The sequence below is a fragment of the Dendrobates tinctorius genome, unplaced genomic scaffold (assembly GCF_039654945.1).
Source record: "Dendrobates tinctorius isolate UK_male_01 unplaced genomic scaffold, ASM3965494v1 ptg000022l, whole genome shotgun sequence".
NCBI lineage: Eukaryota > Metazoa > Chordata > Amphibia > Anura > Dendrobatidae > Dendrobates > Dendrobates tinctorius.
The window spans coordinates 44,146,290-44,434,647 of record NW_027361690.1 but is presented as its reverse complement, the minus strand read 5'-3'; the positions used below and the strand labels follow the sequence as shown (position 1 = coordinate 44,434,647).

Here is a 288,358-nt window from a genome sequence, read left to right as displayed (position 1 = left end):
TTGGTGCATTAAAAAAAATCAGATGCCATACAAAGCCACAGTATAGTGTTCGATTTTTACAGATACATTGAAATTCTGTAACATGGGAATCTGTAAATGGTCCTGTAAATTAACCTTTTACATATACAGAGTGGGCCATTTATATGAATACACCTAAATAAAATGGGAATGGTTGGTGATATCAACTTCCTGTTTGTGGCACATTAGTATATGGGAGGGAGAAAACTTTTCAAGATAGGTGGTGATCATGGTGGCCATTTTGGATCCAACTTTATTTTTTCCAAAGGGAAGAGGGTCATGTAACACATCAAACTTATTGAGAATTTCACAAGAAAAACAATGGTGTGCTTGATTTTAACATAACTTTATTCTTTCATGAATTATTTACAAGTTTTTGACCACTTATAAAATGTGTTCAAAGTACTGCCCATTGTGTTTGATTGTCAATGTAACCCTATTCTCCCACTCTTGCACACTTGAGCACTGCTATGTATAGCACAAGCAATCAGACAATTACAGCTTCAAGTCCCCTAAGGGTACTATTAAATACAGTAAAAAGTGAAAAAAAAGTTTTTTAAAAATATGAAAAAAAATCACAAAAGTTCAAATCAAGCTCCTCTTCCCATTAAAAATCAAACAATTAAAAATATATAAAATTACACATATTTGGTAAAAGTCCTATCAAAATGTAAAATAAATTAATCTGATCGGTGAATGGCTTAATAAGAAAAAAAATTGAAAGGCCAGAAAGATATTATATATATATATATATATATATATATATATATACTGTATATGCCGAAACATTCCAATAAAACGCAGTTAGAGGCAAGTGAAAACATCGTATCAACTCCAAAATGGTATCAACAAAAATGTCAGCTTAGGGTGAAAACAATAAGCCCTCGCCCAGCCCCGTATCCTGAAACATGGCAGTGTTACGGGTTTAAGAAAATGAAGACACAAGAAGTTTTTCTTCCTCACGAGCTTCCACATTTTTTTTTTCAACACTTAAATTAGAAAAACCATACATGTTTGGTATCTGTATACTCATACTGACCTGGAGAATCATATTGCCAAGTGATTTTTACCGCACAGTGAGCATGGTAAAAAAAAAAAAAAAAACAGTTGTGAATTTGCAGTTTTCTGCAATTTCAAAATACTTGGAATTTTTTTCCCGCTTTCCAGTACATGATAAATGAATTGTGTCAATCAAACGTACAACCTTTATATTGATGGAGAAGTTATGCCTCTTGGAAGAAGCTGAGGAAAAAAAACAGATGTCACATGGATGACAATTGAGAAAAAATATCATCCCACCTTTTTGGATAAAACTGAGACCGATTTGTTTTTTTTTTATATACACGTGTGAACATACTCTTAGACAGGTGCTATTGATCATCAATGTTATTCACGTCAACTGCCGGTGGTTTCATTGATGCGGCTGAGCGGTGTACACCTTTGTTGTGTCTCAGTAATATTAATATTATTACGTACTTTGATAAGATAAGGAGAATAGCTGTAATCTGGATTGCACAATCAGTTATATCTGAAAAGGAAATATTAGGTCTGAGTTAATATAATTCATTTTCTTCCTGCAGGAGCCGTTATCACTACATGCCTTTATTGTTTCATGGAATTTATAAATCATCAGAAAGTGAGGAGATCGTGGAATAAGGATTATGTGTCTGTTCTAAGAAAATCCTTCTATGTTAATGAGGGTACAGTGTTATATCATAGATTTTATAAAACCTGGTGGAATAAAGTTCAATACATAACGTACCTTTATTGTTTTATTTTCTGTTTGGATAATAATGAGAATTTATGATTATAATGATCTGTGTCCTGTGAGAAACCCAACGCATTCACGTGCCCTAAAGTTCCCTGAGTTTGTAAAAGCACCTCATGTGGCCTTTTGGATGCCAAATGATGTAAATCAACAACTGAACCAGTCTGTGAGTAACTTCCCTAATCGTGCGTTAGAAGTCAGAGTTCTAGAAGTTGCATTGCTTTATTAAACGGTTAATTCCCAAAATAGAAAGTTTTACTCTATCAATAGGATATGGAATAAGTTATTGAATGTTGGGGGTCTAACTGCTAATTCAGAAATCGGCTATTTCCATCAGTCCAATAGACAATGAATAGAGCGGGGGTCGATCATGTGCACATCCTATACATGCACGAAAGGGCTATGCAGAGCCCAAGTTCTGACTTCTAGAGCGCCATTTTCAGAATTGATGGAAGGACCAGGGGTCAGACTTTAAAGGGAATCTGTCACCTCATTGTCGCGCTGTATGTAAATTAGTTGGGTCCGGTCCGATGGGCGGTGTTTTTGCTTCTTCCCTCCACCCCTCCTTGACCACTGTACGCAATATTTCAGGAAATTTCCGTAGTACTCGTCTATATTTTGCGCGTGCGCATTGCAATCTCCTCTCGCGCGTGCGCAGTATGCTTTGCCCAACTGCAGGCAAAGCCAGAAAAAAGTAGTTTGCACGCGCCGGAAGTACTTTGTTCCGGAAGTATTTCGCTGCCATTTCTGTGTTCCGGGACATAGTTCACCAGCGCATGCGCACTAATGCTTTTCGGCTTTGCCCGCAGTTGGGCAAAGCATACTGCACACGCGCGAGTGGAGAGTGCAATGCGCACGCGCAAAATATGGACGAGCACTACGGTAATTACCTGAAATATTCCGTACAGCGGCCAAGGAGGAGTGGAGGGAAGAAACAAAAACAACGCCCATCGGACCGGACCCAACTAATTTACATACAGAGTGAAAATGAGGTGACAGATTCCCTTGAAGTGATCAGTAAGTTGTCCCCAAGGTATTTCCTCACTTTTTTCCATGAACTTCTCACTGTTTAATTGCATAATAATCTTTATTTTTATGTAGCGCTAACATATTCCACAGCGCTTTACAGTTTGCACACATTATCATCACTGTCCCCGATGGGCCTCACAATCTAAATTCCCTATCAGTATAACAGATTTGTATTACACTTAGGCAATTTGATGAGGAACTTACCAACTTTGCCAAATTTTCCCAAAACGTTTGACTCACGATGCATAAATTTGTGCAAATCAAAATACTGCAAAGACTCTAACTGCTGGAAAACACAAGTATAACACTCTGAGGTCTCATAGGACTGTACTGAACCCCTCTCGAGCTCTATAATGTAAACACAGCTATAGGCCTCATTTAAATGTCCATGTTGTATGTACATGTTTTATCCATTTTCTCATGGACAGAACATATACCCCTTATAATCTATGGTGCTATTCACATATCCTTGTATGTTACAGACCGTGTTTCTGTGTAAAACTCACAGAGACATGGCCATTTTTCTCTGGTATTAAAAAAAAGTTCCAAAACAAGTCTATGGGTCCATAGAAAACATATGTAGCACACGAATGACATCTATGTGCCATCCATGTGCTTTCCGCTTTTAACATTGCAAAGGATGTGAGAAGTTTTGTAATTTATTTATCAATTTATGAAAAACACTATTGGTAAACTGATAGTGAAAACAGTCATATGGACCAGACATTGATCCAAAACACTGATGACACGGGAACCATTTTTCACTTACCTGTTTAAACATGGACGTCTGATTGAGACCTTATTAATGTCCAAATAACCTTAATATATCTGGCTATAGAAAAACATTGTAACTGGTGGCATCCAACAGCCTATTTAACAACACACTGCAGTATCAGACTTTTTAGGCTACTTAATTTGTACAGTCTAAAAATTATCCATTTTTGGGGATTGGAAGCCTACCTTGCTGGTGTTTATACACAGGACATTAAAACAGAAAAACATATGGCTTTCTCACATGGGGTGGTACCAAAATTATCCTTGCTTGGGGAGCATCAAAAGCTTTTTCTTTTGTTAAATGAAGAATCCTGTCTTCATTATAATAATATCCCTATAGCAGGATCGACAGAAATTAACAATGTCCCGGTGACACCCAGGATAGTAGAACCTCTGAAAGACCCGCTCTTTAGTTTTGTCTACTCGCAGATGCCCACCTAAGACATGAGAATGGGCCAGATGCAATTATTATTATTATTATTATGCATTTATATAGCGCCATTTATTCCATGGCGCTTTACATGTGAAAGGGGAAATATAGACAAGTATAATAAACATGTGTAAGACAAGGGACACACAAGTACATAAGGAGAGGGGACCTGCCCGCGAGGGCTCACAGTCTACAGGGATGGGTGAGGATACAGTAGGAAAGAGGGTAGAGCAGGTCTTGCTGTGGTTCAGTAGACCGAGGATCATAATAACCTATGCTTATAGGGACCCAGCACCAACAACTGCTCTATCACTTCCCCTCTTGGTTTAGTGACCTGATAAAGCAGGGGGGACATTTCCCAGGTAGAAGAAAGAATAGATTCAATGAAATTTCAACAAATTCTTGATGCAAATATAACACCACACCATCTGTAAAAAAGCTGAAGTTGAAAAGAGGATGGCTTATACAAATGGATAATGATCCTAAATACACGTCAAAATACACAGTAGACTACCTTAAAACACGCAAGATAAAGGTTCTACAATGGCCCTCACAATCCCCTGATCTGAATACCATTGAAAATCTGTGGCTAGACCTCAAAATGGCAGTGCATGTAAGACGACCCAGGAATCTCACAGAACTGGAAGAATTTTCCAAGGAAGAAGGGATGAAAATCCCTCAAACAAGAAGTGAAACTCTTCTCTGGCTACAAAAAGCATTTATAAGCTGTGATACTTTCAAATGGAGGTGCTACTAGGTACTAACCATAAAGAATGCCCAAGCTTTGTATTGTCCCATTTTCCTTTTTTTAATTTTTAAAGTAGAAAAGATGAAAATATATATATATATATACTGTATATATATTTTGCCTAACATACAAAGGAAATATGTAATCTTTAACATTTTAGAGATCATTTTAGCTTCAACTTGCTTAACTGTTCACAGTAACAGTAATTTTGATCAGGGGTGCCCAAATTTTTACGGGCCACTGTATATATAATCATGCAATATTGGTCTTCTTACCATGTAACAGCAGCTAGTAAATTTGTCATCGTAGAAGTATCAGGATCCAAATTAGTAACTTTTTTATTTACCAAAACTTGTTTCCCTATGGATAAGTATGGATATTTTTGGTTACTCGGTTGTTTCACACTATGTTGTGTAGACCCAGGGATTACTAGGGTCTATAAGGGCAAGCAGAAGCTCTATACTCATTCATAGGGTGTAAAACTCTAGCTAAGGATGACTACTAGACAGTTAAGGATAACTAGACTCATAGGTAGGTGCGGTCTGTGACTGAAATTAAGCACAAAGACCTATGCAGCCCCTCAGACCCACTTCCTCAGATAGTGGTCTCTATTAGAAATATGACCCTGCCTGACGTTGGACGCAATAAAGATTTACTGCAAAACCAATAGTATCAGTAATTCAGCTATGTTAGTTTTAATAATGCCTCCTGCCTGAGGAGGTTGTGAAGCAGGGAACCAATCGCAATTTGCTCCTTTACAGTTTTTAACAGAATCGGCATCCTGAGGCTATTAATATTGGTGAAACTGTTTCAGAGCTATGCAGCCCAATGCCAGACTGGCCCATTTGGCATTTGCCGGAATTGCCAGATGGCCAGTCCGATGCTGCCTATGGAGAATGTTAGATTAGATTAGTCTTTTATTATGACAATTGGGCCTTTATTGCATCCAAATCATATCTGTCTACATATATTTTTTCCTTGACCATATTCATATTTATCGCCTATTCAAAGGATCAGATTAACCCTGTCTTCAATCTTAAGGTATATTTATGTGTATTTCTAACATTTTGCCATTAAATTTTTTTTAAATAGGGGAACACATTTTGATAATAAAGCCTAGATTATACCAAGCAGCGCAAAGTGGAGTAATCTTAACATATCATCGTGTTCTACAACAATAGCCATTCTCCTGTTTTGATTTATGCATGAACTCCTTTTAGCCTAAGGTACGGAGAATACAGCTAGTAACCATAAGTCATAATGATAAGGTGGTTATAGCACAGTCCACAAGAAATATGACCCTCGCTGTGGAAGAATAAACTATTCTAAATTTTCTCCCCTGGAGATTTATTTTAAAAAGCATTCGCTTATGCATCATTGGGCTAAAGGCACATCTACAAGGAAAACTATGCTGTTTGGGCAGAACGTATAGGTAATTATGTGAATCAAGTGTGCAAAAATAAAAAAAAAATTGTTTCCAATAGTATGAGTTTACTAGCCCGCAGTGCTTCTTTTGTGCCGGTACGTGACGGTACGGCGTACCGGAAATCTGAAGGTGCTTCAGCGGGGGAGGGTGAGCGGCGGCAGGAGCTGGTGGCTGGGAAGTCATACTCACCCCTCCCGTGCCTCCCTGAACGTCCCCTGCATCCTCCTTGTCCCAGCGCTGACAGCTTCTTCCTGCCTTCAGCGGTCACATGGTACCGCTCATTAAGCTCATGAATATGGGCGCCCATGGGCGGGGAAGCATATTCATGAGCTTAATGAGAGGTACCATGTGACCGCTGAAGGCAGGAAGAAACTGTCAGCGCTGGACAACGGAGGATTCAGGGACGTTCAGCGACGGCACAGCAGGGTGAGTATGAAGGAGGAGGACGGGGGCTGCACAGAGGTGGATGGGGGCTGCACAGAGGAGGATGGGGGCTGCACAGAGGAGGACGGAGGCTGCACAGAGTAGGACGGGGGCTGCACAGAGGAGGTTGGGGGCTGCACAGAGGAGGAAGGGGGCTGCACAGAGGAGGACGGGGGCTGCACAGAGGAGGTCGGAGGCTGCACAAAGGAGGTCGGGGCTGCACAGAGGAGGTCAGGGGCTGCACAGAGGAGGACAGGGGCTGCACAGAGGAGGGTGGGGGCAAATATTGCGTACCGACAAATTTTTTTTTACAAAAAAAGCCCTGCTAGCCCATATTAACTCTTTTAACCAGTAACATTAGGTAATTAAACCTTATACGTAAGTATTTGTCAGACGTTAAGCTTTGCTATAATTTACATGGAATATTTTATGTAGCTTTTGGGGTTAAAGTAGATACATAAAGAAGTTAGAAGTATCAGTCCTTACTTTATTTCAATAAATATAAATTGTTTAGCTTTTCAATACACTCATACCATACATGAAACAATATTTATACCCCTATAAATTGCAGATTAAAGCCCCATATCGCACTGCAAGCATTGAAATATCTCAAATTTACTTTATTTCCTATTTAACAAGGAATAAAGAGAAAATAAGAGAAAGGCAGCAATGAAAGCTGTCTGTGCCAAAAAACAATTATAAGATAACTCTTGATCAAAATCACTCTGGGAAACAATGTCAAACAATGGCCAGTATTTCACCACAGTCAATGCACTTGGACAAGTTGTCCATCAGGATATGGGTAAGTTTTCTCATTGGAGATTTCATCATCAGTCATGTGTCAATTGGTCTGACTTATTTAAGGAAACAGATTGGAAATAAATATGCATCACTAATAATTAATTGAAACTATATGATTCTGAAGGAATAATGAAATTAGGAAGTGGCAGCGATTAGTCAATGCACAATGGAACAACATTGTGACCAAAAAGTATTGAATTTGTTAAGCGCATTGCTGCAGAACATTAAATAACATTAATTAATTGGACACAATGCTGTTAAATGCAAAGGAAGAGGGACAGAGATTTGATAGAGGGTCCTTTCTTACCTCCATATGTCATGATAGGTATGGTTTAATTATTAATTAAAAGCTATGTTCTTTAAGACCGTTAGGCACTTATTAGGGAGTAGGAAAAATCTCATGCCTGCATAAGTAAATATATTTGCAAAAAGTGAAGCTGACCATTTTTGAAAATGAAGTCCAATTTTTTATTCCCCGAAAGTAATTATGATACACATGCAGATATCCTATGTTCAATGCTTTTATATTGAGATTGCCATAACCTAAAGTATTTAGTATGTGGCAAAAATGACTCTATAAAGTCCAATAGCTCTAGACAAATAGCAATATCATTGAAAATACACAGACAATTACAACAGGAACACTTGTTTTTTTCTGCCTTTTTCACAAAACAATGGGAGAAATGAAAAATAATAAAAAAACCACATAATTATAACATATACAATTTATGTTTATAGCCATCAAGAGATTGTTGATATTGTTCAACAATTTTGGTTCTTAAGTCCTCAGACCGTTCTCTTCTCTTCATTCTGTTCTCCATGCTTAGTGTTGCACACACAGATACACAATGCAAAGATTCAGTCAACTGCTTTTTATTTGGTTTAAGGTGTGATTTTCATATTGCCCACACCTGTTACTTGCCACAGGTGAGTTTGAAGAGCATCACATGCTTAAAACAAAGTAATTTATCCTAAATTTAAGAAAGGTGCCAACAATTTTGTCTTGCCCATTTTGGGGGTTTTGTGTGAAATTGTGTTCAATTTGCCTTTTTTTCTATGTTGTTTTAGTACTGTTCCAATACACACAAAGGAAATAAACATGTGTAACAAAACATTTGTTACTGCAATAATTTTCTGGGAGAAATGGTTCATTTCCTGGAACAATTTCAAGGGTGCCAACACTTTCTGCCATGACAGTACATGTTTTGGCATGACCAAATAAATAAATGGAAATGTTTCAGCCGCCTTTTCATTAACATCTGCAGAATCAATCTAGAGTGTTAGGTTACGTTCCCATGATGAGGTTTTGGTGAGATTTTGACCCTGCTTATTTTAGCTGAGTAAAAAACGTTCTGAGTAAAAGTATCAGTTCTAGCAAAGTGGATGGGATTTATAGAACTCTCCTGCCCACTATGCTTTGTTTTACACTGTATAAAGTGACTTGCGTTGCTTTTTTAACCCCTTCACCCCCAAGGGTGGTTTGCACGTTCATGACCGGGCCAATTTTTACAATTTTGACCTCTGTCCCTTTATGAGGTCATAACTCTGGAACGCTTCTATGGATCCCGGTGATTCTGACATTGTTTTCTCGTGACATATTGTACTTCATGATAGTGGTAAAATTTCATTCAAATAACTTGCGCTTATTTGTGAAAAAAATATTTGGCGAAAATTTTGAAAATTTCGCAATTTTCCAACTTTGAATTTTTATGCCCTTAAATCACAGAGATACGGCACACAAAAAACTTGATAAGTAACATTTCCCACATGTTTACTTTACATCACCACAATTTTGGAACCAAAATTGTTTTTGTTAGGAAGTTATAAGGGTTAAAAATTGACCAGCGATTTCTCATTTTTGCAACACCATTTTATTTTTACGGACCACATCACATTTGAAGCCACTTTGAGGGGTCTATATGATAGAAAATACCCAAAAGTGACACCATTCTAAAAACTGCACCCCTTAAGGTGCTCAAAACCACATTCAAGAAGTTTATTAACCCTTTAGGTGCGTCACAGGAATTTTTTGAATATTTAAAAAAAAAATGAATATCTAACTTTTTTTCACAAAAAAAATACTTCAGGTTCAATTTTTTTTATTTTACCAAGGGTAACAGGACAAATTGGACAGCAAAAGTTATTGTGCAATTTGTCCTGAGTACGCTGATACCTGATATGTTGGGGGGAACCACTGTTTCGGTGCATGGCAGAGCTCAGTAGGGAAGGAGCGCCGTTTGACTTTTTCAATGCAAAATTGGCTGGAATTCAGATCGGACGCCATGTCACATTTGGAGAGCCCCTGATGTACCTAAACAGTGGAAACCCCCCACAAGTGACCCCATTTTGGAAACTAGACCCCCCAAGGAACTTATCTAGATATGTGGTGAGAACTTGGAACCCACAAGGGCTTCACAGAAGTTTATAACGTACAGCGGTACAATTAAAAAATCATATTTTTTCCACAAAAATGATCTTTTTACCCCCAATTTTTATTTTCCCAAGGGTAACAGGACCCTAAAAGTTATTGTGCAATTTGTCCTGAGTACGCTGATACCCCACATGTGGGGGTAAACCACTATTTGGGCGCATGGCAGAGCTCGGAAGGGAAGCAGCGCCATTTGACGTTTTTGGCTGGAATTGAGATCGGACACCATGTCGCGATTGGAAAACCCCTGATGTACCAAAACAGTGGAAACCCCCCACAAATGACACCATTTTGGAAACTAGACCCCCCCAAGGAACTTATCTAGATGTGTGGTGAGAACTTTGAACCCCCAAGGGCTTCATAGAAGTTTATAACATACAGCCGTACAATTAAAAAATCATGTTTTTTCCAAAAAATGATCTTTTCACCCTCAATTCTTACTTTTCCAAGGGTAACAGGGCCCTAAAAGGTATTGTGCAATTTGTCCTGAGTACGCTGATACCCCACATGTGGGGGTAAACCACTATTTGGGCGCATGGCAGAGCTCGGAAGGGAAGCAGCGCCATTTGACGTTTTTGGCTGGAAGTGAGATCTGACACCATGTCGCGTTTGGAAAGCCCCTGATGTACCAAAACAGTGGAAACCCCCCACAAATGACACCATTTTGGAAACTAGACCCCCAAGGAACTTATCTAGATGTGTGGTGAGCACTTTGACCCCTCCAGTGCTTCACAGAAGTTTATAACGCCCAGGCTTGAAAATAAAAAATTCGTATTTTTTCCACAAACATGATCTTTTAGTCACCAATTTTTTTATTTTCCCAAGGGTACCAGGAGAAATTGGACCCCAAAAGTTGTTGTCCAATTTGTCCTGAGTACGCTGACACCCTATTTGTGGGAGAAAACTACTGTATGGGCACACGCCGGGGCTCGGAAGGGAAGTAGTGACGTTTTGGAATGCAGACTTTGATGGAATGGTCTGCGGGTGTCATGTGCGTTTGGAGAGCCCCTAATCTACCTAAACTATTGAAACTCTCCACAAGTGACCCAATTTTGGACACTAGACCCCCCACGAAACTTATCTAGATGTGTGGTGAGCACTTTGAACCCCCAAGTGCTTCACAGAAGTTTATAACGCCCGGGCGTGAAAATAAGAAAAATCATTTTTTTCCACAAAAATGATATTTTTGCCCCCAATTTTTTATTTTCCTAACGGTAACAGGAGAAATTGGACCCCAAAAGTTTTTTGCAATTTGTCCTGAGTAGGCTGATACCCTACATGTGGGGGTAAAACACTGTTTGGGCGCATGGCAGAGCTTGGAAGGGAAGGAGCACCATTTGACTTTTTCAACTCAGAATTGGCTGGAATTGAGATCAGACACCATGTTGCATTTGGAGAGCACCTAATGTGCCCAAACAGAGGAAACCCCCAATTCTAACTCCCTAACCCTAATCTCAGCCCTAACCCTAGCCCTAACCCTAGCCCTAACCCTGGCCCTAACCCTTGCCCTAGCCCTAACCCTAATGGGAAAATGGAAATAAATACATTTTCTTTTAATTTTATTATTTTTCCCTTACTAAGGGGGTGATAAAGGGGGGTTTGATTTACTATTTATGGCGGTATTTATTTTTGGCGGCTGTCGCACGCTAAAAGACGCTTTTTATTGTAAAAATAGTATTGCATCACCACATATTGAGAGCTATAATTTTTCTGTATTTTGACTCACTGAGTCATATGAGGTCTTATTTTTTGCGGGACGAGTTGACGTTTTTATTGGTACCATTTTCGGGCTCGTGACATTTTTTGATCGCTTTTTATTCCGATTTTTGGGATGCAGAATGAACAAAAACCAGCGTTTCATGAATATCTTTTGGGGGGGTGCGTTTACACCGTTCCGCGTGCGGTAAAATTGATAAAGCGGTTTTATTCTTCGGGTCAGTACGGTTACAGCGATACCTCATTTATGTCTTTTTTTATGTTTTGTCGGTTTTATGCAATGAAAACTATTTTATATAAAAAATAATTATTTTTGTATCGCTTTATTCTGCAAGCTATAACTTTTTTATTTTTTCACTGACGATGCTGTATGGTGGCTCGTTTTTTGCGGGACAAGATGACGTTTTCAGCGGTACCATGGCTATTTATATGCGTCTTTTTGATCGCGCGTTATTGCACTTTTTGCTGGGCGGTATGATAATAAATCATTATTTTTTGCTTCGTTTTTTATTTTTTAAGGGGTTTGCTAAAGGGGTTAACTAATGGGATAGTTTTATAGGGCAGGTCGTTACGGACGCGGTGATACCTAATATGTGTACTTTTATTGTTTTTTTTTATTTAAAAAAAATGGATTTATTGGGGGAATATTTTTTTTTTTTCTAATTTATTTGGCGATTTTTTAAAAATTATTTTAACACTTTTTTTTTTTTAACTTTATTACATAGTCCCAGGTAGGACATCACTGTCCTGTGACAGATCGCTGATCTATCACATCACAGATCACTGTGACAGATCAGCAATCTGTCACAGGCAGTTCTGCAGACTTCCTCATGCCTGCACTTTGCAGGCACTGAGGAAGTCAGCTCCCTACAGGCCCCCGTCGCCATCTTGGATTCGGGGGCCTGTAGGGAAAGAGACCCCCGCAGCAGCGCTGCACATTGCGCTGCCGTGGGGGACTCAGGGAAGCACGGAGGGAGCCCCCTCCCTGCCGATGCTTCCCTTTAACCCCCGGTACACCGCGATCATGTTTGATCGCGGTGAGCAAGGGGTTAACGTGTCGTGACCGCCCCTGACACATAGTGCCGGGTGTCAGCTGTGATAATCAGCTGACACCCGGCCGCGATCAGCGGCACTCACCACGTGGGCGCCGCTGATCGCGGTAGACGTACTATCCCGTCCATAGGCATAGGAGCCCGGGTCCCATGGACGGGATAGTACGTTTGATGTCAGGTAGGGGTTAAATCAACATCTCAGTTTCTCTCTCATATGCAGATTCTCCACATTGAATTGCAAAAGATCCGGAAAATCCGCAGACAAATAACACATATACAGTAATTCGTACATGACGGTTAGCAGGGGCCGATCTAGGGGGAAGGGGTAAGCAGGGCATTTGCACTGGGTAAACCAATAATACTCATCGAAGAAAAACAACTTAAAGGAAACCTGTCATCAGTTTTGGCCGATATAAGTTATGGCCATCACCTTTCAGGGCTGATATATAGGTGCTTCTCACAAAATTAGAATATCATCAAAAAGTTAATTTATTTTTGTTCTTGAATAGAAAAAATGAAACTCATATTATATAGAGTCATTACAAACAGAGTGATCTATTTAAAGTGTTTATTTCTGTTAATGTTGATGATTATGGCTTTACAGCCAATGAAAACCCAAAAGTCATTATCTCAGTAAATTAGAATACTTTATAACACAGCTTCACATAATGATTTTAAAATCCAAAATATTGGCCTACTGAAATGTATGTTCAGTAAATGCACTCAATATTTGTTCAGAGCTTACTGCATCAATGCAGTGTAGCATGGATGTCATCAGCCTGTGGCACTGCTGAGGTGTTATGGAAGCCCAGGTTGCTTTGATAGCAGCCTTCAGCTCATCTGCATTGTTGGGTCTGGTGTCTCTCATCTTCCTCTTGACAATATCCCATAGATTCTATATGGGGTTAAGGTCAGGTGAGTTTGCTGGCCAATCAAGCACAGTGATACTGTTGTTTTTAAACCAGGCATTGGTACTTTTGGCAGTGTGGACAGGTGCCAAGTCCTGCTGGAGAATGAAATTTCCATCTCCGAAAAACTTGTTGGCAGAGGGTAGCATGAAGTGCTCTAAAATTTCCTGGTAGACGGCTGCACTGACTTTGGTCTTGATAAAACACAGTGGACCTACACCAGCAGATGACATGGCTGCCCAAACTATCACTGATAGTGGATACTTCAGACTAGACCTCATGCAGCTTGGATTGTCTGCCTCTCCACTCTTCCTCCAGACTCTGGGACCTTGATTTCCAAATTAAATGCAAAATTTACTTTCATCTGAAAACAACACCCTGGAACACTGTGCAACAGTCCAGTTCTTTTTCTCCTTGGCCCAGGTAAGACGCTTCTGGCGTTGTCTAATGGCCATGAGTAGCTTGACATAAGGAATGCGACCCTTGTAGCCCATGTCCTGGATACATCTGTGTGGCGGATCTTGAAGCAATGTCTCCAGCAGCAGTCGACTCGTTGTAAATCTCTCCCAAATTTTTAAACAGCCTTTTCTTAACAATCCTTTCAAGGCTGCAGTTATCTGGTTGCTTGCGCAGATTTTCTACCACAATTTTTCCTTCCACTCAACTTTCCATTAATATGCTTGGATACAGGACTCTGTGAGCAGCCAGCTTCTTTAGCAATGACCTTTTGTGGCTTACCCTCCTTGTGGAGTGTGTCAATGACTGCCTTCTGGACATCTGTCAAGTAAGAAGTCTTCCCCATGATTTTGGGAGTCAACTGAAACAGACTAAGGGACCTTTTTAAACTCTTAGGAAGCCTTGGTAGGTGTTTTTGTTAATTATTCTAGTTTACTGAGATAATGACTTTTGGGTTTTCATTGGCTGTAAGTCATAATCATCAACATTAACAGAAATAAACACTTGAAATATATCACTCTGTTTGTAATGACTATTTAATATATGAGCTTCACTTTTTGCACTGAAGAACTGAAATAAATTAACTTTTTGATGATATTCTTATTTTGTGAGAAGCACCTGTACAGCATTCTATAATGCTGTATATCTGCCCCCAACTTGACCTGTAATAGAAGAAAATAACTGTCCAGTCCAAAGAGTGTCGCTCTTCTTGGTCTGGTGCCTGCCATCTTCATGCGATGCCATCCTCCTTCTCAGTCTCCTTGGCAAGTCACATCAGCTCTTTGTTCACAGATGCAAAAATGAAGCATACAAAGAAAAGACCATTGTACATACAGTGAAACATGGAGATTTGGTTATGTTTTGGAGTTGCTTTGCTGCATCTGGCACAGGATGTCTTGAATCTATTCCATCCTCCTCCTTGCTTCGTGTGGATGACACATCCCTGCATCATCCACACAGTCTCCTTGGCAAGTCACATCAGCTCTTTATTCACAAATGTAAAAATGAAGCATACAAAGAAAAGAACATTGTATCTACTGTGAAACATGGAGGAGATTTGGTTATGTTTTGGAGTTGCTTTGCTGCATCTGGCACAGGATGTCTTGAATCTATTCAGGGTACAATTAAATATGAAGATTATCAAGGCATTCTGGAGCCCAGTATCAGAAAGCTTCATCTGAGTTGCAGGTCAACTCAGGATAATGACCAAAATCACACAGCTAAAAGCATCAGAACATCACTGGAATATTCTGAGGTGACATTCTATGAGAGCTAATCTAAAGATTAAAGGGAAGTCTCGGCATCGCGCTCCTGCGCAGAAGTACTTCTCTGCCATGTTGAGGGTAGAGCAAAGTACTGCAGTGCGCAAGCGCTGGGTCTCTCTGACCTTTCCCGACACCTGCGCACTGTATGCTTCATTTTTGCATCTGTGAACAAAGCGCTGATGTGATTTACCATAAAGCTCTAGTTTTGTCTCATCTGTCCAAAGGACATTCTCCTAGAAGATTTGTGGCTTGTCAATATGCATGTTGGCAAATTCCAGCCTTGCTTTTTTGTAATTTGCTTTCAGTGGTTTACACCTTGATCATATTCTATGAAGTCCACTTTTGACAGTGATGGATGGTGCATCTGAGACTAATATACCTTGCTCTTGGAGTTCACCTCTTTCGAAATTGTTCTGTTCTCTTTGGTTACCATTTGTATTACCTGTCTCTTCAATTTGTCATCACTTTTCCTCTTGTGGCCACATCCAGGGAGGTTGGCTACAGTCACATAGACCATAAACTTCTGAATAATAAGTGCAACTGTACTAACAGGAAGCTGTTTAGAGGTGATCTTATAGCCTTACATTTAACATCTCTATATATAAAAATCAATGTGTGTGTTGTGTGGATGTGTGTATCACCAACCAATCACGAAGCATCTTTCATTTCACCAAAACTGTTCAAAAGAAGCTAAGCTGTGATTGGTTGCTATGACCAACAGTTTTCCTTGCAACCAATCACTAAGCATCTCTCATTTCACCAGAACTGGTTAAAAGTAGCTGAGCTGTGATTGGTTGCTATGCGCAAGTTTTCCCACTTGACAACACCTCAGCAGACACTGACATGGTGGGAGAAATCTAGCATCCCCAGGAACATAAGCTCCAGCCATCGTCTGTCCCCCAGAAAGGAGCAGTGAGTACATGACAGAAATGAATCCCCCCGTGACACATATGAATGTAGGAAAGTGCACATATTAAAGGTCATGTGGATTTAATATTTTCTCAGACACTTTTATGCATTATTGATGTGTTACTGTGCTCTGATGCTGTGAGTATTTTTAAAGTGCTACTTTCCCCATAATTCACCTGAATATACCCATATAACACATAATGCTTTTCCCATAACAACCCATTAAATATGATACTATACTGCATACAGATGCTGTACATCCATGAGCAACTCAGCCGGACAAATTACAAGTTGACACATGAAAATGTGTGTGAAGGTTTCTCTACTGTACTAATGTATAAGGTTTGTGCCTGTCCATTGGTGAAAAGCATGACTGTGATATTTATGGTGGCAGATAAGTGAGAATATCAGCCTGATCAGTAGAAAACCTGGGATCTTAGTGAACCATGTATCTGTGCAATTTCACTATTCTACTTTTACTGGCTCTGACGGTATGATGTGGGATATTAGGGGTAGTAGTCCGGTGGCTCTGGCTGATGGGATGATGTGGGATATTAGGGGTAGTAGTCCGGTGGCTCTGGCTGACGGGATGATGTGGGATATTAGGGGTAGTAGTCCGGTCGCTCTGGCTGATGAGATGATGTGGTTCTGACCCATACCTATGTATACATGTAGACCCATGTATTGCTGGTGAATATTGCATTTAGAAAATACTTAGGCGTCGTATGCAGTACCAGCTCATTGGGCAAAAGTCTGGCAAACCAGTATGTCACTGTGTTTTGATTTGTGTGGCAATGTGCAATTAATTATTATGGTGTTACTGTAATACTTGATTATATACTATTTAGTTTGCAGTACCGGGACCTATAGGCCTGTGTGGATAGTTGCAATAAAATCCAATTATTTTTTTTGTGGGCATTCTGCAATATACAGTCTAGCACCATTAAGTAGTGAATCTGGTAGGCATCTTTCTGTTGCAGCAATAATAAATTTGGCTGCCAAGATGCAATAATTGGTGTTGGGGTGTTAATAGTATTGTGCCAACCAATCAATAAATGTCTATAGAGAAGCAGAGAGTTCATTGATAGAAACTTTTATCAAACGGATATCTCGGTTGCTTAGGAGTGCACTATAGCACACCAGCTTCATTTGTGCGTTGTTTGTTTTGAGCACCTTGCACTTTGTTTTGAGATTTTTATGTTGAGAAATAAAAGTTATATTTTAATCGTTATCCAGTCGCTACTACACATTTATATAGGGGTGGATTTACTAGTGCTGTATTTTATATATATAATCATTATAATCTGTCATAACTAACCGTAGTTAGTTACTATGCCCGGGCAGCGCTGAGCTCGTCAGCTAGTGTTTATATATACTTTTCTTTCTAATCATCTGAGACAACGCTCTTTACTTTCTATGCCACAGCGCAATTACTACTTTTCACTCTTTAAATATGCAGACTGACTTATTACAAGTTTATAGACACCTGTGATCCTTATTACTGGGCACGCCTTAGGCTACTTTCACACATCCGGTGTGTGGGGTCCGGTGGCGTGCGGCGAAAAGCCGGGCCGCCGGATCCGGCCTGCAGCCGTGACACCGGATGTGTGTGCGGCGAGACGATACGGCTCGGACATTATTAAAGGAGCCGCAGGACGAGGTGGACAGAGGCAGCCAATGAGACAGCTGCTGAAAGGGAGGTGAGGGGAGGAGAGGGGAGGGGAGGGGAGGGGAGGGGGGTGGAGAGAGAGAGACATGGGGGGTTAACACTTAGTGTCCAGGCAAGAGAATATCTCTCTCTTGCCGGGCACTTGTGGGGTTAACCCCACAGAGAGATCTCTCTCTCTCACCCAGACACTGTGAGTGTTAACCCCACAAGTGCCCGGCGAGAGAGATCTCTCACAAGTGTCCGGGTGACAGAGAGAGATCTCTCTCTCTCGCCGGGCACTTGTGGGGTTAACATTCACAAAGTCCGGGCATGCGCTGTGGCATGTTACATGGAACGTTTTTTCCAGACGCCGGACAGGCTGTTTTTGCCGGATCAGGCAAAAACCGGATACGCCGCATAGGTATCCGGCGCGATGCGGCAATAATGAAACTGAATGGGGGAAAAACCGGATCCGGTGGCAACCGGCGCCGGATCCGGTTTTTACACTTTTCGCCGCATCGCGCCTGATGCTGAAAACCGGATGTGTGAAAGAGGCCTTAGAATAACCTGACACTATGGTCAAATTATTTTCAGTCATTTCTAGGGGTATCATCATTTCTTTCCACGCCATTTTCATTGTTTTCTTTTTTTTTGTTTGATTCTCATTAGTTGATATTCAGTAAATTTAAATTGAAAATTACTTTTGTCACTTTTAAGTTATTCAAGTGACCTTTGTGGGTTTTTCCTACTGTATTAGAAGGGTAGCAACAGTTTTGTTCATATGTGATAACTCCAGAAATTCTCCATCAAAAACTCCCCAAAAGTTTTAATGTGGCCTAATACTTGCTGTTACTAAGAATTTTGAAACGTTTGCGCCCAACATCACTTGTATTGTTTGTTTTAAAAAAACAAACATATAATGCCCCATTGAAAAGGATGGATTATCTTGATGGATATGTTAATGTTTACGTTATTACAGAGGGTCTTTGTGTTATGTTATAATGGGTGGTCTGAATTAATTAAAATGATTTTCAAGCTATGCTCTGTCCTTCTTCAATGCCCTCCAAATATGAGAAGAATCCTCCCACATAACATGAGACTAATATTACACAATGTGCTGCATTTTGCCAGTCATTCAGATCACACAGCAAATATGTGCTCAAAACCAATGTCCTCATACAGAAAATGTAATTAACGCCTCAATATATCCTAAAATTTCTACATATCAGTAGCATAGCCCCGCCCTCTGAGGGGCTCACCCGGCGTTATGCTACTGTAACTGTATCGGCGTGCACAGCTTGCCCCTACAGTTACACTCTGCAGCAGAGCAGGGAAACGTGATCTTCCTGCACTGCCACCTGGCCACTATGGGAAGGGCAATGAGCCGAGGGTGTGAGCCGATGAAGGGCCATCACGACGGGAGGTTCCTTTGTCGCCCATCGTTGCAAGATCAACTGTATTGGCTGGATGCCGATATAGTTGAATGCAATGATTAGATGCAGAGTGACACCCTCCCTCTCCCATCATTACCCTTCAGTGTCTGACGTTAATGATGGAGACACTGACAGCTTACGCAATGACATCAAGGCATGCCACTCACTGTGCTGAGATGAGTGGGCACTTGGAGAAGCGGGGAAATGAGGAGAAGTATTGTATTTATTTTTTATGAGTGCACTTTACTGTATGGAGGCCTATGGGGAGCGTCTCTCTCAGCAGCTACACACACGCCCGGACACAGGAGCACCGCTATTCCCTTGCACTTATTGTGCCTTTCTTACCAGCGCATCCTCTCCTCCTGAGGCATACTTACCTGGACAGGACTTAACTCTTCAGCATAAAAGTACTATTTCCTCACTGGGGACTCAGGCTTGCCATTCACAACTTGTGGCATATCTCCTAAATAAATCTCAGCTCCATTTGTGGACATATATACTAATTTACCAGGATACCAGGTTAGCATCCTCAATAATCAGAACCTCCCACTCTCGTCTTCAAGACTATACACGTGCTGCGCCAATTCTTGGGAATGCACTTCCCAGGTCAATACGATTAGTCCCCAATCCCCACAATTTTAAGCGTGCCCTGAAAACGCATTTATTCAGACTGGCCTATCGCCTCAACACATTAACCTAATCTTTCCCTGTGTGGCACAGCCAAAAGTTTTTTTACCATAACCAGGTTCCCCGCATCATGTTCCCACATGCTTTATGCATCCATTAGCCCTCTGTGTCTGTACTGATACACACTTAACATTATGGCTTGTCCATACAATCAGGGCAACTGTTACCACCCACCTTTCGTGTCTCCCCTTTTTTCCTCATAGACTGTAAGCTTGCGAGCAGGGCCCTCATTCCTCTTGGTATCTGTTATGATCTATGTGATTATTGTTATGCTGTAATGTCTATTGTCTGTACAAGTCCCCTCTGAAATGTAAAGTGCTGCGGAATATGTCAGCGCTATAGAAATAAAATTTATTATTATTATTATTACCTTGTGGTCCTAATCCTGCAATCCAGTGTCTCTCCACTTCATAAGGTCCTCATCCCCTTCAACTGCTGCTTATCAGATGCCGTTTACCCACTTTTGTATACCAATACACTCAGTTAAACCAACTGTGAAATTCCTTTTCTGTTGAAGGTCTATTGTATGATCGAAAACGTTCAAGTGTGTTGAACTGGATGCTTTGTACAATAAGGGAACTGTCAAATCTATTTTTCCTTTTGAGTGCCAAATTTTTACTATAATCTATAGTGGGCTGGATACCCTACTTGTGCACCTCCCTCTTATTCATCGAGTACCGTGTTTTTTCCAATTTGTCTATAGTAGTGCATGGCTGAGCGGCCATGTGAACCTTTTATAGCTGTGTCCTTCCAGGACCTTCCAGGTGGTCCAATCCGAACTGGAGAAGGACCTGCACATGTGACCTCAGATCTCCAATGAGAGATCATCCCACGGGCATGCTCAGTAGACCAAAAGGAGGACTTAGTCCCTGGAGTAGCTCACTGCTGACCAGCATGCATTGCTGTAGCTGGACCAGAGGTGGCGGCAGCAGCAACCAAACCCACAGTGCTAGTCTGAGCAGAGCGCCGGGATCAACAAGTCTGCTGAGCAGCCTCTGCGGCCGGAGAGGAATGGGAGACCGCCGAAGGCAAGGCTCAAGATTCCTACTGTGCAGCGACAGGAACCCAACGCCTAACAGAGACCTTTTGGGAGTACATTATACTGTACAGAGGTCTATGGGAAGTGCATTATGCTATACAGAGGTCTTTGGGGAGTGCATTTTACTAAATAGAGGCCTATGGGGAGTGCATTATACTATATGGAGGACTATGGGGAGTGCATTATACTATATGGAAGATTATGGGATGTATTATACTATATGGAGCCCTATGGGGGGTGCATTATACTATATAGAGGCCTGTGAGAAATGCAGTATACTATATGGAGAACTATGGAGTGCATTATACTATATGGAGGCTATTTGGGGGGGTCATCATACAGTGTGGGGGTTACAGTGAGGGAGCTCATGTGGGGTCTTCATTCACTATACACTATGGGGGCCATCATACAGTGTTGGAGCCATCAATCAGTTTGGGTGCTACCAAGGAATCAGTATACTGTGTGGAGACATTATACTGTGTATAGGGGAGCTGTACAGGGGGGAGACTCAGAACATTATTAAATGCTAAGGGAGCACTTATTGTTATAGGGGCAATCTGGTTATTATTACTGTCAAAGGGTACACAGAGGGCATTACATTCTAGGGGCAAAATGTGGGCACTGTTTTCTAGGGCACTTGCACAGGCCATTAATATATTCTAGAGGTTTGTTTTACCATCTAGAGGACACACAGTACCACACAGTAGGTGCACTAATAGGGACACATACAGCAGCAGCGGCTCATCATTGGGGTATCAGTAGGAAAAGGAGTTTGTGCAGGTTGGGGATAGATGAGGAGGGTGCCTGAAATGTGAAAAGTCAGATGTATCTTTGTTGTACTCTCTCTAGCTGAGTCCTGGCTGGAGAAGTTGTCGTGTTGCTCTGGGCCAGATAAAAAAGATGGGAAAGTGAATGACTCCATGAGAAAGAACGTCATTTGTTAGTCACTATCTGTAACTGTGCTGTAATCTGCAGGACTGGTATCTACTGCTATATGGTCACTATATGTTGGTATTATCAGTGTTGGTCTTTGAATAGAGATATTTATTAATAACAGGCCGGCACAGTGGCTCAGTGATTAGCACTGCAGCCTTTCAGCATTGGGGTCCTGGGTTCAAATCCCACAAAGGACAACGTCTGCAATCTATGTTTGCGTTGGTTTCCTCTGAGTACTCCGGTTAACTCCCACATTCCAAAGACATACTAATAGGGAATCTAGATTGTGAGTGAGCCCCGTTGGAGACAGTGCCAATAATGTCTGGAAAGCGCTGTGGAATTAATAGCCTTATATAAATGAGTAAAATAAAATAAAAATAAATAACAGACTGGTCATCTGCGGAGGTTCTCCTACATCCACTATAAGGATGCGCCACCATAGTTTTAATCAGGGTTACCTGGTTAGGAGCCCACTCAGAAGTTTGCCCCCACCCTTCAAACAAAACCTTAGCTATGCCTCTGCTACATATACATTACTCAGCTAATGAGTCCACGTTGTCTTCCTCAGCTTCCTATTTGCTGACTTCAAGTATAGCTTTTTATTGGCTTTCACATATCATTAGGAATTTCAGTGACTCAGGTTTTCAACATATCTCTCATTTTTTTCAACCAAAGCTTCATAAAAAGCATTCTTCACCCAACTAGAGCACCCAATTGCTGATATTCCTCTGCTATTTAATCTATTCACTCTGAGTTAAAGGCTTATTTCCCCCCCAAAAATCAAGAAATCTATCCATCCTCCGGGCATCGCAATAAGATGGTTGTTTGTCAGAAGACTGGTTTGCCAGACATTCAAAGAGCAAGAATATGTAAATTGGCTCCAGTTCATCATTGTTCCTTCTCCAGTTTTCTGAAGTGATTTGCTCTTTTTTAGTTTTCTTAGTAGATACACCTTATGTTTAACTTTTGTTCCACTTTTAAAGTTATCTTTCTATTTTAATTATTTTTCAATTTGTAATTGGCCATGTTGCTTATCCACATGTTTAGGGCAAATTTATGAAAGGTGACTTATTGAAAAGTTCCATTTCTTGTGTATCTCACTCTAGTTCCTGTTTGAAGTAAGGTTTCAGGCTCAGCTAATATGTGGTAAAAAACAGTTAAAGGCAAAAAAAAAAGGGCCAGATTCATCATTTGCCTTTTCTTAAAGGGAACCTGGTAGCAGTATTTTATAAGTAAAGTACAGACAGGGCCAAATTAGCGCTGTCAAACTAATTAAAATGATACCTCAGGTGAAGAAATACATTTTGTAGATTTTCTAAATTCATATCTTCGTGCATTAGGGTTGGACTGTTGGTAAGGTCTTCAGCTTTTTTCTGTCTCCTCCGCTGTGTCTGGGTGTCTCCTTCCTTTAGAATTTCGCGCCAGTGCCACCCAACTTGTGGGCGGAGCTTGCGCAGATTGAGCTCTTGGAAGTCTTCAGGAAAATGGTGTCAGTGGCTGCACATGCGTAGATTACTCAGTACCATCAGCGCCATTTTACTGAAGCCCACCATTAAGTCATTCTGTTGTGAGTTCATTTTCCCCTTCATTACTGAGGCCCGAGGAACTCCCTCTTCTGGTAAAGAAAGGTAGTGAGCCTGATTATCAAACACCTGAGGCTGATGATGATGACTGGCTGAGTGGAGTTACTGACTGGATATAAGACTGCCGACGCCCTTCTCCCCTGCGGGTGATTTCTCTGTGGGATCCTTGGAGACCAGTCTGAATTCCTGCTCCTCTAAAGCTAAGTTTGGTGCTCGGCCTTTTGCATTGTTGCTTTGACTTTGTTTTGCTTTGTTTTTCTGGATTTCTGCCATTCCCTGCTGGGGTGTGCTGAATTCTTTTAGCTCTGTCTTCTGAAAATACCTGAGTGCTGATTTAGTTTATGAAGCCTAGCTGCTTCAGGGTCTTTTTCATATCAGCTTGTTGGCTTATGTCTTTGATAGGGTTTTGGCAGATTGCAGACAGCAGCCTTCCTGTCCTTTCCTATCTAGGTAGTTTTGGGCCCCGTCTTTGCTCAGTCTATCTTTCTGTCTGTGTTAGTGTTTTCATCTTGCTTCACCGTCATTATATGTTGGGGGCTGCCTATTGCTTTGGGGTCTGCTCTTGGGCAGTTTAGATTTCCCCTTTCTTTCTTTAGGCCTATTTAATTCTCCGGCTGTGATCGAGGGGTCTAGGGCATCGTAGGAACCCCCCACGGCTACTGCTAGTTGTGTTGATAGGTTCAGGGGTCTGCAATCTGATAGTTGCCAACTTCTCTGGTTTTCTGGACTTAGCTTGTATTTCTGTTTTTGCCTCCTACGGTGACTCATTCATAACAGAATCACCCGCCATACCGCAGAACATAGGGTACTCAATAGCAGGAAAGAATTGTAAAAAAAAAAAGAAAAAAAAAAGTGTGTATATTTTTTCCTCTATATCTCTGAAGGCCGTAGGGGGAATTTTTTTTCTCTCTCAATGGAGATAAAGCAATTGTCTGATCGTGTGGAGCAGCTCGCTGCGGAAGTGCGGGGAATTTCCGCCTACCTTGCTCATTCACATGCTGCTGAACCAAAGATTCCTACACCTGACGTATTTTTTGGGGATCGGTCTAAATTTTTGAATTTCAGAAATAATTGTAAATTATTTTTTGCCTTGAAGCCTAACTCGTCAGGGAGCTCCACGCAGCAGGTTAAAATTGTCATCTCTTTGCTGCATGGCGATCCCCAGGATTGGGCGTTTTCTTTGAAACCAGATGATCCTATTCTGACTAATGTGAACGCATTTTTTCAGGCCTTGGGGTTGTTGTATGACGAACCTAATGCCATAGATCAGGCTGAAAAGACCCTGCTGGCATTGAACCAGGGTCGTGATTCTGCAGAATTGTACTGTCAAAAATTCAGAAAGTGGGCAGTACTTACTACCTGGAATGATAATGCCTTGGCTGCTCTCTTTCGGAAGGGGTTGTCAGAAGCCGTAAAAGATACTATGGTGGGATTTCCTGTTCCCTCTGGTCTTGACGATTCTATGTCATTAGCCATTCAGGTTGATCGGCGTTTGCGCGAACGCAAAGCTGTACGAGAGGTGTTGCCACCTGTTGAACAAATGTCTGAACCTATGCAATGTGATAGAGTTTTTCCCAGAGAGCAGCGTCAGGAGTTCAGAAGGCGTAATAAGTTGTGTTTTTTCTGTGGAGATGCCTCGCATATTATTTCTGTCTGTCCTAAACGAAACGCTTTGCACACACATTTTCTGTTGGGGGCGTATAATCTTATTCGCATTAAGCATGGGGATGAATGGAAGACGGCGTTTAATACTCTGGAGGGACATTTTGAGTACCTGGTGATGCCTTTTGGGCTCACTAATGCCCCTTCTGTCTTCCAGTGCTTTATGAACGATATTTTCCGAGATTTTGTCGATAAATTTTTGATTATCTATCTGGATGATATTTTGATCTTCTCCAAGGATTGGGATTCTCATGTGGAACATATTCGGACTGTGTTCCGGATCTTGAGGGAGAATTCCCTGTATGTCAAAGGATCTAAATGCCTTTTTGGAGTACAGAGGATTTCTTTTTTGGGATTTATTTTGTCCCCGTCAACTATTGAAATGGACCCGGCCAAGGTACAGGCCATTTATGATTGGGTTCAGCCCACTTCTTTGAAGGCCCTCCAGAAGTTTTTGGGTTTTGCTAATTTTTATCAGAAATTTATAGCAAAATTTTCTAGTATTGCCAAGCCATTGACTGATTTGACTAAGAAGGGTGCTGATGTGTTAAATTGGTCTCCGGAGGCTGTTTCTTCCTTTCAGGAGCTGAAGCGAAGATTCACCTCCACCCCGGTTTTGCGGCAATCTGATGTCTCACTTCCATTCCAGGTAGAGGTGGATGCTTCTGAGATTGGTGCAGGAGCTGTTTTGTCCCAAAAGGACCCTGTAACATCTAAAATGAATCCCTGTGCTTTCTTTTCCTGAAAGTTCTCTCCATCTGAACGTAACTATGATGTGGGGAATAGGGAACTGTTGGCCATGAAATGGGCATTTGAGGAGTGGAGACATTGGTTGAAGGGAGCTAAGCATCAAGTCATGGTCCTCACTGACCACAAGAATTTGATTTACCTAGAGTCGGCTAAGCGCTTGAACCCTAGACAGGCTAGGTGGGCCTTGTTTTTTACACGTTTTGATTTTGTGGTTTCTTTTCTTCCTGGAACGAAGAATGTCAAGGCAGACGCCCTCTCTAGGAGCTTCTTTGCTGATTCTCCTGTGGTGACCAAGCCTGCTACCATCTTAGGCGAAGGGGTAGTTCTTTCTGCCATCTCGCCCGATTTGAGACGTCCTCTGGAAGAGTTCCAGGAGGATAAACCTGAGCGTTGTCCCAGTGGAAAGTTGTATGTTCCTGACCAGTGGAAGAAGAGAGTGATGTCTGAAGTTCATTGCTCTGCTTTGGCTGGTCATCCAGGTATTTTTGGTACTAGAGATCTGGTGAGTCAGTTTTTTTGGTGGCCCTCCTTGTCTCGTGATGTCAGGAATTTTGTGCAGTCCTGTGGGACGTGCTCCCGGTCTAAATCGTGTTCTCGCTCTAGTGGGTTGTTGATGCCTTTGCCTGTCCCCAAGAGGCCATGGACCCATATTTCAATGGATTTCATCTCTGATATGCCTGTCTCTCAAAGGATGACTGTTATTTGGGTGAGTTGTGATAGGTTCTCTAAGATGGTTCATCTTGTACCACTCCCTAAGTTGCCGTCTTCCTCTGAGTTGGTGCCCCTGTTTTTACAACAGGTGGTTCGTTTGCACGGGATTCCTGAGAACATTGTATCTGACGGAGGAGTCCAGTTTGTGTCTAGATTTTGGAGAACTTTCTGTTCCAGGCTGGGAATTCAGTTGTCCTTCTCCTCTGGTTTTCACCCTCAGACCAATGGGCAGACAGAGAGAACAAACCAGACCTTGGAGTCATATTTGAGATGTTTTATTTCTGCTGATCAGGATGATTGGGTTTCATTTTTGCCCTTGGCCGAATTTGCTTTAAATAATAGAGCTAGTTCTGCCACTTTGATGTCACCTTTTTTTTGTAACTTTGGGTTTCATCCTCGATTTTCTTCAGGGCAGGTGGAGCCCTCTGCCTGCCCAGGTGTTGACACTGTGGTGGAGAGAATGCACCAGATCTGGGACCAAGTGGTGGATAAGTTATCTCTCTCCCAGGAAAAGGCCCAGCGGTTTTCCAACCGACATAGGACCATTGGTCCCCAGTTTAAGATTGGTGATATGGTGTGGTTATCATCAAAAAATATTGCTATGAAGGTGGCTTCTCCTAAGTTTAAGCCTAGATTTATTGGACCTTACAAGATTGTGGAGATTATTAATCCGGTCTCTTTTCGTTTGGCTCTTCCTGTCACATTTAAAATCCATAATGTGTTCCATAAATCTTTGTTGAAGAGGTTTGTTGAACCTGTTGTTCCGGGGGTGGCACCTCCAGACCCTGTATTGGTTGAAGGTAACATGGAATATGAGGTAGAGAAAGTACTGGATTCCCGTCTGGCTAGACGGAGACTCCAGTATTTGGTTAAGTGGAAGGGTTATGGTCAGGAGGATAATTCCTGGGTCTATGCCTCTGATATTCATGCCAAAAGATTGGTGCGTGCCTTTCATCGGGCTCACCCTGATCGCCCTGGTGGCGTAGTTGAGGGTTCGGTGACCCCTCCTCAAGGGGGAGGTACTGTTGTGAGTTCATTTTCCCCTTCATTACTGAGGCCCGAGGAACTCCCTCTTCTGGTAAAGAAAGGTAGTGAGCCTGATTATCAAACACCTGAGGCTGATGATGATGACTGGCTGAGTGGAGTTACTGACTGGATATAAGGCTGCCGACGCCCTTCTGCCCTGCGGGTGATTTCTCTGTGGGATCCTTGGAGACCAGTCTGAATTCCTGCTCCTCTAAAGCTAAGTTTGCTGCTCGGCCTTTTGCCTTGTTGCTTTGACTTTGTTTTGCTTTGTTTTTCTGGATTTCTGCCATTCCCTGATGGGGTGTGCTGAATTCCTTTAGCTCTGTCTTCTGAAAATACCTGAGTGCTGATTTAGTTTTTGAAGCCTAGCTGCTTCAGGGCCTTTTTCATATCAGCTTGTTGGCTTATGTCTTTGATAGGGTTTTGGCAGATTGCAGACAGCAGCCTTCCTGTCCTTTCCTATCTAGGTAGTTTTGGGCCCCGTCTTTGCTCAGTCTATCTTTCTGTCTGTGTTAGTGTTTTCATCTTGCTTCACCGTCATTATATGTTGGGGGCTGCCTATTGCTTTGGGGTCTGCTCTGGGGCAGTTTAGATTTCCCCTTTCTTTCTTTAGGCCTATTTATTTCTCCGGCTGTGATCGAGGGGTCTAGGGCATCGTAGGAACCCCCGACGGCTACTGCTAGTTGTGTTGATAGGTTCAGGGGTCTGCAATCTGATAGTTGACAACTTCTCTGGTTTTCTGGACTTAGCTTGTATTTCTGTTTTTGCCTCCTACGGTGACTCATTCATAACATCATTCTGCGCAAGCGCTGCCCGCGGCTAGGTCTAATTGTGGGCTAAAGTAAAATAGCGCACTGAGCATTTTACACAAACCCAGGCCCTGGCGTCATTTTGCTGAAGACTTCCAAGTGAGCAAATTTTAACAAGGTCTTATAATTAAGTGGGAGATGGCAAAGGATGATATCAGGTACTTTACAAAATTTGGACCTGGGCCCCTCACCTGCATGTTGGTCAGATGTATGGGCCCTTGTAGCATTCTAGATCCCGTAAAGACATGTGTTCTCCCCTCATATAATGATGTCCTCCTCCTGTAAAAATATCCTCCATTCTGGCCCCCCTCCCTGGTATAATATCCCCCATCCTGCTCCCCTTCATGGTAATTAATGTCTCCCATCCTGACCCTCTTCCTGGTATATTGATCCCCATCCAGGGCTACTTCCAGTAATTTTGTCTTCTATTCTGGGCTCCTTCTTGGTATTGTCCCTCATCCTGCCCTTTCCAGTAATAATGTCCCCTATCCTGAGCCCCTTCCTGGTATCATGTCCCATATCTTGGGCCACTTACCAGGTATAATGTCCCCCATCCTGGAGCTTTTCCAATAATAAATGTCCCCCATCCTGGTATAATGGTCCCCCATCCTAGTCCCTTTTTCGGATAATGTCCCTCACAACCTGGGCTCCTTCCTGGTATACTGTTCAATGTTCTGTTATTCTCCAACACATTACAAAAATATATTCTACTTCCCTTCATCTGGTCCCACGCTGCACGACGTGCTCTTCTATAGCTGGTGCAGGAGCCGGAAGCTGGCTTTGACTTGCCTGCCCTCGAGCATGGTGTCATTGCCATGCGCTGCCCGTCAAGGCACGCCGACGTCAGCTTCTGATTGGCCGGCGGTGTGTATTGCAGCACAAGGAGCCAGTGGGTCCCTGCATGGCATTACATTTCACTTGAATGTGCATCCTCAGATGTACATGCAGCTGAAATAGTCATTAGTCACTGGGACCAAGTGCAGCTTCATCGCCATTATGACCGCTCTTGGTGCCAGGTGTAGGCCCCCAATCCATCTTATATTGGTGACCTATCCAATTGACAACATTAAAGGGGCTATCCCATGAACAAACAATCATTTTAATCAATAAATCTTGAAATAATAATAATAAATTCCACAATTGGATGTGGTTTAAATAAAATGTTCCTGTGCTGAGATAATCTTTTAAATGTGCCCCTGCTGTGTACTGTGTAATGGCTGTGTCTGACCGTATAGGAACATGGTCCAATTATACCACACTTCCTGGGCAGGGGAGGACGCAAAAGAGTATACAGATAGGACAGCAAGGGATCACAGCTGATTCTTTCTTTGAAGTAACAAATAAGGGAAATGTTTTGCCTCACACAAAAAAAAAATCAGCTGTGATCCCCTGCTGTAATGTCTGTATATAATTTTTCTTCGTCCCCTGCCCAGGAGATGTGGTATGATCCGACCATGTTCCTGTACTGTCAGACACAGCCATTACACAGTACACAGCAGGGACACATTTATAAGATTATCTCAGCACAGGAACATTTTATTTAAACACATCCAATTGTGGAAGTTATTATTCAAAAATCTATTGATTGAAATCAACATTTGTTCATGGGAAAACCCCTTTAAGGACAGAAATTACCAGGAAGGATGGGAAAACCCCATTAATGATCAGATACACATATACGTGTTTAGCAATGAAATGCTTCGTCCATTTCATTGCAAATCGCGCGTCGGGTGTGGTGGGTCCCCAGTCGCATTCTTAAAGGTACAGTACCTCCTGCTATGTACTCTTCTATTATTTGATATGGTTTGTTTTTTGCATGTCACCCTCTCTTTCTTTGTATGCCTGACAGCTTTATAGTTCATTAACAGTATCCCTTTTTTTTACATGGCAGCTTTGCATCTTCCACATTGGACTAGATATGGAGCTGCCAGCTTTGTATGAATATACTGTACTAGATTATGGCCTGATGCTATCGCATCGGGAGGATGCGATAGCATCACACCTCTTGCCATGTTCACCCTCAACACACACACTCCTCTCACCTTTCACCATCTCCACTCACTCTTTCACTCCACACACGACCCCTTCTCTCACTCCGTCTCTCATACTCACGCCGTCATCGCCGCTGCTCCACGATCCCCGACATCTTCTTCCGCCGGCGCCATCCTGGATCCAGACGTTGTCCACGCCGGCGACATGTTCTTGCGGCGACGCCATCTTGAGTATCGTGAAATCCCGCGATACTCAAGATGGCGTCGCCGGAAGAACATGTCGCCGGCGTGGATGACGTCTGGATCCAAAATGGCGTCGGCGAAATCTCGCGAGTTTTCGCCGACGCCATTTTGAATCCAGACGTCGTCCTCGCCGGCGACATGTTCTTGCGGCGACGCCATCTTGAGTATCGCGGGATTTCGCCGATCCAAAATGGCGTCGCCGCAAGAACATGTCGCCGGCGTGGAGGACGTCCGGATCCAGGATGGCGCCGGCGTAAGATGTCGGGGATCGTGGATGAGCGGCGATGGCGGCGTGAGTATGAGAGACGGAGTGAGAGAAAGGGTCTATGTGGAGTGAAAGAGTGAGTGGACGTGAGTGGAGATGGTGAAAGGTGAGAGGAGTGTGTGTGTTGATGAGGAGTGGTGTGTTGAGGGTTAACATGGTAAGAGGTGTGCGGTGACGTCACCGGTTACAACTGGACGGAAGTTGTTACAACCGGAAGCTGCTTAGGGCATTTATTATTATAGAAGATAATTGCTGCCATTTACCCTTTCATATTATGCGTGTCTGACATTTGTCAAACAGCAGCAATTATTGTGTTCCTGTCTACTTACATTACATACACGGTGGTTATATGTGTATATTATATTTTTTGACTATTCCTTGAGTACGTATCGATATTTACATGTTATCTGGGTGTACCCACCTTTCTCTTGTATACCTGCTGTGCGCTCATTTTGTCTTTTCTATTTTTTATACACTGTTTTTAATGTATTGAATAAACTTGATATTTTGTAACTTTTTATACCCGGGCCTTTTGGTAAAGTTTTTTCTGGGTGTTCTTATGTTCCCTGCTTTACGGCCACTATATAGGATAATAATTTAGTGTATATGTCCATGGATTGTGCAAGAAGGTAAGCTAACCTAACCTCAAGGAAATGACTAAGAAATGTATCTTTTATACACAAGGAACTATTTTTCATGCTTAGTCAAATGTATTATCTATTACAAGATTTAAAAATGAAGGGCATCAGCAGTTTCGGGTCTTAAACATGTGCAGTGTCATTCAAGGTTAAGTTTTGCAACCAGAGAAGTATTGCCATTTATGGCATAACCCACGGATTTTCATATTATATAGACTTTACAGCACCTGGAATTTTAACCCCATCTTGCACAGCACATTTCCGGCTCTGGTGGGTGGTAGATCAAACAAAGTGGAGTAAAAGTAAGAAGTCAGATCATCAGCAGTGGGTGTAAGTTGTAAAACATAGCTGAGACAGTGCTGCAATTTCCAGGCTCACAGCTAACTTTTGCTTCCAAACTTTTATTTTTTTACCCCATAAATGCAGATATCACCGCAGCATCAAAGTGATCTTACAACGGGAGGGGGATCCCTTTGTAATTCTTTTGCTGTTGGTGGGTTGCCACGGTAGCCAAGGACCTACAAAAGCCCCAAGGTCTGTTATGGACTTAAAGTCTTCAAACAATAACTTGTTGAAGTCCCAAGTTCCATAGCTAGACTAAAATACAATTGTAAAAAAAAAGATAAGGTTTAGAAACAAAAAAAAATAAACTAAACATTCTTTATTATGGCAAAATTATGACCATAGTCATAATTACCCAAATTATAAAGAAATTTTGAATTATTTACCCTGCAATATCAACACTTAAAAAATTACATAAAACCACTGTCAGAATATCCAAAAAAATAACAGTGACAAAAAAGCCATACAGTGGGGAAAATAAGTATTGTATACACTGCCGATTTTGCATGTTTTCTCACCTACAAAGAATGGAGAGGTCAGTAATATTTATCGTAGGTACACTTCAACTGTGAGAGACAGAATCTAAAAATTAAATCCACAAAATCACATTTTATGAATTTAAAATAATTAACCCCTATACCCCTCCAAGGGTGGTTTGCATGTTAATGACAGGGCCAATTTTTACAATTCTGACCACTGTCCCTTTATGAGGTAACAACTCTGGAATGTTTCCATGGATCCTGGTGATTCTGGAACGTTTTCTCGTGACATATTGTATTTCATAACAGTGGTAAAATTTCTTTGATATGACTTGCGTTTATTTGTGAAAAAAATGGAAATTTGGCGAAAATGTTGAACATTTTGCAATTTTCCTAATTTGAATTTTCATGCCCTTAAATCATAGAGATATGTCACACAAAATACTTACTAAATAACATTTCCCACATGTCTACTTTACATCAGCACAATTTTGGAACCAAAATTTTTTTTCTGTTAGGAAGTTATAAGGGATAAAACTTGACCAGCGATTTCTTGTTTTTACAACACCATTTTTTTTTATGGACCACATCACATTTGAAGTCACTTTGAGGGGTCTATATGATAGAAAATACCCAAAAGTGACACCATTCTAAAAACTGCACCTCTCAAGGTGTTCAAAACCACATTCAAGAAGTTTATTAACCCTTCAGATGCTTCACAGGAATTTTTGGAATGTTTAAAAAATGAACATTTAATTTTTTTCCCAAAAAATTTAATTCAGATCTTACTTGTTTTATTTTACCAAGGGTAACGGGAGACATTGGACCCAAAAAGTTGTACAATTTGTCCCGAGTACGCTGATACCCCATATATGCAGGTAAACCACAGTTTGGGCACATGGCAGAGCTCGGAAGGGAAGGAGAGGCGTTTGACTTTTCAATGTGAAATTGGCTGGAATTGAGATCAGACGCCATGTCGCATTTGAAGAGCCCTTGATGTGCCTAAACAATGGAAACCCCCAACAAGTGACACCATTTTGGAAAGTAGATCCCCTAAGGAACTTATCTAGATGTGTGGTGAGCACTGTGAAACCCCAAGTGCTTCACATATGTTTATAATGTAGAGCCGTAAAAATAAATAGTCAAATGATCTTTTCGCCCCCAATTTTTTATTTTCCCAAGGGTAACAGGAGAAAGTTGACCCCAAAAGTTGTTGTGCAATTTGTCCTGGGTATGCGGATACCCCACATGTGGAAGTAAATCATTGTTTGCGCGCATGGCAGAGCTCGGAAGGGAAGGAGCACCGTTTGACTTTTTCAAACGCAGAATTGGCTGGAATTGAGATCAGATTCCATGTCGCATTTGGAGAGCCCTTGATTTGCCTAAACAGTGGAAAACCCCCCAATTCTAACTCCAACCCTTATCCCAACACACCCCTAACCCCAACACACCCCTAATCCCAACCCTAACCACAAACCTAACCCTAACACACCCTTAACCCTAATCCCAACCCAACTCTAATTCCAACCCTAACCCTAATCCCAACCATAACCGTAATCCAAACCCAAACCCTAACTTTAGCCCCAATTCTAACCCTAACTTTAGCCCTAACCCTAATAGGAAAATGGAAATAAATACATTGTTTTTATTTTATTATTTTTCCCTAACAAAGGGGGTGATAAAGGGGGGTTTGATTTACTATTTATGGCGGGTTTTTATGTTTGGCAGCTGTCATATGCTAAAAGACGCTTTTTATTGCAAATAATAGTTTTTGCATCACCACACATTGAGAGCTATAATTTTTCCATATTTTGGCCCACAGAGTCAAGTGAGGTCTTGTTTTTTTGCGGGACAAGTTGCAGTTTCTATTGGTGCCTTTCTTGGGCACATGACATTTTTTGATCACTTTTTATTCTGATTTTTGGGACGCAGAATGAACAAAAAACAGCAATTCCTGAACTTCTTTTGGGAGGGGGGAGGTGTTAATACCGTTCCACGTGTGGTAAAATTGATAAAGCAGTTTTATTATTGGGGTCAGTATGATGACAGCGACACTATCTCTTTTTAATGTTTTGGCGCTTTTATACAATAAAAACTATTCTATATAAAAAAATATTTTTGCATCGCTTTTATTGAGAGCCATAACTTTTTTACTTTTTACTGATGACGCTATATGGGGGGCTTGTTTTTTTGCGGGACAAGATGACGTTTTCAGCGGTACCATGTTTATTTATATCTGTCTTTTCATTGCGTGCTATTACACTTTTTGTTTGGCAGTATGATGATAAAGCATTGTTTTTTTTGCCTTTTTTATGGTGTTCACTAAGGGGATTAACTAATGGGACAGTTTTATAGGTTGAGTCGTTACGGACGCAGCGATACAAAATACTGTACAGTGCATTGCGAAAGTATTCGGCCCCCTGGAACTTTTCAACCTTTTCCCACGTATCATGCTTCAAACATAAAGATACCAAATGAAAATTTTGGTGAAGAATGAACAACAAGTGGGACACAATTGTGAAGTAGGACGAAATTTATTGGTTATTTTAAAATTTTTGTGGAAATTCAGAAACTGAAAAGTGGGGCGTGCAATATTATTCGGCCCTATTAACTTAATACTTTGTTGCGCAACCTTTTGCTGTGATTACAGCTGCAAGTCGCTTGGGGTATGTCTCCATCAGTTTTGTACATCAAAAGACTGAAATTCTTGCCCGTTCTTCCTTGGCAAACAGCTCGAGCTCAGTAACGTTTGATGGAAATAGTTTGTGAACAGCAGATTTCAGCTCTTTCCAAAGATTCTCGTTTGGATTCAGGTTTGGACTTTGACTTGGCCATTCTAACACAGGATACGTTTATTTGTGAACAATTCCATTGTAGATTTTGCTTTATGTTTGGGATCATTGTCTTGTTGGAAGACAAATCTCCGTCCCAGGCTCAGGTCTTTTGCAGACTCCAACAGGTTTTCTTCAAGAATGGTCCTGTATTTGGCTCCATCCATGATCCCATCAATTTTAACCATCTTCCCTGTCCCTGCTGAAGGAAAGCAGGCCCAAACCATGATGCTGCCACCACCATATTTGACAGTGGGGATGGTGTGTTCAGGGTGATGAGCTGTGTTGCCTTTACGCCAAACATATCGTTTGGCATTGTTGCCAAAAAGTTTGATTTTGGTTTCATCTGACCAGAGAACCTTCGTTCACATGTTTGGTGTGTCTCACAGGTGGCTTGTTGTAAACTTTAAACAACACTTTATATGGCTATCTTTGAGAAATGGCTTTCTTCTTGCCAGTCTTCCATAAAGGCCAGATTTGTGCAGTGTACAACTGATTGTTGTCCTATGGACAGACTGTCCCACCTCAGCTGTAGATCTCTGCAGTTTATCCTGAGTGATCATGGGACTCTTGGCTGCACCTCTTATCAGTGTTCTTCTTGTTTGATATGAAAGTTTAGAGAGATGGCCGGGTATTGGTAGATTTGCAGTGGTATGATACTCCATTTCAATATGATCACTTGCACAGTGCTCATTGGGATGTTTAAAGTTTTGGAAATCATTTTGTATCCAAATCTGGCTTTAAACTTCTCCACAACAGTATCATGGACCTGCCTGTTGTGTTTCTTGGTCTTCATGATGCTGTCTGTGCTTCACACAGAACCCTGAGACTATCACAGAGCAGGTGCATTTTTACGGAGACTTGATTACACACAGGTGGATTATATTTACCATCATTAGTCATTTAGGACAACATTGGATCATTCAGAGATCCACAATGCACTTCTGGAGTGAGTTTGCTGCACTGAAAATAAAAGAGGCCGAATAATATTGCACGCTCCACTTTTCAGTTTTTGCATTTCCACAAAAATTTAAAATAACCAATAAATTTCATTCAACTTCACAAATATGTCCCACTTGTTGTTAATTCTTCAACAAAAATTTACATTTGTTATCTTTATGTTTGAAGCATGATATGTGGGAAAATGTTGAAAAGTTGCAGGGGGCCGAATTCTTTCGCAAGGCACTGTATGTGTACTTTTATTGTTTAGATTTTTTATTTATTTACTGATGGAATAAATATTGATTTTTTTATTAATATTTTTAAAAATATTTTTACATTTTAATTTTTTTTAATTTAATTCTATCTTTTACACTTTGTCCCACAATGGGACACTCATTTTGTGCAGGCTAATCGCTTCTATAGCATGCAGACCTGCATGCTATAGAAGCTGTCAGCTCTGCAGTTTCTATAACACTAACCTGAGAGACTTCCTGGCATGCACTGCGCATGACAGGAAGTCTCTCAGCTCTGGAGACCCGATGTCGAGACAGAGGGGCTGTCAGAGCTGACAACTCCTCTGCCTGCTCCTGGAATGCTGCAATCGTATTCTATCGCAGTATTTCGGGGGTTAAAGTGCCAGGAGCGGTTTGTGACCACTCCTGGCACTTAGTGCTGGGTGTCAGCTGTGAGAATCAGCTGGCACCCGGCCGCACACCCTCCGTGTGCACGGCCGATCACTAATGACGTACTATTCCGTCCATGGGAATTAAGTCCCAGGTCACAAGGATGGAATAGTACGTCTGAGGTCAGAACTCTTTACCTGTATAAAAGACACCTGTTTACACACTCAATCACACTCCAACCTCTCCACATGGCCAAGACCAAAGATCTGTCTAAGGGGACCAAGGACAAAATTGTAGACCTGCACAAGGGTGGGAGGGGCTACAGGACAATAGTTTGCAAGGCCGAAAAAAGACATTTGTCCATCCAGTTCAGCCTATATTCCATCAGATTAAATCCCTAGATCTACGCCTTTCTAAAGAACCTAACTACTCTAAGATACAATATTGTAACGCTCCAGGAAGACATCCAGGCCTCTCTTGAATCCCTCGACTGAGTTCGCCATCACCACCTCCTCAGGCAACTAATTCCAGATAATCACTGCCGTAATAGTAAGGAATCCTCTTCTATGTTGGTGGAAAAACCTTCTCTCCTACAGACGCAGAGAATGCCCACTTGTGACCGTCACCTTCCTTGGCATAAACAGATCCTTGGAGAGATATTTGTATTGTCCCCTTATATTGTTATACATGGTTATTAGATCGCCCCGCTGTCCTCTTTTTTCTAGACTAAATAATCCTAATTTTGCCAATCTCTCTGGGTATTCTAGTTCCCCCATACTCTTTATTAATTTTGTTGCCCTCCTTTGTACTTGCTCTAGTTCCATTATATCCTTCCTGAGCACCGATGCCCAAAACTGTACACAGTACTCCATGTGCAGGCTAACCAGGGATTTGTACAGAGGCAGTATAATGCTCTCATCATGTGTATCCAGACCTCTTAATACACCCCATGATCCTGTTTGCCTTGGCAGCTGCTGCCTGGCACTGGCTGCGCCAGGTAAGTTTATCATTAACTAAAAAGCCCAAGTCCTTCTCCATGTCAGAATTACCCAGTGGGAATTCAGTGTATAATGGAGATATTGATTCCTTTTTCCCATCTGTATAACCTTAAGTGTCTCCCTGCAGCGCAAGTATCACTGCAGCAAAAGTATCTTGAAGATGCAGTTATTACAACAGCAGTTAGTCACGCCAGGAGTCAGGACCCCACACTATACACCTGTCTCTTTTGGGTATGTCTGCTGAGTAAGCACTTCTTATTACTTGGATCTAGCTTTTTTATTAACCCTCATACTTCTTCACCATGTTTACATATGCCCTCACAGTGTTTTCTCCTTTAATCCTCACTCTCCTTCACTATCCACCAAACCACAGCACCTTCTAACCAAATAATCATCTCCCCTTCCCTCCCCACCTGACCTCCTCTGCTGAACTGCTCCTCAACCCCAAATCTGCCCGAATGAAACATAAAACAAGCTGCCCACTCTCCTCCTCCCATCTGCTCTCCCTTTCTCTGCTTCTCCTCACTGCTGGCGACATTTCTCCCAATTCTGGACCCCCACAGCTCATACCCCCATTACTACCCCTCCCTACAGCTCCCTATCTAATAAAAACTACCGCAATCTTCCCAAACTTAAAACCTGTGCCATTGACACCCAACCCCCTGTTCCCTCTCTCTGGAGCACTTTGGTATGCCCGCTCCATCTGCAATAAGTTTCATGCGATTCACAACCTCTTTCTCTCTCGCAATCTTGCCTTCCTCGGCCTCACAGAAACATGGCTGACACCCTCTGACACTGCCTCCCCTGCTGCGCTGTGTTACGGCGGCCTCCACTTCACCCACACTCCTCGCCCTGGCAATAGACATGGTGGAGGAATGGGTCTTCTCCTTTCCTCTAACTGCACCTTTAACCCAATCCCACCTCTTCCCTTCCTAATCCTCACCCCCTTTGAAGTCCACTCTGTCCGCATCTACTCTCTCGCCATCCTCCAAGAGGCCGTCATATACCGACCTCCAGGCCCGACCTCTGCCACCAATTCTCTACCTGGCTTCTTTATTTTCTTTCAACTGATATCCCCACTATCATCATGGGTGACTTCAACATCCCCATTGATACCCTTCAGTCAGCAGCCTCCAAACTCCTGTCCCTTACTTCATCCTTTGGACTTACTCAGTGGTCCTCCTCAGCCACCCACACAGATGGACATACATTAGACCTGGTCTTCACCCACCTCTGCTCTCTTTCTAACTTCACCACCTCCCCTCTCCCTCTATCCGACCACCATCTACTTACTTTCTCATCCCTGTCCTCCTCTCCTGGCAACCATGTCCAGCAACATGTGCATCCCCGCAGAAACCTCGCACACCTAGACACCCACACGCTCTCTGACTGTATTCTACCACTGGCATCCATATCCTCACTCCACAACAGTGCCACTGCTTTCTACAATGTCACTCTCGCATCAGCTATTGACACAGTCGACCCTCTCGTTCATGGCAGAATGTGACGTATCAACAGACAACCCTGGCACAATAACACCACTAAAAAGCTCCGGCAAGTGTCCAAGATTGCAGAGCAGCGTTGAAAGAAAACAAATTTGCAAGGCGACTTCACCGCATTCAAACAGGCAACACTCGCTTTCAAATCTGCCCTCACCTCTGGTAAACAGGCCTACTTCACAACCCTTGTATCTTCACTATCTTACAACCTCAAACAGTTATTCGAAACTTTTAACTCCCTCCTCCGCCCACCACTGCCCCCTCCAACCTCCCTCATCTCTGCCGAGGACATTGCCACACACGTCAAAAATAAGATTGACCAAACAAGGCAAGTCTTCATCATTCAACCACCACAACGCCTTTGTATACCAGACAAGTGCCCAAACCCCATAAACTCCATCTCCAACATCACTGAAGGGAAGCTTAATTGTCTCTTCTCCAAATCGCACCTCACAACCTGTGCACTCGACCCCATCCCATCCCACCTCCTCCCCAACCTCACCACCACACTTATCCCATCCCTAACCCACCTCTTCAACCTATCACTAACGTCCGGTACCTTCCCTTCTGCTTTCAAACATGCCACAATCACGCCTATCCTTAAAAAGCCAACCCTCGACCCAACCGCTATGCCCAGCTATCGCCCAATATCATTGCTCCCATTCGCTTCCAAACTCCTGGAACAGCATGTCCATGCTGAACTTTCCTCCCACCTATCATCTAACTTGCTCTTTGACAATCTACAATCTGGTTTCCGCCCCCATCACTCCACGGAGACAGCCCTGCCCAAAATTACTAACGACTTACTTACAGCCAAGTCAAACGGACAATACTCTATACTCCTGCTTCTAGACCTGTCCTCTGCATTCGACACAGTTGACCACTGCCTTCTACTACAGATCCTCTCCTCCTTTGGCATCAAAGACCTCGCCCTATCCTGGATCTCCTCATACCTTTCCAACCGCACATTCAGCGTCTCCCACTCCTACACTACCTCCTCATCCCACCCTCTCTCTGTTGGAGTCCCCCAAGGCTTTGTTTTAGGACTCCTATTCTTCTCAATCTATATGCTTGGTCTGGGGCAACTCATAAAGTCCAACGGATTCCAGTACCACCTTTATGCTGAAGAATACTCAGATCTACCTCTCTGGCCCAGACGTCACCTCTCTGCTGTCCAGACTCCCAGAGTGTCTATCAGCCATATCCTTCTTCTCCTCTCGCTTCCTCTAGCTGAATGTGGAGAAAGAGAATTGGAGGGATCCAATGGCTGGATATCCTTAAAGACAAAAATGTCCAGGAAGGATGGGAAATCTTGAAAAATGAAATTCTCAAAGCACAATTGTTAACAATTCCAAAAAGAGGGAAGAATAGGAAGCATTTAAGGAAGCCAGGATGGATGAACACAGAGCTTAAGCACATGCTAAAAAGGAAGAAAAAAATGTTTATAAAATGGAAATAGGGAGGCATATCTAAAGAAGAATATAATGCTGTCTGCAGAACCTGCAGGGCACAAATCAGATTACTAAAGCTGACAATGAATTGAGGCTTGCAAGAGATGTCAAAAGCAATAATAAAGGATTTTGGGGATATGTTAAAAGTAAAAGAAAAGTCAAAGATGCTATAGGATTTTTACAGGATGAAAATGATAAAATGGTAAGACAGGATGTTGAGAAGGCCGAACTTTTAAATTCCTATTTTGCATCTGTTTTCTCTCAGAAAGGAAATGTAACATCAACTGTTCTTCACTGTCCTATTAAGGGAATTGAAGAATCCAGGATATCTATAAACAGAAAGATAGTGAGGAAACACTTAGCTAACCTAAATGAATTCAAGTCTCCAGGTCCAGATGAATTACACCCCAGAGTACTGAAGGAGATAGCAGAAGAAATTTTTGAACCGCTCTCCATAGTCTTTGAAAATTCTTGGAGAACAGGAGAAGTCCCAGAAGACTGGAGAAGAGCAAATGTTGTTCCTATCTTCAAAAAGGGGAAGAAGGTGGACCCAGGCAACTATAGGCCGGTGAGTCTGACTTCTATACCAGGAAAGATCTTTGAACAAATTATTAAACAACATGTATGTCAGTACCTGGATAAGAATGAAGTGATTAAACAGAGTCAGCATGGGTTTGTAACTAATATGTCATGTCAGACTAACTTAATTTCCTTCTATGATGGAATCACTGATTGGATGGATCAAGGAAATTCTGTAGATATAGTATATATTGACTTCAGCAAAGCATTTGACAAAGTATCTCATGCAATCCTTATTGAAAAAATGACTAAGTATGGAATGGACAAGGCAACTGTTAGGTGGATTCATAACTGGCTTAGTGATCGGACCCAAAGAGTGGTCGTAAATGGCTGCACATCCAGTTGGAAGAATGTCTCAAGTGGGGTACCACAGGGCTCTGTCCTAGGCCCTGTATTGTTCAACATCTTTATCAACGATTTAGATGAAGGAATTGAGGGTAAACTGATTAAATTTGCTGATGACACAAAGCTAGGAGGGACAGCTAATACTAGAGAAGAGAGAGGATTCAAAAAGATATAAATAAACTGGAGAAGTGGGCAGCAACTAACAGAATGGTTTTTAACAGGGAAAAATGCAAAGTACTACATCTGGGCAATAAAAATGAAAAAAGCATATACAGAATGGGAGGAATAGGGCTAAGCAACAGCACATGTGAAAAAGACTTGGGTATACTAATAGATCACAGACTGAATATGAGTCAACAGTGTGATGCAGCAGCAAAAAAGGCAAATGCAATTCTAGGATGTATTAACAGAAGCATACAGTCTAGATCACGTGAAGTCATCATTTCCCTCTACTCCTCTTTGGTCAGACCTCATCTGGAATATTGTGTCCAGTTTTGGGCACCACATTTTAAAAAAGACATCAACAAACTGGAGCAAGTTCAGAAAAGAGCAACCAGAATGGTGACTGGTCTGCAAACCCTGTCTTATGAGGAAAGGTTGCAGGATTTGGGATTGTTTAGTTTGCAAAAGAGAAGACTGAGAGGAGACTTAATAGCTGTCTACAAATATCTAAAGGGCCGTCACATTGTAGAAGGATCAAATTTATTCTCATTTGCACAAGGAAAGACTAGAAGCAATGGGATGAAACTGAATAGGAGGAGACAGATTAGATATTAGAAAAAACTTTTTGACAGTTAGAGTGATCAATGAATGGAACAAGCTGCCACGAGAAGTGGTGAGTTCTCCTTCAATGGAAGTCTTCAAACAGAGGCTGGACAGACATCTGACTGGGATGATTTAGCGAATCCTGCTTTGAGCAGGGGGTTGGACCAGATGGCCCAGCAGGTCCCTTCCAACTCTACGATTCTATGATTCTATGAAATCTGAACTCATCATCTTTCCTTCATCTCACAGATCTTCCTTACCCGACTTAGCTATAACAATTAATGAAATCACGCTTTCCTCAGTACCAGAAGTCCGCTGCCTCAGAGTAGCCTTTGACTCTGCCCTGTCCTTCTAACCGCACATCCAAGCTCTTTCTACCTCCTGTCGCCTCCAGCTCAAAAATATTTCCAGAATCCGTCCTTTCCTCAACCCTCAATCTACTAAAATGCTTGTGCATGCCCTCATCATCTCCCGCCCCGACTACTGCAACATCCTTTTCTGTGGTCTCCCTGCTAACACTCTCGCACCTCTCCAGTCCATCCTTAACTCTGCTGCCCGACTAATTCATCTTTCTCCTCGCTACTCCTCTGCTTCTCCCCTCTGCAAATCTCTTCATTGGCTTCCATTCCCTCAGTGTATCCAGTTCAAATTACTAATACTGACCTACAAGGTCATCTATAACCTGTCTCCTCCATATGTCTCTGAACTAATCTCCCGATACCCTCCCTCACGTAATCTCCGGTCCTCCCAAGACCTCCTTCTCTCCTCCACACTTATTCGCTCCTCACCCAATCGCCTCCAAGACTTCTCCCGAATTGCCCCTATCCTCTGGAATTCTTTGCCCCAACATGTCCGACTATCAGCCACATTTGGATCCTTCAGACGGAACCTGAAAATCCACCTCTTCAAGAAAGCCTACAGCCTGCAATGACCTTCTTCTCTCTCACCTCTACCGGAGATATCACCTTAACCAACACCGGAACTGCTGCAACCCACCAACCTACTGTCTCTTTCCCCACCATCCTGTAGCATGTAAGCCCGAAAGGGCAGGGTCCACTCCCCTCTGTATCAGTCTGTCATTGTTAGTTTGTTTAAAGTAAGTGATATCTGTAATTTGTATGTAACCCCTTCTCATGTACAGCACCATGGAATCAATGGTGCTATATAAATAAATAATAATAATTGTTAGGCTATGTGCACACGCTGCGGATTCTGCTGCGTTTCCGCAGTGTTTTTGCCGCTGCGGAAACGCAGCAGTTCCGCTGACCAAGTACAGTACAATGAAACCCTATGGGGTTTCAAAAACGCTGTGCTGACGGTGCGTTTTTTTCAGCGCGGTTTTGCTGCGGTTTTTTTTCCGCAGCATGTCAATTGTTTCTGCGGATTCCGCTGCGGTTTCATACCTCCACCATAGTAGAGGTGTGAAACCGCAGGGCAAAACCGCAGACCAAACCGCAGGAAAACCGCAGGTCACTTTACCTGCGGTTTTACCTGCGTTTCCGCGCGGAAAAAACCGCAGCGGAATCCGCAACGTGTGCACATAGCCTTAAACCGCATCTGCCACCTTTCGGCCCAAGTTCCCAACTTATTCAGATCCATGGGAGAAGGTCATGTGGTCAGATGAGACCAAAATAGAACTATTTGGTATCAACTCCACTAGCCATGTTTGGAGGAAGAAGGATGATGATTGCAACCCCAAAAACCCAGTCCCAACCGTGAAGCATGGTTGGGGAAACATCATACTTTGGGGGGGGGGTGCTTTTCTGCAAAGGAGACAGGACGACTGCACCGTATTGAAGGGAGGATGGATGGGGTCATGTTTCATGAGATTTCGATCAAAAATCTTCCCTCAGTAAGAGCATTGAAGATAAGTCGTGGTTGGGTCTGGCATGACAATGATCCGAAACACACAGCCAGGGCAACTAAGCAGTGGCTCCATAAGAAGCATTTGAGGGTCCTGGAGTGCCGTAGCCAGTCTCCAAACCTGAACCCAATAGAAAATCTTTGGAGGGAGCTGAAACTCAGTGTTGCCCAGCAGCAACCCCAAAACCTGAAAGATCTGGAGATGATCTGTATGGAGGAGTGGGACAAAATCCCTGCAAACTTGGTTAAGAACTACAGGAAACATCTGACCTCTGTAATTGCAAACAAAGGTTTCTTCACCAAATATTAAGTTCTGTTTTTCTATTGTATCAAATTAATTATGTAAAAATCATACAATGTGATTTTCTGGATTTTTAAATTCTGTCTCTCTCCATGTGTACCTATGATTAAAAAAAATTACAGACCTCTCCAATCTTTTTAGTTGGGAAAACTTGCAAAATCGGCAGTGTATCAAATACTTATTTTCCCCACTGTATGTATACAAAAATAGTGCCAAAGAAAACGCCAGCTTGTCCTACAAAAAAAACCAAGCATTGATCTGTGATGGACCTGTTCCCGACCACTGATGTACAAGGTAGGATAATTTGCTATATGTCACAGCTGCAGAGCATTATAGGGCAGCCCACGCGACATCGCAAAATAGGTTAGTCCACTCTTTGATACATCTGCGGGAAATGGTGTCAGGCAAGTTTATTGTGTGCGAACAGAATAGAACAATGTTTAAATTTGCATGAAACCACAAATTTAAGGAAATTAGTGCAGGTAAAGATGTGGCCTCCCTTCATTTGCCCTAGATATTACATTTAGAAAATTCTCTACTAGCTGTATGCCCAAGTTTGGGATCCGGTCCTGCTCAGCCGTTATTCACATATGACATCACTATGACGCAAGGTAAGGTTTTAATATTAGAGGTTAGTACTGAAATTAGGTACACCTTGACGTTGGTGGGATGGCTTTTACACTGTTTTAAAATAAAGAATGGTGTTTACTAAGTATTTATATTCACTATTGCTTTTACTCTTACTTACAGCGGGTAAATGTTCATTTTGTTTCAGTCTTGGGTTTTGTATGAAGTAAAGTGCCAGACAGTTTGTAAAATGCTTTTCCTGGCTGCAATGAATAAGCAGTATAGGCTTACAAAAGTTAGGGTAGTTAATGAACAGCTCAATAAGCAAGAATACCCTTTAAAAATTAACTTTTAATAATTAATTTAAAAATATGTATATTTAAGAAGCAAAATAGCCTCAATTCAGAGGTGGTTAATTATCCACAAAAAGAGAGTTGACAACAGAAACAACACACCAATGACAGTTGGGTGTACATGTGCTGCATGGAGGAGCAGGGGAGGCCATAATGTGCTGCATGGAGGAGCAGTGGGGCCATAATGTGCTGCATGGAGGAGCAGCAGGGCCATAATGTGCTGCATGGAGGAGCAGCAGGGCCATAATGTGCCGCATGGAGGAACAGGGGAGGCCATAATGTGCTGCATGGAGGAGCAGGATAAGCCATAATGTGCTGCATGGAGGAGCAGCGGGGCCATAGTATGCTGCATGGAGCAGCAAGGGGGGCTGGGGGCCCATAATGTCCTCCATAGAGGAGCAGGGGAGGCCATAGTATGCTGCATGGCGGAGCAGGGGAGACCATGTGCTGCATGGAGGAGCAGGGGAGGCCATGTGTATGCTGCATGGAGGAGCAGGGGAGACCATAATGTGCTGCATGGAGGAGCAGGGGAGGCCATAATGTGCTGCATGGAGGAGCAGCAGGGCCATAATGTGCCGCATGGAGGAACAGGGGAGGCCATAATGTGCTGCATGGAGGAGCAGGATAAGCCATAATGTGCTGCATGGAGGAGCAGCGGGGCCATAGTATGCTGCATGGCGGAGCAGGGGAGACCATAATGTGCTGCATGGAGGAGCAGGGGAGGCCATGTGTATGCTGCATGGAGGAGCAGGGGAGACCATAATGTGCTGCATGGAGGAGCAGGGGAGGCCATAATGTGCTGCATGGAGGAGCAGGGGAGGCCATGTGTATGCTGCATGGAGGAGCAGGGGAGACCATAATGTGCTGCATGGAGGAGCAGGGAAGGCCATAATGTGCTGCATGGAGGAAAAGGGGAGGCCATGTGTTAAATGGATGAGCAGGGGGGCCATAATGTGCTGCATGGAGGAGCAGGGGGGCCCATAATGTGCTTCATGGAGGAGCAGAGGAGGCCATAGTATGCTGCATAGAGGAGCAGGGGAGGCCATAATGTGCTGCATGGAGGAGCAGGGGAGGCCATAATGTGTTAAATGCATAGGTCCCAACCCTCCCGATTCTCGCGGGATAGTCCCGATTTGGGGGCCGTATCCCGCCATCCCGGCCGGGAAGCTATTTATCCCGCGTTATGGGGCCACGATCTGGCGAGTAATGGAGGAGGCGGAGAAGATAGGGAGGAAGTCGGGTGAGCGAGGAATGGAGGAGGCGGAGAAGATAGGAAGTCGGGTGAGCGAGGAATGGAGGAGGGAGGGGGAGAGAGAGATCTGCTGTTACATTGTGTCCTATCCTCCAGTCACCTCCACAGCTGCAGACACTTTTCTGCTGTTACATCATGTCTTATCCTCCAGTCACCTCCAGAGCTGCAATCACTATTCTGCTGTTACATCGTGTCCCTATCCTCCAGTCACCTCCAGAGCTGCAGTCACTATCCTGTTACATCATGTCTTATCCTCCAGTCACCTCCAGAGCTGCACTCACTATTCTGCTGTCACATCATGTCTTTTCCTCCAGTCACCTCCAGAGCTGCAGTCACTATTCTGCTGTTACATCCTGTCTTATCCTCCCGTCACCTCCAGAGCTGCAGTCACTATTCTGCTGTTACATCCTGTGTTATCCTCCAGTCACCCCCAGAGCTGCAGTCACTATTCTGCTGTTACATTGTGTTATCCTCCAGTCACCTCCGAACCTGCACTCATTATTCTGCTATAACATTGTGTGTTATCCTCCAGTCACCTCCGAATCTGCACTCATTATTCTGCTATAACATTGTGTCTTATCCTCCAGTCACCTCCAGAGCTGAACTCACTATTCTGCTGTTACATCGTGTTTTATCCTTCAGAGAGAGAGAGAGAGATTTCGCAGCCGGGATATAGGGTTAACTCACCCGGACAAGCGCAAAATGTGGATCCGCGCATGAAAAAAACGTTTCATGCTCCGTCCTGTTCGCTTAACGGACGGCAAAATCTTGGCGGATCCATACAATAGCGGATCGAACAGATGACCATCCGTCAAGATCCGCCGATAATGCAAGTCTATGAGGAAAAAATACGGATCCGCCAAGAAAAATGGCGGATCCATTTTTTTTGCAAATCGGCGGATCTTGACTGATGGTGACAAACGGATGTGTGAAACAGGCCTAAGCTGACCGCCGGAAATGACTGCTGACCTCATTTCCGGCGGTCAGCTTATAGCATGTCACCTCAGGAGGAGGTAATCTTTCGGGACTCTGCAGGAGGACAGAGAAGCGGCGGCGGGGCATCAGCGCTCCATTTTTTTTCTGTTTATAATTATTGTTTATGAAACAGTGTGATCAGCAGTGCTAAATGGGTGCGGTTGGGGCGTGGATATGGGCGTGACTACTAAAATGGGTGTGGCTAGGGGGCGTGGCCTTAAATTTGCCGCGCCGCAGCCTTTCTCCCTCTTTGCCTTCTTCAAAAGTTGGGAGGTATGGTTAAATGGATGAGCGTGGGGGCCATAATGTGCTGCATGGAGGAGAAGGGGAGGCCATAGTATGCTGCATGGAGGAGCAGGGGGCCCATAATGTGCTGCATGGACGAGCAGAGGGGCCCATAATGAGCTGCATGGAGGAGCAGGGGAGGCCATAATGTGCTGCATGGAGGAGCAGGGGAGGCCATAATGTGCTGCATGGAGGAGCAGGGGAGGCCATAATGTGCTGCATGGAGGAGCAGGGGGCCATAGTATGCTGCATGGTCCGCCATAATACTGTATGGCCGACTATGAGGTGCCCATAATACTGTATGGCGGACTATGTGGTTGCCCATAATATTGTATGGTGGACTATGTAGTTGCCCATAATATTATATGGCGGACTATTTGGACCCAATCAGCAGAATGTGGAGCTTTTATCCCCATTAGACTGGAGTGGCATTTCTGACTTGATCACTGATCCATTAATTCTCTCAATGGCTGCACTTGTTTTTTTATAGAAGCCCCAAAGAGAATGAATGGAGCTTCGGTCAGGTATCCCACCTGCCGCTCCATTTTAAAATGGGGATAAGTGTCCTATCAAGGATAACATAGTAACATAGTAACATAGTTATTAAGGTTGAAGGGAGACTTTAAGTCCATCTAGTTCAACCCATATCCTATCCTAACTTGCCCTAACATGTTGATCCAGAGGAAGGCAAAAAAAACCCATGTGGCAACAAGTAAGCTTCACATTGGGGAAAAAAATTCCTTCCTGACTCCACATACGGCAATCAGATTTGCTCCCTGGATCAACGCAATATTAAGGAAACTAGTGTATACACCCTGTAATATTATACTTTTCAAGAAAGGCATCCAGTCCCTTCTTAAATTTTAGTAGGGAATCACTCATTACAACATCATATGGCAGAGAGTTCCATAGTCTCACTGCTCTTACAGTAAAGAATCCGCGTCTGTGAGTATGCTTAAACCTTCTTTCCTCCAGACGTAGAGGATGCCCCCTTGTCCCCGTCACAGGTCTAAGAGTAAAAAGATCATTAGAAAGCTCTTGGTATTGTCCCCGCATATTTATACATTGTAATAAGATCACCCCTAAGCCTTCGATTCTCCAAACTAAATAACCCCAAATGTAATAACCTGTCTTGGTATTGCAGACCCCCTAGTTCCCTAATAACCTTGATCGCTCTTCTCTGCACCCGCTCCAGTTCAGCTATGTCTTTCTTATACACCGGAGACCAGAACTGTACACAGTATTCTAAGTGTGGTCGCACTAGTGACTTATATAGAGGTAAAATTATGTTCTCCTCATGAGCATCTATGCCTCTTTTAATGCATCCCATTATTTTATTTGCCTTTGCAGCAGCTGCCTGACACTGGCCGCTAAATGTGAGTTTGTCGTACACCCATACACCCAGGTCTTTTTCAGTGACTGTTTTGCCCAGTGTTTTACAATTAAGCACATAATTATACATCTTGTTCGTTCTACCCAAGTGCATGACCTTACATTTATCCCCATTAAAGCTCATTTGCCATTTATCAGCCCAAGCTTCTAGTTTACATAAATCCTCCTGTAATATAAAATTGTCCTCCTCTGTATTGATTACCCTGCAGAGTTTAGTGTCATCTGCAAATATTGAAATTCTACTCTCTATGCCCCCTACAAGGTCATTAATAAATATGTTAAAAAGAAGCGGGCCCAAAACTGACCCCTGTGGTACCCCACTGCTAAAACTTCCTCATTCTTCCAATCGGTGCAGTTTCTAATGGTCGGACCTAAGTGATCACCTATCCTGTGGAGCCCATGGATCGGTGATAACTTGTTTTAACCAAAGAACCCTATTAATGTAAGCTACTGTAATTATACATCCCAGTTATGGGGGCGCACAGTAGATGTGCAGGAGCCGCCTGTGTTTTGCAGCCGATGCTCCACTATAATGGGGATAACGACTGACAGATATTTGCATATAACTGTAGGGTGGACGCCTAGAGTCCATTCCCCTGTTGGGCCGCAGACACCCCAGTCCGACCCTGAATAGAGTTCTCTTTTTCCTGCAAGACTATGTAGATATTAAATACTGTAGAAGGCATCTCCTAACATCTAAGGTGTGAAATGTTTTCTCTTTACTATTTTTAGGGTCAGGAGAGAAGGACAGTAGAGAATTCTCCTGCAACCTATGAAATTATTATTATTATTATGCATTTATATAGCGCCATTTATTCCATGGCGCTTTACATGTCAAAAGGAGAATTATAGACAAGTGTAATATATACAAGAATAATAAACAAATGAAAGACAAGGGACGCACAAGTACATAAGGAGAGGGGACCCTGCCCGCGTGGGCTCACAGTCTACAGGGATGGGTGAGGATACAGTAGGAGGGGGTAGAGCAGGTCTTGCGGTGGTTCAGTAGACTGAGGATCATTGCAGGCTGTAGGCTTGTCGGAACAGGTGGGTCTTCAGGTTCTTCTTGAAGGTTTCCGTTGATGCTGAGAGTCTGATGTGTTGCGGCAGGGAGTTCCAGAGTATGGGGGAAGCACGGGAGAAGTCTTGTATGCGGTTGTGGGAAGAGGAGATAAGGGGGGAGTAGAGAAGGAGATCTTGAGATGATCGAAGGTTGCGTGCGGGTAGGTACCTAGAGACCATGTCACAGATGTATGGAGGAGACAGGTTGTGGATGTCTTTGTATGTCATGGTTAGGGTTTTGAATTGGATCCTCTGGGCGATAGGAAGCCAGTGAAGGGCCTGGCCTAGGGGGGAGGCTGGGGAGTAGCGGGGAGACAGGTGGATTAGTCGGGCAGCAGAGTGTAGGATGGACTGGAGCGGTACCAGAGTGCTAGAGGGGAGGCCAGAGAGTAGGAGGTTGCAGTAGTCGAGGCGGGAGATGATAAGAGCGTGCACTAGTGTTTTTATCGTTTCGTGGTTGAGGATGAGCGGATCCAGGAAATATTTTTGAGTTTGAGGCGGCAGGAGGAGGCGAGGGCTTGGATATGTGGTCTGAAAGAGAGCGCAGAGTCGAGGATCACCCCAAGGCACCGAGCGTGCGGGACTGGGGAAAGAGAGCAGCCGTTGACATTGATGGATAGGTCTGGTGGAGGGGTAGAGTGAGATGGGGGAAAGATGATGAATTCTGTTTTGTCCATGTTCAGTTTGAGAAAGCGAGTAGAGAAGAAGGCTGAGATAGCACACAGACATTGTGGGATTTCATTCAGTAAGGAGGCGAGGTCGGGTCCAGATAGGTAGATCTGCGTGTCATCGGCGTAGATGTGATACTGCAAACCGTGGGATTCTATGAGCTGTCCCAAGCTGAAGGTATAGATGGAGAATAGTAGGGGTCCTAGGACAGAGCCTTGGGGAACACCGACAGACAGGGGGCGAGGTGAGGAGGTGGTGTGTGAGAGGGAGACAGTGACAGGAGGAGGACAGAGTAGTGTCGCTTGCTCTTGGCGGTTAGTAAGTCGTTAGTGACTTTAGTTAGGGCAGTTTCAGTTGAGTGATGCGGTCGGAAGCCAGATTGTAACCGGTAAAATAGGGAACAGGAGGAGAGGTGGGAGGACAGTTCAAGATATACATGCTGTTCCAGTAGTTTTGAGGCATAAGGGAGAAGAGATATTGGGCGATAGTTAGACACAGAGGATGGGTCAAGGGAGGGCTTTTAAGGATGGGTGTGATTGAGGCATGTTTGAAGGATGATGGAAAGACACCATTTGTAAGTGAAAGGTTGAAAAGGTGTGTTAGAGATGGGATGAGGACTGTGGCCAAGTTAGGGATGAGGTGGGATGGGAGTGGGTCGAGGGCACAAGTGGTGAGGTGTGATCTTGACAGAAGGGTGGAGAGCTGATCTTTTCATGGTGGATAAGCTGGCTTTTGCAGAACAGGGCTGAGCGGCATTGGGAACTGCGGGCCAAAGTTTTGTCTGCTTAAAGAAGGAGGCAAAGTCTTCAGCAGAGATGAGAGGAGGGGGAGGAGGTGCTGTGGGATGGAGTAGAGAATTGAAAGTGTTGAAGAGCTCTTTAGGGTTATGAGACAGGGAGGATATGAGAGATGCGAAGTAAGTTTGTTTTGCGGCAGAGAGCATGGACTTAAAGCTGGCAAGGGACTGCTTGTATGCATTGAAGTGCTCAGTAGAATGGGTTCTCTTCCATCTCCGCTCAGCGGCCCTAGAAACCCGTCACAGTTCTTTGGTCAGGCTTGTCAGCCAGGGCTGCCTGTTGATTGTTCGAGTTTTGCTCTGCATGAGGGGGGCGGCCGAATCAAGTGTTGCTGTTATTGTGGTGTTATAAACAGTGGCAGCAGCATCTGTGTCATGAAGGGAAGCTATGTCTGTAAGAGGGAGAAGGGATTCAGAGAGTGATTGTAAATTGAGGTGTTTGAGATTCCTGCGAGGGTGAGCGAGATTATGGAGCGGGGGTTGCGCAGTAGGAGAGGAGAGAGAAGAGAATGTCAGTAGGTTGTGGTCAGACAGGGGGAGGGGTGAGTTATTGAGATTAGTTAGGGAACAGAGATGGGTGAAGATAAGGTCCAGCGTGTGACCATCTTTGTGAGTGTCCGCAGAGGACCATTGAGTGAGGCCGAGGGAAGCCGTGAGCGATAGAAGTTTAGAGGCACTCGGGGTGAAAGTATCAATAGGGATGTTGAAGTCGCCCATGATGATGGTGGGGATGTCAGCAGAAAGGAAATGGAGTAGCCAGGTGGTGAAGTGGTCGAGAAAAATGGAGATGGCTAGTTCTGGGGGGCGGTAGATGACAGCCAGTTGGAGGTTGGAGGGGGAATGGATGCGGACGGAGTTCACCTCAAATGCAGCTGAAAAGAGGAAATCGGAAAACCAGGGGAAGAGTCTTGAGGAGATCATTTGCATATTCCCAGTGCCTTCTGGGATAAGTGAAGAGTCTCCGCAAGCTCAACGATCACTGGGTTTTGGCCATTGCAGCTGAAAAGAGGAAATCGGAAAACCGCGCGCCCATAGGCGCGCGAATTTTGGCTCATCTTTCATCGTTTTTAAGAAATCTCAAGATGGAAGAGGCCAGGAGCCATTTGGTGAGCTGCATTTCTTGCTACATGTTCACAGACTTACCAGTGGAAAAGCCAAACTTCACATGCCACAAATGCAAGCTTGTGTCCCTGTTGGAGGAAAAGTTGCAAAATCTCGAAGAGAGGTTAGCTACGTTGAAGAGCATTAAGGAAGGTGAAGAGTTCTTGGACAGAGCAGAATTATCTCTTCATGTTACAGAAAGAGAAGAAATTCCAAGTGCACCTGAAGAAACAGAGGAATGGAGACATGTGACCCAGAGAAGCAGGAGGATCAGGAGGCAGTCAGCACCCATACTGCTCAGAAACCAGTACCAGGCTCTCACGCAGGAAAACGATGAAGAAATACATCAGGATAAGACTTTGCCAACAAACAGCAACCTTGTACGCCTTCAGAGTCCTCCTGGATGGAGAAAGAAAAATGTTGTGAAGAAGAAACGGAGAGTGGTGGTCATGGGGGATTCCCTGTTGAGAGGAACAGAGGCCGCTATCTGCAGACCGGATATAACTTCAAGAGAAATGTGCTGTCTTCCAGGTGCAAAAATTAAAGATGTGTCTGACTGGATATCAGGACTCTTCAGACCTACAGATGACTACCCATTCCTGCTACTACATGTGGGGACAAATGACACCGCAAGAAATGACCTGGAAACCATCTGCAGAGACTTTGAAGACTTAGGCAAGAAAGTGAAAGAACTGGGAGCGCAGGTGGTCTTCTCTTCCATCCTCCCAGTGGATGGCCATGGAACAAGGAGGTGGAATAAGATTCTGCAGGTGAACAACTGGCTACGTCGATGGTGCCGTCAGCAACGATTTGGATTTCTTGATCACGGAGTGAATTACTTATACGATGGACTACTTGCTAGAGATGGGGTGCACCTTACGAAGACTGGAAAGCATGTATTCGGAAGTCGCCTCGCTACACTTGTAAGGAGAGCTTTAAACTAGAACAACATGGGAAGGGAAGCAAAAGACCAGAAAAAGCCATACACCTGACAAATGCTATTGAGAACTCTGCTATTAGAAGTGGAAAGGAAGAACAAAGACAAAAGAATCTAATTAATAAAAATATTGGAGAAAGAGAAACAAATCACAAACTAAAATGTTTCTATACTAATGCACAAAGCATGGGCAACAAACAAGGAGAATTGGAACTACTAACACAGGAAAAGAAATATGATGTCATTGGAATCACTGAAACTTGGTGGGACAATACACATGATTGGAATACAAGACTAGAAGGATACAACTTATTTGCAAGAAACAGACTTGATAAACGAGGAGGGGGTGTCGAATTGTATGTTAGAAACGCGTATATCTGCACAGAGATTGAAGCTTCAGAGACTGGGAGTTCTGTGGAAACTGTTTGGGTAAGAATACAAGGACAGAACAATGGAAAGGACACCATTGTAGACATTTACTACAGGCCGCCTGTGCAAGCTGAATATATGGATGAATTCTTTATGCATCAAATGGCCAAGTTCTCCAAAAAATATGACATAGTTGTCATGGGAGATTTCAACTATCCAGACATTTGTTGGGAATCTCTCTCAGGCAAAACTAACAGGTCAAGGAAATTCTTATCCTCTCTTGCTGACAACTTTATCTTCCAAAAGGTAGGGGAGAAAACAAGGGGAACTGCTACCTTGGATCTAATCCTTATAAACAGGGAGGAAATGGTTGAGGAGGTAAAAGTGGCTGGGACCCTAGGAGGTAGCGACCATGCTATATTAGAATTTTGGATAACTAGAGGCGGAAGACCTGTGAAGACTCAGACGTCAAGGTTAGATTTCAGAAAGGCAGATTTTCAGGGATTCAGAAAGAGAATTGGAGGGATCCAATGGCTGGATATCCTTAAAGACAAAAATGTCCAGGAAGGATGGGAAATCTTGAAAAATGAAATTCTCAAAGCACAGTTGTTAACAATTCCGAAAAGAGGGAAGAATAGGAAGCATTTAAGGAAACCAAGATGGATGAACACAGAACTTAAGCACATGCTAAAAAGGAAGAAAAAAATGTTTATAAAATGGAAAGAGGGAGGCATATCTAAAGAAGAATATCATGCTGTCTGCAGAACCTGCAGGGCACAAATCAGATTATCTAAAGCTGAAAATGAATTGAGGCTTGCAAGAGATGTCAAAAGCAATAATAAAGGATTTTGGGGATATGTCAAAAGTAAAAGAAAAGTCAAAGATGCTATAGGATTTTTACAGGATGAAAATGATGAAATCGTAAGACAGGATGTTGAGAAGGCTGAACTTTTAAATTCCTATTTTGCATCTGTTTTCTCTCAGAAAGGAAATGTAACATCAACTGTTCTTCACTGTCCTATTAAGGGAATAGAAGAATCCAGGATATCTATAAACAGAAAGATAGTGAGGAAACACTTAGCTAACCTAAATGAATTCAAGTCTCCAGGTCCAGATGAATTACACCCCAGAGTACTGAAGGAGATAGCAGAAGAAATTTTTGAACCCCTCTCCATAATCTTTGAAAATTCTTGGAGAACAGGAGAAGTGCCAGAAGACTGGAGAAGAGCAAATGTTGTTCCTATCTTCAAAAAGGGGAAGAAGGTGGACCCAGGCAACTATAGGCCGGTGAGTCTGACTTCTATACCAGGAAAGATCTTTGAACAAATTATTAAACAACATGTATGTCAATACCTGGATAAGAATGAAGTGATTAAACAGAGTCAGCATGGGTTTGTAACTAATAAGTCATGTCAGACTAACTTAATTTCCTTCTATGACGGTATCACTGATTGGGTGGATCAAGGAAATGCTGTAGATATAGTATATCTTGACTTCAGCAAAGCATTTGACAAAGTCTCTCATACAATCCTTATTGAAAAAATGACTAAGTATGGAATGGACAAGGCAACTGTTAGGTGGATTCATAACTGGCTTAGTGATCGGACCCAAAGAGTGGTCGTAAATGGCTGCACATCCAGTTGCAAGAATGTTTCAAGTGGGGTACCACAGGGCTCTGTGCTGGGCCCTGTATTGTTCAACATCTTTATCAACGATTTAGATGAAGGAATTGAGGGTAAACTAATTAAATTTGCTGATGACACAAAGCTAGGAGGGATAGCTAATACTAGAGAAGAGAGAGAGAGGATTCAAAAAGATTTAAATAAACTGGAGGAGTGGGCAGCAACTAACAGAATGGTTTTTAACAGGGAGAAATGCAAAGTACTACATCTGGACAATAAAAATGAAAACAGCATATACAGAATGGGAGGAATAGGGCTAAGTGACAGCACATGTGAAAAAGACTTGGGTATACTAATAGATCACAGACTGAATATGAGTCAACAGTGTGATGCAGCAGCAAAAAAGGCAAATGCAATTCTAGGATGTATTAACAGAAGCATACAGTCTAGATCACGTGAAGTCATTATTTCCCTCTACTCCTCTTTGGTCAGACCTCATCTGGAATATTGTGTCCAGTTTTGGGCAACACATTTTAAAAAAGACATCAACAAAACTGGAGCAAGTTCAGAAAAGAGCGACCAGAATGGTGACCGGTCTGCAAACCCTGTCTTATGAGGAAAGGTTGCAGGATTTGGGAATGTTTAGTTTGCAAAAGAGAAGACTGAGAGGAGACTTAATAGCTGTCTACAAATATCTAAAGGGCTGTCACATTGTAGAAGGATCAACTTTATTCTCATTTGCACAAGGAAAGACTAGAAGCAATGGGATGAAACTGAATGGGAGGAGACACAGATTAGATATTAGAAAAAACTTTTTGACAGAGTGATCAATGAGTGGAACAGGCTGCCACGAGAAGTGGTGAATTCTCCTTCAATGGAAGTCTTCAAACAGAGGCTGGACAGATATCTGACTGGGATGATTTAGGGAATCCTGCTTTGAGCAGGGGGTTGGACCAGATGGCCCAGGAGGTCCCTTCCAACTCTACAATTCTATGATTCTATGAGTAGCGGAGGGTGGCAGAGGAATTGGGGTAAAGGAGCAAGTATCAGACAGGAGCAAGCCAACTCCTCCACTACATTTATTGCTGGGGCGAGGGGTGTGAGAGAGATGGAGTCCGCCATAGGAGAGCACAGCTAGAGAGGCTGTGTCAGAGGGAGTGAGCCAGGTTTCAGTGATGGCGAGGAAGGAGAGTTTGTTGGTGATAAAGAGGTCATGGATAAATGACAGCTTGTTGCAGACAGAGCGTGCGTTCCATAGGGCTCCAGGTAAGGGGGTTGGGGGAGTGGGGGCTGGATGAATAGGTAAGAGGTTGTCATGGTTGCGAAGACGTGTAGAGGATCGTGGCAGGGTGGTAGAAGTGAGTGTAGGGATGTGTTGAGGGGGGGCCAGGATTTGGGGATATGTCACCAGCAATGAGGAGTAGACAGAGCATTAGAAGGTGGGAGGATAGGACATGATGTGGCCGTGCATGTCTGGAGAAAAAGGATTGTATGGGGAGGAACAGTTGTGAGAAGGTTAGGTGGCTGGGGAGAATGGAGGGCGAGATGAATAGTTCCTTACTAGGAGGGGGGATTGCAGGAGTTAGGGAGAAATAGAGTAGTATGGGGGTGATAGTAAAAAGGCGAAACATTGTTGTGGTGTTATAGTCCGTTAACTTCCAGTCAATTCCAGTCCAATTCTAGTCTAATTCAACAGTACTTAGAAATAGTACTTTGAAATAGGATTTTGAAATTGATGGAGCCGACTACGTCTGGAGCAGACCCATGGTGCTGAATGTATGTGCTGCTAAGCACAATCAGGTGTGAGTGAAAGTGGGGTGTGACTGCCAGGCCAAATGCACAGAGTTAAGCAGAGGTCATAAAAAGGGGGAAGGGGTTATACAGACCACTTAGATGTGTGGTAAAGGTAACAAGATGGACTACAATTATGGATACTAGAAGATGGGTAAGCTATGCATACCATATACAGTAAAATACAATGCAGTTCGCATGGGGCATTCAGCAATGCATACCATATAAAATACAATGCAGTCCGCATGGGGCATTCAGGAGCATGGGAAAGTGGTGGACATTCAGCAATGCATACCTGTGGGAACAGAAGAACATCTCGGTCAGATGGTGATGATGACAATACTGTAGGAGTCATGAGTGGCCAAATGCATTCTAGAATTCTAGTCTAATTCAACAGTACTTAGAAATAGTACTTTGAAATAGGAATTCAAAAATTATGAAACAACCTTAGGTAAGAAAGCCAGGTCGTGTTTAATATTACCCTATCTTCTAATACCAGGGTGAAGGGGGGATCTGCAGACAGAGTCTGCATGTCACTCACTCTATGGGCTGATATTAAGGCTACCAGTATTGTTTTCAGGATGACCATTTTTATGGACCCAAAACTTAGAGGTACAAAGGGCGATTCTGTTAATGCATTAAGAACTCAATTTAAATCCCAAGAAGTTCTTGTTATAGGGACCAGTCTAGATCTAACACATGCTTTAACAAATCTAGACACCCATCTGTTTGCTACATGGTTAGTTGTATAGTGCTCCCAGGGCTGAAATTTGAACTTTCAAGATACTAACCACAAGACCTCGCTCTAGCCCTTTATGAAGGAATTCTAGGATTGCTTTTAGAGGTACTCTTCCCCCCCCAAAGCGGACCCTGTGGATGACAGGAACGTCTTCCAGGTTACACCATATATTCTGGTAGTGATTTGGCTTCCTACTACTGAGTAGTGTAGAGACCAGATTAGAAGAGAACCCTTTGCATTGTATTACGTATTGACACATGATAATACACACCCTTTAGATCTAGGACGGCTATATAACATCAAGGAAAGACAAATCTCTCTGGTGGATGTTTTAGAAACTCCAGCCTCAACCCTGGTTTTACTAGATTGAGGATCCAGGTGCTGGAGGAAATCTTCTCCCAGGTTGGAAGGAAGAGAGATAAGTTTTCCCCCTACCTTGGGAATTAAGTCATTTGGAGGTTTTTCTGCTATCCTGGAAGAGACCGCCAAAAAGGAATCCTTTTCTCTTTCTGGGGCAATCATCCCACCTATTTTGTTCTTTGACCTTTCTCCTTTGGTTGAACTTTCTCCCTGAAAGGACTGCTGGAAGGATGAAAAGGGAGATCTTAGGAACCCTTTCTTATTATCCCCTGCCTTTATAAGGACATCATCCAGGGCCACTCCAAATAAGTACTCTCATTCACAAGGGAGAGGGCGCAACTTCCCCTTTGACTGTATGTCCCTCAGCTAGCACTTTAACCAGACAGCTCTATGGTCTGAATTAGATAGCGCTGCTGGCCTTGCTGCCTATATAGCGGAATCTGCATAGCCATCTGACAGGTAGGCCGCCACCCCTTTTATTACTGGGAGTGTGGCCAAGATGGAGTCTCAAGGTGCGTTATCCTTCAGCTGGTCTTCTAATCTATTCATCCAGACCATAAGTGATCTGGCCGTACAAGTTGCCTCTCTGGCTGGCTTTAGTGCCCCAGTCAATGACTCCCAGGTACCCTTGAGAAAAGTATCAGGTCTTTTAATAACCCTGCATTCTCAAAAGGAAGAGAGAATTTCCTTGAGGCTTTGGAAATAGCAACATCCAGTTTTTTGGGGATTTATTCCAGGACGTTGTCAACTCCTCTTCAAAGGGGTATTTACTCTTGATTCCTTGTACTTTCTCATTAACAGGGAAGGTTTTATGCTTTCTCTGATCCAGAGTCCTAAACATTATTTCCTGTATTGTTATTTTTAGTTTTCTGTGTCGACTAAGCCATTGTGGACCTTACTGCTTTTACTAGATTGTCCACTTCTTCCAGGGGAAACCAATGACCTGTCCCTGAGTCGCTTTCAAATGAGGATTAACTAGAAGAATCATCCAGAACCCCTCATCTGACTCTATAGCTGATAACGTGGGAGATCTCTTGGTCTTGTGTTTGTGTGGTGTTTCACCTGAGTGGGATAGGGATCTTAACTAATTAGCCATCTGTCTTATTGAGGGATTTTAATATGGAGGCCAAATTTCGGGGTTTCTTCCAATATGGTCTCAACAATACAACACTGGCACAATTTTTTTATGCCATACCTTATCTCCTGACCATACAGAGCATAAGCTCTGATTAGTTTTTCAAAAACATCTTTTTTAGGGTGCACCAGCCACAGAGGTAAGAGGAGAGAAGAGAAAAAAAAAAGGGAAACTCATTAATAAGCTGACTTTCTGATAGATCACTCACCACGTGGAGAATATAAAAGGAGTACAGGAACAGGAGGCAGAATATCATACGAAATCTCTCCTTTGGTGACCGCAGAATCTTCTATTCTGCTGGAGCTGTCCGACTTGTCCTGGAGTCCCCGATCCTGTGTTCTCCGGTAAAGCGTCTGCCACTCTTGTCCTGGTGTAGCCATTATTTCTCCTGAGGGCGCTTTTGACAAAGGGGCTGGATACGTTGTGGCTGTTCTGGCTCAGAGTTCTGCTGTTGCTTCAGCATTGTATGCTGCTGCTGCCACTGCCTGGCCAGTGAACCACCCTTAAATACACTGACTTCAGGGGATGTCAGCGGTGCACTCCTGCAGCTTCTGATGCTTGCCAGAGAGTAGTAACCAGGGTGAAAGGTCCTGGCGTGCTTCATAAGGGAGCAACTTCCGGTCCGTGCCCTGTGACTGTGCCTCTGGACGAGTGGCTGCCGGCGACGATAAAGTGAAGTCATCACAGACCTCAACACGTTCAATGGACGAGACCCCATTGTGCCCCTCTCGGCACTTCCAGCTCCCCGGGCGCCAGCTGCAGCAGAGACTGTGTTATGCCATAAGCGACAGGCCCAGGTCTGGGAACTTTGTCTTCTTTTTTTAGGTCTTCTGCCGCCATCAAGGACAGGAAACCACTGATGCGGAGAGAGACACCGCCCTTTTTATCTTGAAGGTTTCCCATCCTTAAAACGGTGTATCCCCTCTCTCGTTGGCACTATCAAGGGTGACAGAAAAAAATAATAGAGCTAGAGTGCCTTGCGAAAGTATTCGGCTCAGCAGAAAAGAAAACAGATTAACGGCAAACTAGGGCACACAAATCGCCACATTAACAGACAGAGCTATTTATCTGAAGTATTGCGGTATGCAGTTCAGTCAAAAAACAGAGGTGCTTGCAACAAGCGGGACCTGTAGAAGCGACTAATCGGGAAAAGGCCGTTGTCTGGCACCTCCCTCCCCCAGCATTCCTCTAACGTCCTGCCTGTCCATTAACCTGTCGATGGAATTTATGTGAAATAAAAGACGCACAGTTTTTCAGTTCAACTGGTGAGTGCTGCATTTTTTCTTCTTCGACTATACATTGAAAGTATTCGGCTCCCTGGAACTTTTTAACCTTTTCCCACATATCACGCTTCAAACATAAAGATACCAAACAAAAATTTTTGGTGAAGAATCAACAACAAGTGGGAAACAATTGTGAAGTTGAACAAAATTTATTGGTTATTTTAAGTTTTTGTGGAAATTCAAAAACTGAAAAGTGGGGCGTGCAATATTATTTGGCCCCTTTAACGGCAAAGCCATTTTGTAGGTGAAAAACCAGGCCTTAATTTTGAAATCAGACCACTGTCACTTTATGTGCTTATAACTCTGGAACGCTTCAACAGATCCGGCTGATTATGAAATTGTTTTTCACGTTAGTGGTAAAATTTCTTCGATATGACTTGCGTTTATTTATGAAAAAAACGGAAATATGGTGAAATTTTTTTAAATTTTGCAATTTTCAAACTTTTAATTTTTATGCCCTTAAATCAGAGAGATATGTCACAAAAATAGTTAACTAACATTTCCCACATGTCTACTTTACATCAGTACAATTTTGGAACCAAATTTTTTTTTGTTACAACTTCCTAAGGGTAAAAATTGACCAGCGATTTCTCATTTTTACAACAAAATTTACAAAACAATTTTTTAGGGACCACATCACATTTGAAGTCACTTTGAGGGGTCAATATGACAGAAAATACCCAAAAGTGACACCATTCTAAAAATTGCACCCCTCAAGGTGTTCAAAACCACACTCAAGAAGTTTATTAACCCTTTAGGTACTTCACAAGAATTGAAGCAATATGGAAGGAAAAAAATGAACAGTTAACTTTTTTTCCCCAAAATTTATCTTCGGACACAATTTTTTTTTATTTTGTCAAGGGTTTCAGGAGAAAATGAACCACAATATTTGTAGTGCAATTTCTCATGAGTACACCGATACCCCATGTGTGGAGGAAGACCAATCTTTAGGCGTACGGCAGTGCTCAGAAGGGAAGGAGCATCATTTGAGATTATGAATGTCAAATTGGCTGGAATCGAGAGCGGACGCCATGTCGCGTTTGGAGAGATCCTGAAGTACCTAAACAGTGGAAACCCCACATAAGTGACCCCATTTTGGAAACTAGACCCCCCAAGGAACTTATCTAAATGTGTGGTGAGCATTTTGAACCCCCAAGGGCTTCACAGGTTATAACGTAGAGCCGTAAAAATAAAGAAAACATATTTTTTCCCACAAAAAGCCGTAAAATTAAAAAATCATATTTTTTTCTACAAAAATGATCTTTTCACCCCCAATTTTAATTTTCCCAAGGGTACAGGACCCCAAAATTGTTGTGCAATTTGTCCTGAGTACGCAGATACCCCATATGTGGGGGTAAACCACTGTGTGGGTGCATGGCAGAGCTCAGAAGGGAAGGAGCGCCGTTTGACGTTTTCAACGCAAAATTGGCTGGAATTGAGATCGGACGCTATGTCACGTTTGGAGAGCCCCTGAGTGCCTAAACAGTGGAAACCCCCCACAAGTGACACAATTTTGGAAACTAGACCCCCCCCAAGGAGCTTATCTAGATGTGTGGTGAGCACTTTGAACCCCCAAGTACTCCACAGAAGTTTATAACGCAGAGCCGTGAAAATAAAAAGTCATATTTTTCCCACAAAAATGATCTTTTTGCCCACAAATTTTTATTTTTACAAGGGTAACAGAAATTAGACCCCAAAAGTTGTTGTGAAATTTGTCCTGAGTACGCTGATACTCCATATGTGGGGGTAAACCAGTGTGATTGCCTTTCCGAGTTCCTTGGGAGGCAGAATGCACAAATCCACAAAAGGTGAAGAATTGGTTTTATTTTCTATGCCGTTCCTTGTGCGGTTACTGTGCATTCTACTACTATATATTTTTACATTGCTATTGGTCAGTTTTTTCTATTTTTCTCATCTTTTTTTCACATTTAATTTTTTTCATTTTTCCCTTTTTTTATCCATATTTTCATTCTTTCATTTCTTTTAATTTTTTTCGTTTTTTTTTTACATTTTGTCATCTTTTATTTTTTTTCCATATTTCCTTGAATGTTCTTTTATTAATACTCATTCATTTCTACAGAGAATATTGCTACTTATCGTGGCTGCCTTCCATGGACTTTCCATGCTCACATATATCTCCATACCTCTAGGTACTAGTTATTTTCATATATTCTTTTGGTCCGGTAATTTCTCCAAAATGTATTTTATTTTTTTTTCTGTACACAACTAAACATGTTACAAATAACTGTGTTATATTATTACCATTTTAGATACTTCTGTGTGTCTCGTTTTTTGTCATATATTTATACATTTATGAGTATCATCTTCCATTAGCCGTTGTAATATTGATTCTGAAACACAGTGGTTTTTATGTTTTTAATTGATTTTTTGTGTTTTTCTGTCTTTTGTTCCCAGTCTGATGAAGGTCTGAGTTGCAGACCGAAACGTCATATACGGTAATTTTGGGAGAATCTGTTGTACAAATAAATTTCTTCCGCATATACTTCTTTTGAGTGCTGGAATTTCTTATACTATATGTTCCTCGTGCGGTATTAGTGATATGATGACTTTATTCCTGGGGTCGGTACGATTACAGCGATACCAGATTTATATCCTTTTTTCATGTTTAGCTTCTGTCACACACTAAAAGATGCTTTTTTTTTTTTTTTAAGAATTTTTTGTAAGAAATTTTTGCATCGCTGTATTTTGAGAGCTATGATTTTTCCATATTTCGTCCGACAGTCATATGCGGGCTTGTTTTTTGCGGGACAAGCTGACGTTTTTATCGGTACCATTTTCGGGCACATAACATTTTTTGACCGCTTTCTATTCTGATTTTTGTGGAGGCAGAATGAACAAGAACTAGCAATTCAGGAATTTTGTATTTTTTTTTTTCCATCGTTCAGCATGTGGTAAAATTAGTATGGCAGCTTTACTCTTCGCGTCACTACGATTACAGCGATACCTGAATTATATCTTTTTTATATTTTGGTATTTTTTACACAATAAAAACTTTTATACAAAAAAATAATTATTTTTGCATCACTTTATTCTGCACGCTATAACTTTTTTTATTTTTCCGCTGATGGAGCTGTATGGTGGCTCGTTTTTGCTGGACAAGAAGATTTTCAGCGATACCATGTTTATTTATATCCGTCTTTTTGATCACGTTATTGCACTTTTTCCAAGCGGTATGATACCACTTGGAAAAAGTATAATTTGCTACTTTTTTGTGGGTTTTTTTTTTTACGGCGTTCACTGAAGGAGTTAACTAGGGTGACGCTTTCATAGATGGGATTTGTACGGACGCGGTGATACGAAACATATGTATTTATTTTACATAATGTGTATTTTTAGGGGATTTTTTTATTAATTTTTTTTTACTTTTTTTAAAAAAAAAGTTGTTTTTTTTTACCTTGTCCCTTTCACTTTCGGTATAATACATTGCAATGTATTATTCCTTATGCTGAAAGCTGCTGACACCATGCTGTGAGCCTGGTCTCAGCAGTTTTCCGCAGCTGAATGACCCAGAGGTTGTCATGACACCTCCGGGTCATCATGGCACAGGTCGGTTACATCGCAGGGACGCTGACCTGAGGCAGAGGGAGCCTCCTACCATCTGCCTTCCCCCCGAACGCTGCAATCACGCTCGATCACAGCAGTGAGGGGGTTAACAGCCAGGGGCGGCGGGGGCGCCGCTCCTGACTGAGTGCAGAACGCTCAGCCACCGCAGCGCTGAGCTCCTGCACTGAGATGGGATTTCAGTCTCTCCTGCCCGATCGCTGCTGTGCTTGGTCAGTCAGATTGACTGACCAGTCACAACGCTTGGGGTGCAGGAACTGACTGCAAGGGTCCCTACACCCCTTGCCATGGCTCTCAGCTGTCAGACAGCTGTCGGCACTGAACTGTCACTGTGTGTTTACACGCAGTGACAGTGCAAAGGGATGACGTGCACAGTCCGTCCTAGTGCAGTAACTTACAACCGTCCATGAAGGACTGTGCACGTCAATGGACATTAAGGGGTTAACTTAATACTTTGTTGCGCCACCTTTTGCTGCGATTACAGCTGCAAGTCGCTTGGGGTATGTCTATCAGTTTTGTAAATCGAGAGACTGAAATTCTTGCCCATTCTTCCTTGGCAAACAGCTCGAGCTCAGTGAGGTTTGATGGAGATCGCTTGTGAACAGCAGTTTTCAGCTCTTTCCACAGATTCTCGATTGGACTGGACTTTGACTTGGCCATTCTAACACCTGGATACGTTTGTGAACCATTCCAGTGTAGGTTTAGCGTTTTGTTTGGGATCATTGTCTTGTTGGAAGACAAATCTCCGTCCCAGTCTCAGGTCTTTTGCAGACTCCAACAGGTTTTCTTCAAGAATCGTCCTGTATTTGGCTCCATCCATCTTCCCATCAATTTTAACCATCTTCCCTGTCCTTGCTGAAGAAAAGCAGGCCCAAACCATGATGCTGCCACCACCATGTTTGACAGTGGGGATGGTGTGTTCAGGGTGATGAGCTGTGTTGCCTTTACGCCAAACATATCATTTGGCATTGTTGCCAAAAATTTCGATTTTGGTTTCATCTGACCAGAGCACCATCTTTTACATGTTTGGTGTGTCTCCCAGGAGGCTTGTTGCAAACTTTAAACAACACTTTATGGCTATCTTTGAGAAATGGCTTTCTTCTTGCCACTCTTCCATAAAGGCCAGATTTGTGCAGTGTACGACTGATTGTTGTTTTATGGACAGACTGTCCCACCTCAGCTGTAGATCTCTGCAGTTCATCCAGAGTGATCATGGGTCTCTTGGCTGCATCTCTAATCAGTCTTCTTGTTTGAGATGAAAGTTTAGAGGGACGGCTGGGTCTTGGTAGATTTGCAGTGGTATGATAATCCTATCATTTCAATATGATCGCTTGCACAGTGCTCTTTGGGACGTTTAAAGTTTTGGAAATCATTTTGTATCCAAATCTTCTCCACAAAAGTATCACGGACCTGCCTGTTGTGTTCCTTGGTCTTTATGATGCTCTCTGTGCTTCAAAAAGAACCCTGAGACTATCACAGAGCAGGTGCATTTATACGGAGACTTAATTACACACACGTGGATTATATTTATCATCATTAGTCATTTAGGACAACATTGGATCATTCAGAGATCCACAATGAACTTCTGGGGTGAGTTTGCTGCATTGAAAGTAAAGGGGCCGAATAATATTGCACGCCCTACTTTTTAGTTTTTGAATTTCCACAAAAATTTTAAATAACCAATAAATTTGGTTCAACTACACAATTGTGTCCCACTTGTTGTTGATTCTTCACCAAAAATTTACATTTGGTATCTTTATGTTTGAAGCATATGTGGGGAAAGGTTGAAAAGTTCCAGGGAGCCGAATACTTTCGCAAGGCACTGTAACTCTCCCTATTTGTCCCTATAGTGAAAGCTCTACTTCGCTGCCGGGATTGGCACCCTAAGATGTACGCAAGCGGCACCCCGATCACCGCCGGCTGACCCTAATAGGTCCTATCAGTCACTGATCTAATCAAAGGATATTTAGTCCGATATCAAAAAAATAAGTAAACATAAGTTACACCTAGATAGTTACTTGACCAAAAAAAGGGGACTAGATATAGAGATCAAATAAGAGTGAACAAGAACTGCAGGTTGTTTCATCAATTAGCCAATACTTTTAATTGCCTGCCGTTAATAGAGCACAACAAAAAACAACATGCCACACAACAGGGCATCTTATAGAAGTGCACTTATCTGCGTATTGTGCTAAGTAGCCTTGTCGCATTTCCCCTCCGTCATCTGATTCATCAGAAGGCTACAGGAAAAAACTGACATCAGATACGTGTGTCATCCATGATGTGCCATAGCCTGATTGCAGGTCATAAACCACACATAGTGGGTGATTGATACGAATTTGTGTAATTAGCTCTGCCTGTGATCTGCTTTTGGCTACTATCCAGGCTGGCTAACTATGCTATTTGAGGTCCCTATTGGATCTAATTCTGGATTGGTTTAATTTGGTTTTGTTTACCAATATATTGGATTAGGGATCTACAGGACCTGATTGGGTCCGGCACCATTTGCACTTATCAATAGGGTGTCAACCTCCAATGGCAGGTAGCTATATTACTTTAGGGATATACGAGATACACCCAACTGTGTCATTGGTGTTTCGTTTCTGTTGTCAACTCTTTTTTATGGAGAATTAACCACCTATGAATTGAGGCTATTTTACATTTTAAATATACCGTATTTTTCGCTTTGTAAGACGCACTTTGTTCCTCCAAAATTTTGGGGGAAAATGGGGGTGCGTCTTAGAAAGCGTACATGCCTTACCGATACTGTGGCTGTAGGCCGCAGGCTGGGATGAGGGGGTGTCCGGGTGTCTCCGATACCCAGCGATGCTGCGTGGTTGACCGGCGCTCTGCCGACATTTTGCGACAGGCCAGTGCCCCGGCACTTCCATGGTTCCATGTGCGGTGTTCTCCAGGAATATGGCCGCCGCCGACACATGCGCAGATGGTGATCTCGGGACCAAGAACTCGAGAGATGAGATTTCAGCGCTGAGATCTCATCTCTCAAAATCTTGGTCCCGAGATCACAATCTGCACATGCGGCAGCGGCCATATTCCCAGAGACCACCGCACATGGAACCGTGGAAGGGCCGGGGCTCTGGCCTGTTACAAAATGTCGGCAGAGCCCCGGGCAGTGCCGAACACCCACGCAGCACCGATGGGCACTGGAGACAGCCGCAGCACCGGCCAGCAACTGACGGGCAACCGGAGACACCAGGCAGAAGTACAAGACCCCCGCAACAGCGCACATCGGAGCCCCCCCTCATCCCTGCCTGCGGCTTGCAGCATCACCCCACTCCTTCCTCCTCCAGCAGCGACCCTGGGCCCCCACTTCACAGCGGCCACCATCCCCGGTAAGCAATAAGATGCAAGGATTATAAGAAGCACCACCATTTTATTAAAAAATAATTTTTTCTTATTTTTCTCCTCAAAATTTGGGGTGCGTCTTATAATCCAGAGCGTCTTATAATCCGAAAAATATGGTACATATTTCTAAAGTAATTATTAAAAGTTTATTTTTAAAAGGTATTCATTCTTGTTAAACTATGAAGAAGCAGTATACCAGTGGGTTAAAATGAAGCTAAATTATCAGGTGATAGGCCAGATTCAGGCCAGATTCACACACGTTACAAGATCCCAGCACGGATCATGGTATATGGACCCGTAGCTGGTCCATGCATTGCTGTTCAAGTATGGACTGCAATACACAGAAGTGCAAATCTGGCCGTAAACTATGTGTCCAGGCTGAAATGAAAGCACAAAAGAGGAGAACAAGGCAACAGATTGTATACCAAGAGTTAGATTACCTACCAAACTGATACTGATGGTCAATTATAACAAAAGGCGATCACTCTTGGAAAACACCTTTGACTCATAACTTTTAAAAAGAGGTGGAACCCAAAGAGTAGGAGAAGCCCAGTTAAAGTTACTGAACTCAAACCTAAAAACAAAACATTTAAATAACTAAGAAGTCATATTTCACTTATTTAAAAGTAAGTTTAATTTCCAAGGCAAAGGAACTTGATGGAATCAACTCAAGGCACACTTAATATATTTCCGTACTTGCTTTTAATGCCACAGAGACCATTTATTGAGAGACAGAAAATAACAAGAGAACATCCACAGGATGGAAAACAGAAATATTTAACATCATCATCAAGAATATTTTCTCTACTAATAAATAATCAGCGTTTATAGATCAGTATTATAGTGAAAAAACATTCCATATTATATATATTTTAAATACATAAAATGTTATATTCCTTTTTTTACTTATTTCCTATGATGAGCAGTGTGGCACCAATAGATGGAGATATAGTTGTGCTCAAAAGTTTACACACCCCAGCAGAATTTTTACTTTCTTGGCCTTTTTTCAGAGAATGTGAATGATAACACCAAAACCTTTTCTACACTCATGGTTAGTGATTGGGTGAAGCCATTTATTGTCAAACTACCGTGTTTTCTCTTTTTAAATCATGACAACCCAAAACATCCAAATGACCCTGATCAAAAGTTTACATACCCAGGTGATTTTGGCCTGATAACATGCACAGACGCTGACACAAATGGGTTTGAATGGCTACTAAAGGTAACATCCTCACCTGTGACCTGTTTGCTTGTAATCAGCGAGTGTGCATAAAAGCGGAGTGAGTTTCTGGGATCCAGACAGACTGCTGCATTTTTCATCCAGCCACTGATGTTTCTGGATTGAGAGTCGTGGGGAAAGCAAAAGAATTGTCAACAAGTTAGTTGAACTGTATAAAACAGGAAAGGGATACAAAAAGATATCCAAGGAATTGATAATGCCAGTCAGCAGCGTTCAAACTGATTAACAAATGGAAAATCAGGGGGTCTGTAAAAACAAAACCACGGTCAGGTAGAGCAACAAAAATTTTGGCCACAACTGCCAGGAAAATTGTTCGGGATGCAAAGAACAGCCCACAAATAACATCAGCTGAAATACTGGATGCTCTGAAATCTAGCGGTGTGGCTGTTTCAAGATGCACAATAAAAGGCACTTGAAGAAAAATGGGCTGCATGGTCGAGTCGCCAGAAGAAAGCCATTACAGTGCAAATGCCACAAAGTATCTCGCTTAAAACACGCAAAACAGCACAGAGACAAGCCTCAAAACTTCTGGAACAAGGTAATTTGAAGTAATGAGACCACTATTGAACTTTCTGGCCACAGCCATAAATGCTACATTTGGAGAGAGGTCAAGAAGTCCTATGATGAAAGGAGCAACATTCCTAATGTAAAGCATGGAGGTGGATCGCTGATGTTTTGGGGATGTGTGAGCTACAAAGGCACAGAAAACTTGATCAAAGTTGAAGGAAAGATGAATGCAGCACGTTATCACCAAATACTGGAGGCAAATTTGCAATCATCAGCTCGGAAGCTGCGCATGGGACGTACTTGTACGTTCCAACATGACAACAATCCAAAACACAAGGCCAAGTCAACCTGTCATTGGCTACAGCAGAATAAAGTGAAGGTTCTGGAGTGGCCATCTCAGTCTCCTGACCTCAATATCATTGAGCCGCTCTGGGGAGATCTCAAGCGCGCAGTTCGTGCTAGACAGCCCAGGAATTTACAGGAAATCGAGGATTTTTGCCAAGAAGAGTGGGCAGCTTTACCATCTGAGAAAATAAAGAACCTCATCCACAACTACCACAAAAGACTTCACGCTGTCATTGATGTTTGAGGGGGCATTGCACGGAATTAAGAAATGGGCTATGTAAACTCTTGATCAGGGTCATTTGGATGTTTGAGTTGTCATTATGATTTAAAAAGAGAAAACACAGTACTTTGACAATAAATGGCTTCACCCAAACACTAACCATGAGTGAAGAAAAAGTTTTGGTGTTATCATTCATATTCTCTGAAAAAACGCCAAGAAAGCAAAAATTATGCCAGGGTATGTAAACTTTTGAGCACAACTGTAGATATATAAATCATTAACCATTTGCCTAGGGCTCTGTTCACATGGGTGTTGTGGCTTCGGTTTATAATGGAAGTCACAACACAAAGCAAATCTGCGGTATGATAAACACCACTAACATATAATGGGGTCTGTCGGGCTCCAATGAGATGTCCAACACGTTAAAGGGAATCGGTCATCAGGTTTTTTCTACCCCATCTGAGAGAAGCATGATGTAGGGGTAGAGACCTAGATTCCATCAATGTGTTACTTACTTTGCTGGTTTGTGCAGTTTTGATCAAATCTTTTTATCAAATGTTTTATCTGCTGCAGATCTTTCAGTTCTCTGAATGCTCAGCTCTGTATAACCCAGGCCACACCACTGATTGACACTGTGCATAGGCACAAAGCTGCCAATCAGTGGTGGGAACTCATGATTATGGAGGATTACATGGCAAGAAGTGATAAAATCACAGTTTTATAAGCAGGAGATTATCAAGTCTACAGCAAGCAGACCAGTAAGTGACACATCGCTGGGATCAGGGTCTGGCTCAACATTATGCTGCTCTCAGATTAGGTGGCAAAACCTGGTGAAAAATTCCCAGATTCCATTTAAATGGAAAACATAATGCTGCATGCAGGTTTTTATTTTTCCTACTAAAAAAAAATAAATAATAGAACAACTGAATCTGTGAGTCTCCAAAGCAGATGTGAACAAAGTCTTACACTGAAGAAAGGCCAATGATTATATACCTATGCCTTTGGTTTTACAGCCCAAGAGATTTATCCCTAAATAAGGCTGCAATGTCTCTCTGACCCGTAATGTAGTGTAATATCTTTTCTCAACTGTGCACACTGACCCAGAGCGTGTAAGACAGATTGTGTGCAGTGTCTGCTGTAAGCTGCTAGTAACATTCATTCTGCATTCATCATCATTTGGTGTGCAGGCTACTGAATTGCTAGATTATGCACATACTCGCTCTAACATTATATGTATGGGAAGACTGGTTTCCATTAAGTGTCACAATAATATACAGTAGTAAGTCTACAACAGCCTATTCTCTGACTACAGATAAAATAAGAATAAAAACAGTCCAGAGTATAAGTGTGAGATGACAGACTGTGCCAGAACAATTACACCTGTAGGTCTTGGCCTCGTTTATACCAGGTGAGGGAGATTGGGGACCTTGATGTTGATGTCACCGATATTGATATTTCGTGGCAGTTCTGGCAAATTCATGCTCTTCACTGCGGAAACCGCTCTGGCTGGTGCGGCAGAAAATCCAGTCTGTTGAAGTAAAGTTCATGCAGAAAAGAAGACAAAAAATAAATGGTAGGACCTCAAATACGTTACAACAGAAAAATACGCTTAGGCATGTCAACTATTGATCTCTTAAGCCTACCAATCTGGCATTTTTTTTTTTACATCACCCCCGAAGTAGTACCCCTAATGATCGTTACACGCTTGTAGTAAAATACTTACTAGCCGCCATCTTCTGCTGCTCTCAGCGCCGCTCCGGTCATGATCTGCTACTTGTGACCTGCCGGATCGCTACAGCGTTTTTTGGGCGAGTTTAAATCACTTCTCAATGTAAGTCTGTGAGAACCAGAACAAGGCTCACATAGACGTACACTGAGAGCTTGTGCCGGTTACCTCTGACATCAGGAGCTGTGTTCACATAATGGCGGCATGGAACAGGAGAGGCCCCAGGAAGAGCAGAAGACAGCAGCTGGCAAGTATCTTACTACACGCAGGCAACAGACATTAGTGATAACACTCTAGTGGTGAAATAAGAAAAAATACTGGAGTGATGTTTTAAGTTTGGACTACCCATAAAGTATACAGTTAGACATAATACACGCTCAGCTAAGCGTATCATAAAAGGGGAAAGGGGAGTTAGATGCCACCAGACACCTCTAGTGTCTGCAAAATTTAATAACTGTAGACTGATGGGTCACACGTTCTTCTTTCTAAAACAACAGAATTGCTGTGAGGCTTAAAAAAGAACCTGTCAGCAGTTTTGGCCGATATAAGATACGGCCATCACCTTTCAGAGATTATTTACAGCATTATATAATGCTGTAGATAAGCCCCCAACCCGACTTGGAAGAACTGAAAAATAAGTTTTTTATTATACTCACCTGCGGGGCGGTCCGGTCTGATGGGAGTCGCTGATCTTGGTCCGATGCCTCCCGTCTTCTTATGATCGCCGCCCTCCTGCTTGCTTATTGTGGATGACGCGACTCTGCATCATCCACACAGGCTCTCTGGCATCTCGCTCTTGCGCAGCCGTACTTATCTGCCCTGTTGAGGACAGAGCACAGTACTGCAGGTAATGGAGCCCTTTGACCTTTTCCGGCACCTGCGCACAGCAGTACTATGTTCTGCTCTCCACAAGGCAGAGAATTACGCCTGCACAGGAGCGCGATACCGAGGAACCTGTGTGGATGATGCAGGGTTGCGTCATCCACAAGAAGCAAGCAGGAGGGCGGCGATCATAAGAAGATGGGAGACGCTGGACCAAGACCAGCGACACTCCCTTGGACCGGAGCGCCCCACAGGAGAGTATAATAAAACTTATTTTTCAGTTCTTCCAAGTCGGGTTGGGGCAGATATACAGCATTATAGAATGCTGTATATAAGCCCTGAATGGCTGTGGCCGTATCTTATATCAACCAAAACTGCTGACAAGTTCCCTTTAAAAGAAGAAGGCCACAATAAAACCCTTCAACAATATTTACTACATATTTACTCATCAGAAAAGCCACCTGAAACACGGTGGATTAATGGGTGGTCCTCTATCCAGCTAGCATACTAGGAAAAAATGGGAGGCGATATTCGTGATAAAGGATTCTCTGGTCTTCTCTGCAGAGTTCTGCAATTGGCAGAATGGTAAGACCAGGAAAGGAAAATGAAACATAAAACAATTGGCAATAGGCTGATTGTTACTGGAACAGAAACGCCAAACTCCCAGCTCTTTATAGCTTAATCCAGGTTACAGATTACAAAATACAGAAAGTCTATTGTAGAGAGCCTCAAGCAATGCAAATATAGCGTCCTGTATCAGCTCGCCCCCCAGCTTTTCAGAATGAGTGCACGGAGTCCCCAATTAACTAGCACAAAATGCACGCTGAAGTATAATATTTGTAATGTAAGCCCCAAAAGGTATACTGGCCAAACACCACAAATACTCCAGCGAGAAATACTGGGCAAAGTATCAGGCTCTTGCAGCCATTACTGGAAAACAATCTCGTACAGCTGTTTTTCACAATACAATACGCACCCCAGATCTGAAGGTCAAGTCGCTCTTTCCTACTGATAACAGAGTCAATGCTGTACCCAGTGAAGCTTTAATCATAAAGTACAACCAGATCATCTAATGAGATATTTCACTTAAGGTGGGAGAACTGGGTGTCCCAGCGGTACAATGCGGCAGGCTGTAGCTGGGAGAAGTGAGTGCCCTACCGATGCGATGCTGCGGGCCCTGGGTGGGAGAAGTGGGTGCCCCAGCGGTGCAATGCTGCAGGATGTGGGTGGGAGAAGTGAGTGCCCCACCGATGCGATGCTGTGGGTCCCGGGTGGGAGAAGTGGGTGCCCCAGCGGTGCAATGCTGCAGGATGTGGGTGGGAGAAGTGAGTGCCCCACCGATGCGATGCTGTGGGTCCCGGGTGGGAGAAGTGGGTGCCCCAGCGGTGCAATGCTGCAGGATGTGGGTGGGAGAAGTGAGTGCCCCACCGATGCGATGCTGCGGGTCCTGGGTGGGAGAAGTGGGTGCCCCAGAGGTGCGATGCTGCTAGTCCGGTGTTTGCGGTGAGAGAGCAGAGTGCAATGCTTTCCCAGAAGCCATTTTTCTGAAGCCATGAGCTGCTAGAGGCGGCACACACACAGACTGGGATCTCAGCCCAGTGAAAATCTCAATCTGTACAAGCGCCTCCTCTGGCGGCCATCTTCCTGAAGCTGTGGGCTTCAGGGAAATGGCCGTCGGAGGTAATACTTGTGCAGATTGAGATCTCGGGAAGGCTTCAGGAAAATAGCTTCCGGGAAACCAATGCACTCCACTCTGCCTCACCGCCCACACTGGGTCAGCAGGATCGCACCACTTCTGGCACTGCTGGTTTCCTGCCTCCTGTGGTCCTGCTCCACCACTGCAACCCCCCCACCAGTAAGCTACATTCGTAATATAAGATGCACCACACATTTTCCCCAAATATTTTTTTGGGAAAAAAGTACGTCTTATAGTTAAAAAAAATATGGTAAATACCTTTATTTTGCAAGCGTAGACGAGGGACCGCCAAAAGACGAGGGGTACAGCATCAATCAGCAGAAACACACAAAAATTATTAAATATGATATTTTCTAACCAGTTTATTAAAAGGAAAGGATGGTAGGTAAACCATGTATAAGTAACAAATACAATGACTGTTGTTCCGCTCAACAACACTGACAGAGTATTTGCAGGTACGCTTAACCCCTTAATTCTGGATTTTTTTTCACCACTTAAACAAAAAAAAACCTAGACATGTTGGTTGGTGCCTGTGAAATCATAATGACCCGGAGAATCATAATGGCAGGTCAGTTTCAGCATTTAGTAAACATGGTAAAAAAAAATCCAAAACAATTGTGGAATTGCACTTTTTTTTGGCAATTTCACCACATTTGGATTTTTTTCCCTGTTTTCCAGTACATGATATGGTAAAATCAATGTTACCATTCAAAAGTACAACTTGTCCCAAAAAAACAAGCTCTCACATGGCCATTTTGACCATAAAATAAAAAACTTATGGCTTTGGGAAGAAGGGGAGCAAAACATGAAAATGCAAAACCAATAATACCTCTGGTCGTGAAGGGGTTAAACACTACAGTTATATGTGAGCAAAACACAACACGATTAACCCTTTCTATGCATAAATCAATAAAATGACAGGACTGTGCCAGAACTTTAGTAATTGCCTACTCGGAGCAGTTTTCAAAGTGTTTCTTACATAAGAGGCCTCTTCTCCTAACTTACTGGACCTCCATAAGGGTGTGTGCACACGTTGCGAATTCTGCCGCGGATTTTTCCGCGCAGATTTGACTAAATCCGCAGGTGAAATGACCTGCGTTTTACCTGTGGATTTAGTGCGGATTAGCCTGCGTTTTGACACCTGGTAATGGAACAGGTGTCAAAGTGCTGCGAATTCAGCACAAAGAAGTGACATGCTGTGGATTTTAAACCGCAACAAATCCGCGCGGAAAAATCAGCAGCATGTGCACTGCGTTTTTAATTTTCCATTGAATATAAAAGGTATTGTACAATGCAGCAGAAACTGCAGCGGATCCGCAGCAGAATCCGCAATGTGTGCACACATCCTAAGGCTACTTATATATGCGAATATATATTCAGATGTAAGAGGGTACCAGTATGTGCTGAAACTGAAGTAGAAGGGGCATTGCTGGGCTGAGTCCCGAATAATCAGAAGCACAGTCTTGAACCTCTTAGGGAATGCCGATCTCTCCAACACAGGGCTTCCCTAAGTCCTTGGACATAAGGCCTCAAGTGGCCTAGCCCAAAATGCTGTGTACTTGGTTGTCCTCAAAGAATCGTCTAATGTAAAACCAAACACGTTCTAGAGTCACCAACACGTTCTAGAGTCATCAGTTATATGCAGAGTTGCACTACACTATCCAGACTTTTTCTAAGGTTCAGCAGTTTCACTTCCACCCGCACTCTTAGATCCCTTCTAACCGTCTACCAACCACCACGCTCCAACTACGGTCTTTCGCCGCTGCCCTCTACTGGCCAGATCATATATTAAGTCAGAAATCTTCAACAATACAGTAAACTGTGATTAACCCTTACACTTTCTCAAATCTTTCCGTAACCTAAGCTGCTCTTCTCAGCTCCACATGGATCTTTGGCAGAGACTCCACTAACTCCCAAGTGATATCAATTCAAAATCTTCCAGAGTTCCAGGGCTCTGAAAATTGATTAATGGGTGTGGCTTGCTTCGGTTGCAAGGCTACATTCAGCAGACCTCCCCCTGCTCCTGTGCATGCTGCTACACACGGCTACTCGTGCATGTACAGCCCTCAGCCCCTGCAGGTACAGCCCTCTACAGATAGGTATTGGCTTCTTTTAAGCTTTGTTGCAATGACTGGTACAAACAGATAGGATGAGAGAAAAGATTCTTTAGTTTTTGTCAACTATATTTTTTTCTTTTCTGCCACAAACCATTTTCAGCTCTATACATTCACCTGTATACTGAGAGGGACCCAGAGCACTATGTAGATTAGCACTATGACTGCAAGTAAATGATGGTTTTAATTTACAAAAAAAAAGGTTCACAAAAAATAAAAATTTAAGTGATCTCCGAGCTGTACTGAACTTTTGTAATCCACATAGAGAACTGCATCTGACAAGCTAAGTCATATATAATCAGAGCACTGTTAATGTCCGTCACGAAGAATAGAACAGAGTAAATGGTACCAGAAATTAATGATACAATACACAATGATATAACCACATTTTTCATAAATACAGAAGTAATTGAATAAATGCAGATAAGGACAGTGAATTGGTTGACACTACCCGAAACACGTTGTGTTCTATGTAGCTGTCCGTGATGACACACTATCTGCGGAAGTAGTTTAATCTGTAAAGTCCATTACAGATAACTGCAGTCAAATTCCAGCAGAATCTAGAAAGAGAAGTTATGAACTTTCCCTAGTATCACTACGTAGTCTCACAATGTGCAGCACCTCTCATACCCAAGATCTGGCCCATCCCAGACACATAAGGAGTAATAAAGCAGCAGGAGATCTCAATGAAGATATCAAACATACCATCTGTATCGTGCTCACAAGTGTATAATATGCAAAGTGAAATGTAATAAAATGGAAATAACTGGAAATTAATTAAAAGTCCTATTACTAAATGTGATTATGACACGGTGCTTGTATTTGATGTTCAGTGGAATGATGATTTATAACGTTCCACCTATTGTTTAGGACTACATACCATCTCAATACGTAGCAAAGCCAAGTAGCACAAAGCCAATATCTAAACACCTTTTCTGGCTAATATAAGGTGTTATCCACCTTTGTGGAAAATTTTATTTTTCCTACATAAAGGGAACCTATTGCCTGATTCATGCCACCCAAACCGCTGGCAGCATGAATTGCAGCCGGGCTGCACAACTGCAAACAGATATATCCCTCTCTGGAACACTCCAGAGGTTCAGAGGAAATATATAGGCACAGGAGAAGTCCATTGCCATCTCTGGCCAGCTTTTCCCATTGCCGCTGCAGGTGACAAATGAGTCTCACTATGGGAGAGACCTGTCAATCACCTGGGGACCAAAGGCAGAGATGAGACTAGACCAGTTCCACCTCTGGCCGGCTCTTCACAGCACTGCTAAAGTTGATTGACAGATCTCTGCTATATTGAGACACTTCATACCTACCTGCAGCCATGCTGAGAGTACATTTTCTCTGAAACACTCAAGATATACCTGGCTGCAATCTTACAGCCAGGCTCTGATTCATGCTGCAAGCAGTTTGGGCAACATGAATATAGTGGCAGGTTCCCATTAAATGCATGTAACTGTGGCTAAAAATCATTTTTGTAATTGGGTATCATGAAACAATTTTGCAGTGTTTGCCTTCTAGTCACCGGCTGCAGAATATGTTATCTGAAAGTATGTCAGTCAGCCTGCTAGGATTGTCTGACAAGGAGGTTATAACTCTTTCCTGTCTTTTTCTGAACTCTTCAAAGCTGATTTATGACCACATAAAAGTTCAACGTGAAAAGACACAAAAAACCGTTAAAGGCAAAATCTTTACATGCAAGTAAAAAAAAAAAAAAAAAGTCGCCAAAAGGTGGACAGGACAATCCGCTTCAATTCCAAAATCACAATATAAAAAGTATATGTTGTTCTTCATAGAAACTCACCTCTGATTTTTCCAGTTTGTTTTGGGCTTCAACTTGGGCAACAACTTCATTCATATTTGTCTCCAGAACCATCCCACCCATCACCATTTCATGTAATATATAATGTACCTGCAGGCAAAGCATAAAACAATCACTGACCTGGTCTCAAATCGTACTTTACCATTAAAAGGGGTATTCGGGTTGTGCTTTCAGCAGCACAAAACTCTCCAGTTTCATTACTTGTTGCTTGGGGGTAGGCACTCCTACTAGTTCTGTCCAGTAGCTTCTCCTGGTTCAACACATTAACCATGTGTCAGTGTTTGTTCTGAGTCTACACTTATCACTATTTGGATACATATATTTGAACAAGCACATGAAAAGGGTAAAGTGAGAGCCATGATTAGAACTGCTCTGGAAGCTGTGTGCTGGTGGGGACCAGGGGATTGTGATGCTACAAGACTGATAATAGGTCAGGAGCTGTAGGGGAGGCATGTGAATGCTGTATAGAAGTCAATGGGCTAGAGAGAAAGGATCTCAGGAGTTAAAGAGGCTGTCTGAAACCTAACTGAATGTATATGATTCTCTAATGTAAACCATTAAGCACATTTCTAATTAACTTCAATAAAAAAATTTCACATCCTTCCCTCTGTAACATCATACTTTTTTTTTCTTACAACCGATGACATTTCATTTAAATCTCAGTATGGTATCCCGCGTCCCTGCTGTGTTACATACTTTGCGCGCTGACAGTGCCCTTCCGCATCGGCTATTAAAGCAAACCTGTCATCAGGTTTGGCCGATATAAGATGCGGCCACCACCTTTTAGGACTTATCTACAGCATTCTATATTGCTGTATAAAAGCCCCCGATCTGACCTGAAAGATAATAAAAATAAGTTTTATTATACTCACCCGGGGGGCGGGTCTGGTCCGATGGGTGTCACGGGTCCTGGTCCGGCGCCTCCCATCTTCTTGTGATGCCGCCCTCCTGCTTGCTTCATGGCTCCCCGGCATTGCGCTCCTGCGCAGGCGTACTTCTCTGCCTTGTTGAGGGCAGAACGAAGTAATGCAGTGCGCAGGCACCGGGAAAGGTCAGAGAGGCCAAGTGCCTGTGCCCTGCAGTAATTTGCTCTGTCCTCAACAAGGCAGATAAGTACGTCTGTGCAGGAGCGCGATGGCGGTTAGCCATGAAGCAAGAAGAAGGCAGGATCGCAAGAAGGCGCTGGACTAGGACCTGTGACGCCCATCGGACCGGACTGCCTCCAGAGTATAATAAAACTTATTTTTCTTATCGTTCAGGTGGGATTGGGGGGCTTATCTACAGCATTATAGAATGCTGTAGATAAACCCTGAAAGGCAGTGGCCGTAACTTATATAGGCCAAAGTGCTGACAGGTTCCGTTTAAGAGAAGAGACGAGCTGGTAAAATCACTTGCTGGCTTGTCGCTTTCCTTTCGAGCCGATGAGGGGGCGCACTGTCAGTGCATAATGAAATGAACACAACGTTGATCAGGGACAGCATACTGAGCATCCATCAGTACTTACAACCAGCTCAGTAATGGCAGAAAATAGACCAGCCCCTGAAAGAGTCTTCCCTTATGGTCCATTTCAGGGTGGAGCCAGCAGTTACGGTAGTGACCACAGCACCTGTTCCCTGATGACGTCTCGTTTGAGAGTCCCCACTGCATGCTGGGAGATTCAAATGAAAGTCATGGGGTGTCAGAAAAAAAAAAAAAAAGACCAATAGAAAGAGGGAAGGGTAGAGAATCTATTTTAGGATATTAGAAAAGTGCTTAGTGTTTTTCAGATTAAATAGAGAATCATATTAAATTCAGCTATGTTTTAGACAACCCCTCCAAAGCCTGGAATGTTACTACTGAGCATACTCAGCCAGGATCTGGTGGTCGGTCTCCTTAACAACATGCTTTACACAGGATAAAAGAAAATACCCCTGAAAAATTAACCTTTATTAGAACAACTAATAAAAGTGTTAAACCAATACAGCAAAGAAACAAATAATTCATTAGATATAATCAAGATACACGACATAAAATCTACATGTATTGCCACAACAATTGCACATATACGAAGGGCTGCTAAGTCTTTGGGATCTTTTTTGTTTCTATGGTAATGAATGTTACATCACATGAAAGCCTTATGTGTCTAATATAGGTTTTCAAAATTTGGTGGTGTTTTTAGCTTATGGCAACAGTGTTCTACACACGCGGGAAAACAAAATGGCAGAGTCCAATGCGATATTCACAGCAAAGGAGTGATAAAATTCTTGATTCTGCAAGTAAAGTCTGCAAAGGATATTCATGGTGACATGTTGCAAGCATTGCGGGGATCAATGCCCTTCATATTCTACAGTTAAGAACCGAGTTGCCCAATTTAAAAAAGGGCCACTTCAGCACCAACAATGAGGAACATCCTGGACGACCGCAAGTGGTTGTTGCTCCGGAGATCGTCGAAGCTGTGCACAACCTCATACTGGAGAATCAGGGAATTTGAGCTAAAGCTATAACAGACATCATGGGGATTTCCTGTGAACGTGTTTTGCGTAATTATCCATGAACATTTGGACATGAAGAAGCCATCTACAAAGTGGGTCCCCAAATGTTTGACAACAGATCAGAAAAGCATACGAGTGAAAAATTCCCGGTCCATTTATCAGCATTTCCACTATCCAGACTGATAAGAACTTCCTGGATCGACTGGTCACAATTGACGAGACCTGGATTTATTTGTATGACCCTGAAACCAAGGAGCAGACAAGAGTGGAGGCACAGTGGTTCTCCTCGTCCAAAGAAGTTCAGAGTGCAAAAAACAGCCACTAAGGTGACTAAGGTGATGGCATCTGTGTCCTGGGATAAGGAGGGCATGCCGCTAGTGGACTACCATCAAAAGGGTTCCACCATCAATGCAAGGTAGTACATTGAACATTTGGACCAAGTGAAGGCAGCTCTGAAGGCCAAAAGGCACGGCAAGCTGTCCAAAGGAATCTTGTTCCTGCAAGACAACGCCTCCACTCACACTGCACAAGCGACCAGAGCAAATCTTGCGGCGCTGGGGTTCCAGCTGGTTGACCACCCACCTTAATCACTAGATCTAGCTCCATCCGACTATCATGTTTCCAAACCTGAAGAAACACCTCAATGGTACCAAATTTCACACCATTTCTGATGCCATGGCTGTCACGGATGCCTGGTTTGAGGCACAACCGAAATCCTTCTTTTTGCAAGGCTTACAAAACTTGGAATACCGATGTAAGAAGTGTGTTGACATTAGTGGAGAGTATGCCCAGCCCTACTAGATGCAGAGGTTGCCACCCTAGAATTAGCGCAAATGACGCACCCCTTCAATCGTGGATGACCCTGTGAGGTCCTATTAGAGACTCCATTATTGGTAAACACTTCACAAAATATAAGATCTAATGAAGATCAAAGTGGAGAAAAAAATCAATGCAAAGGCATCTCAATAATAATACCCAATAAGTCAAAATGATGAACTCACAGGAATAAATAAAGGGAATAGAAAACATGAGAACCAACAAATGTACATTAATCAACAAAGAGTATAATAGTTGTATCAAATGAGACCATACACTGAAAAAAGGGGGCTATGTGGCCAATCAAAGACAAGGCTATATCCTGTGTCTAGCCTCAATAGATGCATTCAAGATAAATTACAAAAAGAAAAAAAAAAAAAGTTTACTGTAAGGCCGTGTCCCTACTCAGGGTGTGGCCTCGTTCAATGCAAACGTATGGAGCAAGGCCGGGTCCAACCGCGATTTGGACAGTACAACCCCTTTAAAACGCTAACTGCTTGTTGATTTTTTCTTTTCCTAGTCTCTGCTCCTAAAACCTATATAACAGTGATAAATACACATTGAGGAATAAAGTGCGTGTAAGATATCACATATAAGTCAAGGTTAGAAAACTTCGACCAGGGTATTACATTGCTTAAAAAATAAAGGAGACACTAAAATATCACATTCTAGATATCATTGAATAAAATATTCCAGATGCAAATCTTTATTCATTACAGAGTGGAATGCATTCATAACAATAATACATAAAAATGATCACTGTAAATCAAAATTAATATCCCATGGAGGTATGGATTTGGAGTTATGCTCAACATCAAAGTGGAAATCAAATTATAGGCTGATTCAACTTCAGTGGAAATGCCTCAAGTTAAGGAAATGATGCTCAGTAGTGTGTGTGGCTTCCACGTGCCTCTATGATCTCCCTACAATTCCTGGGCATGCTTCTGATTATGCGGTGGATGTTTTCCTGAGGGATCTCCTCCCAGGTCTGGATTAGAATATCAGTCAACTCCTGGACAGTCTGTAGTGCATGGAACGAGACATGATGTCCCAGATATGCTTGACTGGATTCAGGTCTGGGGAACGGGCAAGCCAGTCCACAGCATCAATGCTTTCATCAAGCAGGAACTAATGACAGACTTCAGCCACATGAGGCCTAGCATGGTCTTGCATCAGAAGGAACACAGGGCCAACTGCACCTGCATATCATCTCACAATGGATCTCTGACTAGTACATGGATGGCTGTGCAGCTACCCAAAGAAATACCTTGCCACACCATTCCTGACCCACTGCCAAACTGGTTGTGCTAGAGGACGTTCCAGGCAGAACGTTCTCCATGACGTCTCCAGACTCTGTCACGTCTGTCATATGTGCTCAAAGTGAACCTGCTCTCATCCGTGAAGAGCAAAGGGTGCCAATGTCGAATCTGCCAATCTTAATGTTCTCTGGCAAATACCAATCGCCCTGCATGGTGTTGGGTTGTAAGCACAACACTCACTTGTGAGCCAACATACCACCCTCATGGAGTGTGTGGTTTCTGACATTTTGAGAAGACACAAGGATGTTATTGGCCTACTGGAAGTCATTTTGAAGTGCTCTGGCTCCACTTGTTCCTCCTTGCATAAAAGAGGATGTACAAGTCCGGCTGCTGGGTTGTTGCCCTCCTACGGCCCTCTCCACATCTCCTGGTGTACTGGGTGGTCTCCTATCTGCTCCATGCTCTGGACACTGTACTGTCAGACACAGCTACCCTTCTTGCCACAGAACATATTGATGCCAATCCTAGATGAGCTGCACTACCTGAGAAACTGTAGTTTATACTGTAGACACCGCATCATGCTACTGTACAGTATCTCTAGGGGTTTAAGCAATGACAAAATGCAAAAGTGACCAAAACAGCCAAAAAGAATGAGAACAGAAAAATGATCTATGGTCACCCCTGCAGAACCACTCCTTTATAGAAGTTGTCTTGGTAATTGCCTACCATTTCTACCTGATGTCTGTTCCATTTGCACAACAGCAGGAGAAATTGATTCACAATCAGTGTTGCTTTATAACTAGACTGGTTGATTTCACATATAAACACATGGGCCATGCACACAGTGAACAAGTCTGTAGGACAGTGTTCACACCACCAAGAGTGAAACACAGAAAAACACAGTATAACAAACGTATAAAAATACTCTGTTGTAAAGAAGTAACAGTAAACAGCAAGTGCTAGTAAAAAGATAACAAAACAGGGTATTTGGTTGATACGTTTTTTTTGCAAAAAATGTATACTAATCCGCTCTACCAAACGTCAAGGTATACCCATATCAGAGCAGTCCCTAACCAATGTATTTAAAAACCTGGCCACATGTATAGTACCTATATGAGCAGGATTCAGAAAGGTAATATCCGATGTGGACACGCTGTGGAAGACGGCTGGGCTTATATGTGCATAGCCCACAAGGGAGGGGTGGAGACCTGTCTAATCTTGCAAAAACAAGAAACCAATTAATTTCACAGAAGTGTGATTGACTTGGAGTTACATTGTGTTGTTTAAGTGTTCCCTTTATTTTTTTGAGTAGTGTATATCCTGATCATTGCCATCAGAACACTGCTTTTTTCCACTTATCTTCACATTTAGAATATATAACTTCCATATTTTATCTGTGCTTTGCAGTCAAAGCATGAACTTATATCTAATAATATAAGTGTACGTCAATATCATTCATTTATTAAGTGTTCACTGACCGAAGCCACCATCATACAGTATTGGCATACGATGGATTGAGTCAGTCACTATTATAAAAGAATAAAAAAAAAAAAAAAAAGAAGGTATGGTGGACGGCATAAAGATCATTAGAACCTGAACGTGATGTATATGTCATACACGATAGATCTATGAAGGTTGATGAACTTGATGTACCAGATAAGCCAGTAGAAGTATATTAAGCCTTTTAATTATCAGCCATACCAAGTGCAGTGACATCAATGACAATATGAGAAACGTGCAACGTGGTGAATGCATGACCGCACCAACCAGGGTTGAAGCCATAAAAGACTAGATTGATCTCTAGTCTGCTAGTTTTTTCTTTTGTGCTTTTTTTTTTTTTTTAATCTGTGACATAGCCAAGCCTGTACTAGTTTTTTTCTGGGTGAGAAAACACAATGTCTTCACATGGCCTTAGGCTGGACCAAGACAACAAATAGTCACTGGCATGGTTAGGTCAAGTTTTGCTTTAACCCCTTAGTGACAGAGCCAATTTGGTACTTAATGACCAAGTCAATTTTTACAATTCTGATCACTGTCACTTTATGAAGTTATAGCTCTGGAACGCTTCAACGGATCCCACTGATTCTGAGAGAGCTTTTTCGTGGCATACTGTACTTCATGTTAGTGGTAAAATTTCTTCGATATGACTTGCGTTTATTTATGGAAAAAACAAATTTGCCAAAATTTTTGAAAATTTTGCAATTTTCAAACTTTTAATTTTGTACCTTAAATCAGAAAGTGGTGTCACACAAAACAGTTAATAAATAACATTTTCCACATGTCAATTTTACATCAGCACAATTTTCAAAACATTTTTTTTTGTTAGGACGTTATAAGGGTTAAAAGTTGAACAGCGATTTCTTATTTTTCAAACAAAATTTACAAAACCATTTTTTTAGGGACCACCTCACATTTGAAGAAATTTCACATTTCACAGAAAATACCCAAAAGTGACAGCATTCTAAAAACTGCACCCCTCGAGGTGTTGAAAACCACATTCAAGAAGTTTATTAACCCTTCAGTTGCTTCACGAGAACTAAAGCAATGTGGAAGGAAAAAAATGAACATTTTACTTTTTTCTTAAAAAATTTACTTTGGAACCAAACTTTCTTTTTACTTTCACAAGGGTATCAGGAGAAAATGGACCACAAAATTTGTTGTGCATATTCTCCTGAGTACACCGTTACCCCATATATGGGGGGAAAGACACTGTTTGGGCACATGGCAGGGCTCAGAAGGGAGGGAGCACTATTTGACTTTTTGAACACAAAATTAGCTGGAATCAACGGCCGTGCCATGTCGCATTTGGAGACCCCCTGATGTACCAAAACAGCGGAAACCCCCTCCATTTCTAACCCCAACATATCCCTAACCCCAACCATAACCCTAATGGAAAAAAAAATACATTTTTTTAATTTTATTATTTTTACCTAACTAAGGAGGTGATAAAGTGGGGTTTGATTTACTATTTATTTTACTTTGATCACCGTGATAGGGTCTATCACAGTGATCAAAATGAACCAATAGGAGAAATCTATTGTTGCCAGGGGACGGCCGGCAGATCCCGGCGGGTGCATTGCGCCCGCCATTTTTTCCCCAGAACACTATGTTGAGGGCCGGGAGACACAGCCAGAGGGACATCGCAGGTACCAGGGGGGATAGGGGGACACCATTTCTCTCTCCTCTGATGTGCTAGATCATATCAGTGGAGAGAGAAATAAATAGGAAATTTGACTTTTTTTTCCACAGTGATCGCAACACTGGGGTTGGTAAAAAGCAACCCGAATCATGTTCCCCGGAGATTTTCCGACGCTGGGGGGCGCTATAACCTTATTTCTCAGCGCCTTTAAAAAGCGCTGATGACTAAGTACACTTAACTGCCGTCGTTAAAAGATGTATCGGTATTAAGGGTTTAATACATTCCATTGATGCATTGTCTGATAGTAATCAAAATGATGAGAAATGTATACATTTCACCATGCTCTGTCCAAGAAGAACAGATATTTCCCTTTCTTACTGACCGAGTGTGAAATAATTGGCTGCAGAAGGAGCCTCTCCCAACCGCTGTTAGGGTATGTGCAGACGATCAGTAATCGCTGCGGGTTGGACGCTACATACTTGTGCAGTGTCCAACCCGAAGCGTCCAGATATTACAGCATAGTGGATGCGGTTTCAAGAATTCCCATGCCACTTTGCGTCCAGAGACGCCCACAAAGCACCCACTGAGACAGACATGCAGAGCATCTCTCCAGACTTCAGCATGTCAATTTCTCTTGCAGAGACTATAGTGTCCGCAAGAGAACTTTCACCCGTACAATGTATTGGATGCCGTGAATCTGCACGGTTCAGTGAGCCCATGCAGATTCACCTGCGTTCAATAGGTGGCAGCGCTTTGGACAAAAAAAGCGTTTAAAGCGCTGCCAGTTCCTGATCATCGGCACATACCCTAAGAAGATGAACAACCCCACACCTTCCTCATTAGTCAGACAAAAAGGGAAGGGATCTAAGGGAAATTAACACATGGGAGTCACAGTCAAAATTTATAACCAATAACGGAGAGGTAGTATTTAGAACCGATGAAGAGTTAGATAACAGGAATAAACTAAAGCTTGTTAACTTATTGACAGGTTTTTAGCCCCTTCCCGACATGCGCAGTACATATACTGCTCTGTGGGAGCTGTGTTCTCGCAAACAGCAGTATATGTACAGCGGAATGATCGTGCAGCCTCAGGCTGAGTGCTGCACTGATCGAGTAAGAGTGTCAGCTACTGAAAACGTCATCTTGTCCCGCAAAAAACAAGCCCCCATACAGCTCCATCAGCAGAAAAATAAAAAAAAGTTAAAGCTCTCGAGATAAAGTGATGCAAAAATATTTTTTCTATAAAATAGTTTTTATTGTGTAAAAGCGCCAAAACATTAAAAAATATAAATTGGGTATTGTTGTAATCGTACTGACCCAAAGAATAAAGCTGCCTTACCAATTTTACCACATGCGGAATGGTATTAAAAAAACGATGTCAGCTATGGTGTGAGGTTCTCACTACCATTCAAAGTACCCTCAGGGGTTAACTAGCGAATATAGCCTGGAGGGGTCCCCAAATGTTAAAACATAATATATACAGATGCATATTTCCAGAAGTATGAGCTGGGCATTATGTACTGCTGACTGCAGTGTACTGGGCACTACAATGACAGTTTGCAATTTTCACTTAGCAACATCCACTGCTGCTTGTTTCTGGAAAACACCCATGGAGTCAAAATCTTCACTACATCTATACATATATGCCCAAATGGGTTATAATTTAAAAAAATGGGGTCACTTGAGGGGGGGATTCTGCTTTTCTATCACTTAGGGGCTCTTTATATGGAATCTGCAAACTATTCTAGGAAAATCTGTGCTCCAGGAGGCAAATAGCGCTCCGTCCCTCCCAAGTCTCTCCGTATGGCAAAGTATTACTGTACAGCCACATATGGGGTAAGCCACGTTCAGTAGAAATTGTGGGACAAACTTTGGTGCCATTTTTACCCATTTTCCAGTATAAAATGTAAAACTTGGAGCCAACTCACAATCTTGGTGGTAAAAATGTACATTATTTTATCTTCACTACCCAATTATATAAAAGTCTGTTACACACCTGTGGGGTCAATATAATCACTGCACCCCTAGATGAATTCATTGAGAGGTTTAGTTTGTATAATGGGGTCACTTATGGGGGTTCTGGTGTGTTGGCACCTCAAAACCAGAGCAGCTAAATCTGCACTATAATTTGGCGTTTCTTCCCTTCTGAGATTTGCACTGTGCCTCAAAAGTAGTTTTCAATGACATATCGGGTATTGGTAACCTCAGGAGAAATTGCACAACAAATTTTGGTGTCCATTTTCTCCCGTTACCCTTATGAAAATACAAAATTTGGAGCTAAAAAAGATTTATCTGGGAAAAATTTGATTTTTTTTTAATCTTCACAGCTCTACGTTATAAACTTCTGTGAAGCAACTGTGGGTTCAAGGTGGTCAATACACATCTAGAAAAATTCCCTAAGGGGTCTAGTTTCCAAAATGGTGTCACTTGTGGGGGGGGGGGGTTTCCACTGATTAAACACACCAGGGGCTCTCCAAATGCGACATGACACCTGCTAATTATTCCAGCAAATTTTACATTCAAAAAGTCAAATGGTGCTCCTTCCAAGCCCTGCCATGCACCCAAACAGTGGTTTTCCTCCACATATTGGGTATCTGTGCAAGAAATTGTATGGTGTAGTTTCTCCTGTTACCCTTGCAAAAGGAAAAAAAATTATATAGGACATTTTTTATGAAAGTAAAGTAAAACTTTATTTTTTCCTTCCACATTCCGAAAATTCCTGTGAAGCACCTGAAGGGTTAATAAACTTCTTGAATGTGGTTTTGAGCACCTTGAGAGGTGCAGTTTTTAGAATGGTGTCACTTTTGGATATTTTCTGCTATAGGCCCCTCAAAGTCGCTTCAAACGTGAGGTGGGTCCCTAAAAAAAATGGTTTTGCAAATTTGGTTGTAAAAATGAGAAAATCGCTAGTTAATTTTTAATCCTTATAACTTCCTAACAAAAAAAATGTATGTTTAAAAAAACTGTGCAGATGTAAAGTGGACATGTGGGAAATTTTATTTAACAACTATTTTGTGCAATATGACCCTGATAAAAATTAAAAGTTTGAACATTGCAAAAATTTCCAAATTTTCGCCATATTTCCGTTTTTTTTCCTACAAATAAACGCAAGCGTTCTAGAGGTTTGATCTCATAAAGTGAAAGTGGTCAGAATTGTAAAAATTGGCCTGGTCGGGAAGGCGAAAACAGGCTTCAGGGTGAAGGGGTTAATATCAAGGCACTTCCATTCATTTGCTTTGCTTCTATGGGTGATTGTCTTCTTACAACACAGACTACAACAACTACAGGAAAATGGGAAATCAGTACATGGTAGAAGCATATAAACTGCAGACATTGTATAGTAGATCTTCAGTGGCATGTAAACGTTTGGGCACCCCTGGTCAAAATTACTGTTATTGTGAACAGTTAAGCAAGCTTAAGATGAAATGATCTCTAAAAGGCCTAAAGTCAAAGATGATATATTTTCTTTGTGTTTTAGGCAAAAATATATACAGTGGGGAAAATAAGTATTTGATACACTGTCGCTTTTCCAACTTTTCCCACCTACAAAAAATAAAGAGGTCTGTAATTTTTATCGTAGGTACACTTCAACTGTGAGAGACAGAATCTAAAAATAAAAAAAAAAACAATCTCATTTTATGGTTTTTACATAATTAAATTGCATTTTATTGCATGAAATAAGTATCTGATCACCGAACAACCAGCAAGAAATCTGGCTCTCACAGACCTGTTAGTTTTTCTTTAAGAAGAACGCCTACTCTGCACTCATTACCTGTACTAAGCCCCCGTCACACACAGCGATCTCGCTAGCGAGATCGCTGCTGAGTCACAAGTTTTGTTACGCAACAGCGATCTCACCAGCGAGATTGCTGTGTGTGACATTTATCAGCGACCTGCCCCCCTGCCGGGTATCGCTGATCGTCGTCGAATGGCCAGGACATTTTTTCGATCGCTGGTCTCCCGCTGGCCAGCACGCATCGCTGCGTGTGGCAGGCGGGAGACCAGCGATCAGCGAGCTGGTAACCAAGGTAAACATCGGGTTTCTAAGCGCCGCGTGGCGCTTAGAAACCCGATGTGTACCTTGGTTACCAGCTCCCTGCACCAGCGCGCTAGTAACTAAGGTACACAGTGGGTAACTAAGCGACGTGCGTCGCTTGTTACCCGCTTGTCGCTGTCCTGATCGCTGGTGAAGCTGCCTGTTTGGCAGCTCACCAAGCGATCATGTAGCGACACACCAGCGATCCTGACAAGTTCATATCGTTGTCGGGATCGCTGGTGAGTCACTATGTGTGACGGGGCCCTTAGTTGCAACTGTTTAAACTCATTACTTGTATAAGAGACACCTGTTCACACACTCAATCACACTCCAACCTCTCCACCATGGTCGAGAATAAGGACACCAGGGGCAAAACTGTAGATGTGCCCAAGGCCGGGATGGGCTACAGGACAATAGGCAATCAGATTGGTGAGAAGGCAACAACTGTTGGCACAATTATTAGAAAAAGGAAGAAACACATGATTGTCAATCTTCCTCAGTCTGAGGCTCCATGCAAGATCTTGCCTGGTGGGGATGATTCTGAGAAAAGTCCGCAATCAGCCCAGAACTACAAGGGAGAACGTGGTTAATGACCAGAAGAGAGCTGGGACCAGTCTCAAACATTACTGTTAGTAACACACTACGCTGTCATTGATTAAAATCCTACAGAGCACGCAAGGTTCCCCTGCTCATGCCAGCACTTGTCCAGGCTCGTTTGAAGTTTGCCAATGACCATCTGGATAAACCAGAGGAGTCATGGGAGAAGGTCATGTGGTCAGAAGAGACCAAAATAGTACTTTTTGGCATCAACTCCACTCGTTGTGTTTGGAGGAAGAAAAAAATTATGAATACAACCCCAAGAACACCGTCCCAACCATGAAGCATGGTGGTGGAAACATCATACTTTGGAGATGCTTTCCTGCAAAGCTGACAGGACTGCATCATATTGAGGGAGGATGTATGGGTTATGTATCTCCATTCTTAGTAGGTGGGAAAACTGACCATACGGAAGGCACATAATAGACTACAGTGATTGTATTCTAGCATACAGTATCACATACATGAAAGTTTGCCTTATCAATATAATAAATATAGTTCAAAACAGTATTAACTTTATTAAGGCAATAACTTGGAATTAGAGTCCATAAAACTATATTGTAAGGTTATGGGAAAAAAATACTGTATTATGCAAGGAAAGGTAAGAAAATATGTCAGCAATTTTTATCTGAAGAGATAACGGAATTGCGTGGAACCATAAAAGCGTGGCGGCCTACTGCGTGCTGCTCTTCTGCTATTTCACATATAATGACTGCAGAATACAGCATCTAATTTGTGTTTGATTACTTTATTGCTGTGTTATGAACAGATCACAAGGCTGTAAGGGCATATCAAGAAATGCTCGGGGGCTATAGCTATGACAACGCAATATTTACATGTTCAGTAGCAAAGCCAAAAAAGATGTAAACCACCACAACTGAGAGGTTTTTAATGAGGCATGACTTTCTGATCACGGATTTGCCGCTTTGTATGCACCAAAAATACTGCAAAGGGAATGTAGCTGCACCAGATGGAGCAGAGATGGGCAAACCCGAACAGTTAAGTTCGGCATCTGTACCAAACACCTACTGTTTGGGCATGGACACCGAACACGGACTTCACAAGGAAGTCTGTATTACCGTTCAGGTTTGGCCCCCCAAACACTAGGTGTTTGTCCAAATATCATGTGCATGACAGCGATTCAAACACTGCTTCTGATCGGCTTTTGAATACTCCCCATCAGCCGCCGCCTGCTCTCGCTGTTATTAGCGGCAGCAGGATTAGGCTGATGGGAGCAGTAGTTTCATCAGCCGATGCCAGTGACCGGAAGTAAACTTTTTACCTCCGATCACAGCTACGGGCTCTACAAGGGAGAACCGCCGATCACAAGAAGCGTTTGCCACGCTGTCATGCACATGACAGAGTGGCAAACACTGAATGTTTGGGCCCTCATTCAAGTGAATGGGGTCTGGAATTTGGGTCTGTTCTGGTGCCTGAACTCAATCTTTTTTTTTTTAACTGTTCGGCCGGACCCGAGCATCCAGGGGTCTGTCCATCTCTATTCTGTAGAAAAGGGTAATTTCCTTACTAAAGGAAAGAGAAGGTCAAACAACACTTATTTTATGTAAGGCTAGGTTCACATCACGTTGGTGCCATCTGTTTAATGCATCCGTTAAATGGATGAGCTAACGATGATGCACAAAATCTATTTTTTTCTACGATCGCATTAACGCATGCGTCAACACATGGTAGCATTGCGTCGGCATGCGTTATAGAGGTCTATGCACAGCGAACACGTCCGATTGCGGTGCGTTCGACCTAACGTACCCAAAAACGCGGTAGACCACGTTCGAAGGTGCATCACAAACTAACGGACCATCGCTAACGCATGCAGACTCTCACATGCGTCAGGACGCGTTACGATAATGGATGGCAATGGGTGTGCTAACGAATCCGTTACATTGTGTTAGTGCCGATAATAACGAATCCGTGAAGCGGATGGCATCTAACGCGATGTGAACCTAGCCTAAGACATACCCTGCTAAATTTACAAAAATTGCAAAATAGTGCATCAATAGTCCCTCCGAACTCACCTTATCCACATTAAAGATCAAGTCAAGCTCACATACATTTTCAAAGCATTTGTCCAAAGTTTCAACAAAAACCTGCAAATACAAAACAAAGTCAGATTAATAGCGAATTTGCCAATGTTTTCCCTACACTGCTTTACTTAGAACCCTGGAATTATATCCCGATGGTGATGCCCAGAAAGTTCGGTGATAATGGCAGAACAGACTGTTGAGCTTTTGACACAGTTTATCGACATTGACGGCAGAAGATGTTGTGTAACATATCATTATACAAATTAAGGAGGATTACAGTAAGCTGTCATTTTTGCAGCTACTCTTATGCCATCTGCGGAACAAGTTTTTTTTTTAGGTGGTCAAAAACAACAAGTATGATGTTAGTATTGATGATTTCATAGCCTCTTACTATGGTGTCTGTTTCATTATGAACCTGGATCCAAAAAAGGACTATTGTAATTTTTTCTTTGTGAAATATTCAGTAAAAATGTCAAAAATGTTGCTGGTCACCATATCCCTTTAGGCAATACTATAAATATACTGCATTATTTAGCATGCACCGATCATAGGCTTAAGCTTGTGTTCCTGTATATTCCAGAGCTGTAATCTGAATTCTGTAGGCTTTATAACTGAAATATCCCAACCTACTCAGTGACAACAAAACTGATGACCATATCTGATGACAAGCAGTGGGTCCGCAAGTGCAGCTCTGAGGTGTGATGGACGATCACTCACTGCTGTAACCCAGGATCAGTCTGGCAGTATTCAGATGCCTTATAAAGTTACTCAACATTTCTGGAGATTATATAAGCAAGATAGTTCACACATGAGGACATAGCTTTTGATTCTCAAGGGTTTAGGGTGTAGAGCTTTGGCATTAGAGCTTATGGGAGCATAGATCTTACGGTGCCAGTCAAAGAGCCATTACTGGTGCTGCACTCCAAAGGGTGGGTCCGAGTATCACGCCCTCACTTTCCTGGCTTCTTCAAAAATAAAGATAACATGAAGTGCTTTATTCAACAATCAATCTTACAACATAAAACCTTTTAGGTTACACCCAACACCCATCGGGATATCATGCAAAGGCTGGGAAAACACCTGATGTGGACTTTATCAGTACTTGGGGGGGAAAAAATGATAATCTTCTTGAAGAAACACGATAACTGCTAGCGGATAGTAACAGACACTTTGTGTGGTGTAACAGCATCATGGTCTTTGTGCTCCAGGCCTTGATCATTAGGTCGTAGTACGAGGGGCTGCTGCTAAGTCTTTGGCTTTGTGATCTTTTTTTGTTTCTATGGTAACAAATGTATACATAACATGAAAGTCTTATGTGTCTAATACAAGTTTTCAAAGTTTTGTGTTTTTAGCTTATGGCAGCAGTGTCCTACGCATGCGGGAAAACAAAACGACGGAGTCTAATGCGATATTCACAGCAAATGAGAGCAGAGGAGTGATAAAATTCTTGACTCAAGGAAAGTCATCGAAGGATATTCATGGTGATATGTCGCAGACATTGGGGGATCAATGCCTTCATATTCTACAGTTAAGAGCTGGGTTGACAAATTTAAAACGGGCCACTTCAGCACCAACGATGAGGAACGTACTGGACGACCGAGAGTGGTTTTTTGCTCCGGAGATTGTCAATGCTGTGCACAACCTCATACTGGAGAATCGGCAAATATCAGCTAAAGCAATAACAGACATCATGGGGATTTCCTGTGAATGTGTTTGTGTAATTATCCATGAACATTTGGACATGAAGAAGCTATCTGTAAAGTGGGAACCCAAATGTTTGACAACAGATCAAAAAAGCATGTGAGTGTAAACTTCATGGTCCATTTGTCAGCTTTTCCACTATCCAGATTGATAAGAACTTCCTGGATTGACTGGTCACTATGGACTTATTTGTATGAGGTCCTCTGAAACCAAGGAGCAGACAAAAGAGTGGAAGCACAGTGGTTCTCCTCGTCCAAAGAAGATCAGGGTGCAATTATCAGCCACTAAGGTGATGGCATCTGTGTTCTGGGATAAGGAGGGCGTGCTGCTAGTGGACTATCTTCAAAAGGGTTCCACCATCAATGCAAGGCATTACTTTTGGACCAATTGACGGCAGCTCTGAAAGCCAAAAGGCTCAGCAAGCTGTCCAAAGTAATCCTGTTTTTGCAAGACAACGCCTCCGCTCACACTGCACAAGCGATCAAGGCAAACCTGGTGGAGCTGGGCTTCCAGCTGTTTGACAACCCTTCTTATTCACCAGAGCTAGCTCCCTCCGACTATCATGTTTCCAAACCTGAAGAAACACCTCAAGGGTACCAAATTTCACACTATTTCTTTCTGGTTAAAGCCAAAGACTTATCAGCAGTCCCTCGTAGATTAACAATGACTCTCCATATCCTCCATGATGACCGAGTCACTGTTTATAGGATAGGCTTTGACCGGCTCCTTATAAAACCACTTGTAGCCCTTGAGGAGAACAATATGTGCTTGCATATGGCATAGTATAATAAAAAGAAAGTTATGCCCTTCCAGCCAAATAATCCCACTGCATCCAGCCAAAACATACTGAAAAGGCTATTTAGTCTCTTGAAGCTCCACTTGATGAAGTATGTACCCACTTAAAATTAGGTTATTGCTCTTATAAACTGTAAATGAGGCAATTTATTCTTTTCTTTTAGTGCACAGTTAAAGACAATGATATTCTTTTATTACATCATCTAAACTTCATTTGTACGAGGAGTGATCAGAAGTGTATATCCTAACATAGTAACATGATGGCAAAACAAGTCACGTCAAGATTTTATTGCTGCCAACCAAAACCTAGTCAACAAGGATTAGCAACAGCTTATTTACCATGGATTGAAAGAAGGTGCCAAAGTCAAAAGTATGGTAGGGCACACCACACACTTCACATAAAATTGTCCTTTACTTTTATTTAATCATCATTTAAAGAGAACTTGTCAGAAATGTTTACCCCCACCCTCTTTCCCAGCCATTTATATGAATTATCTTTTAAGGTGTTACACATTCAATTCTGTTAAGTGCTGCTCCTCCAGCAGCCAGAAAACCCATTTTGAAGTTGTGCATGGAAGTGAATTGGAGCATGACAATGCACTTCTAGCTCCTCAGCCTCACACTGTATTTCTTACCTAGCGTCATCCTCCCTTGGGTGATTGACTAGTTGTTTGACAAGCTGTTTGCTCAAGTACACGGCCAGTGACCTGTGTAAGATGGCCGTCGGATGGGTCCTTGAGTGGAGAAATGCATCATCGTGGTTGGTAGCTTTGGTGATGCGAGCTCGGAAAGCATGCTCCAGCACAAATTGCGGAGAGTTATTAGGGCATTCCAGGGCCAGATTTTACGAGAAGTCAAAAGAGATGGGTTGGAATGACTGCTCACATATCCTCACCCCAAGGGCAAGGTTTGGCAGATAAAATGGAGACCGCGTGTCTCATTCAGTGTCTGGAGATATGTGGATCTCCTGTGTGGTGGTCTGTGCTAAGGCCTAAAGAACCGGACACTATCCTATCCACTATCCTATACTGCATGGACTTTTCACTTTGTGCTGGAATAGCTTAGTTACTCACCGATAACGGTGTTTCTCGGAACCCATGACAGCACCACGGAGAGAGGGGGTCCGCCCATCAAGGACAGGAACCTACAGACAAAAGAGCGGCACCTCTCCTCCGCCCCCAGTTGGTTACAGAGCATCAGAGGGTCTCCCGGTTAATTAACAACAAAAGTATATACATAACATTATAATTTGTATACTTATAGAGAAGCCTCGTGTCTAAGAACACACTCTACACACATTAAATCGTGCTCACCGCACACGTGAAAAAAAGGGGGGGAATTAAGCGGGTGCTGTCATGGGTTCCGAGAAACACCGTTATCGGTGAGTAACTAAGCTATTCTCCCTCACCCATGACAGCACCACGGAGAGAATTTCAGAGATTGGTAGCTTAGGGAGGGACCACCGCCTGAAGGACCCTTCTCCCGAAGGTCAGGTCAGACGCAGAGGCTAGATCTAGGCGATAGTGTTTGAAAAAGGTAGAAGGTGTTGACCAGGTGGCCGCCTTACAGATCTGCTCTATTGATACCTCTGATCTTTCTGCCCATGAGGTCGCCATTGCTCTCGTAGAGTGGGCTTTTAGACCCTCCGGGATGGTATTCCCGCTGCATGAGTATGCCAGGGCAATCGCATCCCTTATCCATCTCGCCTGGGTACTTTTGGACGCCCCGAGCCCCTTTCGAGGTCCCTGGAAACACACAAAGAGAGATCCTTCCTTCCTACATCCCTTGGTGGCCTCTAGGTAGTGCACTAAGCACCTCTTCACATCTAATGTGTGAAATTTCTCCTCTCCTCTATTCGTAGGGTTTGGACAGAAGGAAGGAAGGACTACCTCCTGTGATCTATGGAAGTGTGGAAGTGTGTTGCTACCTTGGGCAAATATGCAGGGTCAGGTTTCAATATAATTCTATCCTCCATAATTTTAATGAATGGGGGTATTGCTGATAAGGCTTGAATGTCACTCACTCTGCGAGCAGATGTTAGGGCCACTAGCAGTATCGTTTTTAATGATAGGGTCTTTAGTGGAGCTGACTGGATAGGCTCGAATGGGGGTCCTGTTAGGGCTGACAACACTAAGTTCAGATCCCATGATGGTACTTTCTGGGTAGCTATTGGTCTAGACCTGGCTGCGGCCCTCATAAACCGTGATACCCAAGGGTCGTTCGCCACCTCCTGATTATAGAGGGCGCCTAGGGCCGCTACCTGTACCCTCAGTGTGTTAGTCGCTAGTCCCTGTTCTAACCCCCTTTGGAGGAATTCCAGGATTTTATCCATTTGTATTCCATCCTGAACCTTTGCCCCCGAACTGGATAGGAATTTTCTCCAGGTTCTACCATAGGCTTTGGTTGTAATTGGTTTTCTACTTTTTTGCAACGTGGAGATTAGATTTTCTGAAAATCCTTTCCCCCTCAGCAGTGACCTTTCAAATTCCATGCTGTTAAATGGAGGTTCACTGCTTGGGGGTGTAGCACAGGACCCTGCGATAGGAGGTCGGGGAGATCTGGTAGAACCCAGGGGTCGGTTACTGACATTATTCTGAGCCATGAAAACCATGTTCTTTTTGGCCAGAAAGGGGCTATAAGTATTACCCGAGCCCCCTCTTCCCTGACTTTCCTTATCACCGCCGGGAGGAGAATGGTCAGTGGGAAGGCATACAGTAGTCCCCGTGTCCATGGGAGCATAAATGCGTCCAGGGTCCGAGGATTCCCTTTGGGATTTAGAGAACAGAATGCTTCCACTTTTTTGTTTTTGTGGTCTGCAAATAAGTCTATGTCTGGGGTTCCCCACATTTCCACAATCTTCTGAAAAACGGACTGATTTAGAGCCCACTCCCCTTGATGTAGTTGGGTACGGCTCAGAAAGTCTGCTGTCTCGTTCTCTACTCCCCGTATGTGTAGTGCCGATAGGGACAGTAAGTTTTCCTCGGCTAACCTGAATATCTCGGAGGATGCCTCCATTAGCGTTCTGGACCAGGTTCCCCCCTGGTGGTTTATATAGGCCACTGTTACTCGGTTGTCCGAGAATATCCGGACATGATGGCTCTTTAATGCTGGCAAAAAGTGACTCAAGGCATAATTTACTGCTAGCAGTTCTTTTTGATTCGAGGAGGCTTTTAGTTCTTGACCTCTCCATCCCCCTTGAGCCACACTGATGCCCATGTGTGCTCCCCATCCCACCGGACTGGCGTCGGTGGTAATTACATGTGTGATCTTGGCCTCCCAGGGAATCCCTTTGGACAAGTTGTTTTTGTCCTCCCACCAGGCTAGGGAATGAATAGTTTTTGAATCTAGCGTAATATGATGTTCCAAGTGGTCTCCTAAAGCCCGCTGGTTGGTCAGGACATCCCACTGCAGATCCCTCATGTGTATTTGTGCCCACTGGACCGCCGGCAAGCATGCAGAGAGGGACCCTAACAGGGACATTGCTCATCTTAGTGTAATAGAAGGGTTTTGCCTCGCTTTTTGTACCATATGAATGATTCTGTCCCTTTTGTGATCTGGCAAGTAACACACTTGGATGTTTGAATCCAGTGTCAGGCCTAGGAACTCCTGGACTCTCCTTGGTTCCAGCCTTGACTTTTTCAGGTTCAGAAGCCACCCGAGGTTTTTTAGAGTGCTTATCACTCTGTTCCTCTGTTCTGTGCATTTCTGGCCTGAGTTGCTCGCTATTAAAAAGTCGTCCAAATATGGCACTATCAGAACATCCTGTTCTCTTATGTGAGCCATCATCTCTGCCACCAATTTCGTAAAGACCCGTGGAGCCACTGAGATCCCAAATGGCAGGGCCCTGTATTGGAATTCTCTTATTTCTCCTGCTATCGAGACTGCTAGCCTGAGGTATTGCCTGCATTCTTTGTGAATGGGGACATGGTAGTAGGCATCGCTGAGGTCTAAGACCACCATAAAGCATTGCGGAAAGAGAATTTTGATGGTCGATTTGATCGATTCCATCTTGAATTTTTCGTTCTTGACATAGCAATTCAGTCTTTTTAAATTTATGATGGTGCGGAAGGTGCCGTCTGGTTTGGTTACTAGGAAGAGAGGCGAGTAGAACCCCCTGCCTCTCTCCTGTGGGGGAACCTCCTGTAGGACTTTTTTGTCCAACATACTCAGGACCTCCTTTTCGAGGGCGTCTTGTTCGTTTTTTGACGACCTTATCGGGGTAATTATATATTTTTGCGGCGGGAGAGAATAAAAGCTTATCCTTAATCCTGATCTTATAAGATTTATCAGCCAGGGATTGTTGGATATTTTCTCCCAGGCTGGGAGGAAAAAACTTAGTCTCCCCCCCACCCTGGGCCCACAGTCACTTGGCGGGTTTTTTATCCCGGGACGAGTTACCGAAGATGAACCCCCTGTCCCTTCTTCTGTCTTCCCATTTTTGGTCTCTCGGGGGTCTCCTCTGAAATAACTTTTTGTTCCGAAAGGACCGTTTAAAGCCCGTGGCGCTCACTGGTCCTAGGTTTGGGAAGCCTTTCTTTTTGTCGCCTGCCTTTTCGAGGATGTCATCCAAAGTTTCCCCGAAGAGGAATTTCCCTTCACAGGGAATGGCGCATAACTTCATTTTTGTCTGGAGATCCCCAGGCCAACATTTTAACCATAAAGCTCTTCTAGCTGCATTCGACAAGGCTGCCGTTTTGGATGACAATCTTATCGAATCAGCCGAAGAGTCGGCCAGGAAGGCTGCTGCCCCTCTTATCATTGGCATGGATTCCAGGATTTTATCTCTGGGAACCCCTTCCCTTATCTGTCTCTCCAATTGGTCTATCCATACCATAAGAGCTCTGGAGGTACAGGTTGCCGCTACCGCCGGCCTGATGTTTCCCCCTGCTGATTCCCAGGTGCCCTTAAGTAGGGTATCCGCTTTTTTATCTAACGGATCTTTCAGGGTACCCATATCTTCAAAGGGGAGTGCAAACCTTCTTGAAGCTTTGGCTACCGCCACGTCTAGTTTGGGGGCCTTATCCCACGATGTGGATGCCTCCTCATCAAATGGGTACTTTCTTTTGATGGAAGGAACCGTAGAGTTTTTCCTATCCGGTTTTTCCCATTCTTTATCTATGAGGCCTTGGACGTTCTTATTTAACGGAAATACCCTCCGTTTCTTTTGACCCAGTCCTCCGAACATAATGTCCTGGACTGATCTATCAGTCCGGGCGTCCTCCACCCCCATAGTGGATCTTACCGCCTTTACTAAGGCATCCACTTCGTCCAGGGGGAAACAATGACGACCTTCCGTCTCCTCTTCGGAGGATGACGAGTCGGTATTTACAGTATGGGAGGTGACTTCCCCTGACGATAAGCTCTCTGATTGGGACTCTATTACCACGTCCCCCTTCCTTCCTTTCCTTTCCCGTTTCTTGGATGAAAGGGCACTCTGAATTTCTGCGCGGATTACCGCCCTTAGGTCTGCGGCATGATCCTGGGTTTCACCGCCGAGGACCTCCTGTATACAGGAGTCACACAATTTTTTCTCCCAGGGCGTTGGTAATGGTTTCCTACAGGTGGGGCATTCCCTGTTCTTGGTTTTTTCTCTCTTCTTTCCCTGATAAGGGAAAGAAGTCTATTACAATGGGGAACATTCACGAAGATCCACTTACCCCCCCATGCGCGGTTGCAGGTACCGGTTCTGGAAGTGGATCCAAATCCCTCACTGGGCGATCCACGGCAGGTGACTTGCTCCTTGCAGTTGAATGCTGCGTGGAGTGACTACTGGACCGGCTCCCCCGTCCGTCTTTATCGTTTTGGCGGTGCTGGTGATGCTGCCTATGTTGCTGCTGCTGCTGCTTCTGGTCGCTATCCATCACGCCTGAACGCTTCCAGCCCTGAGGCTGCTTCAGCGTTCCAAATTTGAATAAGCCACCCTGGCGTCACCTGATTTCCCGGCCGGCACCGCTGCCTCCCCCGGGGAGTGCGCACTGCGCATGTGCCGACCGCGGGGACCCGGAAGTTCCTCCTTCTACTTCCGGGGCAGCTCCATCTTGGTACACCTCTGTACCCGGCGCTGCCCCTATACCGGCGTCCCCCGGCCACTACTCCTCCCGGAGCGGCGGCCCGGTCCTCCCCGCCCGCTCACCCTGGACAGCCCCTCAGCTGCAGCGGTGGCGGCTTCGGCAACCGACCCCGCCGCGACAGGGGCCTCCCCGCTGTCTGACCGCGGACGGGACGGTCCCGGATCTTCACCCCGGTAAGTGCTGCGCTCCTGCTGCCGTGGTTCACCCGTCAAGGACAGGAACCCAACTGGGGGCGGAGGAGAGGTGCCGCTCTTTTGTCTGTAGGTTCCTGTCCTTGATGGGCGGACCCCCTCTCTCCGTGGTGCTGTCATGGGTGAGGGAGAAACAGCTGTTCTTTTGTTTGCTATCCTGAGCAGTTTAACAATCCACCATCTGGTAACTACATTAAAGCACCAAATCACAAGAGCATATTTAACAACAAATTAATGGAAATTCAATTTATTAATAATGCAATAAATTTTACATAAATACATTGTGATAAAACACAGAGTACAGGAACAAAAAGAAAATGACGGATAGACTCCACCACAAATTGCATACGTTGCTATATGGTAAGTGACCTTGTCAAACAAAGTCTATTAGCTTTCCCAACAACGACACGACCCGGTCAGGATCACTAGTGCATCGCTAAATGGTCGCTAGTGAGCTGCCAAACAGGCAGATCTCACCAGCGACGCAGCAACGATCCAGCGATGCACGGCGGTCGCTCCTCCCTGTCACACGATAGCGATGATGACTTCCGCCTGCGTCCATGCATCGCTAGTCGGTGCCAGTGGGACGCCAATGAGGAGAAAATGGCCCAGGACGTTCGAGCGTGATCAGCGATATCCAGCAGGGGGGCCGGTCGGAGCTAATTGTCACATGTAATAAGATCGCTAGCGATATCGCTGTTGCGTCACAAAATCAGTGTAAAAGGCCCTTTAACCTCTACACCTATCAATCAACCGGAGGAGAGTTGCTCTAAACAGGGATTACAATGTGAGGCTAGAAATGCATCGTTACACTGCAATGCAATTCCAGACAACTTCAAAATGCCATTTCTCAGTGCAAAAGCAGTTCTTTGGGTCATAAAGGGACTGATTGGCTTATTTTTCAGGGCTATGCAGACATATAAATGGTTTGAGGGGTAAAAATTTCTGACTTGTTCCCTTTTAAATGATATAAATTAAAAGTGCCTGAAGATCTGTCATTTTATATTCTTTTGTAACTGTAATATAGAAGAAAAGTCCAAGCAGGTGCCAAAGGGCAAAGACATCACCAAATCAAGTAATCCTCTTGAATAAAGCAACCAAAAAATAAACGAGTGTCAGCATCCAACAACATGATACAAAAAGTGAGAAACTGCATTCCTTCAATGTGAATGGGAGATAAAGTGCAGTGCTTGGCAACGATGCTGATGAGGCAGAGGTGTCCCTCCAGTACACAGCTGATCAGTTAATGGACATTGGTTTGCCTATGATGCCTTATTTGTGACTTGTAACTCATCAATTTTTTCATCCTTAGACAACCCCTTTAATATGTACTTGATGTTAAAGAGGTTATCCAGGGCTGAAAAATTGATAAGTTATAGGCCATCAATAAGACAAATGTTTGGGTACAGACAAACCCAACAATGCAGCAATAAAAATTTTTGTTTTTTTAAACATGTAAAAAATTGCACCTGTGAACATAGGTTGTGACAAACTGTATAGGAGCCACATCTAACACTTACACTTTGTTTTTTAATCTACAAAAGCAGGCTCAGGCCGGATACCCAGATCTGTTAAAAAAAAAAAAAAGGGATGTTTGTATTTTCCATTAAATGCATACTGTGCTTTGGAAAGTTCTTTTCTTCTATATGACAGTTACTAAAGAATCTTACAGGGCAGATCATGGGGCATTGTGAAAGGGTTGTTCACTATTTGCACAACCCCTTCTTAAAAGAAACAGGGCCCAGTAGAAATTAAGAAGTATGTCCCAGCGATGTCGGGGCAGTGTTAGCGGGCGTTCTCGTGACACAGTAATGTCACGCGAGTCACGCCCGACGTTAGCACCCAGGTAAGTGCTGGGGCCCTGCGCATGCGGGGGGGCCCACTCGCCGTCAGGGACACCAATGCACTGTAGGGGCACGGTCCCTGTGCCAGTGCCCGCGAGTAGGCCCCCTGCTTGCTCAGGGCCTCGGCACTTGCGATACTTACCTCTTCCCTGTTCCACCGCTGCAGCGTTTGCCACGTTCTCTGATTGGGACATTCAGGTCAGGGGGTGCCTTCTGCCTGAGCAGTCACAGTGCAGAAAGCCGGAAGACGCTGACACAGAGCAGCGAAAAGAGGTGAGGATTTTATTTTTTAATGGTTGGAGCATCTTATGGAGCCAATGCCATATGGAGCATCTTACGGGGCCAATGCCATATGGAGCAGTACATGGGGCCCATTATATATGAAGCATCTTATGGGGCCAATTATATATGGAGCATTATATGGGGCCCAGCATACACTGGAGCATTATATGGTGCCCCACATATACTGTATGGAGCAATATATGGGGCCCATCATATAGGGCGGCATGGTGGCTCAGTGGTTAGCACTGCAGCCTTGCAGCGCTGGGGTCCTGGGTTCAAATCCCACCAAGGACAACATCTGCACTGTTTTTTTGTTCTCCCTGTGTTTGTGTGGGTTTCCTCCGTGTTCTCCGGTTTCCTCCCACATTCCAAAGACATACTGATAGGGAATCTAGATTGTGAGCCCCATCGGGGACAGTGCCAATAATGTCTGTAAAGAGCAACAAAACTTGAGGGCAGTACAAACTATCTACAGGGGACTGTAATGAAACAGAACACAAAAAAGAGAAGAAGTGTGTAAAGTGGACGCGATCAACCCCAAAATCAACAGAATATAGCATAATATTGTCAAAAATAGTAAATTTTTATTGTTATACAAAAAAGAAACACACAAGTGCCAAAAAAATGGGATTAAAACCAATTAAAAAGGCCAAAACAAACTGGCCATAAATGACACTCCAAAAAAACAGGTTCTGAAACCCCTCCAATGTGCTGGGCAAAGACCTGCAAAATAATGATGCATGGAGATGTAAATACATACAAAATAAGAGACCTAAATGAACCGTATGCTAGATGTAATAGTGTAGCATAACAAGGCATAGAGTACACAAAGCGCAAACAATTTGCATGACATGGAGACTAAACAAATGAACCTAGTTGCAGATGACCACAAATAACCATGAGTACAAAGGGTCTTTGTCACCTGGACATCAGAGAGAAGGGGGAGTGAAGCAGTCCATTAGCGCCCACTGATTATGTCACTCGAGTGATGCAGTTAATGTCATAAGAGTGCCAGCAGACACAGTGCCAACATAGCAGAATCAGTGCCAGTATAAACTGGTTTTAATTTAACAGGACCATGTTTAATTTAAGGGGTTGTCCAAGTAGTGAACAACCTGTATATAATGTGTGTGCGTAAACTTATTTATCAAGTGAAAGTGATAAACTGCAGTGTAAGTAATGTATGAGACTGCAGTGTTCCACCTTGCATACTGATTATAGCCTTGCACAGGTCAAGAATTGTTCAGTCCTGGTCAACCTCTAAGCTTTCCTCCTTTTTGTTGAGCATTATCTGTTGCTGAAGCACTGAGTTAGGTCAGGCCCCCGGCACTTGCGTTATTCACCTGTCCCCGTTCCACCACCACACTGTTGTCTTCCACTTCCTCTGGCTGTAAGGCTAAAGCTTTGCACCTTCCCAGCCAGGTCAAGATATTTCAGGAGCATCAGGACCATGAAGCTCCAGCATATGAAATGGATAGATGCAGGCAAGGAAATACACAGAACCAGCAATTTCTTCACTGGGAGGAAAACAAACAAAAAGTTGTGTTTTTTTACAGCTTATCTGAAAAACAAAAATAAAAACTGGAGCTCAAACCAGCTTTCGCTCCTATCAGCTTAACCTGGCTTTGCTCAGGTGAGCAGAAGACAGTCCTGAGACTATGATAGAAGTCTTCATCTCTGCCAAGTAAAATTGGAAGAAGCCAAACCGGCCCTGATCTCTTTAGCAACTCCTAGTTTACCGAGGGGGTCTCACAGCCCAGACCATACTTACGAAAAAAATCTGCTATTCAGTAGACACATCAGAAATTTTCAAGAATTGGCAATGCTCCTACAATAAATCTTGCTTGAATAAGCCTAATGAAAGTCAGAGACACTAAAGAGATTAAGTGCATGTCAGCAGGAGAGCTTTTACTGTTTTATGGCAAAGGCAATAATCTCTATAGCAGTTCAATTACAATCTTGAAGATTGCAAAAAGGATCTGTGAACTGGGCCTAATCATCAAACCTCTGCATAGGGGGCAAAGTGACAACAGTGCCAAACTGTGACTATAAAATGCTATTTGTAGCCTATTTTATGGTTCATGGGTCCCCTGCTTAAAGAGAACCTAACAATAAAATTGACATATTCCTCAGCGTCCATCAGCCAGCGTTTCCCACCAAAATATTGTACTCAAAATCTATTAAAAATCTCCTTGGTCCATATAAAAACCTATGTAGATCAACATAACACATGGGACGAGGGGACACAGCTGTATTTCTCGCTGTCAAACCTGCAATACATTGGCAAATTCGACTCTGACAAGGGTGGGTGAGCGAGACATTACTATGACATGGCTGCATACACCTGGAGGTTCAATCACTCCCTTTCCTGAATCAACCGGAGCGATCAGGCACTATAAAATCAGCCTATGTATAAATCCCTACATACAGAAGAGGAAGAAAGAAGATGTGGCTGCAGTTCCCCATACAGTGAAGCATCATAAAGAGGAGAGCGGAAAGAGTAAAGGAGGGAGACATCCGACAGTTCTACCATCACACCAGGAAGAGTCGGATACTCGGCAATATGAATAAACAACATGGAGACAAGAACAGGGTTTCCATATTAAAGCTTCAGCTTTTGCAGTAGCCTCCAGCCAAATTATCATTCTTTTTTATGGCGCATTTTTGGGAAAAAAACCCCCAAAATATAAAAGGAAGGATTGTAAACAAATAAGAAAAAAAAAAAAGAAAAAATATATATAATATGTGTATGTATATAACTTATGCTTTGTGTTTTGAAATCTATTGCAAGTCCTGTGATAATATTCTCCATAAAGATGGTACCATGAGCATTTCCCATACATGTATCTATAAAAGAAAATGGAAAGTCTAATTACGATCTTACGGAGGATGAAGATTACAGAGAGTCTTAAAAGTGTGTGCAGATCTTCTTTCCTCCAGAGCGCAATGCCGCCAGACAAGCATTATGTTAAGATAAAATAAAAAAAGGATCCAGCCGGACAAATGTAAAATCTTCTGTTTATTTCTAAAGTATTACAAACGTGTATCTTAGAATCGTCCATAAGCAACACCAACGCATTTCTGGTGCTCTTGGCACCCTTACTCATGGTGACCAGGCCTATGGGCAATTTTTTGATACAATGGTTTTACTACTTTCCAAATAAAAGTGAAGAATTTATATCCATTGAGCTTGATCCTTTTTGTCTTTGAAAATGATGGCCAATCTCATTCCAAGCATTAACGGTGTTCGAGCTCCAGAGAGAACTAGGCAGTTACGGTGAGCTGGCCTCCTCTTTTCCCTTTTGCTCCAGAAGACGGCATCATGGTTGCGCCACTGGTCCTAATTGTTCGCTCACAGATGGTGATGGCAGTGACATCTTTACCTCTGCAGCATTGTAGTAGCGCTGGGGCACTAAGTCTAGTGGGATACAGCGATCTGGCCTGCTACAGAATGACATTTGCAAGTTACATAGCAAAGAGTTGGCAAGTGCAAACTCCATGCTTAGGTGGCCGGTAACCTAGGCAACAAGCCGTAAACCAGGGCTGTGGATTAAGTAAGCCAAACCACAGACTCAATTTCCCTGACGCTGACTCCACAGCACTGCCCCTACAGAGCATGTAAATAAAGTACAGCACAGATTCATCTCAGCTACGACTCCACAGCACTGCCCCCTACAGAGCATGTACATAAAGTGCAGCACAGATTCATCTCAACTACGACTCCACAGCACTGCCCCCTACAGAGCATGTAGATAAAGTGCAGCACAGATTCATCTCAACTACGACTCCACCGCACTGCCCCCTACAGAGCATGTACATAAAGTGCAGCACAGATTCAGCTCATCTACGACCCCACAGCACTCCCCCCTACAGAGCATGTACATAAACTGCAGCACAGATTCATCTCAACTATAGGCCCTTTTACATTTAGCGATGCACCAGCGATCCAACCAGCGATCTGACCCGGTCAGGATCGCTGGTGCATCGCTAAATGATCGCTAGTGAGCTTTCATACAGAAAGATCTCACAGCGATGCAGCAGCGACGCAGCGCACGATACTTACCATTCACACACAGCGATCCTGCGTCCTCCCTCCCGCCTCCACGCGTCGCTCGTCATCACAGCAGGAAGTCTCAGCAGGAAGCGCCCGACGAGAAATGGAGCCGGACATTCTCGCGCGATCAGCGATGGACAGCGGGGGAGCCGGTCGCTGGTAAGTATCACACATAGCGATATCGCTAGCAATATCGCTATAACGTCACAAAACCAGTGACGTTTTAGCGATATTGCTAGCGATATTGCTTAGTGTAAAACCCCCTTATGACTCCACAGCACTGCCCCCTACAGAGCATGTACATAAAATGCAGCACAGATTCATCTCAACTAAAAGCAGAGATCCTTAGCACACCCTGCACTGAACCAAATTTATTATATATTTTTGGAGTTGGTCCATTTAATACAGACTCCACCAAAATGGACACCAACTCCCTACTGTAAACTATAGAATTTAAGATCCCTTCGTTCTTAAGAATGGAGAGGATTGTTAATAAGTGAATTGCAAAGTAGCTTGTCTTTATAATCTTAACCATTAATGATAATGAGACAACCCCTTTATTAGCAAACAAGGAGCATGGGAATGAGCACAAGGGTCACAGAAACACCACATCTTATTATCACAGATGGAAAAACTAGGCACTCTAAGGCTGTGCACACATTGAGAATTTTGATGAGTTTCCGCAGCGTTTTGGACACGCGGAATTGCATCAAATCCGCAGTGTAGTACAGTATCAATGATAGTCAATGGGAATTTGAGAATTGCTGTGCACATGCTGCGGAAAACTCTGCACGGATTTGTTGCGTTTTTTTTCAGCAGCATGTCAATTCTTTGCGCGTAAACACAGAGTTTCTGCACCGATTGACTATACATTGAGTACGGCAAATCAGCACATCAAAAAACGCATGACAAACCGCAACAAATCCGCAAGAAATCCACATCAATGCTGCATGAAATCCGCAAGCATTCTGGCCTGCGTTTTCTGCCAAGAGATGCAGACTCTGTGCGGAAAATTCCGCAGACCAATCCGCAACGTGTGCATGGCCCCATTTTTATCTTCTCTCTATGTTATTTCCTCTCTTTGCTGTATGGACACTGTGTGACGAATGCAATTTTTCCCTATTCAAAAAATAAATAAAAGCAAACTTTTGGCTGTTTTCAGTCACATAAAGAAAAAAGTTATGGTTTTAATTGTTCAAGATCCGGATGCCAAAGAAGTGAGAGTTGAAAGCAGAAAAGGGAATGGTTGAGTACAAGAGATGCCATTAGCAAATATTGATGAGTCATGTCTAAATCGACATTTTTTTGTGTAAAGGTACTGTCACACTTAGCGATGCACCAGCGATCCCGACCAGCGATATGACGCGGTCAGGATCGCTGGTGCATCGCTAAGTGGTCGCTAGTGAGCTGCCACACAGGCAGATCTCACCAGCGACATCACTGGGGACGGGGGTCGCTACTTACCTGTCACACTAGGCGATCCTGCGTCCTCCTGCCCGGCTCCACGCTCGTCTCTCCACAGGAAGCGCCGCAGGAAGCTGACGACGAGAAACGGTCCAGGACGTTCTCGCGCGATCAGCGATAACCAGCGGGGGAGCGGTTGGAGGTAAGTAACACACACAGCGATATCGCTATCAATATCGCTATAACGTCACAAGTTATAGCGATATTGCTAGAGATATCGCTTAGTGTGACAGGCCCTTAAGGCAATGTGTGCAGGCAGATTGACCTGTCACTAAAGTTAATCAGTATCATACTACAAAAAAAAAAGAAGAGGTCACCAGGTATAAGGATATCTACCTACATATCAACTAAGGAAACAAGTAATAACAGAAGGGCCATAAATACCTTATATAGTCTAAAAGTCTACATACCGCACCCATTCACATATTTTATACGCACACTCAAGTGCATAGTAGAAAAAATACAAGAACTTCCGGCCAGCGCTGTTGAGGTTAAAAGCTGATCAGTGTAGGTGCCGGGTGTTGGGACCCCCCCAATCAGATATTGACGATTTATACTAAAAGTTAGGTCATTAATAAAATGGTACTGGCCAGCCCCTTTAATATAACACCAAAAATATTGGAACTTCCATAAAATCTGCTAAACCTAAAAGGGCAAGATTAGAAAGTCATGGCTGTTTTCTTCCAAAATCAGCTACGCACCAGTCCTCAGATTGTATGTGGTGCTGCAGGTCAACAACACAATGCAGCTGAACTACATCACACATCCCAAGGACACCAGTGGTGCTGTTTTTCTAATCCTGGAAAAAACTTTTTAATGGTGCCTATAAGGTTCAGTATGGATCCTTTCCAAAACTAATCTGCCGTTAGATGTCTCTGATTCCATTATGACACTAGTGTGAACAGAGCATAAATTACTGACAAATACCTGATTTACATGGGATCTCTTGGAAAAACATTTCTTACAAGGGGTAAACTGGTTTGGCTCATTTCCGCAGTGGAAGGAGAGTTGGCCCGGTGAGGTCACATCTACAGATATCCGCCAGTTTGCATGCACACAAAGCACGTATCATGCTCCTGTCCTAGCCTAATGATTTGGTATAGTTCCCTAAATCAGTGTGCCATCACAGGACTCAATACCCATAACGTGTAATATTAAAAGCATCCAGGCCTCTGTTGAACTCTGTAAATAAATCAACCATCACACTGTGTGACAGAGTACCATAGTCTCAGCGATGTCAGACCTCCAAATTGGAGTTCACCCCAATGCTTGTATACAGTCAAACAGCCAGGGGGCCATCTTTTTTATATGGGGAAAGAGAAATACGGCTGAATAGGGTGCTCAGACCAAGACAGACACTTGTTTTGGATGGAAAAGAAACTTCTTTACTTGGTCATTATGTCCTCACAAAGCTTTTCGGCGGTGAATCCGCCTTCATCAGGTGCCTTCATCAGGTGAATTCCCAATGGGAATCAGATTTCGGCTATTGAGCTTACGATTGGTAAATGTAGCGATCTGCTGTTTATTCGTTACCGCAGAGATCAGCCATGAAAACGTCTATGACAACTCTTCATAGAGTCTAAATGGTACTAGACACTTTACATGCCATACACTTGTCGGATTTGGGTTTCTTGGGTTATGGTGGCGACCTTACAGAGTTCACTTTACTGTTTTCCTATGTTCAGATTAGTTTACACTACGTTAACATTCGTAAGTATATAGTTTTTATGGTTGAAAGTAGACAAATTTATTGGGGTCAACTTATACCATAAAATGTATCCACTGCTTCATATACAGTGCCATGTAAACGTTTGGGCACCCCTGGTTAAAATTACTGTTATCAGGAACAGTTATGCAAGTTGAAGATGAAATGATCTCTAAAAGAGTTAAAGATTACACATTTCCTTTGCATTGTAGACAAAAAGGAAAATGAGCCAATGCAAAATTTTGGGCACCCTTGGAGATTTTTATGCTCAGGTAACTTTGACCAAGGTTTCAGATCTTAATTATCCTGGTAGGGTTATGGCTTGTTCACCATAATTGTTAAGAAAGACTAGGTGATGCAAATTTCCCAGCTTTATAAAAATCCAGCCTCCTCTAACCTTGTGCCAAAAACAGCAGCCATGGGTTTTTTAAGCAGCTGCCTAACACCCTGAAAATGAAAATGGTGGAGGCCCACAAAGCAGGAGAAGGCTATAAGAAGATAGCAAAGTGTTTTTTCAAGTTGCACTTTCCTCAGTTCAAAATGTATTCATGAAATTGCAGTTAACAGGAACCGTAGAGGTCAAGATAAGGTCTGGAAAACCAAGCAAAATTTAAGTTAGAGACTTTCAGAAATATTTAGCAGACTCTGGAGTTGTACATTGTTCTATTGTTCAGAGACACCTGCACAAATATGGACTTTATGGAAGAGTCATCAGAAGAAAATCTTTCCTGCGTCTTTACCATAAAATTCAGCATCAGAAGTATGCAAAAGAACATCTAAACAAGCCTGATGCATTTTGGAAACCAGTCCTGTGGACCGATGAGGTAAAATATAGAAATCTTTGGCTACAATGATCAAAAAGATATGTGTCGCGAAAAAGGGCACAGAGTTTCATAGTTAAATAGGTTAATAAAGAAAGACCTAGGTGCATCAAGTTCAACCTTTCTCCACCAATTGTACATTTCGTTACTAATTTAACTACAACCCGCAATGTTACGTGTATCAAGGAAATCGTTCAGCCTTTTTTTTTTTTTTTTTTTTAAAAAAAGCTGTTATAGTGTCTGCCATCACTACCGCCTGTGGTCAGCATTCCACATTCTGACTGCTTTAACTGTAAAGAAGCATTTCCTATTTATCTGCCGGAAACGCCTTTTTTCCCATCCGTAAAGGAGTGCCCCCTAGTTCTTAGTATGGTCTTTGGAAGGAACAAGTCATGTGCAAGTGTTTTGTACTGGCCACACAGATTTATACATATAAATGAGATCCCCTCTGAGGCATCTTTTTTCTAAGCTAAACAGGCCAAACTTTTTCAACCTTTAATCATACGAGAGGCCTTCCATCAATTGTAATAATCTAGTTGCCAGTCTTTGAACTAATTCTAACTTCTGAATATCCAGTTTAAAATGTGGAGCCCAAAACAGGATCCCATATTCTAGTTGTGGCCTCACCAGTGCTTTATAAAGGGGTAATAATATGTTGGGATCGCGGGATTTTCTCTCTCTTTTTTATATATCCTAAGATATTGTTTGCTTTTGCGGCTGCTGCTTGACTTTGAGTACTGCTGCTCAGCTTACTTGTAACCAGAATACCCAAGTTCTTCTCCTGTTCTGTAGTCCCGAGTATACTCCCATTTAATGTATATTCAGCAACAGGATTACTCGGTCCTAGGTGCATTACTCTACATTAAATCTCATTTGCCAAGTGTTTGCCCATTCAGTCATCTTATCCAGATCGTTTTGCAATATTGTAATATCAAGGTCAGATTTTAATATCCTACAAAGTTTGGTGTCGTCAGCAAAGACTAACACTTTACTCTCAATCCCATCCACAAGGTCATTAATAAAGAGGTTCAAAAGAATCGGTCCTAGCACAGATCTCTGCGGTCCCCACTGCTGACTATATTCCATTTAGAGAACATATAATCATTTCGGGGGCGGGGCTGGTCCCTGCCATGGGCAGCGCGCAATGTGCACAGTAACAGCACCCGCTCTCAACGGCTCAGATCTGCAGTAATGAGCCAAGAACACAGCGTTGTTCTAATACCCGACGTGCAGGAAATCGGCACCACCCCTGCAGGTGACGTCACTGGTCTCTGCCAAGTATTTTAACACCACTGTGTTGCCGTTCATTACTGCAGATCTGAGCCAATAAGAGAGTGGGCGCTGTCACTGTGCACATCACGCACTGCACAGTGCAGGGATCAGTCCCGCCCCCAATATGAACGTCACTAAGGATATTTCGTTTCAGGGAGGGCGCAGAGTCTCTAAAAGTGACCGCAGCTTCTACCCCCTGCTTGGATGACACTTCAATTGATTATCTCAGGATGCACTGTGGGGCTCTCAAACTAATTGTCATCATATATGAAGTAAATAAAAAAAATAAACTGTTAGATAGCGAAGTTAGGGAATGGTAAGGAATTTTTGCAGCAAGTTTATTAAAAAAATAGCTTAGATTATGACAAAGAGATAGGGATTTAGATCAAGTTTACTTTTGCCTCACCTCATGAAATAAGGCAGACGGTTAAAAAAAAACCCACACATTTGAAGGAGGACATTCTTGGGCTGTGTACACACGCTGCGGATTTTGCTGCGGTTCCGCAGCGGTTTTGGCCGCTGCGGACCCGCAGCAGTTTCTGCTGCGGTGTACAGTACCATGATTCCCTATGGGAATCAAAAACCGCAATGCAGACGGTGCGGAATTTTCCACGCGGATTATCTGCGGTTTTCAATCCGCAGAAAGAATTGACATGTCAATTCTTTCTGCGGATTCCCCTGCGGTTTGCCATCTCCTCCATTGAGGAGATGAAAAACCGCAGGGCAAAACCGCAGAGCAATCCATAGGTAAAACCACAGGTCTTTTGACCTGCGGATTTTACAAAATCCACACGGATGAATCCGCACCTAATCCGCAGCGTGTGCACACAGCCTTGAGCCTCATTCCGACATCAGATTTTTTGTTTCTCCTACACTCCAAAGACACATTGATAGGAAAATTACATTGTGAGCCCTAATGGGGACAATGATGATCAGATCTGTAAAGTGCTGCGGAATATGATGGCACTATACAAGCGAACAAAGAATTAGATCAAATTCAGAAAAAGTTACATTTGTTTATTATGCTTACTTATATAGAATCATCCTATTCCACGGCGCTTTACAGATATCGTCATTGCTGCTCCCATTGGGGCTCACAATCTAATGGCCCTCTCAGTATGGTTTTGGAGGAGAGCAATAGGATAATATACACACTCTTTGCAGATGGTAATGATCAAGTGTTTCACCGAGTTTCCCGTCATTTTGATGACAAGTATTGTGACGCATGCAAAGTTATTTTTCCCATAAAACGTGATTAAACCTGCCTATGAAACCTCAAAACATCGACATAAACCAAGACTTCATTATCTCCAGGAAAGTTACGAATTTTTGCTAGAACTAAAGACATAAGAACAACACAAAGTCCTTTTCATGAGATATACCTGTTACATAGCACTTCAGTAAAACATTAAAGAAGGACTCATAAAAATTTGTATCATCTTATTATATTGCAATATGCCTCACATGAGGGACAGAGGTATAGCCAGGGAATTGATCTCTGCATAAGAAATGTCCGGCTGTCCCTCCACCACCGGAAGACGCTGGACTTACCGTGCGTGGGGGTTGGAGGGGCACAGGGCCGGACATTCCTCATGCAGAGATAGATTCTTCTATAAAAGGTATATACAGTTCATCATTACACTACATATATGACTGCATGCTATTTATGCATCTTGCATCTAACAGAGTAGGTTATTTGATATGGTGAAAACATATACTGTATATCAATATTTCACATGCGGATTCCCCCTACGATATCATTCTCACTTTTTAGTGCATCAGTATATTATTGCCCGGCTATATCTGTGTTCCTGATGTGAAGCATTTTTTTTAATATTTTGTTTTTTTGAATGTAGGTCACGTTTAATAAAGATTTATTGAGTTAATTCATTTAGTTCACTACTTTATGTCCTGGGGTTTATTCTAATCTTAGACTGCTGAGCGATTTAGAACTAAGGATAGTAGATTACTCAATTACCTCTTATAGTGCAACTTTAAGGGTACGAGCACACGCTGCGGAATGATCTGCGGATTTGGCTGCGCGGATTTTGTAAAATCCGCAGGTAAAGCTGCAGGTCAAAAGACCTGCGGTTTTCCCTGCGGATTAGCCTGCGGTTTTGCCCTGCGGTTTATCATCTCTACAATGGAGAAGGTAAACTGCAGCGGAATCTGTTGTGAGCTCATCTGTACATTCACCTTTTGTGTCCGAGGATCTCCCTCTTCTGGTGAAGGAAGGTAGTGAGGCTGATTTGGATGAAAGAAATCAAACACCTGATCAGGTGGATTGTGACTGGTTAACAGGAACTTTAGATTGGATATAAGGCAGCCGACGCCCTTCTAAGTGGCTGGTGATTTCTCTGCTGGATTCTTGGAGACCAGTCTGATTCCTGCTTCCCAAAGATAAGTTTTTGCTCTGCTATTGAACTTATTAGTTTTGGTTTTGTTTACCTTGTTTTTTGAGTTCAGCCATCCCCGGTCGGGGATGTGCTGGATTCTTATTCCTTGATCAGTGTTCTCTTTTGCTCTGCTTTCAGAATATTCTGAGTGCTGATATAGGGTTTGAAGTCTAGTGACTTCAGGGTCCTTTTTGCTTATCAGTTATGTTGGTAATATTTTTAGCAGGGTTTTCTCGGATTGCAGACAGCAGCTTTTCTGTCCTGTCCTTTTTAGTTAGCTTGGGCCCCATCGTTTGCTCAACCTATCTTTCTATCTGTGTTAGTGTTTTCATCTCGTTTCACCGTCATTATATGTTGGGGGCTGCCTATTGCTTTGGGGTCTGCTCTGGAGCAGTCAGTTTTTCCCTTTTCTCTCTTTATGTTTATTTAGATCTCCGGCTGTGACGAGGTGTCTAGGATCACTGTAGGAACACTCCACGGCTACTGCTAGCTGTGTGATAGGATTAGGGGTCTGCAATCCGCTAGTTTCCAACCTCTCTGATTTTCTGGGCTGAGCTTGTGTTTTGTTTTTACCTCCTCGGTGACTCAATCATAACAGGAATCCGCAGAAAGAATTGACATGTCAATTCTTTCTGCGGTTTAGAAACCGCAGCAAATCCGCGTGGAAAAATCTGCGCCGTCTGCACTGCGGTTTTTGATATCCATAAGATATCATGGTATTGTACACCGCAGCAAAATCCGCAGCGTGTGCACACACCCTAAAGGGAATCTGTCACTCCTTATTTCGACTATGAGCTGCTGGCACCGCCATCAGGGGCTTATCTACAGCATTCTGTAATGCTGTAGATAAGCCCCCGATGTAACCTGAAAGATAAGAAAAACGAGTCATATTATACTCACCGGGGGGGCGGTCCGGTCTTGGTCCGATGAGTGTTGCAGTCCGGCGCCTCCCATCTTCTAACGGTGACGTCCTCTTCATTGCTGCCTGTCGTAGCTGCGGCGCACTACTCTGCCCTGTTGAGGGCAGAGCAGAATACTGCAGTGCGGCAGGCACCGAACCTCTCCCGGCGCCTGCGCACTGCAGGACTCTGCTCTGTCCTCAATAGGGCAGAGCAGTGCGCCTGTGCCGCAGCCACGACCGGTAGCGAAGAAGAGGACGTCACCGTTAGAAGATGGGAGGCGCCGAACCGCAACACCCATCGGACTGGACCGGACCCCCGGGTGAGTATAATCTCTTTTTTCTTCTCTTTCAGGTTACATCAGGGGCTTATCTACAGCATTACAGAATGCTGTAGATAAGCCCCTGATGTCGGTGACGGCAGCTCATAGTCCAAAAAAGGGGTGACAGATTCCCTTTAAGGTAATTACTTTCTATATACAGACACACACAAACATACTTGCCTATATACGAAAAAAAAGCACCGTAAATGTTAAGAAAAATAGAAACCACAATATTTTTATCATCTAGCCCTACTGATCACTAAAGAAGGGGAATCCTGGTCCTCATCTCTTGCCACCAGCACTTGGGAAGGAGATGGATGGATTGGTAGAGGAGCATGCTTACTACTACTCCATACATCTCTATGGGAGGTATTGGATCACCAGCGTGTGGGCACCATGGACAATGCAGCAAAGAAATAACTTGTATGAGATAGACAAATCAACCTACAAACATCATGGCAAACTACCGCACCTGAACTTCACTCTACCAAAGTCTCTGTATTAAACTGTAATTTTGTCTTTCCATATTTCTTTCATACTTTGCTGTAAGCATTCATGCAACAATGCAGCAAATAGATTTTCAATGGGCATGGTCTATCTAAAGCTACAGTTTGCACAGCGCAGTCTCATTTACACATTGCTAAGCCTCTTCAGAGGAAGAGAACTAGAACTCTAGCGCCACCTATAGGAAGTAGCAATCCTAAAAGTCAATAGTGACCTTTAAATGGGATATCCAGGACTTTTCAAAAAACAAACAACGTGTGTAAGCACTAACAGGCAAGTAATTGCAGATTACCTACATGTGTGCACAACGCCGTTATTCCCCGCCACAGACGCTCTTGCCGGGGATTCAGAAGCCTCTGCTGATATCACAGCTACATAGCAGAGATTTCTTTTCTGGTCTGCTCTGTAGACGGGACAGGACTTCCGAGGTCATTGTGATTGACAGCCGGATCCCCGCTGTCTAACTGGGGTAGTCGGCTGTCGGTCTATAACCATTCTGTGCCGGGGAAGAACAGGCAGGTAAGCTGCAATTACCTGTTAGTGCTTAACCCCTTAACGGCCAAGCCATTTTGTAGGTTAAATGACCAGGCCTTAATTTTGAAATCAGACCACTGTCACTTTATGTGCTTATAACTCTGGAATGCTTCAACGGATCCTGCCGATTCTGAGACTGTTTTTTCGTGACACATTATACTTCATGTTAGTGGTAAAATTTCTTTGATATGACATGAGTTTCTGAAAAAAACAGAAATATGGCAACAAATTTTAAAATTTAGCAATTTTCAAACTTTTAATTTTTATGCCCTTAAATCCGAGAGATATGTCACTAAAAATAGTTAATAAATAACATTTCACACATGTCTACTTTACATCAGCACAATTTTGGAACCAAAATTTTTTTTGTTAGAAAGTTATAAGGGTTAAAAGTTCAACAGTGATTTCTCATTTTCACAATAAAATTCAGAAAACCATTTTTTTTTAGGGACCACCTCACATTTGAAGTCACTCGGAGGGGTCAATATGACAGAAAATACCCGAAAGTGACACCATTCTAAAAATTGCACCCCTCAAGGTGTTCAAAACCACATTCAAGAAGTTTATTAACCCTTTAGGTACTTCACAAGAATTGAAGAAATATGGAAGGAAAAAATGAACATTTAACTTTTTTTCCCCTAAAAATTTATCTTTGGACAATTTTTTTTTTATTTTGTCAAGGGTTTCAGGAGAAAACAAACCACAATATTTGTTGTGCAATTTCTCCTGAGTACACCGATACCCCATGTGTGGAGGAAGACCAATCTTTAGGCGCACGGCAGTACTCAGAAGGGAAGGAGCATCATTTGAGATTTTGAATGTCAAATTGGCTGGAATCGAGAGCGGACGCCATGTCGCGTTTGGAGAGCCCCTGATGTGCCTAAACAGTGGAAACCCCCCACAACAAGGGACCCCATTTTGTCAACTAGACGACCCAAGGAGCTTATCTAGATGTGTGGTGAGCACTTTGAACCCCCAAGTGCTTCACAGAAGTTTATAATGTAGAGCCGTGAAAATAAAATCATATTTTTTTCCACAAAAATGATCTTTTTTCCCACAAATTTTTATTTTCCCAAGGGTAACAGGAGAAATAGGACCCCAAATGTTGTTGTGCAATTTGTACTGAGTACGCTGATACCCCATATGTGGGGGTAAACCACTGTGATCGCCTTACTGCGATCCTTGGGAGGCAGAATGAACAATTCCACAAAATTTGAAGAATTGGTTATATTTTTCACGCCGTTCCTCGTGCAGTATTAGTGATTAGCGACTTTATTCTTCGGGTCGGTGCGATTACAGCGATAGCAGATTTATATCCTTTTTTCATGTTTAGCTTCTGTCACACACTAAAAGACGCTATTTTTGTAAGAAATTTTTGCATTGCTGTATTTTGAGAGCTATAATTTCTCCATATTCCGGCCGACAGAGTCATGTGCAGGCTTGTTTTTTGCGGGACGAGCTGACGTATTTATTGGTACCATTTGTGGGCACATGATGTTTTTTGATCGCTTTCTATACCGATTTTTGTGGAGGGAGAATAAACAAAAAACCAGCAATTCAGGAATTTTTTTTTTTTTTTTTTTTTCCATCGTTCCACATGTGGTAAAATTATTATGGCAGCTTTATTCTTTGGGTAACTTCGATTATAGCAATACCTCATTTATATCATTTTTTATGCTGTGGTGTTTTTTTTTTTGTTTTTTTTTTTACACAAAAACTTTTATAGAAAAAAAAACTATTTTTGCATCACTTTATTCTGCGAACTATAACTTTTTTATTTTTCCGCTGATGGTGTTTTTTGAGGGACAAGATGACGTTTTCAGTGGTACCATGTTTATTTATATCCATCTTTTCGATCGCATGTTATTGCACTTTTTCCAAGTGGTATGATGATACCGCTTGGAAAAAGTATAATTTGCTACTTTTTTCTGGCATTCTCTGAAGGGGTTAACTAGGGTGGCGCTTTTATAGATGGGATTTTTATGGACGCGGCGAAAAGAAAGGTGTATTTTTTTATTTTATTTTTTTTACATAAAAATGTGTATTTGTAGGGGATTTTTTTAAAATTATTCTTCAATATTTTTTTTTTTTTACATATTTAAAAAATTTTTTTTTTTCTTTTTTAACCTTGTCCCTTTATGGGACTTTCAATTTCAGTATAATACATTACAATGCACCAGCATTGTAATGTATTATACCTATGCTGAAAGCTGCTGACACCATGCTGTGAGCATTGTCTCTGCAGCTTTCAGTAGGTGAATGACCCGGAGGTTGTCATGACACCTCCGGGTCATCATAGCACAGGTCGGGGACGCAGCGGGGACGCAGACCTGAGGCAGAGGGAGCACCCTACCATCTGCATACCCATCTGAACGCTGCGATCACAGCAGTGAGGGGGTTAACAGCCAGGGCCGGCGGGGGCGCTGCTCCTAGCTGTCAGTGCAGAAGCTCATCCACTGCAGTGGTGAGCTCCTGCACTGAGATCGGGCAGGAGATGCTGAAATTTCAGCCTCTCCTGCCCGATCGCTGCTGTGTTTGATCAGTCAGACTGACTGACCCATCACAGCGCTTGGGGTGCAGGGACCAACTACAAGGGTCCCTGCACGCCTTGCCGTGCCTGTCAGCTGTCATAGACAGCTGTCGGCACTGAACTGTCCCTGTGTGTGTGCACAGTCGGTCAGGTGCGGTAAGTTACAACCGCCCATGACGGACTGTGCACATCAATGGACATTAAGCAGTTAAATAGATTTTTTTTTTCTTCTTTTTTTAAAATTCCCAGATACTTACTTTAACGATCCTTTCCATATGACCAAGGATAAAAGCCAAACTTGTCACTCTCCACAAGGAGTTACCTATTAGTCTTAAACCTCTCACCTAGCTAAATGAGTTCTCATACTTTGCGCTGACGATGGAAAGCACCCCAAAACACCGTGTCTGCAAACAGAGATTCTGGTTTGGATTTTATTCTAAATCATGTGGCAAGGCTCGTTAAAGGGTCGACATTGACTTTTAGGATCACTACTTCCAACAGGTGGCACTAGAGTTCAGGTTCTGTTCCTCTCTGAAGAGACAATTTGCATATTTAATTTCCCAAAGGAGCATTGCTTGGCATATAAGTCTCCTCACTCTTGACATGCGAGGCCTGGCTTGTCACACTTCACAAAAGAAATGTAACCTCTTAGGCACATTGCAAAGGAAATATAAAAGGTTTTCATACCATGTTAGCCATATAATTGTTCTCAGTGGGAGAAACAAAAAGAAACAAAACCTAAAGACTTGTGACGCCACCTACTAGACAGAACACACAATAGCAAAAAAATATATATATTTTCATACCATATTCATTGCTGAAATGTTAATTGGTCAATGTACCACAGAGGAATTAGGTATTAACCCCTTACCTACAATTGACGTAATATTCCGTCCATGTGACCATGGACCTAATTACCATGGACGGAATATTACGTCATCGCGATCAGCGGCGCCCACGTGGTGAGCGCCGCTGATCGCTTCCGAGTGTCAGCTAATTATCATAGCTGACACCCGGCACAATGTGTCAGGGACGGTCCGTGACCGCCCCCGACACGTTAACCCCTTGCACACCGCGATCAAACGCGATCGCGGTGTATCGGGGGTTAAAGGGAAGCATCGGCAGGGAGGGGGCTCCCTCCGTGCTTCCCTGAGCCCCCCACAGCAGCGCAATGTGCAGCGCTGCTGCGGGGGGCTCTTTCCCTACAGGCCCCCGGATCCAAGATGGCGACGGGGGCCTGCAGGGAGCTGACTTCCTCACTGCCTGCAAAGCGCAGGCATGAGGAAGTCTGCAGCAGTGCCTGTGACAGATCGCTGATCTGTCACAGTGATCTGTGATGTGACAGATCAGCGATCTGTCACAGGACAGTGATGTCCCACCTGGGACAAGGTAATAAAGTAAAAAAAAAAAAAAAAAAAAAGTGTTAAAAATAATGAAAAAAAAAAAATCGCTAAATAAATTAGTAAAAAAAAAAAAAATATTCCCCAATAAATCCATTTTTTCAAAATAAAAAAAAACAAAAACAATAAAAGTACACATATTTGGTATCGCCGCGTCCGTAATGACCTGCCCTATAAAACTGTCCGATTAGTCAAACCCTTTAGCGAACCCCTTAAAAAATAAAAAACGAAGCAAAAAATGATTTATTATCATACCACCGAACAAAAAGTGCAATCTTTGACACTTTTCATTCTCTACTCAATCCAAGAGTACAGGCCCCAACCACGGAGCTCCGAGCTGACGATCTGGCCAATTACTTCAAAGAAAAAATTGACCAGATCCGACAGGAAATTATCTCCAAATCCCCTCATACCATGCACTGTCCTCCCTCCCCCACTGCATCTAACTCACTCTCTGATTTTGAACCAGTCACAGAAGAAGAAGTAAGCAGGCTCCTTGCATCTTCTCGCCCAACTACTTGCACCAGTGACCCATTTCCGTCACATCTCCTCCAGTCCCTTTCCCCTGCTGTCACCCCTCACCTAAGTAAAATATTTAACCTCTCTCTCTCTTCTGGTATTTTTCCCTCCTCATTTAAGCATGCCATCATACATCCACTACTTAAAAAACCATCCCTCGACCAAAACTGTGCCGCTAACTATAGACCTGTCTCTAATCTTCCCTTCATCTCTAAACTCCTGGAACGCCTGGTCCACTCCCGTCTTATCCGCTATCTCTCAGAAAACTCTGTTCTCGACCCTCTCCAATCCGGTTTCCGCTCTTTACACTCCACCGAAACTGCCCTCACTAAAGTCTCTAATGATCTGCTAACAGCTAAATCAAATGGTCATTACTCCATGCTAATTCTCTTGGATCTCTCTGCAGCATTCGACACTGTGGATCATCAGCTCCTCCTCACTATGCTCCATTCCATTGGCCTCAAGGACACCGTTCTCTCCTGGTTCTCCTCCTATCTCTCCGACCGCTCCTTTACTGTTTCTTTTGCCGGTTCCTCCTCCTCTCACCTTCCCCTTACTGTTGGGGTTCCTCAAGGATCGGTTCTAGGCCCCCTCCTCTTCTCCTTGTACACTGCCCCTATTGGTCAAACAATCAGTAGATTTGGTTTCCAGTACCATCTCTATGCTGATGACACCCAATTATACGCTTCTTCTCCTGACATCACGCCAGCCTTTCTAGAAAACACTGGCGATTGTCTAAACACTGTGTCTAATATCATGTCCTCACTATATCTGAAACTGAACCTGTCAAAGACTGAACTCCTGGTGTTTCCTCCCGCTACTAATGTACCTATACCCGACATTGCTATTTCTGTGTGTGGTTCCACTATTACTCCCCAGCAACATGCCCGCTGTCTTGGGGTCTTACTTGATTCCGAGCTTTCCTTTGCCCCCCACATTCGATCACTGGCTCGCTCTTGTCATCTGCACCTCAAAAACATTTCTAGAATTCGACCTTTTCTTACTTTTGACTCTGCAAAAACTCTTACTGTTTCTCTTATTCATTCTCGTCTCGACTATTGTAATTCTCTTCTAATCGGTCTCCCTCTTACCAAACTCTCCCCTCTCCAATCTGTCTTGAATGCTGCAGCCAGGATCATATTCCTCACCAATCGTTACACCGATGCCTCTACCTTGTGCCAGTCATTACACTGGCTACCCATCCACTCCAGAATTCAGTATAAACTTATTACCCTCACCCACAAAGCCCTCCATGGCTCAGCACCACCCTACATCTCCTCCCTTGTTTCAGTATACCACCCTACCCGCGCCCTCCGTTCTGCTGATGACCTGAGGTTAGTATCCTCAATAGTCAGAACCTCCCACTCCCGTCTCCAAGACTTTACACGTGCCGCGCCAATTCTTTGGAATGCACTTCCCAGGTCAATACGATTAGTCCCCAATCCCCACAATTTTAAGCGTGTCCTGAAAACGCATTTATTCAGACTGGCCTATCGCCTCAACACATTAACCTAACCTATCCCTGTGTGGCAGAGCCAAAAGTTTTACCATAACCAGGTTCCCAGCATCATGTTCCCACATGCTTTATGCATCCATTAGCCCTCTGTGTCTGTACTGTTACACACTTAACATTATGGCTGGTCCATACAATCAGAGCCACTGTTACCACCCACCTTTCGTGTCTACCTCTTTCCTCATAGACTGTAAGCTTGCGAGCAGGGCCCTCACTCCTCTTGTTATTTGTTATAATCTACTGTATGTGATTATTGTTATGCTGTAATGTCTATTGTCTGTACAAATCCCCTCTGAAATGTAAAGTGCTGCGGAATATGTCGGCGCTATAAAAATAAAATTTATTATTATTATTATTATAACGCGCGATCAAAAAGACGCATATAAATATGCATGGTACCGCTGAAAACGTCATCTTGTCCCGCAAAAAACGGGCCGCCATACAGCATCATCCGCAAAAAAATAAAAAAGTTATAGCTCGCAGAATAAAGCGATACAAAAATAATTATTTTTTATATAAAATTGTTTTCATTGCAAAAAACCGACAAAACATAAAAAAACGACCTAAATAAGGTATTGCTGTAACCGTACTGACCCGAAGAATAAAAACACGTTATCAATTTTACCGCACGCGGAACGGTGTAAACGCACCCCCCAAAAGAAATTCATGAAACGCTGGTTTTTGTTCATTCTGCGTCCCAAAAATCGGAATAAAAAGCGATCAAAAAATGTCACATGCCCGAAAATGGTACCAATAAAAACGTCAACTCGTCCCGCAAAAAATAAGACCTCACATGAATCGGTGGGTCAAAATACGGAAAAATTATAGCTCACAATATGTGGTGATGCAAAAACTATTTTTACAATAAAAAGCGTCTTTTAGTGTGCGACAGCCGCCAAACATAAAAACCGCCATAAATCGTAAATCAAACCCCCCGTTATCACCCCTTTAGTTAGGGAAAAATAATAACACTAAAAGAAAATGTATTTATTTCCATTTTCCCGCTAGGGTTAGGGTAGGGTTAGGGCTAGGGTTAGGGCTAGGGTTAGGGCTAGGGTTAGGGCTAGGGCTCAGATTAGGGTTAGGGGTGTGTTGAGGTTAGGGTTGGAGTTATAATTGGGGGTTTCCACTGTTTGGGCACATCAGGTCCTCTCCAAAGGCAACATGGCGTCTGATCTCAATTCCAGCCAATTCTGCGTTGAAAAAGTCAAATGGTGCTCCTTCCCTTCCAAGCTCTGCCATGTGCCCAAACAGTGTTTTACCCCCACATGTAGGGTATCAGCCTACTCAGGACAAATTACAAAACAACTTTTGGGGTCCAATTTCTCCTGTTACCCTTAGGAAAATAAAAAATTGGGGGCAAAAATATCATTTTGCGGAAAAAAATGTTTTTATTTTCACGCCCAGGCGTTATAAACTTCTGTGAAGCACTTGGGGGTTCAAAGTGCTCTTCACACATCTAGATAAGCTCCGTGGGGGGTCTAGTTTCCAAAATGGGGTCACTTGTGGGGAGTTTCAATAGTTTAGGTACATCAGGGGCTCTCCAAACGCACATGACACCCGCATACCAATCCATCAAAGTCTGCATTCCAAAACGTCACTACTTCCCTTCCGAGCCCCGATGTGTGCCCATACAGTAGTTTTCTCCCACATATGAGGTATCAGCGTACTCAGGACAAATTGGACAACAACTTTTGGGGTCCAATTTCTCCTGTTACCCTTGGGAAAATAAAAAAAATGGGGACTAAAAGATGATGTTTGTTGAAAAAATACGATATTTTTATTTTCACGCCCGGTCGTTATAAACTTCTGTGAAGCACTGGGGGGTTAAAAGTGCTCACCACACATCTAGATAAGTTCATTAGGGGGTCTAGTTTCCAAAATGGGGTCACTTGTGGGGGGTTTCCACTGTTTAGGTACATCAGGGGCTCTCCAAACGCACATGACACCCGCAGACCAATCCATCAAAGTCTGCATTCCAAAACGTCACTACTTCCCTTCCGAGCCCCGACGTGTGTCCATACAGTAGTTTTCAGGGCTGTGGAGTCGGAGTCGGAGTCGTGGAGTCGGAGTCGGTGCTCATTTTGGTGGAGTCGGAGTCGGAGTTGGAGTCGGTATAAAATGGACTGACTCCGACTCCTAAAATATATAATAAATTGGGTACAGTAATTCAATGCAGAATGTGCTGAATATTTTTTCATAGGAATTTGGGAAAGTTATGAAATGTCCTATAAATGGCTGTTCTATTGCTGATCTAAGGCTACATTCACACACAGCGTTTTTCCTGTGTTTTTTGAGGATACTTTTTTCAGCTGCAAAAGCTGATCATCTTTTTAAAAAACCGCATCACCTGAAAGGTTTTTGAGCTCATAGATAATGTTTTCAATAGCAAAAGCAGATTAGAAATCTGCTCTATCTATCCATTTATCCATATCTGTCTATCCATATCGTATCTGTACCAAAAAGAATGAAAACCGGGTAGTACACCAATATATATTCTGTTCTATATAAATATCTTGATTATGGGATCATAAAAATGATTAAATGTCTGAGGTTCACATTGTACTACAATAAATTTTTCACTTAAATATAAGCAATATGTGTGGGAGTCGGAGTCGGAGTCGTGGAGTCGGAGTTGGAGTCGGTGTAAGGGAAATTGAGGAGTCGGAGTCGCAGGTTTGGCTTACCGACTCCACAGCCCTGGTAGTTTTCTCCCACATATGAGGTATCAGCGTACTCAGGACAAATTGGACAACAACTTTTGGGGTCCAATTTCTCCTGTTACCCTTGGGAAAATAAAAAAAATGGGGACTAAAAGATGATGTTTGTTGAAAAAATACGATATTTTTATTTTCACGCCCGGTCGTTATAAACTTCTGTGAAGCACTGGGGGGTTCAAAGTGCTCACCACACATCTAGATAAGTTCATTAGGGGGTCTAGTTTCCAAAATGGGGTCACTTGTGGGGGGTTTCCACTGTTTAGGTACATCAGGGGCTCTCCAAACGCACATGACACCCGCAGACCAATCCATCAAAGTCTGCATTCCAAAACGTCACTACTTCCCTTCCGAGCCCCGACGTGTGCCCATACAGTAGTTTTCTCCCACATATGAGGTATCAGCGTACTCAGGACAAATTGGACAACAACTTTTGGGGTCCAATTTCTCCTGTTACCCTTGGGAAAATAAAAAAATGGGGACTAAAAGATCATGTTTGTGGAAAAAATACGATTTTTTTATTTTCACGCCCGGACGTTATAAACTTCAGTGAAGCACTGGGGGGTTCAAAGTGCTCACCACACATCTAGATAAGTTCCTTGGGGGGTCTAGTTTCCAAAATGGTGTCATTTGTGGGGGGTTTCTACTGTTTTGGTACATCAGGGGCTTTCCTAACGCGACATGGTGTCCGATCTCAATTCCAGCCAAAAACGTCAAATGGCGCTGCTTCCCTTCCGAGCTCTGCCATGCGCCCAAATAGTGGTTTACACCCACATGTGGGGTATCAGCGTACTCTGGATAAATTGCACAATATCTTTTAGGGTCCTGTTACTTTTGGAAAAATAAGAATTGAGGGTGAAAAGATCATTTTTGTGGAAAAAATATGATTTTTTAATTGTACTGCTGTACGTTATAAACTTCTGTGAAGCCCTTGGGGGTTCAAAGTTCTCACCACACATCTAGATAAGTTCCTTGGGGGGTCTAGATTCCAAAATGGTGTCATTTGTGGGGGGTTTCCACTGTTTTGGTACATCAGGGGTTTTCCAATCGCGACATGGTGTCCGATCTCAATTCTAGCCAAAAACGTCAAATGGCGCTGCTTCCCTTCCGAGCTCTGCTATGCGCCCAAATAGTCATTTACACCCACATATGGGGTATCAGCGTACTCAGGACAAATTGCACAATAACTTTTAGGGTCCTGTTACCCTTGGAAAAATAAAAATTGGGGGTGAAAAGATCATTTTTGTGGAAAAAATATGATTTTTTAATTGTACCGCTGTACGTTATAAACTTCTGTGAAGCCCTTGTGGGTTCAAAGTTCTCACCACATATCTAGATAAGTTCCTTGGGGGGTCTAGTTTCCAAAATGGGGTCACTTGGGGGGTTTCCACTGTTTAGGTACATCAGGGGCTCTCCAAACGCGACATGGAGTCCGATCTGAATTCCAGCCAATTTTGCATTGAAAAAGTCAAACGGCGCTCCTTCCCTACTGAGGTCTGCCATGCGCCGAAACAGTGGTTCCCCCCCACATATCAGGTATCAGCGTACTCAGGACAAATTGCACAATAACTTTTGCAGTCCAATTTCTCCTGTTACCCTTGGTAAAATAAAGAAAATTGAACCTGAAGTATTTTTTTTGTGAAAAAAAGTTAAATGTTCATTTTTTTTTTAATATTCAAAAAATTCCTGTGACGCACCTAAAGGGTTAATAAACTTCTTGAATGTGGTTTTAAGCACCTTAAGGGGTGCAGTTTTTAGAATGGTGTCACTTTTGGGTATTTTCTATCATATAGACCCCTCAAAGTGGCTTCAAATGTGAAGTGGTCCCTAAAAATAAAATGGTGTTGCAAAAATGAGAAATCGCTGGTCAATTTTTAACCCTTATAACTTCCTAACAAAAAAAAATTTTGGTTCCAAAATTGTGCTGATGTAAAGTAAACATGTGGGAAATGTTATGTATTAAGTTTTTTGTGTGCCGTATCGCTGTCATTTAAGGGCATAAAAATTCAAAGTTGGAAAATTGCGAAATTTTCAAAATTTTCGCCAAATTTCCGTTTTTTTCACAAATAAACGCAAGTTATTTGAATGCAATTTTACCACTAACATGAAGTACAATATGTCACGAGAAAACAATGTCAGAATCACCGGGATCCATGAAAGCGTTCCAGAGTTATGACCTCATAAAGGTACAGTGGTCAGAATTGTAAAAATTGGCCCGGGAGTTAACGTGCAAACCACCCTTGGTAGTGAAGGGGTTAATGGGTTGTTTTTTGTCCAACAGTAAATCTTATAAGAGGAAAATATCTTAAAATGTATAAGAACAGTTCAGTCTATTACCCTCCATCTTTCCTACTCTCCGCAGTGGTTAACAGCTGATCATCCAGGTTTCATGGCAAGCTATAACAAGAATTTACCAGATCCCTGTATATGCACTTGTTTTCTATGTGGGCATGGAAAAATGATAATTACTTACCGGTAATTGGATTTTCCAGAGCCATGACAGCACCGCAGACATGAGAGATGGTATCTGCCCCCAGGAAACAGGAAACCTGTAGCAGAGACAAAAGAAGGGGGCGGCACCTCTCTTCCTCAGTTTGTTTCAGAGTATGCAAAGGTAACCACCTTATTAGTTTACATACAGGTTATATAACAATGTCACTAATATCCACCTTCCTATTTTTTTTTTTTTTTATATACATATATACACACACACACACACACACACACACACACACACACACACACACATATATATCCACACATCCAGATACAACTTTAAACTTTCTGGTGCACCACACAACCATCACCAAGATAGCGCGGGAACAATGCGGTGCTGTCATGGCTCTGGAAAATCCAATTACCGGTAAGTAATTATAATTTTTTCCCTTCCCCATGACAGCACCGCAGACATGAGAGGAAAGATAGAATAGACTCCTTGCGTGGGACAACAGCAGATAACACTTTTCTCCCGAAGGCAAGATTTGAGGGCCCTAGGTCTAGCCTATAGTGTCGGAAGAAAGTGGATGGTGAAGACCATACTGCTGGTTTACAGATCTGTTCTACAGATGCATTTGCCCTTTCAGCCCAGGATGTGGCTATGGCTCTTGTAGAGTGAGCTGTAACACCCAGTGGGGGAGTCTGACCTGAAGAAGAATAAGCCAGTGCATTACCCATACGTAGCCATCGTGCAATCATTGACTTTGAAGATTTTTTACCCCTGTTTGTCCCTTGGAAGGAGACAAAAAGGGCTGATGACTGTCGCCATGACTTTGAGGCTTCTATGTATTGAAGCAGGCAACCTCTGACATCTAGACAATGGAAGATTTTCTCTCCCTGGGATTTAGGGTTTGGACAAAACGAGGGCAAAATTATTTCCTGGCCCCTGTGGAATTTGGAATTAACCTTCGGTAGGAAGGCCGGATCAGTTTTTATGATTACTCTGTCATCCAAAAAGGTGGTGTATGGGGGATTTACAGATATAGCCTGCAGCTCGCAGACACGCCGAGCTGAAGTCAGGGCCATCAGGAGTACCTAAAGTTAGCGCCTTTACTGAGATAGAATAGGCTCAAACGGAGAAGATGTCAGCGCATTTAACACTAAATTTAGATCCCAGGGAGCTACCTTAGTTAGTAATTTTGAGAGTCTGGATGTAAAGGAGGCTCGAATGAACCTATAGACCCAGGGGTGGTCAGCCAATTTTTGATCAAACAACGCACCCAGGGCAGATACCTGCACCTTTAAGGTGCTTGTGGACAATCCTTTTTCTAGTCCTTTCTGGAGGAATTCTAGGATCTCTTTTATTGGGACTTTCTGGGCTGTCCCAGATAACTGCCGGCCCGTGAACTGTAAGAATTTTTCCCAAATTTTTTGGTATTTACGTGAAGTTACCTCTTTCCTGCTAGCGAGCAGGGTGGTTACTAATGGAGCTGAGAAACCCTTTGCTAGAAGGAGTCCCCTCTCAAGTTCCATGCAGTGAGATGAAGTCTGTGAACCCGGGGATGCTCTACTGGGCCCTGGTATAGCAGATTCGGGGGTATCTGGGAGGATCCATGGGTCCGAGATAGACATGCGCCTGAGCCATGTGAACCATGCCCTTTTCGGCCAGAAGGGCGCTACCAGGATTATTCCGAGTTTTGTCTTGTCGGATCTTTTTTAAGACTACCGGGATCAATGGAATTGGGGGGGGGACGCGTAAGCCAGACGAAATTTCCAGCGGTGTAGTAGTGCATCCACCCCTTCTGGGCGTTCTCTTGGATTTAGAGAGTAGAACCTGTTCACTTTCCGATTTTCTCTTGTAGCAAACAGGTCTACCTCTGGTGTGCCCCAGGCAGCACAAATTTCCCCAAATATTTTTTTGATTTAGGGACCATTCTCCCTTGTGTAACACATGCCGGCTTAAATAATCGGCTAGATAATTGTCTGCCCCGTTTAAATGTGTACCCGACAAGGACAGGAGGTTGTTTTCTGCCCATGCGAACAATTCCTTGGCCTCTGTCATAAGGGTTGCTGACCTTGTACCCCCTTGTCTGTTTATGTATGCTATGACCGTGTTGTTGTCGGATAATATTGTGACATGCCCCCCTTGAACCTCTTGTTTTACTTGGAGAAGGGCTCGTCTTACAGCCGCCAGTTCTTTTAGATTTGAGGATGCATCCCTCATTGCGGGTTCCCACTGGCCCTGTAGGGTTCGTTTCCCTATGTGTGCCCCCCAACCACTCGGGCTTGCGTCTGTGGTCAGCACCACCGTGTTTTGAATAGTCTAGGGCACTGGTCTGTTTAAATTTTCGGTGCTCAGCCACCATTTTAAGGACTCCTGCACCTGAAGCGAGAGAATAATCTCCCGATTTAAATTGTAAGGCTCCCTCCCTTGCTCGGATAGGATCTGCCACTGTAGTTCTCGTGTGGGCTTGTGCCCACCGGACTGCTGGGATTGTTGCTGTCAAGGTGCCCAGGAGTGACATTGCCTCTCTTATTGATACGGCTCGACCGGATTGTATCCGTTGTATTTTTTTGCTGGATAGCCCCAACTTTCCTTTCTGGAAGAATGCATTGTTGCTTTAATGAGTCCAACTGAATTCCAAAGAATTCTTGTGACTGAACTGGAGCTAACCTGGACTTTTTCGATTGATTATCCAGCCTAATCTGGTTAATATTTCCAGAACCTTCGTGACTGCATTTTCGCAACTGTTTGTTGTTTGCTATGACGAGGAAATCGTCTAAATTGGGCACCAATAGAATGTTTTCCCTTCTTATAAAGGACGCTACTTCCCCGATAGTTTTTGTAAATATATGAGGGGCTACTGATACCCCAAAGGGTAGGCACAGATATTGGAGATGAGTTGGGATTTGAGCGATCTCTACTACAAATCTTAGATATTGCTGATGTTCCCCCCATATTGGCACATGGTAATAGGCGTCGGTGATATCTATTACTGCCATGTAGCAGCCAGGGTCGAGTAGCTTCACCGCTGACCCCAAGGTCTCCATTTTGAATTTTTCTGTTCTGATGTATTGGTTCAAGGCTTTGAGATTCAATATTGTCCTTAGTGACCCATCTGGTTTTGGCGTGAGGAACAGAGTGCTGTAAAACCCCTTCCCTACTTGATGATACGGTACTTTTATTAGTACCTCTTTTTGTATGAGGAGTTGAACCTCCTTTTCTAGCGTGGCCTGATTCTTTTTGGCCACCCGGGTCACTTTTATTTGTTGCGGTGGAAGGCTTAGAAAGCTTAGTCATAGACACTCGGTTAACAAGTCGGTTACCCACTTTGAGGCGGGCAATGCTACCCATTGATGGACAAAGAACCGGAGCCTTCCCCCCACCGCCCTGGCGTCATTGTTTAGTATCGGGTCTCGGGGTGGTCTTACTAAAGAGGAATCCTTTTTCTTTCCTTTCTCTCCAGGGTCTGCCCCGTATGGCTCTATCGTCTGGCCGCCCTCGGCCCCCCCTATTCCCTGCTCCTCGAAAGGACGAGCGAGCCTCAGTCCACCGACGTCTAGGGAAGGGGGGGTGGAAACAGTTTCTTCTTATCTGATGCCTTCTCTAACATTTCGTCCAATGCTTTTCCAGACAGGTATTGACCCTCACAGGGGACGGTGCAGAGTTTGACTTTTGACTGGAAGTCTGCTGACCAGTTTTTTAACCAAAGTGCTCTGCGACCTGAATTCGAAAGGGCGCATGCACGGGCGGCACCTCGGATGGAATCTACTGCAGCGTCAGCCAGGAATCCCGCCGCCTTCTGTAGGGAAGGTATTGCTTCCAGCAGTGTCTCCCTTGGGCATTTATTTTTTATTTGCTCACTTAATTCTTCCAAACACTTGACCATAGCACGTGCTGTACAAGTGGCGGCTACCCCTGGTTTAAACGACCAAGCCGATGCCTCCCAAGCAGATTTTAGAAATGCATCAGCTTTCTTGTCAAGGGGATTTTTCAAGGTGCCCATGTCCTCAAATGGCAATGCTATTCCCCTGGAGGTACTAGCAATGGCGGCATCTAGTCTGGGAGCTTTTTCCCATTTATCGCATACCTCTTCATCGAACGGGTATTTTCGTTTGTGCGCCTGTGGTATGGACATCTTTTTGTTGGGTTTTTTCCATTCCCTTTTAATTAGATTTAACAGGTTATCATGAAAGGGAAAAACCTTGCGTTTTTTCCCCTCAAGATTACTAAACATAGCATCTTGAATTGACTTTGGCTCTTTAGGCGTTTCAAGTCCCATTGTGGACCTTACAAGTTTTAGTAACTTTGCGATGTCTTCGGATAGAAAATAAAGACAACCCTTTTCCTTGTCCGAGGAGTCTAGGTCTGAGTCCGAGGGGCCTATTTCTCCCTGTTCTTCCTCTGACTCTATGTCGGTAGTAATTTCCGTAGGAGGAAGAGGAGGAGGAGGTGGGGGCGAGGTTGGGGTTATGTCGGAGCTAAGTGTAGTCTGCTCCTTCAGCTCGTCTTTGACTGTTGTCTTTACTTGATACCGGATCACAGATTTAATGCTCTGGAGTAGGGATGGTGACTCTTCGGCCACTGTCCTCTTGATGCACGAGCGACAGAGTCGCTTCTCATAAGTTTTGGCTAGGGCCTTTTTGCATAACGCACACTCATTTTTTTTGTTTTGATGTGGCCTTTCCCTAAGGGAGACATGACATAGGGCAGTCGTTAATACCATGTGTTGCCTTACAAAGGCACTCACCCGAGCCCTCTGGGTACCCCGGTAGCCTGCGGCTCTTCCTCCTGTGCGCACATCTCGCTTTCAGGATCCATCTGAAGAACTTGCCGACTGACTGCTGATCTGGCTCTGCTGCTCTCCGGAGCCTTATACACAGCCTCCAGGGACCGGTGGCACCTCGTGCGTTACTCCTTTTATGGAGGAGCGGTGTGTGCCTCATGCCTCCCCCGGCCCAGCCTCCCGACAGGAGCGGCTGCCGGGGAGTCCCGCGAGGAGGAGTACCGCTGCAGCGCCCACCAGGCCGGGCTGACAGGCGCGCGCTACCGCGCCCCGCTGCCTCTTCACTCCCCGCGGACCTCGGCCTCCAGGCCGGCTGTCATCAGAGGGGAATCCCTCCGGAGGTATGTGCTCTGCTCCAGGCCTCCGCCTGCAGGAAACAGGAAACCAAACTGGTGAGAGAGGTGCCGCCCCCTTCTTTTGTCTCTGCTACAGGTTTCCTGGGGGTGAATACCATCTCTCATGTCTATAAGCAAAATCCAATGATCATAGTGGGTATATAATAATAATAAATAGAAAATACTAGAATTTCACACCCACAATAAGTGCAGACAGGGAAGACCAACTGTAATATTAAGATAACAAACAGATAACAAGCACAGTCATAAGGTCACAATAAAACTGAAAAATTTATTAATGCATAAAATACATACAGACAGACAGATGCAAGTGGGGGCTAGAAGATGAAAGGGTTCTTCAAACCGCATGTGCGAGGCCCAGGGTAGGTTAGTAGGAAGGCAGAAAAATGATGATATCATGGCATAGAAATCATATATGCACAGTGGCAAGGTGAAAATAAATCACAGGTACAAGGCATCACCAAATGGTGCAAATGACCGGCACGAAAGCCATATGTGCATAATAGCACAAAGAAGCCTAACAGGAATGAAAATCAACGAGGCCTAGATATGCCCATAATATTCAGATGCATAAAGGACAAGTGGATGTATTTTGAAAAAACCAAGAGTACAAGTACCTGTGAAAAGAGTTACCGCCTTCCTGCACGTCCCACCCGCCTACAGCAGCAACTGGAAACAGCATATAAACAGCAGAGCGTCCATGACAAAGCTTCACTCTGTAAACCCTATGTTCACACAGGTTTTACAATGTCCAGCATACAGGCTCTCTTAGCCTCACTTATCTCACCAATGTCAGGGTTTCCTCATGGCTGCTTCAGCTTACTCCAGATGTTCATTCCCTCCCCTGGGAACTCTCAGACACGTGCAGCCATTCACCACAGCAACTTCACAGGCTGTTAGCCAGGAAGCTCCATCTCAGCAGGACCTTCCACACTAGACCAATCGGGTCCCAGCATTCACGTGACCTATCCTGGCCACCATATATGGTCCGTAGCCACGCCCACCGGGTCACATGGCTATGACCTCATCACAGGTCCTTCAACCACTCACACTCTTTACAACAGTGTTCTTTAAACACACCCCCTGGGTGGGTTTGTAGGTAACTAGGTCCGCCCCTCTCCCTAGTTACCTGGAGACTTCTCCCTGACACATTGAAGCAACACCTCAGCAATATCATTGCTGATCAACACACATAAGTCTCCATCTCAAGGCCACCCTCCTTGCGATACATAACGGTCCTTCAGGATTCTGCCACTCATCTTGGGACATCCACACAGCACCCCTTAGCGGACACAGTGGTTACTACACCACAGCATATAGATAATAAATAGATCCTATAACACAGGAATATATAAGCATATATGTATTATACCAAATTCAAACACATGTATGTGCTAATAAAAGAATACATGAATTTTTGGCCCAAAAGGATTGCCACATATTGGACTTTAGCACGCATATATATCCATACCAGCTTAATCTGCCCTAGATTATATCGATGAGTGTCCACAACATGCTAAAAAAATCAGTAAAAGATCATAGTTACCAGATGGAGAGCATCAGACACCCTGCCTGCACCAGTCCAACGTGTATCGCTGCCTACACGGACAGCTTCCTCAGGGAAAGTGCTATAGGATCTATTTATTATCTATATGCATATATGCTAGCTGCTGTCCCTTATGAGATTGGATTCATGAGCGTCCCTCTCAGCATACTATTTACATAATTACCTACTGGGTGGTGGTTCTATTTGAGTATTATACTCTTAAAATTTTTATTGTCATATACCCTTGTGTTATGAATGCGTCACCGTAGGAGGCAAAAACAGAAATAATAGCTAAGTCCAGAAAACCAGAGAAGTTGGCAGCTATCGGATTGCAGACCCCTGAACCTATCAACAACTAGCAGTAGCCGTGGGGGGTTCCTACGGTGCCCTAGACCCCTCGATCACAGCCGGAGAACTAAAGAGCCTAAAGACAGAAAGGGAAATCTAAACTGCCCCAGAGTAGACCCCAAAGCAATAGGCAGCCCCCAACATATAATGACGGTGAGGCAAGATGAAAAAACACTCACACAGATAGAAAGATAGGCTGAGCAAATGATGGGGCCAAAGCTAACTAAATAGGACAGGATAGAAAAGCTGCTGTCTGCAATCCGCCAAAATCCTATCAAAACAAGAGCCAACAGACTAATAGGGAAAAAAGCCCTGAAGACGCTAGGCTTCAAAAAGACTATATCAGTACACAGGTATTTTCTGAAGACAGCGCAAAAAGGAATTCAGCTCACCCCAGCAGGGAATGGCAGAAATCCAGAAAAACAAGGCACAACAAAACCAAAACACAAATGCAAAAAGCAGAGCAGAAAACTTAGCTTTTGAGGAGCAGGAATCAGACTGGTCTCCTAGAATCCCTCAGGGAAATCCCCAGCAAGGCAGAAGGGCGTCGGCTGCCTTATATCCAGTCAGCAATTCCAGTCACCCAGTCATCATCATCCAACTCAGGTGCTTGGTAATCAGCCTTACTACGTTCCTTCACCAGAAGAGGGAGTTCATCAGACCTCAATGGTGAAGGGGAAAATGAACTCACAACACCCTTGCTATGCACTGTCTTTACATGTTATTGGCTGCATGTTTTTAATTACCCTTGTCTATCTGGCACTGTATTAATAAAGCCTTTTTTCATTCAATATTGGGCTGTGTGTGCATCACTGTTGTGCTTCTTTCCTTTTCTTTTTTGGTATGACCTACTAACATAACACAGCGAAATGAAACCGTCTGCTTCATGTTCAAGGAAGGCTACTGCACGTAAGTCGACAGGTAAAGCCAAGATCTGTGGGTCACTCCACACAAATGATTATTATTCTAATTCACTACCCTGATAATAACATTTACCTGGATGAGATCCAGAATTCCCAGTTCACTCTCCGAGGAATCCACACAGAACACAAAGTAAAGAGTGGCATAATGGCGATAGATCAGCTTATAGTCAGATCCACCAATTAAACTGCAAAGAAATAACAAAGGATATGTAAGTCATTGAGCAACAATAAGCTTTTAAAGGGAACCTGGCAGCTGATACAGCCAGACCCTAAGCCATGGATGTCTGACTCTGAAAACTGCGGAGTTTCTGGGAAAAACATACCTTTAAGGCCTTACAGGACCTTGTTGTCACACAGGAGACTAGTCAGAGAGTTGAGTTCCAAGTGGCTTCTTCCTGCCCAATGACAGTAACCAACAGGTTTCTTTCTATGCAGGAACTCTGAAAAAGACCTGTAACTCAAGGGGAACGGGCAGTAAGAAACCACTGGAGACCAGCTTTCACAACTAGCCTTCCGTGCCGCTGTGTTCTTGGTGGCCAAGTTGTCTGTGCATTTCAGAGTTAAACATAATTGCCTACATCATACCGTCAGTATCTCACACATCAGGCCGTGGTTCAGGCAGCACGTATCAGCTGTCAGTTCCCATATTCTTGGCTCCACTAGTAGGGCTTATTCAATAATCACCATTTTGTTTTGCATTTTTAACCTCACGTTTTTTTCCGTTCATCTTCCATCTTGCTCCCTAGCAGTGATCGGTCCTTTATGTGGATTATGAGAGCCGGCCCTCAGTGAGATCTACTTGCAATTTATTAGTGATTCTTAATGTAGTGTGAACAGACATGTAGCAAGGATCCAGGCGAGATTCAAAAGAGTTGAATCATTTTGGTGAGAGGAGCCAGATGAACCATATCACCAATAAGAACTCATCACCAATCCTAACTTATCCCCTACGTACTTACAGGAAACCCATATTACACTAGTACGGCATCACACGACCAGCTGGCACCACCACCATCTCTACCTGCTGGGTGTGCTGTCAGATATCAGCATAAGTAAGGGGGCTGAGCAGTCATCTCCTACTTTAGAGCTGTGCAGTCATCATTAATATCTTTGCTATCAGTTTCTGTCCCACTCCTCTCATGGAGGGTCACCATAAAGTCTCATGACTAACTGAAGCGCAATGGGAACATAAATAAGGGAGTACAAACTGAAAAGATATATAGAAAACATGTATATTTGGCATATATGGGTCTAGTGACTAAATTGATTTAGGGGAATAAAAAACTGACAAACCTGACTGCTGCTTTAAAGGGAATCTATCACCCATATTTAGTGATATCATGTAAAGATATCACCCAATTGTGCTTCCCATAAGGATTCTATTAGGATTTTTTATTCCCCCCGACCCCGCACCCTTGAGGCATAAATACCTTTTTTTTATCTTTTTGGGGATGTATGCAAATCACCGCAGTCCGATGGGCGTGGCTTAGTAATCTTCTCCCCCCCACCCCTCCTTGGCTTGCTGCACGCAATCTTCATCTGTGAATATCACACATAACTTTGTTTTCCGCACTTGAGCATTGAAATGGCCTCCGGCGCCTGCGCAGTATGCTTTGCCCAACTGTGGGCGAAGCATACAGTCATATGTTAAAGTTTGGGCACCCCTATTAATGTTAACCTTTTTTCTTTATAACAATTTTGTTTTTTGCAACAGCTATTTCAGTTTCATATATCTAATAACTGATGGACTCAGTTATATTTTTGGATTCAAATGAGGTTTATTGTACTAACAGAAAATGTGCAATCTGCATTTTAACAAAATTTGACCGGTGCAAAAGTATGGGCACCTCAACATAAAAGTGACATTAATATTTTGTAGATCCTCCTTTTGCAAAAATAACAGCCTCTAGTCGCTTCCTGTAGCTATTAATGAGTTCCTGGATCCTGGATGAAGGTATTTGTGACCATTCCTGTTTACAAAACAATTCCAGTTCAGTTAAGTTTGCTGGTCGCCGAGCATGGACAGCCCGCTTCAAATCATCCCACAGATGTTCAATGATATTCAGGTCTGGGGACTGGGATGGCCATTCCAGAACATTGTAATTGTTCCTCTGCATGAATGCCTGAGTAGATTTGGAGCAGTGTTTTGGATCATTGTCTTGCTGAAATATCCATCCCCTGCGTAACTTCAACTTCGTCACCGATTCTTGCACATTATTGTCAAGAATCTGCTGATACTGAGTTGAATCCATGCGACCCTCAACTTTAACAAGATTCCCGGTGCCGGCATTGGCCTCACAGCCCCAAAGCATGATGGAACCTCCACCAAATTTTACTGTGTGTAGCAAGTGTTTTTCTTGGAATGCTGTGTTTTTAGCCTCCATGCATAACGCCTTTTTGTATGACCAAACAACTCAATCTTTGTTTCATCAGTCCACAGGACCTTCTTCCAAAATGTAACTGGCTTGTCCAAATGTGCTTTTGCATACCTCAGGCGACTCTGTGGCGTGCTTGCAGAAACTGCTTCTTTCGCATCACTCTCCCATACAGCTTCTCCTTGTGCAAAGTGCGCTGTATTGTTGACCGATGCACAGTGACACCATCTGCAGCAAGATGATGCTGCAGGTCTTTGGAGGTGGTCTGTGGATTGTCCTTGACTGTTCTCACCATTCTTCTTCTCTGCCTTTCTGATATTTTTCTTGGCCTGCCACTTCTGGGCTTAACAAGAACTGTACCTGTGTTCTTCCATTTCCTTACTATGTTTCTCACAGTGGAAACTGACAGGTTAAATCTGTGAGACAACTTTTTGTATCCTTCCCCTGAAAAGCTATGTTGAATAATCTTTGTTTTCAGATCATTTGAGAGTTGTTTTGAGGAGCCCATGATGCCACTCTTCATAGGAGAATCAAATAGGAGAACTACTTGCAAGTGGCCACCTTAAATACCTTTTCTCCTGATTTGATACACCTGGCTATGAAGTTCAAAGCTCAATGAGGTTACAAAACCAATTTAGTGCTTCAGGAGGTCAGTAAAAAGTAGTTAGGAGTGTTCAAATCAAGAAAATGATAAGGGTGCCCATACTTTTGCACCGGTCAAATTTTGTTTAAATGCAGATTGCACATTTTCTGTTAGCACAATAAACCTCATTTGAATCCAGAAATATAACTGAGTCCATCAGTTATTAGATATATGAAACTGAAATAGCTGTTGCAAAAACCAAAATTGTTATAAAGAAAAAAGGTTAACATTAATAGGGGTGCCCAAACTTTAACATATGACTGTATAATCGCTACTGCGCATGCGCCGGTGTTTTTCAGCACGGTCTATGCCCCGGAAGTCTTCACATGCAGGACACACTTCCGGGGCATAGACCGCGCTGGAAAATACCGGCGCATTCGCAGTACCGAATATATGCTTCGCCCACAGTTGGGCAAAGCATACTGCGCAGGCGCCGGAGGCTTTACAATGCGCAAACGCGGAAACCAATGTTATCTGTGCTATTCACAGATGAAGATTACGTGCAGCAAGCCGAGGGGGGGGAGAGAAGGCGACTAAACCACGCCGATTGGACCGGACAGCGGCGATTTCCATACATCCCCAACAAGATAAAAAAGGTATTTATGCCTCAAAGGTGCGGGGTGGGGGGGGGGGGGGGGGGAGTCAAAAGTCCTAATAGAATCCTTATGGGATGCACAATTGGGTGATATCTCTACATGATATCACTAAATATGGGTGACAGATTCCCTTTAAGGTCAACGTTCACTACAAGAACAAGTCTTTCTATACTTGATTTTTTCAGTAATGTCTATGGCCATCACCCTCACAGGACGTGATATAGCGATGGTCATATGGAGCAGCACACAAGTTCTCACGCTTGTACCTTCCTCCCTCCAGGAAGTTGCAGACATTGTCGTCCCTCTTGGACACCAGGTGGAAGGTCTCCCTCACTATCTGCTGCTGCATCTCTTCAGTCTAAAAGCGAGAATACAAGGTAATGAGCTTATGACAGAACGGAGCGGTACCGCGCGGGGGGGGGGGCTTTGGTCAGAGCAAAGCAGTACAACACTGTGGGGGGACAGGGCAGAGCGGTACAACACTGGGGGGGTCAGGGCAGAGCGGTATAGCCCGGGGGGGAGAGGGGGGTCAGAGCAGAGCAGCACAGCTCTGGGGGGGGTCAGGGCAGAGCGGCACAACACTGAGGGGATCAGGGCAGAGCGGCACAACACTGAGGGGATCAGGGCAGAGCGGCACAACACTGAGGGGATCAGGGCAGAGCGGCACAACACTGAGGGGATCAGGGCAGAGCGGCACAACACTGAGGGGATCAGGGCAGAGCGGCACAACACTGAGGGGATCAGGGCAGAGCGGCACAACACTGAGGGGGACAGGGCAGAGCGGCACAACACTGGGGGTTGTCAGGCCAGAGCGGCACAACACTGAGGGGATCAGGGCAGAGCGGCACAACACTGAGGGGATCAGGGCAGAGCGGCACAACACTGAGGGGATCAGGGCAGAGCGGCACAACACTGAGGGGATCAGGGCAGAGCGGCACAACACTGAGGGGATCAGGGCAGAGCGGCACAACACTGAGGGGATCAGGGCAGAGCGGCACAACACTGAGGGGATCAGGGCAGAGCGGCACAACACTGAGGGGATCAGGGCAGAGCGGCACAACACTGAGGGGATCAGGGCAGAGCGGCACAACACTGAGGGGATCAGGGCAGAGCGGCACAACACTGAGGGGATCAGGGCAGAGCGGCACAACACTGAGGGGATCAGGGCAGAGCGGCACCACACTGAGGGGATCAGGGCGGAGCAGCACAACACTGAAGGGGTCAGTGCAGAGCGGCACAACACTGAGGGGGTCAGGGCAGAGCGGCACAACACTGGCGGGGTCAGGGCGGTGCGGCACAACACTGGCGGGGTCAGGGCGGAGCGGCACAACACTGGCGGGGTCAGGGCGGAGCGGCACAACACTGGCGGGGTCAGGGCGGAGCGGCACAACACTGGGGGTTGTCAGGCCAGAGTGGCACAACACTCAGGGTATCAGGCCAGAGCGGCACAACACTAAGGGGATCAGGGCGGAGCGGCACAACACTGGCGGGGTCAGGGCGGAGCGGCACAACACTAGGGGTTGTCAGGCCAGAGCGGCACAACACTAAGGGGATCAGGCCAGAGCGGCACAACACTGAGGGGATCAGGGCAGAGCGGCACAACACTGAGGGGATCAGGGCAGAGCGGCACAACACTGAGGGGATCAGGGCAGAGCGGCACAACACTGAGGGGATCAGGGCAGAGCGGCACAACACTGAGGGGATCAGGGCAGAGCGGCACAACACTGAGGGGATCAGGGCAGAGCGGCACAACACTGAGGGGATCAGGGCAGAGCGGCACAACACTGAGGGGATCAGGGCAGAGCGGCACAACACTGAGGGGATCAGGGCAGAGCGGCACAACACTGGGGGGATCAGGGCAGAGCGGCACAACACTGGGGGGATCAGGGCAGAGCGGCACAACACTGGGGGGATCAGGGCAGAGCGGCACAACACTGGGGGGATCAGGGCAGAGCGGCACAACACTGAGGGGATCAGGGCAGAGCGGCACAACACTGAGGGGATCAGGGCAGAGCGGCACAACACTGAGGGGGACAGGGCAGAGCGGCACAACACTGAGGGGGATCAGGGCAGAGCGGCACAACACTGAGGGGATCAGGGCAGAGCGGCACAACACTGAGGGGATCAGGGCAGAGCGGCACAACACTGAGGGGATCAGGGCAGAGCGGCACAACACTGAGGGGATCAGGGCAGAGCGGCACAACACTGAGGGGGACAGGGCAGAGCGGCACAACACTGAGGGGGATCAGGGCAGAGCGGCACAACACTGGTGGGGTCAGGACAGAGCGGCACAACACTGAGGGGATCAGGGCAGAGCGGCACAACACTGGGGGGATCAGGGCAGAGCGGCACAACACTGGGGGGATCAGGGCAGAGCGGCACAACACTGGGGGGTCAGGTAAGAGCGGCACAACACTGAGGGGATCAGGGCAGAGCGGCACAACACTGGGGGGATCAGGGCAGAGCGGCACAACACTGAGGGGATCAGGGCAGAGCGGCACAACACTGAGGGGATCAGGGCAGAGCGGCACAACACTGAGGGGGACAGGGCAGAGCGGCACAACACTGAGGGGGATCAGGGCAGAGCGGCACAACACTGGGGGGATCAGGGCAGAGCGGCACAACACTGGGGGGATCAGGGCAGAGCGGCACAACACTGGGGGGTCAGGTAAGAGCGGCACAACACTGGGGGGATCAGGGCAGAGCGGCACAACACTGGGGGGATCAGGGCAGAGCGGCACAACACTGAGGGGATCAGGGCAGAGCGGCACAACACTGAGGGGATCAGGGCAGAGCGGCACAACACTGAGGGGGACAGGGCAGAGCGGCACAACACTGAGGGGGATCAGGGCAGAGCGGCACAACACTGAGGGGATCAGGGCAGAGCGGCACAACACTGAGGGGATCAGGGCAGAGCGGCACAACACTGAGGGGATCAGGGCAGAGCGGCACAACACTGAGGGGGACAGGGCAGAGCGGCACAACACTGAGGGGGATCAGGGCAGAGCGGCACAACACTGGTGGGGTCAGGACAGAGCGGCACAACACTGAGGGGATCAGGGCAGAGCGGCACAACACTGGGGGGATCAGGGCAGAGCGGCACAACACTGGGGGGATCAGGGCAGAGCGGCACAACACTGGGGGGTCAGGTAAGAGCGGCACAACACCGGCGGGGTCAGGGCGGAGCGGCACAACACTGAGGGGATCAGGGCAGGGTGGCACAACACTGGGGGGGTCAGGGAAGAGTGGCACAACACTGAGGGGATCAGGGCAGAGCGGCACAACACCGGCGGGGTCAGGGCGGAGCGGCAAAACACTGAGGGGATCAGGGCAGAGTGGCACAACACTGGCGGGGTCAGGGCAGAGCGGCACCACACTGAGGGGATCAGGGCGGAGCAGCACAACACTGAAGGGGTCAGTGCAGAGCGGCACAACACTGAGGGGGTCAGGGCAGAGCGGCACAACACTGGCGGGGTCAGGGCGGTGCGGCACAACACTGGCGGGGTCAGGGCGGAGCGGCACAACACTGGCGGGGTCAGGGCGGAGCGGCACAACACTGGGGGTTGTCAGGCCAGAGTGGCACAACACTCAGGGTATCAGGCCAGAGCGGCACAACACTAAGGGGATCAGGGCGGAGCGGCACAACACTGGCGGGGTCAGGGCGGAGCGGCACAACACTAGGGGTTGTCAGGCCAGAGCGGCACAACACTAAGGGGATCAGGCCAGAGCGGCACAACACTGAGGGGATCAGGGCAGAGCGGCACAACACTGAGGGGATCAGGGCAGAGCGGCACAACACTGAGGGGATCAGGGCAGAGCGGCACAACACTGAGGGGATCAGGGCAGAGCGGCACAACACTGAGGGGATCAGGGCAGAGCGGCACAACACTGAGGGGATCAGGGCAGAGCGGCACAACACTGAGGGGATCAGGGCAGAGCGGCACAACACTGAGGGGATCAGGGCAGAGCGGCACAACACTGAGGGGATCAGGGCAGAGCGGCACAACACTGGGGGGATCAGGGCAGAGCGGCACAACACTGGGGGGATCAGGGCAGAGCGGCACAACACTGGGGGGATCAGGGCAGAGCGGCACAACACTGGGGGGATCAGGGCAGAGCGGCACAACACTGGGGGGATCAGGGCAGAGCGGCACAACACTGGGGGGATCAGGGCAGAGCGGCACAACACTGGGGGGATCAGGGCAGAGCGGCACAACACTGGGGGGATCAGGGCAGAGCGGCACAACACTGAGGGGGGAGTCAGGGCACTATCTGGGGGTCCGGCCATTTCCGGGTGGACAGTGCAGTACACATGGTCACTCACAAAGTGCTGGTAGAAGCGCATGAATCGCGGCTTCCCATGATTATTAAACACCAGAATGGCTTTTATCATCCTGACACAGCGACTCTGACACCAAAATTCCTGCCCCCAGCGGGAACCCCCTTCCGGTCCCGGTGTCACCGTGGAAGCCTTCCCCCGGCGGAGTTGCTTCCGGTCCGTGTTGGTGCCCGGGATTAGCGGTCCGTGCTGCTCTTTGCGGGTTTCCCCGCCGGTGCCGTGGCTGCTGTTCCCCACATTCTCCTCATTACACAGACCTTGTATTAACCCTGCCGGTGCCGAGCGTCGTCTCTTCTCGCCGGACTCGTGCCTTCCGTGCCTCCCCCTGGCCCTCGCTGTGTGAGAAATGGCTGTGCTGGACAAGTTGTAGTTTTTCACACCATTACGTTTACAGCACAATGCACTGCGAAGTGGGGAAAATGTATTTGGTAGTGAAATTATGGGGAAAAACTTGGCATTCCGGCCTTGTTTTCCAGGATTCTTCCAGTCAGGTGATTACTGCGAAGCCTTATGTGAGTGGTCAGACATTTAGAATTGAGAGTCCTCAGTGGTTGATACTTTTTAAGGGCTAACTGAAAAGATGGTAACAAATGGTAAGCTATAAAGATATATATATCTTTCCTGTATAGAAGTGGTCAGACAATTTTGGTTTTGTGTCCCAATTTCCGGAGACCCGTAACTTTCTCATTTTCCTGAGCCGAGCTGTGGGGCTTTTGAACATTTTTGTTGGTACAGAAAAGCTTTGCTCACACTTTATTCCATGGTGTGGGGGGATACAGAATAACTTTAATATTGTTAAACCATTGTTTGTCTCCATTTTTAGTTCCCGTAGGAGTCTTGAACCTGCGATCATTTGATTGCTTGTACTATGTATTCAGTACATACAGGTGTCGTGGGAGTACAAAGATGGCTGCCATGGTAAGCCACGGGCACTCCTCTGATGGATGCCTAAAAGGGCTCGCACAGAGATGGGAACCAGAGGTTGAAAATGACATCTAAATGGTTAAACAGCAGCAATCGGCACTGGCTCAGGTAGCTGCTGTCTAACACAGGCTTCACCTGCCCTGTATGGAGTGGGTTCAGCTGCTGAGCTCAATCCATGCGGCCTACCCCCCGATATAGGCTTTTCTCTTGTTCCTTCTGGAAGGCTTCCTGGCCTCCTATCAAAGTCTCCTTACACACTTCGCACCAATGTGCAGTCAGACAGCTGTATAACATGGAGGACGATCACACCACAATGCTCGGACTGGCCAGCAGCTCTCCTGACCCGAGCATGACCGCATGTATTTCTATGCAGTTGTCACGCTTGGGTCAGGAGAGCTGGCAGTCTGTCCAGGCACTGCGTTGCAATCGTCATCCATGTTATATGGCCGTCTGACTGCACTCCAATCTGAGGCCTCATGACTGTAGCTCCCTTGCACTGGCAGCTGTGGTGATGTCACATCACAAAAATTACCAACATGCACAGTAGTAATGTGACATCATTGCGTTGCGGTGACATCATCTCTAGAAGAGTAAGGGTACGAGCACACGCTGCGGAATGCTCTGCGGATTTGGCCGCGCGGATTTTGTAAAATCCACAGGTAAATCTGCAGGTCAAAAGACCTGCGGTTTTACCTGCGGATTGCTCTGCGGTTTTACCTGCGGTTTTTCATCTCCACAATGGCGATGGCAAACCGCAGCGGAATCCGCAGAAAGAATTGACATGTCAATTCTTTCTGCGGTTTTGAAACCACAGCAAATCCGCGCGGAAAATTCTGCAGCGGTTTTTTTTTTCCATAGGTTAGAATGCTACTGTACACCGCAGCAAAAACTGCTGCGGATCCACGGCGGCCGGATCCGCAGCAGAATCCGCAGCGTGTGCAAACACCCTTAGGTAAGGTATCCTAAAGTTTGGAAGTGTGCAAGAGTGAGAACCTCCTTTCAAGGAGAGAAAACGCAATTTTCTGAAACATATCTCAAATCTACATAGAAGGTAAAACTTAGGCCTCATTCATACATCTGTGTTTACACACGTACTCGAAAAAATGGTATCAGCTTATGTTCCTTTTTTACCACCAGTGTTTTTTGCAGATAGATAAACAAATGACAAAGCGTCATTTATCCTTTGCATTGTTAAATATGGACTGTAAACTGATCTGTGTGCCGTACGTGTTTTTCATGGACCCATAGACTTGTCTTGGCCCTTTTCATTCCTGATACTAGATAAATTTCTCTGTGAGCTCAGCCAGTGCCCAGAGAGTTACTGTAGTAATGTGCAATATAACTGGATGACTTTTCAGACACGGACAGATGCCGCCATCTACTGGGCGATATTTACACTGAACAGAAAGGCTTACATTACAGGGTCTCTTCACACTGATTACAGAAGTGTACTTTGGCAAGATTTCCCAACATTTACCTCCGACATCAGACACCTTGGACGGCAGATTGTTTCATTCTACACAGAAGGATCCGACTTTTGAACTGACCGCTGCATGTGCACTCAGCCTTTTAGCACAGACCAGTGATGTTCAGATGAATGACTTTTTTCTCTGCCCGACTGTGAGAAACAAACTGCAGCACGTGCTACTTTCTTCCTAGTCTCGGATGAGACTCACCCATTCAAATCTGTGTGCGTAACAAAAAAAAACCACGAAACATCTGGGTGACGTCTTATTTTTAAGGATACATTTCTAAAATAAACCTAGAAAACTTTATTTGATCACATACATTTTTTTTTTAGTGTAGATGTAAACTGATCGTACACAGATGTAAAAACAGGACACAAGGATGACACTCAGATGAAAATGACCAAAAAATCATCAGTTTTCTGGATGAAACGTGGACGATTTCTCTTACTCGTCTGCAGCCGGCCTTAGGTTAAATTCCCACGATTAATCTTTAACACTGTGTATTTTCACTGCTAAAAAATGCAGCGTTTTATAGTTCCAGCAAATTGGATGGAATTTATTATAGAAAACTTATGCCCATTGTGGTTTTTTCTTTTTTTTTTACGCTGTGTAAATTGACCTGTGGTTGTTTTAAATTCCGCACATTTCCCAGAAGATACAAAAAAATGCAGGGTCAAAAACATGATAAAACCGCTTGAAAAAAACAAACAAAACACAAATTAACCTAATTTAGAAAATCTGCAACATCAAATACTCACCAGATCCTGTACATGGGAATACAACCTTAAAAAAAAGGACCTAGATTCTGGAATTGAGCCGCACTTTTGAGTCCTCTGTAAAGTAGTTCAGTGAAGTCAGGTAAGGCCATGTTCACACGGCCGTACTTTGGTCAGTATTTGTAAATCAAAACTAACCTCCTGGACACTCTACCTGAGTCAGTGCTGCATTCCCCATTTGTTTCCTTGGATCAGCATCCGGTGGGGATGTCATGTGAGTGCTGCAGCCAATCAGTGGTCATAGACTGGCTGCAGCGCTCACGGTATGCCCCAGAACAAACTTGGTCCCAGCTAACCTGTGGGGGACATAGAGCTGGCTGGGGTGGAAAACCATCCCTGATCCTTTTAATAAGGAGTTGCCTACAAGTAAAAAACACGTGCTCCAGCATGCCCATAAAATCTTAGGCTATGTGCACACGTAGCGATTTTTAAGCGTTTTTGCCGCGATTTTCGGCTCAAAAACGTTTAAAAATCTTGTACAGAACGCACCCCATGCATTCCTATGGTATTCCGCACATGCTGTGCTAATGCTGCGCTTTTTTCCGCGGCGGAATCACATCGCGGAAAAAAATCGCAGCATGCTCATTCTTTTGTGCGGAATCGCAAAGAATTGCCGCGATTCCGCACCCATAGGAATGCATGAGAATCGCTTACTTCCCGCATGTGGCTATGCCCACCATGCGGGAAGTTAAGCGTCTCATGTGCGGTTGGTACCCACGGTGTGGAGGAGAGGAGACTGTCCTCCAGGCCCTGGGTACCATACCCCTGTAAAAAAAAAAATCGGGGTATATTTACCTTCCGATGTCCCGCGCTGCATTCCCGGCCTAGCGTTCCCAGTAATGCCTTGCGGCAAGGTCCTGTGATGACGTAGTCTCGCGTGACTCTAGCGGTCTCACGAGATCGCTATAGCAATGCGAGACTACGTCATCACAGGTCTTGCAAGGCATTACTGGGAACGCTGAGGCCCGGGAATGCAGCGCGGGACGCCGGAAGGTAAATATACCCCGATTTTTTTTTTATTTTTTTTTTTTTTTTTTAGCATTTTAACATCCTATCTTTTACTATTGATGCCGCATAGGCGGCCTCAATAGTAAAAACCTGGTCACACTTGTCAAACACTATGTTTGATGAGTGTGACCAACCTGTCAATCACTTTCCAAGCCATGCTTGGAAAGTGCTTGAATATCGCACGCGAAAATCGCGGCAAAATCGCGATCATAATCGCGGTGAAATCGCGCGGAAAAAAACGCGCGATTTCTGGGAAGGAGTCCGGTTTTTAGTGAGCGTTTTAAAACGTGTGCACATAGCCTTACTCCTTTACAGTCCTCATGTAACACATGAAAAAGCATGACATAAAAATGATACAAACGTCAATTTTAAACGTCACTCAATCGTCCATTTTTTCATTTTTTGTGCTCGATTTGTATTTTTCACCGAAAAAACACGTACCCATTATGGTCTATGGTGCCGTTCATGTTTTAATTTGCAGACCCAGTGTCCATAAAAAATCACAGGCACATGTCTGATTTTGAGAGAAAAAAATAAAAGCATACCCATCCGTTTTTCACATGTCATTCACTCATTCAAGCCAACGGGAGCGCGAAAGAAAAAGGAATCCCACACGGATTATATTGTATGTTTTTTTACAGATGCATTGCAGTTATACACATAGGAAACTGTATATACTGCAGTCTTGTACATTTTCTATTTATGTACAGAAATGTATGTCAAGCGGATTTCAAGCAGATGAAGCATGGATGGCATATGGATGAAAAATATATAATTATTCATACGGCGTTACTAAAACTCCAGCCAGTCACATCCACAATCTGGTATGGCGGACAAATCCTGGAGCTGCATTGTTAGTGACAAGTCTGGTTCGGGAATTGGTCCATGTGAAAAGTGACTGGTATGTGCAGACACACCGGTTACCATTGGATCAGTGTTCGGCCCATTGAGATCACCCTTGAGAATCAGAGCATGTCCCATTGTCATCCGTTTTGGGGATTAGACTCCACCGTTAAAGTCTATAGTGATTCATCAAACATGGAGGAAAAACAGGAGATAAACTTTGTACTTCAGTGTTCTCTGCATGTTTCATTCATTATTATCTGAGCCATTGAGAAGTCAACAGTCAAATAAAATATTCGACAGGCTGCCTTCTCAAGGTTATAAAAACAACCGAGAAGAAAGTAAATGGAAAATACAGGCAACAAGGCTAAGTGCACACGTACTTTTTTGCCCTGCGGATTTTTCCGCACAGAATTGAAGAAATCCGCAGGTCAAATGACCTGCATTTTTTCCTGTGGATTTCTTCCTTTTTTCTTGCGGTTTTCTTGCGGTTTTTCCCTGCGGATTTGGAGAATGGAGCAGGTGGAAAACCGCACAAAAGAAGTGACATGCTGCATATTTTGAAGCGGAAAAATCCGCAGCGTCTGCACAGCGGGTTTTTTTTTCTATTGATTAACATGCTACTGTACATCACAATGCGGATATGCAGGGTTTCTGCGCGGTAAAATCCGCTGCGGATCCGCTGGAAATCTGCATCGTGTGCACATGGCCTTAGGATAACACAAGAAAGAAAAACGCACACAGATACAGAGATAGACATGAATGTGTGATTGCAGCCTCAGGCCACGCGCATACGTTCAGTATTTGGTCAGTATTTTACCTCCGTATCTGTAAGCCAAAACCAAGAGTGGGTGATAAATACAGAAGTGGTGACGTGTTTATTATGCTTTCCCTCTGATTGTTCCACTCCTGGTTTTGGCTTACAAATACTGATAGTGTGCACATGGCCTTACCTTTGAGTGTGACAGCTTCATATATGTCTATGAGGCTGTGACGCTCGGGTCGGGAGAGCCATGGCCAGTCCGTGCTTTACGGTTTATCCTTAGACTGATTTGCACAAACGTCTAAATAAGCCCTAAGTATTCCTTCACACAATTAGAATGGGTTGTCCACTACTGGACTGCCCCTGCTTATTCAACTTAGGGCCCCAAAGAGAATAAAACATGGATTTTTGTGATAAACTCACCGTAAAATCCTTTTTTCCTAGACGCTCATTGGGGGACACAGGTACTGTGGGTGTATGCTACTGCCGCCTGGAGGCTGACACTAAGTGAAAAAAAGGTTAGCTCCTCCTCCGCCGTATACACCCTCGCCCCGATTGCGGGCGGAAATCAGTTTCATACAAAAGCAGTAGGAGAACAACAAAATCAGCCTTAATGCAGGTAACAACATGTCCAGAAAAAAACACCCTAATATCAAACGAAAATGCATATTAATTAAACAAACAAGAGCCAACTGGCTAACAGGGTGGGTGCTGTGTCCCCCAATTAGCATCTTGGAGAAAAGGATTTTACGGTGAGTTTATCACAAAAATCCATGTTTCTCCTTCGCCTCATTGGGGGACACAGGTACTGTGGGACATCCTAAAGCAGTCCCTGGGTGGGAAGTTGACTCACCGATCCAAGCTACATGCACCTCCTGTCTAAAAGGTGTGTTACCACTGCTTGGAGAATCCTTCTACCCAGGCTTGCATCCGCTGAAGCCTGAGTTTGGATATTGTAATGTTTGGCAAATGTGTGCAGGCTGAACCAGGTCGCTGCTTTGCAAACCTGTTCCTCCGAAGCCTGGTGCCAAAGTGCCCAAGAGGCGCCCATTGCCCGAGTAGAGTGTGCTCTGATCCCTGCTGGAACCGGCGCATCTCTGATGCAGTAGGACTCCTGAATAGTCAAACGAATCCATCTGGCTATGGTCGATTTTGAGGCAGCGAGTCCCTTCCTGCGCCCCTCGGGGGGCACGAACAGCGTGTCTGACGAAAGGGTGCCATCCGTGACACGTACCTCCGAAGGGCTCTTACCAGGTCTAACGTGTGAAGAGCCCTTTCCAGACGGTGTACCGATGTTGGACAAAAAGAGGGCAAGACGATATGCTCATTAATGTGAAACGAGGAAACGACCTTAGGCAGAAAGGGAGGAGCTGGTCCGAGAACCATTTTATCCTTATGGAAAGTGAGAAACAGGGCTTGGCAGGATAGGGCCGCCAGCTCAGAAACCAGCCTGATAGAAGTTATGGCTACCAGGAATATCACCTTCCAGGACAGGTACAACAAAGACACATCCTGTAACGGTTCGAATGGGGCTTCCTGCAAAATGCTTATGCCAAGTTAAGGTCCCAGGCATCCAGGGACACCCTATAGGGAGGTACCAAATGGGAGACTCCCTGGATGAAAGTCTTCACCTGCAAATTAGTAGCAATTCTGCGCTGGAACAGGATGGAAAAAGCCGATATCTGTCTCCTGAGGGAGCTTGGAGCTAACCCTGAGTCTAGGCCAGACTGGAGAAAGGCCAAGATGTTGGGGATAGAGAATCTCAGTGGAGCACAACCGTGGTCCTGGCACCAAGGAAAGAAAACCTTCCAGGTGTGATGGTAAATATGTGCTGAGGCTGGCTTCCGGGCGCTAACCATTGTAGCAACCACCTCACGCCCAAACCCCGCCTGGGTTAGAATCCAAGATTTAACGGCCATGCCGTCAAACACAGGGCCCCTGAGCTCGGGTGGAAGATTGGACCCTGGGACAGTAGATCTGGGCGCGCTCTGGCTGTCGCCAAGGGACGTCGGCGAGCAGCTGCACCAGATCTGCGTACCACGCTCGGCGGGGCCAGTCTGAGGCCGGCAGAATCGCTGGAACCCCTTCTATTTTCATCTTCTCGATGACCCTTGGGAGTAGTGGCAACAGGGGAAATAGATATGGGAGGCGAAACTGGTTCCATGGCAGAACCAACGCATCCACAGAGATTGCCTGCGGGTCCCTGGACCGAGCAACAAACGTGGGCACCTTGGCGTTCACCCTGGAGTCCATCAGATCAACATCCGGTGTCCCCCACCATTGGCAAATCTGTTGGAAAATCTCGGGGTGTAGTGACCACTCCCCGGACGCAAGACCCTGCCAGCTGAGGAAGTCTGCCGCCCAGTTCTACACGCCCGGGATGTGGACTGCCAATATCACCGAGTGGTTCCTCTTGGCCCAATGAAGAACATGCCCTACCTCGCACATGGTTTCTCTGCTGTGGGTGCCCCTTGATGATTTATGTAAGCCACCGCCGTGCCGTTGTCCAATTTAATCCGGACGGGGCAGCCTGCTAGAAGGTGATGAAAATGTTGCAGAGCCAGCCGGATTGCTCGTATCTCCAACAAGTTGATCGGGAGGCGTGCCTCCTGCGGGGACCACCATCCTTGGGTCGTGTGGTGGCGAAAAACCGCTCCCCAGCCGGAGGCGCGCGACAGAGGGAGCTCTCTTTGGCTGCTGCTGCTGCCTCGACCTCGGATGAACAGGCTAAGGGCTCCAGCACTGTGGATGTTTGCCGCAGGAGCCCTCCCCGGCCATCCTCTCTGTGACAATTCTTCAGCTTCCCAGCTCAGGTAGATGGGAGGGGGGGCCACATATAGGACGGTGCAGGCACCCTAGCTCCGTCTTTCCCTCCATGGATAAGGAGAGGGACCGTCCGCCGCCTTGCAGCACCGCAGTCTAGCATTGGTGGAGCAGTGGGGGCCGCACGGACTATGCTTGTGCCTCTGTACAGCCTAGGGTTTCAATACCTTAGGGTGGTCAGGGCTAAGTCCGGCATCATGTCCCACGTCGCGGGAGAGGATACATGGAGGCGACACTCACATGTGCTCGCCCGTTGTTGGTTTGGGGAGATCGGCCCCTTTCAATAGGGTCCGTCGCCCCTGTCTCATCTTCATGGGGAAAAAAAAGTCTGGAGAAAAACCAGACGTGTGCCTCCAACGGACACTAAGCAAAAAACTGATTTCCACCCGCAATCGGGGCGAGGGTGTATACGGCGGAGGAGCTAACCTCTTTTTTTTCCACTTAGTGTCAGCCTCCAGGCGGCAGTAGCATACACTCACGTACCTGTGTCCCCCAATGAGGCGAAGGAGAAAACACTCTACATTCACCTGTTCCAGCAGTACCGTTCACATGACCAATGCAGCCAATCAGCGACCAATTTGGGAGACAAGTATACATGATTTTTATGTTGTTTGGTGTCTGGAATTGATATAAGTCCAGTACTGGACCACCCCTGTAGGGTAGAGGTCTGTTCACACTAGTGTGTCCTTCCAGCAACATTTGGTCTTAGAAAAAAAAATAATTGCTTTACACTTTCAATGTTTGCCAAAATTTGTAAGTATACAAAAGGAAGCTGTAATTAGATGTGTAAATTATATATACTGTATGTGCATGTATAAACAGTTGTGTCAAAAAGTGTTGCCCCTTCCTGACTTCCTATTCTTTTGCATGTTTGTCACACTTAAATGTTTCAGATGCAGTTTTTAAATGAAGGTCGTTATTATTGGTCACTGTCACTTCACATTAAAACAAAAATGTAAGAAAAATAGAGGAATTGATGTTTTTCACTATTTTGTCCCACTTGGAATTGGCTGCGTTCACACTTTGCGGGTTTTTTGCGTTTTCACGGTGGTTTTTAACGCGCAATTTTGCTGCGAAAACGCAAAAAACAGCATCCCATGCAATCCTATGGCATTCCGCATGCTGTGCTAATGCTGCGGATTTTCCCGCGGCGGAATCGCATCACGGAAAAATATGCAGCATGCTCATTATTTTGCGGAATCGCGGCGATTCCGCCCACATAGGAATGCATTGTTCTTATTTTCCGCATGTGGCTGTGCCCACCATGCGAAAAGTAAGCAGAACATTTGCGGATGGTACCCACGGGCTGGAGGAGAGGAGATTCTCCTCCATGTTGTGTGTACCATATCCCAGTAAAAAATAGAATTAAAATTAAAAAAAAAATCGCAAGGATCGGGAACGCTGCGCGGGACGTCGGAAGGTGAGAAAAAAAAAAAACACGATTTTTAATTTTTTTTTTTATTATTTTTAACATTAGATCTTTTACTACTGATGCTGCATAGGCAGCCTCAATAGTAAAAAGTTGGTCACACTAGTCAAACACTATGTTTGACGAGTGTGACCAACCTGTCAATCAGTTCTCCAAGCGATGCTACAGATCGCTTAGAAACCGCTAGCATTCTTCAAGCTAATTACGCTTGCAAATCGCTAGTTTTTCCGCGACACCTCCGCCGAACAGTTGTTCCCGGTGTTAATAATAATAATAATAATAATAATAAATTTTATTTTTATAGCGCCGACATATTCCGCAGCACTTTACATTTCAGAGGGGATTTGTACAGACAATAGACATTACAGCATAACAATAATCACATACAGTAGATTATAACAAATACCAAGAGGAGTGAGGGCCCTGCTCGCAAGCTTACAGTCTATGAGGAAAGAGGTAGACACGAAAGGTGGGTGGTAACAGTTGCCCTGATTGTATGGACCAGCCATAATGTTAAGTGTGTAACAGTACAGACACAGAGGGCTAATGGATGCATAAAGCATGTGGGAACATGATGCTGGGAACCTGGTTATGGTAAAACTTTTGGCTCTGCCACACAGGGATAGGTTAGGTTAATGTGTTGAGGCGATAGGCCAGTCTGAATAAATGCGTTTTCAGGACACGCTTAAAATTGTGGGGATTGGGGACTAATCGTATTGACCTGGGAAGTGCATTCCAAAGAATTGGCGCGGCACGTGTAAAGTCTTGGAGACGGGAGTGGGAGGTTCTGACTATTGAGGATACTAACCTCAGGTCATCAGCAGAACGGAGGGCGCGGGTAGGGTGGTATACTGAAACAAGGGAGGAGATGTAGGGTGGTGCTGAGCCATGGAGGGCTTTGTGGGTGAGGGTAATAAGTTTATACTGAATTCTGGAGTGGATGGGTAGCCAGTGTAATGACTGGCACAAGGTAGAGGCATCGGTGTAACGATTGGTGAGGAATATGATCCTGGCTGCAGCATTCAAGACAGATTGGAGAGGGGAGAGTTTTGTAAGAGGGAGACCGATTAGAAGAGAGTTACAATAGTCGAGACGAGAATGAATAAGAGAAACAGTAAGAGTTTTTGCAGAGTCAAAAGTAAGAAAAGGTCGAATTCTAGAAATGTTTTTGAGGTGCAGATGACAAGAGCGAGCCAGTGATCGAATGTGGGGGGCAAAGGAAAGCTCGGAATCAAGTATGACCCCAAGACAGCGGGCATGTTGCTGGGGAGTAATAGTGGAACCACAGACGGAAATGGCAATGTCGGGTGTAGGTACATTAGTAGCGGGAGGAAACACAAGGAGTTCAGTCTTTGACAGGTTCAGTTTCAGATATAGTGAGGACATGATATTAGACACAGCGTTTAGACAATCGCCAGTGTTTTCTAGAAAGGCTGGCGTGATGTCAGGAGAAGAAGCGTATAATTGGGTGTCATCAGCATAGAGATGGTACTGGAAACCAAATCTACTGATTGTTTGACCAATAGGGGCAGTGTACAAGGAGAAGAGGAGGGGGCCTAGAACCGATCCTTGAGGAACCCCAACAGTAAGGGGAAGGTGAGAGGAGGAGGAACCGGCAAAAGAAACAGTAAAGGAGCGGTCGGAGAGATAGGAGGAGAACCAGGAGAGAACGGTGTCCTTGAGGCCAATGGAATGGAGCATAGTGAGGAGGAGCTGATGATCCACAGTGTCGAATGCTGCAGAGAGATCCAAGAGAATTAGCATGGAGTAATGACCATTTGATTTAGCTGTTAGCAGATCATTAGAGACTTTAGTGAGGGCAGTTTCAGTGGAGTGTAAAGAGCGGAAACCGGATTGGAGAGGGTCGAGAACAGAGTTTTCTGAGAGATAGCGGATAAGACGGGAGTGGACCAGGCGTTCCAGGAGTTTAGAGATGAAGGGAAGATTAGAGACAGGTCTATAGTTAGCGGCACAGTTTTGGTCGAGGGATGGTTTTTTAAGTAGTGGATGTATGATGGCATGCTTAAATGAGGAGGGAAAAATACCAGAAGAGAGAGAGAGGTTAAATATTTTAGTTAGGTGAGGGGTGACAGCAGGGGAAAGGGACTGGAGGAGATGTGACGGAAATGGGTCACTGGTGCAAGTAGTTGGGCGAGAAGATGCAAGGAGCCTGCTTACTTCTTCTTCTGTGACTGTGTTGGCCAGAACTGCTCAGTTCAGCTTCATGGACGGAATAGTGGCCACAACGGGGTATTGCTCATCCACCCGCTATTGATTTGAATAGGTTGGCGGATGTGCAGTACCCGGCCACAGCCACCATACAGAAAATGGAGCTGTGCAACTCTGCAACTGAGCAGTTTGAGCCACCATTACCAGGAACAGCTGACATCCTTACCGATCAGACATTTATTACCTATCCTAAGGATAATTCCACAATCTTAAAGTCCCAGACAACCTTTTTAAGATTCATAAAGACTTGAATTCTGTACTCCAGTCATAGTGAAGTGTGTGATGGACTAAAATACACCTAACTCATTAGGCGCCTTTCATCGCTGGTGCGTACCTCATCAGGAATGTCACTCTACTCAGGGTCTGGAGTATATTTCTGGCATAAAAGTTTTGTGGCGTAGTTTTTAAATAATTTTTTTGGCGGGCTTTGCCATGCCCGTCCATTATCTGTCCACTTTGGTGATCCTAGGCGGGACTGGCATGAACAGCTTTGAATTGCGCAAAACTTTTGCAACTTTTCAAAGTGCATTATGACAGAAAGCTGGCGAAAAACACTGACAAATTAGGGCCTATGTAAGAGAAATCAGGCAAAAAGCATTACCATGAGATTTCCGCAGGATTTATGCAGCAGCAACCTGTAATCTCTAAATAATGAGACCATGAATACACAAATGATTTATTTACCTATTATAAAAAATATTACAGATTATCATCACTCACGTACATTTTAGTGCAGATGATCTTTTTTTCAGAACTGCGAAATTAAAAAATCCAAAATTTAGACTACAAATAATACATTTCCCAAAGCTGAAATGTTCCAAGGTAGATTAACTACAAGTACAAAACATCATAGATTTTCATATATATGACAGTGCCATCCTTATACACTGGGCAGGGCAATGCAGCGCCAGTATGCTAACAAAAATGCCACCTAGTAAAAGGAAAGATCTATTCCATCAAAGACTGGCACTTCTAGCTGGAGCAAGAATGCAAAGGAGTGCAGCTCTAAATGTAATTGCCAAGGACATGTGGAGGACACCGCCTGGCCGCACTGTTCTGCACTACACGGACATAGCCATAGTCTATGACCCTGTGATTGGCAGATAAGTCTGAATGAAATTATGTATCTTTACATACAAAATGCACAAAGGAGTATATGTTGTATATACAGGCCAAACACAGAAGATTGGTGCAGGGAGTGACCGCACCCGTCGTGCCAGTAGCAATATGGCAGGCCAGGCTACATGTGGAATTCAGAAATGATGCAAAAGGTAGTGAGAGAACATAAGAAAAGAACTCAAGGAAAGGCTTGTCCATCTTGTTCAGCCTGGGAGCTGGCTCATATTTTGGAGCTGTACTCAACCAGCAGCGGGTACTTCAATCATCCTGTAAAATATCCAAACATTAGACAAGAGGCATTAAAGGCGTCATCCCATCAATAAGACATATGTTCTCATGCCACCAAGCTGGTGGACTCATCTGAATAGCCGCCATGTACTATTTTAAACCCCCTGCAGCAGCACCCGCAGAGCATGGCGTCCCCATGCAAAAACCATTTGTTTGCGGTTAGCAGAACCTGGGGCGATCGGATGAGACAACCACTTAACGGGAATGTGTTATCAGAAAGTGAGCTATTGTTTAAAATCAGGTTTATGTTTTACATGTCTTTTTTTAATTTTGTCAAGTTTTTATATTTTTCTCCCCACAATACTGCAGTTTACACGTTGGCCACTGGGGCATTTTTAGAGTCATGCTTCCTGTCCTTTCAGGAGGTTTTCAGTAGGCTCATTATCATCAAGGGCAGGATTCCAACGACACGGAACACTTCTGTACACGGCCGATAACATGGGATCCACCAATCACAATTGGTGATGTCACTGCGCCCCTTCCCTTCACAATGACCTTTGTACATGCTCACTAAATGTTTCAATACAAAAAATAAGGTGCAAGTCTGTCTATTGCTGATAATGTACATAAGGATTTTCTAAAATAAGAAGTCAAAGTTCAGAATATCTTCATTGGCAAGTGTTCAAACTGCAACATTTATGTTTATTTTTAATACAGATTGTGATATGGGAAAAAAAAAATTGTCAGTTTTTTTAAAAAGCCGATTTACACAATAGGCCATCTTCTGATTACTCGTTCCCACTAACATCATGTAAAACTGCATTAACAAAAAGGGTGTCACGTAGCTAAACTCTTGCTCATGAATGAATATTGTCACTATTTTCTGAATATGTTCCTTTTTTTCACCTTTACTTGTAACAAATATTCTGTATGTGTAGTAAATATGGCATTCATCAAGACTGTCACACTAGCTGTAACAACCCTGCTGGCATCACTGCATAGCCTCCCATCCCCGCACACCAACTTACTCGCTGCTCCAGGTCATGCAGTGATTTCTGTCTGCTGACAGCTCCATGCGCTATGCCTCTTGTTTTCCTGCTTGCTCTCTTCATGTTTCCTGACTGTGTGTATAGGGGGGCGGCGCCTGAACTCTCTGCTTCTTATGCAGTCAGGGTGCACCGGTCTAATCTGTCCCCGACCAATCACCTGGAGCCCTTTACTATATAGGGTCGCCACAACCACTAATCCTTGCCTGTGCAATGTCTATACTCAGTGTTTTGCTGCTGAGGAAGCCAGGCCCTGTTCTGTATATCTCTTTCCCTGGAGGAATACTCTAGCCTTGTTTTGTATTCTTTGTCTGCCCTCCAGGAGGCTGCATATCCTGGTCTCGGTGTCCCGGTCCTAGCCTTGTGTTTTCTTGTCCTTCCGCCCTCCAGGAGGCTGTATATCCTGTACCTTGTCTTGTACTGTCTCCTTGTCTGTGGCTTCCTTCCCTGCTGTGTCTTCCTTGTGTCCTCCCTGTCGGAGCCTCTGCACCCTTGCAGCTCTGCCTGCTCCTCTCCTGCTGCTGCAGAACCTCAGCTGCAGCTTCTCTCCACAGACCTTGTGGTTCAGCTTTGCTCTGCTGCTGCAGAACCTCTTGCTGCAGCTTCTCTCCACAGACCTTGCAGTTCAGCTTTGCTCTGCTGCAGAACCTCTTGCTGCAGCTTCTCTCCACAGACCTTGTGGTTCAGCTTTGCTCTGCTGCTGCTGTAGAACCTCTTGCTGCTGCTTCTCTCTACAGACCTTGTGGTTCAGTTTTGCTCCACACCTGCTGCCGCTGCAGAACCTCTTGCTGCAGCTTCTCTCCACAGACCTTGTGGTTCAACTTTGCTCCACTCCTGCTGCCGCTGCAGAACCTCTTGCTGCAGCTTCTCACCACAGATCTTGTGGTTCAGCTTTGCTCCACTCCTGCTGTCGCTGCAGAACCTCTTGCTGCAGCTTCTGTCCGCAGACCTTGTGGTTCAGCTTACTCCGCACTCCAGTGTGAACAGTTCCAAACTTGTTCCTTCATATTCCACTCCTTCCTGCCTGTATACATACCTGCACCTCTTGTGTGAACAGGTCCAAAACAGTTCCTTCGTACTCCACTCCTTCCTGCCTGTATCAGTACCCGTTCCTGCTGTGTGAACAGGTCCCTACCTGTTCCTTCATACACCACACCTGCCTGTCCAGTGTCTCCAAGCCGTGCCCGCCTGTCCAGTGTCTCCAAGCCGTGCCCGCCTGTCCAGTGTCTCCAAGCCGTGCCCCCCTGTCCAGTGTCTCCAAGCCGTGCCCGCCTGTCCAGTGTCTCCAAGCCGTGCCCGCCTGTCCAGTGTCTCCAAGCCATGCCTGCTTGCCCTGTGTCTCAGCTTGCTAGTCACTCACACCTGTCCAGGTGTCCTGTTCCTGAGTGGCATCAGCAGCCACAGCCAGACACCACCCTGGAGTGGCACCCGGCAGCTACCTGCCGCACAAGCCTGACCTCACCATCAGTGGCTCCAGTGAAAACCAAGGTAGCTGTCGTAGTCACGCCCCTTCCAGGGTAGTCTGGGCTGTGGCACAGTGGGGCCACAACCCCCCGGCTCACGCCAATCAGCCAAGGCGCGAGCGTGACACTAGCTATGGTATATGTGCCACTGATCTTCATATACAGTATTATTCCACCCACAATAATAATAATAAATGGCAGGTAATATATTAAGCTGAAAGATATGTGCTAGATGGAAGATAATATAACATGCTGCCTCCCAGGAGCAAAAATCAATGATGTGGCCAACAGGATACCAACTATCCTCAAATCCAAGGACGACTACCCTTTCCTACTGATACATGTAGGCACAAACGACACGGCAAGAAATGACCTACCAACTATCTGCAAAGACTTTGAAATTCTGGGGAAGAAAATAAAGGAACGGAACGTACAGGTTGTTTTCTCATCAATCCTCCCAGTCGATGGTCATGGCATCAGAAGATGGAATAGGATACTAGAGGTGAACAACTGGCTACGACGGTGGTGCAGGCAGCAAGGATTTGGATTCTTGGACCATGGCGTGAATTACCTCTACGATGGACTTCTCGCAAGAGATGGGATACACCTCACAAAACCTGGGAAACACACATTCGCCAGAAGACTTGCCACACTCATCAGGAGGGCTTAAAACTAGAAGAAGAGGGGATGGGAGGAACAACAGCAGACAAGAACATGCAGCAGAAGGACAAACTAATCAAGGATACTAGATGTGGTACAGAGGACCCAAGACAGGGTACTCAGAAGGAAGCTAAGAAAAAGGAAGCAAAACTTCTTTCCTGCATGCTGACCAACACAAGAAGCCTGACCAATAAGATTGACGATCTGGAGTTGGTAATGTATGAGGAAAAATACGACATAGTAGGAATAACTGAGACATGGTTAGACGACAGCTATGACTGGGCGGCTAACTTGCAAGGATATGATTTGTTTAGGAGGGATCGTAAAAAAAGGGGGGTGGAGTCTGTCTATATATAAAGTCCACTTTAAAGCCCACACTAAGAGAAGATATACAAGAGGGAAATGAAGAGGTGGAGTCTCTATGGGTGGAGATACAATGAGGGAAAAGTAATAAAATCCTCATAGGGGTTTGTTATAAGCCACCAAATATAACAGAAGCCACTGAAAATGTATTATTGAAACAAATAGACAAAGCAGCAAATTACAATGAGGTGATTATTATGGGGGACTTCAACTACCCCGACATAGACTGGGAAACTGAAACCTGCGTATCTCAGAAAGGAAACCAATTTCTGTCAGTGACCAAGGATAATTATCTGTCACAACTTGTGCAGGGCCAAACTAGAGGAACGGCCCTTCTGGACTTAATTTTAAGCAACAGGCCAGATAGAATAACAGAAGTACGAGTCGATGGGCACCTAGGGAACGGTGACCACAATATAATACAATTCCACTTGTCCTTCAGTAAGGAGCCCTGGAAGGGGGTTACGAAAACGCTGATTTTCAGGAAAGCAAAGTTTGATCAGCTTAGAGAGGACCTTCGCCGAATTGATTGGGACAATGTCCTCAAAAATAGGAGCACAGAAAATAAATGGGAAATATTTAAATCAGTTTTACACACCCACTGCGAGCAAGCCATACCGTACAGACATAAAAGAGCTAGGAACAGGAGAACACCAATGTGGCTAAATAAGGATGTAAAAAGGGCAATAAATAACAAGAACAAGGCATTTAGGAAGCTAAAACAAGAAGTCAATGAAGAAGCATTAAAAAGTTATAGAGAAAAAAATAAAATGTGTAAAGAACAAATACATTTAGCAAAAGTGGAAACTGAGAGACTCATTGCTAAGGAAAGTAAAACAAACCCCAAACTATTCTTTAATTATATAACCAGTAAAATGATTAAAATTGATGGTGTTGGCCCTTTAAAGAACAATGAGGGTGAAATCATAGAGAGCGATGTGGGAAAAGCAAATGTTTTAAATACTTTTTTCTCAACAGTGTTCACACAGGAAAAGGATTTGCCAGGGGAAATGCAGAGTGATAATGTAAACTCCCCATGAAGTATTACCTGCCTAACCCAGGAAGAAGTGCAAAACCGCCTTAGTAAGATTAAAATTGACAAATCACCAAGCCCTGATGGCATTCACCCTCGGGTATTAAGGGAGTTAAGTAATGTGATAGACAGGCCTCTATTCCTTATATTTAAAGACTCTATAGAAACAGGGTCTGTTCCTTTTGATTGGCGACAAGCAAATGTGGTACCAATATTCAAAAAGGGGTGTAAAAGGGAACCTGGAAACTATAGGCTGGTAAGCTTAACATCTGTTGTGGGTAAAATTTTTGAAGGGTTTCTAAGGGATACCATTATGGAATATCTCAATGTTAATAAATGTTTAACTCCATATCAACATGGAATTATGAAGGATCGCTCCTGTCAATCTAACCTGATCAGCTTCTATGAGGATGTAAGCTCTCAAATGGACCAAGGAGAATCATTGGATGTCATTTATCTCGACTTCTCTAAAGCATTTGACACTGTCCCACATAAAAGATTGGTAAGAAAGATGAGAAAGCTTGGCCTAGGGGAAAATGTGTGTAGATGGGTAGGTAGCTGGCTTAGTGATAGAAAACAAAGAGTGGTTATTAATGGTGCATACTCAGATTGGGCCAGGGTTACTAGTGGGGTACCACAGGGTTCTGTATTGGGCCCCCTACTATTTAATATATTAATGATCTAGTGGATGGCTTACACAGTAAAATATCAGTATTTGCAGATGATACAAAACTATGTAAGGTAGTTAACACAAAGGAGGACAGTTTGCAACTACAGACAGATTTGAGTAAATTGGAGAATTGGGCTGAAAAATGGCAAATGAGGTTTAACACAGATAAGTGTAAGGTTATGCACATGGGATGGAGAAACAGATGCTACAATTACTTACTAAATGGGAAACTGCTGGGGAAATCAGACATGGAAAAAGACTTAGGCATCTTAGTCAATAAGAAGCTAAATTGGAGTGCCCAGTGTCAGGCAGCTGTCACCAAAGCAAATAGGGTCATGGGATGCATTAGAAGAGGTCTGGGGACACGAGATGAAAACATAATTCTCCCTCTGTACAAATCACTCGTCAGACCACACTTGGGAGTATTGTGTGCAATTTTGGACGCCGGTGCTCAAGAAAGACATTACTGAACTTGAAAGGGTTCATAGGCGGGCTACTAAAATGATAAATGGAGTTGGTTCACTACAATACTCAGAAAGGTTATCAAAATTAGGTCTATTTACTCTAGAAAAGAGAAGACTTAGGGGAGACTTAATATATATGTACAAGTATATCAGAGGGCAATACAGAGATCTCTCCAATGAACTGTTTGTACCAAGGACTGTGACAAGAACAAGGGGGCATTCTCTTCGTTTGGAGGAATGACAATTTCTGCACCAGCATAGAAGAGTGTTCTTCACGGTAAGAGCAGTGAGGCTCTGGAATTCTCTTCCTGAGGAAGTGGTGATGGCCAACTCACTGAATGAATTTAAGAAAGGAATGGATGCTTTTCCTGTGAGTAACAGTATAGAAGGTTACGAATAACATAATATTATAGGTAGATGATTGACCCAGCTTAGGGGAAGGAATTTTTTTCCCTATGGAGAAAATTGTCTTCTACTCTGTGGGTTTTTTGCCTTCCCCAGGATCAACAATCAGAACAGCTGCACTAAAAATAGGCTGAACTAGATGGACATAAGGTCTTCCTTCAGCTTTCAAAACTATGTTACTATTTGCTTGTTCATGGTGAAAGAAAGGAAATATAGAAGAATTAAAAGTAAAAAAAAAATAGGAAATTGACAAAAACGAAAGAAAAAATAAGCTAGCTTGTATTTGAAATACTAGCATTGGCTTGCATTGTCGTTGATAGGCAGTGGTTAAAGGTTAGGTTCCATACATGTCATAGTGGTTGTGTCAGAAGGGGGTCACAAGACCAAGGGCCTGATTCATTAAGGCGTTGTGCACTGGAGTAACATGCGCACAATTCATTAATAGTCATGAGCCCATGTGCTAGGACAAGGTGTTATTCGAGTATGCTCAGGTGCTAACAGGGTGACTACGGCATGCTCAAATACTATGTTTGAGTTCCCATGGCTGTTCGACATCCACAACACATTCAGGGATTACCTGTTTATTAGTATGTGCTAATCAGGGAAAGTTATGAAATGCCCTATAAATATCTGTTCTGTTCCTGATCTGAGGATCTCTGCTTTTAGTTGGGCTGAATCTGTTCTGCACTTTATGTACATGCTCTGTAGGGGGCAGTGCTGTGGAGTCAGTTGAGATGAATCTGTGCTGCACTTTATGTACATGCTCTGTAGGGGGCAGTGCTGTGGAGTCGTAGTTGGGATGAATCTGTGCTGCACTTTATGTACATGCTCTGTAGGGGGCAGTGCTGTGGAGTCGCAGTTGGGATGAATCTGTGCTGCACTTTATGTACATGCTCTGTAGGAGGCAGTGCTGTGGAGTCGCAGTTGGGATGAATCTGTGTGGCACTTTATGTGCATGCTCTGTAGGGGCAGTGCTGTGGAGTTATAGTTGAGATGAATCTGTGCTGCACTTTATGTACATGCTCTGTAGGGGGCAGTGCTGTGGAGTTATAGTTGAGATGAATCTGTGCTGCACTTTATGTACATGCTCTGTAGGGGGCAGTGCTGTGGAGTTATAGTTGACATGAATCTGTGCTGCACTTTAAGTACATGCTCTGTAGGGGGCAGTGCTGCGGAGTTGTAGATGAGATGAATCTGTGCTGCACTTTATGTACATGCTCTGTAAGGGGCAGTGCTGTGGAGTTATAGTGGAGCTGAACCTGTGCTGCACTTTATGTACATGCTCAGTAGTGAGGCAGTGCTGTGGAGTCATAGATGATATGAATCTGTGTTGCACTTTATGTACATGCTCTGTAGGGGGCAGTGCTATGGAGTTGTAATTGAGATGAATCTGTGTTGCACTTTATGTACATGCTCTGTAGTGACCAGTGCTGTGGAGTCGTAGTTGAGATGAATCTGTGCTGCACTTTATGTACATGCTCTGTAGTGACCAGTGCTGTGGAGTCGTAGTTGAGATGAATCTGTGCTGCACTTTATGTACATGCTCTGTAGTGACCAGTGCTGTGGAGTCGTAGTTGAGATGAATCTGTGCTGCACTTTATGTACATGCTCTGTAGTGACCAGTGCTGTGGAGTCAGAGTCAGGGAAATTGAGGAGTCGGAGGTTTGGCTTACCGGCTCCACAGCCCTGGCGCTAAAGTATATTTATAGAGTTAACCATTGAATTTTAAAAAAAAAAAATACATAGTATACATAATGAAGTTCAGAGCATGATATAACTGCATTGTGTGTCACAGTGAGGCCATGGTGGCTCTCCGACAGCTGTTGTATAATATTGATATATCAGAATCTGAGGACGGACATCCTCGTGAGACAGATTCCACTGCTCTCACAGTAGCAATGATGGTTTAATCCAGAAAATATCTATTTTTTTAATATTCAGGGTTGAACAATGCCTTCAACTGAATCCTCTTGCACATGTAAGACTGTTATTTCATTCGAAAAATAACTGTGCCATGTTCTATCGGGTACCATATCCAGGAGCCATGCTACCATGCCATACAACGGTATGTCAAAGCTCTGTGGCTTCATGATGCATACACACGACATCCTATGAGTTGGTGATACACATTTTCATGTAGAAAGTGGCCTACCCCTTTAATACCATATTGGTTATTGGAAAGTTATTTTAGTTTTCATACCCATTCATCATCTTCAGCTCCATCACCTTGGCCACGAGACTCCAGTGCCGGCTCAGAACTGCGAGATTTATTGGCCATAATGTTGTCTGTCCATGAAGCTCCAGTCTGAGCATCCCCAGCAAAATTACACTTTGTCACTGTCCCAATGTCAATTTTTGCCAAGGAAACTAAAGAGAGAAAAGACATTACTTAAAGTTGACTTTGGCAATATCAATGCAGAAGGGAGAAGAACCCTGCTACTAAAACAAGAACAACCCCTGAATAACGTTGATAATAAGCCAACTACAGTATGGATTTGACATAGCCTAAATATTGATAAAAAATCTGACTATTGTTATCTAATCCATCATATTTTATATTGTGTAACTTTTCTAAATCATAAGGTCATGTAATTACAGCAGCCTCTGCGCAGATAGATGCAGGTTCTGCAGTGCAGTGGAGAGTTGTGACTACAGAAGTCTGCTAAGTATACCACTATTAGGCCGGAGTCACACTACCGTAGAATACGGCCGAGTGCTACGCCAGAAAACATCACATAGCACTTGGCCCAGTGTTAATCTATGGGGCAGCTCCTGTCAGCTTTTATTCTCTCAGGCGTATTCGATGTGCGAGTAAAATCACAGCATGCTGCGACTGTCGCCGAGACTCTCCAATGCAAGCCTATGGCTGCGAGAAAAAAAAAAAATTGCACAGCACTAGGACCATGCAAGTGCTGTCCGATTTTTAAGCACCGATGTCCTTTGAAAAGATGGCAATTCATGTGCCGTATACAGTAAAATCACACAGACAGGTTAGGTAGGATAGATATATACACATAGAATACATAGATAAAGGTCAGTGACACACACACACACACATATATATATATATATATATATATATATATAATAACAAAATCAGGTAACATATTGGTCAATAGAGAAATAGCACCAAATAGCGCAAGAAAACCCAAAAGCCAGGGGAAGCACCAACTCCATATCGAATACCAAAGTAAGAGAATAAAGGAGAATGTAGGTGTAAAACATTATATTTTATTAACAACACATAGTAAAATGTTACAAAAGAGTACAAAATTACAATAATAAAGTGCACAAGGATGGAATAAGGACAAGAACCCCCGGTGTGAATAGCCGGGGGTTCCTTTTTTCTCTTACTTTGGTACACATATATATTACATAGATACAGTGCCTTGCGAAAGTATTTGGCCCCCTGGAACTTTTCAACCTTTTCCCATATATCATGCTTGAAACAAAAATATACCAAATGGAAATTTTTGGTGAAGAATCAACGACAAGTGGAACACAATTGTGAAGTTGTACGAAATTTATTGGTTATTTTAAATTTTTGTGGAAATTCAAAAACTGAAAAGTGGGGCGTGCAATATTATTCGGCCCCTATAACGTAATACTTTGCTGCGCCACCTTTTGCTGCGATTACAGCTGCAAGTCACTTGGGGTATGTCTCTATCAGTTTTGTACATCGAGAGACTGAAATTCTTGCCCATTCTTCCTTGGCAAACAGCTCGAGCTCAGTGAGGTTTGATGGAGATCGTTTGTGAAGAGCAGTTTTCAGCTCTTTCCACAGATTCTCAATTGGATTCAGGTCTGGACTTTGACTTGGCCATTCTAACACCTGGATACATTTATTTGTGAACCATTCCATTGTAGATTTTGCTTTATGTTTGGGATCATTGTCTTGTTGGAAGACAAATCTCCATCCCAGTCTCAGGTCTTTTGCAGACTCCAACAGGTTTTCTTCAAGAATGGTCCTGTATTTGGCTCCATCCATCTTGCCATCAATTTTAACCATCTTCCCGGTCCCTGCTGAAGAAAAGAAGGCCCAAACCATGATGCTGCCACCACCATGTTTGACAGTGGGGATGGTGTGTTCAGGCTGATGAGCTGTGTTGCCTTTACGCCAAACATATCATTTGGCATTGTTGCCAAAAAGTTCGATTTTGGTTTCATCTGACCAGAGCATCTTCTTCCACATGTTTGGTGTCTCTCCCAGGTGGCTTGTTGCAAACTTTAAACAACACTTTTTATCGATATATTTGAGAAATGGCTTTCTTCTTGCCACTCTTCCATAAAGGCCAGATTTGTGCAGTGTACGACTGATTGTTGTTTTATGGACAGACTGTCCCACCTCAGCTGTAAATCTCTGCAGTTCATCCAGAGTGATCATGGGCCTCTTGGCTGCATCTCTGATCAGTCTTCTTGTTTGAGATGAAAGTTTAGAGGGGCGGCCGGGCCTTGGTAGATTTGCAGTGGTATGATACTCCTTTCATTTCAATATGATCGCTTGCACAGTGCTCCTTAGGATGTTTAAAGTTTTGGAAATAATTTTGTATCCAAATCCGGCTTTAAACTTCTCCACAACAGTATCACAGACCTGAGAACAACACCAGGTAGCATGATATATTCAGAGGCAAGCAGTGCCAATTGGCACGCAAAAGCTAGAAAACAAGCTCAAGCTCCATAAGAACGTGAAAATGGGAGGACAAAGGAGCATATAAAATAGCAAAAAGTTTATTAACATCATGTCAAATAGTAATAAATTGGTATAAAAAAATTACATAGTATCAGATACCCTCATTGTCTCCTTTCCCTTTGTGTAAGTATCACAAGGCACAGTGTCAGCACAGATGGTATGCAAAAGCTGTTTGACGCTGGGCGAAACGCGCGTCGGGGATCTCCTACAGATCCTTCTCTTGTGTCCCACACCTGGTCCTTATAGGTAAGCGCCATCCTTTTCTTCCTCACTCCCTTATGGGTCTCATTTGATTGTTGTGGGCGGTTCACTGCCGGGACCTTTTACCTGTGGCTGGTATAGCACACCAATGCTTTGGGGTCTCTTTTCCATGGTTCTTACCTTGAGCGCAACATCGGCTTTAACACAGCGGCCATACTGCATCCAATATTTACATTTGCACATATGCCCTGTCATTTTTCCAGGGTAATTAGCACATTATTCTTTAGGGGTCCATATGTGCCTTAATATGTATACCATCTGTGCTGACACTGTGCCTTGAAATACTTACACTCACTGTCTCCTTTCCCTTTGAGTATCTGATACTATGTAATTTTTTGTACCAATTTCTTACTTTTTGACATGATGTTATTGATATGATGTTAATAAACTTTTTGCTATTTTATATGCTCCTTTGTCCTCCCATTTTCACAGTATCACAGACCTGCCTATTGTGTTCCGTGGTCTTCATGACGCTCTCTGTGCATCAAACAGAACCCTGAGACTATCACAGAGCAGGTGCATTTATACGGAGTCTTGATTACACACAGGTGAATTTATCATCATTAGTCATTTAGCACAATATTTGATCATTCAGAGATCCACAATGAACTTCTGGAGTGAGCTGGCTGCACTGAAAGTAAAGGGGCCGAATAATATTGCACGCCCCACTTTTCAGTTTTTGAATTTCCACAAAAATTTAAAAATAACCAATAAATTTCGTTCAACTTCCTAATTGTGTCCCACTTGTTGTTGATTCTTCACCAAAAATTTACATTTGGTATCTTTATGTTTGAAGCATGATATGTGGGAAAAGGTTGAAAAGTTCCAGGGGGCCAAATACTTGAGCAAGGCACTGTAGATGAAAAGCTGGCAAGTCATCTGCCGTGTACTGTAAAATCACTGCAGGAGCCGACAGGATAGAATATCTGGATTACATACAGTAAATACAAATAGAATAGGTACATATACAGATGTCTGTGACAAATACAATTAGTACAGTGTTTGTGCAGCTTATTGTACATGTATTCAATAAAAGATTATTTTTCTGAAAAAAATGGCGTGGGCTCCTGCGCAATTTTCGTAACCAGCAGAGGGAAAGCCGATGGCAGGGGGTCGATGTTTATAGCCTGGGAAGAGGGCAATATCCATGGAGCTTCACAGGCTATTAATATCAGCTCACAGCTGTATACGTAGCCTTTACTGGCTATTACAGTCATATGTTAAAGTTTGGGCACCCCTATTAATGTTAACCTTTTTTCTTTATAACAATTTTGGTTTTTGCAACAGCTATTTCAGTTTCATATATCTAATAACTGATGGACTCAGTTATATTTCTGGATTCAAATGAGGTTTATTGTACTAACAGAAAATGTGTGCAATCTGCATTTAAACAAAATTTGACCGGTGCAAATGTATGGGCACCCTTATCATTTTCTTGATTTGAACTCTCCTAACTACTTTTTACTGACTTCCTGAAGCACTAAATTGGTTTTGTAACCTCATTGAGCTTTGAACTTCATAGCCAGGTGTATCAAATCATGAGAAAAGGTATCTAAGGTGGCCACTTGCAAGTAGTTCTCCTATTTGATTCTCCTATGAAGAGTGGCATCATGGGCTCCTCAAAACAACTCTCAAATGATCTGAAAACAAGATTATTCAACATAGCTTTTCAGGGGAAGGATACAAAAAGTTGTCTCAGAGATTTAACTTGTCAGTTTCCACTGTGAGGAACATAGTAAGAAAATGGAAGAACACAGGTACAGTTCTTGTTAAGCCCAGAAGTGGCAGTCCAAGAAAAATATCAGAAAGGCAGAGAAGAATGGTGAGAACAGTCAAGGACACTCCACACACCACCTCCAAAGACCTGCAGCATCTTTTTGCTGCAGATGGTGTCACTGTGCATCGGTCAACAATACAGCGCACTTTGCACAAGGAGAAGCTGTATGGGAGAGTGATGCGAAAGAAGCCGTTTCTGCAAGCACGCCACAAACAGAGTCACCTGAGATATGCAAAAGCACATTTGGACAAGCCAGTTACATTTTGGAAGAAGGTCCTGTGGACTGATGAAACAAAGATTGAGTTGTTTGGTCATACAAAAAGGCGTTATGCATGGAGGCTAAAAAACACAGCATTCCAAGAAAAACACTTGTTACCCACAGTAAAATTTGGTGGAGGTTCCATCATGCTTTGGGGCTGTGTGGCCAATGCCGGCACCGGGAATCTTGTTAAAGTTGAGGGTCGCATGGATTCAACTCAGTATCAGCAGATTCTTGACAATAATGTGCAAGAATCGGTGACGAAGTTGAAGTTACGCAGGGGATGGATATTTCAGCAAGACAATGATCCAAAACACCGCTCCAAATCTACTCAGGCATTCATGCAGAGGGACAATTACAATGTTCTGGAATGGCCATCCCAGTCCCCAGACCTGAATATCATTGAACATCTGTGGGATGATTTGAAGCGGGCTGTCCATGCTCGGCGACCATCAAACTTAACTGAATTGGAATTGTTTTGCAAACAGGAATGGTCACAAATACCTTCATCCAGGAACCAGGAACTCATTAATAGCTACAGGAAGCGACTAGAGGCTGTTATTTTTGCAAAAGGAGGATCTACGAAATATTAATGTCACTTTTATGTTGAGGTGCCCATACTTTTGCACCGGTCAAATTTTGTTTAAATGCAGATTGCACATTTTCTGTTAGTACAATAAACGTCATTTGAATCCAGAAATATAACTGAGTCTATCAGTTATTAGATATATGAAACTGAAATAGCTGTTGCAAAAACCAAAATTGTTATAAAGAAAAAAGGTTAACATTAATAGGGGTGCCCAAACTTTAACATATGACTGTAAAATGGGAGACCCTAAAAAAATGACGTAGGGTCCCCATATAATTAATAACCAGCAAAGGCTATGCAGACAGCTGCGGGTTGATATTAATAGCCTAGGAAGGGGCCATGGATACTGCCCCCCCCTGGTCTGTCAAGATCCATTTTTGGATCTGTGGCAGATCTGGATTCTCACATATAAACTTTTTTTTTCCTTTCAGGCCATCGGGGGATAATGGCTGTTTTTCCCCCCGGTGGCCGCTGGTGTAATTACATTGCTGCTGAGTTTTCTGATGCTGGTGGTGACCACTCCCACCATTCTTTAAAAGGTCGCCTGGTGCATCAGCTGACAGTCGGTGTTAGAGTTCATGCTACAGCGGCCTTGCTGGAGGAATGAGGTTGCTGGGAGCGGTGGTGCCTCAGCTGTTTATGTTGTATCTGGTTTTGTGATCCTGCTGTGAGGTGCTTTACAGCAGAAAGCAAAGTGTTGTATTTTTGTTACCCTGTTCCTTTTGCTGTCTGTCTATCCTTAAATTGGGTTGTATTAGTGCAGCGGTGGGACCAGTGTCCTCACTTGCCAATTCCCTACTTAGGGATAGATGCAGGGCAAGCGAGGGCTTAGGTATCCTGCTCGGCGACAGGTTGAAAGAACCTGTATAGGGACGCTAGTAAGATCAGGGCACTTCCTCAGGTGAGTGCAGGAGGTGTCCATTTTCCCCGTTCCCTACCGACAGGGCCCACCGTTGTTAAAGTTTCCCTGCTGTCCCCTGGTGTGTTTTTTGTTTTGATCTTTGGTGACTGACCAATCGGTGGGTCGTGTCGCACTGGTCAGTCACTCCATGACACCCCCAGGCTAAAAACATCAGCTCTCAGCCGCCCCAGAAAAGGCACATCTCTACTATGCGCCAATTCTGGCACTTAGCCTCATGTCTTTGCCTCAGTATCTTTGCTACATCTAGATGGCAGGCTGCATGGTTGCATGATGCGACCATACAGTCTGAAATCCAGCAGAGCTGGACTCGTCATGGGACAAATGGATTAGCAGTATCTCTGCGGAAAGAAAGGTGAGGAATAGCTTAGTTACTCACCGATAACGGTGTTTCTCGGAACCCATGACCGCACCACGGAGAGAGGGGATCCGCCCATCAAGGACAGGAACCTACAGATAAAAAGGCGGCACCTCTCCTCCGCCCCCAGTTGGTTACAGAGCATCAGAGGGTCTCCAGGTTAGTTAACAACAAAAGTATATACATATTATAATATTGCATATTATCAAGAAGCACCGTGTCTAAACAAAAACACTCTAAACACAGTAAATCGTGCTTACCGCACACGTGAAGGGGGGAATAAGCGGGTGCTGTCATGGGTTCCGAGAAACACCGTTATCGGTGAGTAACTAACCTATTCTCTCTCACCCATGACAGCCCCACGGAGAGAATTTCAAGAGATTGGTAGCTTAGGGAGGGACCACCACCTGAAGGACCCTTCTCCCGAAAGTCAGGTCAGACATAGAGGCTAGATCTAAACGATAGTGTTTGAAAAAGGTAGAAGGTGTTGACCAGGTGGCCGCCTTACAGATGTGTTCTATCGATACCTCTGATCTTTCTGCCCATGAGGTCACCATTGCCCTTGTAGAGTGAGCTTTTAAACCCTCTGGGATGGTATTCCCACTGGATGAATATGCCAGTGTAATCGCATCCCTTATCCACCTTGCTAGGGTACTCTTGGATGCCTTGAGTCCCTTCTGAGGTCCCTGAAAACACACAAAGAGAGAGCCTTCCTTCCTACATCCCTTGGTGGCCTCTAAGTACTGAACTAGGCACCTCTTCACATCTAGGGTGTGAAACCTCTCCTCTCCCCTATTCCTAGGATTTGGGCAGAAGGAAGGAAGGACTCATTATTGAGACCTATGAAAGTGTGTTGCTATCTTAGGTAGATATGCAGGGTCAGGTTTCAATATGACTCTATCGTCTAAGATTTTAGTGAATGGTGGCATTGCTGACAGAGCTTGAATATCGCTCACCCTGCGAGCGGATGTTAGGGCCACTAGAAGTACAGTTTTTAATGACAAGGTGTTTAGGGATGCTGATTGGATGGGTTCGAATGGGGGCCCTGTTAGTGCAGATAGTACTAGGTTTAGATCCCATGATGGTAATTTCTGGGTAATTATTGGTCTAGACCTGGCTGCGGCCCTAATAAATCGTGCTACCCAAGGGTTGCCTGCCACGTCCTGGTTATAAAGGTCACCTAGGGCCGCTATCTGTACCTTCAATGTGTTAGTCGCCAGCCCCTGTTCTAACCCCTTTTGCAGAAATTCAAGAATTTTGTCAATCTGGATTCCATCCTGAACCCTTGCCCCGAGGGTGGATAGAAATTTCCTCCAAGTTCTCCCATAGGCTCTCGTGATCGGTTTCCTACTCTTTTGTAGTGTAGAAACCAGGTTTTCTGAGAACCCCCTCCCCCTCAGCAGTGCCCTTTCAAATTCCATGCTGTTAAATGGAGGTTCACTGCCCTGGGGTGTAACACTGGTCCCTGAAACAGTAGGTCCGTGAGATCTGGTAGGACCCAAGGGTCGGTAAATTGACAGCATTCTCAGCCAGGAGAACCAGAAGGGGGCTATTAGTATTATTCTTGCTTTGTCCTCTCTGACTTTTCTTATGACCGCCGGGATGAGAATGGTCGGCGGAAAGGCATACATTAGGCCCTGTGTCCACGGGAGCATAAACACATCCAGGGTCCGGGGATTTCCCCTGGGGTCTAGGGAACAAAATGCTTCCACTTTTTTGTTTTTGTGGTCGGCAAACAGATCTATGTCCGGGGTTCCCCACATTTTTACAATCTGTCGAAAAATGGACTGTTTTAGGACCCATTCTCCCTGGCGTAACTGGGTGCAGCTCAGAAAGTCTGCTCTCTGGTTTTCTGTTCCCCGTATATGCAGTGCAAAGAGGGATAGTAGGCTTGTCTCAGCTAGGGTGAAGATTTTGGAGGATGTGTTCATTAGTGCCCGGGACCTGGTTCCCCCCTGGTGATTTATGTAGGCCACCGTCACCTGATTGTCCGAAAGTATGCGGACGTGGTGACCCCGCAGCATGGGTAGGAAGTGTTAGGGCATAACTTACTGCCAAGAGTTCCTTTTGGTTCGAGGAGGCTTCAATTCCTGACCTCCCCATTCCCCCTGAGCCACCTTGTTGCCCATATGTGCTCCCCATCCCATGGGACTGGCATCCGTGGTAATTATGTGTGTGATTTTTATTACCCAGGGAATCCCTTTGGATAGGTTGTCTCTGTTTCCCCACCAAGCTAGAGAATGAATAGTTTTGGAGTCTAGTGTAACGTGACCTTCCAAGTGACCTGATAATGCTAACTGGTTGGCTAATACATCTCATTGAAGATCTCTCGTATGTAGCTGTGCAAATTGGACTGCCGGCAGGCAGGCGGAGAGGGACCCTAGTAGTGACATGGAAGGGTTCTGAATTGCTCTTGCTACCATCTGAGCAATTCTCTCTTTTTTGTGGTCCGGCAGGTAACACTCTTGGGTGTTTGAGTCTAGTGTTAGTCCTAGGAACTCCTGAACTTTGCTGGGCTCCAACCTCGATTTTTTTTTTCAGGTTTAGAAGCCAGCCGAGGTTCTGTAGAGTGTTCATCACTCTGTCCATCTGTTCCTTGCATTTTTGGGCCGAATTGCTTGCTATTAAAAAATCGTCCAAATATGGGATTATTAAAATATCCTGCTCTCTTAGGTGAGCCATCATTTCTGCTACAAGTTTCGTGAAAACTTGTGGGGCTAGAGAAATTCCAAATGGCAGAGCCCTGTATTGAAACTCCCTTATTTCGCCCTCTATGGAGACCGCCAGTCTGAGGTATTTTCGGGAGTCTTTGTGGATGGGGACGTGATAGATCTCAGCGATGCGTACTAATACTGTCATGAAGCAATGTGGGAAGAAAATTTTGGTGGTTGACTTGATTGACTCCATTTTGAATTGCTGGTTTTTGGCATAATCATTTAACCTTTTTAGGTTTATAATTGTCCAGAAGGTACCGTCCGGTTTGGTCACTAGAAAGAGAGGGGAGTAGAACCCTCTGCCTCTCTCCTGCAGGGGAACCTCCTGGAGGACTCTTTTGCTTAGTAAGCTTAGGACCTCTTTTTCGAGAGCTTTTTGTTCTTGTATTGAAGATCTTAGTGGAGTTATCACATATTTTTTAGGTGGAAGAGAGAGAAAGTCTATCCTTAGTCCTGATGCTATCAACTTTAATAACCAAGGGTTGTTCGATATTTTCCTCCAGGCTGGGAGAAGAAAGCTTAGCCTCTCTCCCACCCTGGGCAAACAGTCACTTGGAGGGCTTCTTGTCTCGGGACGAGTTACCGAAGAAGAACCCCCTATCTCTCCTTCTGTTATCCCATTTCTGTTCTCTCGGGGGTCGCCTCTGAAAAAACTTTTTGTTTCAAAAGGACCTTTTAAAGCCTGTAGGACCCAGGTTTGGGAATCCCTTTTTGTCCCCTGCCTTTTGGAGGATATCATCCAGTGTCTCTCTGAATAGGAATTTTCCTTCGCAGGGGATCGAGCATAGTTTCATCTCCGTCTGTAAGTCGCCTGGCCAACATTTGAGCCACAGCGTTCTTCGGGCTGCGTTTGACAGGGCTGCTGCCTTGGATGACAACCTCACTGAATCAGCTGATGAGTCTGCTAAGAAGGCCGCTGCTCCCCTTATTACTGGAATGGATTACAGGATCTTCTCCCTGGGTGTACCTTCCCTTGACTGTTTCTCTAGTTGATCCACCCATACCATGAGGGCCCTGGAGGTACATGTTGCCGCTATGGCTGGCCTAAGATTTCCCCCAGCTGATTCCCAAGTGCCCTTGAGGAAGGTATCGGCCTTTTTATCTAAGGGGTCTTTTAGAGTACCCATGTCCTCAAAGGGGAGTGCAAATTTTTTTGAGGCCTTGGCGACCGCTACGTCTAGTTTCGGGGCTTTGTCCCAAGACGTGAATGCCTCCTCGTCGAATGGGTATTTCCTCCTAAGGGTAGGGACCTATCCGGTCTTTCTCATTCTTTTTTTTATCAGGCCCTGTACATTCTCGTTTAGTGAGAACACTCTGCGTTTCTTCTGGCCCAGTCCCCCAAACATTATGTCCTGGACTAATCTATCAGGCCGAGGGTCTTGCCACCCCCATGGTAGACTTTTACTGCCTTTACTAACATGTCTACCTCATCTAGGGGAAAACAGTGACGGCCCCCCCGTTTCTTCGTCTGAGGATGACGAGTCGGTGTCCGAAGTCTGTGAGGTAACCTCCCCTGACGTCAAGATCTCTGACTGGGAACCTGCTACTACATCCCTCCTTTTTGCTTTCCCTTTGTGTTTTAGGGATGAAAGGGCGCTCTGAAACTCCGATCAGATTACAGCTCTTAGATCCGAGGCGTAATCCGGGGTTTCATCACAAAGAACTTCCTGTATCCATGATTCGCAGAGCTTTTTATCCCAAGAGGCTGGTAGGGCTCTGCTACAGGTGGGGCAATGATTGGAGGGTTAATCCAAGGAAGGTGACTTGCTCCTCGCAGCCAACCTGCTGCGCTGCGTGGAGTGGCTACTGGACCGGCCCTCGCGCCTGTCCTTATCTTTTTGCCGGTGATGGTGGTGTTGCTGCTGCCTGTTCTGCTGCTCCTCTTGCTGGTCGCTGTCCTCCATACTTACAGGACGCTTCCAGCAAGGAGTAGCTTCCCTTTTTCAAGTTTCCCGGCCGTGACGTCACTTCCTCTCCCAGCCTGCACCGTTCTTTGCCCCGGGGAGCGCACAGTGCGCATGCGCCGACCGCGGGGACCTGGAAGTCATCTCCTACATTTCTGGGGCAGTGCCATATTGGTACACCTCTGTACCGTGGCGCTGCCCGCGCGTGTCCCGGGTCTCCCCCAGCCCCAGTCTCCTTTCCGGAGCGGCGGCTCGGTCCTCTCCCCCCCGATCTCCCTGTCGAGCCCGTCGGCTGCAGCGGTGGCGGCTTCAGGAACCGACCCCGCCGCGACAGGTGCATCCCCGCTGTCAAGACCACGGACGGGACGGCCCTGGATTCCTGCTTAAGGTAAGCTGCTGCCGCTGCTGCTGGTTCCACGGGTCACCCGTCAAGGACAGGAACCCAACTGGGGGCGGAGGAGAGGTGCCGCCTTTTTATATGTAGGTTCCTGTCCTTGATGGGCGGATCCCCTCTCTCCGTGGTGCTGTCATGGGTGAGAGAGAATATTGTTGTTTGTCGTTTTTAACTCTTTTGCAGATGACGAAGACATCGGGGAATGAGTAAGATCATAAGTATGGTTTAATTAAGATTATTAAAGGAATCTGTGTCATTCTTTTAATTAAAGGACTTTTTTCTGGGTGTCTGTTTTCATACAATGTGACAATGGGGTTAGTAATGGGGGCGTCTTATTGACGCCACTCCATTACTAACCTTGGGGCTTGATGTCACCTGACAATACAAAGGTGACATCAACCCCCCCAAGCCACCGCTACAGGGTAAGTGGGAAGAGCGAGGCTAAGTGCCAGAATTAAGATGTGCCTTTTCTGGGGCAGCATAGAGCTGATGTTTTAGCCTGGGGGGGCCAGTATCCATGGCCACTTCCTAGGCTATTAATATCAGCTGTCTGCATAGCTTTTGCTGGTTATTAATTATAGGGCACCCTCCGGTTTTTTTTTGGGTTTTTTTTTAGGGTTCCCCATTTTAATAGCCAGTAAAGGCTAAGTATACTGTTGTGAGCTGGTATTAATAGCCTGGAAAGTGCCATGGATATTACCCCCTTCGCATGCTATAAACATCGTCCCCCAGCCGTCGGCTTTCCCTCTGCTGGTTACGAAAATTGTGCAGGCGCCCTCACCATTTTTTTCAGGAAAATAATCTTTTATTAATTAAATACATGTACAGTTATTTGCATACACACTGCATTAATTGTATTTGTCACTGATATCTATTCTAAATGTATTTACTTTATGTAATCCATCTCTTCTATTCTGTTGGCTCCTGTTGTGATTTTACAGTACACGGCAGATGAATTGCCAGCTTTTCTTCTATGTAATATAAATACACACACACATATACATATGTGTGTGTGTCACTGACATCTATATATCTAAGTGTATATATCTATTCTATTTAATCTATTCTAACCTGTCATGCTGTGATATTACTGTACGCGGCACATGAATTGCCAGCTTTTATTCTATCTGTAACTATTATACTCTAAACTCCTCCCTCTAGACCTGTCCTCCGCTTTCGACACAGTTGACCACTGCCTCCTACTACAGATCCTCTCCTCCTTTGGCATCAAAAACCTCGCCCTATCCTGGATCTCCTCATACCTCTCCAACAGCACATTCAGCAGCAGCACTACCTCCTCATCCCACCCTCTCTCTGTTGGGAGTCCCCCAAGGCTCTGTTCTAGGACACCTACTCTTCTCAATCTATACACTTGGGGCAACTCAAAGTCCTATGGAAACCAGTACCACCTTTATGCCGATGATATTCAGATCTACCTCTCTGGCCCAGATGTCACTTCTCTGCTCTCCATAATCTCTGTCATGGTTAGGACACGGTTAATGTCCTGGTTTCTCAGGGTTAATTTTGCTGGCCTCCCTTTGGATCTGGGAGGGGTATTTATACTCACTCCAGACTAGGATTCCCTGTCAGCTATACTGTTATTCTAGCTGTGTGTCTGACCCCCTGGTGTGCGTGTATACTGCATTGCTTGTTTGATTCCCATGTATGACCCGGTCTGTCCCCTCACGCTGTTCTGTCTCACGTTTTGGTATTATTGTTTTCTCCAGTTCTGACCTCCTGGCTTGGCTATTGTTACTCCATTACCGTTTGCCCCTATTGTACCGTCTATTGCCCGTTCTGGTTTTATGATCTATTGCTACGTCCTGACTATCCACTCTGTCTAATCCCTTTGGTACTGTCCTGCTATCTCATGCTTTGACCCCGGCTTGATCTGGTTTCCATCCCTGTCTATGCCCCTTGGTAACTTGTCCCATAGTTACCTTTCTAGGAGTTTCCCTGCAGCTCCTAGGTCTGTGGAGCTTAGGCCACTCCCCCAGCAGTCACGTGCTTCAGGTCCTGATAGTCTGAAGCACGCATCGTCACCGCTGCTGCCCTGCTCCACAGGTATCTTTGAGCACTGTTTTTGTACTCAGGATACGCGCACTGGCTCAGTGAGCAAGTGCAGTGCGGTGTTCATGACACTCGGAGTGTCTATCAGCCATATCCTCCGTCTTCTGCTCCCGCTTCCTCAAACTCAATGTGGACAAATCTGAACTGATCATCTTTCCCCCATCTCACAGATCTTCCTTACCCGACTTATCTATAACAATTGACGACATCATGCTTTCCCCCGTACCAGAGGTCCGCTGCCTCGGAGTAACCCTTGACTCTGCCGTGTCCTTCAAACCCCACATCCAAGCTCTCGCCACCTCAAAAATATTTCCAGAATCCATCCCTTCCTCAACCGTCAATCTACTAAAATGCTTGTGCATGCCCTCATCATCTCTCGCCTCGACTACTGCAACATCCTTTTCTGTGGCCTCCCTGCTAACACCCTCGCACCTCTCTAGTCCATCTTTAACTCTGCTGCCCAACTAATTCATCTCTCTCCTAGCTACTCCTCCACTTCTCCCCTCTGCAGATCTCTTCACTGGCTCCCATTCCCTCAGCGTATCCAATTCAAATTACTAATACTGACTTACAAGGCCATCTATAACCTGTCTCCTCCATATATCTCTGAACTAATCTCCCGATATCTTCCCTCACGTAATCTCCCGTCCTCCCAAGACCTCCTTCTCTCCTCCACACTTCTTCGCTACTCACCCAACAGCCTTCAAGACTTCTCCCGCTTAGCCCCCATCCTCTGGAATTCTTTGCCCCAACACGTCCGACTATCAACCACATTTGGATCCTTCAGACGCAACCGGAAAACTTCAGGAAAGCTTACAACCTGCAATGATACCCGCTGCCTCCTCACCACTACTGGAGCTACTGCCTCACCATCACTGAAGCTGCTGCAACCCCCCAACCTTCTGTCACCTTCCCCACCATCCTGTAGAATGTAAGGGTCCTCTCTCCCCTCTATATCAGTCTGTGATTGTTAGTTTGTTTACTGTAAGTGATATCTGTAATTTGTATGTAACCCCTTCTCATGTACAGCACCATGGAACCAATGGTGCTATATAATAATATTATACATTTATGTGTGTGTGTTTTGACAAATATTTCCTTTGAAAATGATATGTAAATGACGGAGAATTGCTGTATCGCATTGCAATCAGATAGCAATCGGACTGTATTTGGATGTAAATCCAATGCTAGGTATGAAAAATCGAATTGTACTCGCATGACACTCGGCGCCTCTTTGCAGGGAGACTTGGTCCAATATTTCATACGTTTAGTGTGACTCCAGCGTTATACCAGTATACAGCTATATATGTGTAGCAGCTGATGGGTCAGGATTTATGAAGCCGAGCCAACAAGAAAGCAGGTAACAAAATAAAAATAATCTAAGATGTTGGAGAAGTTGGGGAAGCACTTGTGCATAGAGTATTATTAATAGGGCAATGACCTTACATATAAATGGTCCGTCTCCCAAGGTTTTCACTCGTAGCTGTTCGCCAAACTCAAGTTCGGTCTTCTCCATTTCGGCTTCTGGCAGCCAAAATGCAACGCTGTCTTTGGGCGTAAACCTCACACTGATTTTCAGCAGCTCCTCCTTGTTAATAAGACGTTTCAGCTCCTCTGTTTGGAGTCTGTCGGTCTCACCTTTTGCTTCCACTTCTGGTACAGAAAATTTAGGTATTAATATAAACCATTCTGACACCAATTCAATACTGTAGAAGATTCAGATCATGGAGATTTCTGGTCTCTACAGATCTAATACGTTTTGGAAATCTGTTCATGTAGACACAGACCTAAGTGACGCATATGAGCTCTGCATATATTGTAGCCTCCACTTTTGTTTTATGGCCACAATTCTTAATTTATACAAGGTACATGTTTTACAAAATGTTAGATGCATAAAATATAATGTGCTGGGTGGCAATTTTACAATATGTTGTGAAAAAGGTTAAAGGGGTTAAACAATTGTCAAATCTTGTCATTCAGATAGATATAAGATCCAGCAAACGGATCACTGGCCCCAGCACTCATCTACTGCGCAAATAATCTGACCTGTTCACAGAATTCTAAAGCATTAGGATATGTTCACACGTTTTTGCAGTGTTTTTTCCCACAGAAAAAAAAAATCTGGAAAATCTGCATTAATATGTGTTTTTTTAATAAGTCCGCTGATGGGCTGGAGCGCACAAGTGAGTACTGGGAATGGTTACTTTTATTTCACATGGGGACATAGGATATATAAAGAGGATGTCCACTGACCTAGATATTACAATGTTAATGGCTTATGTAAATTTGTATACATAGGGATCTTTAACCCCTTAGTGACCGAGGCAATTTTGACCTTAATGACCAGGCCAAATTTTACACTTCTTACCACTGTCACTTTACGAGGTAAAAACTCTGGAACGCTTCCATGGACACCGGTGATTCTGAGAATGTTTTTTCGTCATTTATTGTACTTCATGATAGTGGTAAAAATTTATTTGATATGACTTGTGTTTATTAGTGAAAAAAAAAGAAAAAAAAAAAAAAAATCAGAAATTGGGCGAAAATTTTGAACTTTTTGCAATTTTCAAACTTTTAATATTTATGCCTTTAAATCAGAGCGTGATGTCACACAAAATAGTTCAGAAATAACATTTCCCACATGTCTACTTTACATCAGTACAGTTTTTGGAAACAGGAGAACTTGCACAACAAATGTTGTGGTCCATTTTCTTCTTAGTACGCCAATGCACCATTTGTAGAAGAAATCTACTGTTTGGACGCACGGCAGGGCTCGGAAGGGAAGGAGCGCCGTTTGCCTTTTTGAATGTAAAATTTGCTGGAATAATTATCGGATGCCGTTGTGTTTGGACAGCCCCTGATGTGCCTAAACAGTGAAAATGAAAAGTTTAAATGTTTTCACTAAATTTCCGAATTCTTTCACAAATAAACACATAACTCATATTGAACATATTTTACCACTATCATGAAGTCCACTATTTCACAAAAAAACAATCTGAGAATTAGTTGGATCCGTTGAAACGTTCCAGAATTATAACCTCATAAAGTGACACTGGTCAGAATTGTAAAATTTGGCCTGGTCATGACTGTTAATACAGGCTTGGGCTGAAGGGGTTAAGTTATCTTAGTGACTGCCTTTCCTTTATGACTTTTTAGCAAAATGAATACTAGGTATGTGTTAGTGAAAATATTTTTATAGTTACAATATACAGTATTACTCTACAGCGCTAACATTTGTGTGTAATACCTACTGTAAGAAGACATGAGATGGCCAGTGTTCACCTTCTTTGTGTCACTAAAGTTAGGCTCAATTTCGTTCCCTTTACTGTCAAACTTCCTCCGATGTATCGTGCTTGGTCTCATGTAGAGAATGTACCATCGTTCCTAGTATACCAGAAGACGATCATTTAAAAAAACAAACAAAAAAAACCACAGGGCTAAAAACCATATCAGGAACAAAATGACTTCAAGGACAAGGCTTAATTTGGCGTCCTTGAGCAAACATTGCATTCCTGGAGCCATAATATTTTAATCTTGGCGTAGCTGTACCACGGGCTTGTTTTTTGCAGGATGCGTTGTATTTCTCCATGGCACCATGTTGATGTACATATAACTTGCTATATAACTTTTTACATACAGTGACTTGCGAACGTACTCAACCCCCCTTGGCATCTTTCGTGTTTTGCTACCACCCAACTGGGAATTTTACTGTTTTTTGAGTGCGTGCATCAGTTCATGTAGAGAACATGCCTACAACTGTGAACATTTGGTTTTCTTTTTATTGTGAAGCAAACAACAAATAGGACAAAATAACTGAAAACTTTGGTGCGCATAACTATTCACCCCCCTAACATCAGTACTTTGTAGAGCCTCATTTTGCGGCAGTTACAGCTGCAAGTCGCTTTGGATAAGTCTCTGAGTTTTCCCCATCTTTCCACTGAGATTTTTGCCCATTCCTCAAGGCAAAACTGCTCCAGCTCCTCCAAATTAGATGGTTTCCTCTGGTGAACAGCAATCTTCAAGTCTGACCACAGATTCTCAATTGGATTAAGATCTGGGCTTTGACTAGGCCACTCCAAAACATTTTCACATTTCCCTTTAAACCACTTGAGCATTGCTTTAGTAGTATGCTTTGGATCACTGTACTAGTGAACTGTTAACCTCTGTCCCCGTCTCAAATCACTAACAAACTAAATCAGGTTTTGCAAAAGAATATCCCTGTATTTCGCACCATCCATCTTTCCTTCGACTATGGACCATTCTCCCTGTCCCTGCTGCCCAAAAACATTCCCACAGCATCATGTTGCCACCACCATGTTTCACTGTGGGGATGGTGTTCTTGGAGTGATGAGCGGTGTTGGTTTGGTGCCAGACACACCATTTACCTTGGTGACCAAAAAGTTCAATTTTGGTTTCATATGACCACACATCCTTCCTCCATACATTTAGGGAGTCTCCCATGCCTTTTGGTAAACTCGAACCAAGCCTTACAATTTGTGTGTGTAAATAAAGGCTTTTTTATGCCCACTTTTCCATAAAGGCCACCTCTGTGGAGTGTACAGCTTATTGTGGTCGTATGGACAGATACTCCAGTCTCTGCTTAGGAACTCTGCAGCTCTTTCAGGTTTACCTTTGGTAGCTGTGCTGCCTCTCTGATTAATACCTTCCTTGCCCGGGCTGAGCGTTTTGGTGGGTGGCCCGCTCTTGGCAGGTTTATTGTGGTACCTTGTTCTTTCCATTTGATGATAATGGATTTGATGGTGCTCCCGTGGCTCATAAGAGATTGGGATTTTTTTTTTAATAACCTAACCCTGACATGTACTTCTCAACAACTTTGTCCCTGACTTGTTTGTAGATCTCCTTGGTCTTCATGGTGATGTTTGGTTAGTGGTGCCTCTTGTTTAATGGTGTTGCATCCTTTCAAACAAGGTGTGTATATACTGACAGACCATGTGACACTTATATTGCACACAGGTGGACTTCCTTTCACTAAGCATGTGACTTGCTTCATAGCAAAAGTGGTGAACACATACGCACATGCCAATTTTTAGTCATTTAATCCCATAAATTTAAATTTATCATTAATATTTTTCTCACTTCACCAACGTAAAGTATTTAGCTCTGATGCATCACACACAAACTGGATTACAAAAATATTTGTAATGTAACAAAATAGGTCAAAAGCAAAGGGGGGTGAATTCCTTTGCAAGCCACTGTAGCTAGCTATGTAGCTTTCTATTATATAAAAGCCCCCTCTCTCTTTCTCTCCCTTCCATCTCTAGTTGTCAGGAGACAACCATGTGGTTGCGCATACTGCCGGCTGCATTCTGACTAGACGTACGTGGCATTGCTCAATTCACTTGTATATGGTGAGGCCACGCACATCTAGTTGGAATGTGGAGGGCAGTATGCATATTGCATACATGTGGTTACATGGCCACCTGCTCCCAGCACCACAGAATCCTGAGAGAATTCACAAGTCTGCAGTCAGATACAATGACTGTAGATTTTCATACCAAACCTAGCAACCCTTTTAAAGAGTTTAACCAAAAAGGTCTCTCTGGCTGTGGATTCCCAAATCTCTTTTTGTTTCATGTAAAATTTAAAGTTAACCTCTCACTAATTCTGCTTTCACACTTGCCAATTTTATGCATGCAGTATTACTAGCGTGTCTATAGTGGCTCGTAGCGGGAGTATACAATAAAAATGATATTGCTCACAATTGTTTAAACCACTCATAAATATGGCTTAAAAAATTATGGGTGTACATTGCCAAAGCAACTATGCCATCTGAAATCTATAATGTGGTCGTGGCGCACGGGCTGTTTCAGTCTTGCCCGCAGTCCGAGACAGCCTAAGGGCTGAAGCCACTTGCCCACAGGCGGCACAATGCAGCCATTCTCCCCTGCCCGGCATCCAGATGTCACCACTATCTGCATCAAATCTCAGTGAAAATGGTGGAGGAGGGAGACAACAGATGCGGTTACATCATTACATCACATCTGCTGTGCGGAGTCAGTGCACACAGCAAAGACCGAAGCAGAGTGGGGGAACGGGAGCAAGGTATGTGGGTTTTTGTTTTATATGTTTGAATGTTTTTGGGATGTGTGTCTGTGTATAGGGGTGCTCATACTGTATAGCAGAGGCTCTGTCTGGGCTCATACTGTATATTTGGGGGCCTGTATGGGCTCATACTGTATATAGGGGTGGCTGTGTGGGGGCTCATACAGTATATAGGGAAATGCCAACCGACTTCTGCTCAATATTAAGTGATACAATATTAATTATAATTAATATTGAGCAGAATTAATTTTAATCTATTGGTTCGGCCTCCACAATAGTCATGGTCTGTCATGTGGCCGTCAGCTCGAACAATTCAGAAAACTTATTTGGATCTCACTTTACTTGTGAAAAAGATATTTACATGACTGCGTTCCCCACGATAATTACAAGACTGCGTTCCCCATCTCTGGGCCTGTATTATATCTCAGGACACAGACTATGACTCCATGCTCGATATGACACATGTTCTCTTTGAGGTCTGTCTCACTAGTCGTGGACCACGGTCTCTCATCCATGATTTTTGCTGGTATCACGCCTACAACAGCATGACTGAGAAAACAGGGCAAAGAGGAGGAGAAATGGCTTTTTTTCAGACAGCACTTAACAGTTATTTGTAATAAAGGCATGATTAAAAACATTATTAGGAGTCTGATAAACTGCTCCTATTGCATTAAAGGGGTAAATGCCCTTGGCAGGTTCCCTTTAATACATATAAAAGGACTAAAACAAATGGCAATAAAAAGCAAAAGAACAAGTCAGGTGAGTGAACATCAGAAAATAGAGAAGTGATTGCTTGTAAGCAGTAGAATTGATCCTCCTAGCTCAGCGGCACCGTATTCACCATGCAGTGTACAAACTCATGTAGATGTCATTGTACAGCTAAAAATCAATAAAACATACTGCCGCCTGACTGCAAGACATCTGAAATATAAAAGGACTATTTGAGTAAACCTAGCCTCCTTAGCGCAATCTATAGACCTCGCTCCAGTCCTTATCATTATTCCAGCTGCACACTGAGCAAACCTTTGTATGACACTAGAGCCATACAGAGATACTTCTAGCAGAGGCCCATACTCTAGAATGTGCCCTATAACCCCAACTACCCAGGAGAATGCAGATAACGCCATGCTGGTGTGCCATATAAAACCGCTGATGGACTCCCTAATGGACAGTTAGAGTAGAAATTAAACTTTTCAGTTTTCTCTGTGGTGCTTATAAATGAGTATAACTATGCCAAAGTGGACGTCTCAAATAATCAAGTACCCTGTGAGCGTACACTGGGTTAATACTGCATAAGTGGATGGAGTCATGTGAAAATATGTCCTTAGGTATACACATTTTGGATGAGTGTGGTAGACCCTCGTAGTGTAATCCTGCCCCATCGCTATATGCAATGCTACAGATAAAATGCAAACAAAATGTCATTCTCCAAAACACACTGAATAAACCACCTGTTCAGATGACCTTGCACCCATACTGCTGTAGCAGAGGTAGAAAATAGTCAGGGGGATTTAATGGACTGTCTGCTCACCTTCTTCCCATTGATGTCTGTGATAGCATGGCGAGAGTAATCCACTAGTGCCCCTTCCAGAAGAATGCCTGGTCCACTATAAAACAAAATATACAGTGTGACAATAATCCGCAGTGGATATGCATCCTGCAATTATGGAACAATTAGTTCTCCTGCTGAATTGTCAGATAAATAGCATGAAGCGTCTACTGTACACTGAGGGTCTGACAATGTCAAAAACGTAAGGCACTTTGTACAAGGTGTATCCAAATATGGATGGTTTCTATCGCTAATATCCCACCACTCCATGTGCCAAGCCAGGTCTCATCTAAGCTGGGCAAGAGAAGGGAAACCAGGCACACCGCTTACAATTAAAACCTTGTCTAGAAAAGATGTGTCTGGGAAAGATGTCTGGATAAAATAAAAAATGGTTATCCACTACTAGGACAACCCCTTCTTGATCAAAATGTTTGGCTCCCATAAAATAATAACTGTTGTGAATTAGCTTTCTGGCCTACCTCTGGTTGCTAGTGAAGGTAGTGGAGCTGGTTATATTGACAGAGGGGTCGCAAGATCTCTTTCCAGGCTCCCTCTGGTGGTTACTGGAGGTAATGGAGCTGATCTAATTAACCCCTTCCTGACATCCGACGTACTATTCCGTCCATGGGACCCGGGCCCCTATGCCCATGGACGGGATAGTACGTCTACCGCGATCAGCGGCGCCCATGTGATTATCACAGCTGACACCCGGCACAATGTGTCACGCAGCAATGGCATAAAGTGAGACTAGGGACTTTTTTTTTTTTAAAGTGGTGGAGGAATACAGTGCGGAAGGATACCTACCTTCCGTCATTATATTCCTGGAGCTGGTAGAGAACGGTAGCATCAGCTGATGCTGCTGTTCTCCACGCAAGATGGACGTGGGACCCTCGTGGACTTCAGCGGATCGGGGTAAGTATATTGGTGTTTTTTTATTTTGATATTTATTCCTCAAGGGGACAAAGGCTTCGGGGATCAAAGTGACAAGTGACGGTGAGTATGTACTCTATGTTATATGTACTGTATGTCTATATGTATGTATTGTATGTAGTATATATGTATGTTGCATGCATGTAGTATATATGCAGTATATATGTAGTATGCATGTTGCATATATGTAGCATGTATGTAGTATGTATGTAGCATGTATGTAGCATGTAGTGTGTATGTATGTAGCATGTATGTAGTATGTATGTTGCATGTATGTAGCATGTAGTATATATGTAGTATGTATGTTACATGTAGTATATATAGTATATATGTAGTATGCATGTTGCATGCATGTAGTATATATGTTGTATGTATGTTGCATGCATGTAGTATATATGTATTATGTATGTAGTATGTATGTAGCATGTATGTAGTATGTATGTTGCATGTATGTAGCATGTAGTATATATGTAGTATGTATGTTACATGTAGTATATATAGTATATATGTAGTATGCATGTAGTATATATGTTGTATGTATGTTGCATGCATGTAGTATATATGTATTATGTATGTAGTATGTAGCATGTATGTAGTATGTAGCATGTAGCATGTATGTAGCATGCATGTAGTATGTAGCATGTATGTAGTATGCATGTTGCATGTAGTATGTATGTTACATGTAGTATGTATGTAGCATGTATGTAGCATGTATGTAGCATGTAATTTTTTTTTTTATTTTTTTTTTTACATTCAACACATTAGCCGGATGATGGGACTACTACTGTCCCATCATTGGCTAATGTGTCAATCACTGTCATGGTAGCAGGCATCGCCCGAAGGGACTTGTAGTCCCATCGGACGATGCCTGCACAGACCCCCGGAGCCTGCACAGACCACCGGCAGGCCGGCACAGCCCCCCGGAGCCTGCTCAGACCACCGGCAGGCCGGCACAGCCCCCCGGCAGGCCGGCACAGCCCCCCGGCAGGCCGGCACAGCCCCCCGGAGCCTGCACAGACCACCGGCAGGCCAGCACAGCCCCCCGGCAGGCCGGCACAGCCCCCCGGCAGGCCGGCACAGACCCCCGGAGCCTGCACAGACCACCGGCAGGCCGGCACAGCCCCCCGGCAGGCCGGCACAGACCCCCGAAGCCTGCACAGACCACCGGCAGGCCGGCACAGACCCCCGGACAGTCGGCACAGCCCCCCCGAAGGCCCGAACTGACGGCGCATCATGATGACGTCATTTCGGCAGCCAATCAGAGCCACAAAAGTGGCTCATTGCATTTTGGACTTCCGATTCCGGTATCCGATACGAAAAAAGTATCGGTACTCGGTATCGGAATTCCGATACGGCAAATATCGGCCGATACCCGATACTTGCGGTATAGGAAAGCTCAACACTAGTAATAACGCGTGATCAAAAAGACGCATATAAATATCCATGGTACCGCTGAAAACGTCATCTTGTCCCGCCAAAAACGAGCCGCCACACAGCATCATCAGCGAAAAAATAAAAAAGTTATAGCTCGCAGAATAAAGCGATGCAAAAATAATTATTTTTTATATAAAATAGTTTTCATTGCATAAAACCGACAAAACATAAAAAAAACGACCTAAATGAGGTATCGCTGTAACCGTACTGACCCGAAGAATAAAACTGCTTTATCAATTGTACCGCACGCGGAACGGTGTAAACGCACTCCCCCAAAAGAAATTCATGAAACGCTGGTTTTTGTTCATTCTGCGTCCCAAAAATCGGAATAAAAAGCGATCAAAAAATGTCACGTGCCCGAAAATGGTACCAATAAAAACGTCTACTTGTCCCGCAAAAAATAAGACCTCACATGACTCGGTGGGTCAAAATACGGAAAAATTATAGCTCTCAATATGTGATGATGCAAAAACTATTTTTACAATAAAAAGCGTCTTTAAGCGTGCGACAGCTGCCAAAAATAAAAACCGCCATAAATAGTAAATCAAACCCCCCGTTATCACCCCCTTAGTTAGGGAAAAATAATAAAATTAAAAAAATGTATTTATTTCCATTTTTCCATTAGGGTTAGGGTTAGGGCTAGGGTTAGGGCTGAGATTAGGGTTAGGGGTGTGTTGGGGTTCGGGTTGGAGTTAGAATTGGGGGTTTCCACTGTTTGGGCACATCAGGGGATCTCCAAATGCAACATTGCGTCTGATCTCAATTCCAGCCAATTCTGAGTTGAAAAAGTCATATGGTGCTCCTTCCCTTCCAAGCTCTGCCATGCGCCCAAACAGTGTTTTACTCCCACATGTAGGGTATCAGCCTACTCAGGACAAATTGCAAAACAATTTTTGGGGTCCAATTTCTCCTGTTACCCTTAGGAAAACAAAAAATTGGGGGCAAAAATATCATTTTTGTGGAAAAAAATGATTTTTTTATTTTCACGTCCGAGCGTTATAAACTTCTGTGAAGCACTTGGGGGTTCAAAGTGCTCACCACACATCTAGATAAGTTCCGTGGGGGGGGTCTAGTGTCCAAAATGGGGTCACTTGTGGGGAGTTTCAATAGTTTAGGTACATCAGGGGCTCTCCAAACGCACATGACACCCGCAGACCATTCCATCAAAGTCTGCATTCCAAAATGGCACTGCTTCCCTTCCGAGCCCCGACGTGTGTCCATACAGTAGTTTTCTCCCACATATGGGTGTCAGCGTACTCATGACAAATTGGACAACAACTTTTGCGGTCCAATTTCTCCTGTTACCCTTGGGAAAATGAAAAAATTGGGGACTAATTGATCATGTTTGTGGAAAAAATACGATTTTTTTTATTTTCATGCCCGGGCATTATAAACTTCTGTGAAGCCCTTGGGGGTTCAAAGTTCTCACCACACATCTAGATAAGTTCCTTAGGGGTTCTTGTTTCCAAAATGGGGTCATTTGTGGGTGTTTCCACTGTTTAGGTACATTAGGGGCTCTCCAAAGGCAACATGACACCCGCAGACCATTCCATCAATGTCTGCATTCCAAAACGTCACTACTTCCCTTCCGAGCCCTGACGTGTGTCCATACAGTAGTTTTCTCCCACATATGGGGTGTCAGCTTACTCAGGACAAATTGGACAACAACTTTTGGGGTCCAATTTCTCCTGTTACCCTTGGGAAAAAAAAAAAATGGTGACTAAAAGATCATGTTTGTGGAAAAAATACGAATTTTTTATTTTCACGCCCGGGCGTTATAAACTTCTGTGAAGCACTGGGGGGTTCAAAGTGCTCACCACACATCTAGATAAGTTCCTTGGGGGGTCTAGTTTACAAAATGGTATCATTTGTGGGGGGTTTCCACTGTTTAGGTACATCAGGGGTTTTCCAATCGCGACATGGTGTCCGATCTCAATTCCAGCCAAAAACGTCAAATGGCGCTGCTTCCCTTCCGAGCTCTGCCATGCGCCCAAATAGTGGTTTACCCCCACATGTGGGGTATCAGCGTACTCAGGACAAATTGCACAATAACTTTTAGGGTCCTGTTACCCTTGGGAAAATAAAAATTGGGGTGAAAAGATCATTTTTGTGGAAAAAATATGATTTTTTAATTGTACCGCTGTACGTTATAAACTTCTGTAAAGCCCTTGTGGGTTCAAAGTTCTCACCACATATCTAGATAAGTTCCTTGGGGGGTCTAGTTTCCAAAATGGGGTCACTTGTAGGGGGTTTCCACTGTTTAGGTACATCAGGGACTCTCCAAAACGTGACATGGCGTCCGATCTGAATTCCAGCCAATTTTGCAGTGAAAAAGTCAAACGGCGCTCCTTCCATTCTGAGCTCTGCCATGCGCCGAAACAGTCGTTCCCCCCCACAAATCAGGTATCAGCGTACTCAGGACAAATTGCATAATAACTTTTGCAGTCCAATTTCTCCTGTTACCCTTGGTAAAATAAAAAAAATTGAACCTGAAGTATTTTTTTTGTGAAAAAAAGTTAATGTTCATTTTTTTTAAATATTCAAAAAAATTCCTGTGACGCACCTAAAGGGTTAATAAACTTCTTGAATGTGGTTTTGAGCACCTTAAGGGGTGCAGTTTTTAGAATGGTGTCACTTTTGGGTATTTTCTATCATATAGACCCCTCAAAGTGGCTTCAAATGTGATGTGGTCCTAAAAATAAAATGGTGTTGTAAAAATGAGAAATCGCTGGTCAACTTTTAACCCTTATAACTTCCTAACAAAAAAAAATTTTGGTTCCAAAATTGTGCTGATGTAAAGTAAACATGTGGGAAATGTTATCAAGTTTTTTGTGTGCCGTATCTCTGTGATTTAAGGGTATAAAAATTCAAAGTTGGAAAATTGCAAAATTTTCAACATTTTTGCCAAATTTCCGTTTTTTTCACAAATAAACGCAAGTTATTTGAATGAAATTTTACCACTAATAACAGAATCACCGGGATCCATAGAAGCGTTCCAGAGTTATGACCTCATAAAGGTACAGTGGTCAGAATTGTAAAAATTGGCCCGGTCATGAACGTGCAAACCACCCTTGGGGGTGAAGGGGTTAACAGAGGCCTGCCACCTGATAATGAGGAGGATGACTGGAGATCTGGAGTTTCTGACTGGATTTAAGACAGCCGACTCCCTCTATCCCTGCTGGTGATTTTTTCCTGCCTCCTGACGTCTTATCAGAGCATGCAGGGACTGAGCTGGAAACTAAGTGTTCTTTTGCTATTGTTCACATTTGATCTGGTTTTGTCTATTTCAGTTTTGTGTCTTCAGCCAGCTCCGACTGGGGCTGTGCTGAATTTCCATCCTTATGTTATTGCTTGTGCCAGTTTGTTTTTGTCCCATATTAGATTGGCCTCTTTTTGCTCTGCTTTCAGAATATACCTGTCAGGAACACCGCACTGCACTTGCTCACTGAGCCAGTGCGCGTGTCCTGAGTACAAAAACAGTGCTCAAAGATACCTGTGGAGCGGGGCAGCAGCGGTGACGATGCATGCTTCAGACTAACAGGACCTGAAGCACGTGACTGCTGCGGGCATGGCCTAAGCTCCACAGAGCTAGGAGCTGAGGAAAACTCCTAGAAAGGTAACTACGGGACAAGTTACCAAGGGGCATAGACAGGGACGTAAACCAGATCAAGCCGGGTCTAAGCTCGAGATCGCACGACAGTACCAAAGGGTTAGACAGAGCAGATAGTGAGGACGTAGCAATAGATCATAAAACCAGAACGGGCAATAGACGGTACAATAGGGGCAAACGGTAACGGAGTAACAATAGCCAAGCCAGGAGGTCAGAACCGGAGAAGACAATAGTACCAAAACGTGAGACAGAGAACAGAGTGAGGAGACAGACCGGGTCATACACGGGAATCAAACAAGCAATGCAGTATACAAGCACACCAGGGGTCAGACACACAGCCAGAATAACAGTATAGCTGACAGGGAATCCTAGTCTGGAGTGAGTATAAATACCCCTCCCAGATCCAAAGGGAGGCCAGCAAAATTAACCCTGAGAAAACAGGACATTAACTATGTCCTAACCATGACAATACCAGAGTGCTGATATAGCGGGCGAAGTCTAGTGACTTCAGTATTTTTCTATCAGACGTGTTGGGCATTTTTTGCAGGGTTTTTTTGCGTGATTGCAGACAGAGTCTTTCCTTTCCTGTCTAGTTAGTGTGGGCCCCATCGTTTGCTCAGTCTATTTTCCTATCTGTGTTTGTGTTTTCATCTTGTCTCACCGCCAATATATGTTTGGGGGCTATCTATTCCTTTGGGGTCTGCTCTGGGGCAGTTTAGATTTCCCCTTTCTTGCGTTAGGCTTATTTAGTTCTCCGGCTGTGTCGAGGCGTCTAGGATTATCGTAGGCACGCTCCACGGCTACTGCTAGTTGTGAGGATAGGATCAGGGGTCTGCAATCCGCTTAGTTACCAACATCTCTGGTTTTCTGTGGCTTAGCTTGGTCTTGCTTTCCTCCTCGGTGACCCAGTCATCATAACAAATAACACTTATACTCACCTCCCGTGTCGGCGCAGTTCTGACGGTGTCGGCACTCGCAGCTTCAGGGATCAGGTGGTGGTGTAACACATGACGATGGCGCCCAATCAGCGCTGGCATCACTGTTCCCATCTTCGGACAAATCGAACATGAAGCAGAAGTCCGGCTGCAGCTGATCTCGGACTTCCTCTTCCTGTTCAATTTGACAGGAGGCTGAGACAGTGACGCCAGCTCTGATTGGACGCTGTTGTCACGTGTCACAACCACAGCACGGGAGCCCCGGGTGACAGAGTGCTGACCCCAAGGGAAAGGCGCCATCACTGGAGGGGAGTATAAGCTTTAGTAATTTATGGGGGCCAATCATGGGGTATGAAATAGTGGACAACTTCTTCAATGTCCAGGTGCATCAATGTATTATACAGACATATACATACATTACTAAAGTAGTGCGGGTCCTTTTTTGTAATATGGATTGTGGAGTGCAGCCCCTTCAGGACTCCGCACCAAGTCTTGACATCTTTAACCCCTTCATGACCCAGCCTATTTTGACCTTAATGATCTGGCCATTTTTGGCAATATTGACCAGTGTCCCTTTATGAGGTAATAACTCAGGAACGCTTCAACGGATCCTAGCGATTCTGAGATTGTTTTTTCGTGACATATTTGGCTTCATGTTAGTGGTAAACTTAGGTCAATAATGTTTTCATTTATTTATGAAAAAAATTGAAATTTGGCGAAAATTTTGAAAATTTCGCAATTTTCACATTTTTAATTTTTATTCCATTAAACCAGAGAGTTATGTGACACAAAATAGTCAATAAATAACATTTCCCACATGTCTACTTTACATCAGCACAATTTTGGAAACAAAATTTTTTTTTGTTGGGAAGTTATAAGGGTTAAAAGTTGACCAGCGATTTCTCATTTTTACAACAAAATTTACAAAACCATTTTTTTTAGGGACCACCTCACATTTGAAGTCACTTTGAGGGGTCTATATGGCAGAAAATACCCCAAAGTGACACCATTCTAAAAACTGCACCCCTCAAGCTACTCAAAACTATATTCAAGAAGATTATTAACCCTTCAGGTGCTTCACAGCAACTAAAGCAATGTGGAAGGAAAAAATGAACATTTTAATTTTTCCAATAAAAAATTTCTTTTAGCATCAATTTTTTCATTTTCACATAGGCAACAGGATAAAATGGATCCTAAAATTTGTTGGGCAATTTCTCCTGAGTACACCGATACCTCATATGTGGTCATAAACCACTGTTTGGGCGCACGGCAGGGCTCAGAAGGGAAGGAGCGCCATTTGACTTTTTGAATGGAAAATATGCTGGAATATTTAGCGGTTGCCATGTCGCGTTTGGAGAGTCCCTGTGCGCCTAAACATTGGAGCTCCCCCACAAGTGACCCCATTTTGGAAACTAGACTCTCCAAGGAACTTATTCAGATGCATAGTGAGCACTTTGAACCGCCAGGTCCTTCACAAATTGATCCATAAAAAAAAAAGGACTTTTTTTTCACAAAAATTTTCTTTTAGCCTCAGTTTTTTCATTTTCACATGGGCAATGGGATAAAATGGATCCTAAAATTTGTTGGGCAATTTCTCCTGAGTGCACAGATACCTCATATGTGCTCATAAACCACTGTTTGGGCACACGGCAGGGTCCCGAAGGGAAGGAGCACCATTTGACTTTTTGAATGGAAAATTAGCTCCAATCGTTAGTGGACACCATGTCGTGTTTGGACAGCCCCTGTGTGCCTAAACATTAGAGCTCCCCCACAAGTGACCCCATTTTGGAAACTAGACCACCCAAGGAACTTTTCTAGATGTGTGGTGAGGACTTTGAACCCACAAGTGCTTCACAGAAGTTTATGACGCAGAAAAGTGAAAATAAAAAAATAATTTTCTTTCCTCAAAAATGATTTTTTAGCCCGCTAGTTTTTATTTTCACAAGGCTAACAGGAGAAATTGGACCACAAAAGTTGTTGTGTAATTTGTCCTGAGTACACCGATACCCCATATGTCAGGGGAAACCACTGTTTGGGCGCATGGGAGAGCTCAGAAAGGAAGGAGCGCAATTTTGGAATGCAGACTGATGGGATGTTCTGCGGGCATCATGTTGCGTTTGCAGAGCCCCTGATGTGCCTAAACAGTAGAAACCCCCCACAAGTGACCCCATTTTGGAAACTAGACCCCCCAAGGAGCTTATCTAGATGTGTAGTGAGCACTTTGAACCCCCAAGTGCTTCACAGAAGTTTATAAACGCAGAGCCATGAAAATAAAAAATAATTTTTTTTCCTCAAAAATGATTTTTTTAGCCCGCTATTTTTTATTTTCACAAGGTTAACAGGATAAATTCGACCCCAAAAGTTGTTGTCCAGTTTGTCCTGAGTACGCTGGTACCCCATATGTGGGGGGGGACCACTGTTTGGGCACACATCGGGGCTCGGAAGGGAAGTAGTGACGTTTTGAAATACCGACTTGATGGAATGGTCTGCGGGCGTCATGTTACGTTTGCAGAGCCCCTGATGTGCCTAAACAGTGGAAACCCCCCACAAGTGACCCCATTTTGGAAACTAGACCCCCCAAGGAACTTATCTAGATGTTTGATGAGCACTTTGAACCCCCAAGTGCTTCACCGAAGTTTATAACTCAGAGCCGTGAAAACAAAAAAAATCATTTTTTTTCACAAAAATCATTTTTTTAGCCCCCAATTTTTTATTTTCCCAAGGGTAACAGGAGAAATTAGACCCCCAAAGTTGTTGTGCAATTTTTCCTGAGTACGCTGATACCCCATATGTGGGGGTAAACCACTGTTTGGGCACACGTCAGGGCTCGGAATGGAGAGTGCTGTTTGACATTTTGAACGCAAAATTGGCTGGAATAAATCGTGGCGCCATGTCGCGCTCGGAGACCCCGTGATGTGCCTAAACAGTGGAAACCCCTCAATTCTAACTCCAACCCTAACCCCAACACACCCCTAACCCTAATCCCACCCTAATAATAACCCTAACCACAGCCCTAACGCCAACACACCCCTAACCCTAATCCCAACTCTAACCCTAACTACAAGCCTAACCCTAATCCCAACCCACCCCTAACCCTAATTCCAACCCACCCCTAACCCTAATTCCAGCCCTAACCCTAATTCCAGCCCTAACCCTAATTCCAGCCCTAACCCTAATTCCAACCCTAACCCTAATTCCAGCCCTAACCCTAATTCTAGCCCTAACCCTAATTCCAACCCTAACCCTAATTTTAACCCTAATTTTAACCCTAACCCTAATTATAGCCCTAACCCTATTTCTAACCCTAACCCTATCTGTAACCCTTATTCCAACCCTAACCCTAATTCCAACCCTAACCCTAGTTCGAACCCTAAATGGAAAAAAAAATATTTTTTTTATTTTATTATTTGCGCCTGGCTATGGGGGTGATAAAAGGGGGGTGTATTTACTTTTTTTTTCATTTTGATCACTGTGAGAGTGTATCACAGTGATCAAAATGAAAAATGAACGGGCAACCGGCAATTTCATGGGCGCCACCATCTTGGACAATGGCAGGCGCACTGCGCATGCGCCCGCCATTTTGCAAGATGGCGGCGCCCATGATCCGGACGCCGGGAGCCACGGCGGGACACCGGGAGCACGATCGGAGGTCCTGGGGGGATCGGAAGGTGGGAGGGAGCGATAGACAGGGGAGGGGGAGCAGATGATGACGGCGGCAAACGATCGCCGCCGTCCATCGGTGGCGGGGGCCGATCGGCCCCGCCAGTCGGTGTGTGGGGGGGTCTGGGGTCGGTGTCCAGCCATGTCCGATGCTATTGCAGCATCGGCCATGGCTGGATTGTAATATTTCACCAAATTTCATTGGTGAAATATTACAAATCGCTCTGATTGGCTGTTTCACTTTTAACAGCCAATCAGAGCGATCGTAGGCACGTGGGGGCTAAGCCACGCCCCCAGGGATTAACTGTAGAGTGTCCTTTGTGTGCGGGTCGGGTGACCTTTCAGTGACCCCGGTCACCCGACCCGCAGGGGGGCTATTTATAGCATGACGCCTACGTAGGCGTCATAGGTCGTTTGGGCACGACTTTTCATGACGCCTACGTAGGCGTCATGGGTCGTGAAGGAGTTAAAGACAAAGATGTAATTGCGAGCTGATTGTCTGGTTTCTTTTCACTCCCCCGGCTCGGATGAGGCCTGGTTTGGCACATTGAGAGGTAGGACCTTAGTGATGAGGGCCATCTATATTTAGTGGATGGTTGGATGGCTTTTGAACAAAAAACTTAAACTCAGTATCTTACGTTTTTAACGTACGCAGCAATAGTGGACTTTATGTATTCATAAATCGCAGAGTGCGGACACAGTGTATGAATATATTTGGTCTCTAATTGCATACAAATTGTGTGTGCAATGATTAGTACTGTTGTTTTGCAGCACAGGGGTCCTGGCTTCAAATCCCACTGAGGACAACATCTGCAAGAAGTATCTTCTGGCAAATTATATGACATTACTTCATTAATAAACTGCAATACTCAATATGTCATTTATTGTATTTGCTGTTTGACATGTCAAATGAAATATATTGGGTGTACAACACGAAAAATAAAAAAAACGCATTGCTGAACATTTAGCTAGCATTCACAATGGTAATACAACCTACTCGGGCGCTGCCAAGCACTTTGAGATGTATCCCTCTTTGTGAACATTGACAATTTGCTGTTTTTGCCTTTGAAAAAATTCTCAATCCTATTAGAGGTGGCAACAAACAGAAACTTCTAACAACACGGGAAGCCTTCTGAATTTTAAAGTTGGACACTAGATATCCAAAAGGGATGAATCTGAAAAATGATCTATTCTATGTTTACTGACTTTTTTATGTTTTCTCATTCTATATCAGCTGGTACATAATTTTGTAATTAATTCGTTTGTGATTGGTTCATTGTCTCATATAAGCTTATGCCATGTGTGCTGTTTTATATCCTATGAGTAAGGACACTAGCTATGCGCCAGAAATGCGGCAGGTGTTTCTAATGAATTTAATACGGTTTGACATGCCAGAATAAAGTTTTTCTATTTTATATTCATGGGCTGGTGTGCCAAATCCATTTTTCCCTTTTCTCTGTCTTTGCTGTGATTACCAGCAGAAAGAGCACCCACCCATTTGTTGCATGAGACTCAACGCACAATGATTTTTGCTGGATAACGTCTGCAGGTCCGTACCTCTCTCTCCTACCCAGCTAATTCTTAGGTGACTTTTAGGCTACGGCAACGCAGACACATCGACAGGTCACAACACACAAGACACAGCCACACACTGCTTGTAAGTCATGTGCAACTTGCAATCTGTGGTCAAAAAATAATCAACGAGTTTGGCTTTTTTCACCAGTCGCAGTTACTGCAACTTATCCCCACTGCCCATCATTAGGCTGGGGCTACTCAGCGCCATGTGTCACACGGCACTGCGATATTACAGATAATGACTTCCTTTGATATTGTATTGGGACCTGTCGCCACTGCGACAAGGTGTCGTAAATATGCTGGATATTCTATTGCATGTGGCTCACTGGCCAGACTTCAGTACATGTGTGTGACTCGACTGCGGTTTGGCTATAATAAAAGTGTAACATGACAGCGAGTCGCAGACAAGAAGCACAAATATTTTTGATCATCACCGTGTAACCACAGCCTTCGGTGCCGTGACATTCCACATCATGATTTTCTTGTGACTGTGGAGCCTTGATCTAGATATTCTGAACAGAACGTCCAAGGGGGGGTGTTATGGCATTGAAATGAGAACTGGTCGTTTCCTCCTACTCTACTGAAAACATGCCGTCTGTAGCAACAACCCCACCCTCCATAGCTACAAGCCCTCCCAATCCACATAAAGAAGCCCTCCTCACACAGTAACAAATCCTCCCCGCCGCTCCATTCCCTCCCCCACCACGCCGGTCCGTCTCATCCGGTCTTCACATTGCCAGTGAAAGGTGCAGCCGGGAAGGAGCGGGTCATGTGACAGGCGGGCTGAAGTGACGTGCACAGAGCCTGTCACATGACCCGCTCCTTCCCGGCTGCAGCTTTCACTGGCAATGTGAAGACCGGATGAGACGGACCGGCGTGGTGGGGGAGGGAATGGAGCGGCGGGGAGGATTTGTTACTGTGTGAGGAGGGCTTCTTTATGTGGACGGGGAGGGCCTGTAGCTATGGAGGATGGGGTTGTTGCTATAGACGGCATGTTTGGAGTACAGTAGGAGGTTACTTCTCATTTCAATGCCATAACACCCCCCCTTGGACGTTCTGTTCAGAATATCTAGAAAACCGTGCAAACTGGTGACAGAAAGTAAATTACTTATTGTCATAATTCTGCAGCCCAGATATGCACTGAGATTATGTGAAAAGCCCGGACAACCCCTTTAAGGCTGTGTGCCCACGTTGCGTTTTTTTAAGCGTTTTTGATGCGTTTTTCGGGGTCAAACCGCATCAAAAACGCTTAAAAGAAGCATCCCATTCATTTTAATGCATTTTGGCCTTTTTGTGCCAATGGATGCGTTTTTTTTACCGCTAATGAAACACTTAGCGGTAAAAAAACACGGCATGTTCATTAATTTCCGCTTAGGTCCGCATTTTTGGCTATTTCCTATAGCCCAGAAGACGAGCGGAAAAAAACGCATCAAAAACGCTGTTTTTTTCCGCAAAAAACGCAGCAAAAAACTCGTTTTTTTCCCGCGCGTTTTCTGGGAAGGAGACCCGTTTACTGAGCGTTTAAAAACGCTAACGTGGGCACATAGCCTAAGGGTTCATTCGGACATCTGTGCCAGTCAATCTAAGCACGGACTGTCTGCAGCCCTCCCGAACAGAGCAAGACAAATTCTTGTTTTTCTATGAGGATTTCAAGCTAGGGTTGGGAGACCCACGGCCTCTCCATGCATTGCGGTACAATATCGAACCGAAATCCACAGATGTCTAAAGCCTTTATAAACGTGTCCTACTAATCACTCCTGCATGACAATTTTTCCACATCAAACAGCCGACAGGAGACATTGGGCCCAATTCATCTTTTTCTTTTATTTTAAGTCACTTGTGTCCTATTCATTATTGAATATGTACCTTATTTTGCATAGTTTGTTTTTTTCGCCTGATTTTCATTTACACCTTATTCTTCTTTCAATTTGTGAACTTTTTAAAATCCTATCTTATACATATTCCCTGCATTTTTTATTCCATTTGGGTTATCCAGATTTTTCATCACCTCATTCATCAATTGCAAGACAGGCAAAAGACAAAAATCAAAGAGTATTTTTATTTGGCGAAAAAATTCATTACCCACTTGAGCCATTTTGATGAATTTGGTGAAAAATAGTGTCAAATGCCAAAAAACAAAAAAAAAGAGAAAAGTGCCTTAACCCCTTCACTACCAAGGGTGGTTTGCACGTTACCTACCGGGCCAATTTTTACAATTCTGACCACTGTCCCTTTATGAGGTCATAACTCTGAAACGCTTCCGTGGATCCCGGTGATTCTGACATTGTTTTCTCGTGACATATTGTACTTCATGTTAGTGGTAAAATTTCATTCATATAACTTGCGTTTATTTATGAGAAAAACGGAAATTTGGCGAAAATTTTGAAAATTCCGCAATTTTCCAACTTTGAATTTTTATGCCCTTAAATCACAGAGATATGGCACACAAAAAAGTTAATAAGTAACATTTGCCACATGTTTACTTTACATCAGCACAATTTTGCAACCAAAATTTTTATTTGTTAGTAAGATATAAGGGTTAAAAGTTGACCAGCGATCTCTCATTTTTGCAACACCATTTTATTTTTATGGACCACATCACATTTGAAGCCACTTTGAGGGGTCTATATGATAGAAAATACCCAAAAGTGACATCATTCTAAAAACTGCACCCCTTAAGGTGCTTAAAACCACATTCAAGGAGTTTATTAACCCTTCAGGTGCGTCACAGGAATTTTTTGAATATTTAAAAAAAATTAACATTTAACTTTTTTTCACAAAAAAAATTACTTCAGGTTCAATTTTTTTTATTTTACCAAGTGTAACAGGAGAAATTGGACTGCAAAAATTATTGTGCAATTTGTCCTGAGCACGCTGATACCTGATATGTGGGGGGGAACCACTGTTTCGGTGCATGGCAGAGCTCAGAAGGGAAGGAGCGCCGTTTGACTTTTTCAATGCAAAATTGGCTGGAATTCTGATCGGACGCCATGTCGCGTTTGAAGAGCCCCTGATGTACCTAAACAGTGGAAACCCCCCACAAGTGACCCCATTTTTTAAACTAGACCCCCTAAGGAACTTATCTAGATATGTGGTGAGAACTTTTAACCCACAAGGGCTTCACAGAAGTTTATAATGTACAGCGGTACAATTAAAAAATCATATTTTTTCCACAAAATGATCTTTTCACCCCCAATTTTTATTTTCCCAAGGGTAACAGGACCCTAAAAGTTATTGTGCAATTTGTCCTGAGTACGCTGATACCCCATATGTGGGTGTAAATGACTATTTGGGCACATGGCAGAGCTCGGAAGGCAAGCAGCGCCATTTGACTTTTTTGGCTGGAATTGAGATCAGACACCATGTCGCATTTGGAAAGCCCCTGATGTACCAAAACAGTGGAAACCCCCCACAAATGACCCCATTTTGGAAACTAGACCCCCCAAGGAACTTATCTAGATGTGTGGTGAGAACTTTGAACCCCCAAGTGCTTCACAGAAGTTTATAACGCCCAGGCGTGAAAACAAAAAAAAATTTTTCCACAAAAATGATATTTTTGCCCCAAAATTTTTATTTTCCTAAGGGCAACAGGAGAAATAGGACCCCAAAAGTTGTTTTGCAAATTGTCCTGAGTAGGCTGATACCCCATATGAGGTGGTAAAACACTGTTTGGGTGCATGGCAGAGCTTGGAAGGGAAGGAACACCATTTGACTTTTTCAACGCAGAATCGGCTGGAATTGAGATCAGATGCCATGTTGCGTTTGGAGAGCACCTGATGTGCGCAAATAGTGGAAACCCCTAACCTTAACCCTAGCCCTAACCCTAGCCCTAACCCTAGCCCTAACCCTAGCCCTAACCCTAATGGGAAAATGGAAATAAATACATTTTTTAAATTTTATTATTTTTCCCTAACTAAGGGGGTGATAACGGGGGGTTTGATTTACTATTTATGGCGGTTTTTATGTTTGACAGCTGTCGCACGCTAAAAGACGCTTTTTATTGTAAAAATAGTTTTTGCATCACCACATATTGAGAGCTATAATTTTTCCATATTTTGACCCACCGAGTCATGTGAGGTCTTATTTTTTGCGGGACGAGTTGACGCTTTTATTGGTATCATGTTCGGGCATGTGATATTTTTTGATCGCTTTTTATTTCGTTTTTTGGGACACAGAATTTACAAAAACCAGCGTTTCATGAATTTCTTTTGGGTGGTGCGTTTACGCCGTTCTGGGTGCGGTAAAATTTATAAGGCGGTTTTATTCTTCAGGTCAGTACGGTTACAGCGATACCTCATTTAGGTCGTTTTTTTATGTTTTGGCGCTTTTATGCAATGAAAACAATTTTATATAAAAAAATAATTATTTTTGCATCACTTTATTCTGCGAGCTATAACTTTTTTAATTTTTCGCTGATGATGCTGTATGGTGGCTCGTTTTTTGCGGGACAAGATGACGTTTTCAGCGGTACCATGGATATTTATATGCGTCTTTTTGATCGCGCGTTATTACACTTTTCGTTCGGCGGTATGATAATAAATCATTATTTTTTGCTTCGTTTTTTATTTTTTAAGGGGTTCGCTTAAGGGGTTAACTATTGGGACAGTTTTATAGGGCGGGTCGTTACGGATGCGGCGATACCAAATATGTGTACTTTTATTGTTTTGGGTTTTTTTTATTTCCAAAAAATGAATTTATTGGGGAATATTTTTTTTTTTTTTTTTTTTTTTTTATTTATTTGGCGATTTTTTTTAAATTATTTTTACACTCTTTTTTTATTTTTTTTTCACTTTATTACAATGTCCCAGGGGGGACATCACTGTCCCGTGACAGATTGCTGATCTGTCAGATCACTGTGACAGATCAGCGATCTGTCACAGGCACTGCACAGGCTTCCTCATGCCTGCGCTTTGCAGGCACTGAGGAACCCAGCTTCCTGTAGGCCCCCGGAGGTCCCCGTCGCCATATTGGATCCGGGGACCTGCAGGAAAGGAGTCCCCCGCAGCAGCGCTGCACATTGCGCTGCCGTGGGGGGGCTCAGGGAAGCACGGAGGGAGCCCCCTCCCTGCCGATGCTTCCCTTTAACCCCCGGTACACCGCGATCGTGTTTGATCGCGGTGTGCAAGGGGTTAACGTGTCGGGGGCGGTCCGTGACCGCCCCTGACACATTGTGCCGGGTGTCAGCTATGATAATTAGCTGACACTCGGCCGCGATCAGCGGCGCTCACCACGTGGGCGCCGCTGATCGCGATGACGTAATATTCCGTCCATGGTAATTAGGTCCATGGTCACATGGACGGAATATTACGTCATTTGTAGGTAAGGGGTTAAAATACAAATTATGAATTTGGCCCACTTTGCTTCTTCTATCTTGTGGCAAATACCTTACAATGGCATATAAGGTTCCTGAATTCTTGAATGATCAAGGTCAAAAATGATCCAAAATAACATCTAAAAAAAGAGAAAAACAGCTGCTGCCCCTCGGCTGGAGATAAATCCTCCAGGAAGCATTGGTTCCAATTGGATAAAACACATTAGAGGGAACCTGTCACCAGGTTTGACTGATATGAGATTAGGCCACCACCTTTCAGTGCTTATCTACAGTATTCTATAATGCTGTATATCTGCCCCCAACCTGACCTGCAAGAGAAGACCTTTTTATTATACTCACGTGCTTCCAATGCCCTCTGTGCAGCCCCGTCCTCCTCCATGCTTCCCCTGTCCTTCCCTAGTCCTCCTCTGTGCTGCCCTTGTCCTCCCCCTTCATACTCACCCTACTGTGCCGTCGATGAACGTCCCTGCATCCTCCATTGTCCAGCGCTGACAGCTTCTTCCTGCCTTCAGCGGTCACATGGTACCGCTCATTAAGCTCATGAATATGCTTCCACGCCCATAGGCATCCATATTCATGAGCTTAATGAGCGGTACCATGTGACCGCTGAAGGCAGGAAGAAGCTGTCAGCGCTGGGGCAACGAGGATGCAGGGGACATTCAGCGAGGCACAGGAGGGGTGAGTATGACTTCCCAGTCACCGGCTCCTGCCACCACTCCCCCTCCCCCGCTGGTTTCTGCTAAATGACTCGTGTATAAGCCGAGGGGGCATTTTCAGCACAAAAAAATGTGCTGAAAATCTCGGCTTATACATGAGTATATACGGTAGATTAAAAACACATGTGACATGCACAAAAGTGAACAGGTCGGTTGGACAGTGTTCACAGCACCCAAAGACTGAAACACAGTATGACAAACGTGCAAAAATACTCTGCTGTAAAAAATATATAACAGTAGACAGCAAGTGCTAGTTAAAAGATAACAAAAACAGGGTATTTAGTTGATACCTTTTTTTGCAAAAAATGTATACTAATACAAATAAGCATAGATTCCAACTCCAAATTTTTTTATTTTTTTTTTAAACTTAACTTTTACTTGTTAGTTTCTAAAAAGGAGGTCTGTGACCCCTATTAAAATGTAAATAGTTTGCCGTCACAAAAATTGCACATACAAATATACACAGATTCCAACTCCCTGTTTAGGAATATACAGTCAATATCTTAGCTCATAAAAAGAGCAGAGTAAATCCGTTTAGAACCTTTTCACATTCACAAAGATTATGCAGCAATATTAAGGCTCAAAATCCCATCATGGGTAATCCAAAATAGCCAATTTTACCTACTGACCTGGGAGGCACATAGGGTCAGTCCAGGGCTGACTAGTAACAGGGTTAGCTGTGGTCTGCCCTTGTAAGGGCGGGAGCTCTGGGGTACCTTGGTCAGTACATAATAGGGACTGACAGGGATTTTATGCTGGAACCCAGATGCTATGATTTATGGTTAAGCCCTTTCCTACATTAGACGTACGATGTGCAGCGCTGCTGCGGGGACCTCCTTCCCTGCAGGTCCCCGGATCCAATATGACCACGGGGGCCTTTGGGGGCCTGCAGGGAGACATCTTTCTCAGTGCCTGCTGAGAGCAGGCTCTGAGAAAGCCTGCAGCAGCACCTGTCACATCGCTGATCTGACAGAGTGCTGTGCAACCTGTCAGATCAGCGATCTGACATATTACAGTGATGTCCCCCCCCGGCACAATGTAATAAAGTAAAAGAAAAAAAAAAAGTGTAAAAATAATTTATAAAAAATAAAAAAAAAATCGCTAACTAAAAAAAAATATATATATTCCCTAATAAATTCATTTTTTGAAAATAAAAAAAACAATAAAAGTACACACTTTTAGTATCGCCGCGTCCGTAACGACCCGCCCTATAACACTGTCCCACTAGTTAACCCCTTTACTGAACCCCTTAAAAAATAGAAATAAAAAAATAAGCAAAAAATAATGCTTTATCATCCTACCGCCGAACAAAAAGTGCAATAACGCTCGATCAAAAAGACGGATATAAATAACCATGGTACCGCTGAAAACGTCATCTTATCCCGCAAAAAACGAACCACCACACAGCGTCGTCAGCATAAAAATAAAAGTTATAGCTCGCAGAATAAAGCGATACAAAAATAATTATTTTTTATATAAAATTGTTTTCATTGCATAAAAGCACCAAAACATTAAAAAAAACCAGACAAATGAGGTATCGCTGTAACCGTACTGACCCGAAGAATAAAACCGCCTTATCAATTTTACCATACGCGGAACGGTGTAAACGCACCCCCCAAAAGAAATTCATCAAATGCTGGTTTTTGTTCATTCTGCGTCCCAAAAATCGGAATAAAAAGTGATCAAAAAATGTCACGTGCCTGAAAATGGTACGAATAAAAACGTCAACGCGTCCCGCAAAAAATAAGACCTCACAGAACTCAGTGGATCAAAATATGGAAAAATTATAGCTCTCAAAATGTGGTGATGCAAAAACTATTTTTAAAATAAAAAGCGTCTTTTAGCGTATGACAGCTGCCAAACATAAAAACCGCCATAAATATTAAATCAACCCCCCTTTATCACCCCCTTAGTTAGGGAAAAATAATAAAATTAAAAAAAATGTATTTATTTCCATTTTCCCATTAGGGCTAGGGCTAGAGTTAGGGCTGAGATTAAAGTTAGGGGTGTGTTGGGGTTAGGGTTGGTGTTAGAATTGGGGGGTTTCCACTGTTTGGGCACATCAGGGGCTCTCCAAAGGCAACATGGCATCTGATCTCAATTCCAGCCAATTCTGCGTTGAAAAAGTCAAACAGTGCTCCTTCCCTTCCAAGCTCTGCCATGCGCCCAAGCAGTGGTTTACCCCCATATGTGGGGTATCAGCGTACTCAGGACAAATTGTCAGGACTACTCAGGTCCAATTTCTCCTGATACCCTTGGGAAAATAAAAAATTGGGGGCAAAAATATCATTTTTGTGGAAAAAAATATGATTATTTTTTATGGCTCTATGTTATAAACTTCTGTGAAGCACTTGGGGGTTCAAAGTGCTCAACACACATCTACATAAGTTCCATGGGGGGTCTAGTTTCCAAAATGGGGTCACTTGTGGGGAGTTCCTATAGGTTAGGTACATCAGAGGCTCTCCAAATGCGACATGACACCCGCAGACCATTTCATCAAAGTCTGCATTCCAAAACGTCACTACTTCCCTTCCGAGCCCGACGTGTGCCCATAGAGTAGCTTTCTCCCACATGTGGGATATCAGCGTACTCAGGACAAATTGGACAACAACTTTTGGGGTCCAATTTCTCCTCTTAGGCTACTTTCACACTAGCGTTGTGTGACGGCCGTCGCCCTGCGTCGGGGCGACGTACCGTCGCACGTTGTGAAAGTTGTGCAAAACGGGGGCAGCGGATGCAGTTTTACAATGCATCCGCTGCCCCATTGTAATGTCCGGGGAGGAGGGGGCGGAGTTTCGGCCGCGCATGCGCAGTCGAAAATGGCGGAGACGACGCACAAAAAAACGTTACATGTAACGTTTTTGTGTGCGTCGCGGCCGCCAAAACAAGACGCATCCGTCGCACGTGCGTTGCACGACGCTAGTGTGAAAGTAGCCTTACCCTTGGGAAAATAACAAAATTGGGGACTAAAAGATCATGTTTGTGGAAAAAATGATTTTTTTATTTTCACACTCGGGCGTTATAAACTTCTGTGAAGCCCTTGGGGGTTCAAAGTTCTCACCACACATCTAGATAAGTTCCTAGGGGGGTCTAGTTTCCAAAATGGTGTGATTTGTGGGGGGGTTCCACTGTTTTGGCACATCAGGGGCTTTCCAAACGCGACATGGCATCCGATCTCAATTCCAGCCAAAAAAGTCAAATGGCGCTGCTTCCCTTCCGAGCTCTGCCATGCGCCCAAATAGTGGTTTACCCCCACATGTGGGGTATTAGTGTACTCAGGACACATTGCGCTCTAACTTTTGGGGTCCTGTTACCCTTGGGAAAATAAAAATTGGGGGTGAAAAGATTTTTGTGGAAAAAATATGATTTTTTAATTGTCTGTACGTTATAAACTTCTGTGAAGCCCTTGGGGGTTCAAAGTGCTCACCACATATCTAGATATGTTCCTTGGGGGGGTCTAGTTTCCAAAATGGGGTCACTTGTGGGGGGTTTCCACTGTTAAGGCACATCAGGAGCTCTCCAAACGTGACATGGCATCGGATCTGAATTCCAGCCAATTTTGCAGTGAAAAAGTCAAACGGCGCCCCTTCCCTTCTGAGCTCTGCCATGCGCCGAAACAGTGGTTCCCCCCCACATATCAGGTATCAGCGTACTCAGGACAAATTGCACAATAACTTTTGCAGTCTAATATCTCCTGTTACCCTTGGTTAAATAAAAAAAATTGAACTTTAAGTAATTTTTTTTGTGAAAAAAAAAAGTGAAATGTTAATTTTTTTTTTTAAACATTCAAAAAATTCCTGAGAAGCACCTGAAGGGTTAATAAACTTCTTAAATCTGGTTTTGAGTACCTTGAGGGGTGCAGTTTTTAGAATGGTGTCACTTTTGGGTATTTTCTATCATATAGACCCCTCAAAGTGACTTCAAATGTGATGTGGTCTGTAAAAATAAAATGGTGTTGCAAAAATGAGAAATCGCTGGTCAACTTTTAACCCTTATAACTTCCTAACAAAAAAATGTTGGTTCCCAAATTGTGCTGATGTAAAGTAAACATATGGGAAATGTTATTTATTAAGTTTTTGAGTGGTACATCTCTGTGATCTAAGAGAATAAAAATTCAAAGTTGGAAAATTGCGAAATTTTCGCCAAATTTCCGATTTTTTCACAAATAAACGCAAGTTATATGAATGAAATTTTACCACTAACATGAAGTACAATATGTCACGAGAAAACAATGTTAGAATCACTGGGATCCATGGAAGCTTTCCAGAGTTACTACCTCATAAAGGGACAGTGGTCAGAATTGTAAAAATTGGCTCGGGCATTAACATGCACCCTTGGGAGTAAAGGGGTTAAAGGAGAAAACAGAAAAATATTGGTGAGATTGTTCCTTTTCTCTATAACCTTTGACAAATTATATTTGTGAAATGTATGTGAACAATATGTAAAATTGGCTCTTTTGGATTACCCATGATAGGATTTTGAGCCTTAAGGCTGTGTTCACAGTCACACACAGCGTTTTTTTAGCGGTATTTTTAGCGGTTTTTCCAATAAAACTGCTAAAAACAAGCTTCCCATGCATTTCTATGCATTTTGCACTTTTTGTGCATACTAATGCGTTTTTTTACCGCGAAAAAAACCGCATCACGGTAAAAAAACGCAGCATGCTCATTCATTTCGCGGATTTTTCCGCGTTTCTGGCTATTTCTATGCGTTTAGAAAACGCGCGGAATTTTACGCATAAAACACGCGCGTTTTCTGCGCAAAAACGCGGTTTCTGGGAAGGGAGTCAGGTTTTTAAGCAGAAATTTTCTGCTACGTGTGCACTTAGCCTAATATTGCTGCATAATCTTTGTGAATGTGAAAAGGTTCTAAACGGATTTACTCTGCTCTCTTTATGAGCTAAGCTAAACAGGGAGTTGGAATCTGTGTATATTTGTCCATGTGCAATTTTTGTGACGGCAAACTATTTACATTTTAATAGGGGTCACAGACCTCCTTTTTAGAATCTAAGTGGTTAAGTTTAAAAAAAAAAAAAAATTTCTTTGCTAGTAATTCTGACATTTGGGGGGGTTAAAAGCATTGGGAATAAAAAATATATATTATTAGTATTGAAGACGTGGTTTATTGCAGCAGCTCGGCCCAGCCAATGTGTTCTATCCAACTGGATCCAAATTTGAAGAATGGCATTGAAAACCACAACAGAAATAAGAAAAGGGACTTAAAAGTGCGCAAAAAGCCTCATGTTTCGCTAAAGTGACGACAAATTATCACGAAAATTCCAGGGGACCTAAACATTAAAGGTAATACGGCAGAAACTGGCGGAAAACACAATGAAATGGATTTTGGCATTTTCATGCCAGTTTCGGAGAGCTCCATCAAAATGGACAAAGCAGCGAGGGGCGAGGACAGGGCTACACCTGCCTCCGAAATTCTGCATTCCTGGCGAGGCACCACACCGCCAACAAGAGGTGGCCCACCGCCAATAAGAGGCGGCACATCGCCAATAAGAGGCGGCACATCGCCAATAAGAGGCGGCACATCGCCAATAAGAGGTGGTACACCACCGATAAGAGGCGGCACATCGCCAATAAGAGGCGGCACATCGCCAATGAAGTGGCACACCGCCAATATGAGGCGGCACATCACCAATAAGAGGCGGCACATCGCCAAGAAGAGGTGGTACACCACTGATAAGAGGCGGCTCACCACCAGAGGCGGCACATCGCCAATAAGAGGTGGTACACCACTGATAAGAGGCGGCACATCGCCAATAAGAGGTGGTACACCACTGATAAGAGGCGGCTCACCGCCAAGAAGAGGTGGTACACCACTGATAAAAGGCGGCTCACCACCAGAGGTGGCACATCGCCAATAAGAGGCGGCACATCGCCAATATGAGGTGGCAGGCACATCACCAATAAGAGGTGGTACACCACCAATAAGAGGCGGCACATCGCCAATATGAGGCAGCAGGCACATCACCAATAAGAGGTGGTACACCACCAATAAGAGGCGGCACCATCGCCAATAAGAGGTGGTACACCACCAATAAGAGGCGGCACATCACCAATAAGAGGTGGTACACCACTGATAAGAGGCGGCTCACCACCAGAGGCGGCACATCGCCAATATGAGGCGGCAGGCACATCACCAATAAGAGGTGGTACACCACCAATAAGAGGCGGCACATCGCCAATAAGAGGTGGTACACCACTGATAAGAGGCGGCACATCGCCAATAGGAGGTGGTACACCACTGATAAGAGGCGGCTCACCACCAGAGGCGGCACATCGCCAATAAGAGGCGGCACATCGCCAATATGAGGCGGCACATCGCCAAGAAGAGGTGGTACACCACTGATAAGAGGCGGCTCACCACCAGAGGCGGCACATCGCCAATAAGAGGCGGCACATCGCCAATATGAGGCGGCAGGCACATCGCCAATAAGAGGTGGTACACCACTGACAAGAGGCGGCACATCGCCAATAAGAGGCGGTACACCACTGATAAGAGGCGGCTCACCACCAGAGGCGGCACATCGCCAATAAGAGGCGGCACATCGCCAATATGAGGCGGCAGGCACATCGCCAATAAGAGGTGGTACACCACTGACAAGAGGCGGCACATCGCCAATAAGAGGCGGTACACCACTGATAAGAGGCGGCACATCGCCAATAAGAGGCGGCTCACCACCAGAGGCGGCACATCGCCAAGAAGAGGTGGTACACCACTGATAAGAGGCGGCTCACCACCAGAGGCGGCACATCGCCAATAAGAGGCGGCACTTCGCCAATATGAGGCGGCAGGCACATCGCCAATAAGAGGTGGTACACCACTGACAAGAGGCGGCACATCGCCAATAAGAGGCGGTACACCACTGATAAGAGGCGGCACATCGCCAATAAGAGGCGGTACACCACTGATAAGAGGCGGCTCACCACCAGAGGCAGCACATCGCCAATATGAGGCGGCACATCGCCAAGAAGAGGTGGTACACCACTGATAAGAGGCGGCTCATCGCCAATAAGAGGCGGCACATCGCCAATATGAGGCGGCAGGCACATCGCCAATAAGAGGTGGTACACCACTGACAAGAGGTGGCACATCGCCAATAAGAGGCGGTACACCACTGATAAGAGGCGGCTCACCACCAGAGGCGGCACATCGCCAATAAGAGGCGGCACATCGCCAATATGAGGCGGCAGGCACATCGCCAATAAGAGGTGGTACACCACTGACAAGAGGCGGCACATCGCCAATAAGAGGTGGTACACCACTGATAAGAGGCGGCCCAACAACAGAGGCAGCACAGCGCCAATAACAGGCGGCACATCACCAATGAGATGTGGCACACGACTAATAAGAGACGCCACACTGATTAAGAGCCATGCGCCTCACAATGAAGTCCGGCATCTTAGGCTGTGTGCACACGGTGCGGATTCTGCTGTTTCCGCAGCGGTTTTGCCCCTGCGGAAACGCAGCAGTTCCGCTGACCATGTACAGTACAATGAAACCCTATGGGGTTTCAAAAACGCTGTGCTGACGGTGCGGATTTTTCCGCGCGGTTTTGCTGCGGTTTACAAACCACAGCATGTCAATTGTTTGGGCGTATTCCGCAGCGGTTTCACACCTCTACCATAGTAGAGGTGTGAGACCGCAGACCAAACCGCAGGTCACTTTACCTGCGGTTTTACCTGCGAATCCGCAGCGCGTGCACATAGCCTACTTCTTGCGTGCGCCTCATTAACACTATGGTCAGGTGGACATTTATGACAAGAATTGGGAGTTTTCAATAAGTCACAGAGGATGAACAGGAGAAAACATCTGGAAAACACAAACCCGGCCCCGAGCGGAGACCGTACACAATAGGTGGGCACATAGAGAAGAGGCGCGAGTGCGATAATGAGGCGGCCACTGTCCGACAACACCTGAGGGCCATCAGCCTCAGCGCGCCCGGCGGCCGCTCCTGTATCCGGGCAGCGACTAGTCCGCTCATACCTGTGATAGGCGGCCGGCTGCCAGGCCTCGGACACCCGCTCATCGTGGACCGGCTTATTCTGCAGGGCGCTATTGTGATAGATCCTGCTCATCGTGACAGCAGACAAGCACAGAGACTGAGAGAGACTGTGGGCAGAGGCCGGAGCAGCAGTGCGTGATCCCGGGTGGAGGTGACAGAAGCCGGATATGCACACAACATTAGCACTGGTGTACACCCCGTGTATATTACGTCACCACACACAATATATAGGCTGGAATGTCATGTATTCCTATAATATATACTGTGTATACCACATCACTCCCCTACTACTGAGCGCACATGGTACGGTCTGATCACAATCCTCCCTTCCTGGACTGAAGGCTGCTGGAGAATCAGTCATCAGAGGGGGGAGTATACATGTATACTAGTGACTACAGGAGAGGGAATATACAGAGTATACATGTATACTAGTGACTACAGGAGAGGGAATATACAGAGTATACATGTATACTAGTGACTACAGGAGAGGGAATATACAGAGTATACATGTATACTAGTGACTACAGGAGAGGGAATATACAGAGTATACATGTATACTAGTGACTACAGGAGAGGGAATATACAGAGTATACATGTATACTAGTGACTACAGGAGAGGGAATATACAGAGTATACATGTATACTAGTGACTACAGGAGAGGGAATATACAGAGTATACATGTATACTAGTGACTACAGGTGAGGGAATATACAGAGTATACATGTATACTAGTGACTACAGGAGAGGGAATATACAGAGTATACATGTATACTAGTGACTACAGGAGAGGGAATATACAGAGTATACATGTATACTAGTGACTACAGGAGAGGGAATATACAGAGTATACATGTATACTAGTGACTACAGGAGAGGGAATATACAGAGTATACATGTATACTAGTGACTACAGGAGAGGGAATATACAGAGTATACATGTATACTAGTGACTACAGGAGAGGGAATATACAGAGTATACATGTATACTAGTGACTACAGGAGAGGGAATATACAGAGTATACATGTATACTAGTGACTACAGGAGAGGGAATATACAGAGTATACATGTATACTAGTGACTACAGGAGAGGGAATATACAGAGTATACGTGTATACTAGTGACTACAGGAGAGGGAATATACAGAGTATACATGTATACTAGTGACTACAGGAGAGGGAATATACAGAGTATACATGTATACTAGTGACTACAGGAGAGGGAATATACAGAGTATACATGTATACTAGTGACTACAGGAGAGGGGGATACATAGAGTATACATGTATACTAGTGACTACAGGAGTGGGGGGTATACAGAGTATACATGTATACTAGTGACTACAGGAGAGGGAATATACAGAGTATACATGTATACTAGTGACTACAGGAGAGGGAATATACAGAGTATACATGTATACTAGTGACTACAGGAGAGGGAATATACAGAGTATACATGTATACTAGTGACTACAGGAGAGGGAATATACAGAGTATACATGTATACTAGTGACTACAGGAGAGGGAATATACAGAGTATACATGTATACTAGTGACTACAGGAGAGGGGGATACATAGAGTATACATGTATACTAGTGACTACAGGAGTGGGGGGTATACAGAGTATACATGTATACTAGTGACTACAGGTGAGGGAATATACAGAGTATACATGTATACTAGTGACTACAGGAGAGGGAATATACAGAGTATACATGTATACTAGTGACTACAGGAGAGGGAATATACAGAGTATACATGTATACTAGTGACTACAGGTGAGGGAATATACAGAGTATACATGTATACTAGTGACTACAGGAGAGGGAATATACAGAGTATACATGTATACTAGTGACTACAGGAGAGGGGGATACATAGAGTATACATGTATACTAGTGACTACAGGAGAGGGAATATACAGAGTATACATGTATACTAGTGACTACAGGAGAGGGAATATACAAAGTATACATGTATACTAGTGACTACAGGTCAGGGAATATACAGAGTATACATGTATACTAGTGACTACAGGAGAGGGAATATACAGAGTATACATGTATACTAGTGACTACAGGAGAGGGAATATACAGAGTATACATGTATACTAGTGACTACAGGAGAGGGGGATACATAGAGTATACATGTATACTAGTGACTACAGGAGTGGGGGGTATACAGAGTATACATGTATACTAGTGACTACAGGTGAGGGAATATACAGAGTATACATGTATACTAGTGACTACAGGGGAGGGAATATACAGAGTATACATGTATACTAGTGACTACAGGAGAGGGAATATACAGAGTATACATGTATACTAGTGACTACAGGAGAGGGAATATACAGAGTATACATGTATACTAGTGACTACAGGAGAGGGGGATACATAGAGTATACATGTATACTAGTGACTACAGGAGTGGGGGGTATACAGAGTATACATGTATACTAGTGACTACAGGTGAGGGAATATACAGAGTATACATGTATACTAGTGACTACAGGAGAGGGAATATACAGAGTATACATGTATACTAGTGACTACAGGAGAGGGAATATACAGAGTATACATGTATACTAGTGACTACAGGTGAGGGAATATACAGAGTATACATGTATACTAGTGACTACAGGAGAGGGAATATACAGAGTGTACATGTATACTAGTGACTACAGGAGAGGGAATATACAGAGTATACATGTATACTAGTGACTACAGGAGAGGGAATATACAGAGTATACATGTATACTAGTGACTACAGGAGAGGGAATATACAGAGTATACATGTATACTAGTGACTACAGGAGAGGGAATATACAGAGTATACATGTATACTAGTGACTACAGGAGAGGGAATATACAGAGTATACATGTATACTAGTGACTACAGGAGAGGGAATATACAGAGTATACATGTATACTAGTGACTACAGGAGAGGGAATATACAGAGTATACATGTATACTAGTGACTACAGGAGAGGGAATATACAGAGTATACATGTATACTAGTGACTACAGGAGAGGGGGATATATAGAGTATACATGTATACTAGTGACTACAGGAGTGGGGGGTATACAGAGTATACATGTATACAAGTGACTACAGGTGAGAGAATATACAGAGTATACATGTATACTAGTGACTACAGGAGAGGGACTATACAGAGTATACATGTATACTAGTGACTACAGGAGAGGGAATATACAGAGTATACATGTATACTAGTGACTACAGGAGAGGGAATATACAGAGTATACATGTATACTAGACTACAGGAGAGGGAATATACAGAGTATACATGTATACTAGTGACTACAGGAGAGGGAATATACAGAGTATACATGTATACTAGTGACTACAGGAGAGGGAATATACAGAGTATACATGTATACTAGTGACTACAGGAGAGGGAATATACAGAGTATACATGTATACTAGTGACTACAGGAGAGGGAATATACAGAGTATACATGTATACTAGTGACTACAGGTGAGGGAATATACAGAGTATACATGTATACTAGTGACTACAGGAGAGGGAATATACAGAGTATACATGTATACTAGTGACTACAGGAGAGGGAATATACAGAGTATACATGTATACTAGTGACTACAGGAGAGGGAATATACAGAGTATACATGTATAGTGACTACAGGAGAGGGGGATACATAGAGTATACATGTATACTAGTGACTACAGGAGTGGGGGGTATACAGAGTATACATGTATACTAGTGACTACAGGTGAGGGAATATACAGAGTATACATGTATACTAGTGACTACAGGAGAGGGAATATACAGAGTATACATGTATACTAGTGACTACAGGAGAGGGAATATACAGAGTATACATGTATACTAGTGACTACAGGAGAGGGAATATACAGAGTATACATGTATACTAGTGACTACAGGAGAGGGAATATACAGAGTATACATGTATACTAGTGACTACAGGAGAGGGAATATACAGAGTATACATGTATACTAGTGACTACAGGAGAGGGAATATACAGAGTATACATGTATACTAGTGACTACAGGAGAGGGGGATACATAGAGTATACATGTATACTAGTGACTACAGGAGTGGGGGGTATACAGAGTATACATGTATACAAGTGACTACAGGTGAGGGAATATACAGAGTATACATGTATACTAGTGACTACAGGAGAGGGAATATACAGAGTATACATGTATACTAGTGACTACAGGAGAGGGAATATACAGAGTATACATGTATACTAGTGACTACAGGAGAGGGAATATACAGAGTATACATGTATACTAGTGACTACAGGAGAGGGAATATACAGAGTATACATGTATACTAGTGACTACAGGAGAGGGAATATACAGAGTATACATGTATACTAGTGACTACAGGAGAGGGGGATACATAGAGAATACATGTATACTAGTGACTACAGGAGTGGGGGGTATACAGAGTATACATGTATACAAGTGACTACAGGTGAGGGAATATATAGAGTATACATGTATACTAGTGACTACAGGAGAGGGAATATACAGAGTATACATGTATACTAGTGACTACAGGAGAGGGAATATACAGAGTATACATGTATACTAGTGACTACAGGTGAGGGAATATACAGAGTATACATGTATACTAGTGACTACAGGTGAGGGAATATACAGAGTATACATGTATACTAGTGACTACAGGAAAGGGAATATACAGAGTATACAGGTATACTAGTGACTACAGGAGAGGGAATATACAGAGTATACATGTATACTAGTGACTACAGGTGAGGGAATATACAGAGTATACATGTATACTAGTGACTACAGGTGAGGGAATATACAGAGTATACATGTATACTAGTGACTACAGGAGAGGGAATATACAGTATACATGTATACTAGTGACTACAGGTGAGGGAATATACAGAGTATACATGTATACTAGTGACTACAGGAGAGGGAATATACAGAGTATACATGTATACTAGTGACTACAGGTAAGGGAATATACAGAGTATACATGTATACTAGTGACTACAGGAGAGGGAATATACAGAGTATACAGGTATACTAGTGACTACAGGAGAGGGAATATACAGAGTATACATGTATACTAGTGACTACAGGTGAGGGAATATACAGAGTATACATGTATACTAGTGACTACAGGTGAGGGAATATACAGAGTATACATGTATACTAGTGACTACAGGAGAGGGAATATACAGAGTATACATGTATACTAGTGACTACAGGTGAGGGAATATACAGAGTATACATGTATACTAGTGACTACAGGTGAGGGAATATACAGAGTATACATGTATACTAGTGACTACAGGAGAGGGAATATACAGAGTATACATGTATACTAGTGACTACAGGAATGGGGGTATACATACAAGTGCTACTCACAAAATTGAAATATCATCAAAAAGTTAATTTATTTCAGTTCTTCAATATGAAAAGTGACTCTATATTCTATAGAGTCATTATAGACAGAGTGATCTATTTCAAGTGTTTATTTCTGTTAATGTTGATGATTATGACTTACAGCCAATGAAAACCCCAAAGTCATTATCTCAGTAAATTAGAATACTTTATATCACCAGCTTGAAAAAATGATTTTAAAATCCGAAACGTTGGCCTACTGAAATGTCTGTTCAGTAAATGCACTCAATACATGGTCGGGGCTCCTTTGTCATCAATTACTGCATCAATGCTGCGTGGCATGGAGACGATCAGCCTGTGGCACTGCTGAGGGGTTATGGAAGCCCAGGTTGCTTTGATAGCAGCCTTCAGCTCATCTGCATTGTTGGGTCTGGTGTCTCATCTTCCTCTTGACAATAACCCATAGATTCTCTATAGGGTTAAGGTCAGGTGAGTTTACTGGCCAATCAAGCACAGTGATTTAAACCAGGTATTGGTACTTTTTGCAGTGTGGACAGATGGCAACAGGGGCAGACCTACTGCCCATGCAGCCGGTTCATTGCAGGGGGGCCCCTCCAGCCTCCACCACTGCATGGCTAATTATGCATGCAAATTAGACATGTGGACCAGAGCCAGCAAGGAGGACAGGAGAGCAGCCCCCTGCTGGAGGCAAGGGAAGGGATCTGACTCCTCCTGAGGCTGTGTGCTAGCGTGGCCCAGTGCAGAGGAGCCAGCCCTGAGGGCTGAGCCGGGCTGAGGTGAGAGATCATCAGCGTTCATCCAGCAGCCCAGTGTCAGTGCCATGGGGGAGGAGAGGAGGGAAGACTGTGGTGAGAGTGGACTGAGATCATCCTCGACCAGCCAGCAGCATCAGTGCCATGGGGAAGGAGAGGAGGGAAGAGAGACTGTCACTCACACTGCCGGCCCTGACTGTGACACCAGCGAGACGGTGGCTGCAGTTCAGCCGCAGGTTAGTGTAACGGTGGGGGGCTATATACCATGCTGGGCTATATTATACCATGCTGGGGGGGCTATATACCATGCTGAGCTGTATCATACCATGCTGGGGGGGCTATATACCATGCTGGGTGGGGCTATATACCATGCTGGGCTGTATTAAACCATACTGGGGGGTGCTATATACCATGCTGGGCTGTATTATACCATGCTGGGGGGCTATATACCATGCTGGGCTGTATCACACCATGCTGGGGGGGCTATATACCATGCTGGGCTGTATTATACCATGCTGGGGGGGCTATATACCATGCTGGGCTGTATCATACCATGCTGGGGGGGCTATATACCATGCTGGACTGTGCGGCCATGCTGGGGGGGGCTGTATACCATGCTGGGGGGGCTATATACCATGCTGGGCTGTATCATGCCATGCTGGGGGGGCTATATACCATGCTGGGCTGTATTATACCATGCTGGGGGGGCTATATACCATGCTGGGAGGGCTATCTACCATGCTGGACTGTGGGGTCATGCTGGGGGGGAGCTGTATACCATGCTGGGCTGTATTATACCGTGCTGGGGGGGGGCTATATACCATGCTGGGCTGTATTATACCATGCTGGGGGGGGCTATATACCATGCTGGGCTGTATTATACCATGCTGGGGGGGCTATATATCATGCTGGACTGTGGGGCCATGCTGGGGGGAGCTGTATACCATGTTGGGCTGTATTATACCATGCTAGGGGGGGCTATATACCATGCTGGGGTGGCTATATACCATGCTGGGCTGTATTATACCATGCTGGGGGGGCTATATACTGTACCATGCTGGGTTGTATTATACCATGCTGGGGGGGCTATATACCATGCTGGGGGGGCTATATACCATGCTGGGGGGGCTATATACCATGCTGGGCTGTATCATACCCTTCTGGTGGGGGCTATATACCATGCTGGGCTGTATCATACCATACTGGGGGGCTATATACCATGCTGGGCTGTATTATACCATATTGGGGGGTGCTATATACCATGCTGGGCTGTATTATACCATACTGGGGGGATGCTATATACCATGCTGGGCTGTATTAAACCATACAGGGGGGTGCTATATACCATGCTGGGCTGTATTATACCATGCTGGGGGGGGGCTATATAATGCTGGGCTGTATCATACCATGCTGGGGGGCTAGATACCATGCTGGGCTGTATACCATGCTGGGGGGGGCTATATACCATGCTGGGCTGTATCATGCCATGCTGGGGGGGCTATATACCATGCTGGGCTGTATCATGCCATGCTGGGGGGGCTATATACCATGCTGGGCTGTATTATACCATGCTGGGGGGCTATATACCATGCTGTGCTGTATTATACCATGCTGGGTGGGCTATATACCATGCTGGGATATATTATACCATGCTGGGGGGGCTATATTGTACCATGTTGGGGGGGCTATATACCATGCTGGGTTGTATTATACCATGCTGGGCTGTATTATACCATGCTGGGGGGGCTATATACCATGCTGGGCTGTATTATACCATGCTGGGGGGGCTATATACTGTACCATGCTGGGTTGTATTATACCATGCTGGGCTGTATTATAGCATGCTGGGTGGGCTATATACCATGCTGGGCTGTATCATACCATGCTGGGGGGGCTATATACCATGCTGGAGGGGCTATATACCATGCTGGGCTGTATCATGCCATGCTGGGCTGTATTATATCATGCTGGGGGGCTATATTATACCATGCTGGGGGGGCTATATTATACCATGCTGGGTTGTATTATACCATGCTGGGGGGCTATATACCATGCTTGGCTATATTATACCATGCTGGGGGGGCTATATTATACCATGTTGGTGGGGGCTATATACCATGCTTGGTTGTATTATACCATGCTGGGGGGGGGCTATATACCATGCTGGGCTGTATTATACCATGCTGGGGGGGCTATATACTGTACCATGCTTGGCTGTATTATACCATGCTGGGCTGTATTATACCATGCTGGGCTGTATTATACCATGCTGAGGGGGGCTATATACCATGCTGGGCTGTATTATACCATGGTGGGCTATATACCATGGTGGGCTGGGCTGTATACCATGTTGTGCTGGGCTATGTACTATGCGGCTGTTATATACCATGGGGGGTACATTTTACATACATTATATTCTATAAGGGGAGGCTGTGTTATAGAATATGGGGGGCTACATTATATACTATGGGGAGGTGGGCTGTATTATATTCTATTTGGGGCTACATTGTATTCTATAGGGGGGCTGTATTATATTTATTATATTCTATGGGGCTGCATTATACTATATGAGGAGGGCTACATTGTATTCTATGGAGGGGCTACATTATATTATTTAAAGGGCTGCATTATATCCTATGAGGGGGTTGCCATATATTCTATGGAGGGGCTGCATTATACTATATGGGGGGGACTACATTATATTCTATGGGGGGTTTACATTATGTTCTATACAGATATTATATCCAGCCCTGCATAGCCTCAATATTAGATAATAACAAATAACTTTGTTGCCCTATGAAGGGTTTGGGGGGCCCGAAAAATTTCTTGCGCAGGGGCCCACTACAGTCTGTGTCCGCCCCTGGATGGCAAGTCCTGCTGGAGAATTAAATTTCCATCTCCAAAAATCTTGTCGGCAGAGGGAAGCATGAAGTGATCTAAAATTTCCTGGTAGACTGCTGCGTGGACTTTGGTCTTGATAAAGCACAGTGGACCTACACCAGCAAATGACATAGTTCCCCAAACCATCACTGATTGTGGTAGCTTCACACTAGACCTCAAGCAGCTTGGATTGTGGCCTCTCCACTCTTCCTCCAGACTCTGGGACCTTGATTTCCAAATTAAATGCTAAATTTACTTTAATCTTAAAACGATACCTTGGACCACTGAGCAACAGTCCAGTTAATTTCCTCCTTGGCCCAGGTAAGACGCTTCTGATGTCGTGTATTGGTCATGAGTGGCTTGACACAAGGAATGTGACACTTGTAGACCATGTCATAGATACGTCTGTGTGTGGTGGCTCTTGAAGCAATGACTCCAGCAGCAGTCCACTCCTTGTGAATCTCCCCCAAATTTTTAATGACCTTTTCTTAACAATCCTTTTAAGGCTGCGGTTATCCCAGTTGCTTGTGGACCTTTTTCTACCACACTTTTTCCTTCCACTCAACTTTCCATTAATATGCTTGGATACAGCACTCTGCGAACGGCCAGCTTCTTTAGCAATGACCTTTTGTGGCTTACCCTCCTTGTGGAGTGTGTCAATGAATGCCTTCTGGACATCTGTCAAGTCAGCAGTCTTCCCCATGTTTGTGGAGCCTACTGAAACAGACTAAACCCTTAGGAAGCCTTTGGAGGTGTTTTTTTTTTTTTTTTAGTTATTCTAATTTACTGAGATAATGACTTCTGGGTTTTCATTGGATGTAAGCCATAATCATAAACATTAACATAAATAAACCCTTGAAATCACTCTTTTTATAATGACTCTATATCATATCATATTTCACTTTTTGTATTGAAAAACTGAAGTAAACTTTTTGATATTCTAATTTTGTGAGAAGCACCTGCATATGCAAGTGACTACAAGAGTGAGTGATATAAAAAGTATACATGTATTCAAGTGACTACAGGAGAGGGGGATACATAGGATATATAGAGTATACATGTGTACAAGTGACTACAGGAGAGGGATACATGGAGTATACATATATACAAGTGACTACAGGAGAGGGGATATACAGAGTATACATGTATACAAGTGACTACAGGAGAGGGGGATACATAGAGTATACATGTAATTCAAATTCAAAGAAGCTTTATTGGCAGGACTAAATACACATTAGTTTTGCCAAAGCAAGTGTACAAAAGGGAATATCGATAGGGACTGTAGGGATGTTGGGTAGGGGCTGTAGGAAAGGTGGATGGGGGCAGATCCAGGATGGGGCTTTAGAAGTCCATGGCATAGGGAAGGTGGATGGGGCAGATCCAGGGTGGAGCTATAGAAGTCCATGGCATAGGGAAGGTGGATGGGGGGCATGGGGCAGATCCAGGGTGGGGGCCATAGAAGTCCATGGCATATCATAGTTCTCTTTCTCGCAGTCTATGGCATGCGCTTACATATTGTGCTGCTATCTCATAGAATCGTAGAGTTGGAAGGGACCTCCTGGGCCATCTGGTCCAACCCCCTGCTCAAAGCAGGATTCTCTAAATCATCCCAGTCAGATGTCTGTCCAGCCTCTGTTTGAAGACTTCCATTGAAGGAGAACTCACCACTTCTCGTGGCAGCCTGTTCCACTCATTGATCACTCTAACTGTCAAAAAGTTTTTTCTAATATCTAATCTGTGTCTCTTCCCATTCAGTTTCATCCCATTGCTTCTAGTCTTTCCTTGTGCAAATGAGAATAAAGTTGATCCTTCTACAATGTGACAGCCCTTTAGATATTTGTAGACAGCTATTAAGTCTCCTCTCAGTCTTCTCTTTTGCAAACTAAACATTCCCAAATCCTGCAACCTTTCCTCATAAGACAGGGTTTGCAGACCGGTGACCATTCTGGTCGCTCTTTTCTGAACTTGCTCCAGTTTGTTGATGTCTTTTTTAAAATGTGGTGCCCAAAACTGGACACAATATTCCAGATGAGGTCTGACCAAAGAGGAGTAGAGGGAAATAATGACTTCACGTGATCTAGACTGTATGCTTCTGTTAATACATCCTAGAATTGCATTTGCCTTTTTTGCTGCTGCATCACACTGTTGACTCATATTCAGTCTGTGATCTATTAGTATACCCAAGTCTTTTTCACATGTGCTGTCACTTAGCCCTATTCCTCCCATTCTATATATGCTTTTTTCATTTTTATTGCCCAGATGTAGTACTTTGCATTTCTCCCTGTTAAAAACCATTCTGTTAGTTGCTGCCCACTTCTCCAGTTTATTTAAATCTTTTTGAATCCTCTCTCTCTCTTCTCTAGTATTAGCTATCCCTCCTAGCTTTGTGTCATCAGCAAATTTAATCAATTTACCCTCAATTCCTTCATCTAAATCGTTGATAAAGATGTTGAACAATACAGGGCCCAGGACAGAGCCCTGTGGTACCCCACTGCTCTCTCTTCTTTCCCCAGCAGGATATATGTTTTCTCTTCCTCCTTCATGGTGATGAAATCCGGGAAGAGATGTGAGAGTCTCCTGAAGTGAGTGTTCTTCACTGCTGAGTATTTGGGGCAATGTAGCAGGAAGTGGGTCTCATCCTCCAGGGCCTCCTGGTCACAGTGTAGGCACAGTCTTTCCTCCCTGGGCTTGTAGCTCTGCCTGTGTCGGCCGAATTCGATGGCCAGACTGTGGGCACTGGGTCTATATCAGCTCAGGATCTTGTGGTCTCTGGAGTCTGGGAGTTTCTCCAGGTATGGAGCCAGTCTGTAGTCTCTCTGTAGACTCTGGTACATGGTCAGTTTCTGTGAGCTGATGATGTCGTTCTTCCAGTCACTTACGTACCTCTCCTGGCCTTCGTCTACCATCTTCCTGATTCTGGCTTTTGTCTGGTTGTTGTGATTGGTGTTCTGGTCAGGTTGGGTTTGGGTGAGCTGTTCCAAGGGTCCTGGTTTTCTGTTTCACCTACATGTATCAGGGCTTTATGGTGATGGGTGCTTGGATTGCTCCTACGTAGGTGAGCCCGGAATGACAGTGCCCTCTTTAGAACCGTTAGGTGTAGAGGGAATCTGCCCAGCTCGGCCCAGCAAGCACTGTTGGAGGTGCTCCGATGGACTTGGAGAAAGTGCTTGCAGAATTCTAGGTGGAATATTTCTGTTGGGCTGGAATCCCACCTTGACCAGTCTGGGAAGGTGTGAGGACCCCAGACTTCGCTGCCATACAGGAGGATTGGGGCAATGATAGAGTTGAAGATTTTTAACCAGACCCTCACTGGTGGCTTCAGATGGTAGTTTCCTTCGGATGGCATAGAAGGTTTTGCATGCTTTGTCTTTCAGGGTCATGTATACAAGTGACTACAGGCGAGAGGATATATAGCGTATGCATGTTGTGGTGGTAGATTGGCTCACTCAGCTGTACAGGGATGTAGACATGGGAACACTGTCTCTTTAAGATCTTCACTGGTTTATTATATATGTGGCATATACCATGGTAAAGTAAAAATAAACACAGCTGTCAGGAAAGCAAAAACAAAGTGGTATCACAAAGCACAGTCCTTGTGGTAGAGGGAATCCGCCCGCTCAAGGTTGGCAAAAACACATGGTTCAGGTTAACACAAACATGAACAGCCTCTCCAGACGCACTGAATACCTCAGGAGGCTGACTATTTAAATCTCAGACTACACCCTGGGATGGAGATAAGGTGGACAACGTCCCACCTGCTCTATGGTTGTTCACAAAAACCCAGCCCTTAAAATGGCTAATTAACTCCTCTCACCCTCACCACATAGTGTGTTGGAGCAAATTTCAGCATTTCAAATCACTGAAGCTAATAGCCTCAGTGAAAGGTATCTCCCCTTCAGCACTTTGCCAGTGACTTTGTCCATATTCACCACCCCGCCCACAGCCGGGTTTTTTTTTTCACCTTTACTCACTAAGCAGGAAAATCTGGACAGGGCATCTCTTTTACCATGTAAATTCATTGGCCTATGCTCCACATGGAAGCTGTGAGCTAGTCACCCAGGTATTCTTCACGTTCCTTTCCCTAATCCATCTCAGAGGTGCATGGTTTGACACTAAAATGAACTTCCATTCTAACAGGTAGTACCTCAGCATGTCAATTGCCAATTTGATGGCCAAGCACTCTTTTTCGACAATGGCATAGTTTTCTCCTTAAGTATAGGATGGGATGTTCCTTCCCATTTACTTCCTGGAACAACACGGCCCCCAACCCCACCTCTGAGGTGTCCATCTGGACCACGAATTCCCTTCTAAAGTCAGGTGCAATCAAGATTGGCTGCTTGCACAGCAAAAAACCTGACCAGCACCTCCATATAGTGTCAACAGGTGCAAGCTGCAATGACTGCTTAACATGCAAAAAAGAGAGGCATGTTTAAGATGATAGAACACATCAGAGAAGTATAACCTTTCCATGGTTGATGGGCACACATGATTTAGCCAATTAATGCTGTAAGAACCTTCTGTTTTTGTAAGTACCGTATTTTTCGGACTGTAAGACGCACTGGACTATAAGAAGCACCCCAAATTTTCAGAAGGAAAATGGGGGGGGGGGAAATTAATGTGTCAAATGGGGGCCCATCTTACTGTCCGAATTCAGCTTACCCTGGGGATATCGGCAGTGCTGTTGGAGCGGGGTCACAGAGAGTGTTTGGTGTCTGACCCAGTGTTTGGTGGTCTGGGTGATATGACCCAGACTTTTGTGGCAGGTTCGTTGGTGCGGGGGCTCCGCTGACATTTTGTGAAAGCCTGGAGCCCCCGCACTTCCATTGCCTCGATGCTGTGGCCTCTGGGAAATCCCATCCCAGGCTGGTACTACACATTTGGTGGTGCGAGTTCTCTGGCGAAAATGGGCCTCCGGGAAAATGGCCGCTGGAGGCGGTGCATGTGCAGATTGAGATCTCGGCAACGATGGATGGAAGTGAGATTATCACCCTGCAGCGTTGGACCACCGTAAGAATCGCCCGACTCCTGCTACCACCATGCTAATTGTAAGTACATTCCGACTATAAGATGCATCCCCGTTTTCCCCCAAAAATGTTTGGGAAAAAGTGCATCTTAGGCTGGTTTCACATTTGCGTTAAAACAACGCTGCGCCCTGCGTCGTTAAGCCCCGCCCCGAGCCGGCTCCCTGCCCGCCCCATCCGGGATCACCGCCTACTTTCGCATTTGCACGCATGCGATCGGCGCACCCTATCTTTAGCATAGGGTGCGCAGATCATGCGCTGCCAGTGTGAAAGTAGCGTGCTGCACACTTTTGACGGTGCGCCGTGCGCGCCGAAATGCAGCATGCAGCAAGAATCATGCCACCAGGTCATTCTTACAGTGCAATGATCGCTGTAAACACAAAGTCAAGAAAAATGGAAGTAAAATAGCTATATCCGGAAAAGGGTTAATTGCTGGGGGTGGGGGGGCAGCTGTCAGATTTTGATGCTGACTCCTCGGTTGGTACCGTCAGGTCCTCCTGGGACTGGAGGATAATTTGTGTTCAGTCCAGGACAACACAAGCTGCTAGGTGGTACCGGAGCGGCCATGTGCCTGCATTTGTAAGGGCATCTCAAATGTATGGCAACTGATGCCCTTTATACAGCGGGTACAGGCGCTGCCATTCACACAGGTACTTCGGTTTGGCGCTGCAGCGTGCGAACTCCTCGGGGACCTGATTTAGACTGAACAGGTCAGATCTGAGGACTAGCATCGTCATGACAACCTTTCAAGTGGTCACGTTTGTCTCATCCATAATTGTACGTTCTCAGCAATGCTAATGAATATTATTTTTGTTACATTTTAATGAAATGTTTTATGTTTTGCTCCACAAATGTACCCGGCGGCCGGCTCGGTCGGATCACTTCATCTTCTGTTGTGCATCTATCTGAACTCCTATAATTGGAGAAAATGCAATTTCCATAGACTGGACAAATAAATGGTCTGGAAATTTACAAAATTAAAAAAAAAAACCTTTGGAGATCTTGTGAAACAATGGAAACAATCTAAAAACAACAAAACTGGTAAAATCCTTAATAGCGCTGGTGATCAGAAATAACTAAAATAGCAACAAAGATAAATGCATCCAAAGACCAAGGTTATCGTTTATAAGTGCATAGCGCTACACATTCCGGCGCTAAACAGTGTCTTCCTTATGGCCAGATTCTTGTGACCAGCACCAGCTGACAATCTGGGAGCGTGCCGAATAATAATTCTAACCAAACACGGTGAGCATATTATCTCCTATTAGCTTATTCCTACTCTACATCGGCTTAATGGAACCAGTCACCTTGTTTTCCCTGTATAAACTGTATCAACCAGCCTTGTGCTGTCATTATCCAGCCTTAGGGTACAAGCCTGCAGTCAATCTATGTGACTGTAGAGTTGTCATTCCTCACATTATGTGGGTCGCCCTCCCAGGGCTGCGGGGTACTCGGTACTGGACCGGTGTCAGGGGAATGTGTCACAGCAGCGGTGACCCGGTCCGTGGCCCTGGGCGCCCAAGTAATCAATGGGAGTTTGTAATGTAGTTTAAGTGGAATGGAGTAGTTCGTGACGCCACCTGTGGTGCTCGGCAAGGGAGGTGTTAAGCCGACGCTGCAGACAGATCCTCTGGGACAGATGGTATGGTGCAGCAGTGATGGTATAGCCCTCCACAGGCAGGGCTGATGTCCCAGGGCAGTGTAGCTGTAATGGTTGAGGAGAGGCGTAGGCAGTGTAAAGGATGGTACCCAGATGTAACAGTGCTGAGCGGGTTGGCACAAGAATGAATGGAGGACACCACCGGGGTTTGTAGTTCCAAAGCTTTACTCAGTCTGCGGTACACAATGGTGCCTGCCTCCGGGTCCGAGACTCAGCCAACCTCCAGGCAAAATGGAAAGCTCCCCTCCAACACTCCGCCAACATGTACCTTTCCTGAATGACTCCTCTATTGCGCCTTAAGGTGTGGAGATCTCTAGTACCGTGGTACACTGGAGTTCCTCCTGTCAGATGTTCCCAAGAACTCTACTTGTACGGCAGATGGCTGTAGCCTGCTTCGGGGACTCCCTTCTCCTGAGCCCCAGCTCTCTAATCAGTTGCTGTTGTGCCCCAAGTCTTAGATGGGAGTAGTGCATTTACAGTCAACTACTCCACCGGTGTCTGCTGCAGAACCAGAAGTGTCCATACAACCTCGGGGACCGGGCCCCGGCCTTGCGCTGAGAACCTATAGGCAGGGTTCCTCTTCCAACCCACGTCCTCTCTGTTCTCTCCACTCCTTCGTTCCGTACTTGTCTTTCTCTCTCTTATGGAAGCTTAGGTTTCAGTTCTACGTCTTTCTCCTTCTTTTCCTTTCCCGTGCCAGCTGGCTCAGATCACTGAGGCAGCTGCAGCACTCCTTCCTCCATCCCTTCTTCCAGGGATCCTCACTCCTGTCTGAGTGACTTCTGACCTTCTGCCAGACTGAACCTGTAATCCTATACTTTCCCACTCTTTTATATATCTCAACTCCACCCACCTCCCAGTACATCCAGTGTTCCAAGCAGGGAACCATCAGAGGTGCTCTGCTACTCTCTAAGCACTGAGCCGCAATGTGGTTGTGCAGAACTACCCTGTTGTGTGGGGGTGCGAGTGTTGGAGTGTGGAAAGGAGTTCCCACCTTACCTGAACGGTGGGGCACTACACCTTAGGAGAAGGTGCAGTACCTCAGTGGCGACTGAGCCTCGGGGGTGCCACACATGCACCCTGTGAGGATTCTCCAACTGCGGGAGCAGGCGGTCATGTGACCACAAGTGTGTGAGTTGCATTCTTCCGGCCACATTCCAACTAGACTTGGATTGAGCGAGGCTGCGCCCATCTAGTCAGCATGTGACCTCATGTATGCGGCATTGGCACCAGAAAATCCTCACAGCATGCAGTGTACGTGATGTGAGGATTCACAAGTCTACAGTCACCAGACAACCCCTGTAATGGCCTTCCTAACCCTGTCAACTGCCCGCACACCTAAGAAAACGCCTTTTATCATTCTCCTGCACCATATGATCGATTGTCCCTGCAATTACGCTCTCTACAGCCTTGCTTGGTGTTCCTGATGTCTCCTACTTCATACACAAGGTGTGACCCATTCTCGTGCCTACACAGTAGGAAGCAAGACCTGTGACACACAACCGGCTGTATGGCTCACATCATTCATATCAATCAAGCCAGGAGAGGCGGCGATGGCAAGGGCAGAGGACGCCCCAAGCATAGTCCAGAGACACCCATGGGACCACTCGGCGATGATTAGCATATGGCACTGGACAGTTACAAAAGGCATTTTCTTAGGTATGCTAGACAGCTGGGATCTTATGGAGAGTGCAAATAAAGACAGCACAAGAATGGCGGATACAGTGTATATGGGGACAACCTGGAGACAGGCTCTGCAATGTGAAGCCTCCTGGCTTACTGTTTTGTTTTTTGTTTGTTTTCCTAGTGCTATAATATATCATTTCAGTCTTCAGAAGACTTGGTGCCTATAAGTTGGCAGGCTTGTTTGTCAGGACCCGAGTTCTCATATAAGCAGAGAATGGGCTGCTGACAATATGCAAACTGTCCGGAGACCACCCCATCACTCGACTATCGTACAGTCTGCAATGACCTGTGTAAAAGGGCCAGAATCACCTGCTGTCAGGAAACACTGAAGGAAATGGCACAGATTTGCAGCATAAGGCCACGTTCACACCATGAGCTTTTGGTGAGTTTTTGATGTTGTAGATTTTCTGCATCTATTAGTCAATTGGGTTGCTTGTGTTTTTTTTCAGTGCATTTTTTATTTGTTTTTATCATGTTTTTGACGCTGCGTTTTTCCTCTCTCGTTGGTGTCTCGTTTTTTAAATGAAGCTGCTTTGGTTTTGGTATTTGGCTTTCAAAAATCGTTATTGAAGGAATCATGTGCGGATTGGAAACATACTATTATCGCATGTACTTTTTTTACCTGTGGATATTCCGCATCTATTGTAGATCTATGGGGAAAATTCGGACAGAAAACTTAGAAGAGAAATTCACCTGTTGCAGATCTGACGCACGCACCGCAGGACAGATTGTGCTGAGTAAAGAGAAAGCGCGGTGCGCAGGAGGTTCCTATATATCCCATCCACTGGAACTGGAAGAGGCTGCGGTTTTAGTGCCCAAACAATACATTTTGTCAAAAACAACATCATAGGCACACAGCCTAACGCCGGGATCACACTACCGTGTGTGATGTCAGAAACTCGCACAAGTCTCTCACATCAACACTCAGGACCGGAGCTGCGGCTGCCTAGAAATACATGCATAGAAAGACATGCAGCGGCAGCTCCGGTCCTGAGTGCCGGCGGCAGCGCCAGGTGTTGATGTGTGAGACTTGTGCGAGTTTCTGACATCACACACGGTAGTGTGATCCAGGCCTAAAAGTAATATTTTGTAACTCAATCTTTATTCAACTCCTGTTAATTTAACAAGCCGATCCTCGGGGAATGGACGGGGAAAAACCCTGCAAATGGAGTTTCTAGTTTTTCTTCTCCTAACTCATGTGGTAAGGCAAGGCTTGCTTCTTCCAATAGGTGGCACTAGAGTTCCTTACCTTGTCCTCACTGATGAGACTAGCTGCATACCTTGCTATGGTAACACAGAATTACAAACTACCGTGTTTATCCAGAAGATGGTGCTAAAGACTTCTCACATTGAGACCCTCATAAGGATGTGTGCATTAATCTGATGGATGCTGGTCTTTGGACCCACTGTGGATGCCTGTAGGATTTAGCCCAGATTCTCATATTCTACTAGTGCCAGGTCCTTGGCAGTGTCAGCACATTGTGCTCATATAGGAGCCATCCTTATAGCCACAGTCAGTGTCTGTAGAGAGCAGCTCAAACTCTTCAGATGCTGTTCTTATTGTATTATAAGAATATGTTTGGATGGCTTCAGTATCTAAAGGTTTTAAAAAGAAGCTGTCACTTTGGAAACTGCAATTTCCCTGCAGGTAAAGTGTAAATGTGCAGATAAGTATTACTACAATGCTGAGAGTGCAGATACTAGGATTAAGGCCGGGGTCACACTTCTGTAATGCGAGAAACTCGTGCGAGTCTCTCGCCTCAATAGCCAGCACTGCCGCCTGCACTCGGGACCGGAGTGTGCAGCTGCATAGAAATACATGTACCCGAGTGCCGGGTATTGATGCGAGAGACTCGAGCGAGTTTCTCGCATTATACACGCAAGTGTGACCACGGCTCACACTGATGTCTAATATAGAGGAGTGCATTGCCAGAAAATCTCACATTGCACTCTGACCAGTGTTATTTAATGACAGGAGATCTGTGATTTTTTTTTTCCTCTCATGGTGATTTGTAATGAGAAAAAAATTGCAGCATGCTGTGATTGGCAGCATATCTCTAACGGTTCACAGCCATTTAAGTCAATGGGTGTGTGCAAAACATCAGACTGCACTCGGATGACATCCAAGTGCAGTCCGATATACGCCGAGACAGGCAATGGAGAAGAAGGGAGAGATTAATCTCTCCTGCTTCTCACCTGTAATTCAATTCTCGCATGTGGGAGGTTCGGATCACAGTAAAATGACTCTCGGGTCACGCTCACAGCAGAGTTTGAGCCGAGTCTCATTATCATATTTCATCTGATGCTCTCGTGTCCGATGCTATACTGTAATGTGACTCCGGCCTAAGTGAACTTATTTCTTCCTGGCAGCAGCTTTCAGTCATGGGGTGTGCACGTAGCTGCTATAATCACCGCTCACAACACCACTCAGTACACCGTGAGTGGCGGCTGTAAGTACACCACAGCTCTTTGCAGCGTATCTTTGCACAACGAGCTGTCAGTCAACCTGCTGGAGTGTGCTTACAGCCGCTGCTCACAGTGTTCTGAGCGGTGACTGTAGCGACTGCCTGCCGTGACTGAAAGACATTGGCTCTAGGGAGGGAAAAAGTTCATTTTCTCCCTGTAGCTGCACTTTTATTAAGGCAGCTAAGTAGCATTGTAACGCTATTTACCTGCACGTTACCCCTATAACTACAGGTAAATAGCGCTTTCTGAGGCGACAGGTTCCCTTTTATATGCATTTCACTTGTGGAGTTATCAATCCCAACTATATAACTGGTTTTCGTTGCTTCAGTTTACCTTTGGCATATTGGTGTTTTTTATGCCTGAACATTCTTCTTATTATTGTTATTATTGGCCAATTACTTCATTTAAGTTACTAAATTGAAATTTACCATTTTCAGCCTGCAGTGTAGATTCTTTAGGATCACTGTGAAAGAACAATCATTGGTTTCTTTGTCAGTATGCACTTTCTTTTACTTTTTCTGCATAATATTTAGATGTACTTCAGTATTCTATTGGGCCGATTCATCAAAGCGTTTTTTTGTTTTTTTTTAACACCAGAAAAGTGACGTAATAGCTGTGAAAACTTGCTAAAATTTTTGAGACTCTTCATGTCAGATTGAATCAGCTCTGCCAAAATAGGCGGGTCCGGGTAGGAAGTGGGGTGTGATGGTGTGTGGCTACGCTCGCCCATCAAATTCATCAAATATGCCCATGTTTTGAGGAAGGATCGGGAATGCTGATTTACAAGCCCCAATCGTTTATTTCTCTAAGGCTGGTTTCACACTTGCATTTTTTTGCGCATACGTGCGCATGCTTTTTTTTTCCTATATTTAACATGGGTGCGCATTGGTATGCGTTTATATGCGGTTTTCGTGCGCTGCGTTTTTTTCCTGTGTGCGTCCATAATTTCCAGACGCTACATGTTGCATTTTTTGGTCCGCCCAACCGCTTTAAAAAAGCGCATGCGCACGTTTTGCGTAAAAAATTAACATTAGAGTCTATGGGTGCGCATTGGCATGCACATGTATGCGGGTTTTTTGCGCATGCGTTTTTTAGGTCACGATTATCTAAACACATGATAAAACCCATCCCCTCCAAAAAAAAAACATGTCTATATAAAAGTAGGTGTCTGCCAGAACTGTACCACAACTATAGAGACAGCCTGGAGAGCAGACAGACTGCAAAAGAAGACACCATTTTCAATTCCAGCTTCAGCGGCAAGAATGTGAGTATTATTACATCTAATGTATGCCTGTCCTTTTAAATTGTATATGTACTAATGCTTTGTATTATTTTTTCATGCAGTATGTCTTCGGAATCTAAATATTCACCATCCCGGCAGGAACTGGCGCAAGCAGACCGTGAGGTGATTATTTTAGTGCGTTTGGTAAGTATATCTGCTGCTTCTCAAAATATCTAACATTTTTGGGGGTTTTTTTCAGACATCGTCATCTTCTTTGGACACGACTAGTGAGGGCGAACAGCATGAGCAGCCAAGCCAAGTCCCGGTGGTGATACGGAATGTAAGTATCAAATGATTTGTAATGTCCTTTATTTTTTATCTTCTATCTTTCCTCTTTTATGGATCTTTTTTTTAACTTTTTAGTCACACAAAATTCAAATATTATAATGAATGTTTTTTCTCTAGGTTCCACAACGGGATGAAGAAGTCTGCCTGGATAATGAGCACCTTATCCGCCTGGTCCAGGAGCGTGCCCCGTTGTGGGACAGCCGTGACCAGCTGTTCAAGGACAATGTGGTGACCCGGCGGCTATGGAATGAGGTGGCCGCAGCATTGATGGATGGCTGGGACAGCGCCCCTGCAACCTCCAAAAAGGCGTTTAGTAAGTATTTCCCTGCTCTGTTATGCCGCATTGACTCTTGTTCGTGATGGCACTGTTGGTTTCCTGCTAGATATATTCGAGCAGGAAACCCAACAGTGTCATCTGGCTCAACAGTGACTGCTTTGGGTATTGTATTGCTGTATTGTGCCGCATTGACTCTTGTTCGTGATGGCACTGTTGGGTTTCCTGATAGATATATTCTATCAGGAAACCCAACAGTGTCATCTGGCTCAACAGTGACTGCTTTGGGTATTGTATTGCTGTATTATGCCGCATTGACTCTTGTTCGTGATGGCATTGTTGGTTTTCCTGCTAGATATATTCGAGCAGGAAACCCAACAGTGTCATCTGGCTCAACAGTGACTGCTTTGGGTATTGTATTGCTGTATTGTGCCGCATTGACTCTTGTTCGTGATGGCACTGTTGGGTTTAATGATAGCATATATCGTGCATCATACCCAATTTTTTAAAATTTGTTTGTTTTTCCAACAGAGAACAAAGTCCGAACACGTTGGCGCTCGATCAAGGACCGCTTCAACGCTGATGTTCGTGCTGAGGGGCAGGGTCGCAGTGGTTCAGCGGCAAGGTCCAGAACAAAATACCGGTACTGTCAAGCTTTGCAGTTCCTAAGACCGGTCCTTGCCACCAGAGCGTAAGTATTATAATTTTTTGGTTTTTATTTTTATTAATCTGTGTTTTTCTATTCCATAGCTGATGCTTCTTGTAAATGCATGATAGTAATGTTTTTCCTTTCTTCCACAGCACCTGGAGCAGCACCCTGCAACCTGCCCCTGGAGCGGTTCTTCATCGGACGACCTCGGACCCGCCTCAGCCATCCGACAGCCAGGAAGCACCTTGCACGTCTGCAACACGGACAGCTGCTGACCAGGAAGCTGGTCAATTAGGTGTTTCCCTGTCCCAGGTCTCTGCCACTGGTTATGTGGGCACTACCCGCCAGCGGCAGAGGGCTTTGGACAGGAATGTCTTGCCCGAGTTTATGCACTTGAGCGAGGCCTTTAATGCCAGCCTCAAGTCACTGTCAAACAGAGTGGAAAGCGGTTTTTCACTCATGGAACGTGGTTTTAACCACATGGAACACTGCTTCCACTCTGTCAAACAGCACCTTGACCGTCTGGAGGCCGACCTCAACAGACCAGCGCACCATTTTTTTAGTAAAATTGAAAAGGGCATGGCAGAACACCTTAGTCCTGAGCACAAATGAGTGTGCTGCAGGCCTGCAACAGTGCTTTCTTGCAGGCTATGCAGCAGAATCGGTATGGGCAACAGTCAGTGGTGTCATTTCCAACTGTGCCACTATTGACTTGCTTCACCTCACTACCGACTTGTGCTGCATACCACTGCATGGACACCTCTATTCAAAGCCAGGACACCCACCGTTACACCACCACAAGTCTGAGTGCTGCTGGTCACTTAACCTACACTACCATGGCAAGCGCTGCTCCTGTCTGGAGCACCACCACCACCCCCATGCATGCTTGGAGCACAGCCACCGTGACCACACCTCAAACGTGGAACAGCCCTGTCGCCAACACTATAACATGTACTAGCCCTGCCACCACCACTCCGCAAACCTGGACCATCACTGCCGCCACCAGTCCTCCTGCAAGGACGAGCACTGCCACCGCCACCACAGAGCATCAGCAGCCACAGCAGCAGACGGGGGACCCACATTCCTTATTTGCCCCAAGTTCCAGGCGGGGCCAAAAATCAAGGCGGGCATTCGGCCCAAGGAGGTCCAGGCTGGCCAGTTTAAGGATACAAAAACAGATAGGACCACTGTCGCTGAACCTCTGTCCTCTCCTCCTAGTGTGTCTAGCTCCATTCCCATCACTGGCCTCCCTTCCCCCACAAGTTTTGTTGCCCCTTCCCCTAGAACACCTTCATCCACTATAAGCTGTTCATCTTCACTGCACACCCCCAACTTGCAACCATCTGCCACCAAACACAGAAAAAAATAAAGTTTTTTATAATTTTTTTTGGTTAAAAATAAAGTTAAATTTCTGGTTTACCATAACAAAGTTTGATTAATATTTTTTGCGCCACCTACACACACTGCGCCGTACACACGCCTTAAACTTTGCAAGGGGTCATAAAAAGTGTTTTGAGGATGAGCTGTTTTTACCATCCTCATTTAACTTATTGTGATACTAGGCCAGGGGCATTATAGATATACCTTGTAATTAACAACATACTCTTACTGTGTGTTGAATCAACTGATGGGTAAAATATACGTCATATGGCCAATACCCAGGCCTAGTATCATAACTATTTATCAATCATGGGCAGGTGAATACACATATGATGTTTAACCTGCAGCGTCGCTTACGTACCAATATATTTCACGCAGACTAGCGATGCTGCAGTTTAACTCGTATGTGTATTTACCTGCCCAGGTGTGAGAACATCATGAATTCACAGGTATATAAGGGAAGTTGTTTATTTTATTGGAGTGTAAAAAGACATAGTGCACTCGGTACAGATATCATAACAGGTTTTTTATTAACATGCATACACGAAAACATTTTTACACCATTGCATCTTGCCAGTGCACCCGTCCTACATCAGAGATAAAGTAGGCTGCAAATTGGTCCCTCATTTGGCCAACTTCAACGGATGACCTGAGAGGGTGCTGAGTGAATTCAGGCAATGGGTTAGGAGCAGCATCATCGAGTTCAAAGGTCGGGTGCTCTTTAGCCATCACAAAATTATGTAGAACCACACACGCCATCACCACCTCATCGACTGTTTCAAATTTAAGATTAATGGCTGTGCCGAGAATTCGCCATCTGGAGACAAGAATCCCAAAAGCACACTCTACAGTTCTTCTGGCCCTGGTCAGCCTGTAATTAAAGATTTTTTTTTTTGGTGTGGTCCAAGTCACGGCTGGAGTAGGGTTTCAGTAGGTTTGCACACATTTGAAAAGCCTCATCCCCAACCATTACAAAGGGCAATGGCGGAGCTTCGGTGTGGGGAAGAGGCCGTGGCATAGGGAAATTAAATTGGTTGCCATACAACCTCCGGCCCATGTCTGAGGTTTTAAAAGCCTGGGAGTCATTACCATGGCCAAATGCTCCAATGTCCACTGCTACAAACATACATCCGGCATCCGCAATGGCCATGAGTACTGTTGAAAAGTACTTTTTGTAATTATAGTACTCAGATCCTGTTCTTTTGGGTTTGATGATCCGTATGCGTTTACCATCAACAGCTCCCAAACAGTTGGGGAAATTGCAGACTGTCCAGAATTTGTCAGCAATTTCCATCCACTTTTCAGCAGTGGGCAGGGGTATAAATTTTGGACAAAGAACATTCCAGAGAGCCCGGCAGGTGTCCGCAACAATTCCAGACAAGGTGGAGATTCCAATACGGTACTGGAAGTGTAGTGAAGATAGGGTCTCTCCAGTCGCCAGGAATCTGCGAAACAGAGAAAGAAGGAAAATTAATAATTCTGTATATGGTTTTTTTTAACACAATAAAATAAAAAATTAGTACATTCACAAAAAATAATTAGGCCAGGTTTTGAATAGTACATGTCAAAAAAAAAACAGACACACCCCCTTGGTTTTTAAATATTACGTACCGTAATGTCACCAGGAGCCATTCCTCAGGTGGAATCGCACGACGGAGCTGTGTTTCCTGTCTCCGGATGGATTCTTGGACACGAGCAAGCAAATCCCTGAAGCTTTCTTGGGACATCCGGATATAATCTGTAAATTTATTCGGGTTTGCCTGTAGCTCGCTGTAGAGGGTGTGGTACGCCCCACGGCTCTCCCGGAGTTCAACAATCGGATGTATCCACAAACGCCGCCGCTGCCGTCTTCGCTGTCTCTCTCTTCCTTTGTTCATGGCAAGCAATTGCATATGCCCTACATCGCGATGTCCAAATCCAAGTTGAAGTGAAAACTTCCAGCGCAGATCCATGTTGACACGAGAAAAATCAAGCAAATGTGAAGAATACGGCTGTAGACAGGGACTATATATTACCATACCACACCACCACTGATGTCCCATTGGTGGTGTGTGTTGCAAGATTGTTATCTAGATATTTTTTGGTGAAGACAAACAATGTGCAGCAAACGCATACAAACGCTGCGTTTTTTTGCTTCATGCGCAAGAAAATGCTGCAAAAAAACACAGCGTTTGTATGCGTTTTTTAATGCGTTTGTGTGCGCAAAAAAACGCAACTGTGAAAGTAGCCTAAGGCAGGGGTGGGCAATTAATTTTCCCGAGAGGCCACATGAGAGACCATGACAGTTGTGGAGGCCGAACTAACAGCTTGAAATTAATTCTACTCACTATTAATAAATTAATATTATCACTTAATATTGAGTATAATTAAGTATGCTGACACCCCCCTATATACCTTTGAACCCCCACAGCCCCTTATATACAGCATGAGCCTCACACAGCCTACTACATATGCGGCATGAGCCCCACACAGCTTCCCTATATATGGCATGAGCCCCACACAGCCTCCCCATGTACAGTATGAACCCCACGCAGCCTCCCCATGTACAGTATGAGCCCCACACAGCTTCCCTATATATGGCATGAGCCCCACACAGCCTCCCCATGTACAGTATGAACCCCACGCAGCCTCCCCATGTACAGTATGAGCCCCACACAGCCTTCCCATGTACAGCATGAGCCCCACACAGCCTCCCCATATACGGCATGAGCCCCACACAGCCTCCCCATGTACAGCAGGAGTCCCACACAGCCTCCCCATGTACAGCAGGAGTCCCACACAGCCTCTCCATGTACAGCATGAGCCCCACACAGCCTCCCCATGTACAGCATGAGCCCCACACAGCCTCCCCATGTACAGCATGAGTCCCACACAGCCTCCCCATGTACAGCAGGAGTCCCACACAGCCTCCCCATGTACAGCATGAGCCCCACACAGCCTCCCCATGTACAGCATGAATCCCACACAGCCTCCCCATGTACAGCATGAGTCCCACACAGCCTCTCCATGTACAGCATGAGCCCCACAAAACCTCCCCATGTGCAGCATGAACCCCACACAGCCTCCTCATGTACTGCATGAGCCCCACACAGCCTTCTTATATACAGCATGAGACCCATAGTCTCTCCACATACGGAAGGAGGACCCACTGCCTCCCCATATACTGATTGAGCCCCACACAGCCTCCCCATATATTGCATGACAGTATACAGCCTTTCCATAGCCTCTTCATGTGCAGCATGTCACCCCCATAGCCTCCCCATGTGCTGCATGTAACCCCCATAGAGTCCCCATGTTCACCCCCATAGAATCCCCATGTTCACCCCCATAGAATCCCCATGTTCACCCCATAGAATCCCCATGTTCACCCCATAGAATCCCCATGTTCACCCCCATATTCATACACATGAAGAAAAAAAAACACCACATGCTCACCTCAGTCCCGTTCCCAGGTGCCCTGCTTCTGTTGCTGTCTCCGTTGTGCTGACTCGCTGGTGGTACACAGCTGACACGATGACATGACGACATCGCATCAGCTTTTTCACATGCTGATTGGTGGAGGAAGTGGCCAGAGGCCCCTCCTCCACCAATGCTGATTGCAAGAGACAGCGGGCGGGCACGGTACGGCCCACGGACCTCAGGTTTTCAGCCCCAAGGCTGTCTCGGTCCGCGGGCCGGACTGAGACAGCCAGAGGGCCGGATGTGGCCCACGGGCCACACTTTGCCCAGGTCTGCCCTACGGGAAGTCAGTCGGCCGTATAACTTAGGCGAGGATCACAACGCAATGCTTGGTCTGGCCGTCAGCTCTCCCAACCTGAGCGTGACTGCTGCATAGACATACATGCTATCATCCTCTGGTCAGGAGAGCCGACGGCCAGTCCGAGCATTGCGTTACGATCCTCGTCTGAGTTGTACGGCTGTCTGACTCTTCCCTAAGAGATAAGCTGTAATCTTGCAGCAATTTACTCTCCACGTTTTGGTAACCAGCGGTTGGCCTCGCCATACGTCAGCTGACTGTAAATTTGTTAGGACATCTAACAGAGAAAGTTGCTGTTTTTTAAATTTGCCATATGGTCCGCAGCATTTCCGCAAGTTCCTTCTGCGGGTAAAACGCATGTGGAATTCGCATGCGTTTTCCCGCAAAACACAAGCATTTTGCAAGCGTTTTTAGCATCGCTTGGAAAGGTGATTGACAGGTTGGTCACACTTGTCAAGCATAGTTCTTGACAAGTGTGACCAACTTCTTACTATTGATGCTGCCTATGCAGCATCAGTAGTGAAAGATAGGATGTTAAAAATAATAAAAAATATGGTTTTTCTCACCTTCTGACGGCCCCCGATGTCCTCAGCGGCGCTCCCTGTACGTTCCGTTCCCAGGGATGTTTGCACGAAGGACCTTTGTGACATCATGCTCCCGAGACCGCAACATCATCTCAGATGATTCGCGCAATGTATCCCTGGGAACGGAAGATGCCGGCAGCGTGGCTCAGGGCGGGAGGACTCCGGGGGCCGACAGAGGGTAAGTATAGCTCTATTTTTTTATTTTAATTCTATTTTTTACAGGAATGTGGTACCCAGGGCATGGAGGACAGTCTCCCCTCCTCCAGACCCTGGGTACCATCCGCACATGAAGCGCTCACTTTACGCATGGTGGGCATGGCCACATGCGTAAAGTGAGCATTTCAATGCAATCCTATGTGGGCGGAATACCCGCGATTCCGCAAAATTAATGGACATGCTGCAGATTTTAGCACTATGCGATTTTGCAGCGTTTTTTAAGCGTTTCCGCTGCGGAAAAAAAGCCGCAAAAATGCTTAAAAAACGCAACGTGGGCACACAGCCTAAGCCCTGCTTCTCATCCGACGCAGCCATGTCCCACCTCTCTGAGTGTAGAGCAATATCTCCAGTATCTCATCCTCACATCATTTGGGAATGGCTAAAATGAGCACTTGATGGTCGCCTAGAGAAGACAAATGGCAAATGATATCTCCATGATGCTTCTTTATGTTGTATGATACTCGTATTTTTGCATTTACAACTGCTTTCATAATTTGGCCAGTTTCCCGTGTCTGCCGCAGCCGCACAGCGCGTATACCCAGCTGAAGACACTGATAACTCATGTAAAAGGAGGATATGAATATTCTACGCTTCTCTGATCCTTCGCGTGTCTTCTTCACCAATACTTTTCTGACCTGTACCTCTATCATCAATTGCCTGTTCATTAAGATGAGGTGCAAGTCTGAGTGATCATTGATATAATGACCCTCATTATCCCGCCACATTGTGCTTAGCATGCTCTAACAGCAAAATAATAGGTGCAATGTTGCTCTCGCCTTAGTTATTCCTGCCAGCAGATTTGACTTCCTCCAGAAAGAAGAGCAGCAGCGTGTAAGGATCTTCTGTCAGCTGTCATTACTTTTATAACAAGAAAGCGAGATCCTACAAATTGTGTCATGGCGAAATCTAATATAGTCATTGACAGCTGTTTGCTCATGTAGTCTTTTACAGGACTGGGAAGACTAGATGTACGCTGATGTGGATATCACTTCCTGCACGACATACGGTAATGTGAAAATGGCCACTAATAGTTATACGTCACTATAGTGCCATGTGATGTGCCAGTTGGAGATAGGCGTTTACAGCAGCTACCATGACAGTTGGAAAAGTTCATTGACTTCTACAGGAGAATGTTATGACCATACTTTATGACTTGTGGAGAGGTGGCTGGGCAGGGAGGGGAGGAGGTGAACTGTGAACATTACCTCTTGTGAATGGTGGATCCTGTATTATCTATATTGATTTAGAAAAAATATCCATCAAAGATATGGTTATCACAGGTGATTTGAATAAAATGAACATTTATTTAGAATAAAAGTTATAATTTAAAGCGATAAGATATAAAAGAAATTCATATAAGAGACTGTAAGATGGCCACCAGACGAGTCCTTGAAGGGAAATATGTGTCATCGCTGTGATGTGTGCTCAGAAGAATGCTCCAGCACATATAGTGCTGAGAGAGTTATTAGGCCATTCCAGGGCCGGGTTTTACGAGCAGTCATAGGAGATGGGTGGGAATGACTGCTCACATATCCCAACCCCAGGGGCACGGTTTGGCAGATAAAATGGACCCTGAGTGTCTCATTCAGTGTCTGGAGAAGTGTGGATCTCCTATGTGTTGATCCGTGCTAAGGCCTAAAGAACTGGACACTATCCTGAGCGGGCGGACCCGCTGTATGTTGTATGGACTTTTTACTTTACGTTTTCACTTTTTGACGAAAAAGGCTGTTTGTTCTTTTGTTTTGCTATCCTGAGTGGTTTATGAAGTTTAAATAAACTTGCCTGGATATTGCAGCAATACCGCTTTCTGTGCCTTCCTCAACCGCAGCTGAGTGAGTACAAATCTCTACAAGACCTATATGAGAGAGGGATCTGCCCTGTTGCAATAGGGTGTAGTATTTAACCCCTTAGTGACAGAGCCATTTTGAAGCTTAATGACCGGGCCAATTTTTACAATTCTGACCACTGTCTCTTTATTAGGCTATAACTCTGGAACGGATCCCGCTGATTCTGAGAATGTTTTTTCGTCACATATCGTACTTCATGTTAGTGGTAAAATTTCTTCGACATGACTTGTGTTTATTTCTGAAAAAAACGAAATATGGCGAAAATTTTTAAAATTTTGTAATTTTCAAACTTTAAATTTGTATGCCCTTAAATCAGAGAGATATGCCACACAAATTTCGTAATAAATAATATTTCCCACATGTCTACTTTACATCAGCACAATTTTGGAAACAAATTTTTTTTTTGTTAGGAAGTTATAAGGGTTAAAAGTTGGACAGCGATTTCTCATTTTTACAACAAAATTAGCAAAACCATATTTTTTAGGGACCACCTCACATTTAAAGTCATTTTGAGAGGTGTACATGACAGAAAATACCCAAAAGTGACACCATTCTAAAAACTGGACCCCTCAAGGTGCTCAAAACCACATTCAAGACGTTTATTAACCCTTTTCATGCTTCACAGGAACTGAAGCAATGTGGAAGGAAAAAATTAACAATTAACTTTTTTTTTGCAAAAAAATTACTTTAGAACCAATTTTTTTTATTTTCACAAGTGTTAGAAAAGAAAATGAACCAAAAAATTTGTTGTGCAATTTCTTCTGAATACGCCGATACTCCATATGTGGGGGTAAACCACTTTTTGGGCGCATGGCATGGATTAGAACAGAAGGAGCGCCGTTTTCCAACGCAGAATTGGCTGGATTTGAGATCTGACGCCATGTTGCGTTTAGAGAGCCTCTGATGTGCCTAAACAGTGGAAACCCCCCACAAGTGACACCATTTTGGAAACTAGACCCCCTAAGGAACTTATCTAGATGTGCGGTGACCACTTGCAACCCCCAAGTGCTTCACAGAAGTTTATAATGTACAGCCGTAATAAAAAACAAACATGTTTTTTTCACAAAAATAATCTTTTTGCCCCCAATTTTTTATTTTACCAAGGGTATCAAGAGGAATTGGACCCCAAAAGTTGTTGTGCAGTTTGTCCTGAGTATGCTGATACACCATATGTGGGGGTAAACCACTTTTTGGGCGCACGGCAGGGATTGGAATGGAAGGAGCGCCGTTTGACTTTTCCAACGCAGAATTGGCTGGATTTGAGATCTAATGCCATGTTGTGTTTAGAGAGCCTCTGATGTGCCTAAACAGTGGAAACCCCCCACAATTGACACCATTTTGGAAACTAGACCCCCTAAGGAACTTATCTAGATGTGCAGTGACCACTTGCAACCCCCAAGTGCTTCACAGAAGTTTATAACGTACAGCCGTAAAAGTAAAAAATAATTTTTTTTCCACAAAAATGATCTTTTTGCCCCCAATTTTTTATTTGACCAAAGGTAGCAAGAGGAATTGGACCCCAATGGTTGTTGTGCAATTTGTTCTGAGAATGCCAATACCCCATATGTGGGGGTAAACCTCAGTTTGGGTGCACGGTAGAGCCAGGAAGGGAAGGAGCACCGTTTGAATTTTAATCTCAAAATTGTGAGACCGGATGCCATGTCGGGTTTGGATATGTGCCTAAACAGCAGAAACCCCCCAAAACTGAACCCATTTTGGAAAATACACCCCTCAAAGATTTTATTCAGGGGTATATTGAGCAATTTTAACCCACAGGTACGACACAGAATTTGATAACATTAGGTCGTCATATTGAAAAAGTTCATTTTTTCCACAAAAATCTTGGTTTAGACCTGAATTTCTCACTTTTGTCAGAGACTACACCAAAAAGTGGACCCCACAATTTGTTATCCACTTTCTTATGAGCGTGGCGAAATCCCATATGTAGTCAAAAAGGGCTGTTTGGACAAACTGCAGGGCTCGGACAGGATGGGGCACAATGTGACTTTATTTGAACATCCTTTCAGGAATTATTACTCACAGAGTGAGGCATGCTCCTAAAAATACATTGGCTGCTTATAAAACTTGGTCTTGCTAACAAAACAGTTGTCCCACATTTGCTTTTATTGTAGCAGGAAGAATAAACTGTATGGAATGAAGGGCAAAATGTGGAGGAAAATGCAGCCAACTATGTGGCAAAGCTGAGTTTGTTCCAAAGATGAAAGAACACCAGCTGGACTAGAATTGCACAGACGTTCAGGGACCGGTCGTACAGCGTCCTTTTAGGTCCATCAATCCCTATATGATAGACTAATGTGCCAATAGACGTGGTGCACCATAGCAAGCTCCCACCCGCCAAGGTCAGAACCGCTATATGCACAAAACAACCAATCCCCTACAGAATCTGTATTGTCTGGTACCAGAGGTTCGGCAAGAACCTTACGGTAAAGTCCATAGTGTATAAGTACGGAACTTCCTCATTTTTAGAAATCCTCCAATAAAATCATTATGCCCGTATCACCAACATAAATATAAGTAATGTAAATGGAAGCCAAAGTTTTGTGTAGCAAGGCAGTCGTAAAAACAGTCAAAGTTAGGTAAATGGTAAAAAATGTTTTTTGAGTAATCAGGTCCTAGAATTTTCAAATGACTTGACTTTTCAGGAACATTTGTGGGGTCCACACTCGAGCGTACAGACGTGGGTACGTGGACGAGAATTTGTTGGAATAGTAGTTTGGTATGGGATTGATCAAGCCCTAGAATTTTCAGATGACCTGACTTTTCAAGAACATTTGTGGGGTCCACACTCTGGGTTGTACAGACGTGGGTACATGGATGAGAATTTGTTGGAATAGTAGTTTGGTATGGGATTGATCAAGTGTTGGAATTGTGGAATGGGGTAAAATGGGATCTACTAATGAAAATTTCTCTATTACTTATTCCAAATTACTCTGCTGAGGCCAATAAGCAGAAAATAAAACTTATATAAAAAAAACTAATAATTGTAGGTGGTGTGGTAGGTCTCAAAGCAGGGGGAGATACAAAGCCCTGATTGGGATGGGCATGTGGGGCAATAGTACCGGGAATCACTCCGTTTGCCATGCTTCCTGTAAGCCTGGCATCGTTTTTGAGGATACCATTGGGTGGGAGTGATAGGGACAGAGTGAGGAAAATGGCGCTCTGCAAGTCTCCGGGAATCCTCAGACTCAATAGCTTCCCCCGATGCCATTGACTGAAATAGGAGGCCCTCAACAATTTTTTCCTGAAACTGGAGAAATGTAAGGGGTCCCTGGGATTTTTTTATATAGTACGAAACTGTTGTATGTGGCAGTTTGAATAATGTAGATGGCCACCTTTTTGTACCAGGCCCTGGTCTTCCGCTTGACCAGGTATGGTTGCAGAACCTGGTCTGATAAGTCAACGCCACCCATAAACTTATTATATTCTGTGACGCAGACCGGTTTTTCCTTGTCCCTGGTGGCACCCCTCTCTCTGACCATCACAGTGGTGTCTGCATGCAGTGTGGTTAGCATGTAAACGTCCTTCCACTTCACTGCAAGGAGATGGTCATTTGCAAGTGAGAAAGACGCCCCCTGCTCCAAACGTCTGGACACCAACTGTGACTGAAACCCCACTCTATATTTCCTGATTGTCCCACAGGCCCCTGTATTTGCAGCGTGGAGGGATTCATATAGGGGGACGCTTGTATAATAATTGTCCATATACACATAGTACCCTTGATGAAGAAAGGGTGTCATTAGCTCCCAGACAATTTTGCCTGGAATGCCAATTGTCTGGGGGCAGTTTGGGGGGTTTATTTGGCAGTCCCTACCTTCATAAATTAGGAAGGAGGAAGTGTACCCTGATGAGCTCTCACAAGTTTTGTATAATTTTATGCCGTATTTGGCACGCTTGGAGAGGATAATTTGGCGGAATGACAGACGGCCCTTGTAGCTCATCAAGGACTCGTCATCTGTCACATTTTTCTCCGGGGTATAGAAATTTAGAAATGAATTTTGCAGGAGGGAAATTAGGGGTCTCAATTTATTTAGCCAATCATAATTGCGGTCAGTTCTTGGGGGGGGGGGGGCTTGGGAATTGTCACTGAAGTGGAGGAATCTCATCAGGGCTTCATAACGGACTCGGGACATGATGGCTGCAAATACAGGGGTGCTGTGGACAGCTTTTGTTGCCCAGTAAGAGCGGAGTGAGGGTTTTATTTATTAAACCAATATTCAGGGTAAGGCCTAAAAATTTTTTTATTTCAGGGACATTGGTGGGCATCCAGGAACGGGAATGAAAGGCAGTGGGTTTTTGGAAAATATATTGTCGGGCATATAGGTTTGTCTGGTGGACAATCAATTCTAGGACTTTGGGGCTAATGAAAATTTGGAAATAATCAATGGGGGTAAAATTAGTGACATCTACTTATTCCAGGGACCGCAGAAAAAGGGGGAATTTGAGGGGAAAATGAGGTGTCATTATACCACAGCGATGGGGGGACTGTGGTAATTGGCCCTGCCTCTGAAGCTTCAGCAGTGACGACCGACTATGCTACCATCGGGCTGAGGGATCCCGTGGAGGAAGAGTCGTCGTCACGGTCTGAAAACTGCTCAGCTTCAGAGGCAGATTCTGTTTTGCTGCCGGAGCAATGCAAGCTAGCTCCGCACTGTACGTTTTCCGTGCCATTTTATTTCCCTGCCTAATGAATACTAACCCAAATCTAACCCTTTTTTTTCCTCCTAACCCTAATATGTGTAACCCTAACCCTAGTGGCACGTATACCCTAACCCTAGTGGCACGTATACCCTAACCCTAGTGGCACGTATACCCTAACCCTAGTGGCACGTATACCCTAACCCTAGAGGCACGTATACCCTAACCCTAGAGGCACGTATACCCTAACCCTAGAGGCACGTATACCCTAACCCTAGAGGCACGTATACCCTAACCCTAGAGGCACGTATACTCTAACCCTAGAGGCACGTATACCCTAATCCTAGTGGCACGTATACCCTAATCCTAGTGGCACGTATACCCTAATCCTAGTGGCACGTATACCCTAATCCTAGAGGCACGTATACCCTAACCCTAGAGGCACGTATACCCTAATCCTAGTAGCACGTATAACCCTAACCCTGGTAGCACGTATAACTCTAGCATGTATAACCCTAACCCTAGCACGTCTAACCCTAAAAAAAATATTATTTTTTTTTTTTTAAATTATTTAAAAAAAAAATTGCAGCAAAATCAGATTTCACTTCGCTGACAGGGCAGCACTTGAGCTGTAGTTTCTCTCTTCTCTCCCAGAACAACTACAAGGAGAGAAGAGAGACAGCACAGCCCAAGTGCTGCCATATTTACTAATATTGGGGGGTTTGATCACTGTGATAGACCCCATCACAGTGATCAAAACCCAGCAACCAATGAGAAAATTCTTACTGGTTGCTGGGTGCAGGCAAGCAGATCTTGGCGGGCGCACTGTGCATGCGCCCGCCATTTTCTTTCTGCCGAGGAAGAAGGAGGGGGGCCAGAAGAGCGGGGGGGAATCGAAAAGGTACCGGGGGGGGATCGGAGGACCCGGGGACCCCTTTTCTCTCCCCTCGATCACATCAGAGGGGAGAGAAATTAAATATAAAATCGCGGGTTTTTTTGGTTGCGGTTGCTGTAACGGCGATCGCAACCCTGGGGTCGGTAAATACCGACCCGAATAATGTTCTCCGGAGAAAATCCGACTGTGGGGGGCGCTGTTTCCTTTCTCCACAGCGCCTTTAATTAAAGGCGCTGTGGTTTAAGTACCCTTAGTGACCGCCGTTAAAAGGCGTATCGGCGGTCGCTAAGGGGTTAAACAAAAACTCTAGCTTCAGTTCCCCTGTTAAAGCTCAGGCGAAACACGGTATGTAGCTCCTATAGTAATTTATGCACTGTCACTTTACTGACATTTATTTTATCATTTTTTGTTGATTTGCAAAAAAATAAAGATTTTAAGTTTTATCATAATAATGTAGTTGTGTCGTGTATATATAGGTTTAATAATTTCAGTGGACTCAATGTTTGGTTTAGCTAATTACTTGTATTTAAAAATTCTAGTTCACAGCCATGGAGTTTCTACGCTGCTGAAACAGAATAATTAAATAATTCTAAGTAAAGCATAAGCAATTATTCATTTTCAAGGATAATTCTGGCACAGGAGACATCCAGGTGTCTTGTCTCTGTGAGAATATCTTATCTATAGAACAATATCTTACGCAATATTCTAACAATATCTGCACCATGATTTTATAAAGCTTCCTTTGTTATACGGCCTCTCATGCTAATCATGCAAAAGCGCTAACCAACAATAGGGAGGAGGATAGGGACAGGGAGAAATAACCTAAATTGGAACAGGGACCAGGAGATAAACACACGTACTACAGAACACTACTACAACAACTCTACGCCAACCACTTAGCTTTAGCACACAGCACAGGAGGACTAATCTTTCACCGGCAGGGATAAGAAGGTCTGACCAGTTTTTATAGAAAGAGATAATAATAGCCACATCAGAAGCAGCTGAAATGGAGCTGTATGTTTCTGACAAGCATAGAAAGGGTTGTTAACATCTTCAGCACCAGCGGAAACTAAATCTGTTTAATATGGGACACAAATCACACCATCTCTTCAGAAGACCTGCGGTTCATTACCCGACATGACCGTCTAACTCCAGGTCTTCCAGGGGGACGTGACACCCTTGTGACAATTATACCGTGTAGAGTGGAGCTCTGGAGACTTACTGTGTTTTGGAGAGCTTTGGGGGTATTAAACTGTGTAGAAGTGAGCTGTGGGGATATCACACTTTGTATAGAGAGTATGTGGGGACAACATACTGTGCATAGGGAAGCTGTGTATACAGCATACTGTGTATATGTGTTAGGCGTCAGGTTTCTGCATCTGCTCCGCAGGAATCCAGAGCCTCACATTCTGCGGTCTCCTGCTGTCTATCTACCGCAGAGGAGATTACTTTGCAGCAGATCGCTCCAGAGACTAAGTCCCGCTGTTCTCCTACTGGGCATGCTCACGAGACCATCTCCCATTGGAGATCGGGAGTCATGTGCCCAGGTTCTGCTCCAGATCTCATTGGTCCATCTCGGAGATCTGGAAGCTTCCGGAAGGTCCCGGCTATAAAAAGCGCGCATGACCGTTCGGCCATGCGCTAGTATAGTCTCTAGTTGCTACTATGTGAATGATGATGGATGTATGAACCTGCGAATGACTCATTAAGATCCCCTCCCTCTGATATTACGAATGTATACAGGGACTTAGATTAGAGTCAGCACCAGCGCGTGGCAAGCCTCAAGCCACTACAGCATCATCCACAGTGCTAGCGTCCGACATTGCGCCTGCTTCCTTGCTTTGTCGACTAGTAGCAGTGTCCTACGTCGCGCTGCAGTTGCAGACCTCTTTGGCGTCCGCAGTAGCGACGCCGCATGCACGGTAGGTCTAGACGGACGCAGCTCCTCTGTCTTGGGTCCTGCTCCTGTGACCAGATACCGTGTGTGCATTTACCTGAGACCTGTGACACTAACAGGCTCAGCCATTTGTGTTTACCTCTGCTGACATCTCTGTGAGCAAACAGAGATTGCTTAGCGCACTTGGGTGACGTTCAACCCGCGTGTGCATTTCCGCCTTATTGCTCGTCTGTCACTACTTAGCAGCAGTGTTTTCACCTGCACGGTGGACCCCGAGCGGTGAACGCACTGTATTATTTCTTTTTATTTAGTGCGTTTCGCCGTTCCTAACATTATGGGTGCTGTGGGGACATTATACTATGTACAGGGTAGCTATGGATACAGTTACTGTGCATAGGAAAGCTGTACATGGGGAAACTTAATACATTGTTAAATGGGCACTTGTTATAGGGGTATTGTAACTGCTAAAGGGGTAACACAAGGCATTATTATTTTCTAGGAGGCAAAATGTGGGCACTGTTTTACTAGGGCACTTGCACGGGGCATTTATATTTTCTTGTGGGTCATGCTACCAAGAGGATACAAAGGAGGCGTTATAGTTTGTAAGGGGAACGTGGTGGGCATTATTATGTGGGCACCACTTAGATGCTACAGTTGATAGGGACTGTGACATCTAAGTGTGATGCTACTCACTTCTCACGGCCAACCTCTGAGTCAGAATGGTCAAGGGGTCCAAGGTCAGAAGCCAGGAGGGTATGTCATAAACAAAAGGAAGAGACAAAAGTGTGGTCAGGTAATGTGAGGTCAGAATACCAGTAGGATTACTGATCAGAGCAGAAGGGGTTAAAAAGTCAGATGGTCAGGACGAAGTCCAAGGTCAGGCAACAAACAGATGGTCAGGACGAAGTCCAAGGTCAGGCAACAAAAGATCAAGCATACAGAACTCGAGGCACAGGAAGCACAAACCTCACTTGGTGAATGTATGTCTGGCACAGTTCTAGAGAAACAGCTCAGTTAAGTATTATGGCAATCACCTGATATAACGAACATTTGAAGACAGCCTACGCCTCCCAGTCTCAGATTGGATAGACGAGCTGTCAATCAACACACTGACAGCTCAGCACGTCCCAGAACCAGACTGGATGGCGAAGCTGTCAATCAAAGTACTGACAGCTTCACCACACCCCTATACCAGACTGGACAGCCGATCAGTAACCGCATCCTAGACACACTGAGGGATGGAACCGTGACACTAAGCAGTTAGACAGAAAAAGGGGACTCCCTCTGTAACCTCATCAACGCCATTACATCATGATTCTGGTGTGCTAGAATGGAATATTTTAGCAACAAGAAGGCTAACAAAGCTTCCTAGCCCTGATACCTTAACACTCCTATTGGGCCATGCCATGCTAGTATCAGTACATATTAGATCACACTAGGGAAGTCTCAATTTTAGGTAACCTATGGCATTGCTCATATACAGGGTGGTCCAAAAGTAGGTGGACAGAAAATAACATTTATTTTGATTTATATATAAAATTATATTTACTAACACAAGCAAAACATTGACAATTAAATTTTATTCTGAGCAATAATACAAAAGCCCTTAAATTTTATCAACGCAGGTGCTCAAACTGTTTTCCATCACAATTTGCACAGCTTTGATGTCTGCCTCTTACGCTTCGACAAACATTTTTCTCTGGGTATTAATTTTTTGAAATGCATCTCTTATGTAATTTTTCAAATCACTGACACTCTTTGGTTTTTGACTATAAACGTTGTCCTTGAGTACTACCCAAAAGAAAAAATCCATTGGGGTCAAGACTGGTGAACGTGCCGTTCACTTTACAGCATGTTTGATAAATCTCCCCCTTCATTACCCTATTACACATACTGTCCACCTACTTTTGGACCACCCTGTATTTCAAACATTTTAGTACAGTACAAAATCTATACCCGTTCTCAGGGCTAGTACCCAGGACGGCCCACTCGGCATCTGAGCAGGGGTTTTTTTTTTTTTCATGGGGTCGGTCCCCCTCCCCCCCGCCCTCCGCAAGACATCAATCACTACCACTCATTAAGGTCATGAATATGGACACCACTCCACTCCCATAGGCATGGTGCCCATATTCATGACCTTAATGAGCGGTACCACGTGCTCTCAGAAAAAAGATACCAGCGCCTGGTTGGACATACATGCTGAGACCGAGCCAGGACTCAAGTGAGAGGCGTCCCAGCCAGCACGAAGCCATGCATACAAGGGGGAGGGGAGGATGAGAATGAGCCCGGGGGGAGAATGAGCGGCAGCGGGGCCGCGGGTGGGGGAGAATGAATGGGGGGAATGAACCTGGCCCCCAGGGGAGATGAGAATGAGCCCAGGGGCCAGAGCATCATATATGGGGACCTGTTATGAATGGGTCACCGAGGAGTACAGCAGGCCCAGGCTAAGCCACAGAAAACCAGAGAGGTTGGTAACTAAGCGGATTGCAGACCCCTGATCCTGTCCACACAACTAGCAGTAGCTGTGGAGCGTACTTACGATGATCCTAGATGCCTCGGCACAGCCGGAGAGCTAACTAAGCCTAAAGCAAGAGAGGGGAAATCTAAACTGCCCCGGAGCAGACCCCAAAGGAATAGATGGCCCCCAAACATATATTGTCGGTGAGACAAGATGAAAAGACAAACGCAGGCAGAAAAATAGACTGAGCAAATGATGGGGCCCACACTGACTGGACAGGACAAGAAAGGAAAGACACTGTCTGCAATCACGCAAAAAGCCCTGCAAAACCCCAACACGTCTGATGCACAAAAACACTGAAGTCGCACGACTTCACCCCCACTATATCAGCACTCTGGTGGTATATTCTGAAAGCAAAGCAAAAGGAGACCAATGTAACGGGACAAAACAAACTGGTACAATCAGTAACATGGGCGGTGATTCAGCACAGCCCCAGCCGGAGCTAGCTGACCCGCACAAAGCAGAGATAGACAAAACCAGATCAGATGCAAACAGAGTAGCAAATGAACCACTTAGCTGAACATACAGGGAAAGAGCAGGAGACATCAGACCTCAGGAGGCACAGGAAGAAAATCACCAGCAGGGATAAAGGGAGTCGGCTGTCTTAAATCCCAATCTGAAACCCCAGATCTCCAATCATCTTCCTCATTATCAGGTGGCAAGCCTCTGTTAATCAGATCAGCTCCACTACCTCCAGTAACCACCAGAGGGAGCCCAGAAAGAGAACTCGCAACCCCTTTGTCAATCTAATCAGCTCCACTTCCTTCAGTAATCACCAGAGGGAAGCCAGAGAGAGTTCACAACAGTACCCCCCCCTTGAGGAGGAGCCACCAAACCCTCATCCACACCACCAGGCCAGTCAGGATGGGCCCGGTAAAAAGCACGAACCAATCTTTCAGCATGAAAGTCAGAAGCAGAGACCCAAGAATTATCCTCCTGGCCATATCCCTTCCATTTGACCAAGTACTGGAGTCTCCGTCTAGCCAAACGAGAATCCAATATTTTCTCTACCTCATACTCCAAATTACCTTTAACCAATACAGGGTCAGGAGGTGCCGCCATCAGAACTACTGGCTCTACAAACCTCTTCAACAAGGATTTATGGAACACGTTATGAATCTTAAACGTAACTGGAAGAGCCAAACTGAAAGAAACGGGATTAAGGATTTCCAAAATCTTATAAGGTCCAATGAATCTTGGCTTAAATTTTGGAGACACAACCTTCATAGGAATATTCTTTGAAGACAACCAAACCATATCACCCACTTTAAACAGGGGACCAATAGTCCTATGCCGGTTTGAAAACCGTTGGGCTTTTTCCTGAGAGTGGGACAACATATCCACCTTTTGGTCCCAAATCTGCTGCATTCTCTCTACCACAGAATCTACACTTGGGCAGGCCGAAGATTCCACCTGCCCTGAAGAAAATCGAGGATGAAACCCAAAGTTACAGAAAAAGGGCGACATCAAAGTGGCAGAACTAGCCCTATTGTTTAGCACAAATTCGGCCAAGGGCAAAAATGAGACCCAGTCATCCTGATCAGCAGATATGAAACATCTCAAATAGGTTTCCAAAGTCAGATTTGTTCTCTCAGTCTGCCCATTGGTCTGAGGATGAAATGCAGAGGAGAAAGATAACTGAATTCCCAGTTTGGAACAAAAAGCTCTCCAAAATCTGGAAACAAACTGGACTTCTCTGTCCGTCACAATGTTCTCAGGAATCCCGTGCAACCGAACCACCTGTTGTAAAAGCAAGGGCACCAACTCAGAAGAAGATGGAAACTTTAGGAGTGGTACAAGATGGACCATCTTAGAAAATCTATCACAGATGACCCAGATAACAGTCATCCTCTGAGAGACAGGAAGATCAGAAATAAAATCCGTTGAGATATGAGTCCATGGCCTCCTGGGCACCGGCAAGGGCATCAACAACCCACGAGAACAGGGCTTGGATCGAGAACAAGTCCCACAGGACTGCACAAAATTCCTGACATCACGAGATAAGGCAGGCCACCAAAAAGACAGACTCACCAAATCTCTGGTACCAAAAATACTTGGATGACCAGCCAACGCGGAGCAATGAATTTCAGACATTACTCTTTTCCTCCACTGGTCAGGGACATACAATTTTCCCATAGGGCAACGTTCAGGTTTGTCCTTCTGAAATTCCTCCAGGGCACATCTCAAATCGGGTGAGATGGCGGAAAGAACTACACCCTCATTTAGAATGGTAGTAGGCTCGGCCACATCAAGTGAATCCGCAAAGAAACTCCTAGAAAAGGAGTCTGCCTTAAAATTCTTAGTGCCCGGAAGAAAAGAGACCACAAAATTAAAACGCGTGAAAGACAAGGCCCACCTAGCCTGCCTAGGATTCAAGCGTTTGGCTGATTAAAGATAAATCAAATTCTTTTGTTCGGTGAGGACCACAACTTGATGTCTAGCTCCCTCCAACCAATGTCTCCACTCTTCAAATGCCCATTTCATGGCCAACAATTCCCCACGTCATAGTTACGTTCAGATGGGGAGAATTTTCGAGAAAAGAAGGCACAGGGATTCATCTTAGAAGTCACCAGATCTCTTTGGGACAAAACGGCTCCTGCACCAATCTCAGAAGCATCTACCTCCACCTGAAGGGGGAGTGAGGCATCAGGTTGCCGTAGAACCGGAGCAGAAGTGAATCTCCGCTTAAGCTCCTGAAATGCCAAAACTGCCTCTGGAGACCAATTCACCACATCAGTGCCCTTTTTGGTCGAATCAGTCAGTGGTTTAACAATACCAGAAAAATTACTTATAAATTTATGGTAGAAATTAGCAAAACCCAAAAACTTCTGGAGAGCCTTCAAAGATGTGGGCTGAACCCAATCATAAATGGCCTGTATCTTGGCCGGGTCCATTTCAATAGCAGACAGGGACAAAATGAATCCCAAAAATGAAATCCTCTGTACACCAAAGAGGCACTACGATCCCTTAACATATAGAGAATTTTCCCTCAAAATCCGGAACACAGTCCGGACATGTTCCACATGAGAATCCCAATCACTGGAAATGATCAAAATATCATCCAGATAAATGATCAAAATCTTATCCACAAAGTCCCGGAAAAAATCGTTCATAAAAGACTGGAAGACAGAAGGGGCTTTAGTGAGCCCAAAAGGCATCACCAGGTACTAAAAATGTCCCTCAGGAGTATTAAGCGTCGTCTTCCATTCATCCCTGTGCTTCATGCGAATAAGGTTATACGCCCCCCTGAGGTCAAGCTTGGTAAATCAACAGGCACTTTTAACTCTGGAAAATAAATCAGAAATCAGGGGCAACAGGTACTGATATTTAACAGTGATTTTGTTAAGGGAACGATAGTCAATACATGGCCTTAATGAACCATCTTTCTTGGCCACAAAAAAAACCCCAGCACCTAAAGGTGAAGAGGATGGTCTAATATGACCCTTCTCCAACGACTCCTTGATATAAGATCGCATAGCATCATGTTCGGGTACCGATAAGTTGAAAAGCCAACCCTTGGGAAATTTACACCCAGGCATTAACTCAATTGCACAGTCATAACTCCTATGAGGAGGCAAAGACACAGACTTATTCTCACTAAATACATCAGAAAAATCAGCCAAATAGTCAGGAATATCATGAGACTGGGGAGAGGTGGAGAAAACAGGAGTGTCACTAAAAACACATTGACAACCCCAACTCACCACAGACCCAGATTTCCAATCTAAAACAGGATTATGAGTTAGCAACCAAGGGAAACCCAGAACAATAGTATCATGCAAATTATGCAACACCAAAAATTTACAATTTTCTTGGTGGTCCGGGGCGACTCGCATTATCACCTGGGTCCAAAACTGGGGTTTATTCTCCTCCAAAGGAGTAGCATCAATACCACTCAAAGGGATAGGAGTCCGCAGGGGTATCATGGGAAAATCACAACGTTTAGCAAAGTCCAAATCCATCAGATTCAAAGCTGCTCCTGAATCAACAAAAGCCTTAGCAGAAAATGTAGACAAGGAGCAGATCAGGGTAATCGCCAAAAGGAACTTAGGCTGTACATTGCTCACCGCAAATATGTGAGCAAAATGCTTTTCTCGTTTAGGGCAGACAGCAATAGTATGAGAGGCATCCCCACAGAAAAAGCACAACTTATTACGCCTTCTAAACTCCAGACGTTTTGCGCCCTAGACAAAACCCTATCGCATTGCATGGGTTCAGAAGTTCGTTCGAAAGGCAGCAACACCTCTCGTGTAGTTTTACGTTCACGTAAATGCCGATCAATGGGGAACATATGCAAAAAAAGACCATGACATATAATCAGTGCAGACTTGAATATCCATAAACGTATAATTTTATTAACATCACAAAAAACATTCAAGGGTTAAAAAAAAAATTAAAACCAACAATCCGTGCCCATGTCCACTAAACGCCGATCAATTTGAATGGCCAATGACATAGAGTCGTCAAGACCAGACTGAGCAGGAAATTCCACCATAACATCTTTTACGGTTTCTGCCAAACCCTTCCGAAAGAGAGCTGCTAGGGCATCATCATTCCATTTAGTATGGACCGCCAACTTTCGGAATTTTTGACAATATAACTCTGCAGAATCCTGACCCTGGTTCAATGCCAATAAGGTTTTCTCAGCTTGATCAATAGCATTAGGTTCATCATACAACAACCCCAAGGCTTGAAAAAACGCGTCCACATTAGCCAGAATAGGATCTCCGGGTGTCAAAGAAAAGGCCCAATACTGGGGATCGCCGCGCAGCAAGGAGATGACAATTTTAACTTTCAAAGCAAAAAATAGTTTACAATTATTCTTAACCCCTTACCTACAATTGACGTAATATTCCGTCCATGTGACCATGGACCTAATTACCATGGACGGAATATTACGTCATCGCGATCAGCGGCGCCCACGTGGTGAGCGCCGCTGATCGCGGCCGAGTGTCAGCTAATTATCATAGCTGACACCCGGCACAATGTGTCAGGGGCGGTCACGGACCGCCCCCGACACGTTAACCCCTTGCACACCGCGATCAAACGCGATCGCGGTGTACCGGGGGTTAAAGGGAAGCATCGGCAGGGAGGGGGCTCCCTCCGTGCTTCCCTGAGCCCCCCACAGCAGCGCAATGTGCAGCGCTGCTGCGGGGAACTCCCTTCCTCCAGGCCCCCGAATCCAAGATGGCGACGGGGGCCTGAGGAAGCTGGCTTCCTCAGTGCCTGCAAAGCGCAGGCATGAGGAAGTCTGCAGCAGTGCCTGTGACAGATCGCTGATCTGTCACAGTGATCTGTGATGTGACAGATCAGCGATCTGTCACAGGACAGTGATGTCCCACCTGGGACAAGGTAATAAAGTAAAAAAAAAAAAAAAAAAAGTGTTAAAAATAATTTTAAAAAAATCGCTAAATAAATTAGTTAAAAAAAAAAAAATATTCCCCAATAAATCCATTTTTTGAAAATAAAAAAAAAACAAAACAATAAAAGTACACATATTTGGTATCGCCGCGTCCGTAATGACCTTCCCTATAAAACTGTCCCATTAGTTAACCCCTTTAGCGAACCACTTAAAAAATAAAAATAAAAAACGAAGCAAAAAATAATGATTTATTATCATACCACCGAACAAAAAGTGCAATAACGCGCGATCAAAAAGACGCATATAAATATCCATGGTACCGCTGAAAACGTCATCTTGTCCCGCAAAAAACGAGCCACCATACAGCATCATCCGCAAAAAAATAAAAAAGTTATAGCTCGCAGAATAAAGCGATACAAAAATAATTATTTTTTATATAAAATTGTTTTCATTGCAAAAAACCGACAAAACATAAAAAAACGACCTAAATGAGGTATCGCTGTAACCGTACTGACCTGAAGAATAAAAACGCGTTATCAATTTTACCGCACGCGGAACGGTGTAAACGCACCCCCCAAAAGAAATTCATGAAAAGCTGGTTTTTGTTCATTCTGCATCCCAAAAATCGGAATAAAAAGCGATCAAAAAATGTCACGTGCCCGAAAATGGTACCAATAAAAACGTCAACTCGTCCCGCAAAAAATAAGACCTCACATGACTCGGTGGGTCAAAATATGGAAAAATTATAGCTCACAATATGTGGTGATGCAAAAACTATTTTTACAATAAAAAGCGTCTTTTAGCGTGCGACAGCCGCCAAACATAAAAACCACCATAAATCGTAAATCAAACCCCCCGTTATCACCCCCTTAGTTAGAGAAAAATAATAAAACTAAAAGAAAATGTATTTATTTCCATTTTCCCGCTAGGGTTAGGGTTAGGGTAGGGTTAGGGCTAGGGTTAGGGCTAGGGTTAGGGCTAGGGTTAGGGCTAGGGTTAGGGCTAGGGCTAGGGTTAAGGCTAGGGTTAGGGTTAGGGCTAGGGTTAGGGCTAGGGCTCAGATTAGGGTTAGGGGTGTGTTGAGGTTAGGGTTGGAGTTATAATTGGGGGTTTCCACTGTTTGGGCACATCAGGTGCTCTCCAAAGGCAACATGGCGTCTGATCTCAATTCCAGCCAATTCTGCGTTGAAAAAGTCAAATGGTGCTCCTTCCCTTCCAAGCTCTGCCATGTGCCCAAACAGTGTTTTACCCCCACATGTAGGGTATCAGCCTACTCAGGACAAATTACAAAACAACTTTTGGGGTCCAATTTCTCCTGTTACCCTTAGGAAAATAAAAAACTGGGGGCAAAAATATAATTTTGCGGAAAAAAATGTTTTTTTTATTTTCACGCCCAGGCGTTATAAACTTCTGTGAAGCACTTGGGGGTTCAAAGTGCTCTCCACACATCTAGATAAGCTCCGTGGGGGGTCTAGTTTCCAAAATGGGGTCACTTGTGGGGAGTTTCAATAGTTTAGGTACATCAGGGGCTCTCCAAACGCACATGACACCCGCATACCAATCCATCAAAGTCTGCATTCCAAAACGTCACTACTTCCCTTCCGAGCCCCGACGTGTGCCCATACAGTAGTTTTCTCCCACATATGAGGTATCAGCGTACTCAGGACAAATTGGACAACAACTTTTGGGGTCCAATTTCTCCTGTTACCCTTGGGAAAATAAAAAAATGGGGACTAAAAGATCATGTTTGTGGAAAAAATACGATTTTTTTATTTTCACGCCCGGTCGTTATAAACTTCTGTGAAGCACTGGGGGGGTTCAAAGTGCTCACCACACATCTAGATAAGTTCATTAGGGGGTCTAGTTTCCAAAATGGGGTCACTTGTGGGGGGTTTCCACTGTTTAGGTACATCAGGGGCTCTCCAAACGCAACATGACACCCGCAGACCATTCCATCAAAGTCTGCATTCCAAAACGTCACTACTTCCCTTCCGAGCCCCGACGTGTGCCCATACAGTAGTTTTCTCCCACATATGAGGTATCAGCGTACTCAGGACAAATTGGACAACAACTTTTGGGGTCCAATTTCTCCTGTTACCCTTGGGAAAATAAAAAAATGGGGACTAAAAGATCATGTTTGTGGAAAAAATACGATTTTTTTATTTTCACGCCCGGTCGTTATAAACTTCTGTGAAGCACTGGAGGGGTTCAAAGTGCTCACCACACATCTAGATAAGTTCATTAGGGGGTCTAGTTTCCAAAATGGGGTCACTTGTGGGGGGTTTCCACTGTTTAGGTACATCAGGGGCTCTCCAAACGCAACATGACACCCGCAGACCATTCCATCAAAGTCTGCATTCCAAAACGTCACTACTTCCCTTCCGAGCCCCGACGTGTGCCCATACAGTAGTTTTCTCCCACATATGAGGTATCAGCGTACTCAGGACAAATTGGACAACAACTTTTGGGGTCCAATTTCTCCTGTTACCCTTGGGAAAATAAAAAAATGGGGACTAAAAGATCATGTTTGTGGAAAAAATACGATTTTTTTATTTTCACGCCCGGACGTTATAAACTTCAGTGAAGCACTGGGGGGTTCAAAGTGCTCACCACACATCTAGATAAGTTCCTTGGGGGGTCTAGTTTCCAAAATGGTGTCATTTGTGGGGGGTTTCTACTGTTTTGGTACATCAGGGGCTTTCCTAATGCGACATGGTGTCCGATCTCAATTCCAGCCAAAAACGTCAAATGGCGCTGCTTCCCTTCCGAGCTCTGCCATACGCCCAAATAGTGGTTTACACCCACATGTGGGGTATCAGCGTACTCAGGATAAATTGCACAATATCTTTTAGGGTCCTGTTACTTTTGGAAAAATAAGAATTGAGGGTGAAAAGATCATTTTTGTGGAAAAAATATGATTTTTTAATTGTACTGCTGTACGTTATAAACTTCTGTGAAGCCCTTGGGGGTTCAAAGTTCTCACCACACATCTAGATAAGTTCCTTGGGGGGTCTAGATTCCAAAATGGTGTCATTTGTGGGGGGTTTCCACTGTTTTGGTACATCAGGGGTTTTCCAATCGCGACATGGTGTCCGATCTCAATTCTAGCCAAAAACGTCAAATGGCGCTGCTTCCCTTCCGAGCTCTGCTATGCGCCCAAATAGTCATTTACACCCACATATGGGGTATCAGCGTACTCAGGACAAATTGCACAAAAACTTTTAGGGTCCTGTTACCCTTGGAAAAATAAAAATTGTGGGTGAAAAGATCATTTTTGTGGAAAAAATATGATTTTTTAATTGTACCGCTGTACGTTATAAACTTCTGTGAAGCCCTTGTGGGTTCAAAGTTCTCACCACATATCTAGATAAGTTCCTTGGGGGGTCTAGTTTCCAAAATGGGGTCACTTGGGGGGGTTTCCACTGTTTAGGTACATCAGGGGCTCGCCAAACGTGACATGGCGTCCGATCTGAATTCCAGCCAATTTTGCATTGAAAAAGTCAAACGGCGCTCCTTCCATTCTGAGCTCTGCCATGCGCCGAAACAGTGGTTCCCCCCCACATATCAGGTATCAGCGTAGTCAGGACAAATTGCACAATAACTTTTGCAGTCCAATTTCTCCTGTTACCCTTGGTAAAATAAAGAAAATTGAACCTGAAGTATTTTTTTTGTGAAAAAAAAGTTAAATGTTCATTTTTTTTTAATATTCAAAAAATTCCTGTGACGCACCTAAAGGGTTAATAAACTTCTTGAATGTGGTTTTAAGCACCTTGAGGGGTGCAGTTTTTAGAATGGTGTCACTTTTGGGTATTTTCTATCATATAGACCCCTCAAAGTGGCTTCAAATGTGAAGTGGTCCCTAAAAATAAAATGGTGTTGCAAAAATGAGAAATCGCTGGTCAAATTTTAACCCTTATAACTTCCTAGCAAAAAAAAATTTTGGTTGCAAAATTGTGCTGATGTAAAGTAAACATGTGGGAAATGTTATGTATTAAGTTTTTTGTGTGCCGTATCGCTGTGATTTAAGGGCATAAAAATTCAAAGTTGGAAAATTGCGAAATTTTCAAAATTTTCGCCAAATTTCCGTTTTTTTCACAAATAAACGCAAGTTATTTGAATGCAATTTTACCACGAACATGAAGTACAATATGTCACGAGAAAACAATGTCAGAATCACCAGGATCCATGAAAGCGTTCCAGAGTTATGACCTCATAAAGGTACAGTGGTCAGAATTGTAAAAATTGGCCCGGTAGTTAACGTGCAAACCACCCTTGGTAGTGAAGGGGTTAAAATTCAAAAATTTAGACCGATCCCCAAAAAACACATCAGGAGTAGGGATTTTTGGTTCAGCAGCAGATGATTGAACGAGATAGGCAGAAATTCCCCACACTTCAGCAGCGAGCTGCTCAACACGATCAGACAATTGCTTAGTCTCCATTTAGACAAAAAATATCCTCCTACAGCCCCAGAGAAAAAACGAGGAAAAACTATATATATAAAAAAAAAATTCTGACACTTTTTTTTTTTTTAAAATTCTTTCCTTCTTTAGAGTACCCTAGAGTCTACTGTTAGGCTGGTGATTCTGTTATGAATGGGTCACCGGAGGATAGCAGGCCCAGGCTAAGCCACAGAAAACTAGAGCGGATTGCAGACCCCTGATCCTGTCCACACGACTAGCAGTAGCCGTGGAGCGTGCCTACGATGATCCTAGAAGCCTTGGCACAGCCGGAGAGCTAGCTAAGCCTAAAGCAAGAAAGGGGAGATCAAAACTGCCCCGGAGCAGACCCCAAAGGAATAGATAGCCCCCAAACATATATTGTCGGTGAGACAAGATGAAAAGACAAACGCAGGCAGAAAAATAGACTGAGCAAATGATGGGGCCCACACTGACTGGACAGGACAAGAAAGGAAAGACACTGTCTGCAATCACGCAAAAAGCCCTGCAAAACTCCAACACGTCTGATGCACAATAACACTGAAGTCGCACGACTTCGCCCCGACTATTTCAGCACTCTGGTGGTATATTCTGAAAGCAAAAGGAGACCAATATAACAGGGGACAAAACAAATTGGCACAAGCCGTAACATATGGGAGGTGATTCAGCACAGCCCCAGCCGGAGCTGGCTGACCCGCACAAAGCAGAGATAGACAAAACCAGATCAAATGCAAACAGAGTAGCAAATGAACCATTTAGCTGAACATACAGGAAAAGAGCAAGAGACCTCAGAAGGCACGGGAAGAAAATCAACAGCAGTGATAAAAAATTATTCAGGATTGAGAGTCCTCAGTAGTTGATACCTTTTAATGGCTAACTGAAAAGATGGTAACATATTGCAAGCTTTCGAGACTACTCAGGTCTCTGAGTAGTCTCGAAAGCTTGCAATGTGTTACCATCTTTTCAGTTAGCCATTAAAAGGTATCAACTACTGAGGACTCTCAATCCTGAATATTTTTCTATCTACTGGCTAACACGGTACAAAGATATACTTCTTTCCTGTATCAGCAGGGATAAAGGGAGTTGGCTGTCTTAAATCCCAATCTGAAACCCCAGATCTCCAGTCGTCTTCCTCATTATCAGGTGGCAAGCCTCTGTTAATCAGATCAGCTCCACTACCTCCAGTAACTACCAGAGGGAGCCCAGAAAGAGAACTCGCAACCCCTCTGTCAATCTGATCAGCTCCACTACCTTCAGTAATCACCAGAGGGAAGCCAGAGAGAGAATTCACAACAGGGACCATCATACACTGGAGCATCATATATGTGGCCCACTGTCATGGTCACGCATGGCTGGACACAGCGCCTCCAGCAGGGCGGATTTAGATGACAGGCGTGACCCTGGATACACGCCTCCATTTGGGCGAATTTAAATAATAAAACGTGCAGCTGGATACGCCGCCTCCAACAGGCAAATTTCGGAAATACACGTATGTCTGGAAACCCCGCCTCCAGTAAGGCGAATTTAAACAATAAAAGGGAAAACCTGGGTAACAATAACAATGGTGGCCCTGCGATAGGGAACGGGGACGTGGAGACCTCCTGCACTCCCCTGAGTCAGTGTCTCTACATTCCTAACGTTCCCTAGGCCGGTTCCGCACCGGGCGCCGATCAGGAACCTAAGAACCCTGACTCGCCCTGCACCTAAACCCTCACTAGTGAAGTGGACGGTGCGGAAACTAATCCCACCACTGCACTAAAACACACATAAGGAAAAGAGACAAAACAGGGAAACACCACTTAGCTTTGCTCTGTTGCTTACGCTCCCAGCAACAGAGCCCACCACCTGCGTGCAACTTTTCCTCCGACCGGATCCAACACCATAGTGCAGCCTTGGAGCAAACAGAGTCCAGCATATGAGTCCATCTTTCCAGCAACCGAGTCCTGCATCATGAGTGCAGCTCTACACCATAGCTGCCACTCTACCAAGCCATGCAAGAACTACTTGCTGACACCATAGCTGCAACTCCACCAAGCCATGCCAGCCCTCCTCGCAGACACCATAGCTGCCACTCCAGGACTCTCACTGAGCTGCCCGGACTCTCCTTCAGCTCCATCCTTCACCCAGGCTTGCTTGTAACTGAGGACTATCACCAACAGTGATTACCACACCTGACACTCTTTTATAGAGCAATCACACCTGTTTTATAATTACGTGCACAAAACTAAAGTAACCAAAGTGCAATGACCCTAATGGCCACCGGAGGCAAACTAGAACTGAAACCACCACAGTGCAATGACCCTAATGGCCACCGGGGGGAAAATCCAAACTTTAGCACACAGCTAAAGGAAAAAAAAGGTTACTTGTGCATTTTCTCTGTCATATCCAACCTGGATCATGACACCCACTATACACTGGAGCATCCTATATGGGGCTCATTATACACTGGAGCATCATATATGGGGCCCATCATACACTGTAGCATCATATATGGGGCCCATCATACACTGGAGCATCATATATGGGGCCCATCATACACTGAAGCATCATATATGAGGCCCATTATACATTGTATGGAGAAATATATGGGACTCATTATACTATATGGAGCAATTTACGGGGCTCATTATACTCTATGGGGCCCATCCTATACTGAATGGCATATTATATTGGGCCTATTCTTTATGGAGCATTATATAGGGCCTATTATACAGTTTAGAGCAATATATGGGGCTCATTATACTGCATGGAGCATTATATGGGGTCCATTATTCTGTATGTATCATTATATTAATCCCATTATTCTGTATGGAGCAATGTATGTGGTTCTTGATACTGTAAGGAGCATTATATGGGGATCGTTATACTGTATGGATCATTATATGGGGTCCATTATTCAGTATGGAGCAATTTCTTGGGCTCATTATTCTGTATGGAGCACAATGAGGTGCCGATAATACTGTATGGAGCAATATATGGGGCTCATTATTCTGCATGGAGCAATATATGGGGCCCATTATACTGTATGGAGCAATATATGGGGCTCATTATTCTGTATGGAGTAATATATGGGGCTCATTATTCTGTATGAAGCACAATGCGGTGCCGATAATACCGTATGGAACAATATATGGAGCTCATTCTGCATGGAGCAATATATGGGGTCCATTATACTGTATTGAGCAATATATGGGGCTCATTATTCTGTATGGAGTAATATATGGGGCTCATTATTCTGTATGGAGCACTATGTGGTACCCATAATACTGTATGGAGTAATATATGGGGCTCATCATTCTGTATGGAACAATATCTGGGGCTCATTGTCCTGTTTGGAGCAATATATGGAGCTATTATTCTGTATGGAGTAATATATGGGGCTCATCATTCTGTATGGAGCAATATATGGGGCTCATTATTCTGTATGGAGCTCTGTGTGGTGCCCATAATACTGTATGGAGGACTATACTGTCCGGTCTAAAATGATAAGTCTGCAGTCACTCTATGTCCTTGTGTACTGTGAGGATTCGCCAGTTTCTGACTTATTGTAGAATTTACAATAGCTAAAACTCATGTAATGTAAGAAGTAAGTGAAATTTTTGGTATTGTACTATACCTATATTTCTCTGCTGTATCTGTGCATATGTGTTAAAGTGGCCCACTGAGACTCTTTTGCCTGAGGCCCAGGAAAATCTGGAGCCGGCCTTGCTAGTAGCACTCAGCAAACGTAGGCAAGTAATGATTCCCATGATGTCTGGGCCATGCAGACAACAGCAATTATATGAACAGTGTTCAAATGAACTCCATTTGTGGGGGGTTTTGTTCTGAAAATCTCCTATTGTTTAGACAGGCACAGAAACACAGTGTGAACATGGCCCTACATATGTATGGAATAGTGCAGTCTACTATGCTATAAACTATCTACTATATAATTGTCTAATTCTATCTGTCTGTAATGGAAATCCCACCTTGCTGATTGGTCGCGGCAGTTATGCCGTGACCAATCAGCGACAGTTGCTTAGTCGTCATGGCAACACGGCCGCATTGCTTATTGTACAGGCACATTACAGCCGTTAAAGTCATCACTGCTGCATTGCTCATTACACAGGCACAGTCCTGTACATATTCTGGAGTACAATACATTAGGTAATTAGGTAACAGTAGAACAGTGACTGCTGCTCTAGGTGTAACTTGCGTACAATACATTAGGAGACAGCAGAAAAGTGAATGCAGCTCTGGGTGTAACTGGAGTACAATACATTAGGTAAGATCTGAACAGTGACTGCAGCTCTGGCTGTAACAGGAGTATAATACATTAGGTAAGAGCAGAACGGTGACTGCAGCTCTGGGTGTAGCTGGACTACAATACATTAGGTAAAAGCAGAACAGTGACTGCAGCTCTGCGAGTAACTGGAGTACAATACATTAGATAACAGCAGAACAGGGACTGCAGATCTGGGTGTAACTGGGGTACACTACATTAGGTAACAGCAGAACAGTGACTGCAGCTCTGGGTGTAACAGGAGTACATTAGGTAACAGCAGAACAGTGACTGCAGATCTGGGTGTAACTTGAGTACAATACATTAGGTAACAGCAGAACAGTGACTGCAGCTCTGGGATTAACTGGAGTACAATACATTAGATAACAGCAGAACAGTGACTGCAGCTCTGGGTGTAACTTGAGTACAATACATTTGGTAAGATCTGAACAGTGACTGCAGCTCTGGCTGTAACAGGAGTATAATACATTAGGTAAGAGCAGAACGGTGACTGCAGCTCTGGGTGTAACTGGATTACAATACATTAGGTAAAAGCAGAACAGTGACTGCAGCTCTGGGATTAACTGGAGTACAATATATTAGATAACAGCAGAACAGTGACTGCAACTCTGGGTGTAACAGGAGTATAATACACTAGATGGTGGCCCGATTCTATCGCATCGGGTATTCTAGAGTCACTGTTAAATTAAAAAATAGTTATATACTCACCTTCTGACGACCTCCGGACTCTGTCTCTCCTCTCACCACGCTCCCGGCATCTTCCGGTCCCAGTAATGCTTAGCGAGAAGGGCCGGAGATGACATCACTCTCGCGAGAGCGCGACATCATCAGCGGTGTTTCGTGCTAAGCATTACTGGGACCGGAAGATGCTGGGAGTGTGATGAGAGGAGAGAAAGAGTCCGGGGGCCGTCGGGAGGTGAGCATATCACTATTTTTTATTTTAACAGAGACTCTAGAATACCCGATGCGATATAATCGGGCCACCATCTAGTAACAGTATATCAGCCAGAGATAGACCAGAAAACTCTCTTTTAGCCTCCGCCTGCCTGATGCATCCTTTTGGACATATTTAGTTTGTGCGTTGCCGTGCTTCCTGGCATACACACTAAATGAGATGTGAACGCAGCCGTATCTAGCAGAATATTTAGGGTTATTAAGTTATATCACAAATTAATTTCAGTGTATGTTTTATATAGTATGTAATTGTATAGCGTTTTTATTTCTATATGTTTTAGTACATCTTATATAAAATATAGAATTTGGTGGTCCACTCTTGCACAGGGGCCCACCGGAGGATTTTCCTGTTCTACTGTTGGCCAGTCCAAGCCTAATACACTCACCTCCCTGTAGTCAGTAGCAATAATGACAATAAGGCTGGAGTCACACTTAACCTATAAAAAATCGGTCCGATTTTGAAGGCCGAGAATCACTCAAATGGTCCCCGAGCAGTGATCCGTGATTTGCGGCTGCTAGACAGGCTGAATACATGTGGGGATTGCCTGTTTGTTATGAATTTCACATGTATTCAGCCTGTCTAGAAGCCGCAAATCACGCAGCTGTGTCGAAGCAAACTAAATCTCCGAGAATGCCAAAATAATCGGAGATCACCCGAGCAACGAGTATACTCGCTCATCACTACACGCAATCTAAGATAATGTTGTACTTTGACAGTTTCTGAGGCGACATATCAGACAAAAGAGAGAGCTGCAGAAAAATGCCTTTATAAGCACCATTAGCCTATGTTCACATGTATCAGTTTTGCAGTGATTTTTTTGCTGCATTTTTTCATGCAAATTAAATGCTACTTATTTTAGTGCCAGTAACAGATTTGCGCTTTCAGAAATCTCGTGCACACTTGTTTTTTTAGGACTAAATTTGAGGATTGCAGCATTTTTTAAATCTGTAGCATATCTATTCTTTCCACGTTTTTTATTCATACAAAGCAATGAGAGATTGCAAAAATGCTTAAAAAAATGCAATAAACGTATATGAAGCGTTTTTAGTGAATAGAACAAACTTTATTATACATACATGTACTATAAACGAAGAAAACGTAATCCGCACACAAAAAAACGCTGCGTAACGCTGAAACGCGGGAATTTTCAGTGCTATGTTTTTACTGCATTAGTGCAGGTTTTAGCTGCAACAAAAATGCTTGGTGTGAACATAGCCTTAGGTGACATCTCAGACTCTTCAGCAGAATCACTAATGGGGCAAATGGAAATAGCAACATGTTGTAGGTGAAGTAGAAAAGTGTCTGAATATTTTAGTAAATTAATTGTACTTGGGATGTGTTACAAAATATGGTGCACGTGCCGCATGAAATCTGCCCCATGCATCAGCCATCGACTCGGTCACCCCTGTCATGCATAACAGAGTGCGACGAATCAATAGACAACCCTGGCACACTAACATCACTAAAAAGCTTCGACAAGCATCCAGAATTGCAGAACGGCGCTGGAAGAAAATGCATTCGCAAGACGACTTCACTGCACTCAAACAAGCAACACTCGCATTCAAAACTGCCCTCACCTCTGCTAAACAGGCCTATTTTACATCCCTTGTATCTTCCTTATCCCACAACCCCAAACAGTTGTTCAATACTTTTAACTCCCTCCTCCGCCCACCACTGCCACCTCCAACTCCTCTAATCTCTGCTGAGGACTTTACCACACAATTCAAAAACAAGATAGACCAAACACGGCAAGTCTTTATTGCTCAACTACAACAACCCCTTTGTATACCAGACCAATGCCCAAACCCCATAACCTCCCTATCTAACATCAATAAAGGGGAGCTTGCTCATCTCTCCAAATCACACCTCACCACTTGTGCACTTGACCCTATCCTATCCACCTCCTCCCCAACATCACCACCACTCGTCCCATCCCTAACCCACCTCTTCAACCTATCACTAACTTCTGGTACCTTCCCTTCTGCTTTCAAACATGCCACAATCACGCCTATCATTAAAAAGTCAACCCTCAACCCAACAGCCATGTCCAGCTATTGCCCCATATCGCTGCTCCCATTCACTTCCAAACTCCTGGAACAGCACATCCACACTGAACCTTCCTCCCTTCTCTCATCTAACTTTCTCTTTGACAATCTACAATCTGGTTTCCATCCCCATTATTCCACTGAGACAGCCCTGACCAAAATAACTACCTACTTGCAGCCAAAGCTAACGGACAATACTCTATACTCCTCCTTCTGGGCTTGCCCTCTGTTTTCAACACAGTTGACCACTGCCTCCTACTACAGGTCCTCTCCTCCTTTGGCATCAAAGACCTCGCCCTATCCTGGATCTCCTCATACCTTTCCAACCGCACATTCAGCATCTCCAACTCCCACACTACCTCCTCATCCCACCCTCTCTTTGTTGGAGTCCCCCAAGGCTCTTTTCTAGGACCCCTACTCTTCTCAATCTATACACTTGGCCTGGGGCAACTCATAATGCACCACCTTTATGCCGATGATACTCAGATCTACCTCTCTGGCCCAGACGTCACCTCTCTGCTCTCCAGAATCACGGAATTTCTATCTGCCATATCCTCCTCCTCCAGCTTCCTCAAACTCAATGTGGACAAATCTGAGCTGATCATCTTTCCCCCATCTCATGGATCTTCCTTACCCGACCTATCTATAACAATTGACGAAATCACGCTTTCCCCTGTTATGAATGAGTCACCGTAGGAGGCAAAAACAGAAATACTAGCTAAGTCCAGAAAACCAGAGACGTTGGCAGCTATCGGATTGCAGACCCCTGAACCTATCAACAACAACTAGCAGTAGCCATGGGGGTTCCTAAGGTACCCTAGACCCCTCGATCACAGCCGGAGAACTAAATAGCCTAATGACAGAAAGGGAAATCTAAACTGCCCCAGAGCAGACCTCAAAGCAATAGGCAGCCCCCAACATATAATGACGGTGAAGCAAGATAAAAAAACACTAACACAGATAGAAAGATAGGCTGAGCAAATGATGGGGCCCAACTAACTAAATAGGACAGGATAGAAAAGCTGCTGTCTGCAATCTGCACAAAAACCCTATCAAAACATGAGCCAACAGACTGATAGGAAAAAAAGCACTGAAGACGCTAGGCTTCAAAAAGACTATATCAGTACTCAGGTATTTTCTGAAGACAGAGCAAAAAGGCAAAAAGGAATTCAGCTCACCCCAGCAGGGAATGGCAGAAATCCAGAAAAACAATGCAAAACAAAACCAAAACACAAATGCAAAAAGCAGAGCAGAAAACTTAGCTTTTGAGAAGCAGGAATCAGACTGGTCTCCTAGAATCCCTCAGAGAAATCACCAGCAAGGCAGAAGGGCGTCGCCTGCCTTATATCCAGTCAGCAATTCCCGTCACCCAGTCATCATCATCCCGCTCAGGTGCTTGGTAATCAGCCTCACTACCTTCACCAGAAGAGGGAGTTCCTCAGACCTCAATGGTGAAGGGGAAAATGAACTCACAACATTCCCCCATACTGGAGGTCCGTTGCCTCGGAGTAACCCTTGACTCTGCCCTGTCCTTCAAATCGCACATCCAAGCTCTCTCCACCTGTCGCCTCCAGCTCAAAATTATTTACAGAATCCGTCCCTTCCTCAACCCTCAATCTACTAAAATGCTTGTGCATGCCCTCATCATCTCCCACCTAAACTACCGCAACATCCTTTTCTGTGGCCTCTCTTCTAACACCTCGCACCTCTCCAGTCCACCCTTAACTCTGCCGCCCAACTAATTCATCTCTCTCCTCACTACTCCTCCGCTCCTCCCTTCTGCAAATCTCTTCAATGGCTCCCATTCATTCAGCGTATCCAAATCAAATTACTAATACTGACCTACAAGGCCATCTATAACCTGTCTCCATATATCTCTGAACTAATCTCCCGATATCTTCCCTCACGTAATCTCCAGTCCTCCCAAGACCTCCTTCTCTCCTCCACACTTATTCGCTCCTCACCCAATCGCCTCCAAGACTTCTCCCGAATAGCCCCTATCCTCTGGAATTCTTTGCCCCAACACGTCCGACTATCAACCACACTCAGATCCTTCGGATAGAACCTGAAAACCCATCTCTTCAGAAAAGCTTACAGCCTGCAATGATCCCCGCTGCCTCCTCACCACTACTGGAGCTACCGCCTCAGCATCACTGGAGCTGCTGCAACCCCCCAACCTACTGTCTCATTCCCCACCATCCTGTAGAATGTACGCCCACAAGGGCAGGGTCCTCTCCCCTCTGTATCACTCTGTGATTGTTAGTTTGTTTACTGTAAGTAATATCTGTAATTTGTATGTAACCCCTTCTCATGTACAGCACCATGGAACCAATGGTGCTTTATAAATAAATAATAATAATAATGTGCGCTTTCTCGGAGATGCATATAGCTAAGAAACAAATGTTATAAAGACCTTGCTAACAAAAGTATGGAAAGGTTTAGTAAAATGTTTTTTGTTCCAAACTCTGTTCCTAGTCTATAACACATTGCTTCGTCTAACACTTAATAATAAGCTTATTTTTATTGAGTGCATTTATTCTGTATCACTTATGGAGATACAGTATATTGTAACATGTGGTGTGTTAGACATGATAAACCAATTAACAAGTTGTGCTTGCTGTTTTCTTAGCATGGAGCTGACTTGTCAATGTGTCAAATTTGCTATATCACAAAACAGGTGGTTTGCAGTAAAACACTGTGGAAATCTGACATAATCAAGCAAAAAATGAATCAGGTATCAACATTTTCCTTTTAAAGGGGTTGTCCACTACCAGGACAAGCCCTTCTTGAACTAAATGTTTTGCTCCGATAAAAAAAAGCATATACTCCCCTCATGTGCCTGCGCCGTTCCAGCAGCACCTGCACTCGTGGTCCCGGGCTCTTGTGACACATGATCGGGGTGCCCAATCAGTGCTTGCGTCACTGTCTCTGCCTTCGTCCTGATTGAACATGAATAGGAAGTTCAGGCTGCAGCTGATCTCTCACTTCCTCTTCTTCTTCAATTCATATGAAGGTGGAGACAGTGATGCAAGCGCTGACTGGGTGCCGGGCACCACGTTTCACAACAACCACACGAGAGCCGCAGGACTGCGAGTGCTGACAACGCTGGAACGACACCGGCATGGAAGGTGAGTATAGGTTATATTATTTTATTGAGACTAAATATTTAGATCGAGAAGCGGTTGTCCTAGTAATGGAGAAGCCCTTTAAAGGGAATCTGTCACCTCATTTTTGGCCTATGAGGTGCGGCCACCGCCATCAGGGGCTTATCTACAGCATTCTGTAATGCTGTAGATAAGCCCCCGATGTAATCTCAAAGATAAGAAAAACGAGTTAGATTATACTCACTGGGGGGCGTGGTCCGGTGCGGTGGGTGTTGCGGTCCGGTCCGGCGCCTTCCATCTTCTAGCGATGACGTCCTTCTTACTTGCAGTACTGCAGTGCGCAGGCGCCAGGAAAGGTCAAAGGTCCGGCACTTGCGCACTGCAGTACTTTACTCTGCCCTCAACAGGGCAGATAAAGTACGCCTGCGCAGGAGCCGCGGCAGAAGTAAGAAGGAGGACGTCATCGCTAGAGGATGGGAGGTGCTGGACCGGACCGCGACACCTATCGGACCGGACCCCGGGGTGAGTACAATATAACTCGTTTTTCTTATCTTTCAGGTTACATCGGGGGCTTATCTACAGCAGTACAGAATGCTGTAGCTAAGCTCCTGATAGCGGTAGCCGCACCTCATAGGCCAAAAATGAGGTGACAGATTCCTTTTAATGTTAATTGCATGTTTTCTGAGTCATAAATCTAGCTATTGAGGGACAATAACACAAAAACGTTTCTATCATTACCGTCTCTAATGAGCAAGCACACTAGACTAGAGACAGGCAGGGGAAATTGCCTTCTCTTTTAATGTTACTGTTGCAATCAAAATTATTCAACCCCCACTGAAAATTCGGTTCATTAGAAAAGTGTAAAAACTTTCTGCTGTTAACAATAAACTGATAAAACAAAAACATAACTTTCTCAAAACAACTTAATATAACAAGTGATTTCTCCAAATTCAACAATACTGCATTTACTGACTATCGCAGTCTCTGGATTATTTACCCCCTTCATGACTAGCATCTCTAGAACTTAGTAGAACACCGATGGCTGTTGTGACCTGCTACAGATATCATACATAGGCAGACACCAGCGTCTGGCAGCAGTGCTCCTGAGGAATATTACTCTGTTCCTTATACAGTAGGCAATGGCCTCCAGTTCATTAATGTTCTTAGAATCGCGTTCTGCAACCACCTTCTTCAAATCCCATGAAAGTTTTTTTTATGGAGTCCATATCGGGCGACTAAAGTATGACGATCGCTTCAGAATCCTCCAGGACTTCTAAAATCAAGCCATGGTGGGCTTTGAAGTATGCATCGGATCATTGTCCTGTGGTATGTGATATAGTGAGCTTGCAGTCTTTTTTAACTTGAGCAAAATTAATTTTGGTAATAATTCTGACTGAATAATCATTTCAAAAGGCAATGGGAAGAGAAGTGACTCCTAAGTGGAGAAAGAAGCATATTTTTCTGATAAGATACATTATTTGCTTGTACTTATGATTTTTGCAAAGTTTACTCAAATGACAGTGAGAACTTACACCGCCATCATGGGCTTATCTACAGCATTCTGTAATGCTGTAGATAAGCCCCCGATGTAACCTGAAAGATAAGAAAAATTAGTTAGATTATACTCACCCAGGGGCGGTCTGGGTCCGGTTCAGGTCCGATGGGTGTTGTGGTCTGGGTCCCGCGTCTCCCATTTTGTAGCAGTGACGTGCTCTTCTTGGCTTCCCATTGCGGCTCCGGCTCAGGCGCACTGCTCTGCCCTGTTGGGAGCAGAGAAGAGTCCTGCAGTGCACAGGCGCCGGACCTCTCTGAACTTTCCCAGCGCCAGAAGGTGGTGGGCGCATCTGATAGGGCTAAAATGGGGTGACAAATTCCCTTTAAGTGTTAGTACACAATGCAGAAACTCATAATAGACTTTTCAGCTGCAGAAACTAAGGAGAGAGAACATCACGTAACTCGGTGAATGATTCACTTGAACTTCCCTGTTTTTACACTGCAGCAGCTGATGGCAATGTCAGAGAGAATTTCCAGCTGCTGAAGAACCTTTAGGCTGTGTGCACACGCTGCGGATTTTGCTGCGGTTCCGCAGTGGTTTTGGCCGCTGCGGACCTGCAGCAGTTTTTGCTGCGGTGTACAGTACCATGATTCCCTATGGGAATCAAAAACCACAGTGCAGACGGTGCGGAATTTTCCGCGCGGATTATCGGCGGTTTTCAATCCGCAGAAAGAATTGACATGTCAATTCTTTCTGCGGATTATCCTGCGGTTTGCCATCTCCTCTATTGAGGAGATGAAAAACCGCAGGGCAAAACCGCAGAGCAATCCGCAGGTAAAACCGCAGGTATTTTGACCTGCGGTTTCACCTGCGGATTTTACAAAATCCGCGCGGATGAATCCGCACCTAATCCGCAGCGTATGCACACAGCCTTAGGAAGGTGGAGAGCTTCGTGACAATCTCTCTAGGCATTCTTCTGCTCAACAGCTGACTATGCAGAGAATGTAATATACACTGTGATTGCTGATGCTGGTTTTTTTTTGCACAAATAGCTGCAGAAAGTACTGCTTTACCTCAATTTGGGAACCCATTCTAGAGGGGAACTTCATTGTCAGATTAGAGGTTCATTGAGCTGCCATTTATTTTTTTAAAAGCTTTAATTCAGTAACTTAGGTGACTCAATATTATACTAATGTGATGAGAAATGGTAGATGGGTCACTTTTTAATTCCAGAAAGTGCCAGTTATCCAAGTAGGTCTGTATCCATGGACCATGGACACTGTCAATTATGAATCTGTAGGACAAATGGATACAAGTCACAAGTATATGGAATATTCCGTATAATTCACAAATAGGAGCTTGTTGTTTCCTATACTACACAAAATTCCTTTTTACCACATTTTATTAAACATTTATTGTCATTTTCTGTTAGCACTTAAAATTTGTAGTCTCGTGAATTGGCTTGGGAACAATAACGTAGTACACTGCCAGTACGAGCTTTGGCAAGGGAATGCCTAACACTGTCTCAATTAAAATCGGGAATGGCTTTTGTGTGGTCCAAATATACCATGCACAGTTTTGTCATTAACACATAGGTTCAGTTCCATGGTTGTAATGGGAGAAGCCTAATAACACGGCAAGCAGCTACAATCTTCATGAATGCACATTGTGAAATCTCCATCTACAGAGTTCTTTCACACAAAAGCTGGTGAGAATAGAGCCGTTATGTGCTAGAAGGATCTTATTCTATTCTAAACAATATGCTCTTCCCCACCCGGCTCCCAGGGATGCCCCATAGACCACTGGACTAGGCAGGAATAAAAAATAAAGGGGTTTTGTGCAAATAATGTTAGTACAATGACGGCATAGATGGCTGCTGAAGTGCTTATAGAATTGAAGAAAGGCTTAGATCATTGTCTGACATTATACTGAACCATTTCTTCTTTTGTTCCGAGTTCTTCGTATTGTCAGTAGTAAATATTATCTTGCTTATAATATAAAAGTGGGGAATGCAACGTCTGTAAATAGCACCCATGCAATTCATGCTATGAATGTTATTGCTGAAGGTACAGAACTTATCCCACTGGTCACAATTACTTTCTGCTCCAAAAAAACAATTTTACAGCAGAATATTTGAAAGTGTGGATCTGAAAAAGGATGTCATCAATACCATAGACGGTAAGAAGACCAAACAAATCAATTTTAGAACAAATCAAGCCAGACTTGTCACTTGAAGCGAAGATCAAGCTATGACTTGACTATTTAGACACATCATATAAAGAGAGCAATCACTGGAGAAGAACATCATGGTTGGGAGAATAGAGGGAACAAGGCGAAAAGGAAGACCAGCAACCTAATGGCATGATACAATCAAGACAATGATGGAGAAGATCCTGGTGGACCTATCTAGGCTTGCACTGGATCAATCTTCCTATAGATCGTTCATTCATCAAGTCACTATGGCTCAAGATTGAGTCGAAGACCAATAAATAATAATAATACAGTATATGAAGGATTTTATGGTTGAGTTTCTGACTTTGAGTTTTGGAATGTGGTCTGGTCTTACAGCAGAGACGCCAGTAAGCACTCAAGGTCATTAGTTCCCAGCCCTGTTTACCCTGCACATAGGCTAAAGATTCTCATGTGAATGTGCATCTAGACACCTTCAGTTGCACATACAGTCATGACCGAAATTGTTGGTACCGTTGAAATTGTTCCAATGCATGCTGCAATACACTGCAGCTGAATGTACGTCCGAGGATGCACATCCAGCTGAAGTAGGGGTTGGCATCGGCGGGACCCTCACACACCGAGCCCAGTCCTTACGCCCCTAACAGTATACATACAAACATGGTCAAAAGTGTTTGCACCTTTGAAATTTTTCCAGATAATGAAGTATTTCTCCCAAAATATTCTCGCAATTACAAACGTTTTGTGATTCACATGTTTATTTCCTTTCTGTGTATTGGAGCAACACAAAAAAGAATGGAGAAAAAAGGCAAATTGGACATAATTTCACACAAATCCTCAAAAATGGACTGGACAAAATTGTTGGCACCCTTAACTTAATATTTGATTGCACAACGTTTGGAATAAATAACTGCAATCAATCGCTTCCTATAACCATCAAACCTATTACACCTCTCAACTGGAGTTTTGGACGACTCTTCTATTACAAACTGCTCCAAGTCTCTCATATTTGAAGGGTGCCTTCCCCCCAACAGCAATTTTCCCCAAAGATCTCTCCACAGGTGTTCAATGGGATGTAGATCCTGACTCGTTGCTGGCCATTTCAGAACTCGTCAGAGCTTAGTTTAGATCCATTCCAGGGTACTTCTAGATGTATGTTTGGAGTCATTGTCCTGCTGGAAGACCCATGACCTAGCACATAAACTCATCTTTCTGACACTAGGCACTACATTGCGACCCAAAATTCTTTGGTAATCTTCAGATTTCAAGATTCCTTGCACACAGCTAAGGCACCCATTGCCAGAAGCAGCAAAACATATTTGAACCTCCACCATATTTGACTGTAGGTTCTGAATTATTTTTTCATTCCGTTCTCAGTAAACAGTAGAATGATGTACTTTACTAAAGAGCTCTATCTTGGTTTCATCTATCTACAAGATGCCTTCCCAGAAGAATTTTGACTTACGTGCATTTTAGCAAACTACAGTTTAGCTTTTTTATGTCTCTGTGTCAGCAGTGAGGTCCTCTTGGGTCTCTTGCCAAAGTGTTTCATTTCATTCAAATATCGATGGATAGTTCACGCTGACACTGATGTACCCTGAGCCTGCAGGACAGCTTAAATTTCTTTGCAACTTGATTGGGGCTGACAGCCACATCCAGGGAGATTAGTTACAGTGCCATGTGTTGTAAACTTCTTAATTATGTTGTGCACCAAAGGAACATCAAGATCACTGGAGATGACTTGCAACCTTGAAATTGTTTATATTTTTCAACAATTTTGATTCTCATGTCTTCAGACAGTTCTCTCCTCTTCTTTCTGTTCTCCTAGTGTGGCATGCACAGACACACAATGCAAAGATTGAGTCAACTTCTCTCCTTTTTATCTGGTTTCAGGTTTGATTTTCATACTGCTCACACCTTTTACTTGCCACAGGTGAGTTGAACGAGCATCACATGCTTGAAACAAAGTTGTTTACCCACAATTTTGGAAAGGTGTCAACAATTTTGTCCTGCCTAATTTTGGGGTTTTGTATGAAATTATGTCCAATTTGTCTTTTTTCTCCATTTTTTTGTGTTGCTCCAATACGCACAAATTAATTATTGGTATAACAAAACATGTGTAATTGCAATAATTTCCTGGAAGAAATACTTCACTTTCAAGGGTTTCAGCACTTTTGGCCATAACTGTATATGTATGGGTTGTAGCAGGACATTGTACTTGAAGAAAAAGAATAATACAATTTGTCCATTTTTTTTCCTGTTTTTCTTATGCCATCAGTCTTAGGTCTACCAGTGCAAATAGAGAATGCCAAACCCAAGCAAAATTTCCAGAGTAATAATAATAGCATAGTAATTATCATGGCTAGATTTGACATAACTGTTACAATCAATTTTCTGAATCTGAATAAAATGAACTGTTTTTCATTTGTGGTTTTTATAGACTTTTCTGTATTTTTTTTTTAAATTCCTTTCCTATAATTTAATCTGCTCTTATGTTTATCAGCGCAGTAAAAAGTGCGTGTTTGCAGAGAAGCAAATTTAAATGAAGAGTGACACTACTGAATATTTCTTCTTAACTATAATTGTGCAAAGACGCATTAATGATAACAATTAACCGTCCTCAGATGTTCATGATGAAACAAAAGGATCATTGAAAACAATATTGCAGCATGCACAGAATTAAACATCCATGAAAGGTGTAATCCTCCGAAAAACCCAATGCATCCATTGCAGAGATCTGTTTCTAGGTTAAGTCTTGATGATTAGAACTAACAAAATCCCAGTTTTACTTTCTGGTTATTTTCATTCTTATGAATATCATATTTCTGGACAGGTGATGCAAAGTGTACTTTATTGTACTGAAAAACTATTTACATTGTAACTGGACATTATATCCTTCATTGATTTGAGGAGACATTGAACAAATAAAAACTTTTTTTTTCCTGTAGAAACAAGGAACCGAGGTATAGAAAATCCATGTGTTGCAAAACTTTCACTGTCAACCTCATTTTGCATATTGGGTATTAAATGTATCCAAAGATGATAATAACGAACCAGATCTTACAATACAAGAAAAAATCACTGCATATGCTTTAACCTATAGACTACTTTAGACCCATCAGCCTAGATACTACGCCTTATTAACATTTCTCATAGACTTATGAGTAAAAAAGTGAACCAACCTGGCACAATACTACACTCCAATAAGTTGGGGCCAACGTGCTAACCCAAGAGACCTAATTGGCTGTTCAGCCCAATATCTTCCCTGGAACCTGCCATGTAGCTCATGTGGGACTTGAGAAAGAATTAGTTTCACCACTTTACATAACATTAGTTGGGCCTATCTGAAATAAGCAGTTCAATTCTTGGTATCAGTTCATATAAAGCAGATGAACAAAATAAAAAGGATAACAAGCAAACTGATGAAGTGCATGGATAAATATTAGAGAAAAGTCAGCTCAACACTAATTTCAGCAGACATAATGTGTCAGTCATGGAAAAGTATCTGCTGCATTAGTCATCAATTAAGAAACCTTTATCCCGACTGAGTCCCCAATTCCAGCTGCTGAATTGCTGACCCAAACTTGTAGGAACCTCCACCATGCTTCACTGTTGCCTGCGGACAATCATTATTGCACCACTTTCCAGCCCCTCAGTGAATACACTGCCTTCTGTTACTGTTAAATATTGTATTTTAAATCTTGACTCATCAGTCTAGAGCATTTGCTGACATTTTTCTGCACCCCAATTCCTAAGATTTTGTGCCAAGTTGACTCTCTAGCCCTTTTTTCCATGTTGAAGTTACACCTTTTTGGCTGCAAATCTTCCATGAAGACCATTTCTGGCCAGACTTCTCTGAATAGCAGATGGGTGATTGCACTGCTGGACTCGTTTTTGGCTAGATATTAACATGTGACAGGTTCATGGGGCTACAATAAGGTCCTGTTTGGACACCACCTATATCCCCTTGAGAAAGCAGCACTCTGCTGCTGCAAAACGCGCATTGGGGCGCTCCACATCTCCGGATCCCCCTCTCTCTACCTCCCTTTGGTAAGCCCAGGTGTCTTTTTTTTCCCTATGTGCCACACTTTATAATGTTCAAAGCCTTGGGTATTGTGCAATATAATATTTACTATGGAACTTGTATTATGATGGCTATGGATATTTATCTTTGGCAATATGACATATTGGTACACCATTAAGCTGCCATAACCCCCCTTTTCCATCTCTATATGGGGTATTATTGGAGGTATTAGAGTGGATGGGGGTTGTCGTGTCTGTATTTATCACTGGTATCAATTGTTGGTTATGTGTTTGTCTACTTATAATTAATAAGATTGAATTTTTACTTAATTTTTGAACACTTTTTTGCTCCGTTTTTCTCCTGCATTTTTCTATATACATATGATTTCAGCGAAAATTATCATACCTTTAATTGATCAACACATTAGAATACAGATAAATGATTTAGGCAACTCAATGAATTAATCAAACCTACAAAGAACAAATGAGTTCAAAATGCCCAAGAAAAAGGAAGTATCAAATTTTGCTCCAATATGAATCACATAAAAAAGGATTTTTTTGTGCAAATATACGGTAAATATTTTATTCATAGACAAATTCCATAAAAAACAGACGAGTACAAAAAATTAGTACATATAAGGTGGTAGATTCAACGGTAGGGGTACCCGACACCAGGGCCGGTTCCAGGTTTATACCTTGTGGGAATAAAAGGACAAGAAATAGGAAAAACCCAAGAAGTAAGAGAGGCAATTAACAGTAAAAAGAAAGCATTTAAACTACTAAAGCAGGATGGCACGGTTGAAGCTCTAAAAAACTATAGGGTAAGTTCACACAGGACTTTTTTGCTGCGTTTTTTTTTTTTAATTTTTTTAATGCTAACTTGCAGCTGCTGTTTCCATTACCAGCAAAGCCTATGAGATTTCAGAAATCTCATGCACACACATTGTTTTTTTGTGTGATCAGGATTTTGTGCTTTGCTGCGGTTTTTGAACATTGAGCATGTCACTTCTTCCAGCGTTTTTGCTGCGTTTTTTCTGTGTTTCTCACCCATTGACTTGAATGGGTGTTGAAAAAATGCTGCAAAAATGCAGATGTCATTATTTGCAGCATTTTTGCTGCAGAAAAGTCATGGACATTAGCATGGACAAAGAGACAAAAAAACGCATCAAAAAACGCGCCTAAATTTGCATTTTTGCTGCAGGTTCTTTCCTGCCAAGAAGATCAGGTTTTGCTGCAGGAAAAAAGCAGCAAAAAAGTCCTGTGTGAACTTACCCACAGGGAGAAAAATACTTTATCTAAAAAACTAATTAAAGCTGCCAAAAAGGAAACAGAGAAGCACATTGCTAAGGAGAATAAAACTAATCCCAAACTGTTCTTCAACTATATCAATAGTAAAAGAATCAAAAGTGAAAGTGTAGGCCCCTTAAAAAATAGTGAGGAAAGAATGGTTGTAGATGATGAGGAAAAAAGCTAATATATTAAACACCTTCTTCTCCACTGTATTCACGGTGGAAAACAAAATGTTAGGTGAAATGCCGAGAGACAAAGAAAACCCTATATTAAGGGTCACCAAACTAACCCAAGAGGTGTGAAACCGGTGAAATAAGATTAAAATAGATAAATCTCCGGGTCCGGATGGCATACACCCACGAGTACTAAGAGAACTAAGTAATGTAATAGACAAACCATTGTTTCTTATATTTAGGGACTCTATAGCAATGGGGTCTGTTCCACACGACTGGCGCATAGCAAATGTGGCACCAATATTCAAAAAGGGCTCTAAAAGTGAACCTTGAAATTAGAGGGTAGTAAGTCTAACCTCTATTGTTGCTAAAATATTTGAAGGGTTTCTGAGGGATGTTATTCTGGATTATCTCAATGAGAATAACTGTTTAACTCCACATCAGCATGGGTTTATGAGGAATTGCTCCTGTCAAACCAATCTAATTAGTTTTTATGAAGAGGTAAGCTATAGACTGGACCAAGGTGAGTCATTGGACATGGTATATCTTGATTTTTCCAAAGCGTTTGATACCATGCCACACAATCGGTTGGTACACAACATGAGAATGCTGTGTCTGGGGGAAAATGTGTGTAAATGTAAGTAACTGGCTTAGTCATAGAAAGGAGAGGGTGATTATAAATGGTATATTCTCTAACTGGGTCGCTGTGACCAGTGGGGTACCGACCTATTCTCTTCAACATATTTATTAACGATCTGATAGAAGGTTTACACAGTAAAATATCGATATTTGCAGGTGATACAAAATTATGTAAAGCAGTGAATACAAGAGAAGATAGTATTCTGCTACAGATGGATCTGGATAAGTTGGATATTTGGGCTGAAGGGTGGCAGATGCGGTTTAACAATGATAAATGTAAGGTTATACACATGCAAATAAAGTCCGTGGAGCCTCATTTAAGAGTCTCAAACACGGGACTAGCCAGATCTTCCTCCAGGGAAGGACCCAGCCAAGGAGTGGCTCCTTTTGAAAACCACCATTACCACCATATTAAGTGGCCCTTTAAGTCAATATCCAGCTCTTTACGAATTTACAGATATGACAAGGGAAATACCAAGGCCAGGTATCCATCCACAGACAGCTGTTTCGGGGTGTTGCCCCTCATCAGTGTGGAGTAGGATTCTGGCTAGGTGGGAGCAATGCCTAGTAGACCAACATCACAAGACAATCACTGACCTCAGGGAGACCAGTTGAAGAAAACACTGCGGCAGCCGGCAAAGGCGCTCAATCAGTGAAACCTGGCCTTGGTATTTCCCTTGTCATATCTGTAAACTCGTAAAGAGCTGGATATTGACTTAAAGGGCCACTTAATATGGTGGTAATGGTGGTTTCCTTGGCTGGGTCCTTCCCTGGAGGAAGATCTGGCTAGTCCCATGTTTGAGACTCTTAAATGAGGCTCCACGGACTTTATTTGCATATTCGTATTTCCCAGGGAGCAATGCACCTAGGATTTCACTGATTGAGCGCCTTTGCCGGCTGCCACAGTGTTTTCTTCAACTGGTCTCCCTGAGGTCAGTGATTGTTTTGTGAGGTTAAACACATGGGAAGAAGGAATCAATATCACTATTACACACTGAACGGGAAACCACTGGGTAAATCGGACATGGAGAAGGACTTGGGGATTCTAGTTAACGATAAACTTACCTGGAGCAGCCAGTGTCAGGCAGCGGCTGCCTAGAAAAACAGGATCATGGAGTGCATTAAAAGACGTCTGGATACACATGATGAGAGCATTATACTGCCTCTGTACAAATCCCTGGTTAGACCGCACATGAAGTACTGTGTACAGTTTTGGGCACCGGTGCTCAGAAAGCATATAATGGAGCTAGAGCGAGTACAAAGGAGTGCAACAAAATTAATAAAGGAGATGGGGGAACTACAGTACCCAGAGACATTAGCAAAATTTGGATTATTTATTCTAGAAAAAAGACAACTGAGGGGCGATCTAATAACCATGTATAAGTATATAAGAGGACAATGCAAATATCTCTCCGAGGTTCTTTTTATACCAAGGAAGGTGACGTTCACAAGGGGGCATTCTCTGCTTCTGGAGGAGAGAAGGTTTTTCCACCAACATAGAAGAGGATTGTTTACTGTTAGGGCAATGAGAATCTGGAATTCCTTTCCTGAGGAGATGGTGATGGCGATCTCAGTTGAGGGGTTCAAGAGAGGCCTGGATGTCTTCCTGGAGCGTAACAATATTATATCTTACAGTTATTAGATTCTTTAGAAGGAAGTAGATCTTGGGATTTAATCAGACGGAATATAGGCTGAACGGGAAGGACAAATGTCTTTTTTCGGCCTTGATAACTATGTTACTATGCAACTATGTTAGATGGAAACCCCAAAGTAAGTGCTTAGCATAGAGCGTCGGATAAATGTGATCCCTAATGTTATGTAAAATGTTCCCAATAAAAGCTTCAACTAAATCCATAAAAAAGTCCTTCATCTGTTAACGGAAGTATAGGGGGCTTCTACGTTACTGGTAGCACAAAGGCTCTGGAAAAGCTAAATGGCTCCTCACCCGCCAAAAGAAATTCAGCAAATTCTCCTTTCCCAAATCCAAATGCCCCCTCCATTCTAAGCCCCAGTGTGCCTAAACAACATTTAGCACCCACATGTTTGACATTTCTGGAGTGATGCGAGCCCACCTTATTTACAGGTGCGTGTCTCCAGAAGCATGAGCTTGGTAGAATGTATTGGTCCCTACAGCGTACTGGTCACTACAACGGCAGTTTGCAATTTTCACTCAGCAACATCCAATGCTGCTTGTTTCTGGAAGACACCCATGGAGTCAAAATAGTCACTACATCTGTAGATAAATTCTCAAAGGGTTATAATTTCAAAAATGGGGTCATTTGAGGGGGGATTCTACATTTGTAGCAATTAGGGGCTCTTTATATGGAATCCGCAAACTAGTCTAGGAAAATCTGCGCTCCAAGATGGCAAATAGCTCTCAGTCCCTCCCAAGTCTCTCCGTATGGCTAAGCATTACTGTACATCCACATATGGGGTATTTTTACATTCAGCAGAAATTGTGGGACAAGTTTTGGTGCCATTTTTACCCATTTCCCAGTATGAAAATGTAAAACTTGGGGCTAACACACAATATTGGTGGTAAAAATGTAAATTATTTTTTCTTCACTGGTATCAAAGTTTGTGACACACCTGTGGTGTCAATATAATCATTGCACCCCTAGATGAATTCATTGAGTGGTTTAGTTATAAAAAGAGGGACACTTATGGGGGGCCCTGCTGTTCTGGAACTGCAGAGGCTCTGCCAATGTAACATGGCACCCTCAAACAAGTGCAGCAAAATCTGCACTGTAATATGGCGTTTCTTCCCTTCTGCGCTTTGTACTGTGTCTGAAAAGTAGTTTTTGACCACATATGGGGTATCTGTGCACTCAGGAGAAATTGCACAACAACCCTTATGGTCCATGTTCTCCTTTTGCCCTTGTGAAAATACAAAATTTGTAGCTAAAAAAGATTTTTGTGATAAAAAATGTGATTTTTTTTTTTCACAACTTAACATTATAAACTTCTGTGAAGTATCTGGGGGTTCAAGGTGCTCAATACACATCTAGATAAGGTCCCAAAGGGATCTAGTTTTCAAAATGGTGTCACTTGTGGGGGTTTCCACTGTTTAGGCACATCAGGGGCTCTCCAAACACAACATGGCATCAGCTAAATATTCCAGTAAATTTTAGATTCAAAAAGTCAAATGGCGCTCCTTCCTTTCCAAGCTCTGCCGTGCACCCAAACAGTTGTTTTCCTCCACATATTGGGTATCTAAGCACTCAGGAGAAATTGCACAACAAATTGTATGGAGTAATTCCTCCTGTTATCTTTACAAAAATGCAAAATTTGGAGTTAAAAAAAAGATTTATCTGGGAAAAATGTGATTTTTTTATTTTATTTTCACAGCTTAACGTTAGAAACTTATGTGAAGCACCTGGGAGTTCAAGGTGCTCAATACACATCTAGATAAGTTCTCTAAGGGGTCTAGTTTCCAAAATGGTGTCACTTGTTGGGGGTTTCCACAGTTAGGCACATCAGGGGCTCTCCAAAAGCGAAATGGCGACTGCTAATTATTCCAGCAAATTTTACATTCAAAAAGTGAAATGGCGCTCCTTCCTTTCCGAGCCCTGCTGTGTGCACAGACAGTAGGTTTCCCCCACATATGGGGTATTGGCATGCTCAGAGGAAATTGCACAACAAAATGTATGGTCCATTTTCTCCTGTTACCCTTGCGAAAGTAAAAAAAAAATTAGGTCTAAAGGAAAATTTTTGTGAAAGAAAAGTATATGTTTATTTTTTTCTTCCACATTTCAAAAATTCCTGTGAAGCACCTGAAGGGTTAATAAACT

The 288,358-nt window shown here is 44.0% G+C and overlaps 2 protein-coding genes across 3 annotated transcripts; both read right to left on the bottom strand.

The window, feature by feature from the left end:
* Nucleotides 1-70,702: 70,702 nt before the first annotated feature.
* AP3S2 (adaptor related protein complex 3 subunit sigma 2) lies at nt 70,703-145,638 on the bottom strand. 2 transcript variants are annotated; one of them, XM_073568659.1, is made up of 6 exons: nt 145,228-145,638; nt 140,898-140,989; nt 137,091-137,202; nt 93,079-93,150; nt 78,710-78,817; nt 70,703-72,066 (listed from the first exon to the last, which is right to left on the bottom strand). In XM_073568659.1, exons 2-6 carry the CDS (start codon nt 140,978-140,980, stop codon nt 71,938-71,940), a joined length of 504 nt encoding a protein of 167 aa, XP_073424760.1. In that variant the 5' UTR covers nt 140,981-140,989; nt 145,228-145,638; the 3' UTR covers nt 70,703-71,937. The 2 variants fall into 2 exon arrangements, with proteins under 2 accessions (XP_073424760.1, XP_073424758.1); XM_073568657.1 differs by lacking the exon at nt 145,228-145,638 and adding an exon at nt 144,956-145,205.
* Nucleotides 145,639-157,898: 12,260 nt separating this feature from the next.
* ARPIN (actin related protein 2/3 complex inhibitor) lies at nt 157,899-214,723 on the bottom strand. The gene is made up of 6 exons (XM_073568656.1): nt 214,423-214,723; nt 188,215-188,290; nt 183,872-184,004; nt 182,067-182,273; nt 166,886-167,052; nt 157,899-158,620 (listed from the first exon to the last, which is right to left on the bottom strand). Exons 1-6 carry the CDS (start codon nt 214,512-214,514, stop codon nt 158,612-158,614), a joined length of 684 nt encoding a protein of 227 aa, XP_073424757.1. The 5' UTR covers nt 214,515-214,723; the 3' UTR covers nt 157,899-158,611.
* Nucleotides 214,724-288,358: the final 73,635 nt, after the last annotated feature.

Coding starts and splice junctions, on each gene's coding strand:
- AP3S2 (XM_073568657.1), bottom strand. CDS start 145,024: ATGATAAAAGCCATTCTGGTGTTTAATAATCATGGGAAGCCGCGATTC. Junction 137,203..140,897: donor AACTTCCTGGAGGGAGGAAG/GTACAAGCGTGA, acceptor ATTTCTTTGCAG/TTTAATTGGTGGATCTGACT. Junction 93,151..137,090: donor GAATTCTGGATCTCATCCAG/GTAAATGTTATT, acceptor TTGTATTTGCAG/GTTTTTGTTGAAACTTTGGA.
- ARPIN (XM_073568656.1), bottom strand. CDS start 214,514: ATGAGCAGGATCTATCACAATAGCGCCCTGCAGAATAAGCCGGTCCAC. Junction 188,291..214,422: donor CAGCCGGCCGCCTATCACAG/GTATGAGCGGAC, acceptor TTTGTTTTATAG/TGGACCAGGCATTCTTCTGG. Junction 167,053..182,066: donor GGGAGACGGACCATTTATAT/GTAAGGTCATTG, acceptor TTCTCTCTTTAG/TTTCCTTGGCAAAAATTGAC.